Here is a 239,963-nt window from a genome sequence, read left to right as displayed (position 1 = left end):
TTACGCCAAGTCTTCGAGACGCCTTCAATCAGACTTAATATTGTTTATTTTGATTGTATCTGGGAGCAAAGACCATCACTGTACTGGTTCTTCTTGTCAAGCTAGACAAACCAAATTAATCCAAAGTTTGATGTTCCGCTTAAGAAGTGCCTTTTTGTGTTATTTCTCGTCAGTCAGCCATAATTTGTTTATTTTACATCTTTCATTTGGTAAAGATTGTATTTTTTACCGCCTTGTAATATAACATTAGCCTTATAATCCTGACAACAATATGCAAGTTGAAGGCACAAAAAAAGCTTAAAGGTATGTTAGTTCCTTTTTACCTCTAGTACATCAGAACAGCTGACACGAGAGTCCCCAGAGTTTTGTGCCTTGACCAAGTGGTGGTTAAAAACAGAATATTACGTGCCTTGATAACACTTCCTGTCACACCGTGCGTGACAGTTAGGAGGTGACAGACGCATGAAGGAGACTCCAGGTGGACTACTGTTTCAAAGGCACACTTGCTGTTTGGTTAGCCTGCTCTAAATGTATTATTAACAGATGAAGGATGAAGTGCATTTAAAGCTTCTTTTTCTTATCCGTTTTAATACAGATTATTCCTCCTAACAGCTTTAGAGACTTGCATGACATTGGCACAAAGGGAGCAATACATCTTAACACTACTTAAATTTGGCTCAAGATTGTATAAAACACTATTCTTGTGTGTACTGAAATCAAAAGAAACATACTTTTTTTTTTTAAGAAAAAGCTATTCTTGGGATTGTCTGTTGACTGAAAGACAACACTTCCTGTTTAATAAATATGATGATTTATGTAACAAGACCAAAGACTTTCATTACAATTCAGAAGCCTTTCCAGATTAAGCAACATCCAAACAAGTGCTTTCTACATGTTTGTGTTTTATTTCTTCATTCTTTAATGATAAGTGAGGCTATTTCCTAATGTACTGAAGTATGAAGTAGACTGCTTCTCCTCTCCATCTTTCCAAATGACAGACACGGCCATCGTACATTTCTACTATAAAAATCCATTTAATTCCTTATATCAAAAAGAAATCGAATTATAACAAAACAATCAGAACCACAAACGTGGGTTTTTGCCAGTTAAAGAAATTCTCCAAATGAAATATGATTGTTCCAACTTACATGGCGATTTAACAGAGCAGGATGTTAAAAGCAAATAAGCAAGAAAAAAAAACAGAATTTAAAGAAAAAATGTGATGAATACTGTTAACATTTGAGGACTAAAGCCAGAGTTTCCTCTTGGTTAAGTGTGTCTGTGTGTGTGTGAGCACCATGCAGTGATATGGTAGGTATGGCTGACAAGCTGAGGTGATTAAAAGCAATACGGTGAGCAGTGAGACATACAGCCACACTTCCCAGACTAAAAATCCGGATGGTTAGCAGCAAAGCAAAGGAATGGAGAAAGGAATGCTTATCAGGAAGCCGATCAGTCTCCTTCCTGAGAATGCACTTAACAATGAGCATTAACCTAAATTACATGTCCATGTAATTACATACAGTGAAGGAAAGAAAAAAAAAAATCCAACCTCCCACAGAAGTACGTACCATCAGACGGTCTCCCTGGCCTTTCCTGAAAGTATGTTTACAATCAAAAGACGAGGAACAAAAGTTGAAAGCAACCGTTCTCGGCTAATTACTGGTCGCAGGTTCTTTTTTTTTTTAGAGGATGACCGGAAATTCACAGAAGCTTGTCTCTACTCCAGAAGAGTTTCAGAACAAAGCCCCAGCTCCTGTCCAGGGTGTCCTGCAGTAGGCTAATCCAAGGCCACGGATATCATCCCAGGCTTTTTCATCCTGGAATGTGGACTTAATTACAATCATCTTCATCCAGCGCACACTAACACACTGCCATGATTCATTCATCGGTGACACAAAGTATGTCAATTATACAATGACTTAAAAAAAACAAAAGAAAAACATTAAAAAGTACAGACTGCTATTTGTTACTGATGTTTGTATTCCTGGGTATATTTTCAAGACACTTTGTTAATAGGTTCATATATATGGAAATATATATATTTATAATATATATATATATGTAACTTTAGTCTGTGCAAGGAGGTAAAAGACAATCACTTGAATGTAGCTCTTTGCAACAACAGATCAGATGCCGAGTCTCTTGTGCATACACGTGCAGTTAAACATCACCTCGCCTTTCCCTCTAAGACCTCCAGTAGCAAACATACATATACACAAAATGTGAACCAGCATCCAGGAAGCATTCGTGGTGAGCACTGACGCATCGCCTCTCTTTCATGAACAACAAAGACTTGGCAACATTTTCTAGGATGGAACAAAAATGGTTTTTTTCTCTTTTCCCCTACACAATTTATACAAAAATAAAAAAATTAAAATTGTTCCACTGCCATTTGTATCTTTTACATTTGCACAGAGGTAGTGGCTGAATGCGTGAGAAAGGTGTGTGTGTGTGTGTGTGTGTGTGTGTGTGTGTGTGTGTGTGTGTGTGAGAGAGAGAGAAGTTGTGAGGAAGTGAGCAAAATGAAAAAGAACTGGATAAAATGTCTATAAAATGGTTTCTTTTCCGTCACCAGAGGATTTGTTTTCCTTTTTGTCAAAGAACAAAATATAATACTGCAATCACTTAAAAAAAGTAGTTCTTCATTTTATACATTTTATACAGTGTTCTCGTTTTTATGTTTTTTTGTTGCTTTTCTTTTCAGTTGGTAAAGGCATAAAATGAGAGAGCTCGCTGGCTCTAGGTTGGGCGAGGCAGGGCAATGTTGGCAGAGTTCAGTCCATGCCGAGGTCTATGCCAGGGGGTCGCTCATGTCCTCGTCAACCTGGGAGAGGAGCTCCTTCTTTTCATCAGTGCTCGCCAGAGAATTGCGGCTGTTGTGGGCACCCATGTACAGGGTGGCATACACTGGGTTCGTGAAGTTGGTGGGCTGCGGAGTGAAGAAAATTTCTCAGTGACTCAGGCAAAAGAAATGAAAAGATTTGGTATATTGTGAAAGAAGCAGTATTTTTCTTATTCAAATAGGCTCAGCTCGCATAAATAACAAGATGTTTCCCAGCTCAGTGCTGAAACCCTGGCAGACATTTGTGGTTTGTTATGTTTTCTGTGTTTGGTTATTTGTTTCTGAAAGTCTGGGCACTAATCATCTGCCCCCAACAAACCAGTAGGTGTATTTCCAGTGAAGAACTTGCAACTTCTTTTTAAGCACTCAGGACTTTATGGACAATTCCTCATTTGATGTTTTATGATTGTGGTGAAAAGTGTTTGAATATAGTGACCATGAGGGCTCCAGCATAAAAGCTTTATTCAGCTGCTCCCCTTATTCACAGTGGATTTCCGTTCCTGACACCCCCAAGGGATTTTTGTCTCCAGCTGGGATTAAACTGGAGATTTTTTCACTTCTTAGGTGAATGTAAAAGAAATGGTATTTATATAGTGCCTTGTGCTTTTATCTGCTGAATGCATTCACACACACAGAGGTAACTCAGGGTTCAGTATCTTGCCCAAGCATTGATCTGTATACAAACCACTCGAGCCACAACGTGTAAACCATGAGACTATGGAGCCACTCATCAGAACTAAAGTATATGATTCACATAATTCTAACAATATTCATTCCAAAATTCATTACAGATGCCAGAAGTAAATACCATAACGACACCCACTGGTTTCCTAAGTCTTGCTTTAAAGCTTTTGCATTTGGACTGTGGTGATCTCGATGGCAAAAAACTGGATATAAATGTAGAAAAGTGATTACAGATCAGTCAAGACAGAAAACTGTTTTTCACTAGACGTCCAAAGGACAGGAATATATTGAGAAACCCAGCTACTTTCATCCAGTGTTCTTTAGATCACAAAGAAGGGTCTATTTACTGTCTATAATGACTCCACAACCAAAACCAATTCATTAAAAAAAAAAAAAAAAACTCACAAAAGGACTCATAAATGTGGAAATATCTGCATGGTTAGCCACTACCAGGCATTTTCAGATATTTTGTAATGAAACTGCTTTTTTAAGCTTTGTTACCTTGTCTGGGTCTAAAGCAAAGTCGGAGTCCAGAAGTTCCCCAGCATCATCATCAGGATCTCCTTCATAGATCTTATAGGCAGGGTTTCCAATCTCAACATTCATGGCCCCGTTGGTCATTCGGTGGTGCTGGAAGCCCTTGGCACTGCAGAGAAACAGATCAACAATTATCTTAGAAGCAGATTCAGACCCTTGTTTAAAAGAATTGATGTGCTAACCTCAGAAGAAAGCTAGAGTGACTAAAAGGTGTCTTATCATAAACCCATATCATAAATTCACTCAGCACTGGCTATGTACAATTGACAAGAACAAGACAACATATATCAAAGGTTTTCAAATGAGCTTTTGTGTCAAAAGGCCATTTGATCAAACCTATCGAATATACTGCAGCATGTCCATTGCGGAGAATGCTGGATTAGATTGCAAATATTCGGCTGTTTGCAAGCATATAAACATTTTTCAGAGATGCACAGTTATACATTTTACTCTGCAAGCACATTGCCTGAGCCTAATATTTACAAATGTAAACAGGGAAAGGCATGGAGGACAATGGGAGGACGTCAAAAGTTCAACTACTCGTGCATCACCAGAGCTATTCCAGAGTGAGTAGGCCCCCTGTGTTGTTGGGTGGGAAACCCCATGGAAGCCAAACAGAAGATGGCAAGCGAGGACAATGGAAAGATTTCGGCACTGAACGACAGAATGGACAAAAGGATAGACAAAAGCATAGCAAAGGCAGTCTGACTGTATTTTAGGGAAAGGAGAGGAGAGGAATTGGGGGTCAACAGGTGAATTATGTAACCCTATCAAGTTACCGCGAGCACTGAGAACGAGATTTGCCCGGGCATAGAGACCTGGGAGACAGGGAAATAGATGGTTATCAAAAGGTAAGAGAGAAAGAAAGACCAGAACGGTGAGGACCAGATGACAAATGGAGTTTGAATTTTTTAAAGATGAAAAAGCGTCCCGAACTAGTACTCACCCACGCATTCTCTGCTTGTACCACAAGATGGCACCAACCACCAGCAATGCCAGCAACAGCAGCAGCAGCACTGGGACGATGATTGACGCAGTACCTATGAGTGAACAAATAATGATAAGCAAATAGGACCAAAGTGCATGTTCTATGAACAAACTTTGATTTGGTCAGGGAGTGGCTGACTTACTACCACTAGAAGTATGAGACTCTATAGGAGCTGTGATATCACATCTGTATCCCCTCCATCCAACAGCACACCTGGTTATAGAGGTACACAGTGGATATGTGGGTAAGTGTGCTAAGCGGACATTAAAACAATAAAATATTATATATATGCCTGTTAATGTCTACTGGGATCTTACGTGCACTGTGGCAGCAGTGTGCGATTGTCTACTGAACACTGTCCATGTGCGCAGTAGTTTGAACAGGTATAGCAGCTGGGTTGGATCTGACCATTTGGACAGCTTCAAACATACAGGAAAAAAATATTAAAGAAGATCCTAATGCAGCAGAATAACAATAATAATAATGATTCCCACGATTTCAGAATGATATATTCCATGCTGTGCACTGTTAGGAAGCACAAAATCCACAGATTGCTGGGTGACCTTGGGTGAAGAATATTCTGGCAGTTCAAAATAAAAGCCAGCAAATATTTACAAATCCAAGTCTAATCGATGTAGCACAGTAACCACGTCCCACACGATACTCACCTGCAGGAAACCTCCCCTGAGGCTGACGTCAAACATTTGCCCGTTCCGCAGAACTGACATTTGTCCAGCTCACACTGGTGCCCGACGTACTTGGTGGGGCACAGACAAAGTTTGGTGCCGTTGGAGGTCTGTAAGCAGGTTCCACCATTCTCGCAGAAGCCTTCACATTTACCTTAAGACAGCAAAGAAAGAGAAGAGGGTCACATACTGTTGATGCAAAATACCCTGCTTAGCAATCTATTAAAGAAACAGAAACATCCTCAGGTGCTTTTACTTACTGTACTGACACTGGTCTCCCAGGTACTCTGGCAGGCAACTGCAGGTTGGCTGGTTGCCTCTACTGACCAAGCACGTGCCTCCATTCAGGCAGTTGTCCTGACAAGTGTGGCGATTGCAGTTTGGCCCTGTGAAGCCTTTAGGACATCTGCAAGTTGGCAACCCTAGAATACACAATTAAAATATATAAAGATATAAATGTTGAATAAAACTGAAATTTTAAGTATTACATTTCATTTAACATTTGACAAAAACACAACCAAAACTGCTGACTCAGTTCCTTCTCAGGTTTCTTAAACTAGAAATTCCACTGGTTTGCACACATGACAGAACCAGTGAAGTGCCAGTGAGACAAAGGTTTGGAAATATGTGGAATTCATGCCTTCTGCTGCAGCCTGTAATTGCTATCACTAATGAGTACTGAAGACAGACATCAAAAGAGTGGATTTTTTTTAATGATTTAAACAATTCTTGGAATAGGGGCGGGAAAAAAAGCTTCTTTCCTGTAATCAAAAGCCTTGGCACGTCAAATTCAACCTGATTAGCACAGTAACGTTTGCTAATCAGCAGTAAACTCAGGGTACAGCTCAGGCTGATGATCGTCAGCCAAAGCACTGGATCAACTGAAAATTTTTTTTTTTTAGCCTGAAGAAGGATAATGTCAAAGGATTGTGTTATTAAGGTCTAGAAGAAACTTTATGGCAAGCAATTCAATAGTTTGGCCAAATTCACTGTGGCACAAGAAGAAGAAAAAACAGCTCTTCCAAAGGAGAGTTTCTCCTCTGGGTATGAGAAATGTAAATGTTGATGTTATTTCATGCAAAACCTGTTGAGATACTTTGTCCTGAATAACACAAATCAGACAGACCAACATTACCATCCCCGGAGTCATCATTGGCTTAGACTGTGGCGTCTTTACCACACAGTATAAAAATGCCTTGAGGCGACCATTGTTGTGCTTTGGTGCCGTATGATAAACCTTGAATTGAATCTCTCACCGGCATGAGAAGCAGTGCAGGTGCCTCCGTTCTTACAGTAGTCCCTGCATTGGTTGATTTCACATCTCTCGCCTATGTAGCTGGGCTGGCAGCGACACTTTGCCACCTGACGGTCGTTGAAGAAGCAGCTCCCACCGTTCTGACACTGGATATCGCACGGAACTGAGGGCGGGGCTGTCAAAGGACACGGCACTTTGAATTTAGTGTGTACATGTTAACCTTGCTAGAAGGGAAGCCACTTGTTTATGTAGTGTACATACAGAACGGTGACTGGGTGGGGTTTGGTCTCTCCGCACATGTGCCGTTGTCTGCAACGTAGTTGTTAGGGCAGGTGCACACCGGCCCACTGGGGCTGAGGAGACACAGCCACTCACACTTCTTTCTGTCACACGGGTTAGTCACTGGTGCAGAGAGAAACATGACCAGTGAGAAAATCCATAAAGCGTGCATCAAAACAAGGTGTGTGGTGTCCATTTTAAATTAAGACTGAAGCAGACTATGTGTGAAGAAAAATCCTTGGACAAATCAACCAGCAATATGTGCTGCCTCTTGGCCAGGACTCCCTTGAAAAAGAGGTCTTTGATCTCAACGGGACATTCCTGGTTAAATAAAGGTTAAATAAAAATAAAAAATATGTTTGATACTCACTCTCTGGCTGCTTGTAACGGTGATACAGGACTATGTCTGTAGCATGGTTGATGCCTGTGGTGAGATTCTCCATAGGGCCTTTACCAAACTTGTTGACCCGGAAGACAAAGTTGTTAATATATGTGACCCCATAAATGTAGTCCTCAAAGATATCTATGCTGAATGGATGGAGCAAATCTAGAGGGGAAAAAAGTGCAAAATACATATGGGCGGGCAAGTGTTAATGTCACATTAGCAAACTTGCATGTAGTCTGGAAAGTTGCAGAATAAACTCAACTGTTTTTGATGCCAGAGACAGCAACGATAGGGTCAGAGCCATCCAGACGAACACTGCCGATGACTGATAGTTTAGCATCTGCCCAGTAAAGACGCTCATTGAAGTAGTCCACAGCTAAGCCTGCAGAGGCACAATTAGAGAGCCTTAATGAGAATGTTACACTGTGTGGATGAATAATTATGCGTATCTGGATTCAAATAAATTCAGACTCGGAGCAGTACTTACCTGTCGGCCACTGGATGTTCTCCTGGACGAGTGTTTGTCTTAGAGTGCCGTCCATGGCGGCCGTCTCAATTTTAGGGTGGTTGCCCCAGTCTGCCCAGTACATGGTACTAATAAAAAATCCAGAGTCAGAACACATATGTGCAAAATATAAGACAACAGAAAAAGAAATCCTTAAAAGAATGATCCATTTACCCTCTCTGTGGATTCACTACAATGGCATAAGGCTCGTCTATCATGCCGTAGATGAGGGTCTTGGAATGCTGGCCTGACAACTGAGCCACTTCAATTACATCTCGGCCTGAGTCAGTCCAGTACAGGTTACCAGCCACCCAGTCCACAGCAATACCACGGGGCATCTTCAGGTCTTTGATCTGGATAAAAGCACAAAGTTGAGGTGTTTGAATGATGGCGTGTATATTGGTGCTCTAGAGATTTTGCATTATTTGACCAGCATTACCTGCAGGTTGTTGATGCTAGAAGATGACGATGAGGATGATCCTGGAAGCTCGTAGGAGGAGATGCGCCCCGTGTGCCAGTTGGTCCAGAAGATGCGGTTGGTCTTGACGTGCAGGTCCATCGCATCAATGCGCACACTGGCATCACCCTGGAAGGTCTGCTCATAGCGCCAGTTGGGCATGCCGGGGTCAAGGCTTCGGATTTCATTGTCGTCAGCGATGTATAGAATCTGCCGACTGCTGTTCATGTCTGGAAGGAAAGAGAGAAACCGTTGCAGTGACGCTCACCTTGAAGTGAACAATTATTACAAGACTTGATAAAATACTTAATAAAATAAGCAGCGCATTTACTGTCAGCCTTGCAGGTGTCATTTATCCTGGTGAAGTACTTGTGGCAGCTGCATTTGTAGGAGCCTTTGGTGTTATTGCAGATGTGGGAACAGACTCCAAACTGCAGACACTCGTTCTTATCTTAAAAATATGAGAAAAGAAAAAGAAAGTCACATGAAATGTAAAAATATTGCCCAGCCCTTACCCTCTACATTGAGGGTTAAGAGCTGTCATGATGCACTTTCTGCGTGTACCTCCACAGGTGTGGTGTCCTATCTTTTGGAAGCCTGGTTTGCAGGAGCAGAAGGAGTCTGTGCCATTGGTGACACAGTGGGCCTCATCTCCATCACCACACTGAGTTGTGTTACTCCGACAGTCGTTTAGCTTTGTGTCTATAGGACAAAAAACACAAGTGAAAGATAAGCCTGTGGATTTAAAGGGTAAAACTTTCAGACCTTAGGTCCATGGTCAGTTATGCAGAAGTGAGTGAAGATCTACCCGTTTTGCAGTTGATCTCATCAGAGCCATAGTCTTCGCAATCATTAAAGAAGTTACAGCGCAGACTGGAGCTGATGCATCTGCCATTGGAGCACAAGAACTCGTCTTTCTCACACGTGGGAACAGATGGAGGAGCCTCTGTTGACAAAAACGCAGACATAAGTCAGCATCTCCTCAATCAAAGATGAGGAAGTAGGAGATTTTATAACCAGAACAACTTCCTAACTTACGGCAGTTCAGTTCATCGCTGTTGTCTCCACAATTATTAACGCCGTCACACCTCCTTGACACTTGCAGACACACACGGTCATTTTGGCAGCGGAACGCTCTTGTCGGCGGACACTGGAACTTCCCTAAGAGTTGGACGGAAAGAGAAGGGAAGAGGAAAGAAAAATAGGTGAGAAGAAAAAAATGCAATAGGAATTCAACATGATTTTGATCAGCAAGACGGCAAAACTCACTGCATTCTTCGGGTTTCTCATCAGAGTTGTCCCCACAGTCATCCTCTCCATCACACTTCCAGGCGAGGGGCTTGCACAGAGTGTTGTTACACTGGAACTCATCCAGAGGGCAGTGACGGCCAGCTGCAGGAAGAAACTGATTTTTACTACCGGTATGTGCTCGTGTAAAACCTGATACAAGCTCATTTGTTGCGAGTCAGCTTTAAGGCATCTGGGATCTACTTTTCTCTTAAAAATGACACACCCACAGAAATATGCTTACCAGCACTGCCACAGTTTTCCTCATCGCTGCCGTCCATGCAGTCAGGATCAGCATCACACCGCCAGCGGATCGGAATACAGTGTCCATTCTTACACGAGAACTGGTCCTGGTCACACTTCAGATCACAGCCATGCTAAAGAAACATCATAGTCCATCATAAACACAGACATAACAGGAAGTGCAAAAAGGATTTTTTTCTTTTCCAAACAATTTCAACAGATCCAACCTCATCAGATCCGTCCGCACAGTCATGGTCTCCATCGCACTTCCACCTCCCAGCAATGCAACGGCCGTTGGTGCAGGCAAACTCGCTTTCTGAACACTGTCGAGGCACTACAGAAGAACACAAGGCTTGTGTCACTGACAACATGAGCACAGTTGCGGTGAGCTATGGCCGTTTTACCCTTCAGCACAAGACAAAGAGTGTAACAATTACATGAGGATGACTATAGACACTAATGTGAGAGAGTGAAAGGAGCTGTTTTATTACAATTTATTGTCAATATAACTGGTTTTATAACTGTTGGCTTTCTGTGGTTATATTTGCTGCGATAGCCAATTAGCACTGACGATGAAATCTGTACAGAGCTCAGCTTGCAGACTCTCACAGGTCAGAGGGACAGTGAATGAAGACACTATTTAATAACAGATACAGAGAGGTGCTCAAAATGGGAGTGGTTCTCTTATGGAGATGAAGTAACTTACCTCTGGCTCATGCCAACAGGACAGTATGAAATGAAACAAATAATCAGATGAGAAATGGGCAATGAATTAGCACCAAACAAACGCTGTAGCAGTTAAGAGTTAAAAAGGTGCAAAGTGACTGTTACCAGTGAAAAAGACACGGGCATGAGTGTAAATGACAGTGGACAAGGTAAAATGACATATGGAGGGACTGTTTCCAAGCTCAAAGTGATACTTACTGCAGTTGTCTTCATCAGAGTTGTCCCCGCAGTCATTGTCATAGTCACACTGCCAGCGGCCCGGCACACAGCGGTTGTTCTTACATCTGAACTGGTATGGCTCACACGTCCTCTCAGCTGTCCAAGACACAAAATTATTATTGCCAATGAAATCAAAAAAAGAGAAAAAAATAGAGAGAGAATTTTTACTTAAAAAAGAAAACACAATATTTACCACACTCCTCTTTCGGTTCATCTGATGCATCGCCGCAGTCATCCTCGCCGTCACACTTCCAGCGAGCGGGAATGCAGCGGCCAGAGTCTTTGCATCGGAACTCGTCCACACCACAGGTCATCTGGGCTGCAAAGGGAAACATATGGGGGGCAGTTACACTTAAAGCTAATTAGGATGACTCAGAATAAACAACATGCAGAGTAAAGTGCGAGTCCTACTGCAATTGGCGGGCTCATCTGATCCGTCCACACAATCGTTGTCACGGTCGCACACCCAGACACGAGGTATGCAGCGTTTGGTGATGGCACACTGGAACTGAGTGGGCGCACATGTGACTTCAGCTGTGGGGTGGAGATGGGGGGGAATAACAGGTTTGCAGTAAGTGTGGAGTAAAAGAGAGAGAAGAAGGGGGGAAAAAAACCCTGAAAACGTAGGTATACTCACGGCAGTCCTTCTCATCCTCGCCTTCTCCACAGTTGACCTGGCCGTTACAGCGGAAGATGCCTGGAATGCAGCGGCTGGGGTGGGAACATTTGAACTGGCTGGGCAGGCAAACATGAATGTCTGCGGTGAGATAAGAAAGAGATTAAAAATGAATGAGCAAATAACATTAAGGTAATTTTTTCCAGTTTATTTGCTGTTAAATTCTGAAGGTTGGTTCCTCATGTAGCTTTCTTTATTTTTCACTGACTTCACATGTGCCTCGTGTGTATAAAGTGTGAGTCTTTGTCAAATCATCACATGATCTCAACTCCCTCATGTTCCAGACTTTCTCTTGTTCTCTCCTTTTGTCAATGTTGATTTTAGACTCCTGCTGCTCCACGTTATCTATTTATCAAAATTTCTTGTTTTTCCTGTCAGTCCCTGTTCTGTCTTATACTGGGTCCTCTTGTGAAAATTTCAAATAAAACAGTGACAATTTTTGTACATAAATGAACATATATTACAAAAAAACAGGCACATACCACAGTTGGCCTCGTCTGAATTATCCTGGCAGTCGTTGTCTCCATCACAGATGTATGCAGGGTTGGTGCAGATGCCTGTGCCACACTGAAACTGCCCTGGTCTGCAATTGAATTCGGCTGTCGTGGAAGAAGTAGAAGTCACGCGGTGTTTCAAGATCATACCGACAAACATTTCACTGTTAAATTGTGGGCTAAGGTGAGATCAAAAGGTATAGCATGCATAAAGCATGCTAGATGACTGCCATACTCCATCACGTCCTAATTATCTTCTTCAAAGACTTACGGCAGTTTTCTGGCTCATCTGAACGATCTCCACAGTCATCTTCTGTGTCACATTTCCACCAGAAAGGAATGCATTTGTCATTCTTGCACACAAACTGCAACAGGAAGAGAAGTGAATCAAAGTGATGATAGGGCATTACATCAGGGCTTCACTGGCTCATTTGTCGTTGACAAAAGCGTAAGCTAGGTATTGTATCACCGGGCAGCCAGCCAACTGTCAATAAGCAATGACCAGGCATGAGTAGTTTGTCAAATAGGCCACAGCGGGGAACTGAGATATGAAAAGCCAGTTATCAATGGGCCATTTTTCCATTAATGATGTTTACATCATTACCTGGCTGGCTGTGCAGTTGGACATGCAAGTGCGCTGATCGTTTGCCAGATAGAAGTTGGTGGGACAGGCACACTTATAACCCCCACCAGGAGAAAGGAGGCAGAGATTACTGCAGCCACCGTTGTTTATCTGGCACGGGTGGTTGAGCACTGGAAAAGATAAAAAGAGGGAAAATGTTTTCACCACATGGTTCACTTATTTTTCCACCCCCAACCCTTAGGTTTTAGATCTGAATTAATGTAGGGAATATATTTGAATATACTGAAAATAAGTTATTACACCACAGACAGAAACTAAATCAATACTGAAATGTTACTTAACAGCAGTAAACAGTTTGCGCACTAAGACTGTAAACTTGTTCAAAAGACCACATTTACTCCTCCTACCCGGAGGTTGGCGGTAAGGATGGTAAATGTGGATGTCCATGGGTCGGTGCAGGGTGCTGATCAGGGTCGTCTTGTTGGTACCCAGAGTCTTATGAGCTCTGTTGATGGACTTTGTTTCCCAGTCGGTCCAGTAGATGTATTCTTCAAACAGTGTCATGGCAAATATGTGAGGGATGTCTTGGCTGAGAACTGTGAGGATACACAAGAATAAACAAATCGCACTCTATATTTGAAGACAAATCACTCTGGATGTTTCCTAGTGCAGCCTTCAGTAGGCTGATTGGAGGAAATGCCTTAAAACAACATATAATACAGTCACCAAAAAAATACGTGAATGTTTTTTGTATCTCAAATATACATGTGAATATGTCAACATATTCAGAATGTGAAGCTCTTGCTGCTCCTGTGTTGCTGTTTTGCAAAGAGAAACCTTTGATAAAATCCTGCACTGTTAATGGCAAACTGAGGCAGGGTGGGGCGCGGACATGCACCATATCTCTGTGTTATATAATAGGTTCTACACCTCATTAGGTGTTACACTATTAACCACTTTTCCTGCTCTTGTATAATACGTTTTATTCTCACTCTCAGTGTTTGTGTGTTATGGAAGCACACCATAGCAATGCATCACATGCTGACAAATTTGCAAATGCTGTGTGTGTGGCACAAGTTCAAAATACCTCGACGGCGAGAGACCGTAGCTTCAGCGCTGACTTTAAAGAATAATGCACCTTAAACGACTGACGTTGTGATGTAATAGCGGTTTTTATAGCATCAAGTTGAGCTGAGGTATTGGTGAGATTAACATTAATTGCCCTTTGATCCATTCTTATCTCAATTCAAACAGGCCAAGTCTTGTTGCACAAAGACACACAGAGGCACACTGGTGTTTTATGGCATATGTGTATCCAGGGATGGGTGAATAATAATTTATAGGATGCATTAAATCTAGAGCGCTGAGCTGAAAGAAGTCAGTGACATTTTATGATGACTTCTTAATGCCAAATAGCTTCAATTCATCTTGATAGATCAAAAATGTTCATGAAGCACAACACTCTGCTGGAAGTCTATTCTGTAAGTTGTAAACTATCCCATAATTTAATGCATATGCCTAAACAAAGAAAAAAGGATTCTATCCCTATGCTATCTATAAGTTTTAAGCACAACTTATAAAATGTGGGAAGTATTAATGCAGATGACCAATGCACTCCAGAATTCCTGCATGCTAAGCCGTTTAACAATTCCAGCTATTGTAGTACATGTACTAAACAACTGAGCCCTATGCAGATATCGCACACGCTCAGAGGCCTCTCCTACCAGAACAATCTGTCCTATTCACAGTTTGTGTCTTCTGGACTTGAGTTGCAGGACTCCAGAATAGCAGACAGCCATGTAACCTGCCTGCTCATGCCTGGTGTCTCTCAAGTGTGTGTGTGTGTGTGTGTGTGTGTGTGTGTACGGAAGAAAGTCACTCAGATTTCAACTCCATGTGAACCTGCAAAATTTTCTCACAGGAAAACCTAACCCCTCTTTAATCACCACTATGGTCTTGTCATAAACGGTTTATCCTGTTAAATGAGTTATGATCTATAAACCACTTAAAGCTCCTCAGCTCCCTGACACATTTATTTAAAAGATTAAATCAGTTCATGGACAGAAACTGTGACACTTAATAGCACACTGCTGCCTTTTACTGAGAGGTTTTACATAATTAGTCTTTGACAAAAAAAAGGCACTAAAGATGAGAGTATTTTGACTCTCACATGCTGTACTTTCCAAAAGTCTTGAAACAACCCGTATTTCTTTGAGGGAAAACTGGAAATAAATGCTGTGATTTATTGAAACATGCAAACACGTCTGGAAACAAAAATTGAGTTTGTATATTTACTTTCAAGACAACTCTGAAAAATTACAAGAAGCAGAATACAAAGAAATGACGAGTGGGTTCAGAGCCGGTGTTTCTTCAGACAGATACAACAATCAAAAACAAACAATTGAAATCTCAGAACTTTAGAAGATATGGCACCACCAGTCAAACAGTTTAAAAAAGTGAATGTGTTTACTGGTCTGTTTACCTGTGTGTCTGTTCTTGCCATCCAGGCTGGCAAACTCAATGTAGTCCTCCCTGGCATCAGCCCAGTATATACGGTCATTGATGAAGTCCAGGGTTAATCCATTGGGCCAGGTGATCTTATCCTCTATGATGACACTTCTGTTAGTGCCATCCATCCCAATTCTCCCAATGTGAGGGCTGTCACCCCAGTCAGACCAGTAAAGATAACTAAGATTGGAGAAAGACAATCTTGAAATTACAGTTGTACATTCAAATCTAAATCAGCTTAAGATGAGAAATAATTAGGAAATTATACATTTAAGTTATATAAACAGTGAGTGTAGCTGGTGCTGATCTGCAGTGTAACTTCTCACCCATAGCGTACATCCAAAGCCACTGCACGAGGTTCCCTCAGGCCACTGTTGACCAGCACCGTTCGGTAAGCCCCATTAAGTTTTGACACCTCAATGGTGTCTCGGCCTTTGTCGCACCAGTACAGGTTTCCACCGACCCAGTCTACCGCCAAGCCATCGGGATTACTCAGAGAGGTTCGGTGCAAAACCTGCCAGGTTTATCAATCAATACGTAAGATGATGATGATGTAGTTCCCAATCAGGGACTCACGGGTTCGCTGCATCAATAATCCAGCATTCCACAATAAATATTGCTCGACTATTAAATCAAAACGAAAGGATTTCAGATGTTCTCACTCACCTCCATGTTGCTGCCGTTCATATGCATGCGTCGAATCATGCTGCCCTGAGTGGTCACATCCGTCCAGTAGATCATCTGCTCTGCATAGTGGAAGTCCAGTGCTACTGCATTATTAAGACCCTGAGGGGGGGAAAAGGAAGGAGCAATATTAAAAATGAAAAACACAGAAGAAAAACACTGAATGTTTCTTTAAACTGTCATCTGTGTGTCTTACCTGCTTTATAAGAGTGTAGTTGGTACCATCCAGGTTCAGTTTTCTCAGGTAGTACCGATTGGCAAAGATCAAGTAGGGCTCTTCATCTACACGCATACATCACATAGAAAACGTACTTTACTGCTTTAGGCGTGCATTTGCTGTGAAGACGCACTGAAACTCACGTATGTGTGCCTTACCCGATGTGGACTTGCAAACAGTGGGGTCATTGGGGCTGAGCTCAAAGCCGTCGACGCAGAGACAGTGGAAGCTGCCGTGTGTGTTGATACAACGTTGGGAACAGGGGTAGGTGGTTGTGCACTCATCTATATCCACACATGTCTTCCCATCACGCTTCAGCTGGAAACCAGGATGACACCTGCACTGAAGGTGCCAAAAGCACAGGAGATGTGTCAAAATCTCACAGCCTACGGATCTGGCCGCTTCTCACATTTAGCCTGGACCGGTTACAAAGGCGTGCCAGCGTGTCTCAATCAGCTCTCAATCGGCCACAGACATGTGCGCTTTACCTTCACCAAAAGCTTTATTTCTGCTCACTTTCTGAAAAAGAAATCCAGCTGCTGCTGTCAAAAGTGCTGCGTAAATAGCTGCAAATCTCATTTGCAAAGTCGTCTTCCAACAGAGTACGGGGGTAAAGGATAAGCTGACATTAATATGTGTTTAAAATAAATATGGCATGAACATCATCGCAGCATAAGGAACGGTTAGAACACGTATTCATTACTAGTCGGAATCGTTGTAACTGTCACTTCCAATAAACACATCTATGTTTCGAAAGAACACGCACACAAATTCTGCTCTGCCATCCAGAATACACAGAGGAAGCCACATTTGTGAAAAGTCTCTGATGGCAAAGTTTCAATATATACAATTAAGTTTTGTGCAATCATAATTAGTCAGTTTGCAATACTTCTGAAATCCCAGACCAGGATTCTTGAGGTGAACAAAATCTTATCATTTTCAAATTAAGCCCTGACCACAACCTCGCCACCACAGACACAGGAGTTCACGCAGAGTTCAACCTGTTCCAGGACTGGCCTCCTACTTTCAAGGACAAGGCAAAACATGTTTTTTCGTCTTGCATAACTTTTTTTTTTTTTTTTTTTTTTTCCTTTTGGCCTGTCCCGTTTGGCTCTTTTTCATCAGAATTGTTGTCTAAAGGCAAAGAAAGATGCCCAACGGATTTACTTTACCAAACTGACCATCCCAGCCTTGCCGTAATGGTCCATTTGATTCACCTTTTATTGTTTATTTTATTTTCACTTACTGAATACGGGACAGACTTGACTGGGGGAAAGAAGGGGAGAAAGAAAGAGGGAAAGAGAAACAGCTGAGAAGAGGGACGGGGGAGAAGGGCAAAAGACAAAAACCAACAGAACGGGCAGAGAAAAAAAAATGCATATATCAATCACCTGGATCACCTGCTGAGAAAGAAAAAAGAAAGCAAGCAGAAGAGAACAAGAGTAATAGAATAAACAGCATCACAATGATATATGGGAATATGACAGTAAATACTAAATATTAAACATTATTGTGCAGCACATAAGATCAACAGAACACAGTGTGCTTTGAGGTAGGAGCCAAAAAGGGTGTAGTTTGTGGGTGTGATCACCCGTGTGTACACCTGTGAGCATGGACGCGCTTGTTTTTTTTAAAAGGTTCCTTCATGTAATGATCTGCTAGAGGGTGTGGGGGGGCCACAGCCCCGTCCTCCAGGGCGTGAAGCAGGTGTGGAGGAGATCAAAACTCCAGACATCCAGAGGCCCCCAGAACACAAGAGACCAAGGAAGACCAACAGAGGGGCAGCTGCGCCACTGTCCCAGAAAGAGCTGAGGAGAGTCCCAGATGAGGGCTCACTCAGCAGCCGCGGAGCAGAAGCCAGGGGGAGTTGCAGTGACGCGCCCGTGAGCTCCGCCGGCAGCCAGCTGCGCCTGAGTGACCGAGCCCCAGGCCGAGAGGCCGGGGGCACCCCACCTCCGAAGTGGCCCGAGCGAGCCCCAGGCTCCAGGCCCCGATAAGCGGCCGCCAAGGAGTGAGCCGGTGTGTACCTGGACGCCCATCCCCGGACACAAAGAACCACCAACGCACCGATGTCTGAGGGAGTCCGCCACTGGCAGGGGAAGTGGTGGTGGGGGGAGATAGGCCTCCAAACCTTGGAGGGCCTGAGATGTCCCCAGAGAGGTGGCGCCTGACACCCAACCTGACATATAGACACATACATACAGGCACACACAGATACAAACATCCATTCCCACCCTCATGCTCTCATATGCACTTACTCCACACTCAACCAACGTGGAGACAGACATAAAGAGACGTTGTACACATGATCACACTCCCCAAGCGTACTCTACAAACCGGGTCTAGGTGCCCTCGCCCCTGGAGGGGGGAACTGCACCCAGACCCAGGTGGTGTTTCCCTTTTCCCTGCGGTGGGGGGAGGCAGACCGCCCCGACTCCGCAGCAGCAGGAAGGCTCCACACTCCAGACCGCAGTCGGACGGCCAACTCCTCCTCCTAGCCCCCCCGCTCCAGCAGGTCGCAGAGAACGGGGGTGAGAGAAGACTCCAAACCTCCCTCCACCCGCTCATTGTAGTGTTGATGCATGTGTGTTCTAAGGTGCATTTAAAACCCAGGAGGGCATGGAGCTACCTGCCATTCTGAAATCCCAGACCAGGATTCTTGAGGTGAACAAAATCTTATCATTTTCAAATTAAGCCCTGACCACAACCTCGCCACCACAGACACAGGAGTTCACGCAGAGTTCAACCTGTTCCAGGACTGGCCTCCTACTTTCAAGGACGAGGCAAAACATGTTTTTTCGTCTTGCATAACTGCGTGCCTGAAGTGAGTGGATCCCAACCTTTTAAAATCAGCTCCTCGTTGACTCATCGTTACTGGCATATACATTGTTTTTCCTGTGTTGACTCCATGAATTTTAGTAAAACTTTTTGGCCCAATGAAGCCTGTGCAATAATTTCATTAGTCATGATATTTGTTTTTGACAACAAACAATGAATTAGTTACCTTGAAGCCGATCTTGAGGTCATCACAGAGCTGTGTGCAGCCGCTCAGCTTGCTGTTGAGACACTCGTTGATGAAGCAGTTGAGTTCATCGGAGCCATCACCACAGTCGTCGTTGCGGTCGCACAGCAGTGTCTCATTCAAGCATTTTTTATTATGGCACATGAAAGCTGAGTCATTGCACGTCCTCTCTGAAATCATAGACAAATAGCAGGTTATATCAGAGTGTGAAGCGGGATGTGGCTACGTCTTTATGAGCAAGAAATTTAACATATGATTCACACCTTATTATGCTGGCAGAGAAATAAAAGATGTAGCGAAAGAGAGGAAATGAATACCAGAGTCTGTGCAGCGAGGGTTCTTGGGAGCTTCGTCGGAACGATCCTGACAGTCAAACTCTCCGTCGCACTCCCACTTCTTCTGGTTAAGGCAGCGGCCATTGGCGCAGCGGAACTCATCGGGACCGCACGGCGGATATTCTACATCAAAACGCATTTGTTATTAATCTCAATTTTAGTTGGTGGTTTAGCAAAAAACAACATTCATTTTCAAGCAAAAGGCTAAATAAGCTTCCAGGATTGAAAGCTCACCACATTCGAGGGATTCGTCCGACTTATCGACACAATCAAAGTCATGATCGCACACAAAGTGCTTGGGGATGCACTGCCTGTTCTGGCACATGAACTCGTTTTCAGGATCACACGTGTTGTTGGTGTACACTGGAAGCAGATGGAAACATTTGTTTTTAATGCATGGGGAACTGTATCGCTTCTCTGCACTTTTTCTTCAATCTGCTAACTGTGTCACTCACTGCAGCCAGCCTTCACACTCTCATCAGCTCCATCAGGACAGTCGTTGTCTCCATCACACTTCCAGCGCTGCGGCACACACATATGGGAGCCTGGACACTGGAAAGCCTCAGGACTGCAGGTTTTGGATTCTGTAACGACATCATGTAGAAGTCATACATGGATAGGACGTCAGGAATTGTCATGGAGTTTAAGGTCTCCTTTGAATGTGAGAAGAGAAGTAGCGAGAAAAATGTCACATACTGCAATTCTGGTCCTCATCAGAACCATCGCCGCAGTCGTCGGAGCCGTCACACACCCAGTGGCTGGAAATGCAGCGATGGTTCCCGCATTCAAACTGGGTGGATGTACAAAACTTGTCTGCAAGAGAGGGTGGGGAGCATTTTACAGTCATTATTACATTTAAGCTGTGTTTTTCCATCTGCAGTGGGAAGCCCAAAGAAAAACAGTCTGGCTTTCTTTTCGTTTTCTTTTTGCTATGATTTGTGTGTTTTCAAGATAAAGATAGGGGTATTAGAGGACAACTTCGCAGAAGACTGACCACAGTGTGTCTCATCAGCCCCGTTCTCACAGTCATTCTCTTTATCGCAGGTCCAACTCATAGGAATGCACCGACCGCTGGGGCAAGCAAAGAAGTTGACTGGACATTTAAGCTTCCTCTTATCTGCAACACAACAGAGAAAAAAAGAAAACATAATCAAGAACCTCTGGTAGGTTCAGAAAAGCTGAATGTCTTTTGGTAGTGAAAGATAACACTTACCTGGACAGTTTCTTTCATCAGAAAAGTCACCACAGTCATTGTTGCCGTCACACACCCACGAGGGCAGATAACACAGAGTGGTTTTCTCACAGCTTTGGAAAGAGGCTCCTTTAACTCCAAGCCGGAAAAAACGGGAGCAATCAGTGGGTTCTGAGAAAAAACAGGAACAAGTTTCAGGAGCTGCCCTTTAAATTCTGCAAAATAAATCTTAGACCGTTTCACACGAATTGCACTGAAGTACATAGTCAAGTCTATATTAATATACTGATTAAGAAGTGCACTTGTGAAAAAGAAGAAGAAATATTGTTGAAAATCGTGGCAGTTACATACGGCAGTTCATTTCATCGCTTGCATCCTCGCAGTTGACCACCTGGTCACAGCGGCTGTAGTTGGAGATGCAGCTTCCATCTTTGCACTGGAACTCTCCTGCTTTGCAAAGTGTCACTGCAAGCACATACAGCAGTTTCACAAATGACAAGCGGAGAGAAAATACATCCTCAAAACCACACACAAACTCTCCGTTAAGCACATTTTATGATTTCCTTAAACATGCAGGCAGAACAGAGGTGTCATGAAAAATGTCGACACTATTCAAACTATGAGAATGTTTAGACTGTTATCCTTTGTGCAGCTGCTACTTTGGAAACAAACCACTTACTGTTGCAGGGCAGTTCATCTGAATGATCACCACAGTCATCTGTGCCATCACACCAGAAGTGGTGACCAATGCAGCGGCCGTTCATGCAGCGCCTGTAGCCTTTCTTACATAGTCGATTGGCTGTGAAGGAGGACCAGCTGACTTAGCTCAGGCACAGAGGGGTTTTTTTTTTTTAAACATCTCTTGCAGCTACTTATTCATTAACTGAAATTCACCACCTAACTGCTCTGTAAAAACTCACCACAATAGGACTGCTTCTCATCAGACTTGTCCTTGCAGTGGGCCATGCCGTCACAGGTCAGACTGTAGTTGATGCAATCACCATTCCCGCACTCAAAGCCATCGACACTTCCGCATGATACGTTCAGGGCTGGTGAGGGAGAAACGTTTGAATTCAGAAACATTTATCCATTCTGATGAAGACGGCAACGTTATGAAGTTTAATTCTTCCTCTTTCTTACGAGAACAGGTGTTGTCTTCGAGGAGTTGCCGGTCTCCACGGCAGCTGCAGTTGACCCGGCCGTCGGACGTAGGCAGGCACAGGTCCTGGCAACCTCCGTTGTTTGTTCGGCAAGGAGAAAATTCACCTGAGGAATTTTTTTAGAAGCTCTTTAAACTGCACGTCGAATGACTGACAAGCATGCTGATATTACATTTCTTGCAGTTATGAACATTTGCATGAACTCTCTAGCTTGGCAATATTTAAAAGCCTGTGGAAGTTGGGTTTTTATTATATACATGGCAGCAGCTCTGTATACCTCCACTTACAGCTAAGTGTTAGCAGCCTGGCAACGTGTGCACATGCAGGTATAATGCAGACAGTAAACATGATACCTGCCACAGTGTCGTACACTAAACAAACTACAGCCGAATTTCATTCATTTTGCAGTTATATAAACATAAATCAAATTACTGGGCAAATTAAAATGTTGACCTGATGGCAATGGGGCCAAATTGCAGCAGTGGTGATACTCACAGCTGTTGGTGTCATTAGCTACAGCAACGATGCCCATTGGTTGCTGAGGGATGTCAGCACGCAGCACTTTCATGTCTCCTCCAGTGTACTTGTCAGCTCTGAGGACAGCCCTCCTCACCCAGTCAGTCCAGAAGATGTAATCTCCGTACACAGCGAGACCGAACGGATGGACGGGCTCGTTTTTCAGCAGCACCTGAGGCATAAAAAACAGCAGGTGTAATTCCATAAACACGAGGCGCAAGTCCATGTTTTAGGGAAAGTTCAAAAAACAACAAACAAAAAGGAAAGCGCTGCCTTACGTAACGGTTGCTTCCATCATATTCACAGCGCTCGATCTTGTCCAGCGTGGCGTCAGAGAAGTAGAGTTTCTCGGCGCGGTGATCTATGGCCAGGCCGTTGGGAGTTTTAATGTCGCTGCCGATGATCACGATCACGTTGGCTCCATTCAAAGAGGCCCTCATAATGCTCGGAGCCTGCTCATTCCAGTTTGTCCAGAACATGAGACTACGGTGGGAACAAACAGAAAACAAGAATTAAGAGCAGTGGGAGCTCCCAAAACGTCTTGGTAAAAGAAAAAGAAAGTTACACTTGACTGAGCCAAAAATAAATCCAGTGCTTAAGAGAAAAAGAATAATTGTATTGGAACTGGGCCCTGATTTAGTGCAGAGCAGCAAATTTCAATATTAATGACTCACTCTTGACACTCGTCCAACACAAAGGCTCGAGGGTGGTCTTCTCCAGACATGGTGACTACGGTGTTGCGGTTGTAGGCCACAGAACGGCTCTGGTCCACAGTGTGGCGAGTGATGGTGGACGTTGTATAACTGGTCCAGTAGAGTGTATCCCAGCCGCGATGGTATGCCAGGCCCTCAACTGACCCAACATCTGTGATAGGAAATATAATATATGATTTTTCAGATTTGAGTTCTTTCCTGGTGTCGGGCCAACACTTTGAGAAGTAAAAGGCTTAACAAATGCTTTAGATTACACTAAAAAAATATCACCTCTTAGAGGCATTAGTGGGAGTTTTACAGAGAATTCAACACATCATAAATCACTGTCAGGGTGTTACCACGGAGCACCTATGAGACTAAAGAGGAAGTGGAGCTTTTAAGGTTTCCCCATCCACATGCATCATCTAATAAACTGTGAAACATGGACGAAGATTGAGATAGAGGGGAAGCAGCGGCCACTGAAACAGGGAACAGTAAAATGGAAGTGATGCCATACAGAACCGAGTGTGCGTCACAGCTGTTGTTCTTGGACAGAGTTTAAAGAGTCTGTCTCATCGTGTCATTTTATGGCGACCCGCCTGCACATACAAACACAGCTTCATGTGGATACTCTCATTCAAGCTCTGAACTCTTGTTCTGGGAAGAAAATTGCAACTGGGACAGGTTGAGTCACTTTAGGGATAAAGGCCAGGGTAAAGACAAAGCAGCTTCCCCCTGCATCGATTTTTCCTCTTTTTCCCCCCCCTCTCGGTACCCACGCGACACACATCATCATGGAAAAGAATACCGTGCTGCAGCCTTGCAGGCTCCACGGTGTGCATTCATCTCTGCTTAGTTACATTAGCAACCACATTTATGACCACTTACAGCCGACAATAAAAAAAAAAGGATACTCTACATAACTGTTTGCTCTCAGCTGAAAGCCTTTAATTGCCTTTTAATAGACAAATGTCGAAGTGCCATAATCAGCAGTAATGCAGGACAATTTTGAGGCTGAACACATTGTTAACAGACTTAAATAAATCCAAAAGAGCAGCTTGGGGCCAAATACAGTCACACAAACAAGTAAGAGTGATGAGTAAAGCTGATTCAAGCCAGGATTACGTAATAAGGATCACCAGGGCCCACCCTCCCACTGGGTAATTCAGCTCAGCCCCCTGACTGTGCAAACAACAGAGAAAACCTGACAGGAAGATGATTACCTCTCAGAACAGAGTCTTTCAAACACTCACGAGGGAGAACAAGAGCAGGGCGAGTGGCGCCTGAGAATTACTAAGCGTTAGTTACCATCATTTTCATCACGCCTCATCTTTTTTTTTTCCTTAACGGATTTAGCACCGCATTAGATGCAGAGCAACTCTTCTTCCGGCAGAGTCTACAGGTTGAAGAGCTTTCACATGGACAATGAGTCTCCGGTTGATGGGAATACTTAAGTCAAGTGCATTGACTGCCTTTAGAGAGGAATGCCAACTAGCAGCTACTGGGATGGATTCGTCCACTGTTGCTTGGTTTCAAGAATCAATACAGCCACAGAGTAACTACATTATAAAGGACGAGCTGATGCAGCTAAGGAAATGCAACTCTGCAAAGACCGCCCTTTAAGGTCATCCTTTCATGTTTTCTGGAAAAGAAAAGCTTGATAACAACAGTGCATTTTTCTGATCCATTTTCCCAGAAATGGGGAATACCATATCCAACCATCGTTAAGTGATTTACATTTCTTCAAGTGGCTCGGAAACCATAAGAGTCACAGTGTGAAAAAGACTCTGCAAGTGCCAGATATAGTCAAGTCTGTTTCTTCTCCCCTTTTCCTGTGAGTCGGTGAGAAAGCCAGCTGACCAGTGTGATCTTATCTGCTTAACTAATACTATCATCATGAAACCACTAACTGCCTCGGCGGAGTCTTTTTTTCCTCTGGAAACTGGATCCAACAGCTGTAACACCCAGAGACTACATGAACAAGCTGTTCTGCTGCTTAACATTAACAAGATATTAAATTAATTGCTTAGCAGACTTACGGCGGGGATTGCATGGAGAGTTTGGGGCAGCAGATGAACAGAAGCAATCTGGGCAAAATGACTGGAACAGATGAGGTTTTGATTAAATGTTTAGTCCCCATCTTGGATGGGCTGATTCTGTTGACTGGGCTCATAGGGCAAACTCTGGTCATCATCATTCTTACTAGGAGGAGGAGGAAACAGAACCAGCCCCCACACAGCACAGACATCCTACTTCTGGTTCTGAGCGCTGCTGACCTGCTGCTGTTACTCTGCCTGCCCTTCCACACCTCCGCTATCACCCTGGGCTTCTGGCCTTTCGGCGGCTTCCTGTGCAAAGCTATCAGTTTCCTGGGCGTGACCTGCTCGGTTGCCTCCGTATTTACCATGGCAGCTTTGGCTGTGACTCGCTACCTTACAGTGGTACACCCCACCTGGGCCTTCCGCTTGCGAATGCACAGGCGCATTAAACTGACAGTAGCTCTGCTCTGGGTGCCTGCCTCAGCTCTGGCAGCACCGCAGTTTGCATTTCGCACAGTCACCGTGTCCAGTGTTGTGCAGTGCTTTGCCTTCCTGTCTGACTTCAGCCAGCTGGTCTACAGCATCGCCCTTTTCCTGTTTGGCTTCGCTCTGCCACTAGGCATCATTATAATGATGTATGCAAAGATTTATTGTTTTCTTCGATATGCACGCCAGGTGGGGAATGCCTCTCAGCTAGAACGCTACCAGAGACAAGTCACTCACACTTCAGCCCTATTGGTTGCCGTCTTCACCATCCTGTGGCTGCCCTCCTATGTCCTCATGTTTTCCTTAATTGGAGGACATTTAAAAGACTCATCTGGCAACAAAGTATTTGCCATCGTGGCCAGGCTGCTGGCAACCTCAGTGGGTGTGGTAAACCCTGTACTCTACAGCTTTGTGTCTCAGAAGTTTAGGCGAGACTTACTAGAGCTTGGAAGAAGGCAATGGGCACGGTGCAGAAACTGTGTGAGTGGCTGCCCTTATGCAATGAGCAGAGACATGGTACGGCCTTTTGAGGAGGACAGTACCTCAGGGAGAGGCCAAAACTGACTTTACAGAAGGAGATCTGGAATTAAGACTAGTTAATACCTCCAAACAGGCTGAAATATTACATAAGAAACTCTCAGTGACGTTAAATATAATAAAATTAATTCCAGATGTAAGAGATTTACTGCAGATTGCCAAAGTGATCACTTTCTTGATGTTTTTCCACATTCGTTTTTCATCCAGCAATGACTGACTTTATTCCATTAGCACATGTGGAAACAGGACTAGTCTTGGTTTCATTAACAGTGCGTTTTAGTTAATAACTTGGACAACAGACGTCTCTAAAACATGACAGAATGGGATTATGTAATCATGTCAAAAGTTAATAAAATACACTCCTCTAACCTGAGCTGGAGCTTATTTGGAGCTCAATAAGTTCTACATTCAGTACACGATGTAAGACGTCTTTCTTAAAACTGCTTCAAACCCTTGTTCTCAATGCAAAATGAGTAAAAACACAAACCCTGTGCACCTTCCTTGTTCTCCTGCTGTACTTAACAAAATAATTCATTTTTTGAATCTTGTTAGATGTGAACAGCTCTGGTCCAGGGCTTTTAAATATGATACTTCACTCTTGAATTATTTAAAGAGAGCGGGATTTAAAAGGCTCTTCAGTGGTGAAACAAGCAAAAACCAGGGCGTGGGTGTTGGTGTGCGCAAGCAGTAGCAGCTCTGAAGTGATGTCAGTCTCTACTGGTTGAGTTACAGCTGCGTGTTCATTACACCGGATCCTCCCGGATGCTTGTATTGTGTCTGCTGACACCGTAGAGGGGACAACATTCAATTATTAATGGACAGGATTTAAAAAAATATGGCAGCAAAGAGCAACGCAGCAGAAATATTTGTCAACAGAGGTGGGGAAGTCTTAAAAGCAGCAAAACGTAAGGTTTTCCCGACGCTTTGACAGAAACGCGAAATGCATCTGATGACCCCGCACTTACTTTCCACCACGATCTTGCGGTCTGTGCCGTCGTCATTGATCTGCTGGATGTTGCCAAAGTGAATGTCGCTGAAGAAGACGCGGTTGGCTCCCCTCCCTCCCCCGCCATGGTAGTCAAAGCTGAGAGCGATGACATTCTTCATGTGATCGGGATCCTCGAACGGCTTAATGGGCGCGTTGAGGTTTGTCTCGTCGGACAGGTGGATGCTTTTCAGGATGGTGCGCTCGGAGTACAGCAGGTAGCCGTCGTAGTCACGGCAACTTTGGTTGTCCTCTGCCAGCATGCCATGAGCACAGGCGCAGGTGCGCTCCCCATTCCCACGGAAAAGACACAGCTGTTCACAGCCGCCGTTGTTGTTTTTGCAGACGTTCGAGCCTGTGGAGAGAGTCACACAGTTTATTAGCATTGCTGTTACACGAACACTGAACACGGTTAAATGCTAAAGGTGGCGATTCATTTTGTCATTGTTAGGCAGCTGCCATCTTATTAGGACATTTTCAACAGTAAAAGCAACTTTTTTAAGCTTATGATAATATGTGTTTGTTTTTACCTGTCTGTCTGGCTCTATTGAAGACTTTAATATCTTTGAGCTGTACACCGATGCCTGTCCTGAGCTGCACAGCATCTGTGGCGTTGTCTTTGCTGCCTCTCTTAATGGAGCCATTAGCATGGGTCCTAAAAAAACAGAACAAGAATAAAACAGTCAGTAAATGAACACTCTTACAATATGAAGTATTGTTCAAAACAACATAAAGACTGACCTGTCACTCCAGTAGATGTACTCCTCAAATACAGATACAGCAAACATGTCCATGTTGTTGTTGCCCAGAACCAGCTCCCTGTTTTTTCCAGTCTCCAGGTTGATGCGCTCGATCTTGTCTGTCCTGGCATCGCACCAATAAAGCAGACCCTCCTGAGCACAGGAAGTAAAAAAACAACAACTGTGATTATTCAGGACAGACCAAAATCCTAAGATTTCAGTTCAATTGAACCTGTATTTGGGAAACCAGTTAGCTGATAACCAGTTTGTAATGTAAGCTTTTAGTGAATATCAAGTGAATTTAGGTGAGTCCGATTTAAAAATAAATTCTCATTATTCTTAAAATATTATTACCATTTACATTAAGAAATGTTTAAATTATAATTTTAAATATCTAACAGCTTTTAGGCTTTTAATAAAACTCCCAGACTGGATAAGACGCTCCAAAGAATAAAAAAGGTTTAAAGATCCTTTTTTAACTTTATTTAAAAAATGAATCCAAGAGAAAGTCCTTTCAAAATCTAAAGAATGTTTTGGATAGATATGGATTAGAAATGATCAAATGAGAATGTTGTCTCACTGTATTTTAATTTTTACCACTTTAATATTCAAAATAAACAAAGACCTTTTTGGCATAAGAAAGAGCATCCATTTAAAGATCAGCTGATCAACAGTCCAGTCTCTGGAAGTATCTATCACAGTATAAATTAGCACACTAGATGTTGGAAACACCCTCTATTAATAAAGCCAAGTGTGTGAAAGATTTTAAGTGCGGTCAGTTGTTGTTCACACCTCATAATCAATGGAGATTCCATTTGGCCAGCTTATGCTCGCATTGACCATGACCAGCCTCTGGGAGCCATCCAGTCGTGAGCGTTCAATACGAGGATACTGACCCCACTCAGTCCAGAACAAATACCTGCAGCCAAAGAAGCAGGGGAGTATTTGAAACTTTAGTCAGAGGAAGAAGTATGCTTAGGAATACACGCCAAGTAACTTAAAGCAGCATTATTACAGAAAGCAAAATGAATCTTCTGGCGAGGAGCCTTACCCTTTCACTGGGTGGACAGCTATGGCTCTGGGTTTGTCCAAGCCCTGGGAAATGACAACATAGCGGAAGGAGCCGTTCAGCCTGGCCACCTCGATCACATCAAAGCCCTGGTCAGTCCAGTAGATATTTCCTGTAAAAGAACACGTCCATCAATCAGTCTGCATCTTTTATCTCTACTCAAGCAGTTTAATTTTGATTGTCATTTTGCATGACCACACCTGCTATCCAGTCAACAGTGATGCCCTCCACCCTGCCAATACCGTTGGTTACCACATCTTCCCTCCACGTCTGATCCCTCTTGGCTCTGCTGATGGTACTCAGACCCATGTCCACCCAGTAGATTGTGTCATTCTCTGAAGACCACACAAAAACGGGTTTAAAAATATCACTCAAGCTGGGTTATCTATTCGACGTCCCTTAGAGTCACTCACCAGCGTGGAAGTCGATGCCAACAGCCAGAGAGGTTCCAGAAACCGGCACCAAGGCATCCGATTTGTCTGCTGGGTCGAGAGGAATTCCTCTGATTCCCTCGTGAACAGAGTAAAGCAGGAAAGAGCCCATGCCTGCTCAGAGAGATTAGGTTATTGATTTCTCGCCTCACGATGCACTTCTCCCAGTTTTCCTACTCTAGTTACTGTAGCTGTGTCTTACCTTCACAGGACTGTTGGCCCGTCTTGAGGCTGTATCCGGCAGTGCACATGCAGGCCCTGGTTGTCGGAGAGGTGGGCAAACACAGCTGTGAGCAGTCACCATTGTTGTTACTGCACAGGTTGACACCGGCTAAAGAAAAGATCAGAGGAACAAAGACAAACATTTTCTTTACTAGTATTTGCATTAAATGCAGGAGACTTTACATCCACTTCAGAACATGTAACTCTTTTTCTGTTACCTTTCTGCACATCCTCATCATAGATCCTCATGTGCATCATTGGGGAGGTGTTGTTTCGCAAAACTTTCCAGTTTCCTCCATCCTTCTTGTCACATGTTCCTATCTGGTCAGTTCCCTGATCGGCCCACCACAGCTTGTCTCCTACATAATTGATGTAACCAGAATATAAGCCAACAGAAAAATGATAAATATACAGAGGACAAGGATGATAAACTTAAAGTATTACACTTTTCTTCTTACCCATAATAGCCAGCGCAGTCGCTTTGGTCAATTTGCCTTTAACACCTTCAAGGATCTCGAGTTTAGAGCCATCCAGCTGACAGCGGTTAATGGTGCTGTTTCCTGAGCTGATCCAGTACAGCTGCTCCTTTTCATAGTCAATAGAGAGGCCTGAAAGCAAATAAAAATCATGCTGTTATTTATGTATAGTACATGTGCTACACTAACATGTTTGTTCTGGGCTTTTACTCTGTAGAGAATCTGTATTATTTACTGATAGGGGTACATCTGCTCACCTACTGGTCCTTTCTGGTTGGTGAAAAGTGTGGTGCGGTTGCTGCCATCCATGTTAGCCATGCTTATACTGTCACCGTCAGTCCAGTAAAGCTTCCTGTGATGGGAGTGTGAATATTATGAAATATGGAGAGAGGCAAGAAGAGTACAGTACTAAACAAGGATAAAGTAGATCAAAGATTAAGACTAAACTTGAAGGGAATAAAAAAAAATAACCTAGAAGTAAACAACAAAAGAAAAACCTTTCAATCTTTAAGTGAGTAATATTAGGAGAAATAACTGACATATTAAACTGAATGCAGACATATTAAGTGCCGGGAACACTCACCCAAGCAGAGGGTGGACCACTAGACAGTGGGGCTTGTCCAGTCCCTGGATGACGGCATTCTTGAAAGATCCATCCAGTCTGGCCACATTGATCTGCTTCTTATTGGCATCGTAGCTGGTCCAGAAGAGGTTCCTGGACACCCAGTCTACTGCCAGGCCATGGGCATTAGGAAGGTCTGCCAAATTTCAGAAGCAAAATGAAGCTTTGCAGATTTTTAGAATATGCAGCGTGCTAACAAAAACTGTTTTTATTTATCTTCCCAAACCCTCTTATTATACTTTACAGCGAATATTAAATTATGAGCCTTATTTTTAAAAAAAAAACAAAGAAAAGCAAAGAAGTAAATAAATCACGGACTGACGGATATTCCTGAGACTGTTCTTACCAGCAGAGACCACAGTCTCCACCCCTGTGCCATTGATGAAAGCTCTCTTGATGGTCTGTGTTCGCACATCTGACCAGTAGATCCGATGCTCCACAGCATCATAATCCACCACTGTCGCGTTGTCTACATCCGGCACGGTGAAGGAGATTATGTAGTTATAGTAGGGGTTGTCAATGTCAACACCTCGGATCTCGATCTGACGAGCGTAAAGAAGGAACTTGCGAGACTCTGGAAAAGAGAAACAAACACTGGATGAGATGAGATCTACTAAAGCACGTTATTCTAGCAGGAATGCAAAACTAGAAAGAGAGGAATAAAATGCATATTTCAGGCTGTTTTTTTTTAACATGTAAAATTAGACATGTCAGTTTTTCCAACTCCAATGTTGGAAATGAAGACGTCAGGAAAGATTTAGAATGACTTGAAGTTGAAATTTCATATTAGGCATAAACACCCCTTTTTCAGCTACATACATTCTAAATAAGGAATTAGGCAGGGTTAGGTTTTTACTTCTTATACTTAAGAGAGATAAAATATCACCTGCTAAACTGAAAATCTGCATAATCAGCATAAACAACAAATGATTTTAAGCACTGAATTAGAAAGTTTGGTCCAAACTTATTTTATTTGGTTCAGAGTGGAATATAAGTGCTTAATTAAAGTTCTCGTTTTAATGTGCATCCAATTATTTTTACATCTAAATGGCTCATGTTTGGATCATTTTTGGAGAAATGCAAAAATATGAGGTGATGAAAAAGAGAGCGTCTGCACACATGTACAAAAATTCCCCACAGCTACCCTTCGAAACCATCATGAAACCCACTCGTGCAATCAAACTGCAACGAATGAAGACTTCCCTTCATCTTCAGTGACAGGATTTTATATGAAATTACATGGAACTGAAAGCTAAGAAGGGAATATGGAGCAAGCGGAGGCGACGTAATCAGATCTTCTATCAGAAAAGATATCCTGTTCAGCAACACGGCTCACCGTAGCAGTCAAAACAATTGCATGAAAAGATTCCAGCAAACACAAAGCCCCTCTCTCCCTCCTTGATGAAATGGATTATATGTGACAGCGCTGTCTGTATATCCTCCATCACAGCAGATTTGAAAAGGTAAGGGGAAAAAGAATGTGGGTGATGTGCGCTTTTCTGCTGTGAAACAACGGGTCTGTCCTTACCTTTGCAGGTGTACTTGTCGGGCTGCAGCTTCATGAGGTGAGGACAGGCGCAGGAGAAGGTCTGGTTAAAGTTGATGAGACACAAGTGGGAGCAAAGGGGTTTACCGTCAGCGGGGGCACATGGGTTGGGGGCTGAAAGGAAGGAAAGGAAAAACATTAATTTGGATGTTTCAAGAAAGCAAGAGAGACAAAAATGCAGATGAGATGTGTTTTGTGAGAAACACAGGAAGAGGAGGCTCACAGTGAGCTTTGAAGATTTCAGTGAATATAATACTAATAACTCTGCATTGTGGTGTTACACCGAGACATGCTGGAGCCTGCTTGTGTCAGAGGAATTAAATTAACCTTTTACTCTTTATTTATTGGCCTTTAAGGTAATTAAGTGGGGGGGGGGGAGATTTGTGCCTTAAGGAGTCCACAGACTGCGTGACTATAACAAACGTATAAATTCATTACAATGTGCATCATTCAACTTGTGCAGGACATGAAGTTAGATGCATGGAGACTGTACAGTGTAAGAGTGAGATCGTGGGTTGCACAGCTGCAGCTCCTCCACTATTTGCTTCTGAGCTACTTCCTCTTGACAGGATTGTGATAACAGCTGGAGAACTCATTGTACAAACAAGGCTTCTTCTGCTACAACTCAGCTACACATTCTTCTGCATTGGAATTCCAAATATTTTGTTTTCCATTTTTATTTTAGTTTAGGTTTTAGTTTAGCTTTTTTCCCCCACAATAGCACCATAGATATGGTCAGATTGCCATTTCATGCTGCAGTCATTTCATTCACATAGGCAGCAGCAACAGTCATGGTGTGAGACGGTCATCCTAAATTCTGGGCTCAGGCTATCATTCAACATAAAACAATTGCAAATTTCAAACTGTGACCAGTGTATGAAGCAATATCATCACAGTTATTTTACACTGGCTATTATTTATCAAGGACAGCCGAAACAGACATAGTTTAAGACAATAGAAATACCCCCAACCCTCCAAGGGCCAAGAGCAGAGTATAAATGTGTGTGTGAAAGGGTAAAGGTGGCCTGCAGTGTAAAGTACTTTCCCATTTCCTTTGTCTTCCAGGTCTGTCAACCCAGCTTGCTGCTTCGTCACTGTCATAGTTATTGGTTGCAACTGTCAATCAACAGTTTTGTCAGATCCCTCTTTCCCTGTCACCAATTACAGACCCAGTGCCTCTCTACTGCCCACATACCCTTGGGATCCCCTAACCACTGGCTACTAAACAAGGTGACAGTGCGACATGGCAAAACGCTCAAAAATAAATCCGACGACCCTTTTGCAATCTTGTCAATCATGCGTGTCTGTGAGATCAGATCAACATATGACATTTAAGTTGCAGGGGGAGGATTTTATTTCCTACCCGGCCCGTGGGAAATGCCAAACAGTGAGGTGACTTTTTGATCAACAAGGCAAAAGCGGGAGGTGTCCAAAACGCTCACAGTGTGAGGAGACAAGAAGTCTCGCAGGTCTAAAAGGTCAGCTGTCTTGGGGGAACAGGAGCCATGAATAACATGGTGAGCAATGAACTGTGAGCTCGCCACCCTTCTCCTTAGAGTTACAGCCCAAAAACATTCAGCCATGCTGACAAGCAGGGGTAAATGTGTGACACGGTCGCTCTGCCTATGCAAGCATGTGTTTCTCTGTGAATGTCTATGCCTCTTTATCTGGTATGCTACATACCCTGGGGTTGCCTGGATGGGTGATAGACCTGCAAGTCAAAGGGCTGCGTGTTGGTGCGCTGCACCACAGTAACGTTGTGTCCTGTCCATTTATTGGCTTTGGCCAGAGTGTTAGTCCTCCAGTCAGTCCAGTAGACCTCGCCTCCGTACATAGTGACAGCAAAGGGGTGGGACAAATACTCATGACCCCGCAACACTTCAATCAGCCCCGAGCCATCGTACATTGCTGAGTAGATAGCATCCGACCTTGAGAAACAACAGAGAGATGTATAGTATGTAAGAGCAGAGACATATCAGGTTAAGTATGTTCATGTTATTTATTTGCTCTTTAAATGTAGTTTGTTGTAAGCAAAGAACAAAACACTGGTGTAGCAGCCAGAGATGAAGAAAACTGAGCGAGTGGGTGATGGAATAAGCAAGTGGGTAGATGCGGTGCAACCTGAGCCGTATATTTAGAATCTAGTGGCAGATGCTACCTGGCATCAATCCAGACAATGCGTCTTTCCATGTAGTCCACAGTGAGTCCGTTGGGCCACCCACCACTGCCGGTCTCCCTGTGGATGGTGCGTCTGCCTTCACCGCTCATGGATGCTGCCTCAATTCTGGGCAGACTTGCATCCCAGTCAGTCCAAAACAGGATACTGGTGACAGAAAATGATCAATGTGAGGAGGGATTTTACAGATGTGTACAGCATCATCGCATGAGAACTGGTTAATGAAAGAAACAGTAGGATGAATATATCCATCAGATATATATCCAAGTTTGGAATCCATCCATATATGGTTCTTACCCATCTCGAGGATCTAGGGCGATGGCCCGGGGATGCTCCACTTCGCCGGCTAGCAGGGTCGTTCTCATGGTCCCATCCAGTTTGGCCACCTCAATCTGGTCCAGATTGCTCTCCACCCAGTAAATGTTTCCTGCTATCCAGTCCACAGCTAGGCCTTCTGGAGTAGCCAGCCCATACTGGATCACCACCTCAAAACTGGTCAGGGCTGACCGGAGCAGAGAAAATCCGTACGGAAAATTTGAAGATTTTTATTTTAAAGCTACACATCAAACATGACAATTTTATAGCATGTGAAATTTTAATGCTAGCAAAGTTTTAAGAATGGGGGGGAGCATGGTTTGTGTTACTTTGACTAAAAGAGAGAATCTCAAGATGGCACATTTATCACAAACACCCCTGAAGACAAATCAAACCCCACATCTAAGAAAACACACAAGACCTCAAACATTTGGCTTTAGTGCAAACTAAGTGCAAAACCACAACTTGTGATCAATCTTTGGCTCCGGGTTAAAGCACACATGTCTTAAAATGCCTTCCAGTAGTAATTAGAGCGAGACGGGTATGTCTTTGCAGTGTGCTTGAAAGAACAGTGGAGTGATATCTGCCTTTATGTGTCTTTGTGTGGGCCAGGGTTCCTTTATTAAGGCGCTGGCACTACCCAGTTTATGCCCACTACTTTGGAGCTGCTGAAATGACCTACTTAACAAGCAGCAGGAGGTGATCTATGAGCTGGTCACAATGTTCCTGCTCAGGAGCCTTGTTTTAATGTTAAACTTGGAGGGCTGGGAACTGGAACAGCAGTGTGTTGTGCCTCCTACGCTACATCAGTGTTTTGGCTGCAGTCAGGCACAGCAAGTACTGAGACAAATAGGAAGAGACAAAGCCTTCCGTGTGCCCCCTTAGTGCTGTGCTGAGAACACAATTTGATTGGCGAGCAGACCTGGGTTTTTGGAGCACGAAAGGCTGACCATGACCTGCGGGATTTATTCAGGGTCACAGACCACCACTGCTGACCACAGCCTCTTTGAAAAAACAATTGGCTCTGAGAAATTAGAGCGTATTTGTTCAGCGGAAGTTAATTTCCACGAAATGCTCGGTCAAAAATCACGATTTGCTTATGTAATCACCACCTTGCAAGATTTTTGTTTTACTTTACCAAAAAGATTATAAGATACAAAATCAGAGCAAAAAAAAAAAAAAGAACACAACAAGCTAACTCACCTCCATTTTCAGACAGTTTCCCACGATAGATCTTGTCCTCCACAACATCAGTCCAGTACAGGGTGCTCTGGTTGAGGTGGAAGTCTAAAGCAATGGTGTTTCTAAGGCCTGGTACAAGCACACTGAACTCTCCTTTATGAAGGTCAATCCTTCTGATCTCATGGCGATTGGAGAAGATGATGAAAGGCTTGAAGGGATCTGAAGGAGAAAAGAAATCTCACTCAGCAAAGCGTACGGAAAAACCAAATCCCAAATTCACGAAAACCCCACGTTGGTCATGGATCAAATCCTGTCACATCTCACACATTTGCTCCATATAACATTTCTAGTTATAAATATGTCAAAATGCTGGCTGCTCAGCCTTCTGAAGAAACATTATTAGTGGAGTAAATCCTCTAATAGTTTAAAGCAAAGTGAGACAAAAATCTCTACAAGACAAAAGTCCCTGTTTCTTGGGGGGTGGCGTGGGGGGGCTTACCGGTGCTTTTGCAGCTCTCCATGTCAGACTCCAGCTCCCAGCCCTCATAGCAGGAGCACTTGACACTAGATTTCTCCTGTTCACACTTCTGGCTACACTTGAGATGTTTGGCGCAAAAGCTCTGGATGTGGCAGGTCTTGTTGTCAGCTCCCAGCTCCATGCCCAGCGGACAAGAACACATGAAGCCTTCCCCAGGAATAATGCTGCAGTTGTGACTACAACCCCCATTGCCCAGCGAACACAAGTCTGCAGGCAAGAAATAAAATGAAAGGGTTGGCGTTTATCCAGAAAGGTGTTTTGAATGTTAAATTGTAAGTTAAATCACAACATAACATTGAACAGATGTTGTGCTTTCTGAGTTCAAAGTTTTTCCAGAATATTCTCACCACAAAGTTTCTCATCGGAACCATCCGGACAATCGTCTGTGCCGTCACACAGCTTCTCGGGAGGCAGACAGATGGAGTCGTTGGTAGCGCACACGTGGTGAGACAACTTGCACACCAATGCCTCGCAGTTGTCCTCATCCGAGTTGTCCTCACAGTCACTGTCACCGTCACACACCCAGGCTTTGCTGATGCAGCGAGCTGAAAAACACCACAAAATACTCATTTTTAAGCTTGTGTCATTTAGTTAGCGCACCGTTCAAAAATACATTTTGGCCAATGCTGCTTCGGCACTGAGTGGACAGAATGATGATCTTCTTTTAAACTTGTACATTTTGTTTGAGCACACTAAACGTCACATCTGGAAGCTGTATTTGTGACATCGCAGCTGCTTTGACAGCGAATCGTGGTCTAACTTGCAACTTGTCTACAAAGTAAAGAGTAAGTCTTTTAGATATTTAGGACAAATCTTATATGTAGCAGTTTTGAAATAAATAAAAAAAACAGTTAATAAATTATGTTTATAATAAATTTTAAGAATCTCTATTTAACTCACATTTCTTGTAGGAAAATCCAAAAATCATTTATGAGTGAAAGCACTGCTATTTTACATCACTGCGTACGTCTGGAGGCAATCTCTATTATATTCCTCTATTAAATACAGTTTACAGTTAAATACAGTCACATCATTATATTGACACAAGCACAAAAAACAGTGATTTCCAAGTTCCAGTTTTTATGTAATCCTGATGACAAAATGGAAACCAGTGGCAACAGTCGAACATTATCCATGACAGTCAGTAAATCTTCCACTTTCTCTTCCTCCTGCGATAAAGCATTTCATTGCTTTCTTGCACAACAAATAATCACATCTTTTATTCATACTGTCCAAAAAGTTCACCCTTAACTAGCATCTGGCAAATTCCTCACCAGAGTCCCTGCAGCTGAACTTGACCGCAGGGTCACAAGTCTGAGTGAAGCCCTCGCAGTTGCTCTCATCGCTCAGGTCCATACAGTCTGTGTCGCCATCGCAACGCCAGCGCTTGGGAATGCACAGGCCGTCCATGCGACACTGGAACTCGTCTCCGTGGCAGCCACCTGGAGGTCGGGTTGCTAGAGAGACAAAATGTCATAGTTAGCCAGCAAAAGTGATGATGTGTGCAGAGAAGCAATCAAACACGAACAAAACAGAAATCACAGCTCACAGCTACAAAGACCACACAAACAGATGCCCAAAAAACAAAAGCAAAAAAACTGGGATGAGAAAGAAAAGGCCGTTACAGTCATTAGTTATTGTGCAGGTATCCTGGGATGCTGGGTGACAACCTGACTCTGAGCCAACCCAAATAACAATAATACACATGGCTCACTGACTGTAGCGGAGAGATTAAATGCATCGCTGCAGAAACGGCACAGTGACATCTCCTTATGACAGCGTTCGGCACAGCTAAATAAAACTGGACTCCTCGCGGCACAGGACCACAATATATAATAGGGGAAAGTGATGAAACCGTTTTATTTTATTTCACTTAATAACTTCCAGATGGCAGCCAAGAGAACTCGCAAACACACGCAGCCGGGCACACACAACAGAGCACAGATTGCTCATTAGACCAGCAGGTCACGCTGGGCCCGGATTTTGCATGCTGGGACTTAACAGCATTTCGGCATGGATCAAACGGTACATACAACATCGGACACTCACAGTTCACAGGAGCTTCTAGGCAGAGCAAGGCTAAAGGTAATTGTGCAACACTGAGATGTGATGTCGTTCATATGAAAAAGCAGCACACCCCGAGGAAACACTCCAAACATGTAAGTTCATATCGCTACAGCACAGTCAAAACATCTGTGCTAGTTGCACGACACCATGAAAGAGTTATGAGATTTGTTGTCTAACCACAAAACATAGCAACAGAAATGGATCAGAGGAAGCTGGAGAGCATGTAGGGGCATGTGGAGTACAGGAAGTGGGATAGGGAGAAGCTAAACATGTTGTGACGTTGTGACAACCCCTTTATGAGTGCAAATAGCAACCTGTAAATATAATGATAGCATCTTTGATAAATGACAACGAGAACCTGACTCAGCTACAAGACACGAGAGCAGACGCTACCATAACAAAAACAAGTTAGAGCAGGGCTATTTCAGTTTGAGCTAAATTACCTTGGTTGGTACAGTTGGCATGAGTCTCGTCACTGTAGTCTCCACAGTCATTGTCGCCGTCGCAGGTCCAGTATTCTGGGATGCAGCGGCCGCTGTTACATTTGAACTGGACGCTGGAACAAGAGTGGCTGCAGCCTGCTTCGTCGCTGCTGTCTCCACAGTCATTGTCTGTACATCAGCGCACACACGCAAGATTTTTAGATTGGATTCTACAGTACAGCGTGACAAGTGGGGAAGGGAGGGATGATACTCACCGTTGTCACAGCGCCAATTTATATTGATGCAGCGGCCATTGGCGCAGGTGAACTGGGTGAGAGGGAAACAGGTTGGATACGCTGCGGAAAGGGAGCAAAAGAGGAGTGTATTTAAAAAATATTTATAGAGAAAAATGTGATATTCAAGGAAGAGCAACAAAATGAAAGAGCAATAAAGACTCACCACAGGAATCAGGTTCATCTGAGCGATCTCCACAGTCATCATCAAGGTCGCATGTCCAGGAGATGGGGATGCATCGCCCACTGGCACAGGGGTATTGGTTGGGTGGACATGTGCGAGCTGAAAGGGGAAATTATACATTTGTTCTCTGCTTATTTTTTAGGGTCTGCGCTGTTACAGAATCAAACCATGCGAAATTGCCTCAAAAAGTACTTCCAGTCGCTTTCAATCTATCTGACACACTCAGAGAGCTTTAACTAATGGTGCTAAAGATTTATACATCTTCCTGAACTCTTTGTAGATTGTTGCTGGCATCTGCTGCATGACTAAATGAAAACTAACAGATCACTTTGGATCGCTTTACTCTTACATGCTTCCTCCAATTAAAACAGTTTTAAAGCGGAGTCATCCTCTGATGACTGCATCATTTCTTTTCCGATATGAGCACAGCTGTATGGTCTGGAATTTACTCTCTTTCTCCCTCTCTGTATGCTCTCCGAACTAGATGCAACTCAGCTTGTATATACCAGAGCAGGTGGTGTTCGATTCATCCTCATCGTTTCCACAGTCATTGTCACCATCACACAGCCATCGCAGGGGGATGCAACGATTGTTTTGGCACTTAAATCGCTCGGCTGAGCAGGTGTGCTGGTCTGGGGGAAGAAACAGAAAAGAACAAAATCTTAGAAAACGGTTCAAAGTCTGTCAAAGTAGCAAATGAAGAACATTCTAGTCGAATGTGACCCTTTGCTTTTCGGTATCGACTCATGATGTCAGAGTTAGCAGCCACGTAAACGCCGCATGGAAAGAGACAGATGTTGGAAACTTTAGTTTGCCCTCTGTCGGGTTGCGTTAGCTAAGACCCTTAAACACCCTTTTGTTTATCTTTGTGTTGCTGTGTAACCATGACAATGATGCGGCACACTTACAGCAGAGCTCAGGGGCTTCATCGCTGTTGTCCAGACAATCGTTGTCCCCGTCACACTTCCAGCGCTCTTGGATGCAGCGGTTGTTCTTGCAAGCAAACTCCCCAGGCTGGCACTGGGGCGGGGGAACGTAGGCGGGGTTGGCTAGAGAGGAGATCAGGGGTAGGAGCAGAAACAGATGAGCCATTGAGACAAGAAGCGAGCATGTGAACAAAAGCTTTTTAGTGACCAAGTTAGCTTTTGTTAGTCAGCTCTTAAAGTTATAAAAATATTGACGGAGCTTAGTTAGAATTTCTGCACACATTTGGAAACACTAACATTTAAAATATCTTGCAAATTGAAAGCAAAGTGTTGATTTTGTTTTAAACTCATCTCTTGTACTGCCAAGCAATATCATCTTCTACTGGTAAGACAGCTAAGTACCTCTGCAAGTAACGTTATTGCCATCAAGGATCTGATCATCAGCACAGGCGCAGGATCTGCCATTAGGAATGGCGAGGCACAGACTGCTGCAGCCGCCATTGTTGACTCGACACGCGTTGGTTCCTACACGAAGTCAAAGTGGGAAGAGACGCAAAACAGTGTCACGTCATCTTATGTTTAATGGGAAAAGGGAAAAAATAAGTAGAAGGATACGTACCTTGCTGCTGGTGTGCATCGTACACTCTGATCTCAAATATGGGCGGCCTCTCATTGCGGAGTAGAGTGACTGTTTTAGTGACTTGGTCCAGTTTGTAGATGCTGCCACCGCGGTACTCGTTCCAAAACAGAAATTGTTTGTAGTGGCATAAGCCAAAGGCATGGTTAAGCTCCTGCCCCTCATACACCACCTGTTAAATCGAGAATGCATCTCAAATTCTAGTAGGATAAAATTGTAATCAGACAACAAATACGACATAGTCCCAGAGTTTCACCAACCTTTCGCTCAGTGGTGTTTAGGTAAACCATCTCAATGCGGTCGTAGTAAGCATCCACCCAGTACAGGATTCCCTGGGGAATGTCCAGACTCAACCCATTGGGCCACAGGACAGTTTTGCTAGTGAGGAACACTTGGTGATGCGAACCATCCATCCAAGCTTTCTTGATCTTGCCTCTGTTGCTCTCTGTGGGATCCTCCTCCCAGTCAGTCCAGTACATCCATCTGGGAGACAAGGTGAGGTATTACCACATTCGAAAGGTGAGACATTTCTGGATCTGAACTGCAGAACCTGTTAAATATAGCTTTACGCTGTGATGCTCTTTGATGCAACATCCCACAACAAAGCAAATGAGGGAGTATCTAAAAGAAAAGAATCTCTTGAAAACCTGCCAGCTCCTACACATAAATGTGACCAGCGAGTCAAACAAAAACCTACCGTGTAAGCAGCCCACACAACTGCAAGGCACTCAAAACATACTTCATCTCAACTGAATGCTGATGGAAAGAAGATTCATTAAGTTAACAGCCCCTCCCTCAAGTCTCACCCGTGCTGGGGGTCCACAACAATGGCTCTAGGGTGGCTCATCTTGCCCTCAATGAGAATCTTGCGGGTCCGTGAAGCCTTCTCCAGCCTGGCAACACTGATAGTCTTCTTTGGTCCATCGTCTGTCCAGTAAAGATTATTTCCCATCCAGTCTACTGCTATTCCCTCTACCGTGTGGATACCTGAGATAAGCAAAAGTAGTCAGTGTGAAAAAGCTACTGGCTGTCCAATCCAAAAGAATAAATAGAACTGAATCTGAAATAAGCTGACTTCATTATTTTTTTTTTTATCCACAAATTCTTTTTAGTAGCCTGAATTTTCAGTCTTTACCATCCTTCAGTATGACGTCTCTATCTGTGCCATCTATCTTCTGCCGCCCGATGATGTAGCTTGTGGCATCAGCAAAGTATATGAATTCATTGGTGGCGTGGAAATCCAATGCTCGGGGGTTCATTAGGTTCTCGATCGGAATCATGTACTCATCGGGCACTTTAGCGTTCATGTCCATGCCCCTGATGACTCCAGGACGACCCTTGCCATACACCAAGAACAACTCGTGGTCCGGCTCTGCAGAGAAGCATCATAAATGAACAATTATTCTGTCAGAGATTTTCAAACCACTATTACTTCATTCCCATCTCCCATCATCAAGTCAAAAGGTTTTCATCTTTGTCAAATCAATTTCTTCACTCACTCTTGCAGGATTTGCCATCGCTGCCGAGGCTGAAGCCCGAGCGGCAGCGGCAGGTTCGGGTCTTGTGGCTGTTGCTCAGCAGACATATGTCAGAGCAGCCCCCAGCTTTTCCGAACTGATCCAAAGCACACGCGTGACTACGCACTGAGCGAGGAAACAAGCGCACAACAGTTATGTAACGATTTGCTTTGAAAACACATTTGCCTGGCAGTAACTGTTATTTGTGGACGTTTATAAAAGTCTCACTGCGCACCTTGAGGTTGACGTCTCTGATGGTACACGTGCAGCGCAGCTCCCCGATCTAACCGGGTCACCACCTGGAAGTCGGAGCTGTTGAAGCGGTTTACTCGAATCACGGTCGTTTTGGAGTTGAGGTTGCCTTCGTTCGAGTTTGTTGCATAGAGATAGTTCTCAAATACAGTCAGCCCATACAGATGCTCGATCTGAAATAAGATAAAGGAGAAAAACATTGAGGGGAAAAAAGAGATGTTGCATGTCAGACATAATATCTCTGCATTCTTAGCAAAAGGGTTTGCTCAAGCTGGCTGACTAATAGTTTGGGCAATATTGTTTGTGCACATTTTATCTTCAACACTGTCCTGCAAATCCAGCTTAATTCAACTTGTCTATTGAGCAATTGATCGGTTTAAATTTAAGAATGTGAATAATCTCTGTAAGACAGAGAAAACTAGAGAAACACAGACAGACAGACAGACAGATAAAGAGCGAGTGTCTGAGTAAACTTGGCACGGAGAAGCACAAAGGCTTCACTCCTCATCTGCTGTAAAGGAGAGAGGGGTCTTACTTTTATAAGGGTCTATTCTGTGCAGCTCTCCTCTGCTGTCAGAAAGATGTATGGGCTGAGATCACATTACCTCCCTCCACCTCTCACACAAACACACACCACCACCACAGTCCTGATTTCATTAAGATCATTACTTCCCTATAAGTTTGAGCCAAGCTCCACTAGGGCCAGACTAATATGTTTAGCGAGGCACTAGCCAGGAAAATCACACACTCTTTAAGTAATATCAATCAAGGCAATAAAAAGGACCTATCCCCAGGAGAGGCATGCACTCTTTGCGGGAAACGGGAAAAGAGCTTTTTCTCCAAACATACGATTAAATCAGAGATATGGAAAACAGATGTTTTGTGAGTACCAAGCTGGGTTGATAAGATGCATGCCTTTATTCTTGAGTGCGTTTGCGTGTGATTAGGTGTATTTCTTATGGTTACACTGATCCTCAAATCCTCACCATCAGACCCTGGATGATGGTGTGCCGATTCTTGCCCTCATAGTCCACCACTTCGATGTAATCCAGGTAAGCGTCAGCCCAGTACACCAACCTGTTCACCAGGTCCAAAGTGATACCGTGGGGGAAGACAATCTTACTGTCGACCAGCTTAGTGCGGTTTTGCCCGTCCATGTCACAACGCTCCACCCTCGGTGTAGACCCATAGTCTGTGAAGAACACTTTTCTGTAGCAGGGGGAAGAGGATAGATTTCAATTACAGAAGGTTTCACAGAAAAGGAAATGGACTAGATAAATTTAGTTGACCACAACTAGGACAACTGTATTAGACATCGGAATTAAATAAAATTATTTAAAGACAATCGCAAAAAAGAGAAATGATCCTTTTAAAAGGAACTACCAGATAACAGATTGTCAGTATCAGGAACTTGAAACAACCAACATGGAAGTATTTATGTCGGAAAGAAGGATCCCGTCTAGGTCCGTGTCTTGAGAAAGTGCTCTGATTTTCGCCTGGCTGCTTGGTCAGCATGTCGCCTGATCATAAGACAGCATTTTCCTGTTGAGCAGTGCTAAAACAAGATGAGGGCAATCTTAAGTCAAGGAGCCTGGAGGCAAATACAGACCCCATCACTGGGTCCAGGGCGATGCCTTTAGGGTTGTACAGCTCTTGGTCCAGCAGGGTCACACAAGTTTTGCCGTTCTTGTTGCAGACAAACACCCGGTCGTCCACGTCATCCACAAAGTAGAAGTTGCCAGTCAGCCAGTCTATAGCCATCTGCTCCACATCTGATGGACGCAGAGGAGAGAAAGGGAGAGAAGAGGATGAAACAACAGGATAAAGAAAGAAAGAAAGAAAAAACAGGGTTGTGGGAGTACAGTCATATAACTCTTAGTCATAAACCACAATGAATCCAAATACTCTTTTTTAATTTTATGATATCAGGAACCATTCCAAGAATACTTATACTTACTGCTATCTTGATACAAAAAAAATAGCAGCAATGAATTAATGTTATTTATTGTGTAATCTTGCAGGTTGTCCATTACAAACATTCCACTTGTGTTTGATTAAGGCATGTAGAGTGCGGGGAAGGAAAGGAAAAGAAAAAGGTGTTGTGTTAAGAGTTAGAGGTGAAGTCCAGCACTTTCTAAACTTTGTAAACTCTTATCAGTGAGTAAGACAGAATTCCCTCGCAGACCTCATGTCTGAAGACATGCTCTTGAGTAAGATTATTAAGTATTAAGCTGACACTGACCCATTAATTGCATGTGTGCAGTGCAGAAGGGTCTACATGATTGCTAATATGAGTCAAACTGACCCGAAACTCTTGCGACACCTTCATGAAGGATGTCAACATTTTGTATCCACTTTAAGTCAGTTTAAGGAAGAAACTTTGCAGATGGATGCACTGATGGGAAGAGATGGTTGTTTTAACAGATTCCACTGCATATTCTTTAAAAGCAAACCAGATCACTGCACACACACACACACACACACGCACACACACTATCAAAGTGACCACACACACACACACACGCTCTTGTTTACATATGCCTCCATTAACCATTTCAAGTGTGTTAACCTGAGGTGCCTTTCCAAACCTCTGCTAAAATTTCCAACTCTTCATTATATGCATTTAGATTATAATATAAACTCTGATAAGAATTTTTTTTTAAAAAGGATGTAAACAGATCAAATCTAATGGCTCTCTTACACTAGACCGAAAGTAGGGTGGCAATATCCTCGCTAGGTAGAGTTAAATAAATAAATAGGTGGCTACCCGCTGATGGCACTGAATTTTTTCCACAATCACCACAGCTACTTGCAATCAGACTGCAGGTACTGTGGTGATCAACTGGTTGTCCATTTGGGGCATTGCTGGTCACCGCGTGCAACGTGCAACACTCTTGAGCAACACATTCAACCACTCACAATCATACAGTGGTCACCTGGTTCCCTCCCTCTCAGACAGATTGGCAGGTTTATAAAGAACTGTTGTCCAATTTGTAAATGCAGACAGTTTGTCAGTATGTTGCAATCAGTTTGACTCAATCAGTAGTTTTTGCCAATCTATCACAGTTAATTGTTTGTAATTGCCAACGTGTCCCCATTTAATCATCTTAGACACCAAAAACTGTTTTTGGATGGAGACCACATCGGGACCAAAATCAGAAAGCGCCAACTTTAATTTGGGCTGCATGCGTTAACACATCTGAAAGTGAGCCAGTAACCTCTCCCCAAGCTTTGAGCATTTAGAGAAATAACTGCACTGGAACGCTGCAGCAATGCTTCGATCAAAGCGGCACAGAACTTCAAAATGCAAGGACTACATGAGATTTGAAGTTTGCTTGATGAAATGCCATAAATAACACATTTTTATGCGATTGAGGAGAAGATTGATAACTCTGACCATCTCACATCAAAACTGACTATACATTAACTAAACTAAAAAACAACATGGCCAAAACTATATAGGCAAGTAGCAAATGTTCAGCAGTCCTGGGTGTTTCAAAAACACCAGGATCAGAATTCTGACAAAAGAAAAAGTTTCTCATGAAGTTAAAAGGGATAGTGATATTCCCATTGGTATCTCTCCTAAAACCCAACTCCTCTACAAAAATCCAGCTGGAAGCACGCCTGCACAAGGCATTGATTAGATTCATATACAGAGTACAGAGACAGTTGTGCAACCCAGTGACTGCTGCGTTGTGTAACAACCTACGGAGCCCCTTACTCCAGAGAGCCAGGCAGTCTGTTGACGTCTCCACTGATGCAGCTTCTGGTAAGTGGAAAGTTTGCTGGGAAACTGAATGAACCCACCTCTTTCTTCTCATCTAACCACTCTACCCTCCAACCCCCTTTTTCTCTTCCTGCCTGTTACACCTACAGCTTAAAGCACTTGGAGGAAAGGTTTAAAAAAAAAAAATAGGAAGCATACAAGGCCACAGCCTTAGCAGTTCTTCAAACTAGACAAATGTCTTCTTATATTTACATGTCAGTACAAAGCAGGAAAGATGGTGATTTTTCAGCTTCCATAATCCTCTTTGTGCCAAGAAGATCCTATTAATCTGCACAAAAACGTCACTGACCCCTAAAGAGCAGAGTTTTGGGAGTACTGCGATTATGCTTGTCTACAGGGATGTGACATTTGACCTCTATTTAAGAGGCAGTTATACTATGGCAAATCTCCCCCTGGAACAAGTAAAAAGGAGATGTAATTACCTAGATAAGAAGATCTGATGAAAGACAAAAACCTTACATGAAACCTTCTGAAAAAGATGCCCAAAAAGGACAACATCAGAAAGACAGACATGGTGAGATGTGCTGGTCCCTGCTGTGGAGCTCCGCTTAGAGGGTGGAGAGGATGGGACGGGTCAGCTCTGCTCTCCTTTTATCTTCACAGTAGGAGAATTAAACATGCAGACAGAGCTGGCCACATCTGGAACCTTTGTACACTTATCTGCGCTTCTCTTTCAGGCTCCCAAAAGCTATAAATCAACCAGTTCATGTGAACCCTGCATCAACCCTACACCTATCCCTAAGTCTGCCCAGCGTGCTATTACTAGAGCACCTGATCCCTGCTTCTATTAAACAGAACAGACATAAGCAGTTTATACACATGAATGTCCAGTGAATCAGGTCCAGACATTGTCTGCAGCTTCCTTTTCACACATGTAGCGGACAGCAGGAGATTATCCATGTCAGAGAGATGCTTACTACCTGAAATACTATGTTTGGTTTAGGCGACGGTTGCTGCCAGGTTTCACAGGATATGACACAAAGCAGCACGCTCACGTCCTTACTGTCTATTCTCTGGACAATCACCTCCTTTATTAAGCCTAATGTACATTACACAGACGCCGCACTAAGGGACCTGGAATGATAAAATTTGTTTAAAGCCTGGTCCGACACATTCGCCTATTTTAATTGTCACAAAAAATTCCTCTGGGTAGCATCTGGAAAAGTTCAGGGCAGAAGCGAATATGTTAAAACCTCTGTAGCGAACAGGTTTGGACCAGTTTTATGAGCAGATTTTGAGTTGAAGGAGGTTGTACGGGTGCACTCTTATCTCAAAATGCTTTCTTTTTTAAGCGTCGCAGTAAAAAGGATACAGAGGAAAACAATATATAATGAAAAAATCCAACAAAAGAATGGATGAAAGTGTCAAATCTCACTTCATGAAACATAATGTTACTAAGTAATGGCTGAACGACTCAAAGGTATTTGGGTTTGTGTGCGTGCGCATGCTGAAGTGACCTGACTGGACATGACTTGAGACGGCTCGAGGAATGTAAGTGAGCATTCAGGCTGACATAAACCAACAGAGGAATGTGAATACCATTGATATGACCACTCACATATACATATTGCTTCAAGGTGTATCATATAACTACCTTCGGTTTCGCATTCTCAATTTCATCCTTCCCTTTAAATTTCATTTGGTGTTTCTCCCGATTCCACACCTCACAATAATTTATCCCTTAGACCACTTAAAAGAGCACACTATCAGGGAACGTGGACTCGGGTTTGCATACCAGAAATAGAAAAATCGGTGATTAAATTAAATTAAATTAAACCTATATATTGCCAAATCATAACCGCAGTCACCTCAATGCATTTTATATTGTAAGGTAAAGACCCTAACAGAGAGAAAACCCCAAATCAGATGATCCCACATGAGCAAGCAGTTGGCGAGAGTGGGAAGGAAAAACTCCCTTTTAACAGGAAGAAACCCGGACAACCAGGATCAGGAATAAGGAGCCATCTGCCACGACCAGTTGTGAGTTTTGACTCTTTTATTAAAATGATAATAATATTCCGTGTGACTGTGGACATTTTCTATATCAAATCAGATCACGGATTCCTAATTTAGGCGAGAGCTGCAGTGAGTATGCCACAGGTATCTTCAGTATGATATCTGATATCTGACACTCGCCAAATACATTTATCAGCAGTGCTTCTTCAGGTTGATAGAAATGTTTTTCCCCGAAATATAACTGCGCTGTGCTTTCAAGAAGACGCGGTTCAAAAGAGCACTGGACCAAAAAGCAACAGCAAAAAGCCAACACAATAAGGGAGAGACGGGATATGAGGGACTCATGACTGAATCAATAGACTGGAAAAACCCCAGAGTTTCTAAAGCTTCTAGCCTCTGCCCCGGCTGTCAACAGTGACGACTATTACACAAGCTTCATTTGAAGTGGATATGAGCCAAGGCACTTTCAATCATGACACAGGTTTTGTGTCCCACACTTCAGGGTCTACACACCCCAGATACTCCACTTGTTTTCTTCCTGTCTGCTGTTCTTCGCCTGGGGCCAGGTTCTCAAGGGAAAACTTCTCACATGCATGTATGTGTTTACGAGCATGCAAACCATGCCCTTGCTTTTTGTGTTTTGTCTGCAAATTCTGCCCCCATTCTTAGAGAGTAACGGCTCTGTCAGCCAGGTGAATAAAAACAGACCTTGGCAGGCTTGCAATCACAGATAATTCATTTCAGCATTATATGAGTAAGTCTCTCAATAGGAAGTAATCATATACTGTGCACATCCATTTGTGTGCATCTGGTTGTTACTCGGAGCCTGTGAGTTCAGACAATGCACAATGACAATGCTACCTTCACAAAACAGATGTGCTGCCTATCCACCACATCTCAGAGGACAAAATGTACAGTCCTGGGAAAGACTTAGAAAAAGGCAGAGAGCACTTTTGTCTGGCAAACCCTAGTGCCAAATACCATCACATAAGAGACCAGTGTCTGATCATACTAGCATGGGTCAAACAAAAGCAGCGGAAAAATACTTTTCCAGGCTTCTGAAAAGCTCCGCACAGTCAGTGCATGAATCAAACTTCCCAGCAGGTTGCTTTTACCTGTCAAGAAGTATGCAAATGAATAACTAAAGGCATGCTGGAAGCCTTGTATGTATTATATAACTGTAAGTCTGCTACACACACATTGCTTCTATGGGATAGTTTAGTGGTGTGTCAGGGTGCCCCTGTTCTTTAGAGGAAAAAAAATCTTTTGAAAAATAAAGTTGGCCTCAGCATTTCTTCTTGGCACTTTCAAGTTGGTTTGAGCTGCTTTTGGGAGACAAGCTTACAGTAGAGTTTGAGCTAGCAAACCCACAGCTGACCACTTTTAAAGAAAACAGGAAAATATAAACTATGTCAACAACTGTCTGTAAACTTCTACTCACGGTGCAAGCTGAGAGAGATGTTGATGGTGCGGTTGTTACTGACAGACTTCAGGTCTTGGATGCTGGCACACTTAAGCTGGGTGGCAGCGGGGGTATCACCCACATCTATCCAGCAAACAGTCTCCTCCGCATAGATGAAGTCCATAGCCATGGTCTGTTTGGTGGCGATGGAAGGAACCCGGGTCGCGGAGCCACTCAGGGAGGTGCATCGGATGTTGTTAAGGTTGGCGATCAACAGAACAGGCAGACGATCCACAGGCTCTGGGTGAGGTTAACAAATTTTTAAGTAGAGGAGAGAAAATATTAGGAAGGAATATGATCTCCTGCATAATGTTTTGGCCATCCATTTCCTGGTTCAGCGTGAACTATAATCATTGGGCTCTGTCGATTCCTGTCCACCCCCTCACCATTTTTGGCTTTGCAGGAGCGGTTGTCTGGCTGCAGGAGATAGCCCTCCACACAGCTGCAGGTGTAGCTGCCTTCAGTGTTTGTGCATGTCTGACTGCATGTTCCATACACACCACACTCATTGAAATCTACACAAAGAAACACAAAAGCGCATTAACACACACAGTAAATGATGAAACTTTAAGATAGTGTTCCCTTCTCTTCCAAAGGCTGGTTGAATCACCTCTACATGCTGTCCCCTGCAGTCAGCAACCAGATGGTTACTTTTTGTTTGTCTTAGGCCAAACTAAAATGAATTTGCCAAATCACCACCCACCTTTACATTTCTTTCCATCTGCAGCAACCTCGTAACCATCTCCACAGTAGCAACGAGGCCCATCATGAGTCACTGCACAGCCAATCTCGCACCCATGGGAGGCACAGTCTGGTGCGTTTGCTAAACCAGGGAAAACAGAGCAACATAGAGCGTGTTAAATACTGCTGAAACATGAATACTATTAAGGATAGCAGGGATGATCCCAGGGCAATCTTTACAGAGGCATGCTATCGTGTCCAATCCTATCCTGTCTTACAGGACTGCAAGACTGCGAGTGCATGTGAATGTGTGTATGAGACAAAAGGACTGTGGTTAAGTGTGTGTATTCATCTGTGCATGTGACAGACGCGGTGATTCGAATGTGCACACATTAGAGAGCTTCTTCTTTTCCAGCCTCAGAGGAAACTCACGGTCACATCCTTTTGGCATGAAATGAAAGAGGGGAATCCGCACATCCTCATGGCCTCTGTAGGTTGTGCATGAGCATGCAGAGGTGTGTGTCGGGCCAAGAGCATAAATAGGGTTGTGTGGCTGTGATAGATTCTTGTCACATGACACTGCTCATGAGTCTAAATACATTAAAACAGTATGTACTGTTTGTCATGGTGCTTTAAGGTGACTTTTTCCTCATTCAGTGAGGATTTCCAAAGCTCCCTCAGCAGAGACACGCATATAAATCGTTTCATATTCCAAAGTAAAGTACACAGATGAATCAGTGTTCACCATACAACTATTTGCATTAAAACAAACATTTTTGTAAAGGAACTTTCAACCACTTTAAGTCATTACTTATTTTGCTGCTCAATTACCAGATTAACAAGTCAATTCTTTTTTAAAATTGGTTTTAGGACTGATTATTAGCTAGATAAGACTTCATCTTCTAACCTCATATCAATATGAACAGCAGGACCGAGGAGAGAGAGCATAGAAAAAACAAAACTTAAGGTCAAAGCAAATTTCCCCCAAAAATAGAAAAGATAAGTAAAAAAGGAGGCTTCTAGCAGCACAAAGACATTTAGCCCAACCTCCAACAAAAACAATGTAATCGTTCATACACTATGTGTACTGCAGCTAGTCGTGGCACGGCTGTGAAGAGTGGAGACTGGACCTATTGAAGGACCCTTATTATATAAAGCCTGTGGCACTTTAGGCAATAATGACTCTTTTGTTGTGGCTCCGTTGAAAGGAAGAGTCTCCAGCAAACATTGTGGCCCATATCGAATCCACTCAGCAACGCTCACGCTGTGAGAGACCACAGGCAAGCAGAGAGCTAAAATACCCAGCATGTTTATCACAGCCCAGGTTCATGGATTCCATTTAGCAAAGGCTGGGTGAAACAAAGTGACATTATACTTAAATATTATATATTATATTAAGGAATATTCTAATATTAAGGACTATTCTGTTATATACCATAAACGCTAGTCATAAAAATCCAACAAATGAAAAATTATTAAGTGGAATCTGTAACGATCCGTTATAATAACGGTCCTATGAATTAAAAAGGATGATTTGGTTTTCATACATTTGACAGAGTTTGGTCAAAGTAGGTTCTGGATTTAAATGGAGAGCGAATTCATGTTAAAATTAAGGCTAATGTATCGCTGAACAAATGTAATATTTTACCTTAGTCACAGTTAAAAAAAAAAAAAAAAGATTCTGGGATGTGAACATGAAAAACGTACTTGATCCAACCTCAGAGGAGAACAGATGAATGGAGAAAGAACTGAAGAAACAATTAAAAAAGAAAAGAAAAACAAGAAAGTGAAGGGAGAGGAGAGGCTGGAGGTGTAAACTGCACATACAGGACTCGAGGATGAGGTTAGAACGTTCCAGCTCTAAGCAAACAAACAACAGCTGTATGTCAGACGTTTGACCAGAGCTAATGAACGAAGCAAACAAATCACACAGTGACACACTGGAGACCTTCAGTCTTAAACCAGCACGCCAGAGTCATTGATCCTGTTACTGCAAGGATGGCAACCCTCAATTTCACTATAGACCTCTATGTGGAAGAAGGGAGACATCTGATGTGAGGACTAGCAGGCTAAAGAGTTTTTAAACAACAAATTTAGTTTGAATGTCTTAAAATTCATGTAAACACTCAAGGCATCAGTGAAAATAGGATTCATGTATAGTAACGACAGAAAAGGTTGCTACTTGAACTCTGAGGTTTCAGTAAAATCCCACCAATATGTGTATTCTGACTATTTGTGCTAAATTAGGGCCTGCCTTCAATTAACACACACACACACACACACACACACACACACACACACACACACACACACACACACGAGTAAATGGTGTGATTAGCACGACACAATAGCATGAATATGATGAATAATAATAGGAGAGAGGGCGGAGATGGAAAGAAGGGAAGAACTGTCCTTGGACTCATTTCCTCAGCCCGTGAGGAAATTTATGAAAGTTGGCATTTTCCTCTAAAACCCAATCATGATGCTGACAGGCTGGCTACAGCAGTGACACAGGCTGAATGAGACAAACACATTTTGGTGTTGAGTTCATACAGTTAAAAAACAAATGAGTGACTTAATGAATGTCAGCAAAAGACAATTTATCATAATCTATCCACCAAGTGGCTTGAAAATGAATCAGCTTTATTTTATAAAAAAAAGCCTTTATTTCTATACATGATATCATAACTGTATAAAGAGGCGATTTCAGCGTGTGACATTTTAAAGAAAGGCGTTTCACAGGACATTCTTTGCGCTCTCACTGTCTGCAGACAGGTTTACACATGCTTTTGCCTTCTACATGCCACAGACGGAAGCCTCACATTATCCTACGTTGTGTCATTAAATGATGTCACGTTCACGTTTTTTGGCCCCATGTTTTGTAAAAAAAAAAAGAAAAAAAAAAAAAAAAGTTCTGGCAATCTGAAGATTTCTTTTTAAAAATGGTCTATATGTGCACCTTACATGTTTTAGCAGTTCACATTAAATATGATGTTATTGTATCTCGAGTTAAGACGCTTCATTCCCTTAAACTACTTTGTGACTGTGAGCATTACAATTGTGGATTCTATCACACACTTTATATTGTAGTAGCTGATGGCAAAAGCTAACATTACTATAAAGCTATATGTCAGTGAGCATACAATGTATCTCCTGCCAGTTGTTTGCAGGCTTGATAATCAAATAGGGCAAAGTAACCATTTGCAAACACACATAGTGCAGCTTGAGTAATGAGCAAACAGTAGCTAGCTTATTCCCAAACAGTGGCAGTATGCTGCCCACATGTCTAAATTTAAACTTGCACAAATACTCAAACACAAATGTACAACGACTCACAAAGTACACCTGCTGTAGCACATTCCCGTGCATGGCAGCAGCACAACTTGCTAAATAAATTCAATACATGCAATTTCCTTTATCTTCAGCCAATGATCATTTATGATTAGATTACAGCACTGTAGAGCCTTCACTTTTAACTGCAGCCCATAAACCAATTTAGGTCAAGACCCACTCATGAATGAAGCTTATAATGTAGTATTTCCACAGGCAGCTTCAAGTCCGATTGAAGTCCGATGACCGATTGTCATTGCACAGTTACACAATGGAACGTGAAGGACAATTAAAGCTCTGCATAAACAACAGCGATAGCTCACTACAATAATCAGGGTTCCAGTGGGGTGCCTTGAAAGAGGGGGGAGGGGGGGGGGGGGGGGGGAGACTCAATAACACTGCCATGACCCCATTTTTTCTTGCCTTGTCAATCATTCACATCTAAGAGGCAGGTCTAAAGTTGCGTCTTGAAAGAGAGGCTTCCTCACCCTCAAAGAAAAGAGAAACGCAGGCCTGCAAATCAACCACCTATACGACAGAAGGACTTCATAACTGCCAACAGTCTATTTGATTAAACAGGTTTCATTTACTTGGTTTGAACTCTCGCAAAGCCACATGGTAACTTTTCAAATGCTCTTGTCCTGAGCAAGGCACAGGGACCCATGGCCATAAAAATATTATACATCGCATTTATCTGCAATATTAACAATAAACTAGAACTACTATCTTGAGGTTGTATGCTTCAGTTCGCTAGTGAAGCTTCAGTTTACATCCATGGCTTTGCAGACTCATTGTATACATTCATGTCACAATGACACAGTGTTCATATTTTTGCTTCTGTAGGCCACCACAGCAGATTCAAAATGAAGCAAACTGTACAATGACTGAAGTGTAGTCTTCAAGAGGTTTGACAAAATAATGTCATAATTAACTTTTGGAAGTTGCAGTTATTTTCTGACCACTCAAAAATATGGATGGCCTCCTTTGCATTAAATACCTGCACATTAAGAGGTCCAATGAACAGCTAGAAACACTTGGAACCAACTCCAGATCTTTTAATAATAATAATAATGGATTGGATTTATATAGCGCTTTTCAAGGCACCCAAAGCGCTTTACAATACCACTATTCATTCACTCTCACATTCACACACTGGTGGAGGCAGCTACAGGTGTAGCCACAGCTGCCCTGGGGCAGACTGACAGAAGCGAGGCTGCCATATCGCGCCATCGGCCCCTCTGGCCAGCCCATAAACTTTTATGTTTTTAATATATGAAATAGCGAGGACACTGGATACAACTGGCCATGAACATACTTATTAGTCAATGCTCCGGTTCCTTTTGAGCTTGGATAAGTAAGTCCAACATTTTCTGAACAATATTCTGTTAAACATCCTGAATTAAAGTTGAGATGTCTTGACTGCTTTACTTCAAAGGGCATTTTTCAAATTGTGTGTCCTTGTCCAAAATCTATAAACCTGTGTGCCCATGTAGTGAAGACTCCGGCCACAGACTTTATCAGACGATATGATCACAATTACTTTATTATCTTATTAGACATTTATGCAGTTTAATAATATCAATTTAACAACTACCCTCCTTTTTGACAACCTACTTTTGTTCCTAGATTTAATATGGGATGACCAGTATATAAAGCTGGATGATATCATCTTTTTCTAATTTGCTCCAACTAGTATAATCACGCAAGATCAAACTTAAAGGTGACCAACATTAGAGTATATTCATGCATTTGTGTAATAATTTCACTGATAATTATAAATGTTTGCATACAGTCAGGTGTCAAATTAACTGTCTGATTCACATCCCATCAAAGCACTAATGTTGATTCCCTTTTATCACTCCAGTACATAAAGCGAGCTACTTAACCCCAAGGCTTTCCGCACACTGTGAAAAAACAGAAAACCTATTTTAGAAAGCTTGAAATACCGTGCAGCATTCCCCTTTCTAACCGCTTGTCAACAACTTTGACAGAATTACTCAGAAACGCTGAATGACAAAGTGTGCTTTCAAATATCAGTGGCCAGGTATACTTGCACAACCTGGCAGTTTGTACGAGCAAACACTACGAAGCTTGTGAAAGCCTTTTCCCTGAAATGAGGCGGTCTCACAAATGCCAAAAGTTCTGGACACACAGCTCATGTGTTTGGTTGCATGAGTAAGAATGTGACTTTGTAAGTGTATATTTGTGTGCACATGTGAGGGCATGCATGTATGCATTACAGGCACACACACATGCCGGTGTGTTTAAGTACTTGTGTGCGTAGAGCGCTGCCTTACTGAAAACAGCTGGACCTGTGTCCTCAGGGCAGTGCACGTTGTAACGGGATGACATCATCACCGCGTTGCATAAAAGGCTTGTGTAGCAGTGATGACCGCTGTGTGGGTTACTAACACTTTCACCCACACTGTGGTTCAACACATCTCGTTTTCTTCTGGTCTCAACTAATCACACAAACTTTTTTTTGTAATGACTCAACTCAGTGTGGAGGATTAATATTGATACAGCGTGGTTCACGATTACTCTTTGAGCACATGGAAGGAAGCAAACCGAAAATAGAGATAGAACCTTGCATCAAATGCCTAAAGCTGTAAACTGATACAAAGATAAAGCCAATAAATGATAAAGAGATCAGATCTCTGTGTTGCTGATAGTGGAACAGACATCAGACGCTTTGGTTAATATGTTTTTTTAAATGGCAAAAGATTAGCCAATGTTTGAGAGCTCAGCAGACTCACCCTTGATCCAGGTCTCTGATACTCTGAAACTTTACTGTTGATGGTAAATATCTGATTTAGATTTAGTAATTTCATATTCCAGGAAAAGAGCAGGACAATGGAAAAGGAGAGGCACAAAATTACGAACGCAGATGTCCCAGCGTTGAGTCAGACCTCTGTCAAGGCCAATACTCTTCTGCACTTCTGCAAAGAGAGTACTTGAACTAAGAGTTTACATCAAATATCAGCTCATAATAATGCATATTAGAACTCTGCCCCACTCTCTCCAAACAGCTGCTGTGCCTTGCACACCCCCCTGTGGGGCCCCTTTGGGAGCTTTTCTACTGCAATGTCATTGCAAATGGTGTATAGATAGTTTAAAGAGGAGTGGTTAAAGTTTGTCTGCCTGTATTATTGCAGGGTCTTTACCTTACAATATAAAGCACCTTGTGATTTGGCGCTATATCAATAAAACTGAATTGAATTGGCATGTCTGTTGACAGGCTGCCTGTATAACCGAATAGTGAATATAAACTGCTGCGATCCACATCCTTGATCCAGATCCTTTATTATCGCTCTGATTCACTAACAAGTTTCTTAGTCTCCAAATAATTCAGCTGACACACAAACAACCTCCCCCCCACCCCAACCAAAAAAAAACCCAAAACAAAACAAACAAACACTGTTGTTTATAATGGAGCACTGTAACAAAAAAATAATTTCCCCCAGGGATCAATAAAGTATTCTGATTCTATCCTTCTTGGCAGATGTGACAAAGACAAACTTCAGACAGTTACAGGATATCTGAGCACTACCTTGCAGAATACTGAGTCAGCTCTCAAAAGGCAGCCAGTGTTTGCTCTTTTGTCAGCTGCAACAAAGAAATACACTATGGACTCAATATGTTCCATCACTCATTCTTCTGTTGTCTCTAATTAATAGGGGAGGATGTGATGGGATTTTTCTCAGCTGCATCTGGTCTGAATGCTTATTATTCCAGCTAGGATTGGGGGAAACAGCCTCATAGCAGAGCTGATTGATAAATTAATGACTTTTTTTTCCCTTGAAAGAGAAATTCCATAGTAATTGCACAAGCTAGGACAGGCCAACTCATTAAATGGCCCAACAGAGGGGATGACTCGATAAAAATGATGGTTTGGGATGGAAAGACAAGAACATTTTGTTTATAACAGAAACTGTCTGGTTAATTTTGACCCACAACAAAGGGCAAAAGTGTCCGTATGACAGAGGAGAAGGGGTGTGTGTGTGTGTGTGTGTGTGTCACTTTGTTTCCTACCTCTGCAGTGAGGCCCCTCATCCCAGCCGTCAGTGCAATCAACGACTCCATTACAAAATCTGCTTGCATGGAGACAAACTTCCACATCCAGGCATGGATATTTATTGACAGGACACTGGTTCACTTTGTTGTGTGTGCCTGGAAAACATGCAAAAGATTTTTTAAGTAAAAGCAGATGTATAAGGCAATATTTTAAGGCAGTAAAACTCAAAGATGAAGCAGAATAATGCATGCATCTAACCTCCCCCCCCCCCCCCCCCCAAAAAAAAAAAAAAACCCCAACAACAACAAAAACAAAAACACATCGTAAATTCCCAACTGAGCTTAATGAGGCTTCATAAAACTATTAAACGCATTTTACATACTTAAAAGTGAATTCCTGGCATCAAAAGAATTACATTTCTTTATGACTCATTAAAGAACTCTTCTAATGTTGCTTAATTTTATAACATTTATTGAGGAGGCTGTCATGTGCAAAGAGAAACTGTACAGAGATTTTCCTCGGTTGTCCATTAGTTTTGCATACTACTCTGGTGAGGTCCTGGCTTATTATTTCCTAGTATTATATGGACAAAACCCTTATAGTTAAATCCGCGACCTTTAAGATCATCACAGGTGAAAGATTCCCCAAAGGGAATTGTGTCTAGGGATGGGGATTGATGAGGTTTTATTGATACCAATTCCATTATTGAATTTGCTAATCGATCCAATTCCCTTATTGATTCTTGACCCAGTTTCATATGAGAAAACAAGTATGCCTGCAGATTTCCAGTGCAGTACAACTACTTTATCATTTATTTATTTATTATTTAATCCCAAACAGACTATCGCTTAATGCTAGATGAAGAAATGAAAGAATGTCATTTATTGAAAGCTTTATTTGAAGTCAACTAAAATCATGTTAAGCATCTGTACAGACGAGCTGCTCGGCTGGTAGCACTTGTGGTGCTCATCCATATCGCATCAAATGCATGACACTTGAGCAAGTGAATCCTGTGTTGCAGGAGATGTTTCAGCATGTTTCTGGCGTTCCCACCTCAATAATGATGTTAAAGACATTACAAATAAGTCGTTATCATGTTTCTGCATGAAGCAATGCTTTGGATCGCTTCATCCTCTCTGCTGTGACCCCCTTTTTCTGATAACACTAGACATGCATGTAGCAATACTGTTGATTTGCAATCAGTGTGCATTGCCAGCACCTGCGGACACTGATAAAGGAATTGATAAGCTCCAACACCGGTTTTCAGTTCCAATCCCTATTTGTGTCTCCTGTTGGGACACAACCAGCAATATTTTTGCTTGTCAGGCAAATGTGTAAACCACTGCACAATAGAGCCATCATAAAACAACAACATATATTAAAACTATTCTGGGCTTTATATACTAATAATAGAGTTTTAAAATAGTATCACCAGTGTGCCAGAGAGGCAGAATTCAGAAAAGGGGTGCAGCAGTCGCTGGCTACATAGAAGGGCTAAAATTAAAGAGATAAGGCTAACATTAATAAACATTTGCAGATAAAAATGTTTTATCTTTTACTCTAAATGGCTCACATTACTTACTATGGTTGACTGAGTTCCAGTTGGTTTAGGTCACTTCTATTATCAGAGAATTAAACATTTAGCTTTATAAAAAGGGCCTAAAGTTATTTTTGCTGCCTGTATTTACAGGCCATAATGACTTTGTTTTGCTTTTAGATTTGCTGCTGTAGGCAACAAGTTGCACGATTGGTGCACAGTGTGTGTTTTGTTTTTCTAAGGTGCAAATTTGACACTAAAGGCTTCCTGCATGTGTTACAGCACAAGTGATACACAGCACATGCAAACATGCGGTTACCTTTAATGCGCTCACATATTAAAAGAGAGTTTGCAGCATAAGATCACTTGGCAGACACTGAAGGAAATTTTTAAAAGAAAACACTGATAAATACTGAATCTTAAGGAGTGCAGAGGACAGGGGCCATAATGTCCTCTGGCCTAGAAAATGCTGAGTTAAAAAAAAAAAGACCAAAACATACAGTAGAGGCAGCGTCTCTTCCCTCGATCTTTCCCACTCTTCTTCTCTCTCTAGCTTTCCTCTCGGCCCACACTGCAGAGTAAACAGTTTGCCTTGGCTGTTTTTCTTCTTCTTCTTCCTCCTCCTCCACCTCTCCCTCTTTCTTTCTTTCTAACATCTGCTGACCCATTTTAGAAAAACACTTGAAGCAGAACAAATAAAGTTCACCTCCTTCACAGGAAACGATCTGCAGAGTTCTGCAGAATACATGTTGTGCTGGGATACGTTTTCAGAGGACGCTATCTGAATATGCACATAGCCCGAGCAGCAAACCTGCTTCAGATGTTCGCATACACAAATTCTCAGTTTTCTGAATATTAACCAGCTGATGCAGCCAAACTGCAGTTTATCTGACACTAGTTGCAGCTTTCCTGATTGTAAACCCAGCAAAGCAAATGCAGGGGAATGAAAACATAGTTTTTAAAAACTTGCTGTGTTATATCTTTGTATAATGCATATCGTTTGAGTCTTAAAAGAAAGTTACACGTCTCTTAATGCCCAAGACAAGCCATAACATACATGTGGGAGAAAGAATATTTGCCTGCATGGTGGCATTCCCTGATGAAAACCACTAGCATTCCTTCTGAGGCTCCCTGATCCATCCAAGAGAGATTAGTAACCACACACTGAACATCACATTTAACTCTGTTAAAACAAGTGCCTTAAAGTGACACGAGCTTCCATAACGATCCCACATCAGCAGCCTGCGTGGAAAATGTGCCACATTCAAACTTAGAATTAGCTTCTCATACATCTGGCTTAGGGAGGAGAGTAGCTCTCCCGTATGGGGGATGCTAGCATATTAGCAGCCCTCCTACAGCCTTGGCCTCTAAGCCAGCCTGATTTACATGCAACACACTGCCAATGTGGGGATTTTTACATAAACGACAGTACCAGGAATAATCTGCCATGTACACTGGAAAAGAAACCCTGCCAAGGATTTAGCATTTGTCGTCAGTTCTTGGGGGAGTATAAAAGACGAGTCGGAGTGCAAGACATCTGAATTATACCAACAGCAGAAACATGCATCTTTGCAACTGTGTGTCGAGGGAGCTTTTTTCTTGAAATGTGATCTGCTGACGACTGAGCAGACAGGTAAACTCACACACTCGCTAATCAAAGTAAACCAGGAATTGGATTTCTGTGCTCTACGGCCACCGAGAGACTAAAAAGATTGATCTCTGCTTTCCATCACACCCACAACAGGCTCTTCTTCTACACACATCTCTACTTCTGCTGACAGGGCAGCAAGCAGCAGAACTTTTTGGAAAACACACTAACAACTGCTAACAATCAAAAAGACTGACTACTTTGTGTTTCATAACACAGTAATACATTGGCAGGAGCTGAATAACGACCAGCAGCAGAAAGCTAAATAGAAAAGACAATATGGAGGATTAAATAACTTGTGGGGGACAATAGACATGAACCCTGTACCGGCTGCTCCAGTTTGGGAAATTGTTGGCAGTGTATTTTACTGGAAGTAGCCTTTTTCTATTACTTTGCAAAGCTGAAGGGGAAATAAGACGTTTTAATACAGCTCTGCAGCTTTTGGTGAGCATTTTTTGCTTAGACCAGGTAAACCAGGTAGCAGGTAAAACATCTCATCAGTGGGCTGCTTTAACATTATCATTAAATATCTTTATTTCTGCAGCTGCTGAATCCTTGAAGTAAGACAACAGCAGGTGGCGTTTCTTAGCGGTTTGCTTTTGCCAGTTTGTAACAGCTGAATTTCTTCTTCTTGTATCAAATAATCTATTGTACTTAAACTGTACAATGACAAAATATAAATTATATGAACAAAAGGGGTATTTGGATCGATCCCATTCTGGTTTGAAGTACTTCAAAGTATTACACGGCCTACACGGTGCTTTCAGTGACTAATTCTATCTACTGTTCAGTTTGAATGGTTTCTAATCTCAAATCTGGTTTCCCAGGCATGACTAATTGTTAGTGACCTTTCGAAGCCGATTACGCTGACTGGTTCTCACAGATGGTTTTGACTCTGCATTGTCTTTAAAAATAATACAATTTTCAAACAAATCCTATGACAATAATAACGATGAGAATGAAATGCAATTTGTAACAGATTAAAAAATAAGTGCTCCATGACAGGAGAAAACCAAACATAGGAGACGTCTTCACTGCTCGAGCCCAGAACTGAAATGATGTCAAACAAGATGAACTTTCATTTGCACCCAGCTTTTACAGACTTATGTGGTGTCACTGATGCAAAGGTGTAAACAAGTCAGAAGTGCCGTTTCTGTGTTATAAGATCACTAAATCCATGTTGTTAGTATGTAAAGAGTTGGGCTCATTTCTTCTTTATGGTTTATTACTCTTACAATAACCAGTGTTAAAGTCTGTAGTGGTTGGGTATTTCCTTTGCCCGTGCTCAATTTTCACACATGCAATACGTCTCTGAAGTGTTTCCAGCAGCGAGAATGCCGCTGACGCACTGAGTCGGAGTAACGTAACTTGTCGTAACAATGTCCTTGTTAATTTGGGTTGAACCCAGGACTGTATAGGCGTTGGCTGAATAGCAGTGGTGTACACAGCTGACAGCCTTTCCAACAGTCCTCACCTGATTCATCATTTCAAGCGTTCACATATAAGAAGGCGAGGAGTTTCATGAAAAGCTTCCCGGCAGCGATTGTGAAAACAAAACAGGAACACAGAGAAACTTCTACGTTGAGCCCCAGGTCTTAGTTAATTTATTCATTGACTGCCAGGAGGTCGCACATAACAAAACAACTTTACCGTATCTCCGGCCTTACCTTGCATTTGATCCTGCAGTTTATATTCCACTTTATTCACATTCTCACAGCATCATTTATTTACTGCTCTCCACAGCAGCTATTTTCACGGTTATGCACATCACTGTGTCTTATGGTTGCCAACTTTCCATCAGTTTCAATCACAACACAGCTCAGAGCAAGGGACTGTTGATTGTTCTGTTTGCTTGTTGGTGAGGTCAAGCCCGACTTTTTTCTTTAAAAAAAAAAAAAAAAAAAAAAAGAATATTAACCGACAATTTATTTGTCTGGATTAAGTCCCTCATGCTTTTGTTATCCCACATAACCAACCCCCCCCCCCCCCCCCCCCCGCCAAAAAAACCCCATCTTTGCTGTCAACGTACAGAAAGAAATACCTCACTTAATTCTATGAGACCAGTTCTGCAGCTGTCATTTACATTTTATTAATTTTACTGACATTTTTACTCTTTAGCATTATTAAGCCACCTCACTCTGAGATTGCAGAGATTCTTTACTGAGGCAGAAAAAGGGAAAATTACAACTCCCACACCTATTAGCGAGCAGAATGAGGATCATTACATCGCTGCACTAAACATCAGGATCATTTAACAGTGATATAAGCATAACCTCACAGCGGCCTCCGGGATCTTTATTGTTAACTGTTCTCCGTGACTTACTTCTTTCATTCTCGACGTATCACATGTGAAAAAAATTATCTGAGATTCATCGTAAAACAAACTGAGTTGCAATGCCAAACTCGTTTAACTGTCACGGCATTTCTATTGCAGTGTGCAGTCTTTGCCAAGAGCACAGTGCACACTTTAGATAATGCATCACCTTCAAAAATAAGCACAGCTATCCCTTGTATGTCGTGGGTTCCACTAAGGTTTTACTGATGGACACCAGTGAAAGACGGTCTTTCCTAATGTGCGCTTCCCTCCTACACCTCAGGCTTCAGATCCAACCATCCCCCATCCTCAGTAGTTATGCAATTACCTTAAATTTAGATCCCCTGTCGATCTTTTGTTCTGCTCATAAAAGCCCGCGTTTCTTCCTGCTCTCTGGGTTCCATAGCAGCCCCTGACTGACTCCCATACAGTCTGCTGTCAGCTCGAATTAAAATGTCACGCAGGGTGACAGGCAGGCCTGCCCACTGATGGACTCTCCCCACTCTGGAGTCACACACTTTGCAGCGGCATACAAAATGAGCACATGACTATGGCAAACCCTACTGAGGAGAAATCCACTGGGAGCAGACGTGTGTGCTAGTTTTTACCCAATTGTAATGAAACAGTACAATAAATACAATGCCACAACTGAACTGTATTGTAGGTTTTGTGTATCTAATACCTCTGTCTTTCTCTGCATGGTACAATCAAGATACTGACAAGGATCGTGTGCAAATGACCCAAAATTCATGTTTGAGTATCATGCACACAGACATGACTACAAAAGGGTTCAGCAACGGTAAACTCATTAAATAGCAAAACATATTTGGAAAAAAACAGCACTTCTCTTCCAAAAGTTCCAATGAGCGTTAAAATGAATACACACTTTGCTTCAGTTTCACTATTTTGTTGGGAAAAGTACATTTATCCATTTCAAGCTAAACACAGACCAAGCACAGGATTTGCCTGCAGACAGAAGAAAATCATGTCAAACTAGTAGTTTGGAAAATGGTTGAAGTTTAGATTTTGTTATTCCTGCTATGGACACTTTAGCCCTATGAATATCCTAAATAAAATAATAATCAAACAACTAATCCACAGATTTAAAAACTATTTTAGCAGCCCTCCAAGCTTGTGTGGATTATTTCTCCAGGCTGAATTCTTCGAGTGAAGCAGCACATCGCATCTATTCACCTCCTTGTTTACCCAAATGTGCTGGCATAATTGATAGGTTGTTTCACTCAAACCATTACTGTATAAAAGCTGTTGCAAAAAAATATTTACAAAAAAGTCATCTCCGCAAGCAAAAGAGACTGCATAGGAACCATAACGAGTAGGGAACAGAGATGAATCTACTTAAGCCACCGGACAGGGAGGAAGACGGACAGACACGGGACAAAGAGAAAGATGTTGGGAAGGAGACAGGGTGTGTCGGAGACAGCAGAGAAAGGGAAGTGGTGTCTGCGTGGTGTGTGAAAGCCCTGCGATCGTGGTCTTTTGATAGGCTGGTGAAGCTGAGGAGGGCTCAGGGCTATAGACCAGAGGGATTTACAGGGCTTTTCTCCTTCCTCTGTGGAAGCAGTGTGTCAGCCACTGCCACTACAGACCCTCTTGCCCCTGCCTAGTGCCCCCTGTGACTACAGCTACATGACTGATTATAGGCCATGAAAGGATCCCCCCAAACCCCCCAAACATTACTGTAAAAGGCTGTTTCAACAGAAAGAGGATCAGAGCCTTAAAAAGACATTTCCATTTTCCTCCTCAGCCTAAACGCTAATCTGCTCATTTTCTCCTATACAAAGGCTTTTTCTGTAGGAATAGCTCCTTCTTCCCATGACTCCATGCCTGCATCCCATCCCACCATGACAGCGGCCGCCAAGACATGGTTGTCCTGGAGAGGCTGCTGATGCATGACAGGCAAGGGACCAGGCTGGCCAGCGTCCAGAGGGGGCGCAAGGGCAAGAGATGGACAGATAACCTTGTTGTGTGGCCTGCAGCCGCCTCAGGCAGCTGCGTGGAGATGATAGCTCAATCTCCCCATCAGACCTCCTCATTAGCTCGGCCCCAGGCCACAGCATGCACTGACATGGAGCACAGTGTTTGGGCTAGGAGGCAAGCTATATGCTGTGAGGTACTATGCGCTGTACAGCACTGTGCCACTACACCATTGCATGTTTTGTGGTCCAGATTTGGTCATAGTTTCATTAAATATCTTTAGCCTCTTTGGACAAGAGCCCCTCCGTTTCATTATGAAAGTGCATTCCAATGCATATCCCCTCAAAATTACTTTCCGCCATCAACAAGGAAAACAAATCAACGTGTGTGTCTGACTGCATCTACACAACATACTCGCCACATCAATAAGCCAATGGGGACAGTTATCATGCCAAACTGATAGTGTGAGTACAGGGAGTATCTTAATATTTACAAGAGCTAACTACTTTCAATTAAAAGGTCATTTTCTCCCCCCTGAATGGGACTTGATGATACCCTATGAGGAAAGAAAAGCTGTGTATTTGCATGACTGAGATGCAATTCAACCGCCTCTTTATAGTCATCCTGTGAACATTTTCATGTTAAATCAGAAGACTTAAAAAAACCAAACTACCAAATTAGAGGCAGACAATCGTTGAATCTGATGTTAAAAGGGATTCCTGCATGGAAAGTGCTTCTTGTGATTGAGAAAGTGCTCACATGCTAGACTTCTTCAAACATCTGTTCCCACTCTCTGGCTCAACCACACTGAATGTGGGTCATGCAAGAATCATAATTGCATACAGACTTGACATACAGAGAGGAGGAGTCTTTTTCCCTTCTTTTTAGAGCAAGTGCTTGTGACAAGGAAGCAAAGTAACTACACAGCACTTTTGATTTTACCAGCAGCATCCTCTATAAGCCCTAACCAGGACTGCTTGAAATGAAAGCTATAATTGTCATGTATAAAAAAAGATTAGTCAGTCAGTTATTGCTGTAAAATCTCAAGACCTCGGTGAAATGCTTTCCCCATCCCTCTAAAACTAAAAAAGAAAAGTGCCAAAAAAAGCTGCTGTTGCTGTTGAACGGAACCAGCAGGAATACTAATGAATGTCAGTGACAGTGCGAGTAACGATGTCTCAAAGGATTTACTTTTGTTTGTGGTACTAACTAGTTATATAAACCTTTGTATTCTAAGAAATACCGCTCGTGTGGAAGTGTGTGCACAAGCATAAAGGTAAATTGGATGGTTAATAAGCACAGCGTGATAGCAAGCTTTTATCCACATCTCTTTATCCCACACTGCATCAGTTCTATGCACTTAAAGGCCTGCATTGATATAACAGCCCAAACACCCGTCCCTGACCACTTTATATCTGCCAGATAGGGCCAATTCTGCAACGTTTTACAACTACCTATAGTAACATTTAAAAAGCAGCAGTCCTAAACAGAACACCATCGCCGAGACACACAGAGTACAAACTCCTGCCCCGAGGCCACATGTCAGGGACTTCCTGAGACCTAAGCCTGTATGTAATTGAGGTGAAATGGCCTGTCTGGACTGAACTGAAGCCACGCAGTGAGGAGGAACCAGTGCAGTCCTTGGGAGTGGCTAACAGGGTCACACTGACAGCCAGGAGTCTGTACAGGCAACCTCATGATGGATGTTTGAGAGGGAGGTGTACACTGGCCCATACACCGAAAGCCTGCGTAATTCCATGTGCAACCCCCTCCCACCCCGCCTCCAAAAACCACATGTTCATACATGGACCGCCTCACCACTCAGCTTCAATGCCCCTGCGATAAATAAGCCTTCAGACTAATAACGCTAACACACAATACTGACACCCCCACCTGGATCAAGCTAGCACCCCAGTCACAGCTAGCGCCTCATGCAGTGTTACTACCCTGCTACTGTGGGTGAAGCTCGTCTTTAGCTTCTCAACATAATTACAGCCTAGATGAGTGGCTTGGAAATGACAGGCAATTAGGCCTCCAGACAGTATGATACTGAGGAGCACCCTTACTTCCAGAAAGGATACTTGAGGTGTAGATGAAAGATCCAGACAAATACACACATTTACGACTTCCCCTCTCACACACTCTGATAACAAGTGAATTCATGATCACTGTAAGCAAAGCAGGTGTAATTTTCAGCAGAAACGACACATGCATCAGTCCAATTAGCTGGACCGGTGTCAAGAAACAAGCAAAAGGATGAGTAGAATAAACCAAGCAGATTCTTACTTGAACTTTTGAAAAGCTTCATATGTGGCTGCGTGCACTGCCTGCAGTGTCACTGTTTGATTTACAGGATGGACAGACTGTGGGGCAATCCCTTAGCGGGATAGAAGCACAGCCAAGGAGCAGATGATTAGAAAGCAAAGAAAAAGGGGAAGATTGGGAGGAAATGATTTTTTTTCTAAGCCGATATCCCTGTAAGTGTTCTCTGTAGACCAAGTGTGCAGATGGTAATTAACTTAAACGGTAGATAATGTCGTAATTATAGTAGCGTGCACCACTCTATTTCGCGTCAACATTAACACACAAAATTAGACTGTGGTTTGGAGGCATGTCGAAACGCAAGTCTAGAGAGATGGGAACTTCTCGTAATTCTCTGCCATCAACATAAGTTTGAAAGTAAAAGTTAGACTGCTTTTGTAAACGTTGAAGCTGATAAAATAAAGCAGTGGATAAACACAGGATACAGTGAACTTTTCGACATAAAAACAGTGCACCTAAACAAAGCCTCTGCAGTTAATCCAGATTTTAGCCCTTTCACATGGATCATTGCCTTCCTTTTTATCTACCATTTCCATAACAGCTCAGTTGTGAGCAGCCTTGTTTACAGCCAGCTGCACAGATCATCCTATGATGCTTTCCAGTAGGGGAGTAACCAGACCGATGACCTGCAAACTGTTTCGCCCTGTGAATGGAAAAGCCAGGATAAAGGGAAAAAGACTTTTCCATTCCTCTGAGTCAGAGGAGGATTTTAAATAACCTTTAGAGCCATACTCTTTCAGAGTCTCTGACTCCATCTCTGCTGGCTCAGGCCCATTTGCTCTGTAGCTTTATCTGCAGCCCTCCATTCTAAACACTACTCAAATTTAATGGATGGCTCAACTAAAAGACTTTGGATAAAATCACAGTCTGGCCGCCTTTCTTTGTGATACTTAAAAGGCGCCCGGCCTTTAATTTACTTATTAGACTGCAAACACAGAGCAGCACAGCGAGAACGTGCATTTACTGCAGTAACATGTTTATTAAGGATGCTTTAAAAAAAACAAATACGAGTAAAGAAGCGCCTTAACTAAAAGATAAAACGAGAGGCAGCGTGGAGCCCATGGGAAGCGGGTAATTGAGCAGAACATATCTTGATGTTCTGGTGAAACCCTGCTCTCCATCTCTCCCTGCAGAAGATGAATCACACCATTGTTTGTGTCACCAAAATTACATAAGAGCTTTGCAGACCTCACTCAGTTCAATTGCATGGTAGAAAAGGGCAGAAATTGAATAACTGCATCTTGCTAGAATGAATTAGGTGGACCACACACGTTTTGTTTTTCCAAAACGCCTTTAAAAAGAAAAAAGTAAAGTCCTTAGCTAAACTAATAAAGAAAGAGTTTGGCTGTTAGCAGTAAATTATCACGGTAAAATGTGCATGACTCTTTAAATATGGGGTCGTGACAGATGAAGTAGATGAGAGAATCCTTTCTTTTTAGTTTGAATGAGACACAGATCATCTCTTCTTTCTTTCTACTTTATAGGAAAGGAAAATGAGACTTTCTCCATTTCAGCACTTTTACATATAGGAGATCACAGCATCCTATGAGTAGTGGTGCGTTACTGCTGGGCTATATTACATCCACAGTAACTAGGACCGTTAACGCTGTGAGTCACTGCCTTGCCTTTGCATGCCAGTATACGGTGAGAATCCTATGAGAGATGTAAGGTGTGGCACAATAATATTATCATTAGCGTCTCCATATAAACAGCAGGAAGGCTTTTACCAGAGAGAGTTTATGGATGGAGAAGCTGTTAGATGTGAGTGGTTGGGACAAGAGTCTTTGGGACAGATCCCGCAAGAGTCCAGACAAGAGCAGACACATCCCTGAAGATTCAGACTAAACAAGGCCACATTAGAAGAGCCATAATTCAGCCGAGCAGCATTCTTTGCAGAAAGAGACAAACCTGCCTCCTTATTCAGTCCTAAATTTAACTGTCTGAACATTGCACTGCTTTGTCTTCAAAGCCATTTAAGGCTAGTCATTTTGATGTCTTACATCATATGCAGAAAATACACCGTGATGCATGGGCTATAAAAAAGGTCACTTTTTTCTCCAAAAGGCTCCTCATTTTGATTACAGTGCACCAGCCAAAGCTGGAAAGTACCAGTAATATGGCTGCAGGGTAAGGTTGGGTGATACGTAAGAATTTTCCAACCAACAATTGTCAGTCCAATAAACTGATGATAGGCGATATATTTACGCATGCACAGGCTTTTTGATGGGCGTAGCAATGTAATCATGCACGGACTGATTTGCGTGCTTAGAACACAAAAGAAGTCCAAACACGGACAACCTAATTGGCTTGGTGGAAAATGCATGAAAAACGTTTCCCATTGATGTCACACATGGCACGGAAATGTTGGCTGGAAGAGACATTTTGATTTTTAACTTATTTGTTGTTTGGTTGAGTGTGTAAGACAGACAAATACTGGAACAGCCTGTAAACACGGTTATACTGGAAAAAATAAGCAAGTTTCTATTTGTTTCCTTCCCCACCGTTGTGGTTTTTTTTTAATTTAAATAAAATGTTTTTGGTTTTTTTCTGAAAACAGGCGACTGTCGTCCTTTCTTTCTGTTATGAGTTTGAGTAAATGAATCGCTGCTGCACTCTCAGGAGGGTGCATTTGCTCGCAGCTGTGGAGAGCGCCGTTAAAACAGCGCTATTATTTATTTCTGTTGACTGCTTCTGTTAGCTTCAACCAACATTATAAGCAAACTTACTCATGGGCAAATAAATAAATCGCCCTTGTAAAAACGATCGATAGCCTCAGCCCATCGTCGATAGTCAATATATTTGTCCAATCGCCCAACCTTACTGCAGGTGACACACAGGTTTTGGTAGCCGTTCGTGTAGAATATTTACAGATATCTGGAGATTCATCTGAGCCATCTGGACAGTCCTTCTCCCCATCACAGCGCCAGCCTTTGGAGATACAGGTCACCTGGTCCTTACATACAAACTGTTTAGAGCTGCAAGTCTTGGGCTGCTCGTCTGCTTTGGAGCTGGGAGCTGAAAAAGAAAAGCAGGAAAGAAAGGTGATGGTCATAGAATCATAAAATTTAGAGAAAAAAATCACATTAAAAATGAATGAAATTCCAATACTGGTAGAATAGAATAGAATAGAATAGAATAGACCTTTAATTGTCCCACAAGGGGACATTTGGTTGTAACAGCAGCCAAAAAGACACATATACAAACAAACACTACACAGGACACAGAACAGAAACATACACAATTTTTCTTACATATTTGCATTAAGGACAATGGTTACTATATACAGAGAGTACTGTACAGTTAGTAAATTAAATAAAAATAACTACAGGTAAGAGGCAAACCAGGTTGTAGTCCGAATCGGTTGATTAAATTATTGCAGTTACAGCGCAGATGTAAACATCTATGTTTGTTGGGAGCAGTTCTGATTGTACAGTCTGACAGCTGCAGGGAGGAAGGACCTGCGGAAACGCTCCTTCATGCATCTAGGATGCAGCAGCCTGTCACTGAAGGAGCTCAGACTAACTTTATTTTTATAATGGATAAAAGCAGAAAAAAAACACACTCTCCTCCATACAGACTCTAATTTCCAAATTCAAACCGCATAGATCCTAACTCAGCCGGGCAAAGCAACATGAAAAAGTTACAACTGTGCTTTTTGTGTTCAAAGTTTAAAAAGAAAAGAAAAGAAAAGGCATTCAGAAAAAAAGCTCCACAACCAACAAGGTTTCTGTGTTTGTTTGCTGTTTCTCCCTTTTCTTCCGCAATAGAGGAAACAGCATGCTACTATTTTTAAATTACTATTGAAGCTGTGTTTTGTTTTGTTTTAAATTCTCACTATACAGGCTCTTTCATGTGTCGTGGCTCAAGCACAACTGGGCCACGACACATGGGTCCCCTGGGTCGCTGCCTGACCCATGGGAAACTGCAGAACACGGTAGTCCTGGGCAGCAAGTCAGCAGAGATTGCTGAGGCGTACCACACAGGCTAGCCACACCACAGCAATGCTCCTGACACATCAGCAGTCTGACAGTGCTGACATGTTTGAATTTACAAAAACCCATGTCACACAGAGCTCTACCTACAGCAAGAGGCTTGAAAACATATTTTAGTGGCATCAAGCCTCAGGAACAATTTTGATATTATATTTGGTCCTCGCTCTTCCCCAACTTAAAAGAGAAAAATAATAACTTTGCTCGGAGTGCGGGAAAGGGTTTTTTTTTTTATTTTGTACTAAACAAAAACATTTAGGTTAAATATATCACACACTATCAGTGGGATTCTCTTCACCTGGCAGTGAACAGTACAGCATAGGTAACCTAACCAAAGACAGACAGAAGGGGGTGGGGGCACCTAAGGCTTCCTAATTTCAGACACCCCTGCTACTAGTAACAGCACAAGTCCCCACCAGGGTTTAGTTTTTGTAATTTAGCTCATTTAAGCTTATAGTACTAAACTCAGTTTTCATCATTATTCTTAAATATATTAGTTAACCTTGAGAAAGCTGAAATTGTGCAAACATTTCCTCAGCATACAGAAGAGTGAAAATGGGCAGCTAGAAAAGCACAAAGCAATTGCTTTCTTTTATGCGAGTGGTCAAAAAAAAAAGAGAGACTACAATGGTTGTTGTTACTGTACTGTTGTGCAGCAATGCTCTGGGAAGGACAGCACCAACAGTCTCATTGTGATTCTCTGCAGTGACTGAGCCCTCGCTCACCCTGGATGACTTGCCTCCCTATGTACTTGGCAGGCAGGGAGGTGTTTGGGGTGAGTGGTGGAGGGGTGTACCGCAAGCGGGCAAGGATGTGACTGAAATCACAAGAGAGCGCGGAGCTAGTGTATCATTGCAATCACGTCTCTTTTGACTGTCAGACTAAAGGCTTTGGAACTGGACTTTTCTTTCTCTCCATCGGACAATGTATGTTTAAGTAAAGCAATAAGACTTCTGAGTGTCATGTTTTTGTACTACAATAAGAATCTAAAGGGCTGCAGGGATCAAACTGCAGCACTCCCATTATACAGCAACACCTTGATACTCAAGGAGATAAAGAGAGAGTGCTAGATTTTAAAATGCAGAGCTACAGCCTTGAGTTTTTTTCTCTTCTCTCTTCTTAAACAAAGGCTGGAGGAAAGCTTAAAAACAGTTTCAAGTGGTGCAGAAGAAGAAGACTTAAATGTAGCTTTAAGACATCATACTCCAGAATCTGTTAAATGTCACAAGGCTCCGATAGGAGGCTAAATCTGAGATACTGTAAGAGTGAGAAAGGGAAGCAGTATAAGAATGGACAGAGACCATGAGAGATGGAAGCTAGCCATGGCCTGAGGCCAGCCTGTTACTTTTGCTTTCTTTCAGCCTACTGATGCCCCGATGCATTCTGGATGGCGAAAAACACACATTAGCCTGTGCTCATATGTCTTGATTTACTCTATCTAGAGAGCCAACACCCCAAAAATAGCGTCACTGGTTGAGCTGAGCTGAAATGAATTGAAGTATTGAAACCTCCTCTAAGTTTAGATGCTGTGTGAAGCAGCTAAGCTGATCCAGTTATTGCCTGTGAGTTGACATGAAACTGGAAATAAAATTCTGTGGGATCTAATTTTATCATCCCTTTACACACCAGCATGAAATGACCGCAGAGGGGAGAACCTCCGAGTCTAATTGGAGGTTGTGGCTGAGGAGGGGTTGGAGAAGGAGAGGAAGACTGGCAACCCTCCCCTTCAGCAGTGCTTTTTCAAAGCCCACTGAAATATCTCAAACAGAGATGTGAATTGTTAATTCAGGCTTCAAAGTCATTGTTTTTTTCCACAGCTAATGCCAGTTTTGGGGATGGGTGGGTAGGTGAGGGTCCAAATTAAACTGGGCTGTTAAAGTACTAGTACTCACATGAAAAAAAGTCATGTGTACACCTTTTATTTAGGCTCCTGAATCAATGAATATACTCTACTTTCATGAGCTTGTACAAGGCTGGTGTTCAGAGTTCCCTCCCGATAATGCCATTCCAACTAAAGCTTTTCCTGGCAGAGCTTAACAGCAACTTCATAAAACCTCTGTGACTAAATACTAGAAAATTCAACAGCATCGAATATATTGCAACCACAAAACAAGAGGAATAAAAAAGGAAAAAAAACATCCTGTGGGTATCTGCTGAAGCAAAAACTCGTCTAATTAGAGAGAAACATGAGAAAAATAACCTTCAGAGCCTAACGTGAAATCCTCAAGAGTTTAGAACTTCATACCATTGCTCAGTTTTTGCAACTTTGGAAACTCTACAGGAAAACAAGCTTCTGCAGACAAATTACATTGTGTGCAAAAATATTTATCGGCTGTTATTTAAAGCATTTTTTAAAAAAGAAGAAAAAAAAACCTTCCACATAAACAAAGTCTATTATTTAATTATAGTTCAGTTCTGTTGCACTGACGATGTATTTTACTGAAGAAATCTTTGTAGAAAGAAAGATATTAAAAGCTTTCCATGTGAACATAAGGCTCGAAGTGAAGGTCAATATGCTACCAAAGTGTCTTTAATATGCATCCAATAGAAACAGGATTAGTTTTTTTTTTTCTTTAAAAAAACAAACAAACAATAATTTAAACCTCTTAGGCGGTGAAGGAGAACTGTACGGACACTAAATGAAGATCTTGGTTGAAATATTAGAAATTAGAGACCAATTCTACCTTGATATTTGTGATGTTGTGTGCTATGCAATTTTACTTACCAATAAAAAACAAACAAACAACAACATTCAAGAGTTTTCTTCTGGTTAATAGTCAATGAAAACTAACTGTGCAACTGAGCAAATACCACAAATTTCATTTTTCTTCATTGATATAATTTAACTGCACCTTCCTTCCTTGGTGCTGTGAGGAAAGACCAAAGGACTAAGCATGACTGTCTGACACAAAATCCTCCACACTGTTGTCACTAAAGGTTTTTGAACAAATGCTGTGTTGACACCCACAAAATGCTCTAAATCACTGAGCTACTTCCTCCTATGTGGATGCTCAGGCTCCATTTGGCTGACTGGGTTTGACTTCTAGCATACCATCACTTGTATGAGGCCACACTGTACTTCCTTATGCTGAGCAGCTAAAGCTCTGCACTGTCTAAACAGGACACACTGACTTGCCCCCAAGCACTGTACATAGGAAAAAGCATTAGATACGAGCGAATGAGCAAATACCTGAATGTATACAGAGCCTGGCTCTTCTAGAAACATCCCTCCCGAGTGCCTTACAAGAATATAGTATTTTCACTCCTTTTTTGTTTTGCTTTTTATAAAGATGAAATATACGTGTTGCTTTGTTTTTATCCAATCCAAAAACTTTAAGGTTGAGAGAAAGTTTGCTGGGTGGAACAGGATGTAGTGGTGAGTAAATGGTGCTGTGGCACCAATTCAGCTGCCAAGTGATGGAGGCCTCCAGACACTATCACCAGCTGGGGCACCACACTGACCCAATTTCGTCCCTCCCAATCTGTCTGACTCAATATGGCCATCCGTGCTGTACAGATCAACTCCAGATCCATGTAGCACATTCCAGCACCTTCTAATTGGTTTCATATGTATAGCTTTGCCTCAAAAAGACAATCAGTTACAGATGAACAGCTAGACTTTAAAGGAGCCTTACAGTTTTCATTTTGAATTCCAGAGAAAAACTGGTTGTTTCTCTTTGCTAGCCTGTTAGCAAAGGGTTAAAAAAGTTCAGTTTGACTGCTGTGTACCAGAAGCTCGGCATAGTTAAAACAGTATATCACCGCTATACGGACTGTCCTATATAGGCACAAAAAACAAACAGCTTGATATATTAAAAGGCACTTTTGTTTCACAAGCATGCATCTAAAACTGAGCACATCCCAGAGTTCAACCCGATCAATGCCCTTGTGGAATATTTTGAGGCTGAGCAATAGAGCATGGATTTTATTGTGAAAAAATTAATGGGCCTCTGGGTCTCAGTTGGGCTACTAGGTGTGATGACAGTGACATGAGAAAGTGGGAATGAAACCAGGGCTGTTCCTCATCACCCATCACTTCGGCCCTTCCCGCTCCTTCTATGTGGCGCACAAACCTTTCAGAGCAGCTTAGAGAGAAAAAAAACACACAACAACAAAAACCTCCAAAACACACACAACCCAACTACAGGCTGTAATTAGAGCCTTGAGGTCACATTTAAAGCGAGTTTTCTGTGCTTCGTTTAGCAGAAAGTCAAAGCAAGAATCCCTGCATTATGTGTAAAAAATGAAAATCAAGTAGCCAATGTTTTTTGTATTCCATTAATTATTCAGATGGAAGAGAGCATTTTCTTCTAACCAAAATCAGTGCACTTTCAGTGAGAAGAGGGTGGAAAATAAAGTACAGCCTCATATGTATAGAACAGAACAACACAACGGTGATAAACACAATCTGACCTAAGGCCCTTCACAGGCCACTGAAGCAGCAACAACTTGGCTTTGTGCTGAAGCACTTAAACTAGCTCACAGTGAATTTGTATCCACTGGCTATTCAAAATCTAAACCACACCAGGCATTTCACTGAGGCTAAACATGCACGAACAGCAGAAGCCTGAGTCAGAGTTAGCCTCTCTCTAGCGCCTAAGAGGCTTGTTGTTGTGCCACTGCACAACAAAAGTCTACAGCTTTGACCTCACATGTAACCCGATGAGGCTCTGCAGGTTTTCAAAAGCCTGCGCAGTAAAATGCAATGCAGTAGAAGACATGCATTGACTTAATTTGATTGATGGATATAAAAGAAAATGTAAGTAGGCTCAGAGTCTGCCGAACGAAAGCTCTTCTAAACCCTGTAGTCTCTGCAGAACACGGCTCCGTGAAGCCACAGAGGAAAAGTCAACCCAGATTCAGCAGTTATGAAAACAGAATCTGCGAGCTAGAAATTAATGCTGGACCACATAAATCGAGGCATTCGCTGCAAGTCAGATGCTTGCAAATCCTGAAAGGTAGGAATAAGGAACCAATTCACTATGGCCACAAACAAGAGGGCTGACATAAGTTGGAAGATGATTGTTTCTTTGATTTAATGTGACTGGATTGCTATGAATCCCTCATTAGACTAAAGGAGGCAGGAGGGGGGATGTTACTGGCTCAATAAATGCCTGGAATGAGTCACAAACAATACACAAATGAGTTGTCATCCACTTCACATCTCAACAGATGACCTCTTTGTTAGTGGTGAAATCATCAATCCGGGCTGTGAAATCCCAACTTTTTTTGTGTGTTTTCACAAAATGTTCTCAAGATGTTAAAACACAGCTAGTACCTCAGCACCAGCATCGATTAGTTAAAGCTAATGAACAGTTGTCTCTTGTAAATAAAAGTTTCAATTATAAATTTCCTTCAGAATAACAGGAGGACACAGCTTTTTAATTTTTTTAACTTGTCATAAAAAGCTATGGATCGCTGCAAAAACAGTTAAAGTCAAATACTACACTTAGCGTTCAGTCGTCGAAGTATTCTCTGAATAAACTGCAACAGGTTAAAAGAGTTACACAAGAGTTCAGCAAGACCACTGCTAATTATTTTTTCCTACAACATCATGAGAAGTGCTTGTACTTTTGCCCTTCCTGATGCAATCCTAAAGGGATTTGTGACACTTTTTGGCATTGAACCGGGAACTCTTGTAAGATCAATGTGTAATGGCAGTAAAGTGGTCGCCCCATGATCGGAAGGTCGGCGGTTCGAATCCACTTAACGGCTACCCTGAGGTACCCCTGAGCAAGGTACCGTCCCTACACACTGCTCCCCGGGCGCCTGCTTAGTGGGCTGCCCACTGCTTCACTGAGTGAATGGGTCAAATGCAGAGAAAAACAAGTAATTTCCCCATGGGGATCAATAAAGTATCCATTATTATTATTATTATTATTAAAACACCATACTATGGAACTAGCAGTAGATGTGCCTTTGCCATCTCAACACCTTCCAGTGGAAAAAACCACTGAGACTAAAGTAAACAAGTTTAATAAATTGCAGCAAGCCATGAAATTGGGACGCTATCTTCATGTATAAAGATCCGCTCCTCTTCCCAGGTGTGAAAGCAGCCGAGTGTCTCTGCGATCGATCGGATCTCTAGTCAAGCGCAAAGACAGTAACGCTGCCAACGTCTTAGCGTGCATGCCAACAATACTGACACACAAATCGGAAGTCTCTAAAAAAAACAAAAAAACAAAAGCTGACAAGCTAGGTGTTCAGCTTGTAGGATCAGTAGTCTCACAGCTGTGCCAGATGTAAAACAAAGTTTTAATCTTTTGCAGTTTTGTTCATGTTCTGCAGCTTTAAAAAATATGACATTTCTAAGAGTTATCATAGTAACACTGGACGGGAACCGAAAGCAAATTAAAACACGTTGCCTGAGTCAATTGTCACAAAAAACCCCAAAACAAAACAAAGCAAAAAAACCAGTATATCTTACAGATCTTAATTACCACAAACCCACACTTCCTATTTGGCTAAAAAAGCCAATCCGGTTCTTTTTGTGGTTTTAGAAGCCGAACAGAATAAACAGTGATGTAACTTGTAGAAAACACCAATTACAGCACATCCCTGCTATTCAAAGTCAACAAACACTGTGGTCTGACTCCTTCGATATGTGGTCAATAACAGTGAAGACAGTTGTGTTAATCTCATTTTACCTTCCAGTCACAGTTGACTGTGATGCAGCGCAGGAAGTGGGAGGATAAAAGTGGATCTTCACACCGACAACAATCAGGAACACCGCTTTCAGCTATCATCATTTCGCAAATATTTGTTGCTCAAACCAGAAGAACAAGAATGCAAAACCTCCTGCACATAAGCTTTACATTAAATTTCACATAGAAATCAAAGAATGTATACAGTCTGGACATCTGGCTTTATTTTACTCCTACTTTTTACTTTTCTTTTTTTTTTTTTATTCTCTTTGACAAGACTCTGAATGGCAGGAAATCTTTCTGGGGGATATCTACAGCAGATGGGTTTGCAGTCAACAGTCATTCTCAGGTGTACAAAGTTACAAAACCCACTCCCCAGTGACCTCCACTCAAAGGAGCTGAAGAGAGCAATCCAAGTTCTATTATCTGTTGAATTTGTACGAAGGACGCCAAATTTTTCCAGCAGATGTTTCCAGTGACAGCTCAGAGGAAAAGGTCTCGTTACGAGGGTCAGGCAAACTCACTCTAGACTCCTCAGGAATTCAACCCCTTCTGCCTCTGACCCACATTTAAACATTTCTCAATATCTTTGGCCTCACAGGAGTGTTGCTGTAAGGATACTCTATAATTGGTTCAAAATATCTAAGGTTTTATTTAACATTGTATCATTTAGCATGATGAAATCTGTTATTTTGAAACATAAAAACCCTTAAAAAAAGGAATCAGATAATGAAGTAATATCCTGTTTAATTCTAAACTACATTTACTGTAATGTCAATTACAGCTGACATGATTAGCCAATTCTCTCCCAATTAATCAGTTAGGTTTGCCACATATATTCCTGATTCATCACTTAGACTATTAAAAGGTCAGAAGATTGTTAAAAATTCTTAACACGATTTGGCAACTTTAGCTGGCTTATTTTAGATTTTTTAAAAACCACACTGATAAACAGCCCAAGAAAACCATCGATTAAAAACCTGGAGCTTCAATTTTCTTCTTCTTCTCACATCTCAACTTTCTTTTACACAAAACACAAAGCGTATGACGTTCCATCTTCTCAAATGTTAGAATTTGCTGCTTTTTTTTGCTTGTTTGCTCTGACTGAAACAGCAATGGGGTTTAGGCCTGAGACATGGACTAAACAAGCCATTTGAATGGGACATTCTGGGCTCTATAAATTGTGTAAGAGACTTCTTCTTCTTCTTCTTTTTTTAAATGCCAGATCACTAATGAAAATATCCATTTGTTACAGCCATAGCGATCACACAGTTGGAGCACGCATCAATTCAAATTCAGCCTGTATCTCCTCACACTCTCCAACAAACTCGTGGATTCATTAGAAGATCAGTAACAAAGGGATCTGTCCAGATGATTAATTGTTCATGTTTCCCCACTCACTATAAGAAAAAGGATTGAAAACTTTGCCTTAGGGCTCCCCCCCTCCCCTTGGCCCAACACAGTTCCTCAGCTAAATCAACTGCTAATAATGACATAAGACACATATAGCTCCATGGTTTCCATCCCTGATTCCCTGTGATGTAACTTTTGTGCTAACTTCAGACTATCACATTTTTCATTGTTATGTGACTCTTGGTGAAGTTTTTTTCTTTTTCCCTTTTTTTTTTTTTTTGCTACACCCTCCCAGCTCTTCAGCAACAACACCCCTCCTCCTTAGTCACATTTAAGTTGGATTAATGGTCTCCTCCCTGTGTCCAGATGTTACATAGTGATGGAGGAGGGGGAAGAGGAGCTTGCCCCCTCCTGTAACCTCAGCTATGCCTTTCCCTCTGGACAGCCTCCCTCAAAAAAATCTGATGAAACTTATATAAGAACTCCAAACAATGAGCGGACCTCTGTAGCATTAACAGATGTTAATGCCTTACTTCACTCTCGGGCACTCAAGTAAGCTTACGCTAGAGAAATAAACAGGCCAGAGGCGGATGATGGCACCACCTGTGAATGAGTTTTATATTATATGAGTGTAGTTTCAATATATAATATGAAAAGAAAGAAGAAATCTGAAAATACTTAAGAAAAAAGGGAAAGCTGTCAGCTCAACAGGTCTGCAATGCATTCTCACAAGAGCATTGGCGCATTTGATAGCTCATTATTGCCATCAGGGAAAAATGTGGGGAGTAGTAGGGGAGCTGAGACTTAACAGGATAAATGCACGTTTTGTTCGTTTCACTATCACTCAGGACCTGGCTGTCACAAACACTGTGATTTCCAGGCATCTCCAAACGCTACACGTCGGGGCAAGCCGCGCCATTAAGCAAGCAGACACAACTGTTGTTTGCGTTTGTGGCAAGTACCTGAAAACAAACATGTAAACTGACCTAAACGATGCCTCCGCACAGGTTTGATACTGAAGTCGTGCTGTACCGATTTCGTGAATTGAAGAAAAAACCCAGCCGACTTGGTTTGAATGGAAAACCGTAAGATGTAATATATATCTTTTATTTCTCTTTTTTTATTAAATGCAAGGTGGATTTGGGCATTCTGACACAGCCAGTGAGAAATCCCGTCTTCAGTGAGAAAATAGGTCGCTCGTGCCAGTGTTGTGATAGCCTTTTACCTGCTTCATATTCTAGCATGACTAACCTGACTGTCTCCTATCCTTACAGGGAGGCCCATTCTGTCTGCTCAGACAGGGGCTCTGCTTTAAAAAACGCAGCCAGATTTTAGGCCAAAAACAACCACAGCACCGCTTTATCCGTGCGCTACTTTCTCTCGTTTAAAGGCTTCCCAAAAACGATCGATCTCCCCCTCCTCCGAGGAGCCACACTGTGTTATTATCACGGCAACCTATTCATGGTGTTCGCTCCAACTCTGGTGAACGCAGGCCTGTGCGCAGATGCTTTGCAGACGGGAGGAAAAAAAGTGCTCATGCTTTTCTCGAGTATCACAATGCAAGATTAACACAACAGGCTTTCTTACCTACGGTCGCACCGTTAGGAGATGCGATCTCCAAGCAGAGTATAAATCCCAAGTAAAACAACCTCATCGCCATCTCCTGATGAACTGCCCGATGGCACTGCTGGTTAGAAAGGAATAGATGAAAAAGTTGGCCGGATTTCTAAAACCAAGCAGCCACCTCATCCGAACCCTCTCAGTGGTCCGGGTGAGATTGTCCGGCACGCTGGCCGCTTCGAGACGGGCTTCTGCAATAAAGGGAGACTTGCTACAGCCCGATGAGGCTATAGGCAATGCTGCAGCACAGTCATGTATATTTCTAATTGATTATCGGCATTCAAACATGATGCACAGTGTACCCTCTGTCTCCCTGTGCTTGCTGGGGTCTCTGTTTCACCACACCATGCCACCAGAATCGTCCGCTGGTATAGAATAAGCTCGGCAGCCGCCGACTCCGTTCAGCTCATTCCGTGCTAAACTTAAAAAAAAGAAAAGAAAAAAAAAAGAAAAATTAAATGGTAAAAATCTTTTTTCCCGACTAAGCGCCAACGTCTCCCTGTGCTTGTGGCAGCATGAGTGGATGGTCAGCCTCTCAAGCCCCAGCACTGTGGATGAGTCCGTGACGTAACGACTGACTCCTCTAAAAAAAAAAAAGGATAACTAAGAGGGAAACGACCCATCTGCGCATGCCCCAACACGACTCTTTTTTTTTTTTTTTTCCCCCTCCTGTTTCATGGGCTTTTTCATCAACCGTGGAGGTGGGATAGCGAGGTGGAGCTGCAGCTGTCCTACTGATAAAGCCATGTTGGCTCAATTTTCTTTCTCCAAAAAGTTAGAGTAACGCAGTAAGTTCTGTTTTGGTTTTTTAGAAAAACAGCAAGCTGTTTTAAAACGTGCTGAACGCAACGTCTGGGTTAAAGTATACCCCCCTCCCCAAATAACTTAAAGGTAATTAACTTTAAACAGGTAGAAGAAATAATTAAGAGTGAAATAAAACCTTGCCTTTAAATGTAAACGCGGTTTTCTCGTCATTATCCCAGTATCACATTTTTATTTAGGTTACACGTCAAAGGCGTGAAGTCTGAGTGCAATAAATCGTGTAGCCTGAGGGGGTGGGGGAGACGTCAACCTCTGGTTTCGTTACTAAATCATGCCCCCTGGTGGCACGTAAAAATGACAACTCGATGCGATTGTTATGAAATACGTGTGTGGGGGGGGTTCAGTATTTATATGTGTATGTGATATGTTTTACCAAAGTTAACAATTAAATTGCATTTAAAAACTTATATGTAGATATATATATCACCATTTTACTCAAAGAGCAATGAGACTAAACGCATTTCCAAAAACATACAGACTGGTTTTTTTTTGTTGTTTTTGTTCTTTGGGTTGTTTGTCTGTTTTTAAACAGAGCTTTTTTTTTTCTTTTTAATTATTTCAATTTGTGAAAAGACCGGATAGGTTCATTAACCATCCAAACCTACAGGGGGCACTAGAAACTTAGATTTCGAGAGAGGCATGCAGACTAACTCAGTTCACTAACAAAGCAAAATAGAGTCCAGCAGTTTATTGCAATGGTTGGTAAATTTTACCTGATAGAACATCTGAGAAATGTCCGATTAAAGAACCGCTTGTTTAAAAAGAGAATAAAATGCCTCTGAATGCGAAAAATGCTCATAAATGACTCTTTCTCTAAGTGTATGGTGGGTAATGCAGTGGATGTCTCCCACTCAGTCAGTCATGGGTACTAAAAACAACAGCTGTGCATTTCGCTGCCCAAACTGACGGTCATTTTGCTGCCACCAGTGTTAAGAATAGGAATTTCTTTTCAGGGGTGTTCAGCTTACAGATGTTTACCCAAAGCCCGAATCACACGAGAGAATGTCAAGTATGCAGAGAATCTGTGAAAAACATGCTTGAAAATTCTGGATGTCTGTTTAAAGCAAGCATATTTAATTTGAGTTCAAGCATGAAACTTGAATATAAATAAAAAGAAGGTTTGCAAGGAAATGCTGTGGTGGTAACTTAACTGTTTTGCAGCCACGCATTGCATGCATTTCAGTAATGCTCCCTTGAAGCTTTTCTGGAAAACATATTTACTGCCAGCAAATTTGTCTGCTTTTTTTTTTTTTTTTTTTAAACTTGCTGTACATCCTGTCTGTCAGTGCACTCAATTACCGCAAACCCTTGTGTCACCTCCACCTTTTGTAAAAGGAGGTTTGTGCATTGTCATTTAAAAAAAGACAGACGCCAGCATGTTGTGTGGGAGACAGGTTGAAAGAGTGCCAGCATAAACACTCCCAGACCACATGTTCTCCCAGGGCAGAAGGGCTGGCTTCTCTCCAGGCACATCTGCACACAATCCCTCAGCTCTCAGCGAGTGAGCCAAGGAGACAGAGCGGGGCAAAGGAGGGAAAGGAGAAGGGAGAGAGAAAAGCATTCCCAGACAGGGAGAACCTATCTGTTATGTGAAAAGTACCATGGTGTCAGTGATGAAAGTGATGACATCTGACTTAAAGAAACAAACAAAACAAAACAAAAAAGACAAAGAGAGCGAGAGAAATGATGAAATTTAAAATACAGACAGACAAAAATTTACTCAGTTTGAAAAAGAAGTAAAGTTTTGTGACTGAGGACTCACCACCATCATTGCAAATCTGTACATCTGTATCACACCGTTAGTTTACATGCCAAGGTCTGCTTGGCTGCAGTCATTACTTGTATCCTTGAGAGAAGATGGATTGCTGCATAGACAAAGCTGCTGACTCTCACTTAGCCACAGTCTACGTTTTTTTAATGTATGCATGCCTTATGGCTGCAGATGCATGTGATTTTCCACACATTTTTACCCCGATGTACATATTTTTTTTAAACACACACGCATCCCACTTCCTATTAAGCTTTCCTCAAGGTTTTTCTTGTTTTCTGCCCTTTGGTTTACTGGCAGAATGTGGCGCTGTGCTTTTCTTCTTCTTCGTCTTCTTTTTTTGTTGTTGCTAAAAGGTAATTACTGAGCAAGCAATGCTGACAACACCTGAGGAATGCAAAGCATGCAGCACTGGGCTGTGTTCTAACCACCCACCAACCTCTCCCCACTCACCACACCTCGCTTCTCCCCATCTGTGACCCTCCCCCATTGCAGCCAACTAGCAACTACTTTCACAGGGATCGTAGATGCAGATGTTATACGCAGCACTGACGTGATTCTACCAGGAAATATGAATCAACAATAGGTTACTGCAGATTAAACTTCTTCATTAAAAAAATCAATGAAATTATGATTTTTTTTTCTCTTAGTGTGGAGGAAAATCCTATCCAAAAAAACCCTTCCTCTTTCCCAACAGGCCCTTTTATTCCCGTTACTGGTGAATTTGCAGTGTGTGTTGGCTAGCTCGGGCACACTGCTGACTGAGTCACTCCCCAAACTGTCCTTGAGCTCTGTGGAACTCACAGCCCATCTGGCTGAGTACTTGCACAGATACACACACATCAAAACATTGCATAGATTTAAGCAGGGGAAGTAAATGACTATGGGTGACCCAGTTGTGGTCTGAAACTGGTCCAGTCGAAAAAGAATCAATATCTGGCTGGAGAGAATGATGCCATACATAGAATAATGTTATTTTGTCAACCAATGCATCAAGTTTTGACATTGCACGCGTGCACATACTTGGGAGACAGCGATAGAGGGTGGAGAGAGACACAGAGATTATGAATTCAGCTGAGCCTCTCCCGTCTGTCTGACTAGACCATCATGATGAAATCTGGATGAAATCCCTTGTGCATGTAGATCAACCTAAGTTTACGGGCTCGGTCTGAATTTTACAGTCAGAGATGTAATATTCACATACGACAGTTAGGTAAGAAACAATATAGCTGATGTTGCGTATGTTTTCTGCAAACATGAGGATTAATCAGAGTACACAAGAAAAGGCTCGGGGGTAAAAAGATTTATATGGCAAGCAGCTCGTGTTAATAAAAACAGTTATCGTGCATTGTGAAAATATATTAATAGAAGGGTGGGAGCTCATTTTCATTTTACTTAGAAAATCTTGACATCATTTTCTATTTATTTTTAATACATAAGTATGGAAACAATTAGTAGTTCCAGTTGTCCAACAAGTTTTTAATGACAATAACCTATCATTAGATCATTCCCGTTAAACACACACACACACACACACACACACACACACACACACACACACACACACACTATTTAATGACTACATTTCCCCTTTTGACACAAAAGTTGGCATAGCAACATTTTCTAATCTCAATAATCAATATTAGCCCTCCTCTCCTCTGTTGAGGGATCCCTCTGTGACTACAGTTGCATATAAATTTTGCAAATAATTTAGACATCATCTTGCCTATTTCACCTATTTTTAAATTTTTTTTAAATAAGATTTGATTTAATGAAAAAATGATTTAAGAATTGTAACCAATTGCAACCAATAGTAACCAGTTTGAACATGGTTAAAAGACTGTAAAAATCTACATATAGACAGAATGATGCAATGATGTGAAAATCATTTAACCACCATATTTAATAATAATTAAAAAAAAAGTATTAAGACAAAATATTACAATACTGCTGATATTTATTATTTCAAGAACAACATCAACACTTTAGATGTCAGCCTCATGTTTAAAAAAAATTAAGATTGGCAACTATTATATGCCAGGATCCTATACTGGCATATAATAGTGAGTATGGATTATAATGTACATAGTATGAGTATCTTACACATCAGTGAAGGTACCATGAATACCAAACATTAAACTGAGGTTTTGGAGCAAGTTGTTTTTCTCAGGGAAAGCCTTGCTTATTTCAGCAAGACAATGCTTAACCGTGCTTCTGTTCCAACAGCATGTCTCCACTGTGCAATAACCTGGTGTTTTATAGTAACCTGCTTACAGTTCAGACCTGTCACCCACTGAAAAGATCTGACACAGTAAGAAGTGACATTTCTGATGGACTCCCCTGAACTGTTTAGCAATTTATTTCAAGCAGAAAAGGAAAACGATTACACAGAAGTAAACAGATTTATATTTTACACAGGATCCCAACTTTCTTGAATATGCAGCAGTGGTTCATAGAGCTGGTAGGTAATAGTTAGCCTTAAAGAGCTGCTGGCTGTTTGTTTACTGCACCTGTACATCTTGGTGTGGTGTTGAAGTTAGGGGGTAAAATTTCAAAAGAAAAACAGAAAAAGGGCCAGATAATAAGGCAAGGATGGGACAAGTGATTGTGTAAGACAACATATTTGATGTGTGGGCTTCATTTTCCTCAGATGACAAGGGTCAACGTCTGTTAGTGAATTTGGCCTGGTGCTCTGAAAGGTTTGGAAATGCACTTGGCAAAAGTATAGAGAAAAGAAGGGATGGCTGAAAACGTTATTAGAGAGTCAATCTAGCTTTAATTATATAATTAAGGAGAATACTAATTAATGCTTCTCTTTCCATCTACATTGGCCTTAGGCAAAAACATTATCTCAACACGTCCCAGTTTTTTTCCCTTTTCTTTTTAAATCTCAGTAAGCTGCTGTATTTTAATGTCTACTTCCAACTCAGGAAATAGTAGCAGTGATCTGGTCCTCCTCATTTCATATGCACTAGAGGTACTTGACCCAGGGCTTGTGTATGGCTTGAGCAAAGAAAAAGCCAATAAAAAGTGTCTACTGTTAGGGAGATCACCTTATCTAAATCACCATTCCCATTCTTCAAAGTGCACTTTAAGCGCAGGCAGCTCTGCATTTCTTCTTCCTAATCATACTGGGTTGGAGGGATGACTTAAATGAGCACAACACTGGAAGTTAAAGCAAAAAAAAAAAAAAAAAGTCTGCTAGGTAGGTTATTTATCTCCCTGCCTAAAAGGTGTTATTATTTGGCGAGAAGGCACAACTGGAAGATGAAGTCAGTATAAATAAGCAAATAGCCCAGTGCTTTGAGCGGAGTACATGAGAGTGCTGGGAAACGCGGCTCCAATCACTACCGCTGTTCCTGGCTCAATTTCCCTGGCTGACGTCAGCTGACTGCCTTGGCTCTCTCCACTCTCCGCTCCTCCGGACACAGCGCCGAGTAAAAATGCTGCTCTCTGTGTCGCCAAGGACAGGAATCAACCCTTACAACAGCTACAACGGCAAAAACACCAAGAAGGTAAATAACGACACCACCGGCCACTTCTATCGCGTCTTTCTCAAAGTAAGTCATTTTCCCCTCTCGATGCGGTGTTGTTCGAGCTCTGGCTCTCCAGTTAAAAGCTGCTCGGCTGTTTAAGCTGCAGTGTCCTTGAAAGTGGATCACAGGCGACGTTTAAACTCGCATACTTGCCATTGCGGTGTTCGTTTCCGGCTTTTTGCTTGTTCTTCTTTAAACTGTTACACATTAAAACGGGGCCCGTTACGTTGTTGTTCGTGAAATAGTAGCAGGCTACAGTTTGCTTTCGTTTGTTCTGATACGGCGTCTGCTCGCTTCCTATACCGAGCCTGCACACAGTACAGCTTATAAATGTGTTGTGGAGGCACGCTAGGCTCAGGATAAGCTAATAAAGACGAAGCATATTTGACTTTAATATGGATTCGCCGGGTTTTAATGTCATATATTCGGCTAAGTTCTCTTCTCATTGAATTAACCACAAGTTAGCAAAGTTTTTTTTCCCCTCTTTCACGCGCACCAGCATGCCCCACCCCTTCTGTCTAATGATTACTGATGGCACTATAAGGAAAGTTACTGAGCCCACGAAAGAAGTCTAGTGTAATCGATTTTTCTCTTTTTTCCAGTAAAATGACAAATAGTTTTTAAGATAAATGTTGATTATTTTGCATACTGAGATGAGTAATTGATGAGGTGACGTGCAACCACTTTTCTGTGCAGGCTGTATGGATTTTTCTTAATTAAAATTCTGGAACTCGCACATGTGTAAAGATTATATATAACGTTTGCAGTCACGGGGAAATGTTACTTAAGTCAACGATTTGAAGTTTTCGTTGTTTGTTTTTGCTCGTGATAGTGGCAGCATTTTTAAAAAACTAATATTTAACCCCAATTTTTGGATTTATAATGTTGGTATTATAGGTATTTTGCATCACTATATATGTATATTATCTACATGGGCATATATAAAAATATGCCAACACGCTATAAAACGGCATTACGTGTGAAACAGCTGAAACGCTTCCCGTCTTTCCCTTCTTTTTCCTCGTCATTCTCTCTCCTGCCTCAAGAAGACTGGAAAGAATTCAGATTGCTCAGATTAATGATCTGGAATTCCTGGAATCCTGGATTCAGACATTGTGCTCACTTCTAGAGGTGCTTTGCAAACTGAAACCCTTTTTTTGCTGAAAGAAGACATGCACACACAGTTTTTTTTCACCCCTACACACACACCTTCACAAAGAAAGGGACTTGTAAATCCAGTGTCAAGTGGCAGCCCCTGGTCTGTGTCATTTACTACAAGAAACAGGGCAGAGAAAAGAGAGGGATTAAGAGACACCCCACCCACCCCCTCTTCCTCTGCTTTTGATTAACTCCCTGATCTTTTTTTTTTTTTACTTTCTCTCTTTTAGCCTTACAGGCTGTCTAAGTGTTAAGATGAACCCAGGTTTTAGTCAGGAAGAGAAGAGCAAATAGGTCTCACCTTCGAGCCGCAGGACATCAGGGGTTTCCTTATGTGGTTCTTTCCACCTTGCTGTTTTTCTCAGTCTTTTTTTTTTTTTTTTGCTTGAAGCAACAGAAATTTAATATAAAAAGATTGCATCTGTAATACTAAAATCGTTTCCACTGCCCCTAAGGTTTCTTTAACCTAGGAGGTAGGATGGATCTATCATTCTGTGATACAATATATCATCAATTTATAAAAGATGCTGTTGTTGCGTAGTGCAAACATGATCGACTTTGTGATGCTAGTAGTTTGTGCATAGATCGAAGGCTACTGTATGGTAATAGAAATAAGCAAATATGCATTTAATGTTAAGCAAAATGAATTTTTGCTTGTACAGTTTAATTCATCTGAGATTTTTATAGGCTACTGTGTTCTTATCTTGTGATTAATATGAACTTAAATCAAACAAAAGAACTAAATGTGGTGTCTGACCGATGTTGCATTTTGTTTTAACATGCTCTGTATCAACAGATTTAGCATTAAAGCGTCTTACAGTGAGACTCATACAGTTAAAAGCATGCGTTCTGCCTCATTTAGCACTCATTGTTCTTGCTTTGGTGAAAAAGTCCTTGAGTCACCTGCTCTCCCTACAGGAATCACCTGTGCTCCCTCCAACTGTAATCACCTCATCGGTCTTTAGCTGCTCTCTGCAACATGGTGTAGTCCCCCCCCCCCCTTTTTTTTTTTTTGTAGTTATGCTGCTTGCACAGCTGTGGTGACAACACACAGCGCTGATTTATCTTTCTTAGGCTGTAAAGAGATAATCGTATAGTAACCGGGAAGTGGGGACTGCATAGGGAAGCAACGGAGCATCAGTTGTTCATAGGCAGATAGCATTGATTAGTTAATATATAGTGAAAATAATTAAATAACATCCTCATGCATTTTTCATTCAATGTGCGTGTGTATGAATATATATATATATATATATATATATATATATATTAATTAATTAAAAAAACATTACCTCATGATCAACATTTCAAGGACGTGAATTGCACCGAACGGTGGCGTCTCTGGGAATGTAGTTCAGTTTAAAGAACTTTAATCTTGAACCCATGGTCCTCGTTACTACTTGTATTGATGTGCTGCAGAGGAATGTAAAGAATGCTGACACTGTTATGGATATAAGGAGCAGTGTAAACAGATACTGTATGTCAGCGGTTGTGGATTGACAAATAACATGCTTGCAGCTGGGAAATCAGTGGTATGCAAGGAAGTCAGGTTTTGTGCAATGATTAACTGAGAAGAAATGTAGCCTGTAAAATGAGATTTTTAATTCCTAATCATTTAAATTAAAGGTATTTGTCACAGGCTACCCTTTGCATGCATATTTTCATGTGTTTGCACCATTACATTGGAAATGACCTTACATGGGTGGCAAAACACCTGGAGCGGGACTGGGGCAGATGGGGAGTAGGTGTGGAGCTGACTCACTGCCATCCTCTTTTCAGATGGAGCCTAGCAGAGCGCTCTTAATGAGACACTACCTTCTGACTGGAGAGCACATGAGAGGGATTAGCACTTTCCGCAAACAAGCTCAGATCCCAATTAGTAAGGCTTCGCTTGCCAGAATCGGGCCCGGGCTCGGTCTCCCGTCGGATCCTGTCTCCCCAAGCCTTTGCAGGTGCATCCCTCCTGACAGCCTGTGCAGGCCGCTTATCATGAAGGCGAGGGAAAGCACCAGAAAAGACTGTGATTGTGGAAAAACAAACAGTGTACTGATGCTAAAGAAGAGAGGGAGATTAGAGAAGCAGGATAAGATGAATGGGGTCTGTGGTTTTCTCAGCTCGAATAAAAAGATAGCTTTCAAGTTCGGAAGGATGACTCCATATCGGTTTGGAAATCATAAGGCAGCTGAGTAGTGGGGAAGCATAAAAGTTTGCACATAAATCACTATATAAAGCAAGGTTTGTACTAGGAGAAACTCCATATCCTTTCATTTATTTTATATGCCTGTAGCCTGTTGTTAGCTTGACTAAAGATTTGGTTTTGATATTCATCTAGTTTGTTCAGAGGTTTCTATAAATATAGTTTAAATAAAGGCTCCACGGACAGGAAACATCTTTAAGTCTCTAATGCTGTAAAAATTCAAACTCTATATAATCAAGTTCATGTACAATGCTGTACCATTAGCCACTTACATAATGTGTCTCTGATCCTTAATAGTGTGTCATTACAGTGTAAACAAAACACAACAGAGGCCCTCCAGCCTTTCTTTCACAGCTTGGAAACCCTTTGGTTTGAATTCATGTTACATTAAAAAAATTGCTGAAATACAGAAATGGCACCAAACTAAATTTTGATATCTCCATCTTGCTTCCTGTTCCTTGTTTCCTGCTTTAAACAGCAATATTTCTGTGTTGGCTGGCATGTGACCAGTCCTAAATGTAGTGCACCCCTATTAGTCCTGTCACTGTGGTTTGTTGAAGCAGCCATTGATTGTCTGTTTTTCTGCTCTTCTTGCCCATGTGTGTAAGACTGTTTCAGTATTTCTGGGCTGGTACAGTTTACTCAAAGCTGAATTTTGAACTCCTACAAATGTAGGGATCTAACAGTTATGAAACTGAGATCTGCATACCGCAGTGTTGTCTTCCTGTATGGTAATGTTGAGCGTGGTGGTTAGCTAAGCATGTTTGTCTGGTGAAAGCTGTACGGATTCAAGATCGTTCAGGTAATGGCTAAATTCGAAGTGCATCGGAATGACAGAGTTTATGTTTGTCATCATGGGTGTGCATTAAAAATATTTTTCACTTACATCTTCAATAGATGTGCATTCATTCTTTTTTTTTTTTTTTAAACCACTGTTAAAGGTTTGGAGAGATATTAGTTGGTTGTTGAACGTTACCCTTGGTATTTAAGAAGGAAGGGAAGAAGACATGGGTCATAATTAGGCTGATTCCAGCTGTCTTTCTTCCTTTCTGTTAATAAGCCGATGGCCTGAGGGTGACCTTGTGAGGTCCAACAAGCCATTGGTGCAGGAAGATCAATCCCTTTATTGTAAAGATGCCGCATATAGCTAAAGTCTTACTTTGAGTTGGATACAAGGCCTAATCGATCCAATACATCCATCACATTCCTTCTTATTGCAGGATTGGGATCTCTGCTGCTGTCGGATGACAGAACTTTCTGATATTTAAACATGCCTGCTGTTAGGCAAGGGTTAATACACATGGCTTGTGTGTTGTTGCTTGGTAATGGATTAAAACTATATTTTGTGACTCACCCACCGCTACAAGCCACCCCATTGTTCTCTGTGGTTTGACCTTCTGACCTCAGTTAATCAAACTGTTCCTCCTCCTCCTCCAGCAGTAAGAGGGGACGCAACACCAAGGCCAAGCGTAGCTGGCGTTTGGATACATTTTACTTCACTTCCCTACTAATTTAATTTGATTGGCACAAGATGGGATCAGCTGGAGTAGCACTGTATACAGCTGTCATTCTTTGTTTGCTATCTGGCCACCGACAACACTCTGGGCATTCAAAAAAGTCATGTGTCAGTTAAATGAGTCCGCTGTGGTCTTAGAAGTTGCTTGTATAATGTTTGTTTGTTTGAAACCACTTTGCTGCTGATGGGAAGCTTAAGTATGTTTTCAGAAATGTATGCAATCACCCATTTCTGCTTAATAGAAAGCTTTAGTTTTAGCAGGTTTTTGTCAATATCCACCTAAAAGGAATGCTTTATAAAACTTCCTGAAAGAGTCTGTAATAGTATCATTCTGAGTGAACAAAGTTTGCTTCATCAAAACAGCAAAAAAATAAAATAAAATAGGGTGTCTTTTTAAGCTTTTCAGCTTTGCTTCTGTATATAGTTTCATTTTTAAACCAAGTTCTGTAGTTTTGGAGAGGTCTCTGTAGGTCCTCAAGGATTTTGATGATGGATGTTGTGCATGTAAACTCACTTTTTTAGCTGTCATTGTTCTCCAATGCACCTGTCTAGCAGCAGTCTTCTGCTAAATGAAAGGTGCTTCTGTAAAAAGTACGCAGGAAAGCAATTAAAGAATTAATGTACACAAAGTTAAGCCATTCAGTCTGATTGGCTAACTGTGGACTTTTCCACTGTTCGCTGGAGAAAGTCCTCTTTTCCATCTGTTTTTAGCAATCTTCCCAACACGAGTTGTGTGCCATCTGTGAATCCTGCGCTCTTGCGTTGATGGTTTGTAGAGATGCCTGTAGAGTTGGATCTGCACAAAGACATACTCATGCCAACCTGTCCATTCTGTTGTTCTATGGCAGCCACAGCACAGTGTGCTGAGAGGAGGCACTGGCTAGCTTTTAGAACTCGTGAACTAGCTTTAGATGCTTGTTTTGATGGAGGTTAAAAAGTCAGTTCACCAAAACGTACATGAAAATATGCAATGTACAAATAAAAACAGGCATTTTAAGATGTCTCCATATTAATTTTGCATATCCTAGTAAATGTGGCTGATTGACTGAATCTTTGTATATGAATGCAATCTGACTTTTATTATTTAGTATTTCTGTTTTTTGCAAATACTACAATGGTACATACTATTTCTTCTCATATTTTGCTTCATATAAATAGTATAAATTGTGTAATCGTAATACTTGTTATATCTTATATTTCTGTTTTTCCCCTCACAGTGACCTGTTATAATATTTATCTGACTGGCCTGACCTGTCCAGCCAGATTAAGCATTAAATTGATGCTGATATCTTGTCTGTGTCTCTCTAGCCTCAACTGGTTGGTTTTTTTATTTCCAGTTAATGACTGCATCCATGCGTACATCCAATTTCATGTACCTAAAAAGAGCCCTCTGTTTCCTCCACAGCAGACATATGTGTCCCCGTCCAATCATCAGATGGCTCCCCCAAGCCCCAACAGCAACACCACCACAATTAGCAATGGCAGCAGTAACAGCAGCAGCGGGGGAGAGCAGCTGAGCAAAACCAACCTTTATATCCGTGGCCTCCACCCAGGAACCACAGACCAGGATCTGGTCAAACTCTGTCAGCCGTAAGTCACCTAAAACACATTTACTTCAGCGTGCACTTACACCCAATAAATTTCTCTGGCTGTCTGAGGAAGCATGAACCCGGCTAGAGCAGACTAGATTATAATGGGTGATGGCTGGTCGGCTGCAAGGATGAAAGGCTTGCATCTCTACTTTTGGCAAATAAAGAAGATGTATAGTTTCTATACAACTTAAGTGCACAGGAACACTAAACCATACCATATTTGGTATTTATGTAATGTACAAGAGGGCCACATTTATCCATGCATTTTTTTTAACACATCATGTAGTGGCTTTTTGGAAAAACTAACAATCACTGGGGCTGCAAACTAAGACCTTTCAGCCTGACATAGCTGAGCACAGACTTTCCAACAACTAGGTACAGAATGTTTAGTCTCACTCTCTCATGCTAATTCATTCTGTCTCTTCGTGCTCATTCATACACTTTTAATCTATGATTATTTTTTCTCTTATGTTTTAGTCATGATACAGTATGACAGTGAGCCCTGTCATCCAGATACAGCGTCACTTCTGCACTATAAATATCATGCCATGTTGCTCATCAGTGTGGCTGTGAGTCTTCGAGAACTTTGTTGTGGACAGCATGTAGTCAGACATCAAACAGCAGCAGCATCCAATCCATCTGATATGTTTGTTAGGCCTTCAGTGGAAGACATCAAAACATGCAGGGCTGAGATGAATGATCTGCTCTTAGTTAATTGAATTATGGAGCCTGGTGATGAGAACCAGAAGAGCAGAGGAGAGTAGTGGGAGAAAAGGAGGGAAAAGAGGGCTAGAGAGATTGAACGAGGGAGGGTGAGGCCTGCTATTTTACAGCTGTCTGGAAGCTATGGCTCACATGAGGCAGCCCAACCCTACAGGAAACGGCAAGCCCAGGGGAAAGGGAAAGACAAACAAGGGCAATGGTAGTGGGGGGGTCAGAGGGGGAGGAGTGAGTGGAGTTCAGGGTTTGTGTGTCAGGTGGTGTTCTGTGGGGGTAGTTCTCATATTTCTGCTTTTACGGAGCAGATAAAAATCACTGCATGAAATGTGCCTTTTAGCAGAGCACATTAAGGCTGATGTAATTTTCAGTTAAACTAGAATGAAAGAGGATATTGTGTCCAATAATAGTTAAAGGGGTAACGGCTTGTAGATGAGGATGTAAAGCAGCAGGAAGACTACTCATGTAGGGACTCTGACTTACTTTGCTCTAGTTGGAACCGTAAATCTGCGTATACTTTGAGGACGCAGCACTTCCAGAGCTCCCCTCCCCCACACTGAGAGTTGTTGCATGCAAGCTCTGTGATGTACTGTGTACCAAGTGAGGGATGAGAGACGGGGATGGGATTGGGGGTTGGCTCTCCATTGGCCACCGGGCCCAGCATTTGTGTCTCCGGGTGCCTTGCTGCCGCTCTGGTTATGCAGCAAGTGTGCAGCATGAAGAGTTCATAACTTAAATGCTAGTTGTTGTGAGAATAAGCAGGCTGATGGCACTGCCATAGTGTATATGCAAATGTAGGAACACAATGCTGGCATATCCATCCAGTCAAGTGAGTGGCATTTTGTCACTTGGAGTCAGAAATGCATTGTGAAATTGCGGTTTTGCATATGAGGGCAAATGGCCCTCCAGCTTATACACACTGGATGGGATTGCAGAAAATAGACCAAATGAATGACTGTAACATGAAATATCTCTGTTATAGTAGATAAAATATTGTCAACACAGCCCAACATGCTCTCGTGCATGTTATAAGGACAAGGAAAACCCAAAGAACAAGCCCACATCAGCATTCAGGTTGGGATTTGCTTGCAAGGTAGAAAAGTGTTTGGGTTTTTTCCCCCTTACAGTCCTCAGAGTTTGGCACAATCAAACAGAATAATCAGATGAAGTTCTGTAATGTGAATTTATATGACTGTTTGATCTTCTTGTCCTACATCCTACACAGATGACCTTAAGCCATTTAAAAAAAGTGGGGGAAATGCTTCCAGGCTTGTGTTTTTATTTTTATTTTTTTGTTTGTTTTAAATGTGTTTTATAAAAAAAAAAGAATATGTCAGACTGTCACATTACAGCTAACAGGTCATCAGCTAATCCTTACTTACAAAAGTCAAATTATTTATGAAATTGATTTCTCAGAGTGAGGCAGTGGTGCTGTGCCACTAGATGCAAGTTGAATTATATTTCAGGGGGCACTAAGACCCAGTGGAGGGTTAAAGGCTGTCTAGAGAGAAGCTGGTTAGTAGAATGAGAGTGTGGCTGGGAGCCAGTATTGGACAGGACAGCCAAGGAGAGGCATATCAGATTACACTGCATGCACATGCCTGGAGAGATGGGGATTGATAGACCCTGCTGCACAGAACCATTCGCCCAAGTCGAACACTATCCTATGTATTTGCAGTGTCTACGGCTAGGTGGGGCGTGGGGTGTGGGTAGTTAATGTAGAATTTTCATATTTACGGTGAATTATGATGCAATCTCTGAAAAAATTGATGGGGGGATTCATATCTACCAGTTTGCCACTGCATGTTGGATTTCCCTGGAGATATGATCCCTATTGACATTTGTGTGTGAGCTAGAATGAATAAGATATGGTAAATCTATAGTCCTCCTAGAATGCAGAAGCCCACGGGACAGTATCATTTTTTTCTAACTGAATTTGCCCTGCCTTGGATTTGTTATCAGATGAGGTGATTGTGTAACTTTATTGAAATCTTTAGATGATTTACAATTTAGTCATCAAGAGTATTACATCTATACACAGTGGAAGGACTACCTCTGAGTGCAAACCTCACTGTTTTTCAGGTATGGGAAAATTGTGTCCACGAAGGCCATCTTGGACAAGACTACCAACAAATGCAAAGGTGAGGGTTTGTTGTTGTTGTTGTTGTTGTTGTTGTTGTTGTTGTTGTTTTAATTAAATGAAAAAACACAGCTGTTCCATGCTCATCCATAATATTTGTTGAAATGTGGCCTTTCAGTTCACTAACGCCTCTTCTAGTCAGCTGATCATTGTGTAGCATATCAAGTGGTAAAATTACACCACAAATATGAAACTAGTTTCTCATCATGGTTTTTGCTGAAATGTGTGGGAGGAGAAATACCTCATTTTATTTAGGTGGGATACTTTCTTGATAGAATGTGGGGGAGGCAGCACAACTGGTCCCTATTTGGTCTCCATAGGTTCACTGTCAGATCTGACTGTATCACACATTTGCATCCTGCCTTGCGTCACAGTTTTGCTTCTGTTGTTTTTTTAAAAACATGGTCCAGGCTTGCTTGCATGTGTGAAAATGCTCATAGTTACACATCGCTGCACAGAAAATGAATAAAAAACATAACCAATACGAACATGTTAGAGGGAATGGAGTTTCTGTAAAAATCCAGCAGAGAAGGAGAGGACTACTCTGAGCCCACAGCACCGTCAACCTTGGACTGGGCGAATGGGCTTGCGTGTAAATAAGAGACCGTGATCAGATGATCCGAGATGCCAAAGTTCAGAAATCTATAAAAGAGCAAGATCATGTGGGGTCTGGTGTCTGATAGTTTATAGAAATCACTCCTTTACTTCATGGGAAGCCAAAAAAAAAAATGTTGGTGCGATGTGAAATCTATGGCTGGTATCGGTAATGTGCAAGGTTACAGCATACTGCTGATAAAGTCAATAAAGCTGTTTGACAAGTGCATGAAGCCGTCAGCTTCACACTGTACCTACTGAGTAGGTGTGTGTTTATTTTTTTTTTTAATATGGGCAGCGTCCTCCATCTGTCCCCCAGAGGGACGCACATTCCAGTCCTAGCCAGCTGTCTCTTCAGATTCATACACTGTTACCACGAGTACCTCATGAGTTCAAACTGTGCACCTCTCCTGCAGTATGCACATCTCACTGTCATATATTTTGTTCCCTGCAGGCTATGGCTTTGTCGACTTTGATAGCCCAGCCTCTGCTCAGAAGGCAGTGACGGCACTGAAGGCTGGCGGAGTGCAGGCTCAGATGGCCAAGGTGAGAACTCAGCTTGAGGTATCAAAATTCGGTGGGTTAATTTATAACTGCTTGGTGTAAGTTTAATTTAGCCTGAAAGAGCACTTTATCAGTGTCTCAGCAAAAATGTTGAATAATGATTTGATTCATTAATTTCACATTAAATGTTGACTCATTAATCATAGAGGGAAAAGGTTGCTCCTTGGGTTTTTCTACCTCTTAAGAAATAACAGATCTCTCTTGCTGTTTCTAGCGCCCCATTCTTTAAAAAAATAAATAAATAAAATCAAAAATCTATCACGAGATATTCCTTTATGCTTAAATCCGCTTTTTTCATACATAAAATCGCTGGCTTCATCAGTCTGCATTATGTTGTTCAGAAACGGTCATTCTTATGTTAATTTTCCCTGCAGCTTCATCCAGACGGGGCCTCTGGTAATGCTGGAGCATATGTCATGTGCTTGACATTTGACTGTATATCAAGTGACTTAGTTAGTGTCAGATTTTTGTTACTAGTTTATGTAACAGAGAGAATGAAAGGGTTGCAGGGATTTTTAAACCAGAGAATCATCCAAACACCAATTACTAAACGGGGAGAGAGAAAAAATCATCTGCCCTGTTTTGGTGAGGATGTTCTTACCTCAGGCTTTTTGAGTTCAGCATGTTGCACAGCTTCAATGCAACATTGCTCATATGATTAAAAGGCGGCATTTGGAAACTTAAACATAAATCACCTACATGTTTAAATAACATCAGCAATGTTACAACTTCTGCAGAAAAGTAACCAGGGTGCTGTTCAGAGGTGAAGCCAGCACCCTGCAGCGCTGTCACAATAATAGTGCACTATAAGACTATTTCTGTGCACAAAGAGTCCACGGATGCTTACATGTATGTATGTGTTTATAGTGGTGATGGTGTTTGGGGAGCACGTCCCAGAGCCTGCTCTTTGAGCTCCCTGCACAAAGGACCTGTCTGTTCTCCCTAGTGGCATCTGACTCAGTGTCTGAGCAGTTCCCCAGTCAGCAGGGCACAGTGCCCAGCCACCCGCCCTGTCACACGCACGCCCACAGACACACAGAGCCCACTTGACAATCGCACACGCACTTCAGCAGCCTTGCCTCAACCGGATTATGACACGCTCTCACGGACTCGCACACCACCGGCGCCCTGGGAAAGCTGATCTCTCGTTAAGCTGGATCACTGACATTCATACGGCTTCTTGCTCGCAAAATAACTTGATTTCAGTCACCCTTTCAGCCCGGCTTTACAACAAGACTTGTGTGTTTGCGTCAGAATTCTCTCTGACTCACTGTGACTCATTCACAGATGAAATCCACAACTGGGGCTTCTCTGCTGCTCGCTCTCATGGGTTCAAGCCTCATTGCTAGTGTACACTGCGGGGAGGGAGGAAGGTGAAGGAGAAATCAGCTTCATCGCAGGTCGCAGCGATTACACATGCATTATTCATGGAATGGAAATTAACTCGCGCTGCATTTACAGGTTTTTAATCACATCTGCACTCTGAGATAATGAATATGCATAATGGTTAGAGGGCGATACAGATACCGTCGGTCACATTAAATTTGTTTTAAGCAGGGCACAAAGGAAATTGGAAGGGGAGGAGCCTACAAAACAGTTCAAGTTGCTTAGAGTGAAACTTTCTTTCAGCATGTTTTCTAATCATTTTAAATTCAGATTTGGAAGCGCTGCATATTTTCTCTGGTTTATAAAAGCCGACAGAGCCAGCATCTGTGCCTGCATTCAAGGTCAGGATTACCACATGAATATAGCTGCCTGAATGCAAGCAGTGCATTAGTAACATGATCGAGGAAACGGAACGACCACGTTTTTGGTAGCACAATGCGTGAGATGTTCTCCAGATTGTTCCCGAAGGTCTTTGTCCAAAATGTCACTGCTCTCTCTCTCTCCACCAAGCGAGAGAAAGGGAGAGCACGTAATCGCTTTAGATCATCCAGGGATGGCAAGCCATATGAAATGTAATTATGCTTTGATATCGCAGTGGCTGAATCGCCTGCTTTCATCCTCTTAAGGTCCTGGCTCTGAACAATGACCCCCTTTTTTAACCCTTTGGAAATAAAATATAAGTGATGGAAAATAAGAGAAGAGTGTAATGAAGATCTGTGCAGATTACATTTGTAATAGTGAGCTATAGAAATAGAACTGAAAATTTCACTTGACTTAAAATGAGTTGAGCTGAAATCCAGCCAGAACTTTGTTCACCGTCTCTTTTCTCTCCAGACCTCACGGTCCACGTCTCACGGGTCCAAAATGAAATCTGACTTCAGCTTCAGACCTTCTACCTTTTCTTGCTGCTTTTTTTTTTTTTTTTTTTTTTTTTCTTTTCATGTCCTCTGCCTTACATCCTCCAAATATCAGTCATCTCACACACTTCCTGTTCAAAGGTTATGTAAATTTCCCAAATGTTTGCTGGCGGCTGTATTTTCTTGGAACGCTTCTATGGTCATGCCTCAGCTGTTGTTCTGTCACAAGGAAACCAAGAGCCCCAAATCATTCACCTCCCTCTGGCCTCTCTGTGGTTAGCAACAGGAACAAGACCCCACCAACCTGTACATCTCTAACTTGCCGCCGTCAATGGACGAGCAGGAGCTGGAGAACATGCTGAAGCCCTTCAGTCAGGCCATTTCCACACGCATCCTCCGTGACGCCAATGGAACCAGTCGAGGAGTGGGCTTTGCCAGGTACACGCTGTTGTAGGACAGCTGGCTGAAGTTGACTAGTTGTGCTGTAACCTTGTGTGTATTTAAGAAAATCTCAAGTCCAATGGGAGTACTAAAGTTCAAAGCAACTTTTTTAGTATAATGTTGGGTGAGTGGGCCCTCTGGTGGTCATTGTAGGTAGAAACCTTTCAAGCAGAAACTGTCATTCAAAGAAGTGATGGATTGGCTCTCTAGTTTTATTAAGCACAAAATATGTCCCTTAGGATGGAGTCGACAGAAAAATGTGAGGCCATCATCCAGCATTTCAATGGGAAATATATCAAGACTCCACCTGGAGTTCAAGGTGAGTTTTCTGGAGGTTTTTTTTGTTGTTTTTGTTTTTAAATTTGAGGCTGAGTAGACTGTCTTTATTTATTCAGCATCAAGACAACAGTCTTATTAAAACGGTTTTAGAAAACTGAGTGTTATCTCCTGTTTGGAAAACCTCTGGTTCAGCACCGTCAGAACCCTTGCTGTGTAAATTTGCTGATGGAGGCCAGAAGAAGCGCCAGAGCCAGGGGAAATATCTGCAGAACGGTCGGCCCTGGACAAGAGATGGAGAGACTGTGAGCTTTGTTTTTTTTAGTTTATTTTTTTATGCCTGTAAGGGGGGGATCCAAACACCTCATGTTTCTCCCTCATAATGACATTGCTCTTTTGTTTTCTTCCTCCAGGGAGGAATGACCCTCACCTATGACCCAACCACAGCCTTACAGAATGGGTCAGTATGCTGGCTCATGCTAATCTCTTGTATAGCCCCAAGGAGTGGTGGTCTAAGCTGTGGTCACTAAGAAATCTGTGCCTCTTTCTGCAGGTTTTACTCCTCTCCCTATAGCATTACCCCCAATCGGATGATTGGACCAACCTCCCTTTCCCCATATATGCATCCACCTGTGTCCACCTATCAGGTACTGGGGTTGTGGTGTTTTCAATTTTATAGCTTTTTGGTTTGAAATTTGTTTTTAATATTTCAGCCATATTTTCTTCTTTATTTTCTGCAACTATTTTGTAATGTTTCTGCACGTGTGTTTTTATATTAACTGACACGTCTTCGATTTTCTTGCAGGTACACAACCCGTCCTGGCTACATCACCAGTCATACATAATGCCACCCACAGTGAGTATCCGGCAGTTTATTTGTTTTTATTTCTCTCAAGACCCTTTTAATTTAGCTTTGATTCTTGATGTTCCCCCCATAGGGAGCTGTCCTGACACCTGGGATGGACCACACCATGTCCATCCAGCCAGCATCAATGATGGGGCCTCTAACACAGCAGCTCAGTCACCTCTCTATGGGCAGCAGTGGTACAGTAAGTACAGTGCACAGTATCTGGCTATGAGAAAGGCCAGGGTAAGAATTGTGTGGTTTGTGCCTTTTGAGTTTCAGCTTCTTTTTTGTATTTGAATTCTTCTCCGGGTGCAGATTCACACAGCTAATGAACTTATTTCCATTCTCTTCCAGTATATGCCTGCAAACACATCTATGCAGGGGACCTACATACCCCAGTACACCCAAGTGCCTGCCACCAACATCTCAGTTGAGGTACTGCCCTCCACCTCTCGCCTCCCTTTGGAAACATTTACCCCTCAAACTTTTACATAACTGCAGATTAATTAAATATTTGGTGCTTCTTTCTCAGGAAAGTGCCGTCCAACAACCTGTTGCCATAGAGACACCAACAGAGCATGCAACCTACTCTTACCAGCATAACAAGTAAAGAGGTGGGTTTTGACTGATTCCCCCAAGTGACTGTGTGTGCGTGCGTGCGTTCTAATTGGCTGATCTTGTCACCCTGCGTTAGATCTTCATCTGGGGCCCGACTGACTCTTGAGGGGTCCCAAGAGCTGAGATTCCCTGTGTGAAGAACTAGACACTCCAGGAACACAAACTGTTCCACACAAAGGACAAAAACAAAGATATTTTCTATGAACTCAGATTTTAAAACAAACTCTTTTACTTCAGACAAGCAAAGCTGGAGGACAGCAGACGGTGGGGAAATGGAAGAATGGAACAATGAGCATCTATTTTGATAACGGTCAAGAAAAGTTCAAAAAGCTGTTAAATGTGTCGTGTATGACCATTGATCATATTCTTTTTTTCTCTCTTCAAAACACTACTCCGGGGGGCAAGGATGAAACCAGGAAAAGAACATTTCAACACCATGTTTTAGGTCATGTTCTGCTTTTGTAAGATATGCAGTTTTTGTTTTTTTACATTTTTCTCCTTTTTGACTGATGCTTTCAGACTTGAACCTGCCTTTTTGTAAATAGTTCTTTGGTTATTTTTTTGTGTGTTTCTAGCCTCGTCCAATTGATTGATTGGTGCAAATATTCGGAAGCAGAAAAACTGAAGTCCTTTTTAGAAAAAGCTGATGTTGTAAGACTGATATGGTGCTGACATCGATTAGCTTCTTTCTCTCACAAAGGCAGCAAGTTTGTCAGGTATGAAACCTTACCTGAAGCAGTCTCACTTAAGTTTTTTGGCACTTAAATTTATTTAAAAGAAAAAAAAAGTTTAGTTCCAACAATCTCAACAAAGCTGCAGACAATCAGAAGATTACACAGAAGAGAACATTTTAAGCTGATGTTCGTTGCCGAAATATTTCAGAGCGGACTACTTTAAAAGAGATGAATAGATTTAAAGCATTCCAGTTGTTGTTGTTACCCGAGAGTTTTAAATATTGATTCACTTTGAGCTGCTTCACGTGATGAAATCCAAAGTTGTTTAACAGGGATCACATCTCACTCAGAGCTGCCTGTAAATAGATTGAAATGTATTCACACTTTCGCTCGACTTCCTTGATACATGTGATGTAATGTGTCAGTGCCCCTCCCTTTTTTTTTTTTTTTTTCTTTTTTTTTTTTTTTTTTTTTTTTTTTTTTTTTTGTTTAAGTAAACAAGGATGCAGATTCTTCCCTGAATCCCCCAAAAAAATCAGATTTTCTGAAGCGGGAATGAAATGTTGTTATTAAAGTATAAAGATGTAATTACACAGACATGGAGATTAACTGGTGACGCATGAATCTGTCCTGTTATATCTGCAGAAAACACTACTTAGGTGATTCATAACGGCCAGGCTATGGCTTTGAAACTGGCCATTGCTGTGTGTTTGCAATCTTCTTCTGCATTTCTGGTTTTTACCGTCATGTTTTTTGTTCTTAAACATTATTTAAAGGTTTCATTTTTTTTTAAATTCAGTTTCAAAACTTTTAAGATTGATCTTATTTTTCAAAGAAGCTTTGATTTTTATTTTTGATAGTGTGTTGTGTGCTTCATAGTGAGAAATAGAGGTTTTCACTTTTTTCTTTGTGTTTTGCGTACTTGCTTTGTTGTGGTTTCAGTGTTGATGTCAAAGAGGCTTTAATATTTCAGTTCTGTCAGTGTCACCAGTGTTGGCACTTTTAGACATAACTTCTCATGATGGATGAAGCATGTATGCTAGGTTCAGATGCATTGTTACAGAGTTGCACCGCATGCAGTCGGTGTAAGAGCAATTTATGTTGAAAACCTTGACTTACCTCATCCTGCCAGAGCAATGTAGATTCAGTTTGTGTTCAATGTTCACAGGCAATAACCAACTACAGTAGGTCTCATGGCTGATCACAGCTGGTACTGTGTCCACATCCTTTAACTCTTCCGTCCAATGTTTGGAAAACATGCCCCAAGGTCTGTTGATCTATGCAATTAATTTATTGTCCTTATAAATGCAATACTACGAATATCCAAGAGACACCTCGTGTTGCGACAGTGGATCACCTCACAGTGACTTTATATTCTGGCTGACGTGGCTTTTCTCTTTTCATTTTAAATAATTTGTTTTGGTTTTTGTGACACATTTGTCTATGGTTCATTAATTGCAAGCAGAATTGCAACATCAAAAGGGAACTTTTTCATACCAAAACGCGGTTGTTTTAATATGACTGTAGGAAAAGTAAGAACTCCTAAAATAAATAAATATGGCAGATTTTTTTTTTTCTCTCTCCATATGTTTTGAAGGCACATTGCCACTTTTTGTTTAGTTTAGTTTAAACACAGGCACCATAGCATTGTTTTCATCATTCCGCTCATTTTCCACTTTTACGGTTTGGATAAATAGCATCCCATCTCGTTCTTTCTTAGCTGTTACTTGTTTTCCTCTTTAACTACAAAACCTTTTATTTCCAGGTGACAAATAAACCTCACAGAAATGCCTTAGATTTCACTGGAAGGGAGTGTGAAGTGCTACTCAGCTGTGTTGGGCTTTATCTCTGACTGGAATTGTTTTCATGCACTGCAAACTGTTGAAGTTTTTCTTTTTTTAAACTCCTTGAGATACTAGATCTATGAAGCAAAGAAATGTTTAAATGCTGATTCACTGTTGTGTGTTTACCATTCCACGATTTTAATCCAAATATATTGAAGACAAAGAAATGAATTGTGGCTTATTGCTGCTAATTTTTAAATTATTTCATCTGAAGGTCATTTAATATATCAAGTCAAAAATGGGGTCAGTTTTGTAACCATGTCCATGAATTTGTCTGTTTATTGTGCGCATCAACCTCTCCGTAAGTGTTTGTGCCATGATGCAGGGCTTTTTGTTTTTTTTTCCTTCATAGAGAAGAAATCCCTTCAGTTTTTAAACTTTCGTCCTGGTTTGATTTTTGAACTTGCCATTATTATTATTATTTTTTTTTTAAATAAAAATTTTTTTTTTTCACTGTGACAGTGCTTTTGTTTGTTTGTTACCTAAAGTCCCTTTAGCAGGTTGAAGACAACATGGGATGTGCTGACCATGACAAAACTTTACGGCATGCTGAGGAAAAACCTACACATAATCCAGGCATCTTAAATGCCATGTGGCTGAAACCCAACCAACAACCACTGATCTTCGATCAGTTGTCAATGGCCTGTTATTAGCGTTTGTTGATCAGTGGTCATGGAAATTTGCATATTAATGATCAAGGAACTGACCTCACAGCCCATTGTTCATTCAGTAGGCTAGTTTGTCATTGTGCAAAAGTACTGTTTATGGCTGGGGAAGCCTGCAGTCAGCTTAGACTGAAGAAGTCACCTGGATGAATGATGAAATGTTTCTCCCACTGAAAATGCTACATCCAGAAACGATGCTTTGGGATTTACTTACCTGGACGACTGAGCGTGCATCAAGACGACATTATGAGATATGCCATGTTTTCATCTAATCGCACTTTGGCAGGTATAAATAACTTTGCTTTTTTTTTTTTTTTTTTAACTTATGTTTAAGTTTTCAAGATTCAGCTAAAGAAATGTGAACAAATGATGTATTTTAGCAACAGGCTGCTGGTAGCAGTTTAAAATGGGTTCTTTGATGTTACATGCAGACATGCCAATGGGTCATACTTTGGGCTGAGAGGCTTTTTTATGCTTGAATTATTCAGTCAATGTAAGTGGCTTAAACATTCCTTTGAAATGGTCAGAGGAGCCAATGCCCCCCCACCAAAAAAACTTTGAAAGACCTTCAGAATGATAGAACTACTGCTCAAGAGCACTTTGAAAACATCCCTCTCCTTAGAAGTAAAATATAAAGAAATCTGTGGCGGCTCAACACCAAAGACAAGTTCATGCTTTACCTCGTGTCTTTGAAACCACAAATTAGTTTGAGTTTATGTGAAAGTATTTGGAGAAAAAAGCCACAATACATGAGAATTTATTTCTAAAACAGACTCGAGTCTAGATAAAATAGATAGGAAATACATTCTTAAAAAAAGTATTTTACATTGTTTGCTGTATATGTTTTAAGTATATACAAAGTTCAAAATATACTGAATATACCAAAAGGTTGTTGAACAAAAGAACACCGAAATACATAAAATAGACTTTTAACCTTATTTTACACAATCAAGAAAACTGGATAAACAAATGACAGAACTTTTACCGTACTCTTACGGTGTAATTGTTTGGTTACACCTGCAAACCAGCACCAAAGAGAAACAATGTTTTTTTCACTCTAAATCATACTCTGAGGTTATGTCACATTAATTTCTCAGCTTTACTGAAGTGTCATAAAGAACTGAGTGGCATTGTATCAATTTACCTGCAACAATGAGGTAATTACCTATTTTAATATTAACTTCACCTTATAACATCAAAATTCTCGTCCAAACACAGACTAAAGTAAAATCCACACATAAGCTGCAACTCTGAACTTTGTAGACATTACAGCAAAGCTGTATGCAGTAACACAAAAGTCCAAGTCAGACATCCAAATGTCTTTAAGCTCCAGATCCCTGACAGAAAACCAGTGTAAGCAGGTAACTGGAGAATGTGTAGCAAACCAATAGGTGTCAAATATCCTACATGCTTTACCCAGGTAGGCCTGCCTGAAACAAACTAAGCACTTTTAATATCAACACGATGTGTGTAATCTCATGTGTGCCACCAGATTGTGCCACCATTGTGTGGAGTTCTCATGTGTGAAGATCAGGGGGGGGAAATAGAGACTTTGACATTTGGGAATGTAATCTGCTTTTAAAACACTTTTTTTTTTTTTTACTTTTACTGATAACACAATACATGTTAATCAATGAGTGCTCAATGACAACTGATTGTGGCACAAAAACATGTAATGAACATTCCACCTCAGAGTATGATTTGCACAAGTGTAATTTCAAAAACAGTTCTGACTGGACCGTACAAATCAAAGCGTTTGAGCTGCTGTCTGACACACACACAAAAAAAAACTGTAGAAGAAGTTGGAGGCAGTGATTTGTTGCTCCAGCAACATCCTTTCAGCTACTTTTAGCCGAGGATGGAAATCGCTGAGCTGGTTCCTGATCAGACGAGCTGGTGTGAAAGTTGTTCCCAGAATTCAAGTCTCCCATCTGCGAGTCCTTTCCTGGGGAGTAAAACTCAACCATCATCAAGATGTGAGGCAACTGTACAACTTCACAATTGTCATCCTCACATCACAACAGCTTGTGGTTTACAATCTCCCAAACGATCCTTTTTCTGAAATATGGCATATGTTTCTGTCAAAAACAAAAGAGCAAAGACATTTTTAAGCCTTCATTATGACTGCTTACTGAAAAGATACTCTCACTGATGCTGTTTGAAGTTACCTGCGTGAAAGTGATTGGTTTGTCTTTGGTAATGTAATCTGCATATTTGCATGTGAACATTCCACAGTCGCTACCATTCATTTGCTGAGGGATCTCCTAAGAACAGGAAAAGAAAGAAGACAAGTTTGCACGTGCAAATCAAACCTTGATTAACCTACAGTGCAAAATGACATCTGACACTTTGACAAATTATCTATAAAATGTCTTGACAGTAAAAGCTGCTGAGAAACTAATTTGAAAATTCAGAAAACAAAAGTCACAAACATAAGAAACTGGATCTTTAAACATTTCAAATCATCCACGCTCCAATAACATGGCTTTCGTATCTTGTGGAGGCTTACAAAAGCAGCAGAACATTGTATACTTAAAATCTCAGACTGGACTACTAACGTTTGTCACCATTTTGAAACCATTTGTTACCAGAAACCTAGTGAGGGCTTTACAAAAAAACCAAAAGAACTTTATAGATCTACAGCTATCAGATTCAACTGTAGAACAGTGTCTGATAGAAAAGAGAAACAAGTAAAATGCCAAATAAATAAAACGATACTGTGAGGCAGATAATGAAATCCCATCTAAAATTCCTGAAACCATGTGATTTGAACACTTGTCACAACAACCTTGTCTGTAGAACTTACATTGCGTGTTTTGCTGTGCAGAATCCAGCCTGAGGTATCCAGTTCTTTGCCTTTTTTGTCCTTACTTTCCTGTTGCAGGTATTCACTGGAAAACAAAATTGAAGTGCAAAAGTGCAAAACTCAGTGAGTTATATTTACCTCTCAAAACACAGAACCCATTTAAACAAATATTGCACATCTGCTACAGAAACTTACAACAATATTTCACATGCTTTATCGTTGTTTCCTCCCATAGAATCAAAGTACATGATGGACTTCTTGCGGAAATCCACCACCTGAAAAAAACAAAATGCTAAATAAAATCCCAAAATATTTATATCCACATTTTAACTGACCCTTAAAACAACAATAAATTCAATAATTTTATTACACGACAGAACAGTATTATTAAGAATGCAATGGTTATTGTAATCACACTGATCCTACTGTTTCCAGTTTAAGTCCAACATTATGAAGTTTCATTATTTACTTTATCGTAAAATAATGGAAATAAAGCTGAAAGCAAAATCAAAGTCTCCATGAGTGCTTCCAAAATGGTTTTTTCCCCGATGTGTGATTCAAACATGATTTGAGAGGCACTTGTAATTTCAATGTACAAAAACGCTAAGATACTAACAGAAGATGCATTTCTGTTGCTGTGCATAAATTACTGACTAAAGACAGCATAAATCTACTATTGGTTTTTGGTTTTCAAAGGAATTGTATGCAAAAATACTATATTAAATTATACTATACTTTATTTATTGAGGGCAGGGCCAAGAGTTGTGTTCCCCTAGACTTCTACTGGGGATTTGCCTGAATAGACGTGAGCTCAGATGGGATAGGGCTTTTGCCATAGTGGCTCCCAAATTGTGGAATTTGTTGCTGTTTCACATTAGACAAGCCTCTTCCCAATTTCTAGATCTGCTTTTAAGACCCCACCTCTTCTGTTGTCATTTTAATTGTATTCATTTTTTCAATATATTTAATTTCTAATTTTGTTGCTATGTCTAGCACTTTGGTCAGTGGTTACTATTTTAAAGTGCTTTAGTTGGCTTGGCCATCTTGTGACCACCACTCATTTAGCGTCTCTCGCAGCTTCCAGAATTCACTCACCAACCACTCAGGTAATAAAGACTTTTCCCCTCACAACATCACATCACATCCATTATGCCCAACAACTTTCAAACAATCAGGCAAAAATCTGGACCAAATGTCTTTTCTGAAAAGGTGCATCTTCCATATTGGCTTCACATTTGAGACTAAGAGCCTATGTACATTTTTATACTGTGTATTATTACACAGTTAGGTCCAATAATCAAGGTGTATTTATTTGTAAAACGTTGGCTCAAAGTGAAGACTTTTAGCTTTAGATAATTCAGAAAAACCAAAACACCATTGAGGAACTACAGCCATTTTTAAACATGGTTGCCTGTGCTGTCAAAGCTTATAATCATCATATAACACTGACAAAGCAGGCCTGTTTATGCTCGCCCTTAAACCTTTAGATTACTTTCTACAACAGCCATTGGGACTTACAGAAAGGCACCAGTGCACCCCCAAGTGGACAGGAACCAACAAGATGTCTTTAGAAAAGATGTCCATCTTTTTGGTCCAGCGGCGGACAGCAGAATAGCCACTGCTGCGCAGCTTGGGATAGAAAAAAGTATTGAACGTATTGACTGTTGGCATGTTGGAATCCTTGCTGCGCTCAACCAGCAGGTTCATGTAGAAGTTGATCACCTGGGAAATTAAAGAGAGACAGTTTAGATCAAGTGGACATGTGCACTCGTTTAGTTGTGGATCATAAATCTAATCGTGTACTGTTTTTTGTTTTAAATAGAAGATGTAGAGAAACCGATAATTTCTTTTTCTCTACATCTTCTGAGGTTCTCCCCCTGGCAAACCTGGGGAGGTAGGCGGTATATTCATCAAGGCAGGACCTACACTGTTCTTCATCCATGTAGCCACATTGGAGCTGTGTTTCTTAATTGTGTCAATAAGATCTCTATTTTTCCCCCCTTCATTTCTAATACAACATTTACGCACCTCATCATTGAGCCAGTTGAGGTTGCTCAGGGTTTGCAGGTCTTTACGTGTAAGGCTGAGACCAAAACCTTCACTTAACACTTCATGAGGATTGCCCCCTCGCAGCACCCTGTTCACTTCAGCCTCCATTTCCTTAAGAGGAAGAATGAGACAGTATACATGTATAAAACCATGAAACAGTACTTACATTTTTATATATATTTTATATTAGTCTGACAATATGCAAGGACAGTAATTAAAAGTAAAAGTCCCTTCATGTTCTTAATCAGAATATTACTGATAAATGAGATTAAATGAGGAACCTTAACAAAACCAACAGAGAGCACTTAATTTTCAAAAGATTGTAGAAGAAATCTCTGCACATCTATCATCAAAATGTAGTTGCAGTTTTACTTTTTAAAAGATAAATAGTAGTTAGAAAACATACTTCCCTGCGACAGTCTGTTGTGGTCACTCATTTCAATAAATATATAATGAGCTATGCAAGTACATTAGGGTACAATTTCCATACCTCTGTAAGTTCAGGGAATTCTGGTTTCTCTTCCAAAGACGTCTCTTCTTTTATGATAGGACTCAAAGGAAGCTCTTTCTCCAAAGGAACTCGAACAAAGACTTCGACATCTGGGCTACGCTGCTCCTCGTCAGACAGGCGCTGAGAACCAGAAATTACAAAGCAAATTAACGCAAAAGGGAAAATAATGAACATGCCAAATCTTAACCCAATAAGGTTTTGTGAGTTGACCACTCACCTGCTGCAGCAACTGAGCAGCCAGAGCTTCTTGCTCTTCTATCTGTCTCCGTCTTTCCCTCGCCCGGGAGTCATACATACTTGTCCTACAGGAAGAATTTAAAAAAGGAAAAAAGTCCTTTTTGCACTATTCAAATGTCGTGTAAATTAAATAATTTAATACACTTACAATTCTTTGATCCATAACTCAGCTTGGAAACATGGCACACTGTTAAGACAGAAATGTATCGTGATGAGATATGTATAAACCTTGGTTGTGCTGAAATCTACCTAAACACTTAATACACATACACATTTATAAACAAAATAAGAAAACCACTTGAAATGTTTGGCTATATATGCCTCTGTTTGTATTATGTTTAACCAAGTTACACTTCAAATAGCAAGCCTGACCAAAAGAAATACTAACCTCGAGCTGTCTTGTTTTTTACTTTTTTGCTCATCTACAATAATTACAGAGTCGCCATCATGAGCTGTAAGAAAAGGCAAGAATAAGACCCATGAACAACCACCAAGTAACGTTTAATTCACTTACAATAATATGTTCCACGCTCTCCCCATTTCCATCAAGTACTCAGTATGATTACCTGATGACTGTGTGTCCTGAGAAGAGTTATCCTGCAGAGCTGATGGAGAAGGAGTTGATATGAGAGTAGCTCCTCTGCTGGAACTGAGGTCCCTGTCCAGGGACCATGTCTGGATCTCTGGCTTGCTGGGGCCCCCCAGTGGACTGGGAAGGTTGCTGGAGCACTGGCTAGAGACTCCCCTGGGGCTGGCGGGACTGCTGGGCCCCTCTGAAGTTCCTCCTGCTGCTGACCCAGTTGGAGAAGAGAACTGCAGCAGTCTGCGGCTGGTGGTCAGGAAGCTGGTGCTAATGGGACAATGACAAGTAGAATGGTACAATAAGTGACTGGTCTGGAAACAACATGATTACAACAACAGGATAAAGTGGGGTAGGCTGTTCTGATCCCCACATACCATAGCTACATGATAATGTGCACACCAGGAAAAAAAGAAGATCCCCTTTGAAGTCTCTGGCTCAATGCACATGAAAGCCATGTCATTCCATGCTACGCAAAATAAGAAGATATGAAAACTACCTTTCATGCTTCTCTCACGCCCCCCCCCCCCCCCAAAAAAAACAAAATTATATCTCATTACACATTTTTTGTAACAGGAACATGGCATTGATTCAATACGTACAAATCTCTGTGAGACCTCACAATAGTGTGCGAGCTGCCATTGTGAAGATAAGACGACTGACCACCAGAGACCATAGTAAGAAGCTGCCTGTAGACCTCCTTCTCCTCCTCTCGAACAGACTGTTAAACAAAGAAAAACCCCAGTATGAACACACAGACATGCAACAAATGGATATGAAGGATACACACAGTTCATTACTGCTTTCATAAATAACCTCCTGTGCTGTGCAGCGGGGCCTGGTCTTGGGTAAGCAGCCTGATGAGGTACTGTGTGTTGGGCTCTGCACCACTTTGATGGGAAAGGTCTTCTCATACATGCTGGTGCAAGAGCTGCTTGTTGCACCTACTCCACTAAACGAACTGCAGACAAAATTTTGGATTTACAAAAAAAATTATAACAATGATTGAATATTGCTTACATGTCACAATAATAAATAATTTAACAAGCAGCAACTGCTGAAAAAGAATTTTCTGTCAGACACACAAAAGATGTAAGGAATACAAGAATACCTTTGAGTTCCATGTGCTCGGAGACTTAAAGGCCTGCCCAGCCTTGGAGAAGGCTGCCATTTAGGGGTGATGGAGGGTGGCAAATTAACCGAATGCCCGTTTGTTTTTGGCACCTCACGATGCACAGGACTCATGCACACTTGTCGCCTACAAACTTTTGATCCCGTATTTGACTTCTCATTACGCAACCACTCTGGAATACAGGGAGAAAGTACAGTAAGAGTTACAGCCCAGACAGGTTTTGAAACCTTAAATGCAGATCGCATATCATGACTTACACCTGATATATGCTTCAGTGCAAAATCTACTCCATAACCTATTAAGTAACCTGATGTGCATCTTCCAAGAAACCCAACTACATGTCGGGTCAATGTAGCCCGCAATTATTGTGACTGCCCTATTCATCACCATCGAAGCCTAAATCAGCCCTTAATACTGCAATACATTCTAATACTTCTATATTTTATTATGTAACAAGGCCTGTTGTATTGTTGCTATCAAAAAATTATTCGCAATGCTGCTGAAACTAATGTCACTGTGTCACCGTCCAACTACTCTGGACCTAACGTACCTGAGATTGATGACAAATTAGTGTTTATGCAATTAAGTAGTACAAGAGCAGAACTGGGGTATGAAAATCACAAAGCCCATACAGTCTGATACAGTACATTTGCTAAAATATTTCCAATTAAAGACTGTAGAGTAAGAAGGTATTACAAACAACAAAATATAAAGGTTGTCAGACAATTTAAAAGACATACTTGGAAGCTGAAAGCTCTTACAACAGCACTGTCCTGGAAAACACTGTAATTCAACTGGTGCCACAACATCCAAAACCCAGTGAATGTTTTAAAACCTTTTAGTTTTAATCATAGTTACTTGGAGTGGACAGGCATTCCCAGAGGGTGGAATTCTGGAAATGCTGCATATGCCCATCTCTGTTCAGCTCAGTTTTGTTAATACAACAACTTTTGAAAAGTTTAAAATGTTAAGCTTACCAGATTTTGACGTTTTCCACTCCAAAGTTGTTGAGGGAGCAGCAAATGTCTCATTCTGAGAATTCCTGTCAAGGATCTAAATCCGAACACATACAAGTTAAATAAGATTCACGTGTGCCAACAGTCTTTACAGGGACACCCATAAATCTGCACCATACCAGCCTCCCTGTCCAAATTGCTGATGATGTTGAGGGGCGCGGATGAGGTTCTCCAGGTGGCAAACCAGGGGAGGTAGTCAGCATATTCCTCAAGGCAGGATTTACATTGTTCTTCATCCATGCAGCCACATTGGAGCTGTGATTCTTAACCCCTTCAGCTGCATTCTTGACTGAGTCGATAAGATCCCCTGTAGAAATTTCAAACACACAGAAAACAATGTGTGCCTATACTCTCCACAATTACATTCACAACACACATAACAAAGTGAGTTTCTACTTACCCATTCGTGATTTCTTTATCACCAAACCATCTTGGTCGATGTTATGGCCATCTTCCAAACTTAAAGAAAAACAGACGGTATCCTGTTAACAACACGCTACCTCGTTTTTGTCAAACTTAAGATAACGGCTAAATGGACAGCGAGCTAAAACACTGCGGTCACACAAACACTGCACTCATAGTTCTGTCTGGGTTTAAGCTTCTTGGCATTGATTACCAAGGGAGTTCAGATATATCTGCTCGTACCATTCAAAGGGTCTTTTCCTCCTCATCTGACCATCTCTTGGTGTGCGTTGAGCATGTGGGTGTTCGGCAGCTGGTACACCATTGCGAAGACTGGCAACGCTCGTTTCTATCCATTCGCAGATTTTATTCAACATGGCTCAAAAGTTTTGGAAATTACGGCGCTAGTTTCAAGACAAATCGCTGTCACTGATTTCAGTCAGCCTTAGTGTCAATGTAGTCAAACCCAATTAAGCTAATGTGCTTTTTTTCGACCGGGCAAAGTTAGCCGAGACTGCTTCAAACACCAACACTCCTAACAAATGCCATTTTATCACCACACGAACACTCGCAAAACCGCCTGATATTTAGCTTACAATTAGCTAGCTAGCTACCTAACTAGCAAACTAGGCTAACTACCCTGCTAGCTAACGTTGTTAGCTACACGGCTAATTTATGAAAGTATGTTTAAATTACGACGGGAATGCGATAAGTCGCAACCGACGCGTTCAGGAAAACGAAAATCATGTTGGGTTACACCCTAACTCATTTATATATCCTTAACGTGACAATAAATTGTAAATAAACTCGTTGAAGAATAACATCTCCCGCTTCTTCCTCATTCAAAACCACAACATGGCTGAACCGAGCGTCTGACCATCGTACATTGTGATTGGGTGATTGGAGGTTGTAAATTCCAGTGTACCTAAGGCTAACTGGTCGATTGCAGAATGGTGGGACGCCTTAGGGCTCTGGTTTAACGGAGGGTCTTTGACGTTTAGTCCTACGTCACAGCCGTAGGACTCGACTTGTGGATACAATCAAAGCGCACTAAATCCTGTGTATTTCTTTTACTGATCAATTGCCTTTGACCTCGATGGAAAAAGCAATGAGGTCAAGGACAATGGTGAATGAGAGTTATTTCGTTATCCATAATTTCCTTGTACATGTACAAAGATAATAAAGGGCTATTCTGTTCTATTCTTATAGGGGGGAAATGCACTTACGGAACTGTTCTTATCCCAAGTGGATGAAATGCCATAATTTCACACGTTTCACAGTACTGACCCACACATATGGTTCTTACACACACACTGGACTTTCTGGACTTTGGTTTTGCACAACACTGGTCACTATATTCTTCATTTCCGGTTAATACTTGTACAGCTGCTGTTATTGTGTATATATTTATTTAGATTTAGATTTCTTCATACATTCTTATATAGTTCTATATTGTGTATTGTGTATTTTGTTGTACAGTTATTTTATTTTCAACTTTAATTTATATATTTATCTTTATCTTATTCTTCCCAGTTAAATTTACCCTTCATTCTAATTTGTGTTGTACAGTTATTTCATTTTTAACCTTAATTTATATTTTATTCCTTCCTAGTTAAATTTACCCTTTTTAATTTTTCATATTTATTTCCTATCTTATTCATAGCCTTTTCCTTTTTTGTTCTCTTTAGGTCACGAGCAGTTGTCCAAGCATTTCACTACATATCGTACTGTGTATGACTGTGTACGTGACAAATAAAATTTGAATTTGAATTTGAATTTTTTCTTTCTTTTTTTTAATCTTAAATTAAAGTGTTGCCAGATGCTATTTTTGAAAGTTCTGCAACACACAATAAACCAATTTGTTCCATGAGAGATACACCAGTAAGGATGTTTCCTTAAAATGTATGTGTTTCTGCAGCAAATCACAAGTGAACTGTAAAAGTGGATTGTCTATTTCTGGATGACCTTGTGCTTGTACAATAAAAATGATAAATATGAGTCTTTATGAACCCATACACTCACTGGACACTTTGCTAGTATGCAGTTGAACCCCCTTTGGCTTTCAGAACTGACTTCATTTTTCAACAAAGTGCTGGAACCATTCCTCAGACAATTTGGCCTATTTTGACATGATAGGATGACACAGTAGATTCAATCTCCCATACTACCATACTGGTCACTGGATATTTTCACTTTTCTGGACCATCCTGGGTAAACCCTAGAGATGGTTGTGTAGGAAAATCCCAGTAGATCAGTAGTTTCTGAAATGCCTAAATTACCTTTCTTTCTTCATTATGATGGTCATTTACAACTTCAGCAGGTCATCTTGGCGATCTATACATGCTTAAGTGCACAATGTTGCTGTCATGTGCTTAAATGATTGGATATATACATTAACAAGGAATTGAACAGGTGTACCTAATATATTGGTAAATCAATGTATAACGTCTTTTAGCATTTGCTACTTAACCCATTCCCAGTATAGGGGATGCCCCAAACTACCAAACCCAAGAATCCCATTGTTCAGTCAAAGACTTTACTGATACAGATGAAACAACAAGATACTTTTAGCACAATTTATTTAATCAGAGAGAACCATGATGACAGTCATACACATTCACCCGATATAACATTAACATCTAGCGTGAAATGCAGGGCCCTGATAAAACGTGAAACTGCATCAATGGAATCAAATAAAGGTTATCCAAGGCCACTTTAGAAGACATATATTTATTTTAAGCATCTAGCTCGCTACACATTTTATCTCATACACTTTCTAAAATACATCTTTCTGTCTTAAAAAAATAAACTTCAAATCTTATGAAATATAGCGTTCAAATCCCTCTCTAAGTACAGGCCTTGTGAAAAATAAAAGTCAATCCATGCACATATGGCACTGTTATGTTTATATTTTACCATTTCTCACCACTTCAAACCAACTACAGAAGTGTACATACAGACCCCCCCAAAAAACTATAATGCTGAAAATGAAGGCTTCCTCAAACTAAGTACTATTCATGAAAAAACATGATTTAAAAGAGTTCAGATTCAAATGCAATGACATACCATAAACACCACAACAAGGTGAATATAGTGTAATATCTTACTGACCAAACAGTGTATAACATTAACATAAATCAACAAGTCAAGGCAGAAATCAACACCAAAATCCCACGTTGAATAAATCTTTTTTTTAGATTGTCATTCAAACTCCAGAGAACGTGTTTCCTACCCTCAAACTGTTAGACACAGTGGGGTTTCTTGTAATTCACAGTAGTAAGACAAGAATAGATACGACTGAAAACAGGCAAATTATTCAAGTCTTTTAAGCCTTTTTAAAGTTTCATTTGTGCTTCCAGTCATCCACATGAAAACCCACAGCAACAGTGCCATGATATAATGACTGAATTTGGCATAGTTAGATTTTTTTTAGAGTCATCCATAATGTATCTCCTAATGACTATCAACATCTATTATTTGCAGGAAATTTATTATACCTATGCAAGCATGACAATAAGAGACCCATATAGTTTTATATGAACACTCACAGTCTGATAACGCTACATGAAATGAAGATGATCACTGATTACTGAGTGTTTCTGGGTGATAGGCCACAGTTTGGCTCATGGCTTCACAAACATGCTAGAGACGATGGAAAGGTTATAGACATTTTATGTGTGAATACTCACATACCCCAGAAATTGGTGTTTACTTGTACAAAGTATTGACAACCTCATCTGTATAAGGCAAAATAAATAAATAAAGCTGTTAACTGGGAGCCTCATCACCACTATCAACAACAGCTTAAAAGACTCTTTTTATGTTTGACTACATTTCTGTAATTGGTGCAGCTCTTGTCGACAGGTTTACTCTCGCTTTGTTCCAAAGATCTGGAGGAAAAAGGAGAAGATGTAGACGATATCCAGGTAGATGTTGAGAGTGGCGAAGACGTATTCTTCTGGACTCATGGTGTACCGCTTGTTCCCCATAAGGAGTTGGGTATCAAATGCCAAAAACTGCAACACATATTAATAATAATTTTAAAAAAAGCAAAAACAAATAACTCAACTTTTATATTGTTTGTAGGCACCTACTGCACGTGTTCTATTAAATGTGACTGGGCCTATTAGTAATAGCTCATCTCTTTATATGCTCACCATGGTAAACAGTATAGCCCCCAACACAGCATAGACACCATCCACCCAGGGTACCTGAATGACACATATTCATTTATTAGTTGTGATTCCACTTACTAATTTACAATAAGCAATCAGCTGAAATACCATTATATTTTATTATATGTTCTCAATTTGGAGTTGAGTCTGTATTAGTTTGAAAACATGTACTCATTTGAGGGACTTTATTCATTTTTACTATTTTAAATACTGTAGATTTAAGCAAAAGCAAAACAACAACCAGCCCTATTTGACTACTGTATTAAACTGCTAAAACAAATAAAAAGAAATGTGTAGTTATTTATTGTTTTTTAAGACACAATGGTTAGGTAGTCTAAAAATACGTCGAGAAGATTTTTTACTAGAGTCAAAGGATGTCTGAGAGTTAGCTATACTGCTGAAAATAGCAGGTATCTACCTCATGCAGAAGGGTGAGGAAATGTTAACAGTGTCATAACTCCTGTCAAAGCAAAAGGTGCTTTAAAGAATCAAAAATGTGAAACTATTTTTTCTTTATTAACCACCGAATTCCACATGTTTGTAATCTCTTCAGTAGACTACTGTTCTACATGACAGAAAATAATAACAACTGAAAAAACCTTAAATGAGAAGTTGTGTCCAAATTTGTGTCTGGTGTCTTAAATCCCGGCTGTTCTGGTACAATCAGCTAACTCGTGTTTACCTGACAGAAAAATTATGCGATTATTGGATTAGTTTGATCACACTTACATATTGGAAAGGGAGGACAAGGGCCAGCACCAAGCCAGAGATGAACATCACCATGCAGAAGACAAAAAGCACACCTTGGTATGAGGTCACATCAAACTGCAAAGAAGAAAGCACATCAAACCAGACATATGTAAGTCAACATGTAGGAAAAGGTGATTCAGGGAAGTTAGATTCACAAGTGCACAGAAAGAAGAGCATTTCGGTTTTCTCACCTTGGTTTGAAAGCTAAAGACTGTGACCAGGAGACAGACTGCTGCTGTAATGCCCAGAGACATCACCACTGACTTGGTGTTATAAAAGCTGTTAAAACAGCAAACGTGTAAAATGTTATGCAATTGTTACCACAGGGTGGGGGGTTCAGGATACTTTTTTTTAGGTGGCCTAAAAAGCACTGGCACAGATCGGATTATTCTGCTAAAATAAATAAAGTATGCTAACTTTAAACTGACATGCTGTAAAGAAAATACACTGCTGGCTATAATTATTTGAATATAAAATCCATTAAGAAGACAATCTAAAGAAGGCATGCAAAATATACCTGGACAACATCCCTGTCATGTAGGAGAGCGAGAGAGTCTGTAACATAGGACAGTCAGTCGGAAAATATAGGCATTATATGCAAATAACAGCATAACAAATAACATCACCTTAAAAAAAACTCTATATATTTATTGTTAGATTTCCAGAGTTAACTTGCAAGTCAGCTTTTAAATGCACAAAATAATGAGTTATATCTTACTGCTATAAAAAAAAGTTCAGAGAATCCCATCCATGTGTAAGCAAGGTCATATTTATTAAAAAGATAACACACATCAGCGATATACTTACGAAGATGACAAGCAGAATCAGGTTCCATGGAAACTGTCTCCTGTAGGGGTAAACAAAGACCAGTGTTTCAATATTTGATGTGATGTGAACTGTTTCCATATGATGTGCATTTCCTTTTTGATAACTTCTGCCTCACCTTGGTGCAGAGCAGCAAGACAAGGTCAGATAAGTGACAAAGAAAACAGCGCTGCAAAACAACAAGAATATTGTTTGATATGTCTTTAGACAGAAGAGACACCAACACAAAATAAGTGTACACTTCTGAGGGATGGTGTTACTTACTAAGAGGCCCAGTACCACCCAGGATTAGTCTGAATGTAGTCCTTCACAGGGTCACTGTAAGAGAGTGGCTCAGGTAAGTGTGCTACCATTCGAGGCTTATACAATTCAACATGAGAGGATACTGGAAAAAAAATCTGCTTTCATCAGACGCTCACCAGAATGTGAACAGAGCCACGATCGCGAGAGTAACCAAGAGCTGGATCATCAAGATGCTGTACACCTTAAAAAAGAAAGAAAGTATTTGTTCTATGTACTGGCCTATAAAGTATATAAAAGCACTTGATCAACACATTATCAGTGATGCGCTGCATTCACAGTCACAGTGTTATCATCAGTAAGCATTTTAGGTAATTAAGCTTTTTCATACCTTTCGGATGAAGACCCTCCTGATGTTGCGATCATCCCAGTTGAATTCTGTCAGCATCTCAACATCGTTGTAGCAAGGAGCACTGACGCCTAAAGGGATCATCACAATATTTGCTTATGTAATCCCATCACTACCACATGAATTCAACAGATGGCAAATATTTAAGAGTATATGTAAGATGAAGACTCTTTAAGATGACTTGAGGGATAAAAAGCAGCCATACCTGCAGTAGCTTCCTCATAGCTCGGAGGTGCAGGCGCCACCAAGGCCTCTCCACTGGAAGAGCCGTTGGTGGTCTTGTTTGCAAGTGCCAGCTGGTTGGATACAAGATGAACACTTTGTTATCTTCAACTTAACACTTCTATTTCAACGAATAGCAAACCATTTTTTTTCTGACTATCTCCTATGTTTGGCCTCTTTATTTAATATTAAATCTTGAGTGCAAATGGTTCCATATCTGGAATCACATATGACTGGGGTAAAGGGGTTTTAATTTGTAGTTTTTAATGTCAACAAAATACATATTGATATGAAAGTGAGGACTTGTAGATTTTTGATAGGTGTTGTACTATACCAGGATGAACTGCGCCAAAGATTTGGAGTAATGACTAAAGAAATGTATAATAATAACAAAAACATAAATATTGTTTATAAAAATAGTAAACAGCTATTATCAACAGCTTATATGAGTGTAAAATGTTCACTTTCCCATTAAAGTTTAATTTGGTGCTTTAAATTTAAATGAAACCTCAGCTCATAGTACCGATGATCTAACCCTCAGCTCAAATAGCAGCTGCTCTTAATAATTGACACTTCACCGGACACGTCAGGCTGCCTTGTCACAATTTCAGTGGGGTACGTCAAGTTTTAACCCATTTTTAGTTTTAATAACTGTAATTATAACGAATTACAAAAGGTTTTGATTGACAGGTTTACGCGCATGAAGCCTTCAGCTGTCAAGATCTATATTTAAAGATAAGAAACACCCACGGGGATCATTCGTATCTATATCGTTAGTCTGGAAAACATAACAGACAGGCGATGTTAAAGAAATAAGATGCACAGTGTTAAGCTTAAAACAATAATAATCCAGAATCCTCAATGACTGATGTAACCGCCTGGATGTAACCATGCAGCCAGGTCTACACAAATAAAGGTTGTCATGGTGATGTGACGCATTTGCTAAAGTATCACTTACACAAAATGTGAAAAATACTTTGAATATGAAAAGAAAAAAATAAATTAAGTAGATTAACTTCTCACTAATGAGAAACCCCGTGCGCTCGAGTCCTGCAGAAAATGTGACGGTGCATCGCGCAAAATTAGTTATTCAAGTAATTCTATGATTACTGAAAATGACGAAAGCCAGTTTCATCTACAGGTCCGCATTGCCATTACGCACCTGATAATAATGGGACTAAATGGATTGGGTAGGCACTCACATTAACTGTTAGGAAAATATTCACAGTAAATAAATTAAAAAAATATTGATTTCGACGTCTCAATGAAGTCCTAACTGAATAACGACATTAAAGCTCATACCTTGCCCTGCGTCATGATGCCTGTGTGTTGTCCAGCAGTAGGTAGCCCCGGTGCGTATTCCAAACACACAATAGCGCGGTGGGGTCTTCTTTATTGGGATATTTCTCGGAGTCTGGCGAGACTAAGACTGACAGCTGTGAGAAAGGACTGGGACTGATGTGGTCTTCTCGCCTCTTTAGACTGAATACCCAACCTCTGACGATACAGTGATGTAATCCAAAAACAACGCTCAGACTCGAGCAGACACCCCCCTCCCTCACCCACCCAGGGATGTTCTAGCAGCATCCAGATGAAGTTGCACCATAGAGAAACGCTGGGACTGTACCACAGCACCGGGGAAAATAGGGAGTACGGATCTCTGCATGATGCGTTATGAGGACAGAAGTCCAGACGAATCGGGAAATATGGTCTGCAGCAGAACCAGGACAGCGGGGGTTTGCAGGGTACAGTGACATTTTCAGATTTTCAACACCAGTTAAGATTTTCCTTTCTTCTTCTTGCATCTGAATGCTGTCAAACATGCTTTTAGTCAACATCTGACAATGACATTCAAATCACACCATCAGTATTTTTAACAGCTAAAACGATTCTGACTGAATCTGAATTGAGATTTTTTAATGAAGAAAACTCAAATCAAAGCGGTTTCTCAAAAACATCAAAATAGACATGTTATATAATTTGTAATAATGATTTGTAAACTCCTGTTGAATAAATGTTATAAAAACAACCATATGCCACAAAATAGAACTCCCTCCCAATATAATTTAACATATTACAAACACTTTTATTTAAAAGTGTAACACAAAGAGCCATATAAAGAACATCAAAACAGAGCATTTTGCAGATGACACAGGAAAGACATTCAAAGTAAAGCTGCTGCTGCTTGCCTGGTTTAAAGGACACCCCGCCCGCCCCAAAAAAACAAAACAGATCCTGCTCAACATACAGGAACCAATGCACTGCAGAAGAAATAAAAGAAATATAGTAGACACTAACATTCATTTGCTAGTCTACTTACTAGCCATCACCTAATTTCAAATATCCATTCAGGTCTCTTAAGTAAAATCTTTTCAGATTTGTCTTTAAGCATTAGGTGAAGGCTCAGCATCACCAAATCTTCTTGGGATTCTGGCAGGTGAAATCCCTACAGACAGAAACACTTCATCTGGAATAATTAGTGGACTGATACAAAAAGTATCAGCCAAGTTTTCAACAGTTTCATTGACAAATGTTCCCAAAGACATTAACAAAAGTCTGTAACCAATAAACAATAAGGAATCAACATGACATAAAATGTTAAACATTTTTACCAAAACACCCCACAATTTCATTCAACTCTGCTTTTGGCAAAATGTGCACCTAAAAGTAGTCTGGTTGAATATGATGTCTCTAGGTTCAGTTAGACAAAACTGAGATAAAACATTTTAAACCAGACAAGCAAAAGTGGACATGTGGCTGATCGACTTGTTACATTTCCCATTCTGCTCTGTTTCCCTCCAGTCTCAGATCTGTGTCATTTCTACCCAGGGTGAAAAGACTGACCACAGCCATCAGAGCTGCCAGCATCATGACGGCACAGCCTCCAAACATGTGTCTGGTGCCCCCACCACCCTCCCCTCCACCTGTTCCTGATACCTCCCCGTGGAGGGCCAGCAGCCCTAAGCAGGCCAGCAGGTGCAGCGGCAACCGGAACCAGGCCAGCACACCGGCCCGCTTCTCCTCTGGGATCACCCTGCCCTGAAGAAAGCTGAAGGCAGGGAAATAGAGACCACAGGCCAGCTCCAGGAGCAGGAAGGCCAGAAAGGATTCATGAGGTCTAGGTTGTCCTGGGGCAGTGGAAAAGGTTAGCATAAAGAAAGAGAAGAAGGCCATCAGCACAGCAAGGCAGAGTACGTGCCCAGGCTGTAGACGGTATTGGGTTGAGGTGGCTAGGCGGTATAGCGAGGACCCAACCATGCTGGCAGCCATCAGGCAAGAGAAGACTATTCCTAAAGGAGGCCCATGAGGGTCCAGTACTGGGGTCCACAGAAAAACAAAAATGTAGAGGACACTTTCAAACAGAGCCTGGACTCCCCCCAAGAGCATGACTCTCCTGTCTGACAGTAGGCAGTGCAGCCCCTCGTGGCAGCTGCGCGAGAACCGTGCTTTTGCAGACAAATGGGTCACACCTCCATTTGGAGTGCCAGTGAGCAGAGTCTGTTTGTCTACTTCAGGAACCCCTTGAGCCTCTTCTTTGCCCCAGTCAGTCAGGACTACCCAGCCACAGCAAGCCAGACAGGGGACTGCCAGGAGAAAGGGGGCTACTGGCCCAAGGTGGAGCCACTCAGCCAGTAAGTTAGCCACCAGCCCTGCACCCACTGCGAGTCCGTGGTTCCAGGTAGCAGCTTTGGTGAAGGTGCTGGGGATCCACTCCTTGGGAAAATCATGGACATCAACATGTCGGTGCACGTACCAGGCTTCAAATGTGGTTGCTAGCAGGGATGTGGACAGTCCCCCCAAGATGCGGCCCACAATCAAAACAAAGTAGTCTCTGGAAAGCTTGGTGAGACAGCAAGCAGAGTATGACAAGCAGAACAGAAGACAGGTCTGCCTGCGGCCCAAAGCCTGAGGGAGCCAGCCTGCAAAAGGAGCAAAGAGAACACAAGAGGCCAGACCACATACATACAAAATGGCTATTTGGGATTCCAGGAAGCTGTAGTGGAGGTAAAGTTTGTAGAGATAAGGACCCTGGAGCCAGTCTGCCCACAAAGCCAGAAGGTATGCCCTGAGGAATATTGTCTGGAAGCCACGGAAAGCTGGGTTGGCTACAGCTGTAGGGGTGGACTGAGGTGGGGTGACGCGGCGTGCCGTAAGCTCGAGGCCAACGCACAGGGCAAGCAGGAAAACTATGGCAAGATACGCTGTCACCAACATGCTGTCATGAAATGCTCCCACTGGAGGTCAAAGCTGAGGTCTCGGGGGATTTGCAGCACTTTTCTTTCTGTTTCTCAGCGCCTGCGGACAGACAAAGTGGCCAAAATATTACAGACAGACGAGTGTTCATGAGTCAGGAACTCGGCATCGTCATTCTTGCTTAACTTGGAAAAACCCAAAACATTTTGACAACAACAACAGGTCCAGGTAGATATGGCACCGTAACTTCAATCTTACCTACGTCAATGATTAAACCGCTAACTTACGACAGTTAAGTCGCTCAAAACAAGCAGATAATTATCAGCAAACAGATGTACCTGCATGCTATTGTTGTTTAGCTAAGGCTAGCCTGTGAGCTAACCTGCCACTAATATGAACAGCTCGTGCTGGCTTCCCCCCGTTTGCTCTATTCTATCATTTTTATGTGACAGAGCTTACCGTAACGTTTAACAGTGGTCCCATATTATTATTACTGAGGCTAAAACGATGACGGCATGTGAAGCGATTAAGTGACAGCAAATGATACGTGGAAGTGAGCACTCGCTAGCACACCATCCGCTTCCGGGATCCGCTGTACATTATTCTACCAGAAGGTGGCACCCTTACTTCACTTTGTTGGGGAGAAGGTTGTGCTTCTAGACATCTTGTATTGCAAATTTATAATCTATCTTTTCCATTGCAATTGACAGTCTACATAGGTACTATAAAGTTGCTTACAGCTAATGTAATAATAGCCTAATTTATTAATGCAGTCTGCTAGCAATAAATTATCTAACGTTCACATAATTGCACAATGTATAAACTTGGTTAACACACTCACAGCATACTGCCAGTGTACAGTGTTGCACAACTACGGGCCTAATTACTCAACATAGCCTATGTTTCTTTTCTAAACTGATATTTCCCACACAAATGTTTACAAAAAAGACACAGAGGCAGAATAATACATAATTCCAACTTTATATCATTGTATCATTTCTATTTAGGAAGAAAAATGTACAAAATGTACAAGATGTGCTCAATCAGCCATAATCAAACAAGCAAACAGTGAGATGACCAATCAAATTAGATCTCTCACCCAAAGAAAATATTTCTTGTGTTTGTATGACAAACATTGGGGCCAGAGGAAGGGTGCATGTGGAGTGAATGCTGGTGATTTCAGGGATTATGCTGGTTTGTTACATCATCTAATATAGCAGGAGGAGTGTCTAAGCTGTTTGAGAATCCCTACTACACATTCTCCTGAGCAAAGCTCCCTTGGCATAGCCAGATCCCCACCAAATACAGGAAGGTCATTACATTCTTCTTCATTACACCAAACTCATATGTCTGATCCATCATATCAGTTCAATAATCGATACATCAACATTGGGTAACATAATATTTACAGCAACAAAAAATAAACACAGGAACTACAAAACCCCATGTGCACTCCATCGGTCTAGATGTGATACGGTACAGTGACAGACATTATGTTTTTGTGAAATAATATTATAATCGTGCTGTCTTATCACGATGACACATTTAAATTCAAGGTGAGCCAAATGTTTTCTGGAAGGTTAGTCAAAACTTAGAAAGAGACTGCATCCTGTCATGTGCAGGTTAAAGCAGGGATCCCATTCCAGTACTGATGCAGATGGCATGTTTGTAAAACAGTGACACACAAGTGCCTTAACATTTCAGGTATCACTATGTATTATATACAGATTCCCTTTTTCTTAAACACAAACTGACACATGGTCAATCATTACCAGTGGTCCCTAAGTAAAAAAAATTTCATATACAACATCCATCATTTAGCGGCTGCTTAGTGATGGTCTGTTAATACTGTATGACTTGCGGAATAAACAGAAGTGAACTGGCTTTTATTCTTAAGTATACAGGATATAATGAGCAAGTGCACAAATGATTTTTTCTTTTTCCAGAACGGTGCTAGTAACTCTACACAATGATTTAATCTTTTTCTTTTTAACTGAACAATGTCTCTCAAGTGGTGTGGAGGTTTATGCGTGTACATGAGTTTGTTTTTATTGTATTGTATTTTTTCCTCTCAAAACATTGCATGACGATCAACAGCAATTCAAAATATGTATGTAGCCCTCATTTATCCTTTTCAAAACAACACTCATCAATTGCACAATTCCTTGTTCCTCAATATTGAAGGAAGTCCTGCCCTTGGAAGATAATATCTGTATGTGTGTATGTACTGTGTATTTTTCTGTGTGAAATAGTCTTTTTCCTGTGCAGTCTGTGAAAGAGGGGACTTCTTAAGGATCAATGCGAAAGGCCAACAGTTTGTCAGAGTGCAGGTTGTTGAGGGTGCGGAGGTCTGGAAGGCGCAGAAGCAGCTTGGAGAAGAGGGTGGTATCATCTGGACGACGGCGAGTGATCAGTGAACGCAGGGCGCGGATAAGGCCCTCCTGTAGCTGCTCCACGGCCCTCGTGTCCGAAATGCCGGAACGGTCTGAGGAACACAGAGCATACCGGTGTGAGTGATTTGAAACAGTTAGCACGTTGTGGATTCATTATCGAACTGTCACTGCGGTGCAGCATTTGTAACTGTTGTTCTCTAACCTGCAGAGACCAGCACCACGGCCATGAAGAGAGCCATTTCATCAGGCTCTAGTCCCAGAGAACTCAACTTCTCACTGAATTCAAACATTGCATCCAGCAGAGAGCCCATGCCCAAGGCACGCAAAGTGGGCAGCGGGTAAGTTTGGCCATTCAGGAATGTCACTGTATGCTCCCCAGCATTGAACAAGGTGCAGAACCTCACCATCAGAACCTTAACACGCAAGAAATGGTGAAAAAAGACGAAAACAAAAAGATAAACGTGAGACAAATGCTTTAGCCAAAAACACATCTGGACACATTATGATGCATTTATCATTACCAAAATGTATAACTGAAAATGTATGTCATTACCTGGAAGGTGCCTGATTTTAGCAGCATGACCTGGTCCTGTTGGCTAAGCTCTTGAAATCCTGGGATGCCTTTAGCAAATTCTACAACCTCCTTGACAGCAGGGGTGAAACACTGAGAGAAAGACTCCCATATCTCCTGACTTGTGCGTTCTGCCCCTGACACAGGGCACGCGTTGAGAGGACAGGCCTTTGAAAAGACAAAAAACATCAAGTCATAAATAGCTTGTCGAATAATGAATCATACAGCAGTCCTAATTCAGCGAGCGTCTTGTACTTACCAGCACTTTAGCTCCTGGAGCTAACTTCCATGGGCAGGAGGGCTGATTTTGGGTACTGCCTGCAATGCGGAAACTGTCATGATTGGCAGAGCTTCCCCTTTGAGGTATTGTAGCATTTGACTTGTTGTGATTCTGATTTGATGACACTAAATAGGTATACCGATTGCTGTCCATATTGTTAAATGCAGGTTGGTTGTGATTAGAGGAGACTGGGCATACACTGGCGGGGGTAACTGGGCAAGACTGATAACTCTGAGCTGAGGAGGGGTGAGATGAAACTTGAGGAAAATTGCCATCCTGAGAAAAGGGAGATGTGTTGTTGTTGTTGTTGGAGATGATGTTGCCTGACTTGGATGCTCGCTCCTGGTTGCTGCTGTTGCTGGTGAAGATGTCACGATAGGCTCTGGAAATGGCTCCAATGGCCTCTTTTGAGGTACCGTCGTCTGTGCTGGTGGGATTTTCCCTCACTGAAGGGGAGTCCATGTCCATGGCAGCCGACTCATTTAGGCTGTTCATGTAGCTCTGCATCTCATCCAGAAGTCGCTGCTTCTCTCTCTTAGGGATACGGCCAAAACGCACCGCTAAGGAAGATACAAGCAGAAGAGAAAAGGTTAGGTTCCTGTCACCGACAGCACGGGCAATCCCAGTAAATGTTTGTTTTGTGCTTTTCATTTCTCCGTTCTTGTCTTTTTCTAAATAAATGGTAATCCTTTTTCTTATTTGATCAAATACAATAATCCAAATCAGCAGCTCAACAACAACGAAAGTTACAAATGAATTCATAGATTTATTCATTTTTATCAAGAGATAAAAACTCGCAGCTTAACATGCTTAAACTGTTTACAGTGATTTCAAGGTGAATCACACAAGTGGGGAGATGAAAATTTCCTTTTCTTCATCCATACCCCCCCCCCCCCCCCCCCCCACCCCCCTTCTCACAGTAACCATCAGCTGGAGAGGCTATTTATAGACCCCCTGCTGCCATCTGCCTCATCCTCTCCTCTATCCACCACTATCGTCTTCCTCTACTGCTCCCTCCCTCCATTTGTAAGTAGGGCAGTGGGGCAACATCGGCATGATGTCACTGGCACTGAGATCGTGAGAAGGAGAAGTATGAGAGTGGTGGGCTTGAAGAGTTGAGGAGACAGAAGTGAGAGCATGAAGAAGACTGACACGAGGGATGGCAATGCTGGAAAATGACTGTGTGTGCGTGGCGCTCCTGTTGTGCAGTCATACTGTCAAACTGTGAGGACTTGCCTCCCTTTTGGGGACAAAAGTACTCATCATGTAAATCATATAATTATAAGGTCAAGATTTGACTAAGGTGAAGGGAGGATTAAGGTCTGAACCGAGCAAGTTGTGGTTATTGTATTCTCTATTCTGGGTAGTGCATGTCACCAGGAAGCGAATGCAAGTGAAGAAGTGTGTGTTAGATAAAAATGGTACATCTTCAAAGACTTGAAAGTAGAGCACACGCGATTTCTTTTATAAAGCATATAAGTGGTATAGTGGTGTATACATATATGTATTTATATATATATCAGTTGCATACTGCATACAACCACAATTTAGAATAAAAAACAGAATGACAATAACTGTGCAAAACTGAGTGATCAAGAGTAGTTGTAGTAGTAGTTTGCAGGATATACTAAAGAAGCTTTTGTAATCTGCAGAGTAACTTGATGAGGATGTGGCCAATAACGTAACATGAGCTTAATCCCTGTCATCATGGTTTAAAAAGAAGCAAATGCACACTACTGAGCTGCATATGCAAATTATGTTGAAAGGCATTTTAAAATCTAACCAGAAGGAAGAAACCTAAAGAAACTTTCCTGTATTCTGTCTGATTACGGGAAGAAAAGTGTGCCACCATGCCAACGGACTTCAATATTTGCCTATATTGCAGCGCCAGAGTCACACAGCTGCCTGGTGTGAAATCAGGGTGTACTATTTATTGTGGGCTGCAGTCAGTTGCCTGCGGTTTTCCTGTTTTCGTAATGCTTGAAACTGAGCAAAAAGGGGTTTCTAGGTTGTGGTCCTTAACGCATTCAAAAATCTCCCGTAAGAGGGTCAACCTGAATGTTCTCTCATTTGGATGCATTTTGCCACCGTCTTTTTTTTCTTTTCTTTGCTGTGCACCAAAAGTGTCAAGCACATGCAGAAATAACACTAACCTCTTTACTAGATTAGGCAATGCAGAGTACTGGAGGGTGGAGATAAGCAGAAACCATACTGAGAGGAAGAAAACAGGCAAACTACACCAAGTAGGTCATGATGTATGAGTACACTATAGGGCTGATTCTGTATTGTTTTTCTAGGTCAGCCCAACTGTTTTCTTAATTTGTGGTGATAGGTGATCAATCACTGTTCAGCTTTCAGAGCCAGAATGAGGTGAAACAAAAAAAATTCTGTCATAACGATGGTTTCTGCATCCCTTGCTTAATTGTTGCCCTGTCCCTTATTAATTGCAGTAAGATGTTCTATGGGCATACACAAGGTAATCACGTTGACCCTGTTCCAATTTCCTAAAATAATTCCTGTGTTTGCTGCAGTTTTCCCGATGATAGATAGCTTTAGGGACTTCAAGGTTCCTCTACTCATAAATCACTGTCTGAGGGAGAGATGTAAGGGGAGCTGAGGGAACATAGTGGGTACATATAAGGGGGAGGGGCTGCACTGAACAAGAGCATAGAGGTAGGTGTTGGTGGATGCTGCAAAGGGCAGCAGAAAGACACTTAGTAACTTAAAAAGAGTGATACAAAGCCAGATGGTACTTACAGGCAGTGCAGTGACAAAGTAGGAGGGCAAGACAGGTGCAAGTCTTCCTACAAACTGAGTGACTGAGCTACTGGCATGATGACCTCAAAAGTCTTCCTGCATTACATTTTTCACTCAGACCTACATATCAGTACTGCACCACTTTCTGTGTGCCCATTTCCCTGCTGCTTTGGCTAATCAGAGCACTGTGGTATTCTGGCAGAAGAGCGAGAGGAGAAATTTCAGTAAAATAAAATAAAAATATGTCAGGATGTCTCACCATCTCTTGACATGCCGACAGAGAGGCATTTCTTGAAACGGCAGTGCTGGCACCGGTTCCGATTCATCCGCATGATCAGACAGTTCTCATTCTTCACGCACATCTTGTAGTTGATGTTTTGCTGGATGCTGCGTCGGAAAAACCCCTGACACAAACAGACATGTTTACATATATACCATGTGAAACCAGGGCACAAAAAAATCAACACATATATGAAATATTCCACAGTTTTTTCACATTTCTTTCTGATTATTGCCTTACCTTGCATCCCTCGCATGCATGCACTCCATAGTGGAAACCAGATGCAATGTCGCCACAGACTTTGCAAAGCAAGACCATTCCACCTGTCTCTGAGGAAGGAAAGTGAACTGTGAGATAAGCTGCAAAAACACACACATACGTATATGAAGGAATAAATATTTATGCATATCGATAGTTAGGAAAACTTACTGGTGAAAGTTCCCGGGAATCCGCATGGCCTTTTCCCCGCAATGGGGTGTGCATAGGAATGCTGTGGAGTAGCTGCTGGTGTTGAGGGGCCACTATAGACCTCTGGGAATTGGAACACCAGTTTGGAGGATGGAGTGTTGCACCCAGCTGCCCTTTGTTTCAATGCCCCAATCTCCGTGAAGGTAACCTCCTCTGGAGATGAGGGCTGGGAGTGTGAAGAAGGTGATTGTGTCTGGTATCCACTGGAAGGGCTGCCAGGGCTGGGACTGGCACTGCCAGAGGAGCCAGCATACAGGATTACTCCTCCTGAAGAGAAAGAATGGAGATGTTCACATAAAAAGACTTTAAAAAAAATATATAGCCTTGTTTAAATTTGGCTGGATTAGATGATTTATAAATTAAAAAAAAAAAAATCTGGCTACCCATAATTGCTTAGAAAACCTGCAGGGCTACTTTATAGATGTGGATGTGTTGTGATGTAATGTTGCACAATCTGTGGACAGCGGCTCTGAGTATCTGCAGCGACGTCGCTGCACGCTGAGTGTAATAGGCGTAATGGTGCGCTCAAGAGGATAAAGTGGGCGCTAAAAAGACTGCCGATGGCACAGCAACGAATCAGAGAGACGTACACTAGAAGAATCACTTAAAAATAATTCTTGCGTCATGCAGTCTTAAAGCACCTGTAAATATTAGCGGATTCTTTTTTGTCATTCAACTGTGGCTGTTTCCGAACTTTCGTTTCTCTCTCGCTCTCTCACTTCTAGTCAGGCGTTGTGGATGAGCGGAGACACGACCTCACGTGTCTGCGGGGTCTGCTGCCTCCTCCGCTCCAATAATAGCCTCGCTCCCCTGGCACCGTGCCCAGCGCCAGCTAACAGCACGACACCTGACCGCCGCCTCACATGCGTGGACTCCTGACACGGTTACTGGCCGAACCAAATCCGCAGTCTCGTGTTGAAATCTAACACAATTTGAAGTCAGATCTGTGTTTATAAACATACGCTGAATGGGACAGCCCCCAACCGCCGCCACCCTCACTCACTGAGCGTGAGGTAGCAGCGAGCCTCTGCTACTGTCGTTCCACAGTAGAAGAATGTGAGTCACGTTTTTGTTTTCTGTTTTGTTTTCTGTTTTGTTTTTTTTTTGTGCAAAGGTAAAACCTCGATTTTGTGGTTTGGACTGCCGTAATAACAAGGCAGTGTGCAGCAGAGTCGACTAGAGACACATTCAAGATTACAAATTAGGCTCTGTACGCACTTATTTCAGTATTAAAAGCAGTCTAAAAAATATGTTTCCAACTTAAAACTCTTTTTTTTTTCAAACTTGCACATGCAGCTGAGAGTGGCACGCTGGTTTTCGCTGAATGTGCCTGGAGACCGATCCCTTTGCTGCGAACAGCATTTGTTTAGCGCAAATGTTTTGATAATCCTTCCACCAGCACGTGTTGGAGGATTTGTTGACTCATGCCAGAGTCATAGACAGATCCAGCAGACCAGACCTGAGCCTCACCTCCTTGTGAGCCTACACGCAGACAGTGAATGCCCAGCCCACGCCGACTCACTCCACCCAAACACATTGCATGTCCACCTGAAGACTCACATGTACAGTAGCCTTGTGTTTATGAATGACCCCCTCCCGAGCCACTGTACTGTGAACGCTGTTAATGAATAATCCGTTTCTGCTTTTGAATAGTGGTGCAGGAAGTGTCCAAGCAGGCTGTGAAGTGCTGCTGTAATTCATTTCTGTTCTACACATAGATTTTCGTTTAAAAGATAAAACTCTATCTTTCATCTTATGCAAATAGTCCATTAGGAGGGTTATTAAAGCTCTGTAATACATACAGGAATGTATTGATCTACTGATTGCAAACACAGGTAATGCAACTCCTGCAAGGCTACATGCCATATTAAAGCACCTGAACCAAACTCCAGTTTTGTCTGATCCTGTGCCTTGCACAGGATTTCCCACGTACTCAGAGGATTTCCATGCACCTTGCTACAACGTGCACAAGATTCCCACAATTCAGGTCAACGCAGACAGCATCAATTGAGGACGCGGTCACTGCCCATCTTAAGTTTAGTGTACCCGTGCAAACGCTAATCTGCCTGGGACCAGAAAGCAGGCAGAGAAACGTGAGCACTGGATCCTCCACAGGCGGTCTCTCTCTCCCTTCTGTTTCCCTCTTTATCTCTTACTTTCACTGGCTGAAGTGGATAGAAGCACAGTTAAAGTGACTACAGTCATAATTTTTCCCCTGGGGGTAAAGTTTCTAAATATAGATCCCGACTTTCTGGGAAAATATTATTTTTTTTATTAGTATTATTCTAAAACAGAAAATATGCAGGTCTCTGCGGCCAATGAAATGAGTTTGTGCTATGCTGAACACAGTTTCTACTTGGGTTGTTTGCAGAAGACTTTGTTACCTCGGGCTCGTGAAAGTAGGTCAATATCGCAGGAACTTGATAGAATTGTGTCTATGTGCCTCTAGCAGCTCTCTCGAAACTGGTGCCGCATCACACAGCAGCTCTGGCTCATGCAATTAAGAGGGCGAGCTGTATTAGAGTATCACAGTGGGTGGCTATGGCCTATTTTAGAGACCCCAAGAATATGATTCGTCGTGTAACATCCTGTCTTGTTTCAGTCTGTTCTGTGGTCTTGATAAAGCGTCGGTTTCATTGCTATGCAAGCTTTCAGCATTTTAACAGTCACGTTCCACTCCAAACGCACGATGAATGCACGAGTGCCCTGAACCGATTCGTCGGGGACAGATGTTGCAGAATCAAAATCGACTCAGCTTTGTACCACACTGCAAGCTCGCACTGATTTAAATGAAAGGAGGGGGCGGTGTTCAGTAGAAGCAAGTGGTGCATGAGGCGGGGAAACGTGACCAGAGAGAAAAGAGTTAACGTGTGGAATTGCTGACCCACTGACCAAGCTCTGCCTCACCACCACCGCAGGCGGCATCGTCAACACAGAAGCGTCCGTGAGAGCGGGGTAGCGGCAGGAGGAGGGCCCGGATATCTCACGCGTCGCACGCGGCTCTGCAAGGGAAGCCACGTGAGGAGGGCTTTTTGACAGGGCTTTCACCGGGAAGATGTGAAGCGTGCGCTCCAGCCGGGAGCCAGAGCTTCTACAGTCCGCCAGAGGCTTATAATTAAAGAGCCAAATTAAATAGAGCAGCATGTTATGCGGCAGGGTGGTCTGACCGCGCACCAGCAGCAGCAGCAGCACAGCCGGGCGGTGCAACTAAGTTTAAAACAGCAGGGCGAAAACTGTGTGTCAGTGTGTGACCAGACCAAAGTATCTCGGAGAAAATTCGCGTGAAGATAGAAACACGTTTAATTCAAAATCCATCTGTTTGTGATTAGTCATGCCCTGGGATGTTAAATGTAATTGTTTTCTTTTATTTGGCTGAGTCTTAATTTATAACCAGAGGACTGGTTCACTTGTAACTCAGGTCAGCTGCACCACTCAGCATCTTCCATTCTGAGTGGTGCAGCGATACAGGCTGCTGACAAGAAATTGGCCTATATTGTGATAGGGCTACTCATATTTTTGAGGACACAGGTGTCTTACTTTGGGATACACATTTTTTCCTGAGTTTGAAACGTCTTCTAGCCTATTTATATGGCCTATTTTCCCCCCATACTTCAAAAATAATGGGGTTGGATTACTATCTAGCAAATGTTTAAGCACTGAGGACATAATGTTGACAAAAACGGGGCTTTTTGTCTGAATGTTTGTGCCAGTTAGTCAGCCTTAGCACCAACGCACTCTTTTACAGCCAATGGCGAAAAATGGTTTGAATACTTTAATGATGCTGAAAATATTGCAGAAGATCTCCACCAGGGGTGTGCCAGAGGACGGTTTAGAGAGGAAACTAAAGTCCCTGAAGTTAAGCAGTGAAGGGCATAGAACTTCTTCTTTTTCTCCAATTTTGCTTACACCATCTGGTTATCATTTGACGGCTAAATGCGAGCAAACATTGTAGCTATGTACTATTATAGTGCTACAGAGCTGTCATTGCAGGTGTCATAAAACGTTTTCTGACTTCCACACCCTGGTCCAACTGCCTTTAAAAAAAAAAAAAGAGCTGATGTGAATACTAATGTTGATAAATACTTTCCAATGCGTTCCCAACCATTTGTATGTTATTATATGCTCCAAATATTAGTTTTTACTGATTTATATTTCCCCAATAATTGGCCCTGTGTAACCTGTTCCAGCTGACTGTAGCCTACTCCCCTACATTATGTTTACTAGTATTACATAACAAGCCTGCTAAGCTATATATCGTGAATTTGGGTCTATTATTTGAGTTATAAGATCTTTTATGTATGAATAAATTATTGCATTAACCTTTGGGTGAATGTATTGAAGTATTAAGGGCTACAAAATGAGGAAAAAGTGGGATGTCATTAAAGACATTTTATTTTATTAATTGAACAAATAAATAAGAAAAATATAAATAAACAGTTAAATAAAGATATAAAAACTTTTGGAAAAACCTTCTGCTTCACTGCTTCTGCCTCTTGGACAGACAAACAACAAAACTCAGCACCCCAATCTTTGTTTTTATCGGCTGAGTAATACTACAGCTAATATATGATTATTCATCTATTTACTCTGGCCCACTTTATCAGTGAAATCTCAAAGTCATAACACAGTTAGTGGGTTCGTTTCCAGTTCTATTGCACAGGGTGCGTCCATCACCTGTGCCAGAACGTGACCGTGGCTGTTGTAAATGATTCACCGTCAATTAGGAGAGGGAAGCAAAGAGCATGTGCACCCTTGACTGATCTCGAGAAAACGCTGCTTAATACCACTTAACGGATAAAGGTCCTTCCATTATCAGCCTTTATATTGTAGGCACTCCAGAAATGGCTTTGATAAAGGAAAACAGGCACGCCCCCTACGCCAAACAGTGTTTTTCTGCATGATATGACAGGGCTGCAGTTTAAATTCTGGCATGACAGATTATGATTACAGTGCCGGCCAACATACTGTAACTCCACGTGAGTTTGTTTTCGTGGGGAGAAACAGGAAGTGGCCAGCCTCCCTTCAGTCCCGAGCGGCTCACCTTCCCAGGCGTTGTTGCGCTCGGACATTTGAACGATGCACAGCAACGTCCTGGTAGCTTTGCATGAAGTTTTACTTTAAAATCGGGTTTTGTTTGACCTTTAAATTCACAGTCTTAATTAAAACCACTCAGCTCAGAAATGAGTAAAATACAAAACCCTCAAAATTAAAGTTCATCCACTCGTTGCTGCATGTAATGATAAAAAAATCGCCACAAGTAAAAATGAATGAATAAATAAATAAATCAGTGGTTTGCACAATTATTAAAGCAGTGGGATATCGCATTTCTGTGATGTATTCATTTAAGCTCTGCTTCATTTCAATCAAAATCAGCTCTGTTTTACACTTAATAACACATTATGATCAAATCGAGCTGAATTGCTATCGTTTATTGATCGCTGGTACCAACATGAATGAATATCCATCAGTCGTTCAGTTCTAACTTTTGTCATAATCACCATTGCTAGACATTTGCAGCACGCCAAACATAAAATAGAATCTTACCACCGCCGGGGCTGTTATCCATTTCTCTCTTGTGGATGATTAAACCTCTGGATAAACTTGATAGCAGACCTCCGTGAATGTCACGTCACTAGACTGGAGCAAAAGTCTTTTAAAGGCAGACGAGAAAGTCAAAAAAGAGTTTTGCGCAAAACACCTGCTCCATAGAGCGCAAAAATAGGAAGCACTGATTGGAAAGAGTCCAGTGCTGGTGAAGTTGTTTTTTCTTCTTCTGTAATCTGTAGGTGATTCAGTAGATGGCACCTCTTTTCTGTTAGATCTGAATTAGTCACACTGGTCTCCACCAATGATACCTGGATACCTTCTGCTCTCTGAGTACTGCACCTCTAGCTCTAGCGCGCGTGATGTTGCACGACCGAAGATTAAACTATTCTCACGAATTCCAGGAAAGTGGAGTCAGCATATCCTTGAACACACTGTCGGACTTGACACAAGCTGCACACCCACTGATACAAACACCCACATCAATCACGTTGCAGGTGAGTAGGAAATGTGACCGCCTTTTCCGTTCTCCCCAACTTGTGTTGTGGCTGTTTGTGTAGGATTTGGCTCACTCTTTGTATGTAGCGGAGTCCCGTCTCTCCCTCTCTCTCCTTCACGCTCTTGTGCGTTTTCATTGGCGGGGATCCGGGGCTGAGGGGAGTTTGATGCGCTTATTCGAGTGTGATGTGTGTTCAGTAAAGCCACGCTACATGTGCGCGGTGCATGTGCCGGAGAGAGCGCTGCCCTACTGATACACATTTTATGCAAAATACAGTGTGGTGAGGAGGGATGGAGAGATTGGAGGATGGAGCACATGGACAAGAGGCGTGGCTCACCGTGACTGCTCTGACAAGCAGCGCCGCAAACGGATGGTAAACATCGAGACATGCCAAACATCATGCAAATGCCAAGTCCAAAGCGCATGTGCCAGGGGAAAATGTAGACGCGCGAGTGGACTTATGAACAACATGCTCATTGAGGAGACCACGTGCGAACACAAAGCATTTGTCAAAATTGGAATTTCAGCAAAATGTGGATCCTGTGCGCTTGTGATATATTCGCGTTTTGTTTTTTTTTTGCCCGTGGCTTGCGTGTGAGGGTGAATTATTGCATCAATGCCTTATTATTGTTATTATTAATAGTTAAAATAAGTTTCTAAATTGGTTGGGGACAACAAATTGTCGATAGTGCAGTCGTTGAACATTAGCTTTGAACAAGCAGGCGCGTATGGAGGTAACTTGTGGAAAGCGCCCCTCGGTGGCAATTCAAAGCATTAACGCTTAACAAGTGTTTCAGATCACAAGCACAAATGCACGTGACTCCCGGTGATTCCACTGTGTAGAAAACCAGCCGTTCTACTTTAAAAAAATGCCGCAAACACGTTTTTATTATTTGCTTAAATATCTAAAGTAACCCTAGACATAGGCTAATTTTAATAAAAACAAACGAGCCATCAAGTCAAACAAACATTTACTTTATTTCTAATTTATTCTTAACAACAACAACAACAACAACAATAATAATAAACGGATTTATCATGGATTTTATTATAGGAAGAAGTGTCTTGCTTTAACATGTAATGAAAATTATTTGACTATTTTGCTAACCTAAAAAAACCCTTTAGTCTTTCTCAGCAGCCAATCTACTGAGTTAATTGTTTTAATGGCCCTATTCGACTGAATGACTCTATTAGCCCAATAAGGAGAATGTTAACGTCGGAAAACTGTATTAAATAGCCTATTATGTTTATTATAAGATTGCACGAATGTAATAGTAGTAGTAGTATAGTAGTAGGCTAATAGCAAGTTTGCATTCCTTCAAATTAGATATCATTTTAGGCAACGAGGAAAAGTTTAGTATTTATTAGCTTCTGTAAGTTCACATTGAAGTGTTCTTTATTTTATTTTGACACGTGTACTTTTTTGTTGCTCACCTTTGTGGTGGTTTCCATCGTACTGAGCGGAAGTGTTGCTGCACTCCTCCCCTCGCACACTAGGTGGCGTAGTAGTGTCATAAATCTGTCCGCACGGTGGTTCCCATCGACGCCCCTGAAGCTGCTACCGCGACAGTGACCGACTGGCAAAGGATCGTAATCTGACAAATGACTGAAAGATCCCTGAAGCAGAGCAAACACCAAAGAGGACACCTTTAAAGACTGTAACTGACTTTGCTTTGTCTCCTTCACAGAAAACCTCTGTCTTCTTAGTTTCTGTGGAATAAATAAGCTCGCGTTGGAAGCCGAAGCATAAACTTCTCAAGGCCAAGAAGAAGAAGAAGAAGGTAAGACTGTGTACTTTACATAAATCATCTACCGCCGTGATTAATTGCATGTGTCTAAGAGTAAACGGAGCTCAAACGGCGTCAACCCGGGCGTGTGTTTACTGTATGTATGCGAAGACTCACGCACTCATCATTAGAACACGTTACGGCAGGGCACGGGATAATTACAGGCTGCTGAAACTGTTCGGGGACTGAGCGAGAGAGAGAAGTCTCTGCCAACATACACACCTGCAGAGAGCACTGCTCTGCCCGGGGCTTCAAACACAGTCTTCATCACTTTCTTACAGTCTTTCTGCCTGTGCGTACCTCGTCTGTCACCCGGCTCCCCACCGCCCACTCCCTCCCTGCCTCACACACACACACGTCTTGTTGCGTGTTATGTGAATGACGCCGGGTGTGCGGTAGATGAGAAGTTTATTCCAGAATGAACCACCAAAGTAGTCTTAGATTGACGTCCAGGATGGTTGATTGAGCTCAGAAATTTCCCAGTAGCAGAATGTGCGGAATTAGCCTCATGATTAGTTTTGTTCTGTTTCCCCCTTCTGTACAGAAATGCACAAAACTAAACCTTTGTCTGACTTCAGCATACTAAACATATGCCTAAGTGCTCAAGAAAAGGAAAACTTGTACTTTTTTGTGCACTCTCCTTGTGCAGTATTTAGTGCCCACGTTTCTCACAAGGGCAGTTTTATATGCAGGGAAGGAGGCATGGAAAAGAAGACCTTTCCTTTTGAGCTCACAGATTTGCAGTAATTACAGAATCACTTCCATATGTGGCTCTCTGGCTGCCTTCTGGCTGCCCCCACCACCCTTCTCTTCCCCACTGCTCTCTCTTTCCCTCTCCCCTCTTTCATTTGCATTCTCCCCAATCGCTCTTTTTTTCCTGCTTTTATTTTTTTTATTTTATTCTTGGCTTTTCTTCGTGCACTCGGAGCATTTTCTTTTTTCTCCCTGAAAAACCACAGCTTAAACAAAGTTTATGATAATCAGAACATCCTGGCATTTTTGGCAAACAGTTGTGCATTTTGGTGATTCAATTAGATGATGCTTGCCAGAATAAAAAGAGCTTGTGTTCTTTAGTATGAGAGGAGAAGGGAGGGGGGAGAGAAAAAAAAAGAGACATGGACCAGAGAGGGGAAATGTTGAAAAATACGGAAATATGAAAAAGAAAAGGAGCTCAGTGAAGAATTTGAGAGGCAGGAGTGTGAAGGAGGGAGAGGTGGAACAGAAAATGAGGCAGGGAGAGGGAGGGCTGGAGTAATGCTTTTTGACAGAGGTGGGTTCAAGATGGGTTCATGGTGACATCATGGCTGATTTTGTATTTTTCTTTTTTTTGAGGAAAGTATAGACAGGAGAACCGTTCACCTTTCATTGGACACACATGTTGGGGATCAGGCAGAGCGCTCATGTGCTGGCACACACGCTGGTAGCTGTGTCGACAAACTCTGGATGCACCCGAAGTTATGCGCAAAAAGTGCCGACACACACACACTTTTACCCCCCCCCCCCCCTCTTATTTCTTCTGTAGTAGTAAAACAGTTTTTTTGGCTCCCTCTTGTCTCTGCTCAAAGCTTTTTGTTCATTTGTTTGTGTTAGAGGAGTTCATACTGGTATATGCCCTCCGGTCCCTTGCACATACATTTCTCCTTTGCTCATGAGTAACTCATTTTCCTGTGAGTAGTATTCCTCTGTGTATGTTTTTACTTCAAGGCTGCTGGACTCTAAATGAGCGCACTTTGCCAGGTGGGATGAATGAGCTCCTTCATTTCACAGGATGTGTGTATAAGACTCTAACCAAGAAAGAGCAGGCGTGCGTACATTTGTGTGTGCATAAATGTGTTTGTGCAAATGAGCTGCTGTGTGCCGTTGCCCCTGCGTCCCTTGCCCGTCTCAGCGCGGCACCAAACTTCTCATGACATCAATCTGGATGTGGGGAAATAGTGATCTCATCATAGGCATCTTGTTACTGATTGAAACCCGCCGCCACTGACACCGACTCCCTGCCCCCCTTCTCACCTCCCCACCGCCAATGCTCCCCTCAACCTACCCCACTCCACCACATCCATCTGTGTCTCAAACCGGCCCTCCATTTTTCTTTTTATTCCACACCTCTTTCTCTCACATTCCCTGTACTACCCCCCATATCTCACTTTAACCCCTCTAACCTCACTTCCTCCCTCTCTTGCACCCTGCATCATCCCCCCTTTCCTCTTTCCTTTCTGCCCTTACTCCCTTTCCTCTGCCGGCGAGCCCCAGGCCTCTACTTCTCTGCTCCGCAAATGCAAATACGTGGAATCTAAAGTGGAAACACACGCCCGAGTATGATGTTTCCATGAATATTTCATATCTTCATAAACACACCCGGAGAAACTGCAAAGCTATGCGCTCAACAATGCCTGTGTTTGCCGGATGACTTCCTGTGAGGAATTGCCTCTCTGTGTTTGACTTCTTGTGAGAGCACACTGTGTTAGGATTGATGTCAGGGGCAGTGTGTTATGATGTCACGGGCTGAAGTTAATGATACGAGAATGGCAAGGGCCATAGGCCATGTTTCCAGTGGTGCCCAGAGAGAGAGATAGCACCCTGATCTGTCTTCATTATCCCCCCACTCTGCAGCCTCCCAGACACAATGATCATAAATCTCAGCCTGGAGCACACTTCACTGACACTGAAACACAAACACTAGTAACCTCTGACCTTCTCACTGCTACTGCCTACACACACTCATCCATGCACGCAGACACGGGTGCCCACACACTTACTGCAACTGCACAGTGCTCAAATGCCCCCCCCCCCCCCCACAGCTCACTGTCATAATTTAATAAGGGCCACAGCATGCTCCGTGCACCGCCACACACAATGCTCTTCATGCACTTGACTACACATTCTGACACAGATGCATGGTCTAAGTCGGCCTGATGGCTGCACACATACTTGAAAAGCTCATATTAGAATTGGTGATTTTTTTAAGCATCCTATGGCTATATTTACTTTCTTGTTTTATATTACACAACTGCTGATTTAGTAGTGCTTCATAAACATTCAAGGGATTTCTATCAGCCTTAGTAGCCTCATAAGCAGCACATAAATCAAATATAAACAAGATAAAGATCAGCCAAAGTTTTTTTTTTTTTCTTTGCAGTGTGGCTTAGATCTGTGCTTCCTGAACATAAGGTTTCTGCAAAAAGGCAACAGTGCCTCTCGCCACTTATCCATTCATTCACCCTGATTTTGTACCGGCATCAGAAATGTCTGGAGGAACAGTTTGGTGGGCTACTGTAGCCCACATGTGTTCGTAAAGATCGAAAGCTCACAGGAATAACGAGAGTAAAGCCGAAAGGTTTTTTTTCCTCATTAGGATGGCTTGACTTTATCCCGCAGACATATTGGGGTCAGTGTGTTTGAGGATAAGATCTATCTCCGCATCAGGCCAGTTGCTGAGGTTTACAAACAGAATAGGCGGACGGCCGTGGATGTGCAGGTAGCTTTGGAGACAAACAGAAAAATCCACATGCTGCAATGTTTGGTAGTTCCGGTTCAGACCATGAGATTTATGAGCTTTATGAGATTCATGAAGTTCCCCAATGAAGAACAATAAAGGATATTTTTATTCTATTCTATCTTATTTAGGAGATTGTGCCGTGATGCATGGCCAACAGGCCTGAAAGTCACGACTTTAGATGAAGTTCCAGAGTAAATATTACACGTATAGGTTAGTTCTGATTTAATTTTGTTTTCAGTGTTGTACTTGCTTTGTTTAGACTAGCTGTTCCCTATCTGTTGTTTGAATGAAGTAGGCATGTAGTTACACTGACCGTATGTGGTTTGTTCTTCTTCCTTTTTTTCTCTTTGTTTTTGGGTGTGTGTGTGTGTGTGTGTGGGGGGGGGGTAAATCTGAGAAACCATAGTCGATATGAAGAGGTGCCTGTTTAGGTGCCAGTTGAGGTGTGCCTTCCCCTCCCAGTTTTGAGGTTTGAGGTGCTCCTCATAACCAAAACAACTTGAGAAACATGACATTCAGAAAAAAACAGGGCACACGCCCAGAACCACAAACACATAAACACAGATCTGAAACATATGATCTCATATGGAGAGAGGGGCACGTTCAGGGGCACACCCAGATCTGCTGCTGTCGCTGCACAGCCCTGCCATCTCACTCGTGACTTCCTTGCAGCTTATGTGCCAACGCTAGTTTCGATTCAGGAACCAAAGTGATATATTTAGAGAGATGGGTCTGCTTTTTTAAAAACACATTTTCTGCCTTAGAAAACAAAAAACAAAAAACCCAAACTATTCCTTATAAAGTTTGTCAGTAATTAGGCAAATGTCATGTATCCCCCCCTCCCCCCCCCCAAAAAAATAAAAAATAAAAATCATGCCAGTCAAGGCCCAGTTCTGTTTTTTATTTAATCCCAGTGCCAAATGTTATTATATCAATTATTTGGTGTCCAATACTGGCTTAATGGGTTTCAAAGGGCTCCTCATGCTTGCTGTTTTAATGTTAAGTGCTGTTGTTGTAGCAGCATTAGTAATAGCAATAATAGTAGTAAGTTACTGTCTCAACTGTGGGAAGATTGGCACAGAAACATTGTAAGCAGTAAAACGCAGGCCAATGCAAATATGAGTCACACAAAAGGAGCACCTTCAGTGTGGGCCTGTGCCGAGCAGACAGTCCATTAAGATTGTTCCATAAATTGATCACACCAGGGATAAATTACATAGCGAAACATCATAGAAATTCTTAGAGGGATAAACAGATTGGCTCGCTATTAAAACAGTGTCTGTGTTAAATCAAAACAATATAAAGTGGATGATCTGTGTTCTTCGGGATACTAAAACATCCTCTCCTAATAAACCTACTTAACTTATTGATGAAACACAAATGATCTAAGATCACGACATGCGGTTCAGCATGCACAAACAATTTGTAGGTAAACTGACTCTTCAGCCAAGAAGTTAAGAGGTGGGGGGAGAAAATAATTCACCCAAGAGACAAAGAAGGGAGAGAGAGAATTAAAAACAGAAACTTAAGCTCTCTGGGCCCTTTTCTTCCCTCCAGGCATTTTGTGGCTTGTGAAAAAATGTGCTGTATATTTGAAGCGTCGGGGTCACGTGACAAAGGAAGGCTTTATGAATCAGAGTATAATTATTTCTAAGTGAGTGAGAGAGTGTGTGCCTGTATTTGGAGAGTGAAAGACTGATTTTTAAAAGGTAGAGACTGGAAAAGGAGGAGGAGGGTGGCAGAGACAGGGAGGGAGAGAGAGAGACTCACTGCTGCTCTGTCTTTGCTGTTAGAAGGACTCTGTTGAATGTGCACACATCTTTCCTCCTTTTCATTGGCTCGCTCCGGTCATCGGACCCTTTTGTCGAGTGCTTTATCTCCCCGTCTGCATCATCAGCTCGACATCTCGTAAGTAATTTGAACTTTAAAAGTTTAGAGTCGCTAACTTTCGTGGATGCTTGCTTTTTATTTTTCTCTCTCTCTCTTTTACTGCTAACAGAGTGTGTGTCTGTGTGTGTGTGTGAGAGAGTGCATTCTCTTCTGAGACTGGTTCAGCCGTTTTAATTGAAGACAGAGACCGAATGTGCGAGACACTTGAGAGACTTTGAGACAATTAATCATTGTGTTACAAAGTCCGAGCAGATTTTCATGTGTAAACACTAAAACGTCCCCACACGTGTTTGTTTGGATGCGCCTGTTTCAGTATGTTTGCTTCTTTGTGCTTCATAAACACGAGAGCGACACAGAGTTTATGTGAAAACATACTCGAGCATGTGTGTATGCCTGCATGTGCACACATGTGCTTATTAGCGAGTGTTTCAAGTGTTACCCAGTGCCTGTGGAGCTCTTTATTATTAGCATATGTGTGCGTGTGTATGTGTGTGTCAGTGTGTACACAATTGCATGTGTTTGATGTGTATTCACTAGAGGAGTCACCAGTCCTTGACCTGTTTTTTTTCTCCATTTTTTATAACCACCATATGAACACTTGGAAAACACGAGTGTTGTTTCCCATATTTTAAACAACGGAGACTAATTCCTCTGGAGTGAGGTGTGCCCGTAACCCCGGTTTTAGTTTTGTGGGATGTTTATTAATTGTGCTCCCACAGTTATTTAGCTATGATGTCAGAGAAGATTATTTATTGATGCTGGCATCTGCGCTAGGTTAACAGGTTCAGCTTGTTACAGCCATGTGTAACACAGTGCATTTAATGCTGTGTGATCTGGATATCAGATAGAGTTCAGAGTGTCCTCCACAGTGTTTGGCTTTGTCGCTCCACTGGTGAGCAACAAAGCCACGGTAAACTGCCTTCCTTGAATCCCTTGGCTTTCCACCTGCTGACACTTGGCGGTGAACTGGATGTATTTCGCATGAGGAACAGGCTAATTAAAGTGAATTGGAAATAAACAGCCACTTGGCCCAGTGAGGGAGGCCTGCTCGAAGGCCAGTGGTTTCTATGTTTCCCCTCCGCTTTGGTCTATCAGTGTGACAAGTCGTGTCATCTGGAGTGGAAGAAGCCGAGCTCATTTCTGTGGCAGAAAAATGTCACAGCACTTTTCGCCTTCAGCAAAGCGCTCTTGGGCCTTATTCAAGGACAGGGTACCCATACAGAAGCAGCTTTACCTTCATGGTGCGCAGCCACGGCAAATTGCTTGTCTTCCATGACAGTTTGGAATCAATTATTAATGTGTTTGCTGTTTTGCACACCAGATAAGTGTGTGCCTTAGCTCAGTATACCTGTGTGCAGTGTTGCATAACTGGCCTTGAAAACATCCTCTCAATATCAATGTTGCTCACATGCTGTATCATCTGTCATTACTGATTAGTAGCATATACTGGTGCAATATGCTGTATTTCAATTAAAGCAATAACTTTAAAACTAATACATAGCAGATAATACATTTTATTACCCTGTACAGCTAGTGGTAATTTCTTTAGTTCTAAGTATGGTATACAGCAATAAAAGAATATTTTATGGTAAATGGCCTGTATTTATATAGCGCCCTAAGGACCCCAAAGCGCTTTACACATCCAGTCATCCACCCATTCACACACACATTCACACACTGGTGATGGCAGCTACATTGTAGCCACAGCCACCCTGGGGCGCACTGACAGAGGCGAGGCTGCCGGACACTGGCGCCACCGGGCCCTCTGACCACCACCAGTAGGCAACGGGTGAAGTGTCTTGCCCAAGGACACAACGACCGAGACTGTCCAAGCCGGGGCTCGAACCTGCAACCTTCCAATTACAAGGCGAACTCCCAACTCTTGAGTCACGATCGCCCCTTTATCTCCTATAAATCCGTCAAAGTTTAGTAATGCCAAAGCTGTGTGTGTACGTCTCTTTGTTTGTGTGTTTCTGTGTGTAGGTGCTGTTGATAAATCCTTGGTTTTGGTGGAATTACTGAAACAGCAGTTGAGCCAGGAAATCGTCTGCATTGCAAAATCTGCTAACAATCCTTCTTTGTGACATGACTTTGAGTGGTAAATCAGGGAGTTGTTGATACCTGTCTTCGTCTGGAATTTCTTTAGCAATTAAGGCGAAGTGGTGGGGAGGGGTTAGACAGGTGGTTTAGGAAAATCGAGGGGCTCTCTGCTGCCGCACTATAATTAACCAGGAAGCTATCTGCACGCCATTTCCTATGTCTGTTTTTGCAGGTGTGCCATTCTGATGTGAGGATTTACATCTAAGCCTCCACCCAAGTTCTCGTTAAAAGACCTTGTGCCAATGGCAAAAAAAGATGAACTTGTGTGAAAGTGTGGCCTTTTGAATGCTGTGCTTGCTTGTGTGTGTGTGTGTGTGTGTGTGTGTGTGTGTGTGTGTTTGGGCCTGCATGTGTCTGACTGCTGCTTTGAGTCCTGCGGCTAAAGGCAGCAGTGGTGAAACCCATCCATTACTCTTCGCTCTACACAGAGAGGATTGTTTTCAGCGTGTGTTTAGGAAGGGAAACCCCTCCATTGTTGCCTCCGTGGATCCTTACCAGTTCTTCCTTTACGTCTTCCTACACAGACATATTAGCAGCACAGACTTTGACTTTCACACTGCTGCTATTTTAAAGTTTCTTCCCTCACCTTTTTTTTTCTCCGCCTCTCTCTATATTTGTCATGTTTGCTTACTGCCACTTGCCCTTTTCCTCATCATTGCATGTTTTCCTGTTTTGCTTGACCAACTGCTAAAAGTCTCTGTGTTGTGTACTGCAGAGAGAGGCGCATCATGGAAACGGCAAGCAGTCAGGATGACTTCATCATGTCGCAAAGCGTTTTATGTCTCACTGTGTGTTCTCACTCTTTCCATAGCTCTTCTCACAAGTGCATGTCAACTCAGATCGTTATGTGACATTATGATTAAGTGAGAGCAGAAAAATTATTTTAAAATAGTGACTAGGTGACAGTGACAGTCATGGCGCTCTTTAACAAAAAAAGAGGAAAAAACAATCCCTTTTTTAAGTGACAAACGATTACACAGAGGTGCTTCTTTGCATTGTTGCTTCAAGGAAATGGTATTTGTGTAATGCCAAGAACAGGCAGATGTCAAACAAGTTTCAGGTGATGGAATGCAACTGTGTTTGGAGCGTCTGTCATTTTGGAGCCATTAACCAGCTACTTGTTGAAAGAGTGGAAGCTGTCAGCTTTGCATCAGATAAAAGCGTCACGGCTATTGTTTTCTCAGGTAAAGTACTGCTGACGTTTGCAACAAGATCACCCGTGAACCTGTTTCAGTAGGAGCATTTAAATTTGCCTGTGCAGCTCTGAATCCATTAACGGCTTTTGAAGGCTGGATGTGGGCATGTCAAGCAGTGATTATAACAGTAAACGTGTTTTTAGCTCCGAGATGTTGAAACACTGGTCCGTTGGTGCAGTTTGGACACCTGGACTTTGAAATCATTCTTTAACAGCTTGGTGTACAAACTACTTAAAATATAACTCTTTGCAACACATCATTTCCTTTATAGAGTTAATGAACATAACTCACTTTGTGATGTCAGCAGTTTAAAGACAGTGCCTGGAAGGCATGCACAGTTTTCTGTCAAAAAACTGACAGGAGTGGGCAAGTCAGAAGTGGAAAAAGAGTGAGAGGATGTTTTCCCTGCCAGGATAGATGGCACAGTTCATTTATCTCGAGGCTGTGAATGTACAATTCAGAACTTCTGGTAAAGGCGCTGGGTTTCTGCTCTGCACAGGATAGTTCCACAGTTCCACAGTTTTTAATTTTACCTCACAGAAACATGTATATTTTGACCCTCTGCTGAGTTGATGAAGCTCGACAAAAAATCTGTGAACTCGCTCAGTTTCTGGAGAAATGAAACAAAGAGAGGTCTCTGTGTCAGTGTGGTAAGAGTGGGGAAAAGTGCCTTTATAGCCATACAAATATAAAATTCTAACTGAATATTCTTCTGTGTTCTCACTGACTGGAATAAGAACCTCAACCGGTAAACAAACCAGGAAAGTCATGGCATCCAGAGTCCTGCTCGCGTATGCCGAGTAATCACCTGTGGTTTCTTTTGCAGAGTTAAAAAAACAGCTGCCTCGCTTGGTAGTGTGGTGCAGAGCTTCCTGAGATGCTGTGATTTATTTGTTATGTTTGACTGCAGTTCTTATTGCCTGAGGGGCTCTGTCACAACAGTTAAGGCACAATTGTTGTTTTGCTCACAGAGGACTTGATACCCTTTGTCTGACAGACATTCAATCTGTGGGAACTGTTGTCTCTCTCTCTCTCTCTCGCTTTCTTTTTAACTCTTACTTGATTTTTCATTTTGCTCCGTCTTCTCCGCAAAACTCCTCAGCAAACAAGAGAATCTCCTTCTCCGCACGCATGCCTGATCTTGTTGCATTGTCTCCATATTGCCAGGTTGATTGATCCAACTTCATTTGCTACATGAAAATCATTGGATTATCTCAAGTGTAACCAATGACTTTAGTCTAACATGATGGACTGCAGTGAGCTCTGACACTATTTACAGAAACAAACCAAAGCAAATTTAAACTGCTACAGTGCACCTCTCTTAGGCAATGATGGAAAGTCCCAGCAGCAGCCGTAAACCCACCCATAGCTGGCCCTGGTGCTCCTTGCTTGCCTGGCTGCCTGCTGCCTCCTGTGTGCCCCCCAGGCTCAGGGGAAGTGGGGAGGCCCTCCATGCCCATTTGGCCCTGGCTAACAGGGGATGAGGTCACTCCAAATTCCCCTTATCCCCTTATAGCCCCAGACGGGCTGGCGAAGTGAGCCTACCACAGGACCCAACATAAAACATAAATGGCTCTGTAAAAAGCTGCTGGGCTGATGTGACTCATTAAAAAACTCTGGCGCCAACTCTTTTATTAATTCATTATTGTGTTTAGGGAGCGTAACGTTACTGGGTTCTGTTTTAAAAGGCTCTGTGCTTCAGTTCTTTTCCTTCTAAGTGTTCTTTTTCTTTCTTTTTTTAATGCCTTTGTTTTGCAACACATATTTGAATGTGGAGTGGAGCTGTGGTTTATTCTGGTAGAATTCAGCCTCTGGACTGTCTCTCAGACCGTTTTAAACTTAATTTCTGAATTAATATGCCACGCTTTCCTCCTGTCAGAATACATAATTCACACGCACTGATTTGTAAACTCCGCTGTCAGTCTTCTTTTTCTCACACAGTCACCCATTTCTTTTATCCTCCTCTCTCTTCCAGCTCTTGCAGACACATTGTGCTGCCTCTATGGGGCCTGGTCTGGTTTGAGTTCTTGAAGCAGATCTCCAAATGGCCCGAACGCTTGCCAAGTACATACTCATAACCCGCACACACATGCACATTATGAGGCTACGTGTTGCTGGCAGTCTTGTTTTTGCAGTCTGTACCTCTTCTCTCATTAGGCCCAGTGTGAAATCGTGTGATGTCTCCAGTAATGTTTTTGCGCCTTGGCTGCACAGTGGAATCACTACGCAGGGTCATGGTACAAGTTGTATAAGCAGTGGAAGGATGGAGGGATGGGGCACAGAGGATAAGACTGGGTATAAGGATATGATTATGTAGAAGAGGTGTAGGCGGGTCAGAAGTGGAAGGGGTGGGGTGGGGTCCAAGGTAGGTTGGAGGAGAAATATACTGGAAAAAGTAAAGACGTAAAACAGAGAGAAAGAAGGAAAGAAGAAGAAAGATGGCAGTATGGCTGTGTTGGCAGGATGGGGGTGGGTGCCTATCCGCGGCTGCTCCTTCCTGAAACGTGGCCACCCGAGCCTGCCTGGGCCCTGGATGCACATGTGGAACAGTTTACTGTAATGGAACTCTAAATTAGTGGTGGTTTGAAGCTGCCTGCAGCAGTAGGGTGTAATTAACTGGCTCTGTTGAAAGAGAAAGAGCCAGAAAGAGAGGCAGGGAGGGAGCCAGAGCCCTGGAAAAAGGCACGGGGTGAGAGGTGTGTGTGCGTTCATATGTGTGCGTGTGTTAGGGGATGCTCTCACACATGTGATGTGTGGAGTTTTTGAGTGCTTGATTGCGTGTGTGGCGCATATGTGTGCTTCTTGGAAAGCTCTCCCTTCTTTTTTCCCGGGCATGGCGCCACCTCTTAGTGCCCCCATGTGCCCAGACCCTGTCACTGTTCCACTGTGCTTTTTCGCTCAGTTCAGCAGTTCACTGGTTTAGCCTTAGATCTTTCCACCACCCCCACCCCACCACCCCACCCCTCCATTTCTTTGTTTATACCGAATTCATTACCAGGATTTTTTCCCTGTCTTTTCTCCCAGATTCACAAGCCACAGCAGTTCCAAATTCCTTGGCTCTGCTCTTTTTCAAAGCCACATATAAAAAACAAGCTGATCACACCACCCACTCATGAAATCACACTAAGGAAGCACAAGCAAAAGGAAAACATGAAAAAGAAAATGGGAGGCCTCTTTTATATTTCACCCCCCCTTTTTGCATTGAGAGTCGACAGAGGGGCATAACTGCAGCCTTGTCTGCACTTGAGCCTGACTTGTCTATGCCCACTGTGTGGTGTCAAAGTGACGAGAAGGCTGCAGGAGGCTACAGCCAAAATGACTCTGTGGGATGGGAGCCTGACCTCAAGAGAAGATAGTTGGAAGTGACAGCAGCAGTTAGCAATCAGTGGATCTCATTTTCCCTACTCATCGACCCCCCCTCCTCCCTTCTTCATGCTCTGGACCCCGTGTCTGGGCCCCTGGTCCTAGGGGAAAGAGGCAAAGAGGCAGGCTGCTGTGCTAGGCTGGCAGCAGGAACAGAGGAGCTCTTTATAATAGAGTTCTGGTGATTTAAATCATATGGTATAGCCTGGAATCACTGTAGAAGTCTGGAAGCTCTTCAAAACTGTACAAGAGCTCCCTCTCTCTCTCCCCCTCTCTTTTCCTCCTCCCTCCTTCCTTCCCACTCTTCACTGTTATAACTTTTTCCAAACTTCTTTCTTATTTTCTTTTCCCCTCACCCAGTCCCAGTTTTTTTCTTTTCTTTCTGGCTTTTCCCTCTCCGAGCCTACTCATTCTTTTTCTCTCTATCTGTTATGGTTCTCGCCATCTCATCCTTCCTCACTTCCTCTTTCCTTCCCATTCGCTCATACCTGTTGGTATGAAGTTTACACATCCTTCTCGCATTAAAACTGTGGATGAACTATTATCGGACCCAGATGGAATCAGAGTTGATGTGAGGTGAATCCTGTTTGTTGAATCTAGAGCAGATCTTAGCATCAAACAAAACACTAATCGTATCATCATGTTCATGCCAATCAAAAGCACTTATTCTTATATTTTATGTGGAATTAAATTAATAGGAAATTATTTACTCTTATCCTCTCATCTGCAGAAAAGAGACAGCAGGACTCTTCTAAAGTGGAGTCCACCTATCCTTCAGTACCTCCGAGGCCCCCTGTCGCCCATACGTTCTCCACGTCTTAAGACTCTTCGACGGACACACATCTCAGCCTTGTGGAGGATTCCAGGTGTCGAAAGAGCCGTTACCTTCAGCCAGCCGCCTGCTGTGGACCCTGGGTGATCCGTCGCCATGGCTACAAACAGGGAACAGCAGGTGGGTCACATGACCGGCTTCCCACCTGCTGTGTACCCCTTTCCCTTCAACTCCATGAGAAGCCACTCCCCCTTCGACCTGCTGGCCAACAGCAGCCTGTTTGGGAGATTTGGGGCTGACCTGCCCAAAGAGATGGCTGCTCTCTGTAAGTCATTTTCATTACTCTGTGTGTTTGTGCTTGACTTGCCTTTCCTCTCATTTTCCATCTCAGTTCCAAGAATGCATACGGCCATTACTTTATTTTTAGTCAGGTCGCATTAAACACCATCTACTGGAAAAGGGGAAATATGGCTTAATTTAAATTGCACTACATTATGTGTAATTTTGTGGAAATGGAAAACTTTAGCGTCTGTTTGTGATATAGGACCAGTGGTAGAAAAAAATCCCCCAAAGAGACCATGAGGAAAAAGTCTACTTTCATCAGTACAATGATTACTCTGCTCCTGTGGTTTCCTTATATGCTTTATGCTTGTAGATGGTGTGGTTATGACCGCAAGCTCTGGCTCTGGCTTCACGATGCGTGCGTGTATCCGTGCGCGTGTGCGTGCCTGGACCTCTCACAGAGCTTTTGTGAGGCAGATAATGCACAAGTCTGTAATTATAGACAAAACACATTGAATTATGTATTAAGTGATGAGTACTGAGCATCAAAATAGTTAAAATGAGTACTAATGCAGTTCAAACATTTGACTTGGACAGCGGTGACTGATCGTATAATTAAAATGAAAGGTGAGCTAGACACTGGACTTGATTCACAGCAGCGTTCCCCTGTCAACTGTGTACTTCTATGCTTGACCATAGGGGGCACTGTTACATTCTGAAGCGCTGAGACGGGGATGATGTATAGAGAACAGAGCACAAAGAGGAGATTGTTGGCAATCCAGAGTCTTTTTCTGTTGTGCAAAAACTAGCAAGATGAAACGCACGGTGCCGACGTACATTTCTCGTTGTTCAAAACACCTGCTTGTCTCAAAACCACTAATCAGCAACAGGATTCTAGGTCAGGGAGGATCCTTGTGTGGAACCACTGCGGTATAATTCACTGATGATAATAATGCCAGAAGAGAGAGCGAGAGAAAAGAATGAGCACTTTTGTTGAGGTTAAGCCATGAGGTAAAGGTAAGCAGAAGTTATTTGAAATCTGATCTGGGTGCAGTGTTAAAGGGGCGGCAGGTGGTGGTGGTGTGTGGTAGTGGAGGAGTAATAATGGGTGTGGGTGGCAACAGCTGAGCGCGGAGCCTGCCTGTGTGTGCAGCCCCCTACTCCCCCCACCACCACCGCAGCATGCCTGAGCACCTCTCCAGCCTTTCAGCCGTCAATCACTACCTCACCCCCTCTCTTCCTTCTCACTGCCACTGCCCACCTAATCCTCAAGGTATTTTCACAGAACCAGAGAGAGAGAGAGAGCGAGCACCTGGGGGTAATGTCCTGGTGTGGTGGAATCCAAGAACACACCCAGCAAAAACACACACACATATCTATACACACAGGCAAACATGCACTCGGAGACACTCTTCCCTCTCAGTTTCTTTTGCTCTCTGTCTGGTTCTCTCTCATGAAGCCACACACACACACACACACACACACACACACACACACACACACACACACACACACACACACACACACACAGCAGTTCTTTCATCTAAAAACTAGAAACATACCCCTGACGCAGAATGAAATCCCACCACGCTGACAGATGGATTCTTTATGGTTTTTATGCTGGCATGACTTAAAACAAAAACAAGTATCAAAGCACAAACAGACGCAGGCAACCACATGCACTGGGGCTTCATACACGACTGCTTGTACTGACACATCCACGCTGGCAGTAGTATCGTTCGCAGGGGTTAAGGACTGCAGTTATTTGGTTTAAGCTCCGGGTCAGAGTGTGAGAAAAGCTGGGGACAAAGATCAAGTCAGGATCACAGTGACAGTTAGCTTCAATTTGTCGAGACTGACATGTTTTTTTTAAGTGTCTCTATATTAACATAGCCGTGCTGGTTGAATGGTGTTTACTGTCACAATTTACTATTTCATTATGTTTACATTACGAGCTGCAGCTATTGCTTGAATGTCAAATAAATGCCTGTCAGTTGAATATTAAAAGAATTGCCTGCTGGACTAATTCTGCGTTTCACTGTACAAAAATACATCTTAGTTCAGTTTAAATGCTGGCAGCTCAGTGGAAAACTCTCTGTTGTTTTTTTTTATCTGCTTTTAAAACATCCTATTGGTGTATCCCTTGACAAGGAATGTTACAAGTCATTTTGCTGACAGCAGTCTCATTCCCCGCTCTCTTAAATGTTAGTGGGGAAGACAAAGGGCCTCGGTTTGGACATTCCCCAGGCCCTCTTTTTCTTCTCCTTCTACTTCTTCAGGAGTTGACTTAACAGTCCTGCTCATTGTTGTCAGGCTTGTCTGTACGCCAGACTGAGAAAATACCTTTCACATAAAGGGAGTAGCACTGTGGAAATTTCACCGTGTATCTTTGTGTGTGTGTGTGCAGTCAGTAGCTCTTCATGCTTGCACAACTTCAGAGTTTTTTGCGTAATTGTTGTAAGAAAGGTACCCTGGGTGACACCTACCTTTTGTTTAGATGTGCACACTGTGCTGACCTGCCAGAGCACCTCCCATGGCGGTGCTCTGTCTTGGCACCAGAGTTCTTTGGAAATACCTGTTTTGCAAGGAGGTGGGAAGAGACAGAAGAGGGATGGGAAGGGGTGGGCCGACTGTGTTTGCACATGTCCGCATAGTAAGCTTTTCTTTTTGCTTAATGCATAAATGGAAGATCCAGAAAACCTCAGTGCCTCTCTTCAACCTGGGTGTGCTGCAGACTCCCACTGTAGCTGCTGATATCTGAATAAGCGTGCAATGGCGTTTGTTCATCTGTGAGAAGGTCTGATGGCTCTCTGCAGTGTGTTGCTGAGGCTGTTATCAGTTGATCCCTGTCATTACGGGAGCCTTTCAAACAAACAGTTGGAAGCCCATTAAGGCCTCTTATTATGTGATAACATCGTCACTGAGCCCTGAAACACCTCGCTAAGCTTTCACCAATCAGGGCCAGAGCGCTGGCCTCAGACTCAGCCATAGGGATGTTTTGAAAAGCTAGTAGGTCATTTCCTTCAGCCCACATGGCCTGGCCGAAAAATCTAAAGTCCTCTGCTGGGCTCAAACTTTCCATTCATACCATAATTTGTAGGGTTATGCTGAGTGATGAATACAGAAAACCCATGAGAGGCCCAGCTGTGAGCTGCATCACAGTGGGATGAAATCAAAAGCACTGTAATAATAGAATGGAATGAATAGCGTGTTGAAACCTGTGTAAAAGCTGGCTCACTTTGCTCTTTTGTGCCTCTGGTGGAGAGAAGGGCAATAGCAGTTCATTTAAAGTGTCTGTTAGACATGATGGACTCGTGCACCAGCATTAGCATACAAGCAGTGTGGAACATATGCATGGATCTGCGGTTGCACACACACACACACACACACACACACACACACACACACACACACACACACACACACACACACACATATACATATGCAGTTCAACACAAAACATCTAGTTCGGCAGATTGTGAAAAAGGCCAAAATGTTCCAGCAAAACAAAAAAAACAAAAAAAAAAAACACGCAGAGTGACATAATTAAAAACACTCTTTGCATACTTACACACACACACACACACACACACACACACACACACACACACACACACACACACACACACACACACACACACACACACACACAGAAACAACATAAGGAGGTCATGTTGGCTTAGGGAGCTAAGGGAGTTGCGTAAAGGAGCCATTTTGGTGGGAAATGTGGTACGGCAGGGAACGTCAAAGCAAACCTTTAAATGGAGGCGAGGGACAAGGGAACGATGTCAGCTAGCAGAGTGAAGCTTTCTCCACTGGAGGTGAAGCAGAGCACAAACGGCACATTGAATCTCCATTTATTTTCATAAGGTTGAAGTGCTGGGTTTAAGCCTAGCCTTGGTGGTGTAGAGTAGGATTAGTAGGATTTGCCTCTGTGCACATGTGTATGCTAATGTGGGCATACTACATATCTGATGAAAGCAAGGGGCAGAGAAAAAGATGAAGTGATCTATGTATGGATATGAAAATGATGATTGCAGCCCCGCAACCCAATACTTCCTTGTAGGTACATATTTCCCTACACACACAGGAAAACCAAACGCTCATCTGTGTTTCTCATTGTTTGAACAGCTATAAATAATTGACATTACATTTTTTGCTATGTTGGGTGTCGGTTTAAAGGGAAAAACACAACACAAAATTTCCTCATTAGTAAGGCTCAACAGCTTTAGGTCACAACATATCACTATAATGCTTTTGCTTGTATTCTACAGGAAGGATGACTAACCTTTCTTCTAAAAAAACATTCTCTCTTAAACATACACACATGATTTGATTGTGGTGTTTTATCAGCTTGGTCACAAGTTAGATGTTATATTGGGTTGAAGACTACAGCATATGATTCACATCATTTTCATCCACATGAAGCCTTTCTGTGGCTCCCCACTCCCACCCCCTCTGCTTGACCATTGTCGCTCTGGAAGAATCCATTCTCATCGGCATTGAAATGTTTCTTCGTGGATACAAACTCAAGTTTGTATTCATTTGCCGTGATCTTTCCTTTGAGTGGATCCAGACAAATTCCCATAAATTGTGTTTCTTCAAACACCAAATGAAAACCATGCAAGAAACAAATACCAGATCATTTAGGTCATTGAAAGTGAGCAGGTGGATGGATATACTGAACTACACTCATTTGCCAAAGACAATAATCTTAGTTTGGCTGCAGCTTCTGAATTGTGAAAGATGTACTTTATATTGTTTGGTAAAACCTCGACAGTAATAGAGTGAAAATCGGAACAATCAGATGACGAGTAAGTACTTTGCAACAGTGGAAAGGAAAAACTAATAATGTTAAATTTCTGCTACTACTACTAATAATAACAAAAATAATTTTTCTTGTGCTTGATCATCACACTAAGTCATTATTAGCTCTTCTTCTTTCTGACTCTGGTACTAAATGCCGTGAGTGTCAACACCTAAACAAAAAAAGCTCTCATATAGCTGTTTGCTCGCTGGCATCTCTGCTCCTGTGACCATGATCTTCATAGCAAATTAGCAATGCAAGCACTGGACCATTTTGGACTATACTTGTGTGTGATGACAGCATGTGCAGCGCTGTTTGGCTTTGTCCTTCATCTGTCAGTGAGACTGGAGTCTATTGGCTGTAATAAACAACTCTGCATTGTGTGACATCCCTGCTTTTATCTCCCTAGGCGATCACAGGCCTCAAATGACAGGTGCTCCACTCCTTTTTGGCAATCAGTTGCACTTATTATTTTTTCACTAACGCTAGCCCTGATTCTGTAGTGCTGATTTTTTTGTGTAAAAAACGATCAGTTTTCCTGTAGACTCCTGGTGGAGCATAGGTCTGCAACAACACCGTAAAAAATGATAGTAAGTAGAATATCTGCTGCTCCATGATGATATCCACCTAAACCCCGCTGGCTTATGCACTTCAGAGTTCTCTCGCTCGGTTCCCTCTTTTCTCCTCTGCCTTTACCTTGGATTTCCTCTCATTATCCCACACTGCAAGTGGGAGCCAGATTGCCCTAAGTGCTGGAAACTTTCTGCAACTTTGCAGGACTTAAATGTGTGTGTGTGCATCTGAAAAGCCAGCAAAGGTTGCCGATAACAGAGGGACCACAAAGTGTACTACAGCTCTGACATGATGACAGATGAAGATAAACATGCTACTATCAAAAGTGGGAGGGTGCTGTTTTCAGACAGTCTTTGTGGGCACGTGCAGGATGAAAATTGCGCAATGGCGAGAGAGGAAGGCTGGCTTCTCTGAAGACGTGGGAGGGCACACAGGTCCAGGACGTGCCCATGAAAACAAGACGGGGGTTTGCATTTTTGGCCGAATCTCACTTTTTCTCACAAGAAAACATGGGTAGCAGAACATCATGACAGTGCAGAAAGAGCGAGAGAAAGAAGGAGGGAGAAAATGTGAAAAAGAAAGATGGCCACGAGTGTAAGACCTTAGCATGTGTCAGATCTTTGACTGGTGGAGCAATTGATGGATGAAATGGACAACAACACAAGGATTGCTCTTCTTTTTTGCCTGATGTTACTTTTTTAGTTTAAAAAAGAAGCTCTGCTCTGCTTACTGAACAACCCTTAATGGGATGTGTGCACTTTTAAGTGTGCGTGTTCTGCGTAACCTGAATCTGGCTGTGGTGGGAAGGCTTCCTGGGCTGGTGTTCAGTGTCTCTATCATCACCAGCAATCTGTTTCAGCATGTCCGCACGCTGCACACATGCCCACATCAGAAATGGAAAAGCTTTACATTCCTTTCAAAATGACTCTGTTGCGTTTAGTGCAAAGGCCTCTGTCTTTATTACCTCACACACGATTGCGTTGTTGACTGCTTGGCTAGAACCTGAATGACTGTATACAGAGGAAGTGGCAACAATGTGTTGTATACGTCTTATCTGTAATTGGCATCAGAGTGTCAGACAGTAGTAAAGCCTGACTGGGTTCCAGCACACGTGGAGCAGTAAGCAGACCAGATCCAGCTGACTGGATAAAATCATGAGACACGCACATAAAATCGTAATTAAAAAAACAAAACCTATTTCAACATTTTAAACGTGTGCTCAGATTTGTTCTAATCGCTTAAATGAAACATGATTGAAAGCAGACGTCAACATGGAGTGGCCAGTGAGTTGGCAGCCACTGAAAATGAACCATTTCCAAAACCTGAAACAAAAGCAGAAACTTTGTCAACTAAAACAAATCACGCAGTCAGGAAAAAGTGGCCATAGGGAACTTGATGAAATGGGGAGAGTATTTGGAGAAATGGGGTGGGGTGGGGGGGGGGGGGGGGGGGGGTATTATGGAGAGAGATGGAGAGACTTGTGAGCCAGTGAGTGAGGGAGAGAAGAAGGGAGGGCAGGATAAGTTTGGGGGAAAGTTAGTGGCCCAGTGGGGGTTTCTTCCAGAGTTCAGCCTCTCTGGCTGGGGAAGGAAGGGAAGGAGGGAGGGGAGAGAAGGGGAGGCAGGGACCAGCCTGGGTCAGCAGCAGTATGGAGTATGTGTAGATTAGATGTCTAAACTCACTCGGCAAACCCTCTGAAGCCCTGGAAGGCTCACAGCTCACAGTGTAGTTTGCCAATAACTGGAGAACCTGGAGTTGGTGGTCTGAATTATAGTCTCAAACACAGTAAAAAGAAATGTCAAAACCAGTGGAACCGGATAGGGTTCGTAAATCTCTAAAAACAAAAGAGTGTGAACACATGATATTTGAAATAGATTTTTTTGCAGCTTGTCAGCCCACAGAGCAGCCCTGGCAAACCGCGCTGATGTTACATAGAACATTTGAGCACCGGGGGATTAGCCAGTTCTTAGTTTCCAGGATGCTGTATGAAACTAGCAGCGAGGAAAAGAAAACAGGAAGGAGACGAAAGACGAGTGTGAGAAGAATGCTTGTGGATCATAAAAATGTGACTCTAGGCTGTGATGATTTAATCTGAAATGTATCCAGACCAAGACATTTTTTGAATTATTGTGAAAATGGGTGGAAAGCTAGAGAGAAGAAAAGTGCCCCCCCCCCTTTTTTTAACAACAAACTTCAGCTAAGCGTTGGCATCTCTGATAGATGCCAGTTTGTTGTCCCCGTGTTGTATTCTTGCCATCATAAAGCTTTCACTGTATGACCTGACAGCTGTATGAAGAAGCACATAAAAACTACTGATGTTGTTTACTATTTGATGAAATAAAAAGAGCTATTAAACGTGCGTCAGTTTGCGAGATTGAGTGTGTGAATCTCAACTCACAGGTGTGTGTGTGTGTGTCTGTGTGTGTGTGTCTGTGTGTGTGCGTGTGTGCCAGCTTAAGAAAATAAACCTGAAGTCTCCATTGGAGGAATAGCTTTTAAACCAATAAACATAGTAATGAAAATCATTCAAAATAGCCAGAAATGTGAAAGCATGGTTTCTTTCATGAGACAGGAAAAAGAGTGAAGTGTTAGACAGAGGAGGAGGAGGGAGGAGGGAGGACGCTGTGTGTTTATGGAGAGCGTAGCCAGCAGCACAGATTGACAGGAAATGGTGTCTTTTTTGCCTGCTGGGCTGTACCACTTGTACTGCTTTGACAGGGGGAGATGAATGTGAGGAGCTCACAGACTGAAGCTATTCTATTATCATATATCTCCCATTGTATCACGCTGTTTGCTTTAGCCCAGCCAGAGTCCATCCCTCTGCTGAGCAACAGTTAGGACCAGTGTCAGGCTTTTTCATTGACCTCACACTGCCCATTGATTTCCTTTGATTCACTGCCACTCTCAGGGCACTGCAATTTTTTAAGCTGAATTGTTTTTTTTAATCAGTGCACAGAAAAACCATTGTTATAATGAAGGTTAAATGTGTAGGGTATACGTTTTAACTGTGAATCCACAACCACTAAAATATTCAGCTGCCACGAGGCTTTTTTACTGCATTAAAATCATTGCTTGAACAACCTGATCGACGCTGCTTCCTTGGACGTCTTTTGCTATTTCTACGTCGAGATATAAATCACAAGCAAGGTCAAGTAAACCTGTGAGAAGTGTGTCCAGCACATGGTGTGTTTGTATATTGGAGATATTTGTCTGTGTAAATGCACTGCGGGGATTGAGCAAGGCAGCCCTCATTCATCACTGTTAAAGCACTTCCAGAGGGAGCGACAGAAAGAACTGCCCATCCTCTGTTCCCTCAAACAGACAGAGGAGAGGGAGGGATTTACCCTGGCATCTGGTTTCTGGGTTCAGCCACAGCACAATGTTCTTTCTCTTTCTCTCTCTGGCTCTCTTTTTGACACACACATACACGCCCGGGCCAGTGGCTGGACTTTAATATGGTTATGATTAGAGACGGGGGCTCAGTGAAGGGAGGGAGGGGGAAAGGGGGTCTTATTTACTGCAGGGAACTGGGGGAGGTGCAATGTAAAGAAAGCCAGAGACAGGGACCAGATCTGAATGGAAGACGGTGGGGTTGGGGTAGGTGGGGGCACTGTTTGCATTTAGGGCTGAAATATGAAAAACAAAAAATCGTGTGTTCAAAAAAACAAACAAACAAACAAACAAAAGCACAAGAAGAATGGGGAATAAAGTTTTGTGCTCCAGCCAGATCAGTTCTTACTCCAGTGCAGACTCTGCTGGACGGCCCCTTACACCTCCCCTCCTCCTGGGTTCCTCTCTCTCTGTCCCTCCCTCTCTGGCATTCTCTGTCTTTCTCTCCACCCCCTCTTGCAGCGTCATGCCAAAGCAGTTGGTTCACTCCGCCGTGTCTGGGGCTCAGCGAGAGCTGCGAGAGGCTGTTATTTAGGTCTGTTACAGCAGACTGGGAGCAGCTCACCCAGGGGCAGGGGGGAGAGGAGAGAGTCAGAGTCACGCTCAGCTCAGCCAGTCAGGAACCATATCTGCATTCCAGCTGAGAGGGAAAAAGGAAAACTCCAGCATCGAAAGGAAAAGACAGCAGAGAGAGAGTGACAGCGCGAGATAAGTGAAGGGAGGGAGAGGAAGGTAGTGAATCTAGATAGCTGTTGCTGCTGTGAGCTCTTGTCACTGCTTCAGTGAGTGACGTGAGCAGTGGAAGCAGGGTAGGACACAGGCAGGACTGAGGGCTCTCACTGATTTTTGCCGAGGGTGGGGGGTACCATGTTCGACTGTATGGAGGCTCTGGGAATGGGCCCCCGTCAGCTCTATGATGTCACCAGCCGTGGTGCATGCATGCTGCGGAAAGCGAACCCCTTTTTTGCCGGGTTGGACCCCTTTGCTTGGACGAGCACTGCCAGTGTTCAATGTAAGTGGCATCCTGTTTGGATTCTTCTATGACACAATCATGTTTCCCCCTCTCTTCTCACTCTCCTTTTCTTTCGGTCACTCCTTCCTTCATTTTCTCATTGCTGGCTTGTTTACCCCTCAGGGCTCGGCCAAGGGGGCTGCTGTCAGGGGCTACAGAGCAACACAGGAAAAGACAGAGACAATCCTCTCCTCTCCTCCTCTCCTCTCCTCTCCTCTCCTCCTCTCCTCTCCTCTCCTCTCCTAGCCCACAGCCAGTTTGAGCTGCTCAGCCATCTGAAAAAAATTCTCTGCTATGATATTATATGCACTGTGTGTTGGGTTTTTAAAAAATGTGCTTGTGTGTATTCGTCTGTGTGGTGAGTTTGTGAGTTTGAGCCCACAGAGTCAAGTTTCAGTAACAATGTTTGCCACCTGGGGTTTGACCTTGCCAGGTGCTGCATACTAGAAAAGGAAAAGGTTTTGGTGAGTGACAGGAAGAGATGACAGTGACGTGTCAGATGTACTCTATCTGGTTTATTGTCTATTCACAGCATGAGTTTAACACTAGAAGTGAGGTGTCTGATGAATTTCACATGAAAAGTTAATGACAAATGTTGCCTGTTTTTAATAATACAGTTAGTTAATAATAAGTTTTGCTGGGCCTGCTGCAGTCTTCATAGGTCAGAGGTTTGTTTATGCTGCTGGATACTAGATGGATAATGATATTCCTCCAGAGCCAAACAGCCATGAATTAGTAAGCGGATTAATTATTTAGCAGATAAATGTATGAATAAATAATAATACATACAAATCTCAAGAAAGCAGAGATATATTCTGGCCAACGTTCTCTTCTCTCTTTTGCTCGTTGCATCTATCCACTTCATTCCCCCCCCCCCCCCCCTCTCCCTTCTTCTGCCGCTGACTTCAGACAAGGCTCTGACTCTAACAACAACTGGGGTCCATTTTCATCTACTTCCAGGGGGCTGCTACTGCTGTGAGAGAGTGTGTGAGAGTGGAAAGGAGTGGGGGTGTGGGGTGTGTATGCATGGTATGGTGGGAGAAGTGTGGAGGGAGCCAAGCCAGATATGACAGTGGAAAAACAATCAAGAATATAAGAGGAGCCGGAGTGATCAGATAAGCAGCTTAACTTTGCTCTCGATTTTTCAGAGCTGCTTGAAAGTGTTTTCAATTTTTTTTCATGCTCTTCCGTTTGTTCGTCCTCCCTTCTTTTTTGTGCCTTTTTACTTCCTTGGGGGGGAGTCATCTGTCTTCATTAATCGTGAAGACACCAGCATTTCAGTGGCCGTCATGCACACTGGCTGAGCTTTAATGAAGACAGATGCCCTGTCAGTGGAGGCTGAGGCCAGAGGGGACTCCAGCCACGCCAGCCTGCTCTGCTTAGCTAGGGGAGCCCTGATGATAACAAGATGAGATTTGTTTATTTAATCAATCAGGCCTCTATGGTCCTTTCCTTTTAACCCATTCACACACATGCACACATTTAAAAATTAGGCCTCAGATTCCAGAAGTATATTTTTCTTTCAGGTCTTTGTTCCACACAATCAAAGTTAAAAAAAGGAAAGGGGAAAAAAAAGTCCAGGGACGCTGCCCTGAGGGTGAGAGATCTAAGTTAGCAGAGCAGAGCAAAGTGGCTGGTGTGGTGTACTGTTTCAAACCCAGTGTGCCCAATAACCTTTGTAAACAAAGCTGTCCTATCCCTGCACAAGGAGCCATAATGCCCCTCTTTACTGAAGCAGTTGCCTCCCATTGTCCTCATCAATGAAGCTGATGAATTGATGTTTGAGTCTGATATCTCATTAAGCCAGCCCAGCTGCACAACAGAGGGACCTGTCTGGCTCTTAATGCCACAGTCACACAAGCACGCACACTGCACACCAAAATAGCCACTGTGTTTGTAAAGCAAGTCACCTGGCCCTGGATTAATACAATAATATACTGTTGTCACACAGGTTTTTTTTTTTTTCCATTTGTAAAAAGAATTCAACTCTTTAGCAATGCTCTCTACAATGTGAGGATTAAAAAAAAAACAAGGTTTAGCAGAAATGCAAAAACAGTTTTTCTCTGATAACCTGTGTGGAGAATGTGCAGAGAAAATGTTTGTCTGCCCTAAATCTTTCACAAAATGAGTATAACCTCCTCCCTTTGCAGTAAATCTTCAGCGGTGATAAGTGTCTCTGCTGTTGGCCATTAGCCAGGGACAATCAGAGGACTTAAAAGTGTGTGGTCAGTTTTCTTGTTTTTTTGTTCAGGAGTGGGAGACCTTAATGTCAGAGGTTAGGCAGAGGCTACAGCCTGGCCAATGTCAGATCTACTGCATGTGTGGTAAGCTCGTCAGCTTGCTGAAAAGGAGACTCTTTCAACCAGCTTGGCTTGTGTAATGCTCTTAAGTGCCTTATGCCACAGAGCTGGTACTACATCTGAGCTGGCCTACACATAAGGATAATGGACACTGATTTAGTCGTACGTCAATGAGAACTGAATTAGTCAACTGCCAGGGAAGCCATTTGAGACAGCCTATGCCGACAAATCCCCTCTCTGTCAATGTTCATTTGCTTAGAAGAATGAGGCAATTACGTTTAGCAGTTCTCCAGGGTCAAAAGAAGGGAAAGTGTTTTTTCTCACCAAAGTACACTCTTAGCTCGATGTTTTTGAGCACACTTTGGATTGTAAGTCTAACAAACGGTATATATAAGAGCTGGACATGACAGTAACAGATTGCTTGAGCAATTTGTCACTATGTGTGTCTTCACACACACACACACACACACGGGCGCACACGCTTCTTTGTTTTCCCTTAATGTGCTGTTCAAATGTGAATTGAGGGGCTAATTGAAATGGGGGGTATAGATCTCGGCAGCAGCGGTAGAGAAATAAGAGCTTCCTGTGACCGCTGGCACATTCTGGCCCGATCATTTTCTCCCTGATAGAAGTCTGCAGTTATTTCATTATAATTACAAAAGATTCAATTAAAAGATTAGAATGCCTGAGGGGGCAGGGCTGGAAATAGATGGTGGTATGTTGGTTAGTGGGTGATGTGTGTGTTTGTGTGTTGGAGAGAAAGAGGGAGAGTACTTACACTTCTAATCATTGTCACTAACGTCACGTGTTTATATCGCTGATTTTCTCAAGATAATGTCAAAACAATGTGCTCAACTTTAAAGGAATAAGCCAGTCTAGGGTCAATGAGTTGTAATTGATATGAAGGAGCGAACAAACGTTAAGCAGGCTGCAACTAAATTAACTTTTTAAACAAAAAAAACATTAAGCTAGAAATGTGAAAAAAACTGGCATCAAAGAAAAGTCTGTTTTTGGTTTTTGATCGCAAGCTTTAATTATAAAAAGTACCTCATTTAAAGTGCACTCTAAACTGTCAGGCCTGCACTACAGTGTAATAGGCTCTAAATTATTTATTAATGTGTTGAGGAATACAGTGTCCTGCGTGATATAATACAGTAGCTCAAGCAGCTGCAGTAGTCCTTGTTTTGTAATAAATAATACATAGCATCAGAGCCAAGATGGTTATTAAATAAAATCGCAGGCCTGTTGGTTCATTCTAACCTTACAACAGTTTATGTTACATGTTATATTACGCTGTGGAAATCATTTTAATAGGGTGAAGCCATTTTTGGTGTCAGACCTGCTGGGCTGCAGTATCACACCACCTTGTTCACAGATCTCTGTCAGCCCTGCAGTAATAGCTGAGCCCATTAATAGGCAGCGCTGTCTATAAATAAACAGATTCAATCCTAGCAGTTGCTTCAAGTTTTTTCCACAGAGCCCCCTCCTGTGCGTGGTTTGACTTATGCATAAATCAGAGCGTGTTAACCTATGCTTGTGTGTGTGGTGCCTGTATGCGGACTCCTCTGATCAATGTATGTTCAAGTTTATGTGTCCACTTGGCTGCTGTTGGGCACCCAGACTGCTGTGTCAAAAGCAGAGACGGACAGTGTGCCAAGCTGGATTCCTCAGGCCTGTGCTGGAATCTGGCTCCGCTCTAACAGCAGTTTATAGCCCCTCAGCAGCGTCAGTCGCACCGCTGTAAATAAAACTCGTCAACCGAATGTGAGTCCTTGAAAGGGCTGTTTTTGTTTTCCTGTCCGTCGTGTTTAAACAGTATTTCACAAGAGCGAGTACTCTGAAATTTTACGTGGACTCGTGACGAGCTGACGATTTGTGGATCGCAGCACGATAAACGTGACTGTTATGAGGCAACTGGGCTAGCAGTTTGCGTGAGCTCCAGATCAGTATAAAATCTGGACTTTTGTGAGTTCTTTCACAATAGTTTGCTGGTCCCAGAGGTATTGTGGCTGCCCACCCTAACACCCGTGTCTGGCTGCTGCTATTGTAGCTGTTTACTGAGAACAGCTCTTTGCCTGCCAGGCACATTTTCCGTTGCACAAAGGCGTGGACATTTGGCAAACTATGCATACTTACGTGCGTGTGTGTGCTGTATTAGTGCATGCACCTGAAAGAGTTTATTTCACTGGTGAGCATGTGATGTACCACTGCACAAGCATGTTTGTTTATAGCATAGAAGAGTGTGCATGTAAGCTCAGAGCTGTGTGTGAGCTGGCTGTGGAACGAGCAGTTCTGTTACCAGCGTGTTATTGACTGACGGCTTGGCTCGAGTGTTGCTACGGGCTCGGCGTTAGAAGAAGTGGAGCCCTCGTATAGCCAAGTCGGGTCTAGAAACCCAGACGAGTCCAACTGTCCTCCTCCTGTGTATGTGTGAATGGGTTGTGTTTACGCAGCCGACAGCGTTTGGCAGGGAGTGGTGAGCGGCTGGTGTAGTACAGCTATTATCTGGGCTCAGGGGTGGAGAGAGATGGATGAGGACTTGGCCTGGAGTGGGTGGAAGGAGGGGAGGACTGAGGGGAGGGAGGGAGGCAAATTGGTGTTGTTTTTCCCTTTGACATTAGTCAAATTCTGCCAGTGCGCATATGTGCAACTGACATGACCATCCTTCTGGAAATGGTGCATGAGTTCATTTGTGTACACTTGCATTAGCTTGTATTGTTTGTGTTCCTTGTGGGTGTATTTTGCTGTAAGGAGGAACAGGTGTGTGTGCGTGTAAGCTGGCATGCCTGTAATTGTGAGCCTAGCTGACAGTTTGGGACTTTTTACAGAAAGAAGATGAATGCCAGTGGAGAAATTAACAGATGTCTGTTTGAGTGCGTGTGCGTTTACGAGTGCACATGAAACCAGGTTATTGGAAGAAATCAGGTTAAACCAGGAAACAGGAGAATGTGTTCACATTGTCAGAACTTTACATACAGCTGGTCAGTAATCAGATTTCTCTGCTCTGTTGTGTTTTTTAACTAATACCGTCACACTATACAGTTTCTCCTCTTGTCTCTCAGTATTAGGAATAATCTGCCTGTTAGCTGCTCTGACTTATTCATTGTAGCTTTGTTTTTAGGCAGATTTAGGATATTTATACTTTGGATAAAAGAACAGTTTCAGCATTCATCTTTTCTTTCATCCCACTGTATTGCCTTTCCAGTGCTGCGTTTCCTGTTCCCCGTTCCCTCTTTGGCACGCACACTTGTAATATCCCTGTTAATCCTGTTAATCCATTTAAGTGTAAACTAGAGTCTGCAAAATAAGGTTTCATTCAAAATCAGGTTACTCCAGAAAAAGAACTACTACCAGGTTACTAAAGTAATGTTAACACACTTACTGTTTCTCTGGGCCCCTAGAGTCAACGTTTTGCTCTAAATCTGACACAAGAAGTGCATTCTCACCTAGACATGTGAGAGACACTCTTAAGCACAAAAAAGCAGCACATGCTCTTCAGTGGCTACACAGGAGCAGATAATATGTCCATGTCTCCACCATAGCTTGACCTGTGAGTGAATGGGTACTTGCAGTAGCCTGTTATCACGCCTGGATTTATAAACTTCTGCCTCACGGTAAGAACATCTCCCATTTGCCATAAAACACTAGAGACAAAACCAAACAGACAGACGGACAGCCAGTTTGACAGGAAACAATCCAGCAAATGAATTAGGGGCTGTTTGGGATGATTTCTCGCCTGTTTAGGAATGCTCGATCGACTCAGGTTAGCTGCTGTTAAGGGAACTGACTGGCTGGGTATTGCTTACGTTCCCAGTGATGTGTTCATTCAGTGGTAATTGTCAAAATGTACCTTTAATACTTCATGTATTAGTCTTATGTGGAACTTTGTTTTGTGACACCTCTAGAGACCGTAATGGAAGGAAATGAATCACTGTGTGGCTCAAAATCTGGCTGTCACATCAGTCATCTGAGTGCCTCCACCCAAACGGAGTTGGGCAACCTGTTGGCGGTTTGCTGCCAAGCAAAAGTGAAAAACTCTGATATGCATCATTGCTTCACTGAGACACTCAAAGCAGAAGTTTCTCAGAGTGGCTTTAATACCTTACAGGATCTGTGGTTTTATGCCAGTTGAAGGGGACTGCTGATTCTTCAAGAGTTACTACTTATGCATAGATTGCTCACTCAGAAGTCAGGAAGCCACAGTCATTTTGTCACTGCTCTGCCAGTTTTGATCTTAGTCTCTCTGAGTTCTTCCTTCTTAACTTCTTCCAAGTGACTGTATAGAGGAAAATGCTGCGATAATGTGTATTTGGCAGAGTAAACTCACAACAGAAATCAGTTAAAAAGCTGGGTGCATGATTTTTAACATTTTTTTTTAACAGTGATCTGCATCCTATGTAACGCCAAGTGAAAAGGCAAGAGAAACCGCTTTGTGTAGTGTGTGCAAACTCTTTGGCGTGGACATTTACATGTTGAGTGGAAATGAACTGCGTGCTGCTAGTTGTGGGCGTGTTGTTCCTTCCAATAGGAGGTTTGCGTTTGCATGCTTTGGTGTGTGGTGCTTCCCCAATGTGCCGGAGTGAATACTACTGTTGTTGTTTACATTATCCGCCTTTCCACTCACTTCCTCTGACAGAGCAAGGCTGCAGCCACGGCTGGGCTACTTCTACTTTTGTAGGTTTCTATTGTTGTGGGGAGGAAGCAATAGCAATTGAACGAGCGCTAGTGGCCTTGCCAAAGACAGGCAGGTGAGAGCCAGGGCTACAGATGGTGAGAGGAAGTCTGGGAGGACGAGAAACAACCCGAGGATCAAAGACTCAGGGTTTCCCTCGATGACTGCTTTCTCCTCTCTCTTCACCTCGCCTGCGCGCCTGTTTCTGCTCTCTGTCTGCTCCCTTGCCTGCCTGTGAACTGTCCTGTCTTCTTGACATGATCAGTGGCCCAGCACTGTGCTGGGTTGCCAGGTTTGGGTTCACTCCTCAGTCACTGGAGGTGAGCTGTGCTCCTCTGTGGTGGGCAGATGAAGAGTCAGCTGGAGCTCACGGCAGGGATGAGGAGGTGCATTTTTTCCACAGATCTGCACTTGACTGTCTGGTTTTTCCAGCGCTGGTCATAAAAGGCCACTGACTGTCTGAAATATTTTTATTGACGTTATATTTTCTTCATTTTTTCCTTTCCTTAATACCGTCTTGCACTGGTTTGGTACAAGGACATTTGAAGGAAATTTTATTTGCTGGGTTCATTGGGGACAGGCGGCTCAGCAGACGAGTTTGTCTGTTTGAAAGCAGCTTGTGTGTTTGTTGACAGGGCTGTGTGGTGCAGGAAAAGGGGGGTGCACGCTGCCAAATGTTTGCTTGCTGACTCCATCAAGAAAATATCAAAAGGCCCTTTATGAGGTGCTGTAAAGAAGACCAGGTGTTTTGAGAACACCACCAGACTCCAAGGGTAATTCCACTTTTTAAAACATGCCCCGGGGATACATTCTTGTCCCACCTGCTGCCTTTCCTGCTTTTTTCATTTTTAAAGGAAAAAGGGGTAAAAAAGAAAAAGATTAAAATGTGCCTTGGCAGCAGCTTGTGTGCCATGTCACATTGTGTCATTCTTCAAAAGTCCACAGTTTTGTCATTAGTACTGACAGAAGCCATGAGCAAATGGGAAAATGTTTTTTACTCAACATGCTGGTCTGGCGTCAGATCGCATGCATGCGTCACAAATGTTTATCGATGTTTGTCTCATTGCTTTCTTCTGGTTCCCAGAGAATGGGTTTAATTCCCTTCAGGAATGTGTTTCTTAATATCTATTTTCAAATCTCAAACCCGAGCCATCTCCTGATTGGCCGTCTTCTTTTCCTATATAGTGATGCCTCTTTACAGGCGTGTTAGTGTGTCAGTCTGTGGGAGACCAGGTGATGAGCTTTCTGACAGCTGTTGAAAGGCATTGCTACTGCTCATCACCTTTAATGAAAGTCCCCCCTCCCCTGTCAACACAGTCAGGAATTCCTCCCATTTTTCTCAGTGGTTTTGTTCCTCCACTTCTTTGTTTCTCTCGGTTATAGGCCGGTGCCATTTTGAGTGCTTGTGTATATATATATATATGGGTTATATATAGGTGAAACAGAATAGCAATGGGAAATGAGAGCACATGTATGGAGGTGTAGCAGTAAGGGATACTGAGAAGTGGCTACAAAAGCCAGTGACGAAGATCCTCCGGAAACGCTGGTACTGAAAAGAGGAAGGAAGCAGGTCTGTTGTGTGGGACCTTGTAGCAGAAGCCTCAAGAGTGATAGCAGGAAGACATGGGCAAAACAAAACAGAGAAGGAGAGTATTATGTGCTGGCACCACTGACAAGGGTGTGGTACTACTTTCTTTTCCTCTTTCATGAAACCCATTTCTTTACAGAAACCTATTCGTGTGCTGATGGTCGGTCAGTCGTACCCTATGGTGCTGTAGCCTCTGCCATGGTGTAGAGGGCCAAAGGCACCCTTGAAAGCCCCACCTAGTGTGCCAGCAATTCTCCCAGCCCACTGTTCACCATCCTCTCCCAATCTGCTGTCCTTCTGCCACTACTCTCTGCCCAGTCCCCAACCCTCTTTTCACATTGAACCCTACTGTGTGCCCCTCTCTCCCCCTCTGCCTCAAAGTCTCGACAAGAGGTACAACTTTACAGGATCTTTAGTGAAAATAGAGGTGGAGACAAAGGCCACGCATGCCCGTGCATGCAGTTTAGCACTAACAGGGAAAACATCAACAGAGTGAGTCGCACACATAGAGGAGGGGGTGTTTTAATGGGGACTGGAATTCAGTGGTGCACTGTTACAAACAGTCCGGGCATTTGCAAGTGAAATATACACTACAGAGACAGAGCAGAGCCGCTGGCTGGAGTTGCACGTGAATGCTGGACAAGCACAAAAATAAACACGTACACGTATCCTACAGATGTATTGCACTGTGAGTGCACTGGGCCCAGAAAGAATACGTCTAAGCGTTTGCTCTCACATGCCAAGGCTGGAACTTTTGGAGCAGTGTCGCACTGAAGATTCAATCACTCCAACAGGTCACGTACTCAAAATCTGCAAGCCTATTGTGAAAGAATACTTGTTACAGTGCCAGAATGTCATATGCTGCTCAGTTAAGAGGAGTGTGTTGCAACACAAAACAGGAGCTGCATAGTCATGCGTTTGCTCACATACATTAGAAACACTCCTTTTTTCCAGCTGAGTGAACAGCAGGCAGCCTCAGTGTTGCCAGGAAGTCTTCTGATTATTTCTTTAGTGTTTCTCCTTGTTCTGGCTTTCTTTTCTCTTCTGTTGGATCTCTTGATACTAAAGGGAGTTTGCTTGGCTCGGTTAACTTGACCTAGAATTCACTGTAATTGACCTAGTTGAATTCACCTTCAGCTACACAGCTATTTCTGTCTTGTGCAGTTATATTTCACATCTAATGAGGCTGTGCTGAATGCTGCAATGCTCATCCCATCACGCTCAAGTATTTTAGTGTAATGTTGCTGTGTGTTTGTAGTTTGTAGCCACTGAGTGTGTTTATGGGACCAACTTGCTCAGTGGCAGGGGGACCACTTGTGCACAGCAATGCAACACGGGATCCGAGAATAAACTGATACTTAGCAGGAAGCTAACAGTGACTGTTGATAACTTAGCTATACCTTCTTCTTGCCTTTCTTTTTCTTCTTCTCCTCCCCCAACAGCAGCACCCATACCACCTACCCCACTCCTCTTCTCATCTGTCTGTCATCAGCTCACAGGCCTTAGACAGCGGATTGTCATGCAAATGGTGCCCCAAGCCTCAAAGCGCTGATAAGGAGGGCCTCTCATTTCACTGGGCTTTGTTTTCTAAACAGTGATGAGCTGAGTTGAAGAGACTGAGAAAAGGGGCTCGGGGTAGCTTTCTGAATGGGCCCTCTGACTGTGGCGCCCTGGGGTAAGTGGTACAGGGGATTTGAATGGAGTAGGCTGAATGAGGCAAAGTCTTGGAGGTGGATTCAGGAGTCATGTTCTCTGGCAGGAACCAGGTTCAACGTGTTGACAGAGCCTGATGTATTTTGTCTGTCACCGCTGCCCGGGTTTTCTCCAAGATGGACTTTCTGTGTTTGGCCCGCTTTCTTTATCCATTTAGACGGTGTCAGTCAGTGTTCGTTACTTGACGCCACATATGGTTTGTCCTTTTCTAAGGGGTTGTCAGCGCTCGGTTTGGAGCCTCATTTGCTGCTGTTATTATTGCATAAACAGTGGTTCATGGTGCGTTCAGAGGGTTTCTGTTCTCCCACTGACCCTGCCGTTTTGTTACATTCTGGCCAAGGAGATATGAGACTTGCTGTAGAAACATTCAGGGGGCGTAAACTTTGGATTTTAGATTGATTTGTGCATTTGGCTTTGGGATTGGTCTAAAAACTAATGGAAAACATCTTTGACTTGAGCAAAATGAGGTTTTCAAAGGAGGACTGCGGATTTCTGAAGAGTCGCATATGAAAAACAGATGTTTAGGCAGCAGGCAACAAATAAAAAATGTCTGATGTATTTCTGTTACTATCATTAATGAGGTAGTTGCAGGCCAGTCAGAGCAGCTACAGCAGAAGTAGTAGTAATGGTCAACTTGGTCTTGAACAAGACTTGCCCTCAAGAGCAACTTTGTCCTCCCCCTCTCCCCCCCTCCCCTTCCCCTTTCTCTGTTTTATATCAAATTCCTCTTTTTACGCCCTCTTTTTTTCTCTCCTTTTTGAAGTCTCCTCTCTCTAGTAAAAAAAGCCATGCTGGTGGTTTTTGATTCTGCTTTGGGTGTGAGAGGGGGGAGTAAGTTGGGTGGGGGGGTGGGGGGGGTTGTAGGTTAAGTTTAGGCAAGTCCTCTGTGCTTTCCATTGAAGGTGCTGGGGAGAGGTGGGGGCAGTAAAAGTTAGAATTTTAGAGCCTGCCTGTTTTTTATTTTATGATTGGCTTTTTTTCTCTCTTGCTCTCTTTTTACGGGCTGTGAGCTACAGCTGGTGGTGTGAATAGCTGCCCAAGGTGACTGAGTCCCAATAAAGTGCAGGCCAGCCGGGCTGGGGCCTCCAGTCCAGCCATGGGACTGCCTTTATAAGCCAACTTACGAGCCTAGTCCTCTGTTAAAACCTGGCAGGGCTGCACTGAGGAATTTAGGGCCAGGAAACAAGAGAAAAATAGGGTTTGTGTGTCAGGGGATGGTGGTGGGATGCAGAGTAGGGGGTTGAAGTTAGAGGGTGACCAAGGGTGAAACTGTTTGTGTGCAAGTGTGTGTTTGTGGCTTTGTGGCATGTGTGGTTAGCATCTTATATTTCTCAGGGGGAGTATGGAATCCATACCCTGCACACTTGAACCTTCCAAAAGAGCCTATATGGGGTCCACTTTGGAATATAATGAAGTGTAATGTACCATATCAAGTATGTGACTCGAGTAAGCACTGATGTCACAGCTGTGCCTCAGTTTTTGAGACATAGAATCAGGGCTCTGCACCAGCTTTGCGTGTCCGTGCATTTGTCATGTGCCTGTGCTGTGCGTGCAAGATGTTCACATGAGATGTTGTCAATGTGTGGAATGAGGAAAAGCCAGCTTTGACTCTTGACTTTTCTCAACTCATTAGCTCGCTCTGTTACCTGCCCTTATCAAAGAACCTGTCAGACACTGTCAGTTACATCTTAGTGATGTAAAAAGCAGTTTTCTCACAGCTGTCAAAGAGCCCTTCTTCTCTTATTTATTGTCTTTACATAGACAAGAGTTATATGCGAAGACAATATGACAATATGTTCTATGCGATATCCCTAAAGGGCCCCTGAGTTTGGCTCCTTAGTGATAATTGGTACCAGGAAATGGGAACACTTGATAGTTCATATGTTATTTATCTTTTGAGACTTAAATGTGTCTCACTCCACGTCCAGGCAAAATGTTTACCAAGCGAGCATGACTGTTAATCAGTGTCTGTTGGTGGAACCTCAGTCATATCTGCCGTGTCATTTCTTAGTGTGGTTATCTATCCACATCTGCTACATGTATTCACAACTCCACATGTGGCCTTTGCAGAGTTAGTAATAGTTGTACGATAATGATTAGTAACTGATCATGTGCTCCACTGTCTTTTCTTTCCATGTTCACAGCGGTGGAGACCCAGAGCAACAGCTCAGAGGAGATGGTACCCAGTTCTCCGTCTCCACCTCCCCCACCTCGAGTCTACAAGCCCTGCTTTGTGTGCCAGGACAAGTCCTCCGGGTACCACTACGGGGTCAGCTCATGTGAAGGCTGCAAGGTGAGAAGAACCAATCTTTTGAACACTGGGTTTTCTGAAATAGAAAAAAATTTCGATTCTCTATTTTGCATTCACATGATAAAAGAGGGATGGACAAAGGGCAGGCTGAAAGAGATACAGCGATATGTCACAGCCTTTATAATGATAACTGTATTGCACATTCTCCCTTGCCCTCTTCCCTTTTGTGTCTTGCTTCCTGATGTTCCAGGGTTTCTTCCGTCGCAGTATCCAGAAGAACATGGTGTACACTTGCCACCGAGACAAAAACTGTCAGATCAACAAGGTCACACGCAACCGTTGTCAGTACTGCAGGCTGCAGAAGTGCTTCGAGGTCGGCATGTCCAAGGAAGGTGAGTCCCCCTCTGTTTGGAAAACAGGGTCACTCTCTCACTTGCACATAGAGACTGAGAAACTAGGCAGCAAAGACAGAAGCAGATGATGAGCCCACCAGGGGTGGTGATCAGGGTGAGGCTGGGCACTGTACCAATCATATGACTAATCCCTTTACAAAATGAATCTGACTTCCTGTTTCACCTCGCCCCTCTGGCCAGCACACAGACACTGCTTTCATTCATAAAGACAACACGGGAGAAAACAAGATTTGGGAGTTTTGACCAACGTATTGAGAACAGGATTCACGCCATTTGCGCAATCAGAAACACCAGCTTGTTGGGGGGGGGCCTTTTTATTTCAACCTTTTGTGTAGCCAGCTGCGTGTAAGTGGCAGTTTCTTGCCCTTCATGAAGCCCGGGGGACATGTATGTGGGTGTAATGTTTGTGTGGGATGTGTGTTAAGACCGGGATCACATTGTGCCTCTGCTATTACTGGATATCCTGAGAGGAAGGAAAGTATGGGAGGAGGAGGAGGAGGTGGGAGAAGAGGCAGAGAGAGGGAGAGAGCGTACTGGCTTATGTGCACCGGTCAAGTGGATAGAGAGATGGACAAGGAAGCCAGCGGGTGATAAGAAGGAGATAGCCAGTGTCCGTGCCGGGCCTCAAGGAAATATGTTAATGCTGTTAAGAGCAGAAAGGTTCTGGTTTCCACTAGCGTGTAACATCTCCTTGGCAGCAGTGAAAGACACTGAGCATGAATGCTGAGTTTGTTTTCAAATGTCATTACAGATAGATTAAATTAACTTTCTGTATGAGCTTTAACATTGTATGTGGAACTAATTTTGTTTTCTCCCCTTTACATAGCGGTGCGCAATGACAGAAACAAGAAGAAGAAAGATGTGAAGGAGGAGGTTGTTCTTCCGGAGAGCTATGAGCTAAGTGGAGAGCTAGAGGAACTAGTCAATAAAGTCAGCAAAGCTCACCAAGAAACTTTCCCATCACTTTGCCAACTGGGCAAATACACCACCGTAAGTCGTGCACATAAACCCCTATCTTTCACTGCTGCATTTGGAAACTGTCTCTCAGCTACGTCAGCAGTGAATGCTCCCAGATTGCATGCTTATGAAAATTCGCAGTAACTTTCCCAACATAGTGGTGGCTTAACTAATGCAGTTCCCCATTAAGCCATCTGTGTGGCCTCGGAATGATTGATGCAACATGTAAATGGAATTCTTTCCCCACAGTTGACTGATGTAAAATGTAAATGTGAGGCTCGGTGAATCTTGCCTTTGATACAAACGTGGTTGCACACCTCCTCTTGTATGACATGCTGAACTGTGGGTGTTTTTGTTTGTTCAGAACTCCAGCTCGGACCATCGAGTCCAGCTCGATCTAGGGCTATGGGACAAGTTTAGTGAGCTTTCCACCAAATGCATCATCAAGATAGTAGAATTTGCCAAGCGGCTGCCGGGTTTCACCAGCCTCACCATCGCTGACCAAATCACTCTGCTTAAGTCCGCCTGCCTGGACATACTGGTGAGGAGCTTTTGTTTTCCCTTCTGCCCTCTTCACTCACTTTTTGTAAATAAATGATTCTGTCAAAGCTTATGCTGAAATATGGGTATGCTTCCACCCGGTGGTAAGAAGTGGCAGTGCATTCAAGTTTGGCCAGATAATGCAAAATCTATCATATATACACAACCAGACTGGAGTAGTTGGCTACCATTTTTAGCTACTGCAGATATTTTTAGTGTTGTAAGAAGTCATATTACACTACTTTACATTTTATTTACATTTTTTAACGTTCAAAAAGTTTTACACCTTGTTTTGCTTTTCAGATGCTGAGAATCTGCACACGCTACACTCCAGAACAGGACACTATGACGTTCTCAGATGGCCTGACTCTGAACCGGACTCAGATGCACAATGCGGGCTTTGGGCCGCTTACAGACCTGGTTTTTGCCTTTGCAGGCCAACTTCTACCCCTGGAGATGGATGATACAGAAACCGGTCTCCTCAGCGCCATCTGCCTCATCTGTGGAGGTACTGCAGCATGCACCTACTCTTGATTGGTCTGTTATAAAGTGGAAAGGACTTTAACAAAATAAAAGTTAAACATAATTGATTTTTGTATGTAAGAGATTATTTAAAACTGTGCCATTTATTTAAAAAAAAAGAGAGAATGAGAACATGTGTTTGCTGCTTTTTTCACTAGACCGCATGGATTTAGAAGAGCCCCAGAAAGTGGATAAGCTACAGGAGCCTCTGCTTGAGGCTTTGAAGATCTATGCCCGTCGTCGCCGCCCCAACAAACCCCACATGTTCCCACGCATGCTGATGAAGATCACTGACCTCAGGGGCATCAGTACGAAGGGTAAGAATGGAGAGAGTGCTTTCTAAGATTGAACTCTGTACACTTTCCCAAGGTCCTTGCCAGAAGAATACATCTTTTACAGGACACTCTACTAGTTCAGCTTCACTCTTCCTTTTATTCTTTATGATGTGTCCATGTATTTTGAGCCTTGCTTTCTATTTTCAGGTGCAGAGAGAGCTATCACTCTGAAGATGGAGATCCCAGGGCCGATGCCTCCTTTGATCAGGGAAATGCTCGAGAATCCGGAGGCCTTCGACGACCAAACAGAGAGCAATGAGAGCCCGCCGCCTCCACCACCGCCCCCACCACCACCCGCGCCTCCAGCCCTGGTTCTAAAGCAGGAGGCTGAGGATGAGGACGACAGCTGGGCCACCGAAAACGGCAGCGAGCCATCACCGGAAGAGGAGGACGAAGACGACGACGACGATGTGGGAGATGAAGATCGAGACAGGGGCTCGGACAGTGACGGGGAGCCCTGGGTGTTTTAACTTCCATAGATGGGTTGAGGAAAGGCCTTGCTCGGAGGGCGCAGTGAAAAGAGCATTTCACACACACACACACACACACACACACACACACACACACACACACACACACACACACACACACACACACACACACACACACACACGCATACAAGCATATAAGTAAACATACACATATATAGCACAACCTCATTCACTCTTCCACCTCAAGAAAATGCTGGCCTTCCCTTCTCCCTCTCTCTCTCCTGACTGCACATCACTGTGTCCTCCTCCACTGAGCACAGCAGAGCCTTAAGCGTATAAACATTTCTAACTCAGGCCACACGGTCCATGACAAGTGAAATGCAGAAAAAATGAGAAGTCAAGGGAGAGATGACGGTAAACCAGATGAACTCCTGGCACGGCCAAGAGAGAAGTTAACGTGACAAAAAGAACATAACCTCTTTGAGAAAGCTAAATGTTTGTTGTTTTCTCCCCCCTACCCCCCCCCCCCCCTTACTATTGTTGTTTATATCTAAACAGGGGAGCCTCCAAACTAGACACCAGAACTAAGCAGTTGACTTTGATTGATTACAACAAGCACATTTAGAGCAAGAGTACAGGGCAAAGCCAAATTGAGTATGCAACTCTTTTGTTGTTATTTTTAAATATTGTTTTCATTCTTTTTTTTTCCTTTTTTCAGTTTATGAATAAGTCCTTACATATCTATATACCATTATATTTTGTTTTTTATTTGTTATTCTGGTTTTATATATGAATCCTTTAGACAAGTTTTTATCTTTGAAGAGCTTTCCTGAGAAGATATTCAGAGGGAAAGAAGGGTAATCAGAACTGGCTGGGTCTTCCTTATCAGCTACATATGCTTAGCTCGGGCTTCTTGGAGCACTTTGGCTCCCTGTGGATGATAATCAACCCAGGACTTTCTTTTTTGTTGCAGTGACTTAACCAGTTTCTGTTATCAGGTAATTGGCATTATTCTTTTATGCTGTTGTTGCGGCCAGCATGTGCTGTCAGTCCAGGAAGTATCTTTGTGCCAAAGTTAGGAACAGTCATCTGTGGAGCATGAGTTTAACTACTGGCAGGGACTCCAGATACAATCCAGCGGTCCTCATGGCAGAATGCTCACTCACATGTGCACTAAAAACACACTCTAATTATCTTGGACAGTGTATCCACAAAAGCGCAGAACAAACATACACACTCCTTTCGCTCTATGCTGAGTGGTAGCAGATGTGCCAACCTGGCACAAAGTGCCGGGATCGGAGATTCAGACTTGACCGTATATATGTAGCACTTTTGTGATCATCTGTTTAAGCAAGGCACATCTCTTCCATTAAGTATAGAGCAGCTGTCTGTGAGCATATGTCCCAGTTAGCATGTCAAAACTGATGGTAACATCAACATATTAAATATGACGGATCTTAGAGCTCTCCCTGATGATATCAGTAGATTAGCACACTCATTCAACACAGATAAAAACACCCAAACATACTAGTATCATATGCATCAACACAACCATTAAAGGCATATGCAAAGCAGGAATCTTTATGGAAGACATTTTGGAATCAGACTCAGGGCTTTTCAGTAAGGACCAAACCCTAGCTGCTTCCCAGCATGCTAGAAACAGGCAATATTTATGCGTGCATTCTTGACTATGCGATTCTCAGCCCCACTTTGTGTAAATAGAAGATGACAAGTCTGAAAAACAGCATGGATACCAGTCTGACTCTCCACAGAGCGAGGAGGGACCACCATCATCGTCATCCTCATCACAATCACCGTCCCACCTGCGTTCACACTGGTATCCATGCAGGAAACTGCCCCCTCATCCCAAAAAGCCATTATATCATCTTGTCTTCTTGTGTATATTCTCACTTTTTTTGAAGAAGAAGAACAGTGGAGGATTATGTGTTCTCATGTATCATTTCTTTATTGCCAAAATGTCACAGTGGGCGATCAGCTTGGAAAGCACGGCTGATATACAGTACAGAGGTTTTTCTCTCCCTCTTTGAAGCAATACGAACATAGTTTCTGTAGCAGCGAGAGGTCCCATCCTCTAAATATGGGCAGGTCTCCTCATTGTGTGTGTGTGTGTGTGCGCGTGCGTGTGCACGTGAGTGTGAATGCTTTAGAAAGTTTTCAGTCATGGGTGGATGTCCTTGGCATGGTGCTGTCACACAGAAACTCTTGTGTGACCTCATCCTTTCTCTCTCTGCTACGCCGTCACGGTGATAGTGACGGTAATGCAGGCAAAACTTTGAGATTATGTTATGTGTTATGTTATTGTTTTTTTTTTTTTCAACATGGCCAAGGTGTTGTTCTTCCTCTGTTTATGTCAACTCTTGTCATACAAAGAAAAGCCATATAAACAGTGAGAGGCACAATAAACTACTTTTGAGAGATTCCTGGACTTTTCTTTATTACCATTTCTTTGTGCTAAAAATGATGTGATGTGTAAGTTCGCTTATACCAGTGTCAAACTTATGAAACACAGTAAACTGCACTTTTGAATGAACATAATCATTCATTACCGGGGTGCAGCAGTAGAGGGAGCTCTTGCACTGTGACTGTAGGGTGTGCTGCATGCAGCTGCGTTTACTGCTTGGAGGATAAGGGCAGGGTCTGTTGGGTCATGGAGAGCTGTGGGTGCAGAGGCTAATAAATCACAGCCTCCTGCTGAACAAGGACATCAGATAAAGGTCTGTTCCTAAGATTTGTTCACTCTGCAGTTAAAGGAGTGCAGGTGGCAGCATAAAAATCATCAGAGAACGACTCTTTTCCTCTGCTTTCATCTCACTGTGATCAGAAAGTTAAAGCATATCTAGCCATGAATTCTTTAATGAAAGCTGTACGAGAAGGCTGCAACAGCACAATAAATTATCTCAGTTTTTAGATGCATTACATGATATATCAATTATTATTTGGTGCCATTAAGCTTTGGCTCAAATGAAATAAGATAAAATTACATTTGGCTGTGCAAATTTGTGGTAACATGTTTTAAAAAATATGCCCAAGTATTAATCATAAAATCCATTCATAATGAAAATATCATTTAGCTCCTGCATAGCTGTTAATGTGGCTCATGTTAGAGGTCTGCTGGAGGAAATGAAAGCGATTCTTTTACAGTCAGTAAGCTGCTCAAGCCAGTGCGCTCAAATTATACTGAAACTGTGTGAAATTTGAACTTGCAGAAGTGACCCAGCACTCGCTAATGGCCTGTGAAAGGACATTCAGTCACTGAACTCAAGTCAAAAGCTTTGTCAGAGTATGCTGTGCAATCTTTAAACCAAGCAAGGAAAGGCCTTGTTAAGAAGAGTTTTTTTAAGAGGACCAAAAGTCTGCCCGCGTGTCTGTGTCAAGGTTATACTGCCTATCTTTACTGTATCACTGCTGCTGATATGATCACTCACTCTCTCAAGAGCGGGAATCCTCTTTATAAAGGGCTTCTGACAGTAAACCTTTTCTTTTTAAAACCCGGCCACGTTGATACTAATGCCACACCTTTATTTCATTAATAGAAAGAGAGAATCAGAGCAGGGTGATAAACACAGATGAGATTCTATCAATTATATGATTGCTTTAATTATCATTAAAGACAGATCAATAACACCAGACTGGAATTAAAATAAGGCCCATACATTATACACTATTTTACAAGGAACAATCAAATTGCCTCATATACTGAACCCTGGAAGGTGTTGCCATGGGAACCCATGCAAGGGTTTGGGCATGCTTGGGGGGAATTTAAAGGAGCCGGTTTAGTTTTCTATATGCTCATCCTCACACATTAGTGACGGTTGATTAAATAATGACTTGAGATGGGTAGGCTTATTCATTTGAAATTAAAGAATGGAAATGTGACACCTAGAGGTACAACTTCACAATGATTTAATAAAGTGTGAGAAAAAAATCACCCTTGTAATATTCTTACAACCAAAGGACATCAATTATTAAAAATAGTAAAGAATCCATAAAAGCAGGCCGTGAGTGTGCATACCAACGAATATCATTTGAATATTTAAACCCACACTGATATCCCGCTGCACATCTGAGCTGTAGCTACAACTCGGTCAACACACAGGAGAGATAATGGACCAGCAGCAGCTGCAGGGCTTCAGAGAGTGATCTGCAGGATAAAGCTCAGTGAACCCAAATGCTTCTGGCAGCAGTTAGTGAGGAAGGTGCTGGGCTCGGGGTGTGATAAAGGCAGAGAGTGTTGGTGCATGTGACCCAGGTTTGATGTGATAAAAAACTGTAGGGCCTTTCTGTGTGCACCTGAAGCTATATACAAGACAGAGAGGTGCATATGTCATGTGCTGGAAGCATGGAGCTGGGTGCAGGGTCATAATGTGAAATACCACATCATTTACTGTGTGCCTCCTGGATGGGTCAGAACAGACAAAAAGGACACGTTTGCCATTTGTTACATATGCGGCAAATCCACCGAGGGTTGGGGATCACAGTCAAGGAGGGAGAGAAAGAGAGAGGTGAGGAGAAGGTGAGAAACGTTTTCATGTGCAAAGACCATAAATTTAACACCTTCCCCTGTACGAGCAAGAAGGCAGACGGGCCATCTCACTGAAAGGGTAATGGAGAAAGTGATGAAGAAACGGGTAAAGGTATCTGTGACAAGAGTGAGAATGGAGGGCGTGCCAGAAGGGAGCCAGAGGAAATAAACAAGGCCAGGTAGAGGTGGGGGCGATTTGGGAATGAGGAGCAAGCACTGGGAAGGCGGGCAGGCGGGCAGGCGTCGGGGTCATAAAAACTAGGAGATGTGTTCTGGCCTCTGGGTCTTCATATCTTTTACATTTCTAATTAAAAGAGATAAAGAGTGAGGGAGTCATCAATCCCACAGTGATTTCCCAGTTAAGGTTTTAGAGGGGGCTGTAAACTAGGCAGCCCGGCATCATTGATTTTATAATTAGCTATCGTCACCCCAGACTTAAGATGGAGGGAGTGTGGTAGAGGGGCACGACGAGAGCTTAAAAGACAGAGCAGCACGACTCTGCTGGTGGAGTGAGGAGGATGAAGGTGATGAGGAAGTCAGCCCTGAGGGGGGACTGCAGGAGAGTCAAAGGTGAGGAGAGAGAAAAAACCCAGAATGGGAATGTATATGAAACAGGCAATGAGCCAAAAGGGAATATAGGCTATAGAGCCGTGTGAAAAGAAATGGCATAGTTAATTACCAATGAAATGTCATGTGAGGATCAAAATATTGCTATAATCATTGGCCAGAAAAAGACACATTAGACCCAATAATGGATACATAAACGTTTTTATTATGCAGAACCCCACCCAAACCCCATTACATGACTGGTAAGAAAATACACAGTGTACATGTGGGATAACCTTCACATACAGAAGTTCAAAACAAACCGTAACCACTGGAGTTTTATTGCGGTGTGAGACAGTGTCCTGATGAGGAGCACTCGTACTGGAGATCTCAGTGGAACAACAAAAAGATAACTTCCTTGAGACATAAAGTCAGATTACAACTACAAACAAGGACTACTGAGAATACGTTTAGTGTGCCATCTTCTGGGAAAGAACACGGGGCTCCTTAAAACCTTTCAACCATCCACATATGTAGTGTAACACAAGGTAAATGAGGCGTCGGAAAGACGTTTACTTCTTTCACTCCTAATTTTATAAACTTAAACATTAGGATCAATTCCTTCCATATGTATTTTTTTACATCTACCTTTACCATACGATGTTGGCATCACTCCCTTCCATTAGCACCAATACCTTGCAACAACGTAACCTTTAAACAACCCATTAAAGTATTTGAAAGCATAAAGTAAAAATAGAAAAGAGATAAAACGTGAGTAAACACAACACACGTGGGTAATGGTTATGATAACAATGATGAAGGACACAGATGGCATATTGGTGAGTATCAATATCAACTTTTCATCTAAAAACTCTTCTCTAGTAAAAATAGGGTGCAAATACAGCAGATAAAATCAAGCATCAAGGTATCTAGTAAATTCTCTTAGCCAAGCATGGAAAATTTTGTTACACATTGCACAAACTGTGAAAACTGTACACCTGTTTCAAACTAAACCTGAATATAGTTTAATTGCAGCATAACTCAAATTAATTATAAATAGAAAATCATGAAAAATGCATATAATATTGATTAAAACGTAGGCAGCATTTCTTTTATTAGGCAGTATATTACCTCAGGGCTGGGGGAAAGTATCAACACCATGATTCTGATGTCAGGATCTATAAAGATGACTCTACTTCATTATTTTAGGCACAAATTTAGAACTGCATCACCATGATTTCTGTGCAATCTAGCTGTGATAAAGGCTGATGCTAAATATCCCGAATGAGCAGCTAGAGAATTTCAATAAACCCAGGTTCATTAATAAATAAAAAAAATTGCAGCTTTGCAGTGTAAAGCTAATAAACATTAATTTCATAATAACGATTATGTGAAGTTACTCAAGTAGAAAGTTGCATGTCGTCCCTATTTAAATAGACCTGAAGCACAATCTGTTGAATAAGCTTTCTATTTCAAAAGCTCGTCCTAAGCGTCAGCATCCCTAAATCACCTTAACTGCATCTGCATGACAACAATCACCTGCTAATGCATACAAGAAAGTTCAAATCAAATCTTAGTTCTGAGTAAATGGAGGAGAAATATGATGTCATAGACCTACATTACTGCAATATAATTTAGCATGATGCTGTATCATTACTTTATGCCGCCATGAAAAGTGCTCGAAGCTGCTGTGGAGAATTTAATGCTGGAAGAGAGTTTTGCTATGATTTCCAGCGGAGCTGGGCCTGCACAAAACATCATAATTACAGTGCCTGTCATGACTCCTGATCACAAATGCCATAAAAACGACATAACATCCATCGTAAAGCTCTCGGCATAGCAATGATTCAACAGAAATCATTCTGCTACAGCCTGCAAACTCTCAAATGCCAGAGCCCACGTCTAAAAGCCTGCTGCTTCAAACTGTGCACCACTCTTATGTCAGTCATAAATATTGTGTTGACCTGCCACCGCTGGCAAAAACAGTCAGGGTAAAAACACAGCAATCTAGAAGGACAAAAAACAAGGTTTATGGCAGATACAACATAATTGCATATTAAAATTCTGTCTGTATATAGAGCATAAGCTGTATTTGTGCTTGTTATAGGAAGTAATGCGGAAACAACAAGGTCCCTCTTTCCCTTTTTGATCACTTGCTGTGGGTAGGTGTCCACTGGTTACCAGAGCGAGGTGTCAGCTGAACCACTGGAGGAAGAAACAAAGGAGAGAGAAAGGATGTGTGAGTGTGTTAAAAATGGAAAGAAACACACATTCTGGTTGAAAGAGCAGGCGAGACGAAAGGAGTGGGTGAGTGGGAGAGCGAGAGCCTTAATGATGCTGAAAATTGGCCCGTGACTGCGGTACACCCCTCAGGTAAATCATTGCTACAGCTTGCTGTCAACTCGTCTGTCCCCTTGTCCTCCCATCTCGCCCCTCCCATGCCCCGAATGTGTCTCAAACAGCCTCCCTCGCTTCACCCTGACTCAACTTCTTTTACGACCACGTATTCAAAACTTCCATCTTCGAGTCATATTCACCGTGCCACCATAAATAACTAGTTGCACATGTCTGTGTGCATTAGATACCTTTGAATTCATTGTGCACGCATCAAACCATTTCTGCGAGAAGCCAGTGAAGGAAAGTAACGGAGTACATTTACTCAGGCATACATACATTAGTTCACTCCCCAGTTTTGAGATACTTTTCTATGTTCCAGGGAGAAATATGATACTTTTTACCCCACTGCAGTTTTATAGCGGCTTTGTTCTTTAATTACTTTGCCGACTAAGACTGTACACACAAATCAAGTCATGAGCTCATAAAATATAAAGACGATGCTAGAGTTTAAAACCAGCCAGCACGACGGGGTGATATCTGGTGGCTTGTTTTGCCTCAGAGAAATTTTCATTTCCATATGCAGTCAGCAACGCAAATCTTTTTTGAACCTTAAATCTTCACCTGTGCACAATTTGTTGCAATCCCTCACGTGTTTAGCAATCCTACACCCTTTATTGAGAATATCCTTCAGTGTATTTTGAGTGCCGACAAGAAGTTATTTCTGACTTTTAGAGGCTATAACACTAGCAGTTTATGAAACTGTTATATCATCTGCGACATTAAATACTTCCTTGTAATAGTAAAAGGAAGCGGTTGAAGAACAAATATGCTTGAGTAAAAACTGTCCCGTACTACACATATTAGCAAAATATAAGTACTATGTCTGCCGTAGCATGGCCCTCATCACGGATATATTATTAGATATGATATTAATAGATTGTTACTACTAATGCAATAATCTGAAAATAGCATGGTGCATGTTAATATGGAGGTATTGTTTGTGAATTAAGGTCTTTTCAGTGTTTAAAAGAAGAAGAAAAATGATCACAAATCTTTGCTTCTTTAGATATTGTACACTTTGTCTCTCTTTCACTGGTAAAAAAGACTTTTTAACAATGCAATGTATTCTATGATCTGTACTATCGTACCCCATCCTAACGCTGATCAAAATCAAAGGGATAACTTTGGCTTTTAACATTTTAACCTAATTTTCTGTAAATACATAAAGTTTATACTTTAATACTGGTTAAAAAAAAGAAAAGAAAAAGAGTATTACTCCGTTAACACTTCACAGTAATGGGTATAAAGAGTAAGTGTTACATGTATAAACATATAAGGGTACGCGTTTGTAGTGGAAAGCTGTACCTGAGAAAAGTATCCATGGGGTCAGGCAACAAAAGAGCCGTTTCCTCCCCAGAGCTGTTCCTTCTACACTCACGTGGATCGCATTCCTCCTCCTTAATACAGTAAAACACACACACACGCACAGGATGACACTTAACACATATCTATCCAGCAGCTATTACCATCCAATAACTTGCACACTAGCAGCCTAATTGGTACTAGGAGATAATGTCTATATCAAACGACCCACTGCCCGTGTTTAACTGGTGTGCATGGCTATCAGCATGAAGGCATAGCTCAGTTTCAATATCACATATAATTATGGTGCACGTCTCACCGAATCAGAGCTGTGTGCCAGAGTGTCAGCGGTGGCCTGGTGTGGAAGGGAGAGCGGTGCCGGCTGGTTGATGACCACTTCCCTCCTGCTTACCTCCCTGGGGGAGAGAGGAGGGGTGGCAAGGAGCAACGAGTCAGGCTGCCCCTGCTCACATAGGCTGTAGTGTGCCAGGGGGGTCGGGGGGTGGAGGATCTGCAAAGCCTCTGGGTTCTCATCCTCCGAGTCAGATGACACACTGTCAGGACGACCTGCCAGACAGAAACATTAGTTAAGAAATAGCGGTCACTTTTCCTCAGAGCGCTGCTCTTGTCGTCCACAACACGGGCCAATCTGAACAATATTTAGTGTGGCTCTTGAATGATAGTTAACACTTTTATTGTTCACATCTGCAGGGCATACAGTAGATTGATGTGTAGCTCAATTCACCTGTAGAGGCAACTGGGGCCGAGTTCCACTTGGCGCTTGCAACTGTTCCCATCTTCTGTTCCAGCTGACAGATGTACTCCATCAACTCCTGTGGTGAAAAATGCAGTCATCACCCTTATAACCCTCAAAATGTCAGACCTCTTCAAACCAGCACTACGTAACATTATTGCACTGTGAAAACACAACGGAAACATTTGCCATTATATAAATGTTACCACAGTACAATGAACATTTAAGTCCTTCCTTGGTTTCTCATGTGCCGCACATTGGCTGTTGTACTTAGATATGGCTGGAGTTATAATTAGGCTGGACAGTAATTTAGAAAAAGAACTGAATATTTACTTCTGCCTTCAGAGTGAAAATGTTATGGTAGTTAGCCAACAAAACTCTGCAGGCACTTTAACAACAACAGCACCGACTGCCCTGAAATCCACCGATTTATATTGCACTGTAAACAAATTATATTGCACAATAACAAGAGGACAACCACAGGGAGATGATTCCCAACAGCAGGGTCATTCACAATAAGAGTATTACTGTTGTTATATCAGTAAGGATGTGTGTTCATTATTAATACAAAGATTTTAGAAAAAATTGCAGGGGTGTGCCCAGGCTTTATAGTCACACACTAAACTAGATTTACATTTAAAAACTAAACCATGAGACCTCAGCAACTGATAATGGCACAAAGTCTGTGACACCACACACGCACAGTGTTAAATAAGTACACTACCCACCCAGAGTTTATCGTTCGCTGCTTTTTAAAACTAGTTTCTGTCAGTACTGATTCAAATCATGCACCGTGGCAGACAAGGTTTCTAACCTGTTTCTCTGCAAGCAGCTGCTCCTTCTCTTTGTGGGCAACCCTCAGGCTGGCCTTCAGCTCCTGAAGCTCCCTACGGGTTTCACTCAGCTGAACCTACAAGCCAGATATCACAAAACAGCAGGGTGAGGTATATTAGACCCACTCGAAAGACACTTTGACTTTTGTGTGATGTTCTAGAAGTAAACAGCCAACATCTAAATGATGCTCATTCTGAGTTTGACCTTGTTTTTGCCAGTTCAAACAAAACTATTTGTTCACACAGATACAGAGTAGGCTATAATGTATATGAAGCAGCTTCTCTCACCCGGTTGCAATCTTTTTCTCTTCCAAGCTCAACCTCTAGCTTCACTCTCTCCATCCTTTCCTCTTGCAGCCTCTCCTCCATCGCCTGCATCTCTTGGCTGAGTTTCTCCAAACGCTCATGGTCTTTCTATGAGGGTGACACACAGACACTACTACTTACTGTATTTACTTCTGTAAAATTATGATATTATTTTATGCCATGTTATACCCCTAATTAAAGATTGTGAATTATTATGTAGTTTTAGTTTGCATTATTCTCCTGAATTAGAAGAAGCTGATAACTATTGCATTAGTTAAACTGATTTGCATTACATTAAATTGCTGACTTGTTGTGAATGAATGATATTGTTTTATGATGCATTATATTGCTGAGTTATAAGAAATACTGTTCGCAGAAGGTTATTGTCTAATTTGTCTGAGTAGAAGAGAACAGAGTGTGCTGGAGTTTTCTGCCCCATTTCAGCAGGAGCAGATAAACAGGGAGCCAAGGTCGTAGCTTAGGCGCTGTGTGAGAGAGAGCATGTGAATGTTTAGGCTTTTTATGATAAGGTGGAGGCACCAGAGGTTATAAAAGTTTGAGCAATGCTCCACCATTTTGAGATTTTGAGGCTGTCTGCATCAGTGTCCATCTCCCACGTGTGTGATCATTAAATCATCGTTTGACTCAACCCGGCCGGACCAGTGTTGTTATTGTGGTTTTTTCTCTTGTCTCCATCCCCAATATTTTGAACCTTAACACTTCATATATAATTTATTTGCCTCTGCCATTCGATCTTTAGGTTATGGACTCAAATATTGACTCGATGTCATACCACCTACACATTACACCTACAGAAGCTGCTCAGCCATGAAGCTCCTGGTGCAGTTTCCATGCTGATATCAAGGGAGTTTGAAACTCTGGAGTTACTGGGTCAGAATAGCGTTGGGGCCCCTGCTCTCTGTAGCTTTACATGCTCTGCCGCTTCATGGCTGAGTTGCTGTAGTTCCTAAATGCTTCCACTTTCCAATAATACCACTTACAGTTGATTGAGGAAGAAATTTCCCAAACTGACTCATTGCAATGGTGGCATCATATTACGGTACCACGCTCAATTTAAGCTCTTCAGAATAGGTACTTCATGTAATACACATCAGGCAATAGGATTGAACACACCTGAATTCAAAGAGTCAGAGGTGTGACCCAGTACTTTTAGTAGAACCAGCCATATAGGCCCATTTTGAGAACTATAGAACATTTTGTTCTTTTTCTCATTATTATTAATATCCACTTCATATGTCGAATGTTACATATACCAAATATTACAAATACAAAACCCTGCAACAACTTTGAATCAAAACAAAGACTTGTAAAAATAAAATCAGGTCTACTGGGTGTGACATACTTAAACCATTTTTATCAAAAATATAACAAACTGTTCAGATGTATAATAGCAATATATTGCTACCCTCTCCCTTGCACCTTCATATCAACATAATGTCGCACCTGCTAATATTGATATAAATCTCCCTTTTCTCATTTCTCTTTAAGCATTTAAAAACTGATCGTTTTTTCTTCTTTTATTATGCTGCATACAATTGTTATTGATGCCATGGGAATATTTCACTTTGAAACCTCGTGGCATTTATTAGTGACATTCTACATTTTCCAGATTTCATGCTCTACAGCGATGCAGTACCTCAGCCGAGCGCTGCATGTTCTGCCTCTCCTGGGCCCAGTGGGCTCTTCCCTCCCTCAGGGCCAGACTGGAATCTGCAAGCTGAAGGGTGAGCTGAGCAGCCTGAAGGCGAGCCTGATGCAGTTCAGCTTGCCCCTGATCCCTCTGGGCAACCATAGAGCTGAGGTCACTCTTCAAGCCCTCAGCAGCTCGTTCGCTCATGTGCAGCCGCTCACGCAGGCTACGCATTTCTTTCAGAGATGCCTCATTTTCCGCCTGTGCATAAAGGACCAAGAAACCATGTTGGTTACTCATCTCATACTTCAGGTGATTTTCTGTATTGCCAGACCCAAAAATATCTAAGCGTGGATTTGAACTGGTCATTGTTGTTTGTTTGTAATTCTTTTAAAACATAATTGCTGAGTTAAAATACAAAAAAACATGTTCCAAATAAAGTAGCAGTGATCACTTTCCCCCCAAAAATCAATTCTGATTTTATGTCCAAATACTTGTAACACATTTCACAAGAGTCGAGTTGAAAACAAACAAACAAACAAAAATCCTATTTTTACATCCTCTGAGTGAGCATCCTGGTCGAGTTTCAACCACTAAAACATTCATTAATAAGTCCTTTGGTTTGACCTCTTTCCTGTGGGCTGTGGTGAGTTTCTGGGTGAGGGTGGTGATGGTGTTTTGAAGCTGCAGGACACTGGTGTCTCTTTGGGCGAGGGAGTTCCTCAGGCCCTGGAACTCCTTTGACAGGATTTTGAGCTCGCTTTCTGTTTGTTCCAGCTTAGTCTAAGGAAAAAAGGCAAGAGATGGGAAAACTGAGATGTTGGGGGGGGGGAGGACCATGTTTTACTATGTTACACAGTATGTTTTGAACTGTGCACCTGCAGGCTTCTTCTCTCACTCTCCTCTTCTTTTCTCAGAGCTCCTGCCCTCCTGGCTCTTTCCTTAATTCTGCACATACAGATTTTGTTATAGACAATCAAAACTATTCACAGGACCCACATAAAAGTAAAAGAAGGACAAATGAGAAAACCATGTCAAACCTCTCTAACTCGGTCTCTTTTTCCACAGCTCTCTGTGCCAGGGTTTTGATGTCGTCCTCTAGCTCTCGGATTCGCGCTTTGCTTGCCTCCCTGGCATCCATTAAAGCAGTTTTCTCCTGAGCTAGTGATTCTCCTAATGCCTTTTCCTCCTAACAGACCAGAGGCGTGTTTAATTTTTGTGTTAATATAAGAACTCGGGCAATTTCTTAAATGTCTCCTGCTTACATTTTTACACTTAACACACAGGGACATTATTTAAGCAGAAATGCTTTATCTGAGAATGAGGGCACTGCTGCAGGGAAATGGAAGCAGGCACATCGGTTCTAATCAAATGACTGTGCCCACCATTTGCATAAGCTTCATACATCACCTTCTGCTTCTTCTGCAGCTCATCAAGCTTCTCTAGAGTTTGGTTCAGCTCTTTCTGAAGCCTGGCGATATCACCCTCCAGCTCTTTGCGTCTTCTGTCCCAGGCCTCTCTCGCTTGCTTGTACTCCTCATTCTCTTTCTCTCTTTGCTCTTTAACCGCCTCCTGCACCTGCAAAAGCTCAGCGCGCTCTCGCAGACATTCCTGCAGTCGATTCTAACAAGACAGAGAACAGAGGAAGCAAGCAGCATGACTGTGTGCCCGTCTTTGTGTAACTGCAGTAAACAAGAGTATTGATCCCCCCCCCCCCAGCAGATGTGTTTTATAAGCACTCGTTAATTTTGCAAAACTGAAAACACACACTCTCCCATGCAGTATCTTATCCACTCACCTGCAGCAGCTCAGCCCTGGGGACTACCAGCAGCATATCTGTGCCTGCCTCCTCTCCATGGGAGTCTTCCTCAAGAGTCACCAGATCCTCAAGTGGCTTTGGTGCACAAAAAGTGAATTTAGAGCTGCGAGAGCACACCTTCCCTTTAGCATCAATATATACGAACTCATACTCCTGGGAGCTGGGCTTGGGTAGGTAGGAAGCTAAAATAGTGATTTAAAAAAAAAGCAAAAAAAGCAAAAGGTTATATTACAATCTGCAGAGAAGAATAATTGTTTTTCAAAGTAGCCATGCTTTAATTTAGACCCTACTTCCCATTATACTTTTAGTCAGTCTAAATTACATACCTATAATTTTGGAACATCTAATCACAATTTAAATTAATGTTCTGGTAAATATGAACTATGAGTCTAATACATTTATTTGTATTATATTGCTGGTTAAGATGATGTGTTTGCCATCAAAAATCCATTTCACAGACCCTTTTTACAGCAAACATTTTGACTTGTCAAAGTAGGGAAAGTGTATGAATAATGGCTGTATTCCACTTAGGGGAGGTCCCCCTTTTGCACATTCTGTTTTATTGCCATGAAATAGGAAACTTAATGGAACTAGGAAGACATTACTTTGACCTGCTCCTCCCCTGCTGTGACAACTAAAAATACACGGTTGACAAATTCAAGTAAAAACTACTCGCTGTAAACTTAATGGCCTTTAATTCGTCATCTGTCTTACTGCAGTCTAAAATGGCCTAGCTTTGCAAACTTGGATTAAGCCCACTGCTAAACTAAAACATTTATTAAATAAAGCTATCTTCTCATTTAGTCTTAGAAACTGTCTGATAATACTTCAATTCAGTAACACCAGGTTCACATGTTGCAATACAGCTTCTGGCCACTAGTGGCAGCAGTGCGGCCATTCACGGCAGGTGAGCGACAAAACGATGATGTCTTTTATGTAACTTGTGTCCCATGGGCTGTGAGGTCTGTAAGCGTCTATTCATTCTCGTTGTATCATTTGTGAAAAACCGCAGAGTACCTGAAATAGCAGAGCGTCTCTGGTTAGCTAAGCTGGCCAAAGTCTTAAACAGGTGTTTTAAGTGACTCTCGGGCAGTTTGGTGCTTTTTTTCCACGTAAAACTTGAAGCGCTTTGCGAGTTGAGCTTCTCTGCGCCATTTATATGTTTGTTGTAAACATCGTCGGCGTAACAGAAGCAGTTAAACAACTTTGTATGTTCTGCTTTTGTCCTGTAGTGTCAAAAACAGCTAGCTCCAGCCAGTGTTGCCAACTTAGCGACTTTGTCGCTATATTTAGCGAGTTTTCAGACCCCTTAGCGACTTTTTTTCTAAAGAAAGTCGCTAAAAAAGACGTGAAAGCTCGTATCGCTTTTACTCTCAACAAGCAGCGGGTGCTGTAACGCAGTCAGTTCTTCTTTTACTCTTATGCTGTTTTGTGGATCACAAGGTTTAAAACTACTTATAAACACACACACACACAAAGTAACTCCACCAGAGTGCCTATTTCGGGTCACTTGCCGGTCCAAGCCCGGGTAAAGGAGCAGGGTTGGAATTGTGACATTAAAAAAAACAATAATTGCTAAAAGAAATTTAGTTTGTAGTTCTAAATAAACTCTAAATGCATTTAAGACTTTTTTTTACTCACTTTATGTCTCTTCCACGATGTTATTTCTCTCTCCAACAACATAGGTTACAATTAGATTAGCATGACCAATTATGCAAATTAGGCGTTGACGTCATTTAGCGACTTCTAGCGACTTTTAGGACAGCCAATAGCGATTTTCCTTACTGAGGAGTTGGCAACACTGGCTCCAGCAAGCTAAACGCTCATTAAACAACACGTGTTTGTTTATCACATTATAAAATAGCTTTTCAGTCGCCTCGACTGTTTGTGCTATGCTGCTATGTCCTGTTGAAACCACAGAAATTAATCTAGTATCAATTCAACAAACATCCTGTTAATGACGCGGTCCATGCTTTCAGCTGTCCTGCCAAAAAATGTTTTCCTGCTATTTAAACCGCTGTAAATGACTAGCTGGCCTATAATCTGTCAAACGTATCTCTCATGAAGGATATCGAGTCATTATGTGCCAGAAAGAAAATTCCCGTCACAAAGTAGAAGCTACAATCAGTTTTTGGCAAAGTGACTTTTATATATCCTTTATGAATCGATGTAAAAACTATCGTTGACAGTAAAAACGTCTTCTCCAAAAGAGAGCTGGCCAAGAGGGCAGGAGAAATTGCAACAAATATAACATAACAGTTCTATAAAGATATTTTAAGTGGCCCAACAGGACTGGATTGATTAAAATGTAGAGCACAAAGTGGGTATGATAATGCTGAGTTAAAAGACACTTGCAGAACAGGTCATTTCTTTATTTTGTACGTAACCACTTCATAAATCTTGTTGACTACAGCCTATCTACCAATATAAGCAAAGCTATTAGTCATAAAAACACATCAGCAATCACTGTTTCGCATAAGACTGTCGCTCATAAAGTTGAAGGCTTACAAATTTTGAGAGCAAAACAACTGCTTTTCAGACCAGCTGTGCTACTTGCATAACGTTAAGACTTTCACTATCACCTGAATCTGCTTCCTTTTCATGCACCTTTAACCAAGCATACTGGAACTGATGATGATACACCTCCTGCCTCCCACACTAACCACAAAGCAGTCAGCCTTATTCTGTGACTCCTTCCAGCCTATAAAGTAAGTTGATCTAATATCATTATCTCACACAGACCATAGCTTCATGTTTGGAGTGATTTACTTAGAATTACTGTTTCACAATACGGCTACAGCAAAGGGCCAAGATAGAAAACAGACAGAGGGAATGACACACGGTAAAGTTTATGAGCTGTATTTCAACTTCGAGCACCGGCTAAGGTCACAGAAGAGGCGACCTTCTTTTTAAATCACAGCATTGCTGCTGATAAGGAACCATCTGTACTTTCTTTAGTTTCCTTTCTCTGTACTGAAGAATGACATTGACAGTATGTTTAAGTTAGCGATAAATCACTTTACCAGGGGTCAATGCCACACCTGCTGCACACGTGCCCCTCACCCTCAATCAGGCTTATCAGCTGCCCCTGACACACAGGACAAAGTGAACACTGTATTCTCCAGTGAGCAGCAGCAGTCAGCAGAGCAGCCTTTGGGCCATTGTCTTACTAAAGAAATGAATTCAAACCATGACAGAGAGTGTCTCTGTTAGAAACCAAGTTAGATATTTCTCTTGTGCAAAGGATTTTTTCCCCTTTTTTCTGCTGAAGAATTATTTTAAGATAGGAATAAACATTTGCTTCCACTCAGCATGTGATTCGCTAGCTTTTTGTAAACAACAGAGCAATTCATTTTACAGAGGCATCAATCTCCTGCTGAAGGTTTTATGCGCTGATCTAGTACAGATCCTGTGTGACTATGGGAGGTAAACCCAGTTAGAAAACAAAGGTATGAATACCCTGAAACTGAACACAGCAGTTGACATCTGTGCCCTCTTGGTAGTCAGCCGGGGCTAGCGCCCATACAAAGGTGTGGTATTCCTTTACTGATGTCCATCCCTCCTGAAGAAGAAAATGTGTGCACAGTGTTAACTTCCAGTTGGATATTATTTATTTAGTTGCTTTTCCAGAAATTCGTCAGAACAGCAATACCTTGAAGAGCCCTATCCAATCATTACTGGCCCATATGTGCCGTGAGCTCAGCGTGTAGTGGCAGTCGACTCTGCTCTCAGGAAAGTAGCTGCAGCCCACGTTTCTAAACTCCACCTGCCAGTCCTTGTCCATGGCAACACAAAACAAATGCTCTATTGCACCTACAAGAAAGAAGGTAAAAAACAAACAAACCCCAAATCAACCTAGAAACCAACATGCACAGTTACATTACACAGCTATTTCTGGAATATAGGTAAGAGGTGGTCCCTGCTGAACAAACAAGAGGCCCCAAGTGTGTGAGTATTTTTGTTCAGTGTAAGATCTAGACTGAGTGCACACTTAAGGAAACAGCACCGATGCACAACTAATCCTCAGTGACAGCATGGTCTTAAGGCAACATGACACGTTACACAGGTTGTCACCAGGGGCTATTTCAGTCATCTTCAAAATCATTTGCTATTATACAGCATCACGTGTAAGCATGCAGGATATGGGCTCAGATTCCACTCGAGGTTACTTGCCACGAATTTGTGGTGTCCCTGCAGTTAACCACACTGCTTGCCTACCGAAAGCACTATTTTTGTGTGTGGTGTAATAACTATGGTATAGGCAACATTTATGATGTGATGGTACACTGTTACACAAACAGGGTGAAACACATGGTAAATATACATTTTAATAGAGCAGCAGAGACAAGCATGATGAGATTTTCAAAAGGAACAAAAATAAAGCAAGCGCACTTTAAACCCAATGAGGATTTACAGCGAGCATGTTCTTTAAACTTGGATTAACTTTCTGTACTTTACATTTATTCCCTGTGGTAGAGTCAATAATCACAGATGATACAAGTTTTCTATTTTTGTTTTGCAAACAAACATCCGTTCGGACAAGATAAAATACAGACAGTGCGTAAAACAATACACCAGTAATCAAAATAGCTTTCCGTGGACTCGTTTTACATGGCACGAGGCTTAAGGCCCAACAGTAGCACATGTCAAGAAAACAGTGTTATGCCCGTCGATGAAAGCTTTAAGCTGACAAACAAACAAACACAGGCACTGCGGACAGACCTGAATCCGTGCACGTTAGTCATATTTGTTAATTTGATGGAAATGCAAATAATAAGAGACAATGCAGGGCTTTGTTAACTACCAAAAGAGATCTGCGCACATTATCTCGACCCGTTTCTGATGTCTTTGTTACCTTTACGGTCCTCAGCCCTCTGCAGACGGTCCAAAGGAGCCCTCTACGTGCGAGGTACCGGACTGACAGTCCTCAAGAAACCCACGAAAGAACACGGCCGATGCAGACTCGCTTTCCTCACGGAGCTCAGCTGGACCAACAACGCGAAATAACAACAAAAAAGCCAAAGCAAAACACAAGCACCACAGCTTCTTCTGCACCGTGGAATTATGGGAGCTGTTGTTCACGATGTAGCTGAAACTATGCCGAGATACTCCTTTTTAAACTACAACCCCCAGGCTCACAGTAGACTAACAGATCCGCTGAATGTAATCTGACGCGTCTCATCGGCCGCCGTTGTTTTTCGCATCGGATATCTGCCAAACCGCGGCTGTCCTGCTCGTTCACCAATGGAAAGAGTGTGTGTTATTTGCGATGAGAGGAAGACACTCTTAGCGGATGTAATAATGAAAACGGATGTTTTTATTTGCAGTGATTGTTCGAGTTCATAAATATTTGCTACATTGCGCTGTAAACAAATCTGCGCATTATTTTCCATGCAGGTAGACTTCGCACTATGACGGTTATTTAATTTGATGGTAAAGTATTGCAGGTTGTATAGTTTTTGCCTATTTATTTTAGTTTAAATCAGTGTCCCACGGGAGCCTTTTCCACTTCATGTATTATCTATACTTTGATGAGGAAAATCAGGAACCACAGCAGATCCTCTGACGTCAGCCCACGTTCCAGATTTGATGGAGGGGAATTCGGATTTTAGCCAAAATTTTTTCCAAAATAATCCAGTGATCCTGCATTTTGGAAGCGCCCCAATTTGGCAGTTTCTTTAGGGTAAGCTTGATATCCCACAACGTCTTCAAACATGAGGACAAATAGAGCGCATGACGAGGTTACAGTGCCGGGCAGCAGATGGCAGTATACCATCTTGAAAACCAAAATTACACATGCAAGTCTAAACACACAGTGCGGTCTTTTAAGCCCACAATGAAAATATATCACAGCCTTTTTGTCCTTTCACTATTAGATACAAGATAAAAGGGGGGGGGGGGGGGGGGGGGGGGGGTACACTGTCTCTCTATGCTGCAAATTTTAAAAACAGCCTGGGTTCACCATCTCTAGCTTTGCCTTAATTCATAGTTTTGATTTTGCAGATATATCAGAAGAGAAATGCAAATATGGCTGTGCAGATAGGTCTCAAGGCTACAGTAGTAGTATTGTCTATCTGGGTTCACAATGTGTTATTCTGAGATTTTTAATTAAAAAAAAAACATTAAAATACTGGTTTTAGTTGAACTGATTATATTAAATGATTTAAATTTAAATAAGAATTAAAATGGCAAATAAGTCTTTAACTGCAAAAAGCCATCAATAACAAAAACCTATTTAACAGAAATGGAAATTAAAAGTTAGCATTCTCTATTAAAGGTTATTAGTCCTCCACAACCACAAGTTAAATAATGCTCAGCCTGTATTATTATAGTTATTGATGTTAGCTCATTGCCCATAGCCAGCCTATTTATCTCTGCTCATTGATGAGACACTCCAGTCACACAATACTTTACTCCTCCTCAATTAGTAAGTCCAGTTTGGCTAATTTAGTCTGTTGACGACACTATAAGGATGCTTCATGTAATTTTATGCCGACGGACAGTCAATGCTGAGACCCTATAAATTGTGTTTAAGTGGATTAATAGTGTGCTGAGCCTGTGTGAGCAAAGTGGTGATGGAAATAGTGGCTCGCTCTCACAGTGGGATAATTAAATAGGTTCTACTGTGATGACTGGCTTATTCAGTAGCCACTGTTTACATGCGTGTTTAGCTTTAGGTATTATTAAAGAAAAAGATTTCTTCTGTTGAATTCTTCAACATAATTCAGTATGGTTGTCTTACGCGTTCCCTGGAACACAGAAAAATCAGATATACCAAAAATACTAGCATAAGTATTGTTTATGAATTAATTCTATATGCTTATTTCTGCTGGTTTTGTGCCACCCTATTTTATTTTATTTTATTTTATTTTATTTTATTTTATTTTATTTTATTTTATTTTAGTGTTGTGTCTGATTTCCCATAGCCTTGACTTTGAAGCGTCATTGTTGTGTAAAGTTAGAAGACAGTTGTGCAGTAGGAGTGTGAAGGCTTCACCATAACAGAGGCTAGACTTAAAGTGGATTGTCCATGAAACTGCTTGATCTTGACCTGGCTGCCTGCTGTTATGGCTCCTCTGCCTATCATAACATCCCACCTCTACCCTGCAAACTTGCGCACACATGCAGTTATGCTGACCGTGTGAATTTACAGCTCTTTTTTGTTTTTTGGGAGGAGATGGCTAACATTCACACTTTGAGGCGTTAGGTTGGGGGAAAAAATAGTGTTCTGGCACAAAACGTTCAACATGTTGTTTATTTATCTGTTGTGGAAGTACTCCACACAAATTTAATCCCTGTCATCTGCTGATTTCTAGCAGCTTGGCTTGGAATTTCTCTCAATGCTAGAAAATGGTATAGCCCCTGAGTGCTACTGCAGTTTTATTACCTGAGGTGGTTTGTCTGAATATAGCTTACCACATGTCTCATTCAAAGGGAATGGCAGGTATGTGTCACTAGTCATAAATTGCAACTAGCCTTCAGCAGTAATCAGTTGCCAAGGAAACCTCAAATGGGATTATGACCTTCTGTTGTGTATAGCCAAGCAAATTGTTAGAGTTGTCAAGATCCAAGAGACAAACATTAAAGATTTATGTCAGTAAACAATTTATTTTCTCATCATACTAAGTTAATGGGTAGCGTGTCTTGCGTGGAAATAAAACTGAGAATATAAGTTGGCGGCATTTTTTTTTCTGGCTGGGTATTACTTAAAACTATACGGGCAGTTTTGACTTTAATAATGGTAGTTACTGTGTTTTGAAGTAATGTTGTCTTGTTTTAAGATATAGTCAAAGAAAGGCATTACAAGGTAGAAAACAAAGAAAGAAGAGCAGAAGCAGAGTGCCTAGAAGGAGGGTAGAGTGTTGGGAGGGTGGAGATAGAGAAATGGGGGACGGTGGTATTTAGTATGCACGGCCAAGCTGCCCCATCTGCTTAGCGCAGCAGTCCCTGTCGTATAACTGTCTGCAGGCCGTGGGCCACATAAAGAATGTCTCAGATTTGATGTAATTCCGCAAAATTAATGACAGCTTTACTCGGTATGGGCCGTGAGGGAATGATTAGTGTTTGATCGTCCATCTGATCAGTTCCCTTGGCTGGCTGCTGAGAGATGCTCCACTATATGCCGGTATGTTGCCTATGGCAAGCACACATGCACACACAGATACACCTATCCCAGAGTAATTCCTGGGCCCCCATGTTGTAGTTTATGTTTAGGTTCTGGTTCGCGTTTCCCTCAACAAAAACATCCAATATCTTGTAAAATTCTCTGTGCTGTGACACTTCACATCAATGTGAACACCTACTGATGTGCTGGATGCAGGTCCCACTGGTAATGTGAATGTGCACAGGGCACTTTTATATTAGGCTGTGCGGTATTTCAAAGAAAAGTGGGACAACCAGCATCCAATTTAGAGAACTCGGAGGTCACACTATGACCTTTTACAAGATATGCTTTACTGCAGCTGTGATTGGAATTGGGTATTAGTTTTTAAAAGAGATGGTGAGTGGATTGGGAATTTGAGAGAGAAAAAAAATTGATCCATTGGATGGATTGCTGGAGTTGGACAAGTGGAATACCTCTCGTCGTTTTAATTCAGCCCCACCTCAGCGTTCCCAACCCCCATCTCTTTCCTCCTCTTGGGCTGCTGCGTTTACAAGCGAAGGGGGCATTCTGTTTTACAAGTGAGCCTGGTGCGTCTCGGTGTGCTAGCAACATTAAAATTGAACTCGTCTTATCTGTGCAAACCGCGAGGCTTTACATCATAGGCTGTCGTGCTACTGCCATGAGGCCCCACTGTGCTTTTATGTAATGTGGTGCAGTCAAAAACCCAGTGGACAATTAAAGTGAGCTGATAGATAAAGAAGTGATTGAAGACCAGAATCTTAGTTTGTGGAATGCCCTGTGTGTTGGGGGGAGGGACACTTTAGTGGTTTATTATTGTTAACAAGACACAACATCTCACGTAGACAGACTGAACTGGAGACACAGTTTTCAGAGTTGCATCTATTTTTTGTTTTTTGCTGAGTTGCATATGGCAAAGCTAATTTCCCATCTGACCATTAGTACTCTGGTCAAGTCCAAAGCATGGAGAGCCTAATTCAGCAAAGGCTTGGGGAGGGCTGTTTCTGCCAACACAGATTGTTGGACAGATTGGCAGTGCTTCACTCTGTGTTGATGCAGTACTTTTCCCTCAAATTGTGCACAATTATAACAAATCACTTGCAAAAACACCATTAAAGTAAACAAAAACTTGTTCCAGTTCAATTGCAACTCAGTCCATTATCCTCTCTGTTTTCTCCTTCCTCAGTACTTTAGAGTTTTTGTCCTTCCTTCCATAACACTCATTCCAAATTATTTGAACGTGTTTCCTCCTGCTTGGGTTCCCCCCTTCCCTGTTGCCATTCTCTAATCTCCTTTCATTTTGCTCTTTTTCTTGGCCCACTCTTCCTCCCCCACTGCTTTCTTTTTCTCCTCTTCATTTTATATTTTTGGCTGAGCTGAGGACCTTTCCTGGTGCAGTGACCTTTCTGGTTTTAAATTAAGCCCCACTGCGGCACGTCTCTCTTCATAGATCGCCAGTTACGAGCCTTCAGAGAACCGCAAAAAAATAACGATTCTGATGAAATGGCCCCTTTAAAAAGCTCTTCCAAATTCCTTTTACATTTTTCTTTGCCTCTTCCCCCCTTTCTGGTTGCATTAATATTCACACTAATGAGGAACATCCTAAAGAGCAGACCATGGAAAATGTGAGAAGAGACATATGCATGTGCCTCCCGACATGCACGTCATACACATACTGTTGCTCATTGCTAATGGGGTCTAATTAAATGCCACATATGTTTGAAGTGATTTATGAAATCTGGGCATCCAGGGCTTGCATTATGATTGCTTAATCAGAAAGAGACCATTTTTCAATGAATAACACAGTTTGTGGCCTTTTAGAAGAGACCAATGTTTTGCATTATGTGATTAATAGGCCTCTAATAAATTTTTTTTAAAATGATAAATAGTTCTTACTGCGCTGAGGTCATAGTTCTTTTACCTGGTAGTCCAGCATTTGTCTTAATATTAGTGCAGAATTTATAGTATGATGTCAATAGGCTTGGGCCATGTTAAGAAATCGGGTTATCATAAACCACAATGCAATACAGTCACGAAGAACCTCCCAGGTGCTGAGTAAAAGCACAATGACTTGTTCAGGACCACCATCCCCTGGAAATGAGGAACCAGAATAATTTAAATACAGAAATGGCTTGAATTTAAACATAATTGGTCACAATCCAACCTCACCTGTTCACTGAAACCTTCTAAAACTCAAAATAGAGGGAGTGATAGCAATTATTGGGAGTAATTAAAGCATTTAAACTTTTCAGTGAGGACTCAAGACTGTTTTGAGCTACATTAAAAACTATGGTTTTAGTGGCTACTGGCAGAGATCAGTGTCTTGCACTGATAGGTGAGAAATTGTAATGTTTACTTTTGGTACATATACAGATTCACTATAATGTGTTACAAATGTTTATTTATCTATACATATCTAAATAACCTTTGTGTAAATAGTTCGAGACTGAGGATTTTTTTTTTAAGCAAGAATACAATGGATACAGCAGAGAAAAGCACAATAAAAGACAACAATTATTGAGTAGTTTAAAAAATGATAGTAATGTGTTAAGCAAATCCTGTAAATTCTTTGGAGGTGCAATTTAATTTTTTAGAGCATATTGTTTTATATTGTTTGCAGTATTCTGTGCTGTGCTGAGATCCAAGCAAATAATTTTGTATTTTAGATGAAATGTGATGATTAAGACATAGGCTGCATAGGGTCTATATAAAAGTGGCAGCTTTCTTAGAAGACCTTAATCAACAGAGATTGTAGTGTGTGAGGTTATTGTTTTCGTTTTGCTGGTCCAGCTTGTTGCTCCTAGTGTTCAGTTATTATTGTACTGCTCATAAAATTAAGGTGTCCAAAATTAAGTTGGACATCTGAATGAAATATTCATGGTGAAAATCTTTACAGACATACTCAAAATGACACTAAAATCAAAGGTTAACCAAGTGTTCCCTTGTTTTGAGCGCTGTGCTGGTATTTGCAAACTTGCATATTTCTTTTTTCTGGAAGAGGTTAGGGCATGCTGGAATTATAGCATGGGAAGATGGCGGAATTTAAGCTCCCTAAAACTGTGCTTTTTCCAGTTACATATTTCATGTCATAAAAATTCCACTGACACCCTTAGCTGCAGAGTAACCTGTGACTTGATGTGGAAATATGCAGAAAGCATCACGATTGGTCCTCTCCAGTAATGGTGAGCTGTGAATGTTAATCTTCACTCTATATGGGCTGCATCCAGCAACATGCAGAGATTATTTCTGAGGCCCATCTCCTAAGGTGCTCCTTGTAGCCTTGGTAACCCTAATGAATTATGGGCCAGCCCAGTTAAAACATGTGTGGTATTACCCCATTCCACGGTATGTCCTCCTGGGTGTCTATGAATCACTGATCTCATCAAACTGGGTTTCTCTCTCTCTTCCTTTCTTTCTCTATCCTTCCCTCCAGATCGCCCCGTGTGCTTCCCTCCCCCATTGCTTGTCACCGTCCAGTCCCCTGGGGCGTCTGTCTGGGATCTGCCAGGCTCATCAGTGAGGAGAGGAGAAGGCTAACTGGGAGCCCTTACTGGCTGTAAATCCAGAGAGGGTGGAGAACTTGCAGCGGCCACACGTCCACTGCAGCCCAGTAAGTCCAGCAGCCACCTCTCCTCCCCCCAGCCCCCAGTACACTTAAGACACTTACAATCCGTCTGCATGTGCAAATGCATTCACACAAGTACTCAACAAGGGTTTGTTCTCCTACTGTTCAAAGTTAACCTAACTTAATCCTGTTGCAACCTGACCCAAGGAATGGGATTTTAGACACCAGGTATTTTGATGCAGACATTCTGTATCTTTATATAAAGGTTGAGAGGATTAACATGTTACAGAGTGTCTGTGTTTGTTATTGTTAATATTTTGCAATACTGTCAATTTTGCCTCCTGTTAAAACAATAAATGGCATGATTATAGGCCTGTATCTGTGGGCAAATTGTCTGTGTATGAATAAGCATATCGTTGGACTCAAGAAGAGTTTCTATTTGTGCTCAAGTGTTTATTATTTCCTTGAAGGAGGATGACAGCAAATGTTTGCTGCTAATGAGGTGATCAGAGTTCTAGTTGTGTCTAAGAAGTGAGACATCATTTAATCCATGGTGCTATGCAGAGGTAATTTCAGTCTCAGAGTAGCCATAAAGTGCTGGAAGCCTAGCACAGATCTCGACTGCAATGCAGTGAGAGGGGCCCTTCTCTCTCATACATACATTTAGCTGGGTGTGATACCATTCCATACACATAGACACACACCCTCCCTCTCCTTATCTGAGAAATAAGCATTTTTACAGAGTTTGAGCTGTAAAAGGAGAGGAGCAGATAGCCCATAAATCTAGCCATAAAAACGTTAAGTTGTCAGAGGTGCCATCAGCTATCAATCGTGTGCGGCAAGCTGATGAAGGGGAAATAGGTGATAAAAAACAGCATTTTAGGGAAATTATGTCCAGTCTTCCATTTGCGAAGTGCTGCAGTCGCATCACTGCAGAATCTTAATCACTGGCTGGTGTGGTCAGGGACTGTTCCTCGCTGTGACAGTGAGGAGGAGCACACCCTAGTGGGAGGGTGGGATATGGAGGAGGCAAGAAGAGCCGTAGCAAGGGGGGGAGGGGGTGCATTGGTGTGGGGGCAGCATTGTAGAAAATTATACAACTACCATAAATCACTTCTACACTACCGTTTTTTTCCTCTCCCTCAATTTCTCACTTCCCCCATCCCCACACTTGTGCTCTGCCTCTTTCTCTGTTTCTTTCTGTACTTCAAGGCTGTGCATCTTCTTCTCCTCATTTGCACTCCCACCCTGACGGTCCCCCTGGCTTTCCGCCCTTTATTCTTCTTTCAGTCCCTGGCGATGTTCTTTATTCGAAGCACTGTTGGTTACCCTCACTTCCCTGTTCTCTATCTGTCTCAGCTTCATTTACACTGTGGTTTGTTTACATGCTTTCTTTATTGATCTGCTTTTTGTTGCCTAGCAGGGATTTATCTCCTGTCCATGGGACTGTATTAGTAAACCCCGAAATTGACCTGTCTCTCTGAGATGGTTCCGATATAGTCTGTTCTTGAAATAAAAGAAAATGCCATCTTGTCTGCAGCTTATTTCACATTTTATCAGACAGCACTGTGACGGGATTCCTGGTTGCTTCTTTATTGGGGATTTTTTCCAAATAGAAAAACAACCAGTGATGCTTTTATATGCTGAGGCATTCTAGTACAAGTCATGTCTTTATTGAAATGGTCGAAATCCAAAAGCAAATTGTGCAATATCCTATAGCTTCTTTATTTAAACTATATATATTGAAGAATGTGTCTTATTTGCACCAGTATGAAGGAGTACGTGCCTTTAGTGCGTAGAAATAATATAAAGGCATCCTGTGAGAGTATCCATGCCTATTGAATTGATAAATGCCTCCATTGTGTGATCTGTGACTCCCCTGTAATCTAAGGTCATTTGTTAATTAATTTGAATAGCCCTACAGGCTTTGGTTCTGCTCCAGTGGTCTTGGATGAGTGATGTCATTCTGTACTGAGCTGACTTTAAGCATTGTGAAATGAATGCAGTGAAGCATGTTCATCTGCAGTGGCCCCTTCAGTATGTCCTGCCCTGTGACCATATATCACGGGAAGGTGTTGCTGTGCATGAACCACTACCTAAGAAGTGGAAGTTGTCATTTTATTTTTCACTTTGTAATAATTATGAGGAGGAACTACTGTACAGACTCTACATATTATGTATAAAGAGCTTATTGTTGTTGTCTGGACGCGTTTGTAAAATTTCTTATATTTTCAGAGAAGACTTCTTCACCAAAGTCGCTGATCATCTACAGTGGATCTTTGTGGTTCTGGTGGGTTTATGCTCAGACATTAAAGATGTACTGATGGTGAGCGGTTATCCAACTCTTGTGTCAGGTGCTGTGCTGCCACCTTTAGTTAGCCTGAGGTACTGTAATGCAGTACCCATTTACACATCATCTCTCTACGTGGGCTATTCTGCAGTTTAGTCACACAGCATCTTTTTGTGACAGAGGGTAGTTTAACAACACATCTAACCCTACTGCATTACAGCTAGTGTACCTGTGAACATGCAGACTTTGTTTAAAAGGGGCTGTCACATAGAATAAAGTTGTTCCATGCTGTGAGTGTGATTTAAAAACAACTAACTTTGTAAGCAGTGTTGTCTTGCATCATGTGTGTCTCAAGTATTGCCTTGTGTTAGCTAGGCATTTTATTGGCTTTTTAAAAAAACCTCAAGAGTGTGCATTCAGATATGTCATGGTGCTGCTGCTAAAGCTGTGAGCCTGCCTTTTTCCATGCATCGTTAAAACACCGATCCCCAGGACAGATTTCAACCTTTTTCTGTTCATGTGTAGTTTTTGCATCAGCACTAGCAGTTATAGGTTTTGACATTTAGACATTTCCAGACATGCTACTTTGAACACAAAAGACTCTAATCTCAGCTGGATGGCAGTAGATTTCTTCCATGTATTAATACACAAAGTCAGAGACTAGGGATGTATGGGTTTAATTTACGCGTATCTACGCTAGAGTGAGTCCTAATGTAAAACTTGTGAAATGTAAATTGACATGATCTGGTCTCCACTTAAGATTTTTCCATTTTTGCAGTGCTCTGAATCCCATTATGCGTCATATATTTTTTATTCAGAGTCCCATTCCTCATAAAGAAAAACTTCTCCAAGTTTCAGACGGTATGTTTCTTTCTATCTCTCCTGAATCATTAGATGATTAGTCCTGACGTGGTCCCCCAAATAATGTTGATGGCATTAATTGCTGGGTGGGTATGGGTGAGCGCAGTACCTTCTTGTGGAATACAGTTTTAGGGAGTGGTTTTTCTTCCTGCTGACATGTTACTGCAGTGACAGCTGTATCTGCCAGGGGGCAGGCAAGCACACACATCAAGGCAGCAGAGAGCCACATGCAGCCCTGCCTTTGCAGAGCTTCACTCCCTCTTTTGTGGTAATATTGCTGTTTCTGTTTCTGAGTCTGAAGGTATTTAAATAAATATGCAAACTTCTTCATATTATTGCTGTTATATGTATTTGACTTGAATTATGAATATAATTTTGTAAAGCCTATTTAATTATAGACACTGTGGTTTATATTACCTATTCATGTTCGCTTTATTAGAATTAATTATATCTGTCAGTTTCTCTATTTGAAGGTCAGAGGAGACAATATGGTGATGCAGTGGTGATATTACATGTGCATTACAACAAATTTATGTTCAAACGTTCAACAAGTTTAAACAGCATACATAACAAGAACATATTCCTTCTCATAAGTAAGCTTGCCAGCTACAGTTCAATGAAGTTAAGTTGGAGAGCTGTAATTTTGTACCAATAAAACTGTTGAAAGAATTTTATTCATTTCACTACCACTCATTTTCCTACTCAGCTATTTATGAGCAATAAGAATAGATACATTAATGTTACTGCATATCTGAATAATGGTTTTGCACTAAACCTCCTCTTGAGCATTCAGTGTTTTCCCTTTATTTTTAACCAAAAAAGTAAAATCAAGTTATGATTCCAGACCACTTATAATTTAGTTTGGAAGTACTTTTCATTTTTTCTTATTATCTATATTTATTGTAATTCCTCATTGTATGTTTACTATAGAACATATTAAAATAAAATATTGCAATTGCTTTCATGTTTTCATTCAGAATTAATTTGTCTACTCATCAGCATTTCTGCTGTTATGAAATGTCAGGAAGTGTTTGCTGTGAGTTCATAGTAGCCTGTTTAACCTTATTTGTTATTGTGCTATAAATGTGATTACATCCTAGATCTAAACTTGGTTTTAAGCCCAATGTCGCTGCTGTTTCCTTAGGCCTCCATAGGAAAAAAAAGCCATAAACCTTTTTTTCTTCTTCTTCTTTTTTCTTTTTTGAGTAGCCGTGTTAAAAAGAACACCTGTAACTCGACACACAGACCCCTCTACTAAAATGCCAGGGCCATGACTCATGGGAATGGGCACACACAGCTAAATAGATAGTTTGTGTACAAGCTTGTCTTCCAGGTTGAATATTCTCCTGGTTTCAAACAAAGCATGCATTTGGACAACATCTGAACGGAGGCCATTTTGGTTTGGCTTTATGTTTGCACAGTCCTGGGATTGTGCAGTTGCAAGTGGGGGATGGGCGAGCTACTGCGCTACCATGAAGACTTCTGTTAATGTTTTAGTCATTCTGGTGCCGCTGGGCTGGGAGACAGATTCAGTCAAAAAGCATTTGAGTACCCTCAGGTCCTCGGAGTGATTTACTATGTATTTGGACATCTGCAAAGAGCTCTTGCACCTTGAAATTCTCTCTCTCCTTTTCTCCCTCTCCCAATCGTTCTTTCTCTCTGTCTCTCTCTTTGCAGTAGTAAACCCTTAGGAATGATCTGTCATGCTGAGTCACCTTGAAGATATCTAAGGTACTATCACTTCCTGTCACCTTTTCCTTCATCCCTTCTCCAATCCGCCCTCCCTTCCACCGTCTATCTTACCTCATCTTTCTATCACCTTCAAACCTTCTGCTCAAGTCTCAGCCACATCCCTCTTATCTTGACAATGAGACTTTGTATGCAATGCTCCTTCTGCTCAGTCTCTTATCCTGCCTCTTGCTCACCAGCTGGGCACATCAATCCATGTGACAGGTGGTTGTCAGTCAGCGCCTCACTGGTCAGCACCCTAAAAAGTTTTAAACATTGCAAGGTTGCCAGTGCTAGAGAAATTGCATCAGTTAAATGAACAAATCTATGGTTTTCATCCTCACTAACAAGTGTAAGTAAGTGATAAGCAATTATCAGTAAGTTATGTTACCTTGACAAGTTGTATTTACTGCTTTGTTGCCTATGGCAGCCACCCTGAGTCGAGTGAAGAGGAGAGCTGTCAGTGGCCATCAATAACACGTCTGTGTGGTGTGGGTGGTGCAGGCTGTGTGGCATGTGTTTTAGAAGTGATGGCCAGAGGCCCTCTGTCTATGCAGTTCAGAAAATATGGTGTCATTAGCATCTGTGTCTCCATAACTGGCCGAAGAGGCCCAAACATATCTGGTATGCAGTGTTTAGAAGGCACGCAGACGGGATAATTGGTGAGCAGAATGTGTCCGTAGCTCCAGACTTTCAAGTGCTCATTGCCTTTGAGTGTTTTACACCCCAAGTGGCTCAATAGCCTAGGGGAAACAAGGTCTGCATTGATTTATTGCTGACCCTTAGGTCTTTTGTTTCTTAGAGCCAAGGACAACTTAATAATCAACCGAAGTCTCAAAGTTGAATTCCTATAATGAATTTCATTTGATTATGTTATCTTTATTTGATAGAAATCATAATGCTGCAGGAGTATACATATAAATGAAACCTGTATGCTATGCCTTTGCTGCTGCATTCTCTGGCAGGTTTGGTTACTGCTGTGGATTTCATAATCACAGCAGTCTCTCTGTCAATGCTGGTGATTAAATGCAAGGAGAAAATGTTCTTCGTGAGGTAGCTTTTAGGGTTTATTTCAAACACTATATTTAATTAATGTTAGTTATCTATTGATTGCTGCTGCATAAAGTGCTGAACAGTATACTGTAATTGTAGGTCCATATTATTGTTTATTCTGTTACATTGCTTAATCTTTTTTGTGTAGAGTGCATAGATGAGACATTGCAAGGTAACCTAGAACTAAAGATGATCTCATGCTTCCCTCCTTCTGTATCTCAATTGCTTCCTGCTTATCTCATCAATACACAGAGAAATAATTCACTTAGTTTTCCATTACCGTTTAAATTTTTTGACCAAGACATATTTGCTGTCAAATGCTATGTCTTACCATGCCTATATTTATTTTTTATAAAATACTCTAGTAGATATGGTTCAGCGATTGAAACCACAGTGAAGAATAAGAGTAAAAAGTCTGTGTGTGACTTTTCACAACATGAACTACACCTTTGTTACGATCATCTTCACCATGTCAAAAAAAGCATTTATATTTTTTGTATTTTACTAACATAGTATATACATTTCATTGTATATTTCAATATCCAATTCCTTATATTTCAAATAGGTTACAAAACAATCTGCAATTTCTGGACATTTGTACTAGTATAGGCTTAAATAAGTCTGTGTATGAGGATATTGTTGCTACCTCTGCCAATCCAAACTGGGAAACTTTTGCCTTGTCTCAGGATTTCACTTAAATTAGAGCTGGAATATCTGCTCATTTGAACAAACCCCTGCCTAGCCCTCTAAGGTATGGCTTGAAGTATGCTAAACTGCAGCCAGCAGCAATTTCTTGCCAGCACTATAAATGCCCAGATGTCAGTACCTAAGCAAAGCCTGACATAAGGAAAAATGATTAAGACAAGCAGAATCTCCAACACACACACACAACTATAAAAGCTACTGAGAGATAAATATTAGCTTGAAGTTTTGTATCAGTTTAATCCAACTGAAGAGACGGAGCAGTCAATACATTTTCAGACAGTAGCTGTAAATTATGAGTATGTTCGTGGGAGATTAAGGACTACTTTCAAATATACTTACAGATTAGGTGGGAACTTGGGAGTGACAGTTGGCAAAATGTATACATTGACATGTAACCCATGCAGTCTATTGCAAGAAAATGAATAGTGACAGAAGCATTTTGGCTATTTAATTAGAGACCACCTAATCGCTTCCATGTTGCTCTGCAGTGGTTATTCGTCATGGTTGGAAAGTGTTGGAAAGCAGTAGTAATAAGAGAGTGAAATCAGCATACGTAAATGGAAACACATGAAGTCTAATTACATACTATCTGTATTTACCGTCATGAAATTGGAGATTTAGATGTCTAACTGAAAGACGGGAAACATTTGTGAATGATATCGATGGAAAAATCATCGAAGATCGTGGCAGGAAAGGTTTTGGAGGAGACATGTTGTGCGGATGCATATTTCCTCCATTTGATCAGAAGTGGCAAAGAAATACTACACCCCTTTCTGTCGTGGAGTTTGGACTCCACCTACATGACCAAAGATGTCCAAAAAGCCATGCTATACTTCACCTTTCTTTACTACAAAGCCAAGGCTTTTGTGGTCTGGTTAAAAATAATACTGTTGTCCTTCTGCAAGAATTTTATGACAATGGTATATGCATATACTTGTGTAATTATTCACAGGGACACATTAAGTCACCAGACAGGGGTGTGTGCTCATGCACACATGGAAAACTCACTGAAGTCAAGAAAAAACTGCTTAGATGAAGAGAATTAAAGACCATGTCAAATGTCCGTTAGTGGTTGCACTTAAGAGGTAAAGCAGTGGCAAAAAGTGATTTTGATTCACAGCTTCTACAGTTTTTGATGACTTCATTTGATTTGATGTGCCAAATCCTCTCATAAATAAACAGACAACCTCCCACCAAAAGTTAAAACAAGGGATTGAAAGTAAATTTCATTCCTAAATTTATAGCCCGAGTTTTTTATACAATAACTGACAGTAAGTGACTGTTAAACAAGATTAAAAAAAAAAACACTTTACTGACTGTTAAAGGTCTAGTAAAAAAAAATAGAGCTTTAGTTTTAAGTTACGATGTGATGAAAAAATTGAAAGCTATGGCTCATGAAGTATCTATAAATACTCAGAATGTTGACAAAAATGTGATAAATTTTGTTGCACTTAATTTTAAATGGAGACACAAACTATAACACATATTCCATATTATTTAATGCTGGTAAGAAGACTTTTCCAGGAGCAGGTCCATCACTCAGCTAATTTCTGCAGTAGGAATAATGATATACAGATAAAGGCATGCTTAGCTTCTTTACTTAAGTACAAAGTGTCCAGGTGTAAAATATTAAGAACTGTGTATGTATCTCACAAGTATGTGTTTTTAAGTAACCATTTTCTCTCTTTCTTAAACACTGTATTCACATTTGATGTCCAATAAATACGGTTATGAACTTCCAACCCAGTTTGTTTCTTTATGCATTCTTTTTTTATATATTGGAATTTACACTTAATATAGATAATAAACTAAAAACACTTTAGACATAAACTAAATTAAAAATAATAATGGCTTTGTCAAAAACCCTAACCCTAAGCGATCCCTTCAATTTTCATACATTCTGTGTGGAAATAGCAAAAGAAGCCAATGCGAACTAACTTGTTAGACTTGCGCAGTTAAAGCAGTTCAAGTATCTGTATCTATTTATCTCCCTCTCTATCTCTGTATGTCTGTTTATCTGTACTGTAAACCAATAAAAACCATAGAAATCAGTCTTGTTGATTTATGCTTCTCTGCAGCTGGCTTTAGCTCTCTTATGTGCATTTATAGTCTTCTTGCTTTGTGTGTGTATTGGCTGGATGTGTGGTTTCTATATCCTGGCTTTGTTGTGAAACCTGTCACATCTTCATTGGCTTCGATATAATTTAGCTGCGCTTGGATGGATAGATCCTTTTGATAGAATGGCATATGTGGCCCTTACTGTGATGGTCCTTCGGTACAGTTGTGTTTATAAGGATGCCGTAGGAAGACAGGATGTGAAGCACAGATTACAAATGGCTGTTCCTGGCTGCTCTACAGACAGCTTAGGAAGATCTGAGCTGAACTAGGACTGCAGTGTTCTGATACATGTTGTTGTGGTCGACTGACTCTACAAGCGTATAGACTCTTTTGAAAGATTTGATCTGAACCTCAAAAAATTATGTTTCAGTATTTACTATTCTAGTTCATGGTGAGGTGATTGATATTTTATGGTTAAGTGGTTAACCAGGTGGTAAGGATTATGTTAGAAAATTGCAGGAAATATAAATTTAAAATTCCCAAAGTTAGTGAAATTAGCTGCTGTGTCATCTAGCCATCAGCTGGTGGCTATAGGCTCATGTGTTAACACCCAAACAAATAAAAATCCACCCCATACAATTGTAATGAAGGGGAAAATGTGCTATAAAGACGAAACCTGTTTTTTGGGGGTTGGGCTATAAAGATGTGTTTTTCTTTCTTTCTTTTTTTTTTTGCTCTAAAGTAGGACATCTTAAAATGGGACTCATGGTGAGCTTTAAGTAAATGTTTGGGGATCTTCAGATGTTGAGGCATGGGGACTGAAAGGCTGCTATAAACGAAGTATTGATAAAGGCAAAGTTTAAAGGTTGAAATGATCATTTCAATTAAAAAAACACACTGTATCCTTTTGTGTATTTGCTCTTACTGATTGTACAAGTATTCATGGGGACATGAACAAATGTGAGAATTATCTGCAGATCTTGAAATGAAAAACCTGACTTCTCTGTGCATCTAAAGTTACGTTCTGGGGCTGAATCGGAGAAGCCAGGCATAACCAGTCATTGTTCAAAATCTATTCAACAATTAGGTGATTTCTTATTACTTGTTGGTAAATTTGAGGTTTAAATAAGATGGGTTCCACTGCATAAAGAGGTTGTAATTACAAGCTCGTAATCTGAAATCTTGTATGGAATTGGAAGCTAGTGGGGATTGTGTTCTCTTTATTAATCCTGACTGCTGTAAAGAAGATTACATCTTTGTTTGTCCAAAAATATTAAAAATACCCTTTCTTTAACCCCTTTTCTCTAAGAAACAAGGAAGAAATATGTCTCAAATCTCTACATATTCCTCTAAATTCTCTTTGGTTTTTATTTTAAATAGATAGATGATAAATATCATGTATATTATGTATGCACATTTAATCAAAAGTACATAACTGATGAATTTTAACTGGATTTCTGCATTAGAACTGTGTACACAGCTAAGTCAGAGTAAATTATTTACAAAGATTACACTTTCATTCTGTCCATTAGTCAGTATACTTTTCTTTTATTTACCTTTCCAGTCCAGACTAAAAAAATCTCAACTATTTGAAAGATTGCTGCTACATTTTGGAAGAGAAATTCATTGTCAACTTTGGCAACTCCATTTAACATCACAAGTAAGTTGAAGGTTCCAGTTTAATGTGGCATATATTTTCAAGAGCACCAAAAGACTTTGATGGTGGCTATCAGGGGGGCCTGGAGACAATGATTCTTTTTTTTCTATATTTGGGTCCACTATGAACACCCTGTAACACCCATTTTCCAAAGAAGATTTTGAAGTAATTTTTCTTGTGTATACATAAACAAAGTTCCTGCTGTCTATTTGATTTTACGGACAGTATGATGGTGGAGTGGTTAGCATTGTGGCCTCACAGCAAGAAGCTTCCTGATTCGAATGCCAGTTGGGCCTTTCTCTGTGGAGTTTGCATGCTCTCCCTATGCCTGTGTGGGTACTCCTGCTTCCTTCCACACCATATGCATGGTAGGTTTAATGGAGATTTTGCCATGGATGTGAGGTAGATAAAGTACTCGAAGTGCATACAATAAGTGCTCTGTGAATGTAGAGTTAAAATTTAACTAGTCTAAATTAGAGATGGACCGATCCGATATTACCTATCGGTATCGGTCCGATACTGACGTAAATTACTGGATCGGATAACGGAGAAAAATAAAAAAACGTAATCGATCCATTAAATATCAAAAAGCACCTCACAAAACTTGCGACATGACGTAATTCGGCTCATAACCGTAGCACGTCGCAGCAGTAGGCCTCACGTGATAGAGCGGCTGTGTGTATTTGTAGCCTCGCTACCAATCCGGCATTTCATCTCAGAGGAAGTGATCCCAGAGAGAAGTAAAGCAAGTGTGTAAGTTCATCTCTGAATGTTTGTAAAGCATTCCCATGTTAAGCTTAACAACCGATATATGGAGCGACTGCCTCTCTCTCCCTCTCTCTCCTGCTGCTACTTCAATCATGAAACTGATCAATGATCAGCTGATCGTCTCTCTTGTTTGTTTATTGCTCACTTCGCGCCAGAAAGAGGAAACCAGCGGCTGAACAACAGCAGCACATTTAAGCTTGATAAGCTGTTGTTAGAATTTATTTACTTTCTACACCAGGATCTTTTTCTACGCAGCTGACGGCTGGTAACTGTGCAGGGGCGGATCTAGCAAAGTTTAGCCAGGGGGGCCGATAGGGCATTAACAGGGAAAAGGGGGCACAAAGACATCCTTTTCTTTCTTATTCTCATTTAAAATGTCGAGCTTTTAATAAAAAATTATCTGAATCTTACACCCAAAGTTTTAATCTGATGTAAATAGTTACTGTATATAGTAACTATTAAGTCTAATATACCCTAGTAAGCTATACTACTTTTTCCTTTGGGAAGGTACCATCTGTGCAGTCTGCAGTTCTGTTGAAGAAAGATGTTGAATCTATTTAATTATTCTTGGAAAATAATTTATTTCGGTGCATTTATTTCACACTGCATCAAATTAAAGTTGATTACATCAATTAAGCATCATGAGGTGGAGGGTGGGGGGTGGTTCCCTATTTTTTTTTTTTTTGCTGGGTGTTTTAGAGCCCTATTTGTTAGGTTGCTTACTCTTTAAAATACTTTAAAATACCAGAATAGGGAGGATGGAGTAGGTTTAAGTTCATTAGATTGATCAGTTTTGTTGAACTATGAAATATTTTGGGTGCAGTGTATTTTTTGCATACAGATATAACTGAATAGCTTTAGTGTTTGTTTTTTTAACTTGAGAATGAACTTATTCAAAAAGCAGCAAGATATTAAAAAACTGTGTTATTGATTAAAAAACACACTATATCGGATTCATATCGGTATCGGCAGATAACCAAATTTATGATATCGGTATCGGACATAAAAAAGTGGTATCGTGCCATTTCTAGTCTAAATTGCTTCAAGTGGTCAGTAAGACTAGAAAAGTGTTATCACACACATTCTTACATATTCTTTGAAAAGATTAGCATTGTGTTTACAGCTGTGCTAATTATTCTGTATTAGTACTGAGCACAACAGCAATTTTAACACACTTGTGTTTACTGGGTAAAATGTACACTGTTTTAGTTTAGACAGAAAATACAAAGTACAACTGAAGCTCATGGAAACATATTTTTATGATGTGGTGATTGCAGTTTGTTTGCTAGGTACCATTTCTGGTAATTAATTACTACTGCTTGTTATGGCCCCTTCTCAGTGGGCTAAGGAAGGACACAGTAGCACGTGACGATCTAAAATTAATGAAAGAGAAGGTTGAGGGCAAGTGTAAAAGACATGCAGTGTTTATTTACTGCATGTTAGCACAATACTCAACTGGATAAAAATTGGGTGAGGGGGGAGGACCAAGTGGTTGCGCCAAATAAAAGAAATTAATAAAATACAAGCAGCCTACAGCCTCTCTAAGGTCTAAGTCAAACAAACTCATAATAAAAAGGCCTATCTAGCTGGTCTACTAAAAGGTTAGCCAAAACCCATACAGAAGTGGCATCAACCGCATAACCTTGTGTCTCTAACGTGTGTCTATGTGTTGTGTATGTATAGGGTACCACAAAATAAACCTATCCAGCCTCCCACCACAAACACATTACCCATCCACAGAAAATACAGAACACTACTCAGACAGCGTTAACAGCTGGCCAGCTGGTCAAGGAGCTGCCCCCTTTGTGATGATCCCTGGTGAGTGATTGGTCTCCTGTGCCCAGATCAGCCAATAGGCATGTGCTAATAAAGTTTGAATAGGCCAGTAGGTGGAAGCTTTACACCTGGAAGAGAAAAGAGAGACAGAAAAACAACCGTGCCACCTATCCTGGCATGTAACACCCATTAAAAACCAAACCCAGGGTTGGGTACAATCTTTTAGACAGCACAAGAGAGAGCGTCTGCTACAATATTCTGTGAACCTTTTTTGTAATGGATATCTGCGATATGGGGACATAGCTTTGCCCAGGGACTTGGGCAAAAGTCATTGGTTATGATTATATATCCTAGACCGGAACACCAGAGGCTTATGATCTGTGAAGATCTTAACAAATGTAATATGTACCATGTAACGCTCATTGAGAATTTTTAGTCAGGATCAAAGTTTCACTGATAAAAAGACATTATTGAGACTGTAATTGTGCTATGATTTGATTTCAGGGTGCAGAGACACGCTGTGAGGTTAACTGATGATTCTAAAGGGGCCAAAGATGTGGATGTGAGTGTTAATGTTATTTTTCTCTCTTTGTGTTAGCTCTGTGATAAACTAGCAACCCGTGGGTGTTTTATGCTTGCATGTATTAAGCAGAAATCTTTTCCTAAACCACACCAAATGGTACCAAGTGCAATAAAGAACAAACCACAAAAACAAAGGGTGAGTGGAAACAAAACATCAGTCTAAAACCAATGGTCATACATGAACTCCAGTCTTCTTGGTGAAAATCCTGACCACCACTCCTAAGATGGAGTGGAGCATGTATTTTCCTCTATAATTACATTTGTGATTTCATATCCAAACTGTTGGAAGTAAAAGGAGAAACAGTCTGTTGACAAGTAAAATATGAAACAGCCAGTTACTTTCCATAATTATGGCGTTGCATTAAAGGAAGGATGGCAAAACACAACAATGCTCAGCAGTTGTAAAATTTCCTTTCAAATTTCATAATGTCATTTTTATGTTTGTCTTTTTGTCTGAATCACTACTCTTACACAGACATTTGTGGCAAAGAGAAATAAACATTACTCTTCAGTATAACCAAAAAGTGTACACAGTAGGAAAAAAATCTTAAAAAGACTTAACATTTCTGCAGCCGGGATGCCATATAAATGCTGTACAGTAACAGACATTTACCCACAAAACTGTAAAATACAGTTTAAGAGTTTTAAATTACGCAAGTTCTTGTGAGTTTAGCAGATAATATATGTTAAAAAAGGTGTATAAATATCTTTATATTAAAAAAAAAATCAAATACTTTTGTAATACAAATAATCAGGCTTAATATCACAGAAAAAAACACTGTTATAATTTGTGTTTTGTATTTCATTTTATTTGAACATTTTTACATTTGATCCATATTTAATTTTATGGCTGTTAATGTTATAGATTCCATTAATGATTTAATAATTATAATATGTAGTTTATATTACTATATAGTCATGAATATATGTAAGAGAACATGTTATGGCAATTATAATGTACTCTTAATTACAGATAATATAAAGTGAAACTTTATTTTGTACCTGATCTATAATTCAAGATTCTTTATTCATCACATGCATAGTTATACAAGTATAACACGCAGTGAAATGTAACCTGACACGCTCCTCGACTTGTGCAAAGGGGGGAGAGAGGAAGAACATTATATATTATATACATTAGGTGAATGTGCAGTAGTAGCATTGTATGCAATGTAATTAAGCTAATGTCAGGTAAAGTGATATTTTACAATGGCGTCTGGACTTCTTTAAGTTGCTTCAAGCAACTTAAAGAAGTCCAGATGCCTTTCTTTCCAAGCTCCTTAGACTGCTACTGTAAGACTGCTTAAGTTCAATGACATTTTTTATATAGCACCAAGTCACAGCAACAGTCACCTTAAGCCACTTCATAGTGTCAGGAAAAACCCTACAATAATAGAGAACATTCCAACAAACAGCGCCCTTTGAGCAAGCACAGTGGCAACAGTGGGAAGGAAAAACTGCCTTTTAACATGAAGAAATCTCTGGAAGTAGCAGGTTTAGGGTGGGGGAGTCATCTGTTGTGATGAGTTGGAGGGGAGGGAGACAGGACAGAACACACTGTGGAGAGATAGAGATTAATAATAATTAATGACTGAATTCAGAGTGGTTTATAAACACATAGTGAGAGAAACAGATGAGTAAAGAAGAAATACTCATTGCATCATGGGATGACCCCAGCAGCCTAAGCTTATTGCATCATAACTAAAGGAGGATTTGGGATCACTTGATGTGTTTTATGTTTTATCAAAAAGGAACATTTTAATCCTAATCTGGAAAGTAGTGAGAGTGTCTGTCTTCTGAGTCCAAACTGGGAGCTGGTTCTACTGAAGAAGGAATGAATTACAATAGTCCAGCCTAGAAGTAAAAAAATGCATCAACTAGTTTTTCAGCATCACTCTGAAACTAGATGTTTCTAAATTAAAAATATTGCACTAGAAAGCAGTCAAGGACTTCTCCTGGTTAAAAGATTTTTAGAGCAGAGTACAATTACCTCAGTTTTATCTGAGGAAATTAAGAGGTCATCCTGGTCTTTGTCCTTAAGACATTCCTGCAGTTTTACTAATTGGTGTTCGTCATCCGACTTCGATGACAGATAAACCTGGGTATCATCTGCATAGCAACAAAAATGTATGCTATGCCTTTGAGTTATAGTCCCAAAGGTAAGCATGTATAATGTACACAGAATTAACCTTTGTGTATGAAAAGGACTCCACATTTACATTAACAAGTTGAAATCTATTTGATAGCTATTATTCAAACCACTGCAGTGGAGTACCTTTTATTTCTAATACTCTAATCGCTGTAATAAAATATTTTGGTCAACAGTATTTGCTGCAGATGATCAGTTAACTCTTTACAAGTACTCTTTCAAAAAAATCTTTTAAGTAAAAGAAAGATTGGCTATTGGATTATAATTGGCCAAGATAGCGGGGTCAGATGATAGCTTTTTAAGTAATGGTTTACTTACTGAAATCTTAAAGACCTGTGGTGCATATCCCATTAATAGAGAGAGATCGATCATTTAAGGCTGAAGCAGTAATTAATGGTAGGACTTCCTTGAGCAGTCTTGAAGAAATGGGATCTGGTAGATTCATCACTTTGCCTTCATCTTTATTTTTACTTATTTATACAGGGAGATATTTCGCATTTGAAGCTGTGGTTGAACTAGATAAATTATTGAACAATGAGATTTAGTTTTAGGGTGACCGCTCTTATACAGTTTGGGCATAATTACTTCCTGGTCTTAGGCTGGAACGCTAAACTTTGAATCACATTGAATATGACAAGTTTCCCTGTGCTGCCTATACCGGAAGAATTCTGGCCACTTATAGACTAAAAACTTGTGCTTCACCCCAGGTACAGCTCACAACAGGTACAGCGAAGGTTCACAAGTAAAGTGAATAAATTAGATTCAGAATACTTTATTAATATCTAGGGAAATTATGGGGGTTACGGTTGTGCCAGGACACTAACATTAAGAAAAACAGAAACAAAAAAACCCAACAAAAACAGACTAGACCAGTCTGTCTCAAAGTGTGGTACGCGTAACACTAGTGGTACGCGGGAAAACTCCAAATTTTTTTAAGATTAAATAATATACCATTGTGGAGGTATGCAAAGACGACACGAGAGTTTCCGAGGCTCTTCTGGGAGCCGGAGTCAACCAGAAAACGTGTCCCCGAGCTTGAGTTCTCTATAAAGAGTAGCCTTTCCTTATCATAAGGCGTCGTGGCCACTACGGAGCACTGGCGGGTTCGTTTCCCTGCAAAGGTGCCACAGCGCTGTCACGCTGATGGTTAAAACACAGCCATCATGCTGCGATCCCAGCCACCATTGATGAGTTGGAGGCCCCCGGGAGAATCGATGGGGCCGTCGGTGAGTCGGGAACTATCGCCTGGGTGCCGAAGCCCCTAGTAGTCAGGAGAATGCGATCTGCTTCTTCTGCAAGTGAGTGGTTATCCTTTGTGGCCAGTAGCGGGGAGTTGTCGAGGCCAGCTCGCACCAGCAACTGTCGGAGGAAGACGTGAGTGAAGAGGAGTCTGCCGTCATCCGTTCCTAGCAAGGACAGTGTGCTCTCCGTGAGCTCGAGTGCGGTACCATCACCCAGGCCCGAGAGAGAGAGGAGTTTCTTGGCCACTCTGCATCAGAGAGGGAGTAGCGCCACAGCAGCAGTGCCTTGAGAGCGGGGTATTTCTCTTGGGTGAGAAGTGAAGCTGGAGGATGAACGCTAACTTTTATTCCACTCAGTGAGGGTTACCGATGGTTAGGAACAAATGTAACTGCATGGCAGGATGCTGTTAACGGACCAAACTTCAGTCTGGAAAACAACTGCAATGTAAGGTTAGTCATTAATTTAGTGCTGCATGGGCTGTAGTTACATCGTAAGGTTTTAAAAACGGAGCTTTAAAATGAATAGTGATGATAAAAACCGAGAGGCCGACAGTGATCACTGACCTTTATGGGGGCTCGTTCAGATTAAATAGAACAAAATAAAAGCATTAATAAATGCAGAGTAGTTTGGACTCAGAAGCAGGTTTCATCAGGTCATCACTTAAAGATTGGATATTCCACCTGTTGTGAATGTTTTAATGCAGTACAGTTGTTATTATTATCATTTGTCACATCCTGTTTATGATATTAAAAATAAATAATGTTTATACAAGAAATAAAATTGACTCATGTAAACTGTATGTAGAGTTAAATATAGGCCTATACTACTGTACTTTAATGTCGGTCATAAGGGTGGTACTTCAAGAGCCATATATTTTATGAGGTGGTACTCATTGTGAAAAGTTTGAGAACCACTGCACCAGACTATTAGCAATACAATATGTCAAGATATAAGGAATAGTACAATATATACACTATAAACAAATCACCAAATAATAAATATCCGGGGTTGACAGATGTGATTATAAATGAATATCAAGAAAATAGACAGCAACATTATTAAGTAGAAAGGGAGATGGCCAGAGGCAGGAATGATTTCCTGTGTCCTTCAGTGGTGATTTTTGGTAATCTCAGTCTCTCACTGAACGTGCTCCTGTGGCTAGCCATGTGGCTAGTCATGGACTGTGTGGGAGGTATCCAGCATTGTCCTTATCTTGGACAACATCCGCCTCTCCGACACCACTTTAAGAGAGTCCAGCTCCATACCCACAACATTACTGGCCTTACGGATCAGTTTATTGAGTCTATTGTCATCAGCAACCCTCAACCTGCTGCCCCAGCATGCAACAGCATAGAGGACAGCACTGACCGCAACAGACTCATAGAAAATCCTGAGCATTGAAAATCAGGATTTTCTAAAACAGATAAAACAGTTTGCCATCCTTGAGGAAAGGTGGCCAAACATCATTGCTCACTTCTTATCCCTTCTATTTTTTTTCCTTCTATTTATTTTACATTTCGTTAGTGTCCTTGTTATGACTAGCATCACGAAACAGTAGCTGCAGCCCATTCAGATTGCTGACCTAATCCAGGTCCTCTAGAATAGCCTATTCATATGTGGTCTTGCCGTGTCTCCCAGTAAAGAGTGCGGTAGAGAGACCAGCACACAGACTGCTACACGCGGAAAGGAGGACAGGGCTGTAGAAATGCATCAACCCAGCAGCAGGATCAGTATCTCCTCCTTTGTGTGAGGAGGCTACTCGTGCATGTTTCTGACAAAACTGTCAGAAACCGACTCCGTGAGAGCCCAACTTCTCTTAGTGAGACCTGTGCCAATAGCCCACCACCGTGGAGAGCAGGCTTGCGCAGTTTTTGTTAGCACCGAAAGACCACCAACTCTCTTTTTTTTAGAAGAAAAAAAAAGAACAAGTAGAGAAAAAACAAAACAAACAACAACAATAAATCAACAATAAAGTGCTAGTGCTTATCCTTATAGATTAATATTAACATTAATCAACATTAGTTAATATTAATATTAATGACTACTTGCTCCTCTGTTGAAGCAAATTAATAATGCTGGAATATCTTAAATGAAGTGGAACAGCCACTTCCGGCAATAGCAGGAAAATTTGTGCACGGTCATATGGTGGACTACGAAGAGATTTCTCGTGCTGGTAATTTTTCTAAGCATTTAAGTAATGGTTTCCAGTAAGTAAAAAGTCTATTCGACGACCCTCTGAGAGAGAATTCTATCTTCTCCAAATTTAGAAGTCCTTGGACATAGGGGTCAAACTCTGGCCCGCGGGCCAAATTTGGCCCGCAGCCTAATTACATTTGGCCCGCGAAGCCATACCAAATTACTATTAGAGCTGGCCTACTGGTATTACACAGCTACTATATATATATTGTTTAGTATTAAGCTTTGCTTGTTCCATATTCAGTTTTTCAGCAAAACTTGTTTGAGTCCATAAGAAAAGATTCATTCTTATATCTGGAGGAAGATTTTTCTTTCAATAAATATTAATGTTAGCCCGCGACCTTGTTCCAGTTTTGAATTTTGGCCCACTGTGTATTTGAGTTTGACACCCCTGTCCTAGGATGTCATGTAACCAGACTTTGATTAATGGTGGCTGAGATGATTTCCACAACAACAAAATTCATTTTCGGGCAATAAGAGAAGCAAAGGCAATAAGATTATTTTGGATAGCTGTGATACTAAGATTATTTGGTGGTTTGCCAAAAATAGCAATATGTGGAGTCGGAGTTGGATTTATACCTAATATATCTGAAATTGTTTTGAAGAATTGATGCCAAAATTCAGACAGCCTGAGGCACGCCCAAACATATGAGTAAGGTTGCAAGGTGTCTGTGAACATCTATTACATTTATCATCAAATTTATCTGGATATAATTTTGACATTTTTTCTTTACTGCAGTGTAGTCTGTGGAAAATGTTAAATTGTATTAATGAAAGTCTGGCACAACTAGAAGACGAATTAATGGCCCCTACAGCTTCCTCCCAGAAAGACTCAGAAAAACTCATGTGGAGTTCTGACTCCCATCTTGGTCCTACGTAAAAGAAATTCACGAGGTGGAGAAACTAGTTTGTAAAGGTAGGAAATATGGCCCTTTGACAAAGTATTAGCTCTAAGAACCAAGTCTATTCCTCTGGGAGTTTGGATTTGTGGGAATAAAGTTGAACACTTCTTTGCAAAATGTCAAAACTGGAAATACTGGAAAAAAATCGGATTTATTGAAATTAAAGCAAGTAAATAATTCATTGAAACTTGCAAAAACATAATTTACGTATAAATGACCTAGACTACAAAGTCCTTTATCTTCATCTTTGCTGGAACGAATAAATGATTTTGCAAATCTGGGTTGCTGGAGGGAGGGTGAGCCATCCAAAGTGGCGTCTTATTTGTGACCAAATTTTTAATGTTCCAGCAACAACTGGGTTGGAAGGTAGGCTTAATAAGGATGATTGTAAGGTATCGCATGCTAAAGCACATGATGACGAGGAACAGGAGGCCGCTTCACTCTGACACCAATTAGTATGGGGAGACGTACACCACGATAATATTTTATACATGCTGGATGCCCAATAATACCCAATTAGATAAGGCAGTCCTAATCCTCCAGCTGATCTATCTCTATAGAGAAGTGAACGACTAGCCCTTGGATGTTTACCAGCACAAATGAACAATGATATAGCGTCATTTATAGTCCTAAAAAATGTTTTAGCTTTCATTGTAAGTAAGGTAAAATTCTGTTCTCGCATTAATCGCAGAGGTCATGTAATTGCAATGCCGAGATATTTGAACCCTGACTTAGCCATTTTAAAGGGTATAGTTGATGTAGGTATGTCTGCAGCCATTTGGTTAACTGGAAAGTATTCGCTTTTGGAAATGTTAAGCCTATATCCCGATAGGTATCCGAAGGAGTTTAATACTGACAAAATGTGTGGGATATTTAATAAAGGATCATTCACATAAAGAAGCAAGTCATCTGCATAAAGCGACACCTGATGTTTTATACCCCATCTATTAATCCCTCCGAATCTTTCCACCATTTTTAAAGCTACTGAAATAACTGGTTCAATCGCTAATGCAAATAGTAACGGGGATAATGGGCACCCCCGTCTTGTTCCCCGAAAAAGTGGGAAAGGAGTGGAGCGTTGATTATTTGTACAGACAGAGGCACAGGGAGAGGAGAAGAGTAGTTTGACCCATGAGACAAAATTATTATTAAAACCAAACTGTCTTAGAGAGAAGAAAAGATAGACCCACTCCACTCTATCGAAAGCCTTCTCGGTGTCAAGAGATATTATGGCTTCTGGAACATTAGAAGATGATGAAGAAAGAATGACACCAAGAAGTCTTCTTATGTTGGAATGTAAACGTCTTCCCTTTGTTATCTTCTGATCCTCTGAAATATTTGAGGGCATGATTGATTCTAATCGCCGGGCTAGAATTTTTGCGAGAATTTTAACGTCTACGGGAGGAGTGATATTGGCCAATAAGATGTGCAGCTCAGTGGGTCTCTGCCTTTTTTAAAAAAAAATTAGGAGAATAGTGGCTTGCATGAGTGTGGTACAATCCTCTTTCTTGAAATGTTCTTCTCTTTTGATTGGAGTACATCTTTCCACATGTTAAACTCAATGCAAAAACTCAATCAGCAATCAGTAATTAAATGTAGAATCCACTACATACTTGACTTACTTGTTATTTCTCTCTGTAAAGTATTTTGTGAATTGTCTGTGAAAAATTCTATATAAATAAATTTTACTGAGGTAATTTTTTGGGGGGAATTTAATCAGCACATAAGCTACGCCCATTAAGCGCTAGTTTAATTGCTTAATAGTTAGCTGACTCTTCTGTTAACTATATGCAATATGTCTGGTCATAGATGTTTAATACCGTGCTCAAATGAGCTTTGTTTCTTATATTAGCCAGCTAATGCTACTCAGTGCTACTCGAGAAATATCTGAAAAGACCCCCACGACAAGGAATTGGATAAGCATAGAAAATGAATGGAAGTATCTGAAAAGATGCTATTAATTGTGTTTTTACTTATAGGAACTTAATTTTTACAGACATTTAACATTTTATTCTTCAAACTCTTAACCTTAAATATAAATCTATGTAGAAGACCCATTTTCTGCTTTTACTTTAAATCAAATCAAAATCAAATCAAATCACTTTTATTGTCACATCACATGTGCAGGCACACTGGCACAGCACATGCGAGTGAAATTCTTGTGTGCGAGCCCCACAAGCAACAGAGATGTGCAAACACAACAACACAAACGAGCAAAATACAAGAATGGCCAACCTGAAACTAATAAATATATGTACAATATATAATAGTGTATGCATTTCTGGATGTGTATACTAAATATTTTCCTACGTGTGTGTGTGTGTGTGTGTGTGTGTATACACATTTTTACAAATTAAATAGTAAAAAAAATAAAAATAAAATAATAATAATAATAATAATAATAATAATAATAATAATAAAATATATAAAATATACGGATTTGAATATGTGCAAAACAAGTGGCATTTATATACAGTGTGGAGTGCATAATGTTAAAGTTCCAGTAGTGAAGCTGAGGTGTCTATGACGTGTTCAGCAGTCTGATGGCCTGATGGAAGAAGCTGTCTCTCAGTCTGCTGGTACGGGACCGGATGCTGCAGAACCTCCTTCCTGATGGAAGCAGTCTGAACAGTTTATGGCTGGGGTGACTGGAGTCCTTGATGATCCTCCCCGCTTTCCTCAGGCAGCGCTTCCTGTAGATGTCTTGGAGGGAGGGAAGCTCACCTCCAATTATCCGTTCAGAGCACCTCACTACTCGCTGGAGAGCTTTGCAGTTGTAGGCGGTGCTGTTGCCATACCAGGTGGTGATGCATCCAGTGAGGATGCTCTCAATGGCACAGTGATAGAAGGTCCTGAGGATGCGGGGGCTCATGCCGAATCTTTTCAGTCTCCTGAGAAAGAAGAGGCGCTGCTGCGCCTTCTTCACTGTTTTGTTTGTGTGTACTGACCACATCCTCAGCCAGATGTACTCCAAGGAACCGGAAGCTGCTCACTCTCTCCACAGCAGCGCCGTTGATGGTGATGGGGGTGTGTACTTCTCTGCACCTCCGGAAGTCCACTATCAACTCCTTTGTCTTTGCGACGTTGAGGGTGAGATGGTTGTCTTGACACCAGTGGGTCAGGGCGCTGACCTCCTCCCTGTAAGCTGTCTCATCACCGTTGGTGATAAGACCCACCACTGTAGTGTCGTCCGCAAACTTCACAATGATGTTGGAGCTGTTAGTGGCTGTGCAGTCGTAGGTGTAGAGTGAGTACAGGAGAGGGCTCAGTACACACCCCTGTGGAGCACCAGTGTTCAGTGTGACGGGAGATGAGGTGATGCTGCCCAGTCTGACCACTTGGCGTCTGTCAGACAGGAAGCTAAGGATCCAGCTGCAGAGGGAGCTGCTCAGTCCTAGATCCTGCAGTTTCCTGTCCAGCTTCGAGGGAACGATGGTATTGAATGCTGAGCTGTAATCTACAAACAGCATTCTCACATACGTGTCTCTCTTCGCCAGGTGTGACAGGGCAGTGTGTAGTGTCAGGGCTATGGCATCATCAGTGGACCTGTTGTGGCGGTATGCAAACTGTAGAGGGTCCAGTGAGTCGGGTAGTGCAGAGCAGATGAAGTCCCTGACCAGCTTCTCGAAGCATTTGCTTACGATGGGGGTCAGGGCTACAGGTCGCCAGTCGTTCAATGAGGAGATGGTGGAGGATTTGGGTACATGGACGATGGTGGCCATTTTGAAGCAGGCTGGGACTACAGACAGAGAGAGGGAAAGGTTGAAGATGTGTGTGAACACTCCAGCCAGCTGAGCCGCGCATGACTTGAGGACGCGGCCGGGAATCCCGTCCGGACCAGTAGCTTTGCGCGCGTTCACCTTCCTGAAGCACTTCCGCACATCCTCCTCAGACACAGTGTGCGCACTGACGTCATCCGCGGTGCGCACACTGTCCGGTCTCATGGTGTTCGCTGCGTCGAATCTAGCGTAGAATACGTTTAGATCCTCACACAGAGAGGCCGTGGTCTGCGGTGTGCTGGTTTTCCCTCTAAAGTCTGTGATCGTGTTTAGTCCCTGCCACATACTCCGAGGGTTGTCAAACTGTTGCTCCACCCTGTCCCTGTACTCACGTTTGGCTGCTTTGATCGTCTTCCGGAGTTGGTAATGTGCGTGTTTGTAGTCCGATGTGTTCGCGGAGGCAAAGGCGGTGCTCCGTGCCGCGCGAACATCTCCGTTAATCCAGGGTTTTTGATTTGGGAAGGATTTAACTGTTCTGGATGGGACGACATCTTCCACGCATTTCCTGATAAATCCACAGACTGAGTCTGTGTACTCATCAATGTCTCTGGCGGCCACGTGAAACATTTCCCAGTCCGCGTGATCAAAACAGTCCCGCAGCGCAGACTCCGATTGGTCCGTCCAACAGTGCACCGCCCTCCGGGTTGGAGCTTCCTGTTTCAGCTTCTGCCTGTAGGCGGGCAGGAGCAGGATGGAGCAGTGATCTGATTGGCCGAATGGGGCGCGGGGGAGGGCTTTGTACGCATCCCGGAAAGAGGTGTAACAGTGGTCGAGTAGCCGGTTTCCACGTGTGTTAAAATGGATGTGTTGATGGAGTTTTGGTGAGACTTTCTTCAGGTTTCCCTTATTAAAGTCTCCGGCTGTGATAAACGCTGCCTCTGGGTGTGCGGTTTCCTCGCTGCTGATCGCGCTGTACAGTTCCCTGAGTGCACGGTCAGTGTCGGCTTGTGGGGGAATGTAAACAGCCGTAATAATCACTGCTGTAAATTCCCTCGGTAGCCAGAATGGCCGGCACTTAATCATCAGGTACTCCAGGTCCGGTGAGCAGAAGGATTTGACCGGGTGCACGTTCGCATAATCACACCAGCTGTTGTTGATCATGAAACATACACCACCGCCTCTGCTTTTCCCAGTAAGATCCTGTGACCTGTCCGCGCGGTGCACGGAGAACCCCGGTAGTTGTATTGCGGAGTCCGGTACTTTGTCCGATAGCCAGGTTTCTGTGAGGCAGATCACGCAGCAGTCCCGCATCTCTCGCTGGAATGAGATCCGTGCCCGAAGCTCGCACAGCTTGTTCTCCAGAGACTGCACATTAGCCAGTAATAAACTGGGTAACGGTGGTCTGTAAGTGCGCCATCTCAGTCGAACCAGAACGCCAGATCTTCTCCCTCTGCGTCGGCGTTTGCGGCCTCCAGGGCCAGAGAACAAAGGCGTCTCAGGTGAGATGAATGGGGGGTCTGCAAACGGAGCGTCCGTGTTGCAAAACTTGAACTCCGGAAAGTTATAAGAAAGACCGTCTTTTATGTCCAGTAAGGTTTGTCGGTCGTACACAAGGAGACAAGTGCTGCTCGTGAAAAAATAAAGGAAAAGTAAAATTAAACACAGAAGAAAGCCGTTGCTTGGGGGAGCTCGCGACGAGGCTGCACAGCAAATTCAAAAGTGTTAAATGTTTTGGTGTTAATAGTCTTCTTGCAAAAGTAGAGTTAATTTTACTCTAAGCAGAGTCACATTCTTTTAATGTAACTCTGAGGTGTAAAATGATAGTAGTTAAAATCGAGTGTTAAAAATGAGTGTTTCTATGTCAAATCTGGAGGTGTTACAATGGAAACATTAACTCTTGACCTCTTAACTCTGAACTCCTAGACGGGCTATGACACCAACAGAGTAAATTCACAGACTCCGCCCCCAGCACGGCTCCAATCGAAGCTGAAGTGAAGCCGTTTCAGAACATTTTGCTCTACATATTTGAGTTGTTTGCCATGCTTGGTAAGTCATTTTTTCCAAAGATTGTTTCAATTATTATTATTAACTTTTACTTCTGTGGCTCTTTGGAGTTGAGACAAAGCTGTGTGAAAGGCATTAGCCATGTTGCTCGCTGATAGCATAATATTCTGTTTTAGCTAGCTGAAAGGTATCGTTTGCGGGCAAATACCACAGCCTTGAAAAAAAGCTTGCATGTGAATTTTCAGTCAAACTTTTGGTCAAATACACCTAAAACAATGTGTAGAATGTGAAATGTTGGTATAATGGTGCTACTTGAAGCCTGAAAACGATCGCCCATAAAAACAAACAAACAAACGAGCAAAAAGCAGTAGCAGGCGTCCTGACTGGATTCTACGTTAGCATAGATCCCTCCAGAGTTTTGTGCACACGGTTTAGGTAAAAATGAAAAAGGTTGAGGTTTTACATTTAGTTCAGTATTACCTGTTGCCTGTGTCCTTGTCTTTTGGGAAAATACTTTACGCAAGTAATGACTCAAAGAGGATTCCTTTTTTTTTTTACTGTGCTGCAATTGTTTACTGGATTATTTGTGCCATTAATTAGTGTCAACTAATTTTTATTCGATCTCCACACAGGATATGCTTGTGAAGATGGAATATGGGGGAGAGCAGAAGTGCGCTGAAGTTCCACAAAGGGATGAATGAAGGACATGCATATTGTATTGAAGAAATAAGTGATGAGAATGCTGTTATTTGCATTTACCATGTCAGACCTTTTGATAAACAAAATTCTAATGAAAGTGAGAACATGTATACTGTTACATCTTTCAGATAATGTTTTGAAATTGTGGTGCACAGTTCAGAATAAATGTTTTTCAAAAACCATTGCGTCTTTTTAGTAAATGTTTATTTCCAAAAGAAATGTCTAGAAGTTCAGAACAGTAAAATTCCCGCTTTTTAGAATGAATTAGAAGATAACTCTTACGTAGTTAAACTAAAATACTCTTTGAGAGTTAATATATAAACTCTTAACACCAAGTGTTAAATTATCAACTCCAGACAGATTTGGTGTTTAACACTAAATCAGAGTTAACGTACCAACTCTCCAAAAAGAGTTAAATTAACACTCTCTGGTGTGGACCCATATAGACACTTTAATAGTGTTGAAATCAAATCCGACAGTGTTAATTTGGACATGCTGGATTTGCTGTGTGCCATACTCGGCGCCATCTTGTCTGTGTCTTTAACTAATTTTAACTTGTTTTGTTTTTAATTTTGTCTTAGTGAATAAAAAATTTGCATATATATTTACAGTATTTATTATTTAATTATCTGTTTAATAAACATTGCATATTTGTAAAAGTACAGTACATTTTTCAAAATGATAGGTTTTTAAAATAATTTAAAAACAGTAGATTACTTGTGTATTTTTGTAATTTTATTGATTTTTCATGTATTGAAAGATAACAGCAAAATTCTCTAAAATTAATAGAAAACATTCTGTTAAAATACCAATATATATATTTATATTTTTTACAGTGTAGACCTATTCCATTACGTCAAATGCCTGTTTTTCAGACTTCACATTCATTACTTAGTGATTGATGCCCGTGAAAGCAACAGACCATGGCTCATTCTCTGATTGCCTGTTTACAGGTCTCTGACACTTTTATAGCTCTCCTAATACCATTACAAAGTATTACTTCAACAGCAGAGCCTGCTGCTTTCCTGTAGAAACAGATACAAAAGGTTGTTTGCTTTGATAATTTCAAACACTCTAGTTGTGAAAATTTGCTTTCGTTGAAGCTATCTAAGGACTTGTTGAGATTTTGACTTCCACTTTCAATAGTGATCTGCAAGATTTTTTTTTTAGTCAAAAACAGATTTATATTGGTGAAAGCAAGGACGGTGAGGATGTTGTTCTCTTTGTCTAAGGAGCTTGGAAAGAAAAGCGTCTGGACTTCTTTAAGTTGCTTGAAGATGTTTCACCTCTCATCCGAGAAGCTTCTTCAGTTTTGTTGTTCTCTTTGTGTTTTATCATCCTGGCCAGGTAAGGCCAGTGAAGCAGAAGAACATCATGTCAAGAAGGTCCTGAATAAATGTGGTTATCCCAGCTGAACATATATCAAAGCTGGGAAAGCAACTAAAGAATGCTCCAGGTGATCCAGGTGAGGAGGACAACTGGTGCCTATGCAAAAACCCTTAGAGATCCTGTATGTTTCAGGACTATCAGAACAACTGAGACACATTTTCTCTAAACACTACATCTCTGTGGCTTTCAAACCCTAAAACTCATTGCACCAAAAATTGGTCCACCCCAAGGATCCGGTCCCCCGGCACAGAGTAATATAGTGTACATTGTTGGAAGCCAGGAGGATTGCCATGATTTATATCAGGGAAACCAAACAACCTCTGGCTAAGTGGATGGCACAACACAGAAGAGCTAACTTAGTCTATTTACACCTACAGCCCAGTGGCCACCCATTCAGTGATGAGGAACTCTGGTTTGAGTGTGGAGTCAAGGAGGCAATATACGTGAAAAAGGAAAGACCATCTCTGAATAGAGGAGGGGGCCTAAAGGTAGATCTTTCAGCATCTTACAATGCTGTGATTGCAGACATTCCCCAACTCTCTGTGAATGGTACTTATGTTCATTGATCAATAGTCTTTGATCAGCGATTGTTGATCAATGGTGATGACAGTTTGCATATTAATGATCAAGAAACCAACCTCACAGCCTCACATTGCTCAACAGTGGTGCTAGTTTCATTCATTATGCAAATTATATCATTCATTATGCATTATGCATTATACAGTTTATAAGGGGGGGGGGGGGGGGGGGGAACCTGCAGTCAGCTGAGACTGAAGAAGTCACTCGGATGAGTCACGAAACTTTTCTTCTGCTAAAGACGTTATGTCCAGATGAACAGGATCAACTTGTCCTTGCCAGCCCATAGTGAACAGTCTGAAACTATGCAGTTTAAAACAGCAATAAATGCTGAAGGTCGAAGGTTCTGAAAACGTTTAAGGGCAAACTCATAAGATAATCAGAGAGCAATTGGCATGCACATATAAGAATTGCAATGGTATTTCCACTTGGTGCAATGGATAGCTTTGAATATAATGCCAGTCTATGCAATATTTGTGGTGACATTTCTCTAAAATCCAATCATGTATGGTGCGGCTATAGGGAAAGTATCACTAAAGTCACTATTTTCTGTACAAAAATATTAAATGCAATACAACATCTAATAGAGTTGTAAAAACAAAACTCCACTTAATTTGCAGAATTAGAAAATACAAATGTTCTGACAACCAAATGTAGTAAGATTTCAACAAATGAACAGTTTTTTTTTTCATTGAGACGTGTACACTGAATCAGCACATTTCTGGTGACAGAACAGCCTGGTTGCATCCAGAGACATTTTCTATGCTGTCTCCCTTTGTAATTATGTTGGAAAACCATTGTTACCTCCTACTGCTAGGGAACAGCTGAAATGCATATGACTGTGGAATAGCACAGATACAACCCCATAGTTTTAACTTATAGTTTGCAAGTTAATAGTGCATTTTTTTTAACATAAAGCGATGGCTCTTCTGTAATTAATTGTATGAACTTGTATGCTAGTAATTTGTAGTGTACTATAATATGCTTAAAGAACTGTAAATACAACATGACCATCGTGCTCCAGCTGTGCTTTCCATTCCCATTCTTCTTTGCCCGTTCTGTTTTTGCCCTTTTCCATGGTTAAAATGATGTTTGTGATCTCAGTTCATTTCAGTAGCATGTATATGTCCTCATGGTTTGCTTCACTTTAAAAAATGTCCAGTAAATCAGTATATTCTGTCTAAATGTTTGATAATGTTTTTAAGCTGCTGCTCCTGTTGTTACTGAAGGCCTGGGACAAAAATGTTCAGCTGAGACATTTCACCTTTGAACTGCCCCAGATCGGCTCAAAGAATACATTTTTTTATGGTTCTGAGTTGTTATTTACACAATCTTTTATCTTACATTATTTATCTTCTGAAGTGTTTGAGAGTCTGATTTTACACTTGATTTTTTTTTCTGATTTCTTATTATCCTACTATTGTCTGGATCTTCTTCCATTTCAGTCTTTGCTTATTATGTTTACTTTATATCAATTCCAGAGAGGTTTCTTGCATTTTTGTTAGTGTGTGTGTGTGTGTGTGTGTGTGTGTGTGTGTGTGTGTGTGTGTGTGTGTGTGTGTGTGTGTGTGTGTGTGTGTGTGTGTGTGTCTTCACTAGAAGTTGCCTCTTTGGTTTCTGTTACACATCCATTTGTTTCATATGCTGTTTGTACCTTGGTCTCTTTTGTTTCCTTGTCTTTACATTTTGTTTAGTGTTAGTGTTCATGTCTCCTTTGACTTTTCCTGTTTTACTTTGAAGGTTTATTTTATTTTGTGGCCTGTGTCAGTTTTATTTCCTGTATGTGTTCTACGGATTCCCAGATTAGTTTCACCTGTTGTTAATTGTGTTCATGTGCGTTCCTCTCCTTCCTGTTTTTATTTTTATTAGTAATTGGTCTGTCTGTATATAGCCCTCTCTTCCCTGTATCTGTAGTCAAAGAGTCTGCTGTCGTTGCTTCCCTATATCCTGCAAGGGTCAGTGAGCTCCTGTGTTTTGTTCTGTTAGTTTCAGAGTTTATAGTTTGCTTATTTTGTATACTGATATAAGAGTATAAGAATAAAAGGGCTTACCTTTAGTTTTTTTGTTTTTTTTCAGTCTGAGCATTTGTGTCCACACCTCACCGTCACAATCTCAATTTGCTTCCCTCAAGTTAAAGGTACTAAGAGACACACTTCAAACACTGACCAGCGCACTGGAAAAGATCTTTTTTTTAAAAACAAAAAAACAGAAAACAAACTTTCTTTTCACAAATGCTTTATTGCTAGAACTGCAGTTTTGGAGGCTTTGGAGTGCACTTTTTATAAATCCGCTACTCATAAAGTGAACCCGCTCAAACTCACAGCCCAGGATATCAGTGACAAAGAAGGCAGACTACTAGACTTGTTTTGACGTCTGCACCTAACAGGGAGAAGAAACAAAAGCATAGAAGACTGCAAGGTAAGGTAAAGAAGGGGGAGAAAAACCCAGTCAGGATTTATTTGTCTTTGGACCATAAAATGGATGTAAAACCTGCTGTAGCCACTTGGAAGGCGTTGTCAGCGAAACTGACTCAGCTGGACTTTGAGTACTAAAGGTCTGATGTAAATTGTTTAGTTAAGTATCAGTTTCACAGAGTAGAAATTATCATTAATATTTTCTTTAGAATATGCTAAATGATGATGAGAAAAATCTAATAGGAAAGATAGGGTTTATTGTTTGAAAAGCAATTCATGTTAAAAATCCTGAAATGTAAGAGAGATATAAGACACACTGGAAAAAAGGTTGATTCTAGTTGAACTAGAATCAAAATATGATAACATTTTAAAAATGATGCAGATTTTTTTAAAAGCTTAAACGTTTTTCTTTTGTTACGGCACTTACTGTAGCGTGCAGTAAATCGGCTAATATGAAGGGATTTTATTTGGGTTTGCAGGGTTCCTGTACGTGCATTAAATACTTGTATAGGTTTGCATAACAAAATTGTACACATAAAAACTATCACTATATTAAATAGTTTGAGAAGTGAAATACAGGATGTTAAAAGATGTGAAATACATCTTTGTTTTAATCTTCTTAACACATACAAAGAGAAAATAGAAGTACAAGGAAAAGTTATAGCTGGCAAAGACTTATGTTTATTCTTTTAGCTACTTGTGTTTTGGTATTAAGGTGAAAGAACATCCTATACAGAATGCTTGACGGGGATAGATGCAGACAATGGCAAAATTGTGCTACACGAAACAAAACTGCGACTTTTGAACTTTTTATTAAAAGTGTTACATCAGCTGTTTCTTTTTCTTGCCACATGTTGAAAAACTGTGGGACTTATTTTTCTCCTGAATATTAAACATGCACCCTCATGTAGAATGAGAGCACGGCATTGTCCTTTTCTGAGTTGATTTTCAGAAACATACATGCACAGTATCCATCAGGGTCCTTTAGACGGCTCTGTCATCTCAGGGCATTCACACACAGCAATACCGTGGCTGTAAGAACTGTGTGGATCTCCATTGTGGTCTCGAAAATTGCTATGTTTTTAAAAAAATATAATTTGCTTTCTTTAGTGTTGTGCTGCAAATCAAAACATTCATTCATCAAAAAGTATGTGCCAAATGTCATGTAATTTTGTTTTATCCCACCAAGTTCCTTCCCCAGCCGACTCTAAAATATCTGTCATTATTGTTGTAATAGTTTTTTATTTTAGCAATACGAGTAAGGATGGAATGTGGAATTTTAATTTGTTAGTTAAAAAAAGCACCCCCCCAGCCTTCTTTTCTAAAAATAATCCAGACCTTTATTTGAAAAGTTTATATGTATTTGCAAATCTTTTTTTTTTCAACAGAACATACTTATATAATGAATACAGCTTTTTACAGCAGACAAAACTGAAAGCAGTACAGATTTGACAAATACTATACCAACAGTCTTTTCACTCTTTGTAATATTTGGTAACTGTTGTAAATTCCACAATTTACTGTTATTTTTTATTTATTTAGTTTGTCACACTGAAAATAGGTATTTTGGATTTTCAGACATGTACTGTGTCTGAAACAATGTTTTTAGCGTTGTCTAAAATGTGTCAGTTATTTATTGATTGTCCATTTTCATGCATAAACAAAATACCGATGTAAGATCTGAAACATTCTTCTGCTGTAAGTAATGTCAGAGGACAAAAACTACTATGATGTTGCTTTCCTCATTACTGGATGCGTGGCATTAATGATGCAGTTTTTCCAAGGGCAAAATAGGGGAATTATTAGATTATTCAGAAATGCCATAATTTTCTTAATTTTATAGTATTAAAGATGAAATGCTGTTGCTTATGGCTCTTATTATATTGTTTGTTATTGTGTAATCATCATAGTAACAGTATTACTCAAAGACTAAATAACATAAAAAAGAAAAATGGTGCACTAGCCCTATGTGTATACAGTTTCTAGTTATTCCTGTTGTAATTTAAACATTGCTAAAGGAATGATATGAACAAAAAACTGCATCATATGAGGACAGGGCAAGTCACAGAATTAAAACAGTGAGGCTCGTTTAGCTGCCTCCAGGGCACATCTGGCTCCAGCTTAAAACTGAAGCCTGGACCAATTTCTTAGCTTTAAGGGCTAGCGCATGCAGTCAGTTAGCTGTTTTAGGAATGCCAGTTAATTGCAGTTCCTATGGAAAGGTTGGATAAATAAACACTGAATTGCCTCTGATGTGTTGTACATCTCTACAGGTTCTTGGGATAGACTTCTTCGCACACTGGCCCAAATTCAGCCAAACTAAATGGTCTTTTTGTGTTTGTTCTGACCTTGAGCAAGGCTGTGACCAAATGTTTCTACCTTGGGTCATTTCCAGGATTCCACAACAGTCAACGTAGGCTTGGGAGAACCATTTACACACGGGAATGTGCAAGGGAGGTGATTCAGTGAGGTGTTTTCACCTGGTTTTACTGAGAAAAAAAAAGATTTTTGAAAACATGTTTTCCAAAACTGGGGTTAAACTCCTGGTTATATTGTGAAATTACATTTGTGGGCTTTAGGAATCCTGACTAAAAAGTTCCATAGATGCTTAGATATTGCAATTAAATGTTATTATATGAAACTATAGGTTGGTGTGTTGATGCAGTCACTCAGGCTTTACCAGATTTTCTCTTCTGGGGTGCTGTATAATAAAGAGCTGCTTAATATGAAAGCTGTAATTGTAGAACAATGAAGGAAAAAAAAAAAGCTGGAAAAAAATACATTCAAAAAGTCAAAAAGTTCCATCAACAAACAAACAGCATCGATAGCAGGTGCAACAGGGATACATAATTCCAATTTCTTAAGTGAATATGACCCCCACCCACGATCCTATTGTTAAGCATGTTTTGAATGTGTTGATTTTCAATTGTTTATTTGTATTTACTATTTTGACTGCATTTATACCACTAGAAACAGACTTTTTACATTTTTCTTCGTATGCCATGTTTTCCTCTTAGTTAGAGATAATATCAGAACTAAATGTTGCCGAAGCGTGTTTTTGTTGTTTGCGTTGAACATTGTTAGTCAACTGTTCACAGTCAGTCAGCCGGCCTGATATTTATATTAATCTGTACGCTGTATCCGACTCTCAAAATAATCACCATAACAACATGTAAAATGCTCTCACGCATTTAATATCTTAGCGATGCGGATTATTTTACAGCTTCTCCGGTCGTTAATTGTGCAATTAAATTAAAAATTAATTAAAGCCCTTAAGCCGATGCAGTCCTCTGGTGATACAGAGGTGCAGTTCAAGGTCCGAAATTTTGGAATTTGCTGGTTTCTTCATAAAAATCCCACGCGAAGAAAAGTGTGAGAATGTGGTCATGTATCCCTTATATTAGTCCTCGAATATGTTAATAAAAGTGTTATAAACTCTTAAGTTTGGTTTGTATTTCGTGATTTGTATGAAGTAATTCGTGTCTTAAAGGAGGCACACGTTTTTAAGCCAAACATTATAAAAGAAAATGGCAAGAAATCAGCGCCAAAGAGATCTGGTTGCAAAGTGTTATTATTATTATTTTAAATAATTTTGGTTTTTATGAAAATAGAGCTCCTTTTACTTTATTTGTATTTTCTTTTCGTTTATTTACGTGGGTTACATTCCACAAATATCTTGATATCGACATATTTGATAAATGTTATTTTTATGCACGACTTTTTAATGGGTTCAAACGGGGATAATGAATGAATTCCAGAATTAATATTAACACCACAAGGTTCAGAAGGTTTGGCATCCTCATCTGCTGAGATATGATGCCTGACAAAGTATGTGCTTTGACTTTTGAAATATTAGATGAGGACGTGATTGGACAGGTGATCAACTTTGCAGATTTAAGTTTGATAACCGGTGTGTTATTATTATTATTATTATTTTAATTTTAAGTAGTTGGGCGAAAGGGGTGACCCAATTCAGCCAGAATTCGTAATATCATTCAGACTTAAAAAGAAAACCCGAGTCAATAAGATGCCCTAGCACCGAGCTGATAAGAAGACATTCTCTCTACAGCCAACAGCTTTAAAATATCACTACAGATAAGATAAAAGCGAGTCAAGGACAGATCAAAAAATAGATTAACCCCTTATGACGGGGTTGATAAGATTGTTTGCAGTTTCGTTTCCTTTTTTATATTTTATTTTTATTTTATTATATTTTTGACGAGTTATATGAGAGACATTTCTTTCTCGAATTTGGACCCTGTTTATGCACACGGCTACTGTTTTGGTTTATGAGAGAGGTGGAGTGTCCTCTCCTGAGCACACACAGCTCTGTCTGAGCACGGGGACTTTGAACTTGAACTTCGCCTTGCTCATCTTTATGTGCGCAATACACCGGAACAAATGATCCAGAACTGATTTTGGTCCATGAATTGATCTGCCTCTCTCCTTTATCCTTTCCACCGCCCATCCAGGCTATGTACTTGAAGCCGAAAAACGCACCTAGACAGTGAACGACATAGTCAATGTGTAACTCCATCAATTATTCTTTGGTTATCTATGGTTTGCCTTATAATTTCTTCTCTGTTATGCTCCAGGTGTGGCTTAATGTTAGTTTTGCACGAACAACCATTCTCAGGGACAGCTATGTTTATCTCTTAAACGGTCAAATGGACCAGTATGTATAGAACGAGGGTCAGCGGTAGTTCTGCAGAAAAGATCATTTGACTGAGCAGAATTCAAATAGTCACACTTGTGACATATTCAACTTAGTATCTGTTTATCATAAAGAGGGAGCTGTGTAAAAGATTTCCGTCATAATTAAAAAAAATGTCTGTGTTCATTACATGTTCACTATTTAGATTTCCGAGCTGTTTTCGCCAATATATCAGCACAGCAAAGTAATCCTGTTGATGTAAAGACAGGGGGTAGGTTGCAGGTAGAAGCGATGAAAGAGATCGCACGCACTCCACACAAAATCTTTTCTG

General features: G+C 41.7%; 9 protein-coding genes and 2 long non-coding RNA genes across 16 annotated transcripts; 5 read left to right on the top strand and 6 right to left on the bottom strand.

Moving 5' to 3' along the window:
• Window positions 1–1,014: 1,014 nt before the first annotated feature.
• lrp1ab (low density lipoprotein receptor-related protein 1Ab) lies at window positions 1,015–81,993 on the bottom strand. Of its 2 annotated transcripts, XM_076878425.1 has the most exons (90): window positions 81,398–81,993; window positions 70,693–70,839; window positions 58,086–58,223; window positions 50,746–50,865; window positions 50,429–50,557; window positions 50,022–50,282; window positions 44,447–44,609; window positions 43,824–44,046; window positions 42,821–43,010; window positions 42,568–42,711; window positions 42,204–42,440; window positions 41,875–42,055; window positions 41,329–41,551; window positions 41,051–41,240; window positions 40,834–40,956; window positions 40,414–40,554; window positions 40,012–40,137; window positions 39,488–39,604; window positions 39,304–39,384; window positions 39,050–39,217; window positions 37,814–37,996; window positions 36,887–37,084; window positions 36,501–36,746; window positions 36,023–36,220; window positions 34,802–35,006; window positions 34,487–34,651; window positions 34,012–34,256; window positions 32,311–32,442; window positions 31,129–31,356; window positions 30,744–30,918; window positions 30,418–30,512; window positions 30,143–30,292; window positions 29,903–30,043; window positions 29,665–29,793; window positions 29,445–29,576; window positions 29,232–29,366; window positions 29,014–29,143; window positions 28,755–28,881; window positions 27,964–28,115; window positions 27,753–27,877; window positions 27,203–27,577; window positions 23,158–23,347; window positions 22,762–22,966; window positions 22,463–22,655; window positions 21,948–22,073; window positions 21,728–21,856; window positions 21,487–21,606; window positions 21,159–21,272; window positions 20,829–20,978; window positions 20,610–20,732; window positions 20,312–20,428; window positions 20,071–20,199; window positions 19,850–19,978; window positions 19,598–19,738; window positions 19,263–19,450; window positions 16,417–16,600; window positions 16,238–16,323; window positions 16,024–16,143; window positions 15,684–15,871; window positions 15,332–15,537; window positions 13,257–13,445; window positions 12,871–13,019; window positions 12,538–12,631; window positions 12,255–12,371; window positions 11,734–11,853; window positions 11,508–11,630; window positions 11,290–11,415; window positions 11,076–11,192; window positions 10,379–10,485; window positions 10,153–10,285; window positions 9,891–10,013; window positions 9,660–9,782; window positions 9,430–9,567; window positions 9,186–9,323; window positions 8,953–9,072; window positions 8,604–8,851; window positions 8,339–8,517; window positions 8,147–8,253; window positions 7,922–8,041; window positions 7,645–7,821; window positions 7,257–7,397; window positions 6,997–7,170; window positions 6,001–6,162; window positions 5,723–5,894; window positions 5,372–5,473; window positions 5,197–5,267; window positions 5,013–5,106; window positions 4,846–4,884; window positions 4,031–4,175; window positions 1,015–2,932 (listed from the first exon to the last, which is right to left on the bottom strand). In XM_076878425.1, the coding sequence occupies exons 1-90, from the start codon at window positions 81,468–81,470 to the stop codon at window positions 2,795–2,797; spliced, it is 13,665 nt and encodes a 4,554-aa protein (XP_076734540.1). In that variant the 5' UTR covers window positions 81,471–81,993; the 3' UTR covers window positions 1,015–2,794. The 2 variants fall into 2 exon arrangements, with proteins under 2 accessions (XP_076734540.1, XP_014264275.3); XM_014408789.4 differs by lacking the exon at window positions 4,846–4,884.
• LOC143414307 (galanin receptor type 1) lies at window positions 24,390–26,780 on the top strand. The gene has a single exon (XM_076878427.1). The coding sequence runs from the start codon at window positions 25,227–25,229 to the stop codon at window positions 26,262–26,264; it is 1,038 nt and encodes a 345-aa protein (XP_076734542.1). The 5' UTR covers window positions 24,390–25,226; the 3' UTR covers window positions 26,265–26,780.
• A 5,088-nt stretch (window positions 81,994–87,081) lies between the features above and the next one.
• Window positions 87,082–103,606, top strand: rbms2b (RNA binding motif, single stranded interacting protein 2b). Of its 3 annotated transcripts, none has more exons than XM_004558788.3 (14): window positions 87,082–87,580; window positions 93,833–94,017; window positions 96,819–96,877; window positions 97,925–98,016; window positions 100,558–100,715; window positions 100,958–101,037; window positions 101,190–101,299; window positions 101,408–101,454; window positions 101,548–101,641; window positions 101,800–101,850; window positions 101,933–102,043; window positions 102,196–102,276; window positions 102,374–102,455; window positions 102,536–103,606. In XM_004558788.3, exons 1-13 carry the CDS (start codon window positions 87,464–87,466, stop codon window positions 102,449–102,451), a joined length of 1,263 nt encoding a protein of 420 aa, XP_004558845.1. In that variant the 5' UTR covers window positions 87,082–87,463; the 3' UTR covers window positions 102,452–102,455; window positions 102,536–103,606. The 3 variants fall into 3 exon arrangements, with proteins under 3 accessions (XP_004558845.1, XP_012776677.1, XP_004558846.1); XM_012921223.3 differs by having other exon boundaries at window positions 87,090–87,535; window positions 93,836–94,017; XM_004558789.3 differs by having other exon boundaries at window positions 87,101–87,535.
• A 2,777-nt stretch (window positions 103,607–106,383) lies between these two features.
• Window positions 106,384–115,290, bottom strand: senp1 (SUMO specific peptidase 1). The gene is made up of 18 exons (XM_004558790.3): window positions 114,619–115,290; window positions 114,374–114,432; window positions 114,093–114,280; window positions 113,935–114,010; window positions 112,937–113,129; window positions 112,642–112,786; window positions 112,428–112,546; window positions 111,812–112,095; window positions 111,634–111,697; window positions 111,394–111,432; window positions 111,226–111,310; window positions 110,988–111,128; window positions 110,477–110,608; window positions 109,967–110,170; window positions 108,644–108,723; window positions 108,449–108,533; window positions 107,811–107,906; window positions 106,384–107,720 (listed from the first exon to the last, which is right to left on the bottom strand). The coding sequence occupies exons 1-18, from the start codon at window positions 114,750–114,752 to the stop codon at window positions 107,658–107,660; spliced, it is 2,187 nt and encodes a 728-aa protein (XP_004558847.1). The 5' UTR covers window positions 114,753–115,290; the 3' UTR covers window positions 106,384–107,657.
• Window positions 115,291–116,937: 1,647 nt separating this feature from the next.
• On the bottom strand, window positions 116,938–122,774 carry LOC101468314 (protein lifeguard 2). Its single transcript, XM_004558792.5, has 12 exons — window positions 122,299–122,774; window positions 120,980–121,070; window positions 120,757–120,845; window positions 120,545–120,609; window positions 120,390–120,443; window positions 120,244–120,294; window positions 120,108–120,147; window positions 119,818–119,855; window positions 119,492–119,579; window positions 119,280–119,375; window positions 118,533–118,586; window positions 116,938–118,391 (listed from the first exon to the last, which is right to left on the bottom strand). Exons 1-12 carry the CDS (start codon window positions 122,311–122,313, stop codon window positions 118,242–118,244), a joined length of 831 nt encoding a protein of 276 aa, XP_004558849.1. The 5' UTR covers window positions 122,314–122,774; the 3' UTR covers window positions 116,938–118,241.
• A 282-nt stretch (window positions 122,775–123,056) lies between these two features.
• On the bottom strand, window positions 123,057–125,804 carry slc61a1 (solute carrier family 61 member 1). Its single transcript, XM_004558791.3, has 2 exons — window positions 125,650–125,804; window positions 123,057–125,292 (listed from the first exon to the last, which is right to left on the bottom strand). The coding sequence occupies exon 2, from the start codon at window positions 125,209–125,211 to the stop codon at window positions 123,766–123,768; it is 1,446 nt and encodes a 481-aa protein (XP_004558848.2). The 5' UTR covers window positions 125,212–125,292; window positions 125,650–125,804; the 3' UTR covers window positions 123,057–123,765.
• Window positions 125,805–126,152: 348 nt separating this feature from the next.
• On the bottom strand, window positions 126,153–139,380 carry nr1d4a (nuclear receptor subfamily 1, group D, member 4a). The gene is made up of 8 exons (XM_004558794.5): window positions 137,484–139,380; window positions 131,901–132,206; window positions 131,712–131,800; window positions 131,451–131,595; window positions 128,414–128,994; window positions 128,137–128,322; window positions 127,786–127,996; window positions 126,153–127,675 (listed from the first exon to the last, which is right to left on the bottom strand). The coding sequence occupies exons 1-8, from the start codon at window positions 137,503–137,505 to the stop codon at window positions 127,479–127,481; spliced, it is 1,737 nt and encodes a 578-aa protein (XP_004558851.1). The 5' UTR covers window positions 137,506–139,380; the 3' UTR covers window positions 126,153–127,478.
• Window positions 127,816–180,810, top strand: rarga (retinoic acid receptor gamma a). 3 transcript variants are annotated; one of them, XM_012921193.5, is made up of 10 exons: window positions 127,816–127,921; window positions 139,671–139,763; window positions 152,545–152,911; window positions 175,068–175,216; window positions 175,425–175,566; window positions 176,414–176,577; window positions 176,909–177,085; window positions 177,388–177,592; window positions 177,765–177,923; window positions 178,089–180,810. In XM_012921193.5, the coding sequence occupies exons 3-10, from the start codon at window positions 152,743–152,745 to the stop codon at window positions 178,409–178,411; spliced, it is 1,488 nt and encodes a 495-aa protein (XP_012776647.1). In that variant the 5' UTR covers window positions 127,816–127,921; window positions 139,671–139,763; window positions 152,545–152,742; the 3' UTR covers window positions 178,412–180,810. The 3 variants fall into 3 exon arrangements, with proteins under 3 accessions (XP_012776647.1, XP_012776646.1, XP_012776648.1); XM_012921192.5 differs by lacking the exons at window positions 127,816–127,921; window positions 139,671–139,763 and adding an exon at window positions 144,986–145,173; XM_012921194.4 differs by lacking the exons at window positions 127,816–127,921; window positions 139,671–139,763; window positions 152,545–152,911 and adding an exon at window positions 162,115–162,650.
• Window positions 180,811–183,664: 2,854 nt separating this feature from the next.
• On the bottom strand, window positions 183,665–197,584 carry calcoco1a (calcium binding and coiled-coil domain 1a). The gene is made up of 15 exons (XM_012921210.5): window positions 197,379–197,584; window positions 196,176–196,336; window positions 195,983–196,085; window positions 192,503–192,705; window positions 192,115–192,327; window positions 191,745–191,893; window positions 191,583–191,652; window positions 191,332–191,487; window positions 190,711–190,965; window positions 189,036–189,161; window positions 188,729–188,824; window positions 187,906–187,993; window positions 187,480–187,727; window positions 187,164–187,255; window positions 183,665–185,666 (listed from the first exon to the last, which is right to left on the bottom strand). Exons 2-15 carry the CDS (start codon window positions 196,305–196,307, stop codon window positions 185,639–185,641), a joined length of 1,959 nt encoding a protein of 652 aa, XP_012776664.2. The 5' UTR covers window positions 196,308–196,336; window positions 197,379–197,584; the 3' UTR covers window positions 183,665–185,638.
• LOC105941080 (uncharacterized) lies at window positions 193,388–204,578 on the top strand. Its single transcript, XR_001167708.2, has 3 exons — window positions 193,388–193,430; window positions 195,142–195,231; window positions 204,079–204,578. It is a non-coding gene; the product is annotated as an uncharacterized LOC105941080 (long non-coding RNA).
• Window positions 204,579–229,514: 24,936 nt separating this feature from the next.
• LOC143414421 (uncharacterized) lies at window positions 229,515–230,781 on the top strand. Its single transcript, XR_013095043.1, has 2 exons — window positions 229,515–229,942; window positions 230,533–230,781. It is a non-coding gene; the product is annotated as an uncharacterized LOC143414421 (long non-coding RNA).
• The last annotated feature ends 9,182 nt before the right edge of the window (window positions 230,782–239,963 follow it).

This window comes from Maylandia zebra, linkage group LG20 (assembly GCF_041146795.1).
Source record: "Maylandia zebra isolate NMK-2024a linkage group LG20, Mzebra_GT3a, whole genome shotgun sequence".
Classification (NCBI taxonomy): domain Eukaryota; kingdom Metazoa; phylum Chordata; class Actinopteri; order Cichliformes; family Cichlidae; genus Maylandia; species Maylandia zebra.
The sequence above is the reverse complement of the archived record's forward strand: the minus strand, read 5'-3'. Positions and strand labels throughout refer to the sequence as shown.

Excerpts from the sequence above, each read along its gene's own strand:
- slc61a1 (XM_004558791.3), bottom strand. The coding sequence starts at position 125,211 with ATGTTGGTGACAGCGTATCTTGCCATAGTTTTCCTGCTTGCCCTGTGC.
- nr1d4a (XM_004558794.5), bottom strand. The coding sequence starts at position 137,505 with ATGGATAACAGCCCCGGCGGTG. Across the intron at positions 127,997-128,136 it reads TAAAATCAGGCACCTTCCAG|GTTCTGATGGTGAGGTTCTG; the intron begins GTAATGACATAC and ends TTGCGTGTTAAG. Across the intron at positions 127,676-127,785 it reads CGTGGTGCTGGTCTCTGCAG|ACCGTTCCGGCATTTCGGAC; the intron begins GTTAGAGAACAA and ends TGTGTTCCTCAG.
- LOC101468314 (XM_004558792.5), bottom strand. Across the intron at positions 120,444-120,544 it reads GTGGCTCTGTTCACATTCTG|TGACCCTGTGAAGGACTACA; the intron begins GTGAGCGTCTGA and ends ACTCTCTTACAG. Across the intron at positions 120,148-120,243 it reads TCTTGCTGCTCTGCACCAAG|GAGACAGTTTCCATGGAACC; the intron begins GTGAGGCAGAAG and ends TTACCCCTACAG.
- rarga (XM_012921193.5), top strand. The coding sequence starts at position 152,743 with ATGGCTACAAACAGGGAACAGCAGGTGGGTCACATGACCGGCTTCCCA. Across the intron at positions 175,217-175,424 it reads GCTCATGTGAAGGCTGCAAG|GGTTTCTTCCGTCGCAGTAT; the intron begins GTGAGAAGAACC and ends CTGATGTTCCAG. Across the intron at positions 175,567-176,413 it reads GGTCGGCATGTCCAAGGAAG|CGGTGCGCAATGACAGAAAC; the intron begins GTGAGTCCCCCT and ends CCCTTTACATAG.
- rbms2b (XM_004558788.3), top strand. The coding sequence starts at position 87,464 with ATGCTGCTCTCTGTGTCGCCAAGGACAGGAATCAACCCTTACAACAGC. Across the intron at positions 98,017-100,557 it reads TGCAGGCTCAGATGGCCAAG|CAACAGGAACAAGACCCCAC; the intron begins GTGAGAACTCAG and ends CTCTGTGGTTAG. Across the intron at positions 101,642-101,799 it reads CACCTGTGTCCACCTATCAG|GTACACAACCCGTCCTGGCT; the intron begins GTACTGGGGTTG and ends ATTTTCTTGCAG.
- senp1 (XM_004558790.3), bottom strand. The coding sequence starts at position 114,752 with ATGTTGAATAAAATCTGCGAATGGATAGAAACGAGCGTTGCCAGTCTT. Across the intron at positions 114,281-114,373 it reads GATAAAGAAATCACGAATGG|GGGATCTTATCGACTCAGTC; the intron begins GTAAGTAGAAAC and ends AAATTTCTACAG. Across the intron at positions 112,096-112,427 it reads GTGAGGTCTCACAGAGATTT|CACCAGCTTCCTGACCACCA; the intron begins GTACGTATTGAA and ends TTGTCCCATTAG.
- lrp1ab (XM_076878425.1), bottom strand. The coding sequence starts at position 81,470 with ATGGCGATGAGGTTGTTTTACTTGGGATTTATACTCTGCTTGGAGATC. Across the intron at positions 39,218-39,303 it reads AAATTGGCGCTGTGACAACG|ACAATGACTGTGGAGACAGC; the intron begins GTGAGTATCATC and ends GCTGATGTACAG. Across the intron at positions 19,979-20,070 it reads GAGTGTGAAGGCTGGCTGCA|TGTACACCAACAACACGTGT; the intron begins GTGAGTGACACA and ends ATCTGCTTCCAG.
- LOC143414307 (XM_076878427.1), top strand. The coding sequence starts at position 25,227 with ATGGAGAGTTTGGGGCAGCAGATGAACAGAAGCAATCTGGGCAAAATG.
- calcoco1a (XM_012921210.5), bottom strand. The coding sequence starts at position 196,307 with ATGGACAAGGACTGGCAGGTGGAGTTTAGAAACGTGGGCTGCAGCTAC. Across the intron at positions 192,706-195,982 it reads CTGCTGTGTTCAGTTTCAGG|CTTCCTACCTACCCAAGCCC; the intron begins GTATTCATACCT and ends TCACTATTTTAG. Across the intron at positions 187,728-187,905 it reads GGCCCCAGTTGCCTCTACAG|GTCGTCCTGACAGTGTGTCA; the intron begins GTGAATTGAGCT and ends TCTGTCTGGCAG.